The following is a 243,793-nucleotide window of genomic DNA, read 5'->3' on the forward strand; positions in this document are numbered from 1 at the left end:
CCCCTAATCCCCCCAAGAATCCCCTACTCCCCCTAATAATCCCCCCAATAACCCCCTAATCCCCCCAAGAATCCCCCCAGTAACCCCCTAATCCCCCCAATAACCCTCTAATCCCCCCAATAATCCCCCAATAACCCCCTAATCCCCCAAGAATCCAAATAATCCCCCCAATAACCCCTAATCCCCAATAACCCCCCCAATAATCCCAATTATCCCCCCAATAACCCCCTAATCCCCCAATAACCCCCCAATAATCCCAATTATCCCCACAATAACCCCCTAATCCCCCCAATAATCCCCCCAGTAACCCCCTAATCCCCCCAAGAATCCCCCCAATAATCCCAATAACCCCCTAATCTCCCAATAATCCCCCCAATAACCCCCTAATCCCCCCAATAATCCCAATTATCCCCCCAATAACCCCCTACTCCCCCCAATAACCCCCTAATCCCACCAATAATTCCAATATCCCCCAATAACCCCCTAATCCCGCCAATAACCTCCTAATCCCCCGATAATCCCCCCAATGATCCCAATAATCCCCCAATAACCCCCTAACCCCCCCAATAACCCCCCAATAATCCCAATTATCCCCCCAATAACCCCCTAATCCCCCCAATAATCCCAATTATCCCCAATAACCCCCCCAATAACCCCCATTATCCCCCGCCCGGGACCCCCCCGAGTCCTCCCCACCTTTAGGAGGCGCCCGAGGCGGCTGGTGGGGCCGGGACAGCAAGGGAAACCTTTCTTGTTGGTGAGGACAGGCTGGTGGGCAGCACGGCCGCCCGCAGCGGCTCCCCAGCCAGCGGGCCAGGGCCGGCCCCGACGGCAGGTCCGGGCCCAGCTCCAGCGCTGTGGGCCGATATATGGGGCGCTGTGGGTCCCCACTGGGCTCTATGGGTCCCCATTGGGCTCCACTGGGCTCTATGGGTCCCCATTGGGCTCCATTGGGCTCTATTGGGTCTGTGGGTCTCTATGGGGGTCTATGGGTCCACATTGGGCTCCATTGGGCTCTATTGGGTCTATGGGTCTCTATGGGGGTCTATGGGTCCCCATTGGGTCCATTGGGCTCTACTGGGGTCTGTTGGGCTCTACTGGGTCTCTATGGGGTCTATGGGTCCCCATTGGGCTCCATTGGGTCTATTGGGCTCCATTGGGCTCTACTGGGTCTCTATGGGGGTCTATGGGTCCCCATTGGGCTCCATTGGGCTCTATTGGGGTCTATGGGTCTCTATGGGTCTCCTATGGGGTCTCTATTGGGGTCTATGGGTCCCCATTGGGCTCCATTGGGGTCTATTGGGCTCCATTGGGCTCTACTGGGGTCTCTATGGGGGTCTATGGGTCCCCATTGGGCTCCATTGGGCTCTATTGGGTCTATGGGTCTCTATGGGGGTCTATGGGTCCCCATTGGGGTCTATTGGGCTCTATGGGTCCCCATTGGGCTCTATTGGGTTCCTATTGGGCTCTATTGGGCTCTATGGGTCTCTATTGGGCTCTATGGGGTCTATTGGGCTCTATTGGGCTCTATGGGGCTCTATTGGGCTCTATGGGGGGTCTATGGGGCTCTATGGGGCTCCCCCAGCCAGCGGGCCAGGGCCGGCCCCGACAGCAGGTCCGGGCCCAGCTCCAGCGCTGTGGGCCGATATATGGGGCGCTGTGGGTCCCCACTGGGCTCTGTGGGTCCCCATTGGGCTCCATTGGCTCTATGGGTCCCCACTGGGCTCCATTGGGCTCTATTGGGTCTGTGGGTCTCTATGGGGCTCTATGGGTCCCCATTGGGCTCCATTGGGCTCTATTGGGTCTATGGGTCTCTATGGGGGTCTATGGGTCCCCATTGGGCTCCATTGGGCTCTACTGGGGTCTGTTGGGCTCTACTGGGTCTCTATGTGGGTCTATGGGCCCCATTGGGTCTATTGGGCTCTATGGGTCCCCATTGGGTCTATTGGGCTCTATGGGTCCCCATTGGGGTCTATTGGGCTCTATTGGGTCTATGGGTCTCTATGGGAGTCTATGGGTCCCCATTGGGCTCCATTGGGCTCTATTGGGTCTATGGGTCTCTATGGGGGTCTATGGGTCCCCATTGGGGTCTATTGGGCTCTATTGGGTCTATGGGTCTCTATGGGAGTCTATGGGTCCCCATTGGGGTCTATTGGGCTCTATTGGGTCCCCATTGGGCTCCATTGGGCTCCATGGGTCTCTATGGGGCTCTGTGGGTCCCCATTGGGCTCCATTGGGCTCTATTGCGTCTATGGGTGTCTATGGGTCCCCATTGGGGTCCATTGGGCTCTATTGGGGTCTATTGGGCTCTATGGGTCCCCATTGGGCTCCATTGGGCTCCATTGGCTCTATTGGGTCTATGGGTCTCTATGGGGCTCTATGGGTCCCCATTGGGCTCCATTGGGCTCTATTGGGTCTATGGGTCTCTATGGGGCTCTATGGGTCCCCATTGGGTCCATGGGGCTCTATTGGGCTCTATTGGGGTCTATTGGGCTCTATGGTTCTCTATGGGGGTCTATGGGTCCCCATTGGGGTCTGTTGGGCTCCATTGGGCTCTATTGGGGTCTATTGGGCTCTATGGGTCCCCATTGGGCTCCATTGGGCTCTATTGGGTCTCTATGGGGGTCTATGGGTCCCCATTGGGCTCCATTGGGGTCTGTTGGGCTCCATTGGGCTCTATTGGGGTCTATTGGGCTCTATGGGTCCCCATTGGGCTCCATTGGGCTCTATTGGGTCTCTATGGGGGTCTATGGGTCCCCATTGGGCTCCATTGGGCTCTATTGGGTCTATGGGTCTCTATGGGGGTCTATGGGTCCCCATTGGGCTCTATTGGGCTCTATTGGGTCTATGGGTCTCTATGGGGGTCTATGGGTCCCCATTGGGCTCCATTGGGCTCTATTGGGCTCTATGGGTCCCCATTGGGCTCCATTGGGTCTATGGGTCCCCATTGGGGTCTATTGGGCTCTATTGGGTCCTATGGGTCTCTATGGGGGTCTATGGGTCCCCATTGGCTCCATTGGGCTCTATTGGGTCTCTATGGGGCTCTATGGGTCCCCATTGGGCTCCATTGGGCTCTATTGGGTCTATGGGTCTCTATGGGGGTCTATGGGTCCCCATTGGGGTCTATTGGGCTCTATTGGGTCTATGGGTCTCTATGGGGCTCTATGGGTCCCCATTGGGCTCCATTGGGGTCTATTGGGCTCCATTGGGCTCTATTGGGTCTCTATGGGGGTCTATGGGTCCCCATTGGGCTCCATTGGGCTCTATTGGGTCTCTATGGGGGTCTATGGGTCCCCATTGGGCTCCATTGGGCTCTATTGGGTCTATGGGTCTCTATGGGTCTCCTATGGGGCTCTATTGGGCTCTATTGGGGTCTATGGGTCCCCATTGGGCTCCATTGGCTCTATTGGGTCTATGGGTCTCTATGGGGCTCTATGGGTCCCCATTGGGCTCCATTGGGGTCTATTGGGCTCCATTGGGCTCTATTGGGTCTCTATGGGGTCTATGGGTCCCCATTGGGCTCCATTGGGCTCTATTGGGTCTCTATGGGGGTCTATGGGTCCCCATTGGGCTCCATTGGGCTCTATTGGGCTCTATTGGGGTCTATGGGTCCCCATTGGGCTCCATTGGGCTCTATTGGGTCTATGGGTCTCTATGGGGCTCTATGGGTCCCCATTGGGCTCCATTGGGGTCTATTGGGCTCCATTGGGCTCTATTGGGTCTCTATGGGGGTCTATGGGTCCCCATTGGGCTCCATTGGGCTCTATTGGGTCTCTATGGGGGTCTATGGGTCCCCATTGGGCTCCATTGGGCTCTATTGGGTCTATGGGTCTCTATGGGGGTCTATGGGTCCCCATTGGGGTCTATTGGGCTCTATTGGGTCTATGGGTCTCTATGGGGGTCTATGGGTCCCCATTGGGCTCCATTGGGCTCTATTGGGCTCTATGGGTCCCCATTGGGCTCCATTGGGGTCTATTGGGCTCCATTGGGCTCTATTGGGTCTCTATGGGGGTCTATGGGTCCCCATTGGGCTCCATTGGGCTCTATTGGGTCTATGGGTCTCTATGGGTCTCCTATGGGGCTCTATTGGGCTCTATTGGGGTCTATGGGTCCCCATTGGGCTCCATTGGGCTCTATTGGGTCTATGGGTCTCTATGGGGCTCTATGGGTCCCCATTGGGCTCCATTGGGGTCTATTGGGCTCCATTGGGCTCTATTGGGTCTCTATGGGGGTCTATGGGTCCCCATTGGGCTCCATTGGGCTCTATTGGGTCTATGGGTCTCTATGGGGGTCTATGGGTCCCCATTGGGGTCTATTGGGCTCTATTGGGTCTATGGGTCTCTATGGGGGTCTATGGGTCCCCATTGGGCTCCATTGGGCTCTATTGGGCTCTATGGGTCCCCATTGGGCTCCATTGGGGTCTATTGGGCTCCATTGGGCTCTATTGGGTCTCTATGGGGGTCTATGGGTCCCCATTGGGCTCCATTGGGCTCTATTGGGTCTATGGGTCTCTATGGGTCTCCTATGGGGCTCTATTGGGCTCTATTGGGGTCTATGGGTCCCCATTGGGCTCCATTGGGCTCTATTGGGTCTATGGCTCTCTATGGGGCTCTATGGGTCCCCATTGGGCTCCATTGGGGTCTATTGGGCTCCATTGGGCTCTATTGGGTCTCTATGGGGGTCTATGGGTCCCCATTGGGCTCCATTGGGCTCTATTGGGCTCTATGGGTCCCCATTGGGCTCCATTGGGTCTATGGGTCCCCATTGGGGTCTATTGGGCTCTATTGGGTCTATGGGTCTCTATGGGGGTCTATGGGTCCCCATTGGGCTCCATTGGGCTCTATTGGGTCTCTATGGGGCTCTATGGGTCCCCATTGGGCTCCATTGGGCTCTATTGGGTCTATGGGTCTCTATGGGGGTCTATGGGTCCCCATTGGGGTCTATTGGGCTCTATTGGGTCTATGGGTCTCTATGGGGCTCTATGGGTCCCCATTGGGCTCCATTGGGGTCTATTGGGCTCCATTGGGCTCTATTGGGTCTCTATGGGGGTCTATGGGTCCCCATTGGGCTCCATTGGGCTCTATTGGGTCTCTATGGGGGTCTATGGGTCCCCATTGGGCTCCATTGGGCTCTATTGGGTCTATGGGTCTCTATGGGTCTCCTATGGGGCTCTATTGGGCTCTATTGGGGTCTATGGGTCCCCATTGGGCTCCATTGGGCTCTATTGGGTCTATGGGTCTCTATGGGGCTCTATGGGGCCCCATTGGGCTCCATTGGGGTCTATTGGGCTCCATTGGGCTCTATTGGGTCTCTATGGGGGTCTATGGGTCCCCATTGGGCTCCATTGGGCTCTATTGGGTCTATGGGTCTCTATGGGGGTCTATGGGTCTCCTATGGGGCTCTATTGGGCTCTATTGGGGTCTATTGGGGTCTATGGGTCCCCATTGGGCTCTATTGGGCTCTATTGGGCTGATTGGGCTCTATTGGGCTCTATGGGTCTCTACGGGTCTCCATGGGGCTCTATGGGGCTCTATTGGGCTCTATTGGGCTCTATGGGTCCCCATTGGTCCCTATGGGTCTCTATGGGTCCCCATTGGTCTCTATGGGGCTCTATGGGTCCCCATTGGTCCCTATGGGTATCTATGGGTCCCCATTGGTCTCTATGGGGCTCTATGGGTCCCACCCTCCCCCATTCAACCCAATGGGACGCGGGAAGGGGGCGGGGCCATCTCAGGCCCCGCCCACCCCGAGGCCCCGCCCACCCCGAGCCCCGCCCCCACTCACCGACCCCCACGCGCTTGTTGTAGTCGCAGAGGGTGCGGAAATCGTTCCACCTGCCCCAAAACCCCCAGAATTCAGCCCACAAAAAAGAAACCACCACCCCGGGGACCCCAAACCCCACCCCCCCCAAACCCCCCTCCCCCCCCCCCCAAAAACCCGCCCGAAATGCCCCAAAATGCCCCAAAAAGGCACCGACCAGCGCCAGGTTTTCTCCTCGGCCTCCGGGCCTGCAGGGGGCGCCGGCTCGTTGGAGATGACGTCGTCTCGTTGGTCCTCGGGGGCCAGGAGGGGCACCTGCACCCACACCTGCCCAGTATAGACCAGTATAAACCAATGTGCACCAGTACGAACCAGTACAAACCAGTATAAACCAGTACAGACCAGTATAAACCAGTACAAACCAGTATAAACCAGTATGGACCAGTATAACCCACTATAAGCCCCAGCAAACTCCCAGGAGCGGCACCCACACCTGCCCAGTATAGACCAGTATAAACCAATGTGGACCAGTACGAACCAGTACGAACCAGTACAAACCAGTACAAACCAGTATAAACCAGTACAAACCAGTATAAACCAGTACAAACCAGTATAAACCAGTATGGACCGGTATAACCCACTATAAGCCCCAGCAAACTCCCAGGAGCGGCACCCACACCTGCCCAGTATAGACCAGTATAAACCAATGTGCACCAGTACAAACCAGTACAAACCAGTATAAACCAGTACAAACCAGTATAAACCAGTATAGACCAGTATAAACCAGTATGGACCAGTATAACCCACTATAAGCCCCAGCAAACTCCCAGGAGCGGCACCCACACCTGCCCAGTATAGACCAGTATAAACCAATGTGCACCAGTACAAACCAGTACAAACCAGTATAAACCAGTACAAACCAGTATAAACCAGTATAGACCAGTATAAACCAGTATGGACCAGTATAACTCACTATAAGCCCCAGCAAACTCCCAGGAGCGGCACCCACACCTGCCCAGTATAGACCAGTATAAACCAATATGGACCAGTACAAACCAGTATAAACCAATATGGACCAGTACAAACCAGTATAAACCAGTATGGACCGGTATGGACCAGTATGGACCAGTATAACCCACTATAAGCCCCAGCAAACTCCCAGGAGCGGCACCCACACCTGCCCAGTATAGACCAGTATAAACCAGGATGGACCAGTACAAGCCAGTACAAACCAGTATAAACCAGTACAAACCAGTATAAACCAGTATAAACCAGTATGGACCAGTATAAACCAGTATAAGCCCCACCAAACTCCCAGGAGCGGCACCCACACCTGCCCAGTATAGACCAGTATAAACCAATATGGACCAGTACAAACCAGTATAAACCAGAACAAGCCAGTACAAACCCGTATAAACCAGTACAAACCAGTATAAACCAGTATAGACCAGTATAAACCAGTATGGACCAGTATAACCCACTATAAGCCCCAGCAAACTCCCAGGAGCGGCACCCACACCTGCCCAGTATAGACCAGTATAAACGCATGTGCACCAGTACAAACCAGTACAAACCAGTATAAACCAGTACAAACCAGTATAAACCAGTATGGACCAGTATAAACCAGTATGGACCGGTATAACCCACTATAAGCCCCAGCAAACTCCCAGGAGCGGCACCCACACCTGCCCAGTATAGACCAGTATAAACCAATGTGCACCACTACAAACCAGTACAAACTAGTACAAACCAGTACAAACCAATACAAACCAGTATAAACCAGTATAGACCAGTATAAACCAGTATGGACCAGTATAACTCACTATAAGCCCCAGCAAACTCCCAGGAGCGGCACCCACACCTGCGCAGTATAGACCAGTATAAACCAGGATGGACCAGTACAAACCAGTATAAACCAGTACAAACCGGTATAAACCAGTATAAACCAGTACAAACCAGTATAAACCAGTATAGACCGGTATAACCCACTATAAGCCCCAGCAAACTCCCAGGAGCGGCACCCACACCTGCCCAGTATAGACCAGTATAAACCAATGTGGACCAGTACGGACCAGTACAAACCAGTATAAACCAGTACAAACCAGTATAAACCAGTATGGACCAGTATAAACCGGTATAACCCACTATAAGCCCCAGCAAACTCCCAGGAGCGGCACCCACACCTGCCCAGTATAGACCAGTATAAACCAATGTGCACCACTACAAACCAGTACAGACCAGTATAAACCAGTACAAACCAGTATAAACCAGTATGGACCAGTGTGGACCAGTATGGACCAGTGTAACCCACTATAAGCCCCAGCAAACTCCCAGGAGCGGCACCCACACCTGCCCAGTATAGACCAGTATAAACCAATGTGCACCACTACAAACCACTATAAACCAGTACAAGCCAGTACAAACCCGTATAAACCAGTACAAACCAGTATAAACCAGTATAGACCAGTATGGACCAGCATAAACCAGTATAACCCACTATAAGCCCCAGCAAACTCCCAAGAGCGGCACCCACACCTGCCCAGTATAGACCAGTATAAACCAATGTGGACCAGTACGGACCAGTACAAACCAGTATAAACCAGTACAAACCAGTACAAACCAGTATGGACCAGTATGGACCAGCATAAACCAGTATAACCCACTATAAGCCCCAGCAAACTCCCAAGAGCGGCACCCACACCTCCCCAGTATAGACCAGCATGGACCAGTATGAACCAGTATAAACCAGTATGGACCAGTATAACCCACTATAAGCCCCAGCAAACCCCCAGGAGCGGCACCCACACCTGACCAGTATAGACCAGTATAGACCAGTATGAACAAATATGAACTGGTCCACACCAGTATCCCCAGTTTAATTCTTCCCAGTATAACCAGTGCCCACAAACCCCCTCCCAGTTTGTCCCAGTTCCCCCCAGTTTGTCCCAATAACCCTCCCAGTTCCTCCCAGACCCTCCCAGTTTGTCCCAGTCCCTCCCAGTTTGTCCCAATGACCCTCCCAGTCCCTCCCAGTTCCCCCCAGTTCGTCCCAGTCCCTCCCAGTTCCCCCCATTTTGTCCCAATAACCCTCCCAGTTCCTCCCAGTTCCTCCCAGTTTGTCCCAGTTCCTCCCAGTTTGTCCCAGTCCCCTCCCAGTTTGTCCCAATAGCCCTCCCAGTTCCTCCCAGTCCCTCCCAGCTCCCCCCATTTTGTCCCAACAACCCTCCCAGTTCCTCCCAGTCACTCCCAGTTTGTCCCAGTTCCCCCCATTTTGTCCCAATAACCCTCCCAGTTCCTCCCAGTTTCTCCCAGTCGCTCCCAGTTCCCCCCAGTTCCTCCCAGTCCCTCCCAGTTCCCCCCATTTTGTACCAATAACCCTCCCAGTTCCTCCCACTTTGTCCCAGTCCCTCCCAGTTTGTCCCAATGACCCTCCCAGTCCCTCCCAGTTCCTCCCAGTTCCTCCCAGTCCCTCCCAGTTCCCCCCATTTTGTCCCAACAACCCTCCCAGTTCCTCCCAGTCTCTCCCAGTTCCACCCAGTTCCTCCCAGTTCCCCCAACTTTGTCCCAATAACCCTCCCAGTTCCTCCCAGTCCCTCCCAGTTTGTCCCAATGACCCTCCCAGTTCCCCCCATTTTGTCCCAATAACCCTCCCAGTCCCTCCCAGTTTGTCCCAGTCCCTCCCAGTTTGTCCCAATGACCCTCCCAGTCCCTCCCAGTTCCCCCCACTTTGTCCCAATAACCCTCCCAGTTCCTCCCTGTCCCTCCCAGTTTGTCCCAGTCCCTCCCAGTTTGTCCCAGTCCCTCCCAGTTTGTCCCAATGACCCTCCCAGTCCCTCCCAGTTCCCCCCAGTTCCTCCCAGTCCCTCCCAGTTTGTCCCAATGACGCTCCCAGTTCCTCCCAGTCTCTCCCAGTTCCTCCCACTTTATCCCAATAACCCTCCCAGTTTCTCCCAGTCCCTCCCAGTTTCTCCCAGTCCCTCCCAGTTTGTCCCAATGACCCTCCCAGTTCCCCCCAGTTCCTCCCAGTCCCTCCCAGTTCCCCTCATTTTGTCCCAATAACCCTCCCAGTTCCTCCCAGACCCTCCCAGTTTGTCCCAGTTCCCCCCAGTTTGTCCCAATGACCCTCCCAGTCCCTCCCAGTTCCCCCCAGTTCATCCCAACAACCCTCCCAGTTACCCCCATTTTGTCCCAATAACTCTCCCAGTTCCTCCCAGTTTGTCCCAATATCCCTCCCAGTTCCTTCCAGTTTGTCCCAATAACCCTCCCAGTTCCTCCCAGTCCCTCCCAGTTCCCCCCATTTTGTCCCAATAACCCTCCCAGTTCCTCCCAGTTCCTCCCAGTTTGTCCCAATGACCCTCCCAGTTCCTCCCAGTCCCTCCCAGTTCCCCCCATTTTGTCCCAATAACCCTCCCAGTTCCTCCCAGTTTGTCCCAGTCCCTCCCAGTTCCTCCCTGTTTGTCCCAATAACCCTCCCAGTCCCACCCAGTCCCTCCCAGTTTTTCCCAACGACCCTCCCAGTATCCAACTAGGACCAACCCAACCAACCTCCCCAGTAGAACTCCCCCCCAGTGCTCCCAGTATAACCAGTTTGGGGGCACTCACCGCCGCCCCCTGCTGGCCCAGCAGGAAGGCGCTGAGCCCCCTGGCCAGGTTGGGCCCGTCCCCCTCCCTGAGGGGCAGCAGGAACGCGGGGACCCCCAGGTACGCCCCGAAATCCAGCTCCTGCCGCAGCGCCTGCAAAACGGGGGGCGGTGGGGGGCCCCCCGGAGACGCCCCCCCGGGGACCAAGCGGTGAAAACCGGGTGAGAAACGGCCCGAAAATGGGGAAATTGGGGCCAAAATGGGGGCGACGGGGGCAATGGGGGTCTATGAAGGTCAATGGGGGTCAATGGGGGTCAACTGGGGTCAATGGGGGTCAACTGAGGTCAATGGGGGTCAATGAAAGTCAATGGGGGTCAATGGGGTCAACTGGGGTCAATGGGGTCAATGGGGGTCAACTGGGGTCAATGGGAATCAATGGGGGTCAATGGGGGTCAACTGGGGTCAATGGGGGTCAATGGGGGGCGAATGGGAATCAATGCGGTCAATGGGGGTCTATGAAAGTCAATGGGGGTCAATGGGGTCAACTGGGGTCAATGGGGTCAATGGGTGTCAACTGGGGTCTATGGGAATCAATGGGGGTCAATGGGGGTCAACTGGGGTCAACGGGGGTCAATGGGAATCAATGGGAATCAATGGGGGGCGATGGGGGGCAATGGGAATCAATGGGAATCAATGGGAATCAATGGGGGGCGATGGGAATCAATGGGAATCAATGGGAATCAATGGGGGGCAATGGAAATCAATGGGAATCAATGGGGGGCAATGGGAATCAATGGGGGCAATGGGAATCAATGGGGGGCAATGGGAATCAATGGGGTCAATGGGGTCAATGGGAATCAATGGGAATCAATGGGAATCAATGGGAATCAATGGGGGCAATGGGAATCAATGGGGGGCAATGGGGGCAATGGGGTCAATGGGAATCAATGGGAATCAATGGGGGGCAATGGGAATCAATGGGAATCAATGGGGTCAATGGGGTCAATGGGAATCAATGGGAATCAATGGGAATCAATGGGGGGCAGTGGGGGGCAATGGGAATCAATGGGAATCAATGGGGGGCAATGGGGGGCAATGGGAATCAATGGGAATCAATGGGAATCAATGGGGGGCAGTGGGGGGCAATGGGAATCAATGGGAATCAATGGGGGGCAGTGGGGGGCAATGGGAATCAATGGGAATCAATGGGGGGCAATGGGGGGCAATGGGATCAATGGGAATCAATGGGGGGCAATGGGATCAATGGGAATCAATGGGAATCAATGGGAATCAGTGGGAATCAATGGGGGGCAACGGGAATCAATGGGAATCAATGGGGGGCAATGGGGGGCAATGGGAATCAATGGAAATCAATGGGAATCAATGGGAATGAATGGGAATCAATGGGGGCAATGGGAATTAATGGGGGCAATGGCGTCAATGGGGGTCAATGGGGATCAATGGGGGGCCCCCAAAATCCTCCACCCCCCCCCAAAATTCAGGGCCCACCCCCAGGACCCCCCTAAAATTTTAAAGGGGATTTGGGGGGAGATTTGGGGGATTTTGGGGCTTTTTGGGGGCGATTTTGGGGGTGATTTTTGGTCTTATGGGAGTCAATTTTGGGGTTTTTTGGGGGCAATTTTTGGGGTGGTTTGGGGGGATTTTGGGTCTTCTTGGGGGGGATTTGGGGCTTTTTGGGGGGCGATTTGGGGGCTTTTTGGGGTCGATTTTTAGGGCACAATTTTGGGGGATTTTGGGTCTTATCGGGGGGGAATTTGGGGCATTTGGGGGTTTTTTGGGGCAATTTGGGCGTTTTTGGGGGGGCAATTTTGGGGGTGATTTTTGGTCTTATTGGGGTGATTTTGGGGCTTTTTGGGGGCGACTCGGAGCTTTTTTGGGGCGATTTTGGGGCTTTTTGGTGGCGATATCGGTTGTTTTTCGGGGGCGATTTTGGGGCTTTTGGGGGCAATATTTGGGGTGATTTTTGGTCTTATTGGGGCCGATTTTGGGGCTTTTTTGGGGGCGACTTTGGGGGTTTTTTCGGGGGGTCCTGGGGGCGTTTTGGGGCAATTTCGGGGCTTTTTGGGGGCAACTCGGAGCTTTTTTGGGGTGATTTCGGGGCTTTTTGGGGGCGATATTGGTCGATTTTCGGGGGAGATTTTGGGGCTTTCGGGGGCAATTTGGGGCTTTTTTGGGGGCGATTTGGGGCTTTTTTGGGGGCGATTTGGGGCTTTTTCGGGGGCGATTTTGGGGCTTTTTTGGGGGCGATTTGGGGCTTTTTTGGGGGCGATTTGGGGCTTTTTTGGGGCGATTTGGGGCTTTTTTTGGGGCGATTTGGGGCTTTTTTGGGGGCAATTTTGGGGCTTTTTTGGGGGCGATTTGGGGCTTTTTTCGAGACAATTGGGGGCTTTTTTGGGGGCGATTTTGGGGCTTTTTGGGGGCGATTTGGGGCTTTTTTCGGGGCGATTTGGGGCTTTTTTCGGGGCGATTTGGGGCTTTTTTGGGGGCGATTTGGGGCTTTTTTCGGGGCGATTTGGGGCTTTTTCGGGGGCGATTTTGGGGCTTTTTTGGGGGCGATTTGGGGCTTTTTTGGGGCGATTTGGGGCTTTTTTTGGGGCGATTTGGGGCTTTTTTGGGGGCAATTTTGGGGCTTTTTTGGGGGCGATTTGGGGCTTTTTTCGAGACAATTTGGGGCTTTTTCGGGGGCGATTTGGGGCTTTTTCGGGGCGATTTGGGGCTTTTTTCAGGGCGATTTGGGGCTTTTTTGGGGGCGATTTGGGGCTTTTTTGGGGGCGATTTGGGGCTTTTTTCGGGGCGATTTGGGGCTTTTTTCGGGGCGATTTGGGGCTTTTTTGGGGGCGATTTTGGGGCTTTTTGGGGGCGATTTGGGGCTTTTTTCGGGGCGATTTGGGGCTTTTTTCGGGGGTGATTTGGGGCTTTTTTGGGGGCGATTTGGGGCTTTTTTGGGGGCGATTTGGGGCTTTTTTGGGGGCGATTTTGGGCTTTTTTCGGGGCGATTTGGGGCTTTCTTGGGGGCGATTTGGGGCTTTTTTGGGGGCGATTTGGGGCTTTTTTGGGGGCGATTTGGGGCTTTTTTTGGGGCGATTTGGGGCTTTTTTCGGGGCGATTTTGGGCTTTTTTGGGGGCTTTTTTCGGGGGATCCTGGGGGCGTTTCGGGGCAATTTCGGGGCTTTTTGGGGGGCGATTTTCGGGGCGCCCGTCGGTTATTTCGGGGGGCGGCTCGGGGGGGATCTCCAGGGGGGTGCGGGGACGATCCCGCTGGGTTTTGGGGCCGTCCGGGGTTATTTTTGGGGGTGACTGAGGGCGATTTTGGGGGTGCCCCCCCCGGCCGACTCACGGCCTCGGCGTTGCTCCTGCCGGCCTGCGGGGGGCGGTCGGGCCGGATCCAGCCGCTCACTTTGCCCACGATGAGCGTGTTCCAGTCTGGGGGCAAAGGTCAAGGGCGGGGTCAGGGGAGGTCAAGGGCAAGGGCAGGGTCTACGGTCCCGATGGGGCTCTATGGGGCTCTATGGGCTCTATGGGGCTCTATGGGGTTCTATGGGTCTCTATGGGTCTCTATGGGCTCTATGGGCTCTATGGGGCTCTATAGGGCTCTATGGGCTCTATGGGGCTCTATGGGGCTCTATGGGGCTCTATGGGGCTCTATGGGCTCTATGGGTCCCTATGGGGCTCTATGGGTCCCCATGGGTCTCTATGGGTCTCTATGGGTCCCTATGGGGCTCTATGGGCTCTATGGGCTCTATGGAGCTCCACGGGGCTCTATGGGTCCCCATAGTCTCTATGGGTCCCTGTGGGTCCCTGTGGGTCCCTATGGGTCTCTATGGGTCGCTATGGGTCCCTATGGGGCTCTATGGGTCTCTATGGGCTCTATGTGTCGCTATGGGTCTCTATGGGTCTCTATGGGTCGCTATGGGTCCCTATGGGGCTCTATGGGTCTCTATGGGCTCTATGTGTCGCTATGGGTCTCTATGGGGCTCTATGGGTCCCTATGGGTCTCTATGGGTCTCCATGGTCTCTATGGGTCCCTATGGGCTCTATGGGTCTCTATGGGGCTCTATGGGTCCCTATGGGGCTCTATGGGGCTCTATGGTCTCTATGGGTCCCTATGGGTCCCTATGGGGCTCTATGGGTCCCTATGGGGCTCTATGGGGCTCTATGGGCTCTATGGGTCTCTATGGGGCTCTATGGGTCCCTATGGGGCTCTATGGGGCTCTATCAGCTCTATGGGTCACAATGGGTCTCTATGGGTCTCTATGGGGCTCTATGGGTCTCTATGGGGCTCTATGGGTCCCCATGGGTCTCTATGGGTCCCTATGGGGCTCTATGTGTAGCTATGGGGCTCTATGGGCTCTATGGGTCTCTATGGGTCTCTATGGCGCTCTATGGGTCTCTATGGGCTCTGTGGGGCTCTATGGGTCCCCATGGTCTCTATGGGTCTCTATGGGTCGCCATGGTCTCTATGGTTCCCTATGGGTCCCTATGGGTCTCTATGGGTCTCTATGAGTCTCTATGGGTCCCTATGGGTCCCCATGGTCTCTATGGGTCTCTGTGGGTCCCTATGGGTCTCTATGGGCTCTATGGGGCTCTATGGGTCCCTATGGGGCTCTATGGGTCCCTATGGGGCTCTATGGGGCTCTATGGGTCCCTATGGGTCCCTATGGGTCCCTATGGGGCTCCATGGGCTCTATGGGTCCCTATGGGTCTCTATGGGCTCTATGGGGCTCTATGGGTCCCTATGGGGCTCTATGGGGCTCTATGGGTCCCTATGGGTCCCTATGGGTCCCTATGGGGCTCCATGGGCTCTATGGGTCCCTATGGGGCTCTATGGGGCTCTATGGGTCGCTATGCGTCTCTATGGGTCTTTATGGATCCCTATGGGGCTCTATGGCTCTTTATGGGTCCCCATGGTCTCTGTGGGTCCCTATGGGTCCCCATGGTCTCTATGGGTCTCTATGGGTCCCTATGGGTCCCTATGGGTCCCTGTGGGTCCCTGTGGGTCCCCATGGTCTCTGTGGGTCCCTATGGGTCCCCATGGTCTCTATGGGTCTCTATGGGTCCCTATGGGTCCCCATGGTCTCCATGGGTCCCTATGGGTCCCTATGGGTCTCTATGGGTTCCTATGGGTCCCTATGGGTCTCTATGGGTCCCCATGGTCTCTATGGGTCTTTATGGGTCCCTATGGGGCTCTATGGGCTCTATAGGTCTCTATGGGGCTCTATGGCTCTTTATGGGTCCCCATGGTCTCTGTGGGTCCCTATGGGTCTCTATGGGTCCCTATAGGTCTCTATGGGTCTCTGTGGGTCCCTATGGGTCTCTATGGGTCTCTATGGTCTCTGTGGGTCCCTATGGGTCGCTATGGGTCTCTATGGGTCTCTATGGGTCCCTATGGGTCCCTATGGGTCTCTATGGGTCCCTATGGGTCCCTATGGGTCCCTATGGGTCTCTATGGGTCCCTATGGGTCTCCATGGGTCGCTATGGGTCCCACCTCTCCCCGACAGCAGCAGGTCCGATCGCGTCTGCGGCCCCGGGCGGCTCTTGGCCGGTTCGCGCACGAACTCGCGTCGGTACCGGGGGTGGAACAGCGGCACACACAGGAAATCGAACCTGGAGCGGGCCAGAAACGCCGAGAAACAGCCAAAAATGAAAAAAAACCGCTGAAAAACCCCCCACATGCCCCTCCCCGAACTCCTGGGTCCCTCCCGGACTCCTGGGTCCCTCCCGGACTCCTGGGTCCCTGGGGCACTCCTGGGTCCCTCCTGAACTCCTGGGTCCCTTGGGGCACTCCTGGGTCCCCCCCGAACTCCTGGGTCCCCCCACACTCCTGCGTCCCTTGGGGCACTCCTGGGTCCCTCCCAGACTCCTGGGTCCCTTGGGGCACTCCTGGGTCCCTCCCGCACTCCTGGGTCCCTTGGGGCACTCCTGGGTCCCTCCCGAACGCCTGGGTCCCTTGGGGCACTCCTGGCTCCCTGGGGCACTCCTGGGTCCCTTGGGGCACTCCTGGGTCCCTTGGGGCACTCCTGGGTCCCCCCCGCACTCCTGGGTCCCTGGGGCACTCCTGGGTCCCCCCGAACTCCTGGGTCCCTCCCGCACTCCTGGGTCCCTTGGGGCACTCCTGGGTCCCCCCGCACTCCTGGGTCCCTTGGGGCACTCCTGGGTCCCCCCGCACTCCTGGCTCCCCGGGGCACTCCTGGGTCCCTTGGGGCACTCCTGGGTCCCCGGGGCACTCCTGGGTCCCTTGGGGCACTCCTGGGTCCCCGGGGCACTCCTGGGTCCCTCCCAAACTCCTGGGTCCCCCCGCACTCCTGGGTCCCTTGGGGCACTCCTGGGTCCCCCCGCACTCCCGGGTCCCTGGGGCACTCCTGGGTCCCTCCCGAACTCCTGGGTCCCCCCGCACTCCTGGGTCCCCGGGGCACTCCTGGGTCCCTCCCGCACTCCTGGGTCCCTGGGGCACTCTTGGGTCCCTTGGGGCACTCCTGGGTCCCCCCGCACTCCTGGGTCCCCGGGGCACTCCTGGGTCCCTGGGGCACTCCTGGGTCCCTTGGGGCACTCCTGGGTCCCTGGGGCACTCCTGGCTCCCCGGGGCACTCCTGGGTCCCTGGGGCACTCCTGGGTCCCTGGGGCACTCCTGGGTCCCCGGGGCACTCCTGGGTCCCTTGGGGCACTCCTGGGTCCCTCACCCCTGCCGCGCCACGGCCCCCAGCGCTCCCGCCACTTCCGGGACGCAGCTCAGGTCGCGCCCGCCGGACACACGCGCCGCTCCCGCCGCCGCCGCCGCCGCCATGGCCGCCGCCGCCCCGCCCACGAAGCCCCGCTCGGCCAATCGCGCCGCGCCGCGCGGGAGCGCCAGCCAATGGGCGCGCGGCGCCGCCCGCCGACCGACGGCGCCTGCGCCGCGGCGCGCCAATCAGAGAGCGCCGCTGGGTGCCGCCCCCGCGCCAATCGCGGCGCGGCGCCGCCTGTCAATCATCCCGCTGGGCGCGGCCACGCCCCCGCGCCAGCGAGCCAATCGCAGCTCCAGGCGCCCTGTCAATCATCGCAGCGGGCGCGGCCGCGCCTCCCGCGCTAGGGAGCCAATGGGAGCGCCGCGCCAGCTGTCAATCATCGACCCGGGCGCGGCCGCTCCCACCCCGCCAGGGAGCCAATCGGAGCGCCGCGCTGCCTGTCAATCATCGCAGCGGGTGCGGCCGCGCCTCCCGCGCTAGGGAGCCAATCGCAGCGCCGCGCCGGCTGTCAATCATCCCTCCAGGCGCGCCACGCCCCTGCGCTACGGGGCCAATCACAAGCCCGCGCAAAGTGTCAATCATCCCGCCGGGCCCTGCCACTCCCACCCCGCCAGGGAGCCAATCACAACCCCGCCCCACCTGTCAATCATCCCACCTGGCTCAGCCCCCCCCACCCCGCCAGGCAGCCAATCACAACCCCGCGCCGGCTGTCAATCATCCCACCAGGCTCAGCCCCTCCCACCCCGCCACGCAGCCAATCACAGCCCGGCCCCGCCTGTCAATCATCCCACTGGGTACACCACGCCACCGCGCTAGGGAGCCAATCACAACCCCGCCCCACCTGTCAATCATCCCACCTGGCTCAGCCCCCCCCACCCCGCCAGGCAGCCAATCACAACCACGCTCCGCCTGTCAATCATCCCACCTGCCTCAGTCCCCCCCCACCCCGCCAGGCGGCCAATCACAACCCCGCCCCAGCTGTCAATCATCCCTCCTGGCTCAGCCACTCCCAGCCGGCTAGGGAGCCAATCACAGCCCCGCACCTCCTGTCAATCATCCCACCGGGCACCACCTCTCCCACCCTGCCACGCAGCCAATCACAAATCTGCACCACCTGTCAATCATCTCACTGGGCACGTCATTCCCCCACCTAGGGAGCCAATCACCACCCCGCGCCGCCTGTCAATCATCCCACCTGGCTCAGCCACACCCACCCGCCTAGGGAGCCAATGACAACCCCGCGCCGCCTGTCAATCATCCCACCTGGCTCAGCCACTCCCACCCGACCAGGCAGCCAATCACAACCCCGCCCCGGCTGTCAATCATCCCACAGGCACGCCACTCCCCCACCTAGGGACCCAATCACCACCCCGCGCCACCTGTCAATCATCCCACCTGGCTCAGCCCCCCCGCCCCCCCCACCAGGCGGCCAATCACAACCCCACACCGCCTGTCAATCATCCCACCAGGCTCAGCCCCTCCCACCCCACCACGCAGCCAATCGCAGCCCGGCCCCTCCTGTCAATCACGGCTCCCGGTGCCCCCCCCCCCCCCCGCAAGCCGCCGCACCCCCCGTTAGCAGCCGAAACAACCGACCCGCGCCGTTTCCGCGGGGATTTGCGGCACGAAGGCGTTTACTCGTGGGGCGCGGGGCCGTGGGGGCGCAGCTGGCGCAGGGCCCAGCGGCGGTGGCGCAGGCGCTGGCGCAGCCGCCCGTAGTGGCGCGCGCGGGACTCGAACCCCGGCCCCAGGGCGCGGAAGGCGGACAGCGCCCCCCGCAGGCCGGAGGACTCGGCGGAGGCGGCGGCGGCTTCGGAGAGGAGGAGGGACCTGGGGGGAGACGGGGGGGGCGGTGGGCGCTGTGGGGGGCTGTGGGGGCTATGGGGCGGTATGGGGGGCTGTGGGGTCTATGGGGGGCTATGGGGCGGTATGGGGGGCTATGGGGGGCTATGGGGGCTATGGGGGGCTATGGGGGGCTATGGGGTGGTATGGGGTGGTATGGGGCTCTATGGGGTCTATGGGGTGCTATGGGGGGCTGTGGGGGGCTATGGGGGCTATGGGGTGGTATGGGGGGCTATGGGGGGCTATGGGAGCTATGGGGGCTATGGGGCAGTATGGGGGTCTATGGGGGGTATGGGGGGCTGTGGGGGGCTATGGGGGGCTTATGGGGGTCTATGGGGGGCTATGGGGTCTATGGGGTCTATGGGGTGGTATGGGGGGCTATGGGGGGCTATGGGGGGGTATGGGGGGCTATGGGGGCTATGGGGGGGCTATGGGGTCTATGGGGGCTATGGGGGGCTATGGGGTGGTATGGGGGGCTATGGGGGGCTATGGGGTGCTATGGGGGGCTGTGGGGCAGTATGGGGGGCTATGGGGGGCTATGGGTGGTATGGGGGGCTATGGGGGGCTATGGGGCGCTATGGGGTGCTATGGGGGGCTATGGGGCGGTATGGGGGGCTATGGGGGGCTATGGGGTGGTATGGGGTGCTATGGGGGGCTATGGGGCGGTATGGGGGGCTATGGGGCGGTATGAAGGGCTATAGGGGGCTATGGGGTCTATGGGGTGCTATGGGGGGCTGTGGGGGGCTATGGGGGGCTATGGGGTCTATGGGGTGGTATGGGGGGCTGTGGGAGGCTATGGGGCGCTATGGGGTCTATGGGGTGGTATGGGGGGCTGTGGGGGGCTGTGGGGGGCTGTGGGAGTCTATGGGGGGCTATGGGGTCTATGGGGTGGTGTGGGGGGCTATGGGGGGCTTATGGGGGGCTTATGGGGGGCTATGGGGGGCTATGGGGTCTATGGGGTCTATGGGGTGGTATGGGGGGCTATGGGGGGCTATGGGGGGGTATGGGGGGCTATGGGGGCTATGGGGTCTATGGGGTGCTATGGGGGGCTGTGGGGGGCTATGGGGGGTGATGGGGTCTATGGGATGGTATGGGGGGCTGTGGGGGGCTGTGGGAGTCTATGGGGGGCTATGGGGTCTATGGGGCTCTATGGGGTGGTATGGGGGGCTATGGGGGCTATGGGGTGGTATGGGGGGCTATGGGGTGGTATGGGGGGCTATGGGGGGCTATGGGGGGCTGTGGGGGGCTATGGGGCAGTATGGGGGGCTATGGGGGCTATGGGGAGGTATGGGGGGCTATGGGGGGCTATGGGGCGGTATGGGGGGCTATGGGGTCTATGGGGCTCTATGGGGTCTATGGGGGGCTATGGGGGGCTATGGGGGGCTGTGGGGGGCCGTGGGGTCTATGTGGGACTATGGGGTCTATGGGGTGCTATGGGGTGGTATGGGGTTGTATGGGGTCTATGGGGCTCTATGGGGTCTATGGGGTCTATGGGGCGCTATGGGGGGCTGTGGGGGGCTGTGGGGGGCTGTGGGGAGCTGTGGGGGGCTGTGGGGCTCTATGGGTTCTATGGGTCTCTATGGTCCCCATGGGTCCCCATGGGTCCCTATGGGTCTCTATGGGTCTCTATGGGTCCCTATGGGTCTCTATGGGTCTCTATGGGTCCCTATGGGTCTCTATGGGTCTCTATGGGTCCCTATGGGTCTCTATGGGTCCCTATGGGTCCCCATGGGTCTCTATGGGTCTCTATGGGTCCCTATGGGTCTCTATGGGTCCCTATGGGTCTCTATGGGTCTCTATGGGTCCCTATGGGTCTCTATGGGTCCCTATATTCCCCATGGGCCTCTATGGGTCTCTATGGTCCCTATGGGTCTCTATGGGTCCCTATGGGTCCCTATGGGTCTCTATGGGTCCCTATGGGTCCCCATGGGTCTCTATGGGTCTCTATGGGTCCCTATGGGTCCCTATGGGTCTCTATGGGTCTCTATGGGTCTCTATAGGTCGCTATGGGTCCCTATGTTCCCCATGGGTCTCTATGGGTCCCTATGGGTCTCTATGGGTCCCCATGGGTCCCTATGGGTCTCTATGGGTCTCTATGGGTCTCTATGGGTCTCTATGGGTCCCTATGTTCCCCATGGGCCTCTATGGGTCTCTATGGTCCCCATGGGTCTCTATGGTTTCTATGGGTCTCTATGGGTCCCTATGGGTCTCTATGGTCTCTATGGGTCCCCATGGGTCCCTATTGGTCCCCATGGGTCTCTATGGGTCCCTATGGGTCTCTATGGGTCCCTATATTCCCCATGGGCCTCTATGGGTCTCTATGGTCCCTATGGGTCTCTATGGGTCCCTATGGGTCCCAATGGGTGTCTATGGGTCCCCATGGGTCCGTATGGGTCCCTATGTGTTCTATGGGTCCCTATGGGTCTCTATGGGTCCCCATGGGTCCCTATGTTCCCCATGGGTCTCTATGGGTCTCTATGGTCCCCATGGGTCTCTATGGTTTCTATGGGTCTCCATGGGTCCCTATGGGTCTCTATGGTCTCTATGGGTCCCCATGGGTCCCTATTGGTCCCCATGGGTCTCTATGGGTCCCTATGGGTCTCTATGGGTCCCTATATTCCCCATGGGCCTCTATGGGTCTCTATGGGTCCCTATATTTCCCATGGGCCTCTATGGGTCTCTATGGGTCCCTATATTCCCCATGGGTCCCTATGGGTCTCTATGGGTCCCTATATTCCCCATGGGTCCCAATGGGTCTCTATGGGTCCCCATGGGTCCCTATATTCCCCATGGGTCTCTATGGGTCTCTATGTTCCCCATGGGTCTCTATGGGTCTCTATGGTCCCCATGGGTCGCTATGGGTCCCTATGTTCCCCATGGGTCCCTATGGGTCTCTATGGGTCCCTATGGGTCTCTATGGTCCCCATGGGTCCCTATGGGTGTCTATGGGTCCCTATGGGTCCCTATGTTCCCCATGGGTCCCTATGGGTCCCTATGTTCCCCATGGGTCCCTATGGGTCTCTATGGGTCCCTATGGGTCCCTATGTTCCCCATGGGTCCCTATGGGTCCCTATGTTCCCCATGGGTCCCTATGGGTCTCTATGGGTCTCCATGGTCCCCATGGGTCCCTATGGGTCCCTATGTTCCCCATGGGTCCCCATGGGTCTCTATGGTCCCCATGGGTCCCCGCGCCCACCTGATGCTCCGGTGCGCCTCCACCAGCCCGGGCGGGTACGTGTCCAGCAGCACCCTCAGCTCCTCCAACCTACGAACCCCCTTAATGAACCGAGCCCGTAACGAGCCCCGCCCCCTCCCCCGCGGCTGGGCGGGGCCAGCCCCCGAAGCCCCGCCCCCTTCCCAGCCCACCAACCGGATCTTGAGCAGCAGCGCCGCCCCCTGCGCCTCCAGGTACCGCCCGCGCCGCCGGTCCCGCTCCGCCCAGGCGGCCGCCTGCCCCGCCAGCCGCCCCAAAAGCGCCGCGATTCGCCCCAAAACCTGCGGGAGGGCCGGGGGGAGGGTGGAGTCGGCCGCACCGCCCCCGTTTTACAAATAAACCGCCCCAAAAGCGGCAGAAAACGCCCCGAAAAATACCTCGGGGAGCAGGCGGCGCTGGCGGGACAGCAGCTCCCGGAGGGCGTGGCCACGGCGGCGGGCGTGGCCGAGGCGGCGCGTCTCATTGGCCAGCGCCCGGGCCACGCCCCCCGGTGGGAGGGGCTTCGAGGCCACGCCCCCCGGTGGGAGGGGCCCCGACGCTCCGCCCTCTGGTGGGAGGGGCCCTGAGTCTCCGCCCTCCAGTGGGAGGGGCCCTGAGTCTCCATCCTCCGGTGGGAGGGGCCCTGAGGCCACGCCCCCCGGTGGGAGGGGCCCCGAGGCTCCGCCCTCCGGTGGGAGGGGCCCTGAGTCTCCATCCTCTGGTGGGAGGGGCCCCGAGGCTCCGCCCTCCGGTGGGAGGGGCCCCGAGGCTCCGCCCCCGTGGTAATCGGCCAATGAGGCGGCTTTGCGGGCCAGGTGGAGCTGGAGGGCGGGGAGGAGGAGGCGGCGCAGCGGGGCGGGGTCCTAAAGGGGCGGGGTTAAAGGGGGCGGGGCTGGATGCCGGGGTGCTCACCCGGATGCCTGGGTCCCTCGGGGCACTCCTGGGTCCCTCCTGAATGCCTGGGTCCCTTGGGGCACTCCTGGGTCCCTCCTGAATGCCTGGGTCCCTTGGGGCACTCCTGGGTCCCTCCCGAACTCCTGGGTCCCTCCCGAACTCCTGGGTCCCTTGGGGCACTCCTGGGTCCCTCCCGAACTCCTGGGTCCCCTATCTGGGTCCCTCCCGAACTCCTGGGTCCCTTGGGGCACTCCTGGGTCCCTCCCTGAATTCCTGGGTCCCTTGGGGCACTCCTGGGTCCCTCCCGAACTCCTGGGTCCCTCCTGAACTCCTGGGTCCCCCCCGAACTCCTGGGTCCCGTGGGGCACTCCTGGGTCCCTCCCCAGGGGGATTTACCTGCGGGGGGGGCAGTGACGTCATCAGGGGGTTTCCCCGGCGCACTTGGGCCAACGTGAGGGCTCGTTCCACTGCCTGGAAACTCTGCGGGGTTTGGGGTGAATTCGGGGGGATTTGGGGCTCTATGGGGCCCTATGGGTCCCTATGGGTCCCTATGGGTCCCAATTGGTCTCTATGGGGCTCTATGGGGTTCTATGGAGCTCTATGGGGCTCTATGGGGCTCTATGGGGCGCCACTGATCCCAATGCATCTCTATGGGTCCCAATGGGTCCCCATGGGTCCCTATGGGGCTCTATGGGTCCCAATGGGTGTCTATGGGTCCCTATGGGTCGCTATTGGTCTCTATGGGTCTCTATGGGGCTCCATGGGTTTCTATAGGTCTCTATGGGTCTCTATGGGGCTCCATGGATTTCTATGGGTCGCAATTGGTCTTTATGGGGTTCTATGGGGCTCTATGGGTCTCTATGGGTCCCAATTGGTCTCTGTGGGGCTCTATGGGGCTCTGTGGTCTCTATGGGGATCTATGGGGTTCTATGGGTCTCTATGGGTCCCCATGGGTCCCAATTGGTCTCTATGGGGCTCTATGGAGCTCTATGGGGCTCTATGGGGCGCCACTGGTCCCAATGGGTCTCTATGGGTCCCAATGGGTCTCTATGGGTCTCTATGGGTCCCAATGGGTCTCTATGGGTCTCTATGGGTCTCTATGGGTCTCTATGGGTCCCAATGGGTCTCTATGGGTCTCTATGGGTCCCAATGGGTCTCTATGGGTCTCTATGGGTCCCTATGAGTCTCTATGGGTCCCTATGGGGCTCCATGGATTTCTATGGGTCGCGATTGGTCTCTATGGGTCTCTACGGGTTTCTATGGGTCCCTATGAGTCTCTATGGGTCCCTATGGGTGTCTATGGGTCTCTATGGGGCTCCATGGGTTTCTATGGGTCGCGATTGGTCTCTATGGGTCACCATTGGTCTCTATGGGTCTCTATGGGGCTCCATGGGTGTCTATGGGTCACCATTGGTCTCTATGGGTCTTTATGGGGCTCCATGGGTTTCTATGGGTCACGATTGGTCTCTATGGGGCTCTATGGGGCTCTATGGGGCTCTATGGGTCCCAATTGGTCTCTATGGGGCTCTATGGGGCTCTGTGGTCTCTATGGGGATCTATGGGTTTCTATGGGTCCCTATGGGTTTCTATGGGTCCCTATGGGTCTTTATGGGTCCCAATGGGTGTCTATGGGTCTCTATGGGGCTCCATGGGGTTCTATAGGTCTCTATGGGTCTCTATGGGGCTCCATGGGTTTGTATGGGTCCCAATTGGTTTCTATGGGTCTCTCTGGTCTCTATGGGTCCCTATGGGTCCCTATGGGTCTCTATGGGTCTCTATGGGGCTCTATGGGTCTCTATGGGTCTCTATGGGGCTCTATTCATCAGGGCCAACTTCGGGGTGAATCCCGGGGTTTCTGGGCCGATTTTGGGGCAAATCCCGGGGTTTCGGTGCCCTCCCCGGGGGCTCGGGGTCGATTTTGGGGCGAATCCCGGGGTTTTTGGGTCATTTTGGGGCGAATCCCGGGGTTTCGGGGCCCTCCTCGGGGGCTCAGGGTCGATTTTGGGGCGAATCCCGGGGTTTTCGGGTCATTTTGGGGCGAATCCCGGGGTTTCGGGGCCCTCCCCGGGGGCTCAGGGTCGATTTTGGGGCGAATCCCGGGGTTTTTGGGTCGTTTCGGGGCGAATCAAGGGGGTTTTGGGGGGCACTCACCGGGGGGTCCTGGCGCAGCAGCTCCTGGAGCCCCGCCCACAGCCCCTCCCAGCGCAGCCATTGGCCGCGGGCCAGCGCCAGCCCCGCCCACGCCTGCCGGGGTCAGCCCAGGTCGCCCGGGGTTACTCGAGGTCAGCGCCGGGGCCGGGGTCACCCGAGGGCAACCGGACCCCACAATGGCCCCAATAGCCACGATGGCCCATTGTCCCCAATATTGTCCCCAGTGTCCCCAATATCGCATTGTCCCCAATGTCCCCAATACCCACAATGGCCCATTGTCCCCAATATTGTCCCCAATGGCCCCAATACCCACGATGGCCCATTGTCCCCAATGTCCCCAATACCCACGATGGCCCATTGTCCCCAATATTGTCCCCAATGTCCCCAATACCCACGATGGCCCATTGTCCCCAATATTGTCCCCAATGTCCCCAATATCCCATTGTCCCCAATGTCCCCAATGTCCCCAATACCCACGATGGCCCATTGTCCCCAATATTGTCCCCAGTGTCCCCAATATCCCATTGTCCCCAATGTCCCCAATGTCCCCAATACCCACAATGGCCCATTGACCCCAATATTGTCCCCAGTGTCCCCAATATCCCAATGTCCCCAATGTCCCCAATACCCACGATGGCCCATTGACCCCAATATTGTCCCCAATGTCCCCAATATCCCATTGTCCCGAATGTCCCCAATACCCACGATGGCCCATTGACCCCAATATTGTCCCCAATGTCCCCAATACCCACAATGGCCCATTGTCCCAAATATTGTCCCCAATACCCACGATGGCCCATTGACCCCAATATTGTCCCCAATACCCACGATGGCCCGTTGTCCCCAATGGCCCATTGATCCCAATATTGTCCCCAATGTCCCCATTGACCCCAATGTCCCATTGACCCCAATATCCCATTGTCCCCAATGTCCCATTGACCCCAATGTCTCCATCTCCCCAATATTGTCCCCAATGTCCCATTGTCCCCAATGTCCCCAATGTCCCCATTGACCCCAATGTCCCCATTGACCCCAATGTCCCCATCACCCCCATTGACCCCAATGTCCCCATCTCCCGAATGTCCCATTGACCCCAATGTCCCCATCTCCCCAATATTGCCCCAATATCCCATTGACCCCAATGTCCCATTGTCCCAAATGTCCCCTTCTCCCCCAATATTGTCGCCAATGTCCCATTGTCCCCAATGTCCCCATCACCACCATTATCCCCATTGTCCCCAATGTCCCCTTGTCCCCAATGTCCCATCACCCCCATTGTCCCCAATGTCCCCATTATCCCCATTGACCCCAATGTCCCATTGACCCCATTGACCCCAATGTCCCATCACCCCCATTGACCCCAATGTCCCCATTGTCCCATTGACCCCAATGTCCCCAATGTTCCCATCACCCCCATTGTCCCCATTGTCCCCAGTGTCCCCAATGTCCCCATCACCCCCATTATCCCCATTGTCCCCAATGTCCCATTGACCCCAATGTCCCCAATGTCCCCATCACCCCCATTGTCCCCATTGTCCCCAGTGTCCCCAACACCCCCATTATCCCCATTGTCCCCAATGTCCCATTGTCCCCAATGTCCCCATTGTCCCCATCACCCCCATTGTCCCCATTGTCCCCAATGTCCCATTGACCCCAATGTCCCCATCACTCCCATTGACCCCAATGTCCCCAATGTCCCCATCACCCCCATTGTCCCCATTGACCCCAATGTCCCATCACCCCCATTGACCCCAATGTCCCATTGACCCCATTGTCCCCAATGTCCCCATTGACCCCAATGTCCCATTGACCCCATTGTCCCCATTGTCCCCATTGTCCCATTGACCCCAATGTCCCCATTGACCCCAATGTCCCATTGACCCCAATGTCCCCATTGTCCCCATCACCCCCATTATCCCCATTGACCCCAATGTCCCCATCACCCCCATTGTCCCCATTGACCCCAGTGTCCCCAATGTCCCCATACCCCCATTATCCCCATTGTCCCCAATGTCCCATTGACCCCAATGTCCCCATCACTCCCATTGACCCCAATGTCCCATTGACCCCATTGTCCCCAATGTCCCCATTGACCCCAATGTCCCCATCACCCCCATTGTCCCCATTGACCCCAATGTCCCATTGACTCCATTGTCCCCAATGTCCCCATCACCCCCATTATCCCCATTATCCCCATTGACCCCAATGTCCCATTGACCTCAATGTCCCCAATGCCCTGTCACCCCCATTGTCCCCATTGTCCCATTGACCCCAATGTCCCATTGTCCCCAATGTCCCATTGACCCCAATGTCCCCATTGTCCCCAATGTCCCCATCACCCCCATTGACCCCAATGTCCCATTGACCCCATTGTCCCCAATGTCCCCATTGACCCCAATGTCCCCATCACCCCCATTGACCCCATTGACCCCATCACCCCCATCGTCCCCATGTCCCCACCTTCCTCAGCTCCCCGTCCGTCCTCGCTCCGACCCCCCGCAGCGGGGCCAGCCCGGGGTGCAGCTCCGTCACCTGCTCCTCCTCTGCGTCGACCAGCAATTAACGCCCCTCATTAACACCCCCCCGGCCTCATTACCCCCCCAGTACCCCCCAATTAACCCCCGCTCACCCCACAGCAGCTCCACGTCCGGCGCCGCCATCTCGGCCCCGCCGCCCGGCGCACAAATTACCTCACGATTCGCCCCAAAAAGCGCTTTTTTCAACCCGAAAGCCCCGCGGGGGAGCAGGGCGGGCGGCCCCGGGTGGTGTCCCCGAGAAACCGGGGTGGTGGCACCTCAAAAATGTCGCTAAAAAGGGACGTTAAGGGTCCCCCCCCCCTCCCGGCTGGCGCTTCGGGGTGTGAGGGGAGCGGGGAAAGGGCGGGAAACCGAGCGGAGCCGAAGAGACCCGAGCGGAGCCGAAGGGACCCGAGAGGAGCCGAAAGGACCCGAGCGGAGCCGAAGGGACCCGAGTGGAGCCGAAGGGACCCGAGTGGAGCCGAAGGGACCCGAGTGGAGCCGAAGGGACCCGAGTGGAGCCGAAGGGACCCGAGAGGAGCCGAAGGGACCCGAGAGGAGCCGAAAGGACCCGAGCGGAGCCGAAGGGACCCGAGTGGAGCCGAAGGGACCCGAGAGGAGCCGAAGGGACCCGAGAGGAGCCGAAAGGACCCGAACGCACCCGAAGGGACCCGAGCGGAGCCGAAGGGACCCGAGAGGGGCCGAAGGGACCCGAATGCACCCGAAGGGACCCGAATGCACCCGAAGGGACCCGAGCGGAGCCGAAGGGACCCGAATGGAGCCGAAGGGACCCGAGCGCACCCGAAGGGACCCGAACGCACCCGAAGGGACCCGAACGCACCCGAAGGGACCCGAATCCGCCCGAGGGGGCCCGAACCCACCCGAAGGGACCCGAATCCGCCCGAAACGACCCGAACCCACCCCCGAAGGAACCCGAATGACACCGAAGGGACCCGAACCCACCCGAAGTGCCTCAAAAGGCGCCAAACTCCCAATCTCTGCTCTTTTTACCCCAAAACCCGGGTCCCCCCACCACCACGCCCGCCCCCCCATTGACCCCCCCCCCCGGCCCCTCCTCTCCCCCGCCCGCCCCCATTTTTCCCCATTTTTCCCCCATTTTCCCCACTCACGATCGTTTCCCGCCGCGGCGGCCGCTGCGAACGCCCAAGCCCCGCCCCTTCCCTCCCGCGGCGGCCAATCGGAAGCGAGGGGTGGGGCGCGTAGCGGCGGCGGCGCCGAGAGGAGCCGAAGATATCCGAACACAGCCGAGAGGAGCCGAACCCAACCGAAGGGACCCGAACCCGCCCGAAAGGACCCGAACCCGCCCGAAGGGACCCGAACCCTCCCGAAAAGACCCGAACCCGCCCGAAAGGACCCGAACCCACCCGAAGGGACCCGAAAAGACCCGAACCCTTCCGAAAAGACCCGAACCCTCCCGAAGAGACCCGAATCCGCCCGAAAAGACCCGAACCCACCCGAAAGGACCCGAACCCACCCGAAAAGACCCGAACCCTCCCGAAAAGACCCGAACCCGCCCGAAAGGACCCGAACCCACCCGAAAAGACCCGAACCCTCCCGAAAAGACCCGAACCCGCTCGAAAAGACCCGAATCCGCCCGAAGGGACCCGAACCCCGCTCCGTTCACTCTGGAACCTACTGCCGGCGCTCCGCGCACAAACCACCCCGTTCTACCCTCAAACTTCGTCCAGAAACGTTGTGTTTTTTGGGGGTTTGTTTTTTTTGGTGTTTTTTTTTTTTTTTTTTAATTTCTGGCGCCTAATCGTCGCCGAGCTCCTCCCCGTAGCGCTCCTGCAGCTCCAGCACGTTGTGGGCCGAGACGCGGCGCCAGCCGGCGGGCCCCACGTGGTAGACGGCGACGCGGCCGCCCGAGTAGGCGTCGCGGCGCGCCGCCTGGAAGATGGCGCGGCGGCACAGCGCGGCGGCGGCGGCGGCGTCCAGCCCCGGCCGCAGCCCCCGGTCCAGCACCCCGTAGGCGTAGGGGGAGCCGGAACCCACGGCGAAGGCGGAGCCGGGGACGCGGGTGCCGGAGCTGTCCACGTAGTACAGGCCTGGGGGGGTGGGGGGAGAGAGAGAGAGAGATGGGGGGGGGACATGTGGGGAGCGTGGGGACGCCCGGAGACACACGGGGAGCCAGAGAGGGCAGAGAGACATGTAGGGGGCCATAGGGACCCATAGGGAGCCATAGGGAGCCATAGAGACCCATAGGGAGCAAGGGGGACCCATAGGGACCCATAGGGACCATAGAGACCCATAGGGAGCAAGGGGGACCCATAGGGACCCATAGGGACCATAGAGACCCATAGGGAGCAATGGGGACCCGTAGGGACCCATAGGGACCATAGAGACCCATAGGGAGCAAGGGGGATGCATAGGGACCCATAGGGACCATAGAGACCCATAAGGAACAAGGGGAACCCCTAGGGACCATAGAGACCCATAGAGAGCAATGGGGACCCATAGGGACCCATAGAGACCCATAGGGAGCAAGTGGGACACACAGGGACCCATAGGAACCATAGAGACCCATAGGGAGCAATGGGGACCCATAGGGACCATAGAGACCCATAGAGAGCCATAGGGAGCAATGGGGACCCATAGGGACCCATAGGGAGCAAGGGGGACCCATAGGGACCATAGAGACCCATAGGGAGCAATGGGGACCCATAGGGAGCCATAGGGAGCAAGGGGGACACACAGGGACCCATAGGGAGCAAGGGGGACCCATAGAGACCCATAGGGACCATAGAGACCCATAGGGAGCAAGGGGGACCCATAGGGACCATAGAGACCCATAGAGAGCAATGGGGACCCATAGGGAGCCATAGGGAGCAAGGGGGACCCATAGGGACCCATAGGGACCATAGAGACCCATAGGGAGCAAGGGGGACCCGTAGGGACCATAGAGACCCATAGAGAGCAAGGGGGACCCATAGGGACCATAGGGACCCATAGGGAGCAAGGGGGACCCGTAGGGACCCATAGGGACCCATAGGGACCATAGAGACTCATAGGGAGCAATGGGGACCCATAGGGACCCATAGGGAGCAGGGGGACACACAGGGACCCATAGGGACCATAGAGACCCATAGGGAGCAAGGGGGACCCATAGGGACCCATAGGGACCCATAGGGACCATAGAGACCCATAGAGAGCAATGGGGACCCATAGGGACCATAGAGTCCCATAGAGAGCAATGGGGACCCATAGGGACCCATAGAGACCCATAGGGACCCATAGGGACCATAGAGTCCCATAGAGAGCAATGGGGACCCATAGGGACCCATAGGGACCATAGAGACCCATAGAGAGCAATGGGGACCCATAGGGACCCATAGGGACCATAGAGACCCATAGAGAGCAATGGGGACCCATAGGGACCCATAGAGACCCATAGGGAGCCATAGGGAGCAAGTGGGACACACAGGGACCCATAGGAACCATAGAGACCCATAGGGAGCAATGGGGACCCATAGGGACCATAGAGACCCATAGAGACCCATAGGGAGCAAGGGGGACCCATAGGGACCATAGAGACCCACAGGGACCCATAGGGACCATAGAGACCCATAGAGACCCATAGAGAGCCATAGGGAGCCATAGGGAGCAAGGGGGACCCGTAGGGACCCATAGGGACCATAGAGACCCATAGGGAGCAAGGGGGACCCGTAGGGACCATAGAGACCCATAGAGACCCATAGAGACCCATAGAGAGCCATAGGGAGCCATAGGGAGCCATAGGGAGCCATAGGGAGCAAGGGGGACCCATAGGGACCCATAGGGACCATAGAGACCCATAGGGAGCAAGGGGGACCCACAGAGACCCACAGAGACCCATAGGGACCATAGAGACCCATAGACAGCCATAGGGAGCCATGGGGACACATAGAGACCATACAAACCCATAGGGACCCATAGAGACCCATAGGGACCCACAGAGACCATACAAACCCATAGGAACCCATAGGGACCCATAGCGACCCATAGGGACTGATAGGGAGCCATAGGAAGCAATGGGGACACATAGGGACCACAGAGACCCACAGAGACCCATAGGGACCCATAGGGACCATGGCTACCAACCCCTTCCCATGGCCACCAAGACCTCCCCATGGTCACCAAGACCTTGTCCCATGGCCACCAAGACCTCAAGACCATCAATCCCTCCCCATGGCCACCAACCTCTTCCCATGGCCACCAAGACCCCAAGACCTTGTCCCATGGCCACCAAGACCTTCCCATGGCCACCAACCTCTTCCCATGGCCACCAAGACCCCAAGACCTCCCCATGGCCACCAAGACCTCCCCATGGCCACCAACCTCTTCCCATGGCCACCAAGACCTCCCCATGGCCACCAAGACCTCCCCATGGCCACCAATCTCTTCCCATGGCCACCAAGGCTCCAAGACCTTGTCCCATGGCCACCAAGACCTCAAGACCATCAATCCCTCCCCATGGCCACCAACCTCTTCCCATGGCCACCAAGACCTCAAGACCTTGTCCCCTGGCCACCAAGACCTCAAGACCATCAATCCCTCCCCATGGCCACCAACCTCTTCCCATGGCCACCAAGACCCCAAGACCTTGTCCCATGGCCCCCAAGACCTCCCCATGGCCGCCAACCTCTTCCCATGGCCACCAAGACCTCAAGACCACCAATCCCTCCCCACGGCCACCAAGACCTCCCCATGGCCGCCAACCTCTTCCCATGGCCACCAAGACCCCAAGACCTTGTCCCATGGCCACCAAGACCTTCCCATGGCCGCCAACCTCTTCCCATGGCTACCAAGACCTCCCCATGGCCACCAAGACCTCCCCATGGCCACCAACCTCTTCCCATGGCCACCAAGACCCCAAGACCTTGTCCCATGGCCACCAAGACCTCAAGACCATCAATCCCTCCCCATGGCCACCAAGACCTCCCCATGGCCACCAACCTCTTCCCATGACCACCAAGACCCCAAGACCTTGTCCCATGGCCACCAAGACCTTCCCATGGCCGCCAACCTCTTCCCATGGCCACCAAGACCTCCCCATGGCCACCAAGACCTCCCCATGGCCACCAAGAGCCCCAAAACCCACCTGGCCCCCTCTTGTCCCAGCCGGCGATCATGGTCCCCATGCTGAGCCCCATGCCCCGGTACTGGTACACCATGTTGGCCAGCAGCTTGGAGGCGGCGGCCACCGAGACGGGCTCCTTGTTGCGCAGGCGGTAGACGCGGCACTGGCGGGCCAGCAGGCGCTCCCAGAAGCTGCAGTCGGCCGCCCCGCCGGCCATGGTGCCCACCAGGCGCTCGCTGATCTCCAGCACCTTCTCCACCGTCTGCGACGCGATGTACGAGCCGGCCGTGGCGCGCGAGTCCACCGCCACCACCACGCCGTGCGGGAACTGGGCGGGGGGGGGAAGAAACGGGGGGTTTGGGGGTGTGGAGTGAGGTTTGAGGGGCGTACGGTGAAGTTTTGGGGGCGTACGGTGAAGTTTTGGGGGCGTACGGTGGTTACGCGTAAAGACAATTACCCAGCAAGGGGCCTTTGTGGGAATCCAATGTGGGGCAGATTTGGGGTCCCAAAGGGTTTTGGGGTCTCAAGGGGTTATGGGGCCCAAGGGGTTATGGGGTCTCAAGGGGTTATGGGGTCTCAAGGGGTTATGGGTCATACAATGAAGTTTTGGGGGCGTACGGTGAAGTTTTGGGGGCGTAGGGTGGTTACGTGTAAAGAGAATAACCCAACAAGGGGCCTTTGTGGGAATCCAACGTGGGGCAGATTTGGGGTCCCAAGGGGGTTTGGGGTCTCAAGGGGTTATGGGGCCCAAGGGGTTATGGGGTCTCAAGGGGTTATGGGGTCTCAAGGGGTTATGGGTCATACAATGAAGTTTTGGGGGCGTACGGTGAAGTTTTGGGGGCGTAGGGTGGTTACGTGTAAAGAGAATAACCCAACAAGGGGCCTTTGTGGGAATCCAACATGGGGCAGATTTGGGGTCCCAAGGGGGTTTGGGGTCTCAAGGGGTTATGGGGCCCAAGGGGTTATGGGGTCTCAAGGGGTTATGGGGTCTCAAGGGGTTCTGGGGTCATACAATGAAGTTTTGGGGTCATACAATGAAGTTTTGGGGGCGTAGGGTGGTTACGCGTAAAGACAATAACCCACCAAGGGGCCTTTGTGGGAATCCAATGTGGGGCAGATTTGGGGTCCCAAGGGGGTTTGGGGTCTCAAGGGGTTATGGGGCCCAGGGGTTATGGGGTCTCAAGGGGTTATGGGGTCATACAATGAAGTTTTGGGGTCATACAATGAAGTTTTGGGGGCGTAGGGTGGTTACGTGTAAAGACAATAACCCACCAAGGGGCCCTTGTGGGAATCCAATGTGGGGCAGATTTGGGGTCCCAAAGGGTTTTGGGGTCTCAAGGGGTTATGGGGCCCAAGGGGTTATGGGGTCTCAAGGGGTTATGGGGTCTCAAGGGGTTATGGGTCATACAATGAAGTTTTGGGGGCGTACGGTGAAGTTTTGGGGGCGTAGGGTGGTTACGTGTAAAGAGAATAACCCAACAAGGGGCCTTTGTGGGAATCCAACGTGGGGCAGATTTGGGGTCCCAAGGGGGTTTGGGGTCTCAAGGGGTTATGGGGTCATACGATGAAGTTTTGGGGTCACACAGTGAAGTTTTGGGGGCGTAGGGTGAGGTTTTGGGGTGAAACGAGGGGGTTTTGGGGTCCCACGCTGGTTACGCGTAAAGACAATTACCCACCAAGCGGCCTTTGTGGGAACCCAACAAGGGGTAATTTTGGGGTCCCAAAGGGGTTTTTGGGGTCCAAACAAGGGGGTTTGGGGTCCCGAGGGGTTTTGGGGTCCCACGGTGAAGTTTTGGGGGCGGACGGTGAAGTTTTGGGGGCAAACAAGGGGGTTTTGGGGGCGGACGGTGAAGTTTTGGGGGCGCGTTTAGGGATCCAACGTGGGGCAGTTCTGGGGTCCCAAAGTGGCATTTTTGGGTCCCAAACGGCATTTTTGGGTCGCAAAGTGGCATTTTTGGGTCCCTAACGGATATTTTTGGGTCCCCAAGGGTTTTTTTGGGTCCTAAAGGGACATTTCTGGGTCCCCAAGGGGCATTTTTGGGGTCCCAAAGGGGCATTTTTGGATCCCCAAGGTTATTTTTGGGTCCCTAAAGGGCATTTTTGGGTCCCCAAGTGTCATTTTTGGGTCCCAAAGAGGCATTTCTGGGTCCCTAGCGGATATTTTTGGGCCCCCAAGTGTCATTTTTGGGTCCCAAAGGGCATTTTTGGGGTCTCCAAGTGTCATTTTTGGGTCCCAAAGGGCATTTTTGGGCCCCCAAGGGGCATTTTTTGGTCCCAAAGGGCATTTTTGGGGTCTCCAAGTGTCATTTTTGGGTCCCCAAGTGGCATTTTTGGGTCCCGAAGAGGCATTTCTGGGTCCCTAGCGGATATTTTTGGGTCCCCAGGGTTATTTTTGGGCCCCCAAGTGTCATTTTTTGGACCCAAATGGCATTTTTGGGTCCCCAAGGGGCATTTTTGGATCCCCAAGATTATTTTTGGGTCCCCAAGTGGCATTTTTGGGTCCATAAAGCGCATTTCTGGGTCCCCAAGGTTACTTTTGGGTCCCAAAGTGGCATTTTTGGGTCCCCAAAGGGCATTTTTGTGTCCGTGAGGTTATTTTTTGGTCCCCAAGTGGCATTTTTGGGTCCCTAAGGGGCATTTCTTGGTCCTAAAGGCGCATTTTTGGGTCCCCAAGTCGCATTTTTGGGTCCCAAAGGGCATTTTTGGGCCCCCAAGGGGCATTTCTGGTTCCCCAAAAGGCATTTTTGGGCCCCCAAGTCTCATTTTTGGGTCCCAAAGTGTCATTTTTGGGTCCCCAAAGGGCATTTTTGGGCCCCCAAGTATCATTTTTGGGTCCCAAAGTGTCATTTTTGGGTCCCCAAGGGGCATTTTTGGGTCCCAAGTGTCATTTCTGGGTCCCCAAGGGGCATTTTTAGGTCCCCAAGGGGCATTTCTGGGTCCTAAAGGAGCATTTCTGGGTCCTAAAGGAGCATTTCTGGGTCCCCAAGTGTCATTTCTGGGCCCCCGAAGGCGCGTTGGGGCGCTCACCTTGCAGGCCAGGGTGGTGGTTCCGTGCAGGATCCGGATCCCGGGCCCCGGCAAGTCCGCGGGTTCGAATCCCCAGTTCGGCGCCTCCAGCGCCGGGGGCGGCCCGAGGGGGGCCCGGAGCAGCGGGAAAGCGGCCCCGAGGCCGTTTTGGGGCCGTTCGGCCGCATCTCGGAGCTCCGGAGAGCGCAGGACGTCCGCCAGCGCCATCTTGGAGAAAAAAAAAAAAAAAAAAACACGAAAAAAAGGGCGGAAAAGCGGAAAAAAAAAAGGGGCGCGCATGCGCGCTGCGCGCAGCCCCGCCCAGCGGCGCGCGGCGATTGGTCGGCGCGTTGCCAGGCGACGCGCGGGCCGCGCGGTGATTGGGCGGCGGAGCCGCCAGGCGGAGAGGGGGCAGCGCGGATTGGTCGAGGCGTTGCCAGGCGACCCCCCCCCCCCCCCCGGGGGTTGGGGGGGGCGGATAGGGCGGGGATTGGTTGGCGCGTTTGCCATGTTGAGTGAGGGCATGACGCGGCGCTTCCGCCCGCCCAGCCAATCGGGTTGGGGTAAAGGGGAGGGGCGGGGCGCGGGGAGGCGGTTGGGAACCAATAGGAGGGTGGCTTGGGGGGAAGTGGGCGGGGTTTGGAGGGAAGGGGCGGGGTTTAGGCGCTGCGGTGGGCGCCGGCCAACCAGCGGGCGCGGTTGGGGAAGGGGGGCGTGGCTTCGGCGCGGGGGGGCGTGTCCCGGGGGAGGGGGGCGTGGCCGGGGGAGGGGATTTGGGGCAAAAAGCCGCGAATTTGGGGGCGCTCACCGGGGGGCGTGGCCGAGGCGGAGCGGCTGGTTTGGGGGGAAAAAAGGCGGATTTGGGGCATTTGGAAAAAGACTCAAAAAGGGGAGGGGGGGGGGGAAGGGGGAGGCGCTGGAATTGGGGGAAAAAACGGGGAAAAAGGGCAAATTTGGGGGGAAACGGGGGAAATGGAGGCGCCCACCTGACGACGTGGCCGCTGAGCCGGCGCGGCCGGGGGGGAACTGCGCCCAGTACAGACCAGTTCGGACCAGTCCATCCCAGTTACCGCCCAGTTACACTTGGGTGCCTCCCAGTCCCTCCCAGTTGCCCCCCAGTGTCTCCCAGTTACCCACCAGTTCCTCCCAGTTACCTCCCAGTTACACTTGGGTGCCTCCCAGTCCCTCCCAGTTACCCCCCAGTGTCTCCCAGTCCATCCCAGTTACCCCCCAGTACATCCCAGTTACCCACCAGTGACTCCCAGTCCCTCCCAGTTACACCCCAGTCCATCCCAGTTACCTCCCAGTTACACTCTGGTGTCTCCCAGTCCATCCCAGTTACCCCCCAGTCCATCCCAGTTGCCCCCCAGTGACTCCCAGTCCCTCCCAGTTAGCCCCCAGTCCATCCCAGTTGCCCCCCAGTTACACTCTGGTGTCTCCCAGTCCATCCCAGTTACACTTGGGTGTCTCCCAGTCCATCCCAGTTACGCCCCAGTACATCCCAGTTGCCCCCCAGTGACTCCCAGTCCCTCCCAGTTACCCACCAGTTCCTCCCAGTCCCTCCCAGTTACACTTTGGTGCCTCCCAGTCCATCCCAGTTACCCCCCAGTGACTCCCAGTTACCCCCAGTGACTCCCAGTTACACTTTGGTGTCTCCCAGTGCATCCCAGTTACCCCCCAGTTACCCCCCAGTCCATCCCAGTTACCCACCAGTACATCCCAGTTGCATCCCAGTTACACTTTTGTGATTCCCATCCATCCCAGTTACCCCCCAGTTACCCCCCAGTTCCTCCCAGTTACCTCCCAGTTACACTTTGGTGTCTCCCAGTGCATCCCAGTTACCCCCCAGTCTATCCCAGTTACCCCCAGTGACTCCCAGTCCATCCCAGTTACCCCCCAGTGACTCCCAGTTACCCCCCAGTTACACTTCGGTGCCTCCCAGTCCATCCCAGTTGCCTCCCAGTCACTCCCAGTCCCTCCCAGTTACACCTTGGTGCCTCCCAGTGCATCCCAGTTACCCCCCAGTCCATCCCAGTTACCCCCCAGTCACTCCCAGTCCCTCCCAGTTACCCCCCAGTACATCCCAGTTGCCCCCCAGTGACTCCCAGTCCCTCCCAGTTACCCACCAGTTCCTCCCAGTTACCTCCCAGTTACACTTTGGTGCCTCCCAGTCCATCCCAGTTACCCCCCAGTCCATCCCAGTTACCCCCAGTGACTCCCAGTCAATCCCAGTTACACTTTGGTGCCTCCCAGTGCATCCCAGTTACTCCCCAGTCACTCCCAGTTACCCCCCAGTTATCCCCCAGTCCATCCCAGTTGCCTCCCAGTCACTCCCAGTCCCTCCCAGTTACACTTTGGTGTCTCCCAGTCCATCCCAGTTGCCTCCCAGTCACTCCCAGTCCCTCCCAGTTACACCTTGGTGCCTCCCAGTGCATCCCAGTTACCCCCCAGTCCATCCCAGTTACCCCCCAGTGTCTCCCAGTCCATCCCAGTTACCCCCCAGTACATCCCAGTTGCCACCCAGTGACTCCCAGTCCCTCCCAGTTACCCACGAGTTCCTCCCAGTTACCTCCCAGTTACACTTGGGTGTCTCCCAGTCCATCCCAGTTACCCCCCAGTCCATCCCAGTTACCCCCAGTGACTTCCAGTCCATCCCAGTTACACTTTGGTGTCTCCCAGTTCATCCCAGTTATCCCCCAGTTACCCCCCAGTCCATCCCAGTTACCCACCAGTACATCCCAGTTGCATCCCAGTTACACTTTTGTGATTCCCATCCATCCCAGTTCCCCCCCAGTTACCCCCCAGTTCCTCCCAGTTACCTCCCAGTTACACTTTGGTGCCTCCCAGTCCATCCCAGTTACCCCCCAGTGTCTCCCAGTACATCCCAGTAACCCCCCAGTCTATCCCAGTTACCCTCCAGTTACCCCCAGTCCATCCCAGTTACCTCCCATTGACTCCCAGTCCATCCCAGTTACGCTTGGGTGTCTCCCAGTCCATCCCAGTTGCCTCTCAGTTACTCCCAGTCCATCCCAGTTACCCCCCAGTGACTCCCAGTCCATCCCAGTTACCCCCCATTGACTCCCAGTCCATCCCAGTTACGCTTGGGTGCCTCCCAGTCCATCCCAGTTACACTTTGGTGCCTCCCAGTCCATCCCAGTTGCCTCCCAGTCACTCCCAGTTACCCCCCAGTTACACTTCGGTGTCTCCCAGTCCATCCCAGTTACCCCCTAGTGTCTCCCAGTCCATCCCAGTTGCCCCCCAGTCACTCCCAGTAGGTCCCAGTTGCCTCCCAGTCCCACTTTGGTGCCTCCCAGTGCATCCCAGGTACCCCCCAGTCCATCCCAGTTACCCCCCAGTGACTCCCAGTCCCTCCCAGTTACACTTTGGTGCCTCCCAGTCCATCCCAGTTACCCCCCAGTGACTCCCAGTCCCTCCCAGTTACACTTTGGTGCCTCCCAGTCCATCCCAGTTACCCCCCAGTGTCTCCCAGTACATCCCAGTAACCCCTCAGTCTATCCCAGTTACCCTCCAGTTACCCCCAGTCCATCCCAGTTACCTCCCATTGACTCCCAGTCCATCCCAGTTACCCCCCAGTGACTCCCAGTCCATCCCAGTTACCCCCCATTGACTCCCAGTCCATCCCAGTTACGCTTGGGTGACTCCCAGTCCATCCCAGTTACACTTTGGTGCCTCCCAGTCCATCCCAGTTGCCTCCCAGTCACTCCCAGTTACCCCCCACTTACACTTCCGTGTCTCCCAGTCAATCCCAGTTACCCCCTAGTGTCTCCCAGTCCATCCCAGTTGCCCCCCAGTCACTCGCAGTAGGTCCCAGTCCATCCCAGTTACGCTTGGGTGTCTCCCAGTCCATCCCAGTTGCCTCCCAGTCACTCCCAGTTGCCTCCCAGTTACACTTCGGTGTCTCCCAGTCCATCCCAGTTACCCCCCAGTGTCTCCCAGTCCCTCCCAGTTGCCTCCCAGTCGGTCCCAGTTGCCTCCCAGTCAGTCCCAGTTGCCTCCCAGTGCCTCCCAGTCCATCCCAGTTGCCTCCCAGTCCCTCCCAGTCCATCCCAGTTGCCTCCCAGTCTCTCCCAGTTGCCTCCCGGTCGGTCCCAGTTGCCTCCCAGTCCATCCCAGTTACCCCCAGTGACTCCCAGTTACCCCCCAGTGACTCCCAGTCCATCCCAGTTGCCTCCCAGTCTCTCCCAGTTGCCTCCCAGTCGGTCCCAGTTGCCTCCCAGTCCCTCCCAGTCCATCCCAGTTGCCTCCCAGTCCCTCCCAGTTGCCTCCCAGTCGGTCCCAGTTGCCTCCCAGTCCCTCCCAGTTGCCTCCCAGTCGGTCCCAGTTGCCTCCCAGTCCATCCCAGTTACCCCCAGTGACTCCCAGTTACCCCCCAGTTGCCTCCCGGTCGGTCCCAGTTGCCTCCCAGTCCCTCCCAGTTGCCTCCCAGTCAGTCCCAGTTGCCTCCCAGTCCATCCCAGTTACCTCCAGTGACTCCCAGTTACCCCCCAGTGAATCCCAGTCGGTCCCAGTTGCCTCCCAGTCCCTCCCAGTTGCTTCCCAGTCGGTCCCAGTTGCCTCCCAGTCCATCCCAGTTGCCTCCCAGTCCCTCCCAGTTGCCTCCCAGTCCATCCCAGTTACCCCCAGTAACTCCCAGTTACCCCCCAGTTGCCTCCCAGTCCATCCCAGTTGCCTCCCAGTCCCTCCCAGTTGCCTCCTGGTCAGTCCCAGTTGCCTCCCAGTCCCTCCCAGTTGCCTCCCAGTCCATCCCAGTTACCCCCAGTGACTCCCAGTTACCCCCCAGTTGCATCCCGGTTGGTCCCAGTTGCCTCCCAGTCCCTCCCAGTCCATCCCAGTTGCCTCCCAGTCCATCCCAGTTGCCTCCCAGTCCCTCCCAATTGCCTCCCGGTCCCTCCCAGTTGCCTCCCAGTCCCTCCCAGTTGCCTCCCAGTCCGTCCCAGTTGCCTCCCAGTCCCTCCCAGTCCATTCCAGTTGCCTCCCAGTCCATCCGAGTTGCCTCCCAGTCCATCCGAGTTGCCTCCCAGTCCCTCCCAGTTGCTTCCCAGTCGGTCCCAGTTGCCTCCCAGTCCCTCCCAGTTGCCTCCCAGTCCCTCCCAGTTGCCTCCCAGTCCATCCCAGTTACCCCCAGTGACTCCCAGTTACCCCCCAGTTGCCTCCCGGTCGGTCCCAGTTGCCTCCCAGTCCCTCCCAGTTGCCTCCCAGTCCGTCCCAGTTGCCTCCCAGTCTCTCCCAGTTGCCTCCCGGTCGGTCCCAGTTGCCTCCCAGTGCCTCCCATTCAGCCCCATCCCCTCCCCATTCACCCCCGTTCTCCCCATTCATCCCCCGCAAGGGGTTCCCACGCCTCCGGTCACATGACCCGGCGGGGGCGTGGCCTCACCGGGCTGCGCGGGGGAAGTGACGCCCACGGGCCGGGGGGCGGAGCTTCTGGGGGGTCACGCGGGGGTCAGTGGGGCCGGGACCCCCAAGTGGCCCCACAAGGTTATGGGGGGAAATTGGGGGGAAATGGGGGGGTCAGGGACCCACCTGCTGGGCCAGGCCGGGGAGAGCTGGGGGGGCAATGGGGGTTATGGGGGATTGGGGGTTCTGGGGGGATTGGGGGTTATGGGGGGATTGGGGGTTATGGGGGGAAATGGGGGTTATGGGGGATTGGGGGTTCTGGGGGGAAATGGGGGTTATGGGGGGATATGGGGCAAATGGGGGTTATGGGGGGAAATGGGGGCTTATGGGGGATTGGGGGTTATGGGGGGATTGGGGGTTATGGGGGATTGGGGGTTATGGGGGGAAATGGGGGTTATGGGGGGATTGGGGGTTATGGGGGATTGGGGGTTATGGGGGGAAATGGGGGGTTATGGGGGGATTGGGGGTTATGGGGGGAAGTGGGGGTTACGGGGGAATTGGGGGTTATGGGGGGAAATGGGGGTTATGGGGGAATTGGGGGGATTGGGGGTTATGGGGGGAATGGGTGTTGTGGGGGGAATGGGGGTTGTGGGGGGATATGGCAGGCGTGGGGGGGAAATGGAGGAAATGGGGGTTATGGGGGATATGGGGGTTATGGGGGGATTGGGGGTTGTGGGGGGTTGGGCTCCGGGGTGTGGGGGGATGGGGTTGGGGGGCTGTGGGGCACCCGGGCCCGGCGCAGCTCGGCGTTCTCGCGCTGCAGGGAATGGAGCAGCCTGGGGGCGGAGACCCGAACGTGGGGGGACGGACCCCCAAGTGAGGGGGGGACGGACCCCCAAGTGTGGGGGGGACCCTCCCAACATGGCGGCTTAGGGCGGACCCTCCCAATATGGCGGCTCTCTGTGCCCCTCCCAATATGGCCGCTCCCTGTGCCCCTCCCAATATGGCCGCTCTTTAGGACTCTCCCAATATGGCCGCTCTCTGTGCCCCTCCCAATATGGCCGCTCCCTGTGCCCCTCCCAATATGGCCGCTCTTTAGGACTCTCCCAATATGGCCGCTCTCTGTGCCCCTCCCAATATGGCCGCTCTTTAGGACTCTCCCAATATGGCCGCTCTCTGTGCCCCTCCCAATATGGCCGCTCTCCGTGACCTTCCCAATATGGCCGCTCCCTGTGCCCCTCCCAATATGGCCGCTCTCTGTGACCTTCCCAATATGGCTGCTCTCTATGACCTTCCCAATATGGCCGCTCCCTGTGCCCCTCCCAATATGGCGGCTCTCTGTGCCCCTCCCAATATGGCCGCTCCCTGTGCCCCTCCCAATATGGCCGCTCTCTGTGCCCCTCCCAATATGGCCGCTCTCTGTGACCTTCCCAATATGGCTGCTCTCTATGACCTCCCAAGATGGCGGCTCCCTGTGCCCCTCCCAATATGGCCGCTCCCTGTGCCCCTCCCAAGATGGCGGCTCCCTGTGCCCCTGCCAAGATGGCCGCCTTCGCTCACCGCTGCGCCTCCTCCAGCGCCCGCCGCGCCCGGGCAGCCGCCTCCCGGTGCCGCGTCAGCCGCAGCTCGTCCTGCGCCCGCTGGAACCGCCACACCTGGGGGGACACGCCCGGTATGGCCGCCAGGAGGGGGACGGACACACCCAATATGGCCGCCTGGAGGGGGTGGACACACCCAATATGGCCGCCAGGAGGGGATGGCCACACCCAATATGGCCGCCCGGAGGGGGATGACCACACCCAATATGGCCGCCGGGAGTGGGACAGACACACCCAATATGGCCGCCCAGAGGGGGATGGCCACACCCAATATGGCCGCCTGGAGGGGGATGGCCACACCCAATATGGCCGCCCCTCATTGTCCCCACATCCCCATTACCCCATTAATTACCCCACGAGTGACCCCGTTCATTAATTACCCCGCTCGTGGCGCCGCCGCTGCCTCTGCACCATGTCCCATTCCCCCATTAATTACTCCGTTAATTCCCCCGCTAATTAGCGAACGAACCTGGTGGGGGCGGCGCAGGCGGCTGCGCGCCCTGTCCCATTCCCCCACTAATTCCCCCATTAATTACCCATTAATTACCCTGTTAATTAGGGACCGAACCTGGTGGAGGCGGCGCAGGCGGCTGCGCGCCCTGTCCCATGAATTCCCCATTAATTACCCCGTTAATTGCCCTGTTAATTAGGAGCGGACCTGGTGGGGGCGGCGCAGGCGGCTGCGCGCCCTGTCCCATGAATTCCCCATTAATTACCCCGTTAATTGCCCCGTTAATTAGGAGCGGACCTGGTGGAGGCGGCGCAGGCGGCTGCGCGCCCTGTCCCATGAATTCCCCCATTAATTACCCCGTTAATTACTCCGTTAATTAGGAGCGGACCTGGTGGAGGCGGCGCAGGCGGCTGCGCGCCCTGTCCCATGAATTCCCCATTAATTACCCATTAATTACCCTGTTAATTAGGGACCGAACCTGGTGGAGGCGGCGCAGGCGGCTGCGCGCCCTGTCCCATGATTTCCCCATTAATTACTCCGTTAATTACTCCGTTAATTAGGAGCGGACCTGGTGGAGGCGGCGCAGGCGGCTGCGCGCCCTGTCCCATGAATTCCCCATTAATTCCCCATTAATTACCCTGTTAATTAGGGACCGAACCTGGTGGAGGCGGCGCAGGCGGCTGCGCGCCCTGTCCCATGAATTCCCCCGTTAATTACCCATTAATTACCCTGTTAATTAGGAACGGACCTGGTGGAGGCGGCGCAGGCGGCTGCGCGCCGTGTCCGCGGGGCTGCGGAAGAAGCGCCGCTCCTGGGGCCGCAGCTGCCGACGGAGGAGAAGGAAAAGACCATGAAGAAGAAGAAGGAAAAAAAAAATGGAGAGAAGGGAAAGGAAAAGGAAAAAAGAAAAAAGGAAAAAGAAAAAGAAAAAGAAGAAGGAAAAGAAAAAGAAGAAGAAAAGAAGATAAAGAAGATGAAGAAGAAGAAAAAAGAAGAAAAGAAAGAAAAAGAAAAAGAAAAAGAAAAAGAAAAAAAAGAAGAAAAAGAAGAAAAGAAAAAGAAAAATAAGAAAAAGAAAAAGAAGGAAAAGAAAAGAAGATGAAGAAGAAGAAAAGAAAAAAAAAAAGAAAAAGAAGAAAAGAAGATAAAGAGGAAGAAAAAGAAGATGAAAAAGAAGAAAAGAAAAAGAAGATGAAGAAGAAAAAAAGAAAAAGAAAAAGAAAAAGAAAAAGAAAAGAAAAACAAAAATAAGCAAAAAGAAAAAGAAGAAAAGAAAAAGAAGATGAAGAAGAAGAAAAAAAATGAAGAAAAAAAGAAAAAGAAAAAGAAAAAGAAAAAAGAAAAAGAAAAAAGAAAAAGAAAAAGAAGAAGGAAAAGAAAAAGAAGAAGAAAAGAGGATAAAGAAGATGAAGAAGAAGAAAAAAGAAGAAAAGAAAGAGAAAGAGAAAAAGAAAAAGAAAAAGAAAAAGAAGGAAAAGAAAAGAAGATGAAGAAGAAGAAAAGAAAAAGAAAAAGAAAAGAAGATGAAAAAGAAAAGGAAAAGAAAAAGAAAAAGAAAAAGAAAGAAAAAGAAGGAAAAGAAGATGAAGAAGAAGAAAAAGAAGATGAAAAGGAAGAAAAGAAAGAGAAGATGAAGAAGAAAAAAAGAAAAAGAAAAAGAGAAAAAGAAAAAGGAAAAGAAAAAGAAGAAAAGAAAAAGAAGAAGAAAAAGAAGAAAAAAGAAAAAGAAGAAAAAAGAAAAAGAAGAAGAAAAGAAAAAGGAAAAGATGAAGAAAAGAAAAACAAAAAGAAGAAAAGGAAAAGAAGAAGAAGAAAAGAAAAATAATATAAAGAAAAAGAAGAAAAAGAAAAGAAAAAGAAGAACATGAAGAAAAAGAAGAAGAAGAAGAAGAAGAAGAAAAGAAGAAGAAAAGGAAAAGAAGAAGGAGAAAAGAAGAAGAAAAGAAGGGGGAGGAAGAGGAGGGAGGAGAAAAGGAGGAGAAGAAAAGAAGAAGAAAACCCCGAGGAAGAGGACGGAGGAGGAGAAGAGAGGAAGGAGATGACGGGAAGGACGAGGAGAAGACGGAGAAACAGAAGAAGAAGACGGAGAAGAAGAAGCTGAAGAAGAAAATGAGGAGGAAGATTAAGGAAAAGAAGAAGGAGGAGAAGAAATGAAGGAGAAGAAGAAAAAAAAGAACAAGAAAAAGAAGAAGAAGAAGAAGAAAAAGAAGAACAAAGAGACAAAGCAGAAGAAAAGAAGAAGAGGAAAAGAAAGAGAAGAAAAGAAACGAAGAAAAAGACGAAAAAGAAGAAGATGAAGAAGAAGATGAAGAAGATGAAGATGAAGAAGATGAAGAAGAAGATGATGAAGAAGTTGAACGAGGAGAAGAAGAAGAAGAGGATGATGAAGATGAAGAAGATGATGATGAAGACGATGGAGACAACGACAATGAGGAGGATGATGAAGAAGATGATGATGAAGAAGATGATGATGAAGATGATGGAGACAACGATAATGAGAAGGATGATGAAGAAGAGGATGATGAAGATGATGATGAGATGAGGATGAGGACGAGGATGACGATGATGATGATGGAGATGACGATGAAGATGAAGATGACGAGGAGTATGAAGGTGATGATGAAGACAACGATGAAGACGAAGACGATGAAGATGATGAAGAAGATGATGATGAAGACGATGAAGACAACGACAATGAGGAGGATGATGAAGAAGATGATGATGAAGATGACGGAGACAACGATAATGAGGAGGATGATGAAGAAGAGGATGATGAAGATGATGATGAGATGAGGATGAGGATGAGGACGAGGATGATGATGATGGAGATGACGATGAAGATGAAGATGACGAGGAGTATGAAGGTGATGATGAAGACGACGATGATGATGAAGACGAAGAAGATGAAGATGATGAAGACGATGAAGATGAAGAAGAAGATGCTGATGACGAAGATGAAGACGATGATGAAGATGAAGATGCTGATGGAGATGAAGATGATGATGAAGAAGAGGATGATGAAGATGATGATGAGATGAGGATGAGGATGAGGACGAGGATGACGATGATGATGATGGAGATGACGACGAAGATGAAGATGACGAGGAGTATGAAGGTGATGATGAAGACGACGATGAAGACGAAGACGATGAAGATGATGAAGAAGATGATGATGAAGACAATGGAGACAATGACAATGAGGAGAATGATGAAGAAGAGGATGATGAAGATGACGGAGACAACGACAATGAGGAGGATGATGAAGAAGAGGATGATGAAGATGATGATGAGATGAGGATGAGGACGAGGATGATGATGATGATGATGGAGATGACGATGAAGATGAAGATGACGAGGAGTATGAAGGTGATGATGAAGACGACGATGAACACGAAGACGATGAAGATGAAGAAGAAGATGCTGATGACGAAGATGAAGACGATGATGAAGATGCTGATGGAGATGAAGATGAAGATGATGATGAAGAGGAGGATGATGAAGATGAAGATGAAGAAGATGCCGATGAAGATGAAGATGCTGATGAAGACAACGATGACAATGATAACGATGAAGATGAAGAAGATGACGATGAGGATGAAGATGATGACGATGACAATGAGGATGAGGATGAAGACGAAGATGCCGATGGAGATGCTGATGAAGATGAGGATGATGATGAAGACAATGATGACGATGACAATGAGGATGAGGATGAAGAAGAAGACGAAGCCGACAACGACGATGAGGATGAAGATGACAACGAGGACGACGATGAAGATGAAGACGACGACGACGATGGCAACGAGGATGAAGATGAGGATGACGATGAAGATGAAGATGCTGCTGCTGCTGAACATGATGATAAAGATGAAGACGACGATGACAATGATGAAGATGAAGATGAAGAAGATGAAGATGCTGATGAAGATGAGGACGAGGGTGAAGATGAAGACGATGATGATGATGACAACGAGGATGACGATGAAGAAGAAGATGACGATGATGAAGATGAAGAAGATGATGACGATGATGAAGAAGAAGATGAAGACGACGATGAGGATGAGGATGACGATGACGAAGATGAAGATGCTGATGAAGATGAGGAGGTCGATGATGATGATGATGAAGAAGATGCTGATGAAGATGATGATGAAGATGAGGATGACGATGACGAAGATGAAGATGCAGATGAGGATGCCGATGAAGATGAGGATGACGATGAAGAGGATGACGACGATGAAGATGATGATGACGACGATGAGGAAGATGAAGATGACAACGAGGACGAAGATGCTGATGAAGATGATGAAGATGAAAATGCTGATGAAGATGAGGATGACGATGACAAAGATGAAGATGCTGATGAAGATGATGAAGATGAAAATGCTGATGAGGATGACGATGAAGATGAGGATGATGATGATGAAGATTAAGACGATGATGAGGATGAAGATGATGAAGATGCTGATGAAGATGAAGATGATGCTGACGAAGATGATGACGAAGAAGATGCTGATGAGGATGACGATGAAGATGAGGATGACGATGAAGAAGACGATGACGACGCCAATGAAGACGAAGACGCCGAAGATGCCGAAGATGCTGATGAAGACGAGCATGAGGATGAAGATGAGGATGAGGATGAGGATGAAGGCGAGGATGAGGATGACGATGAAGAAGATGACGATGAAGAAGATGACGACGAAGAAGACGACGATGATGAAGAAGATGATGACGACGCCGAGGAAGACGAAGACGCCAATGAAGACGAAGACGACGCCGAAGATGCTGATGAAGACGAGCATGAGGATGAAGATGAGGATGAAGATGAGGATGACGATGACAATGAAGATGACGATGAAGAAGATGACGATGAAGAAGACGACGATGATGAAGAAGATGATGACGACGCCGAGGAAGACGAAGACGCCAATGACGACGAAGACGACGCCGAGGATGCTGATGAAGACGAGCATGAGGATGAAGATGAGGATGAGGATGAGGACGAGGATGAGGATGAGGATGAAGAAGAAGATGACGATGAAGATGACGACGATGCCGAGGAAGACAAAGACGCCAATGAAGACGAAGACAACGCCGAAGATGCTGATGAAGACGAGCATGAGGATGAAGACGAGGATGAGGATGAGGATGAAGATGAGGATGACGATGAAGAAGATGACGATGAAGAAGATGACGATGATGAAGAAGACGATGACGATGCCGAGGAAGACAAAGACGCCAATGAAGACGAAGACGACGCCAAAGATGCTGATGAAGACGAGCATGAGGATGAAGATGAGGATGAGGACGAGGATGACGATGAAGAAGATGACGATGATGAAGAAGACGATGACGACGCCGAGGAAGACGAAGACGCCAATAAAGACGAAGACGACGCCGAGGATGCTGATGCAGACGAGCATGAGGATGAAGATGAGGATGAGGATGAGGATGACGATGACAATGAAGAAGATGACGATGAAGAAGATGACGATGATGAAGAAGACGATGACGACGCCGAGGAAGACGAAGACGCCAATGAAGGCGAAGACGCCGAAGATGACGCCGAAGATGCTGATGAAGACGAGCATGAGGATGAAGATGAGGATGAGGATGATGATGAGGATGAGGATGACGATGAAGAAGATGACGACGCCGAGGAAGACGAAGACGCCAATGACGACGAAGACAACGCCGAGGATGCTGATGAAGACGAGCATGAGGATGAAGATGACGATGAGGATGAGGATGAAGATGAAGATGAGGATGACGATGAAGAAGATGATGATGAAGAAGATGACAATGAAGAAGACGACGATGATGAAGAAGACGATGACGACGCCGAGGAAGACGAAGACGCCAATGAAGGCGAAGACGCCGAAGATGCTGAAGATGCTGATGAAGACGAGCATGAGGATGAAGATGAGGATGAGGACGAGGATGAGGACGAGGATGAAGATGAGGATGAGGATGACGCCGCCGCCGAGGACGATGAAGGCGCCGAAGCCGCACCTGCTGTCCCAGGGCCAGGAACCCGCAGGCGGCGCCGCACACGGGACAGGGCCCTGCGGCACAAAAACCCCCAAAATCACCAAAACCCCACATTTGGGGGCAAAAACCCCCGTCCCGGGGGGCGCCCCCCACCCTGGGGGGGGGAAATGAGGAGAAATCCCATTTTGGGGGCATTTTGGAGGGTTTAAAATGAGGCGAAATCCCATTTTTCGGGCATTTTCAGGGTTTAAAATGAGGCGAAATCCCATTTTTCGGTCATTTTATGAGTCTAAATTGAGGTGAAATCCCATTTTTCGGTCATTTTAAGGGTTTAAAATGAGGCAAAATCCCTTATTTCAAGATTTTAATGGTTTAAAATGGGGCAAAATCCCATTTTTTCCGACATTTTATGGGTTTCAAATGAGGCGAAATCCCATTTTTCGGTCATTTTCAGGGTTTAAAATGAGGCGAAATCCCATTTTTCAGTCATTTCATGAGCTTAAAACGAGGCAAAATCCCATTTTTCTGTCATTTTAGGGGTTTAAAATGAGGCAAAATCCCATTTTTCTGTCATTTTTAGGGTTTAAAATGAGGCAAAATCCCACTTTTCAGTCATTTTATGTGTTTAAAATGAGGCGAAATCCCATTTTTCTGTCATTTTAAGGGTTTCAAATGAGCTGAAATCCCATTTTTTTGTCATTTTATGTGTTTAAAATAAGGCGAAATCCCATTTTTGTCTCATTTTAAGGGTTTAAAATGATGGGAAATCCCTTATTTCAACATTTTAATGGTTTAAAATGAGGCAAAATCCCATTTTTCTGTCATTTTAAGGGTTTAAAATGAGCTGAAATCCCATTTTTCAGTCAATTTATGAGTTTAAAACGAGGCAAAATCTGATTTTTTTGTCATTTTATGGGTTTAAATGAAGCAAAATCCCATTTCTCAGTCATTTTTAGGGTTTAAAATGATGGGAAATCCCATTTTTTGGTGATTTTAAGCATTTAAAATGAGCTGAAATCCCATTTTTCAATCATTTCATGAGTTTAAAATGAGGCAAAATCCCATTTTTCAGTCATTTTCAGGGTTTAAAATGAGGCAAAATCCCATTTTTTTCGTCATTTTAATGGTTTAAAATGAGGCAAAATCCCATTTTTCCCGACATTTTATGGGTTTAAAATGAGGCAAAATCCCATTTTTCTGTCATTTTTTGGGTGAAAAATGAGCTGAAATCCCATTTTTCAGTCATTTCATGAGCTTAAAACGAGGCGAAATCCCATTTTTCTGTCATTTTTAGGGTTTAAAATGAGGCAAAATCCCACTTTTCAGTCATTTTATGTGTTTAAAATGAGGCAAAATCCCAATTTTCAGTCATTTTAAGGGTTTAAAATGATGGGAAATCCCATTTTTCAGTCATTTTAAGGGTTTAAAATGATGGGAAACCCCGTTTTTTAGTGATTTTAAGGGTTTGAAGTGAGCCGAAATCGCATTTTTCTGTCATTTTTAGGGTTTAAAATGATGGGAAACCCCATTTTCCTGTCATTTTATCGGTGAAAAATGAGCTGAAACCCCATTTTTCAGTCATTTCATGAGCTTAAAACGAGGCGAAATCCCATTTTTCTGTCATTTTTAGGGTTTAAAATGAGGCGAAATCCCATTTTTCAGTCATTTTAAGGGTTTAAAATGAGGCGAAATCCCATTTTTGTCTCATTTTAAGGGTTTCAAATGATGGGAAATCCCTTATTTCAACATTTTAATGGTTTAAAATGAGGCAAAATCCCATTTTTCAGTCATTTTAAGGGTTTAAAATGATGGGAAATCCCATTTTTCAGTCATTTTAAGGGTTTAAAATGATGGGAAACCCCGTTTTTTAGTGATTTTAAGGGTTTTAATGAGCCGAAATCCCATTTTTCTGTCATTTTTAGGGTTTAAAATGATGGGAAACCCCATTTTCCTGTCATTTTACGGGTTAAAAATGCGCTGAAACCCCATTTTTCAGTCAATTTCTGAGTTTAAAACCAGGCGCAATCCCATTTTTCTGTCATTTCAAGGGTTCAAAATGAGGCGAGATCCCTTATTTCAACATTTTAACGGTCTAAAACGAGGCAGGACAGCACTTTTCAGTCACTTTAGGGTTCAAAACGCCGCGAAGCCCCATTTTCCGCTCATTTTTAGGCTTTAAAGCGCGCAGGACCCCATTTTCCCCTCATTTTAACAGTTTTTACAGCGCGGGTCGCTCCTTCCCGCCATTTTCAACCCGGGGCGGGGGGGGGGGCTCATTTAACCCATTTTTTGGGTTTAAAACCCGCACTTTCCGCCCCTTTAGGGGTTTGTAGGGGCGGGCCTTCGCTTTTTTAGGGCAATTCGGGGTTTTCTGTGAGGGGAACCCCCGGTTTTTTGGGTTTTTTTTAAGGGGGAACGCTCGTACCTGCGGCCCCGCAGGTTTGGCACAGGACGTGGCCGCAGCTGGTGACGGAGAAGCCGGCGCCGTCCTGGCGGAAGCAGCGGTTGCAGTGGAACCAGTCCATGGCGGGGGGCGACCGGGGGAAACCCCGAATGGACGGCGGGGAGCGGGCGGGGAAAGGGCGGGAGAACGAGCGGGGCCGAGGGGAGCCGAGCGGGAGCCGAGTGGGGCCGAGTGGGAGCCGAGTGGAGCCGAGTGGAGCCGAACGGGAGCCGAGTGGAGCCGAGCGGGAGCCGAGTGGAGCCGAGTGGAGCCGAGTGGAGCCGAACGGGAGCCGAGTGGAGCCGAGTGGAGCCGAGTGGAGCCGAGCGGAGCCGAGGGGAGCCGAACGGGAGCCGAGTGGAGCCGAGTGGAGCCGAGCGGAGCCGAGTGGAGCCGAGTGGAGCCGAACGGAAGCCGAGTGGAGCCGAACGGGAGCCGAGTGGAGCCGAGGGGAGCCGAGGGGAGCCGAGCGGAGCCGAGCGGAAGCCGAGTGGAGCCGAGTGGAGCCGAACGGGAGCCGAGTGGAGCCGAACGGAAGCCGAGGGCAGCCGAACACGGCCCGAAGGCGCACGAACGCCCCCCCGTAAGAAACCGAGAGGAGACACGAGTCCCGAGCGCTCCCGAAGGCACCCGAACCCCCCCCGGAAAGACCCGAAGGGACCCGAACCCCGCCGGAAAGACCCGAAGGGACCCGAACCCCGCCGGAAGGACCCGAACCCCCCCCGGAAAGACCCGAAGGGACCCGAACCCCCCCGGAAAGAGCCGAAGGGACACGAACCCCGCCGGAAAGACCCGAAGGGACCCGAACCCCCCGGAAAGACCCGAAGGGACCCGAACCCCGCCGGAAAGACCCGAAGGGACCCGAACCCCGCCGGAAAGACCCGAAGGGACCCGAACCCCCCCGGAAAGACCCGAAGGGACCCGAACCCCCCCGGAAGGACCCGAACCCCGCCGGAAAGACCCGAAGGGACCCGAACCCCCCCGGAAAGACCCGAAGGGACCCGAACCCCCCCCGGAAGGACCCGAACCCCGCCGGAAAGACCCGAAGGGACCCGAACCCTGCCGGAAAGACCCGAAGGGACCCGAACCCCGCCGGAAAGACCCGAAGGGACCCGAACTCCGCCGGAAAGACCCGAAGGGACCCGAACTCCGCCGGAAAGACCCGAAGGGACCCGAACCCCGCCGGAAAGACCCGAAGGGACCCGAACTCCGCCGGAAAGACCCGAAGGGACCCGAACCCCGCCCAGAGGAGCCGAAAAGCTCCGGAGTGACCCGAGTGGAGCCCGAAAAGAGCCGAAGTTTCCCGAAAAGAGCCGAACCCGCCCGAACCCTCCCCAACGCCACGGAAATTACGGGGCGGAAAACCGAGGAAAAATGATATAAAATAAAAAACTGGAGGAATGCGAGGCGGGGGGAACTACACGATGTCGGGGGGGGGGTGGGGGAAATGAAAAAAAAACAATTAAAAAACCGGGGAAAATTCGGGGGGAAAGCACACGAGCTCGGCGGCGGAATAAGGGGCCCGGATTTGGGCGCGAACCCGCGGGTTTTGGGCAAAAAACCCCCCACGCTCCGGCGTCCCCCTCCACTCTCTTTATTCCCCTCCCCCTCCTCTTCCCCCTCCCCCCCACCCCGCCGTCTGTGGGCGGGGCCCTTTTTTTTTTTTTTGGCCCCTCCCCCCCATTCAGGCCCCGCCCCCTCCCCCGGGGCCCCGCCCCTTTGTCCGCAGGCCACGCCCCCTCCCCAAGCCCCGCCCCCCCGGCTCCGGTCCCGGCTCCTGGCGCCACCTGCAACGATAAAGAGACTCAAAGGGAAAGGGGGGGGGGGGAGGAGAGTTAAAGGGGGGGGAAAGGGGGCGTGGCCGGGGCGGGAGGGGGCGTGGCCACCGGGGGGGCGAAGCCCCGCCCCTCCGAGGGGGTCGGCGTGGGGTTAATTAGGCGATTGGTCAATTAACGTGGCGATTTTGGGGGCGGGGAAGGGGGGGGGGGGGGGCGGTGAAAAAGGGGCGGCGGTGTCAATAGGGGTTGTACCAGGAGGTGGCGCGGGCGCGGCCCCTAAAAGGGAAAAGGGGCGGGGTTAATGGGGGGGTGGAGTTAAGACGGGGGTGGGGTTAATGGGGGGCGGGGCTAAGTGGCCGCACCCACCTCATACCCCCCCCCACACCCTTAAATTGGCTTTAAAACCATTGAAATTGCCCCAAAATGAATGAGAACGGGAGTGGGGCCCCTGTCCCGTTATGGCCACGCCCCCCTTGTGGCCACGCCCCCCACAGCTGTAGCCAATAGGCAAGCAGGGGGCGGAACCTCTGCTTAACCCCACCCCCCAGGCTCCCTGCTGCCAATCACAGTGCAGTGGGCGGAGCCCCATTTGTCCCAATGGGTCAACGGGTGGAGCCCCACCCTAACCCCGCCCCCAGGCTCCCTGCAGCCAATCACAGCGCAGTGGGTGGAGCCCCACTTGTCTCAATGGGCAGTGGGCGGAGCCCCACCTTAACCCCGCCCCCCAGCCCCAGTTTTCTCAATGGGCACCGGGCGGAGCCCCCGTGTCCCCGCCCCCCAGCCGCCCCGCAGCCAATAGCAGCGCAGTGGGCGGAGCCCCGCCCACCTGTAGCCCCGCCCCCTGGGCCGGCTGTAGCCAGTGAAGAAACGGGCGCGGCCGGCGTGGGCCCCGCCCCTCCCGCGGAACCGGCCCCGGGGGAACCCCCGGTCCGTGCTGCTGATGCCGGGGCGGTTCGTGCGCTTCGGGATCACCTGCGCCAGTACAAACCAGTATCAACCAGTATGAACCAGTACGGACCAGTCTGGGGCCATACAGACCCCATACGGACCTGTACTGGGTCCCTGAGTGCCCCAGCAGTTCAGCCCAGTACATCCCAGTGCCTCCCAGTTTACCCCAGTTCAACCCAGTGTCCTCCCAGTTCAGCCCAAACGCCTCCCAGTTCATCCCAGTGCCCTCCCAGTTTACCCCGGTTCAACCGAGTGTCCTCCCAGTTCATCCCAAACACCTCCCAGTTCAGCCCAGCGCCCTCCCAGTTCAGCCCAGCGCCCTCCCAGTTTACTCCAGTTCAACCCAGTGTACCCCAGTGCCCTCCCAGTTTACCCCAGTACAACCCAGTGTCCTCCCAGTTCATACCAAACACCTCCCAGTTCAGCCCAGCGCCCTCCCAGTTCAGCCCAGCGCCCTCCCAGTTCGGCCCAGTTCAACCCAGACACCTCCCAGTGCCTCCCAGTTCATCCCACTGTCCCCACAGTTCATCCCAGTGCCCTCCCAATCCCTCCCAGTTCAGCCCAGCGTTCTCCCAGTTCAACCCAGACACCTCCCAGTTCAGCCCAGTGCCTCCCACTTCAGCCCAGTGCCTCCCAGTGTCTTCCCCATACGTCCCAGTGTCCTCCCAGTTCATCCCAGAGACCTTCCAGTGCCTCCCAGTTTATCCCAGTGACCCTCCAGTGTCTCCCAGTTCATCCCAGTGACCCCTCACTGTCTCCTAGTCTCTCCCAGTGACCCCCCAGTTCATCCCAATTCATCCCAGTGACCCCCCAGTGTCTCCCAGTTTATCCGAGTGACCTTTCAGTCCCTCCCAGTTCATCCCAGTGACCCCCCAGTGTCTCCCAGTCTCTCCCAGTGACCCCCCAGTTCATCCTAGTGCCTCCCAGTCCCTCCCAGTGCCCCCAGTCCCACCTTGATCTGCCGCCCCCGGAACAGCGACTCATCCAACGCCATCGACGTCCGCACCGACTCCTTATCCGAAAACTCGATGTACGCGAACCTGCGCCAATTAATTAACCCCGCAACCTCGTTAGCGCACCGGGGTGGGGGTCCGTAACGAGCAGATGACGTCATGACGACGTCACCGACGATGTCACTGACCCCTTGGGGTGGCCGCTGTACTTGTCGCACAGGATGGTGACGCGGTTGACGGAGCCGCAGCCGTGGAAATGCGCCTCCAGCTCCTCCGCCGTGGCCCCGTAATCCACCTAATTAACGCCGCAATTAGCCAACGAGGCGGCGGAACCCGCCCCCCGCCCTGCGTCCCCCACCCGGAGCCGAAACCGGGGTTTTTCGCCCCGAAAACACGCACGTTGCCGACGTATATGGAGCGGGCGTCCGCTTCCATCTTCTCCTCCAGGGACATGATGACGGGGCCGGCTGGGGGCGGGGCTTGTCAGGGGGGCGGGGCTTGAGGCCACGCCCCCGCCGCGGGATTGGTTAAAGGCGGGGGGGAGGCGGGGCTTGGGTGAAGGGGGCGGGGCTTGGGTGAAGGGGGCGGGGCTTGGGTGAAGGGGCGGGGCTTGGGTGAAGGGGGCACCGCCCACAATTAATTAAAGGGGCGGGGGCCACAATTAATTAAAGGGGCAGGGCCACAATCAATTAAAGGGGCGGGGCCACAATCAATTAAAACCACAAACACCACAACTAATTAAAGGGATGCTGCCTCAAATTATTTAAAGGTATAACGGCTTCAATTAATTAACGGAGTAAGAACTACAACTAATTAAAAGTGTAAGAACCACAATTGATTAACGGGGTAATGGCTGCAATTGATTAAAGGATGGGGGGACTGCATTTAATTAAAGGTGGTGGCGGTTGCTATTAATTAAGCACGCGGAGCTAATTAAGGGAGTGGAGCCTACAAGTAATTAAAGGGCCTGCTATTAATTAAAGGGGCAGTAACTGCAATTAATTAACGGGGCAGGCGCTGCAATTAATTAAAGGGGGCTGGGCCACAATTAATTAAAGTGGTAGGGACTACAATGAATGAAGGGGGCGGGGCTGCCACTAATCAAGGCGGGCGGGGCTGCAATTAATTAAAGGAGTAGTGGCTGCAATTAATTAAAGAGAGGGCGGTCTACAGTTAATTAAAGGGGGCAGGGTCTGCAAATAAGGGGGGGCGGGGGCTGCAATTAATTAAGGGGGCAGGGTCTGCAGTTAATTAAGGGGGCGGGGGCTGCAATTAAGTAAAGGAACGATTGCCACAATTAAGGGGACACGAGGCACAATTAATTAAAGGGACGGGACTCCAATTAGTTAAAGGAGTAGGGGCAGCAATTAAAAGGGTGGGGCAGTGATTAATTAAAGGGGCGTGGCACAAATTAAATAAAGGGGCGCGGCAGTGATTAATTAAAGGGGCGGGGCAGCAATTAATTAAAGGAATGGGGCAGTAATTAAGGGGGAGGGGCCTGTGTTAAAGGGGGCGGGGTTTGTTTCCAGGGGGCGGGGCCTGGGTTAAAGGAGGCGGGGCCAGTGTTAAAGGGGGCGGGGTTTGTTTCGGGGGGGCGGGGCCTGGGTTAAAGGGGGCGGGGTTTGGGGGGGCAGGGCCTGGGTTAAAGGGGGCGGGGTTTGTTTCGGGGGGGCGGGGCCTGGGTTAAAGGGGGCGGGGTTTGGGGGGCAGGGCCTGGGTTAAAGGGGGCGGGGTTTGTTTCCGGGGGGGCGGGGTCTGGGTTAAGGGGGCGGGGTCTGGGTTAAAGCGGTGGGGCCTGGGTTAAAGGGGGCGGAGCTTCTCTTAAAGGGGCAGGGTCTGTATGGAAGGGGCGGGGTTTTTGACGCAGGGGGGCGGGCTCACCGTTGCCGGGGGGCGGGCTCATGTTCATCTGCTTCTCCACCTCGTTCTGCAGCTCCTTGAGCTTCTCGGCCTCCTCCTCCATCTCCCGCACCCGCGCCTTGATGGCCTCCAGCTCCTGGGGGCAAAGGGCAAAGGTCAGGGGGGTCAGGGGGGGCACGGGGGGGCGTTGACTTCCATTGATCTCCATCCATCCCCATTGATCGCCATTCCCCACATTGACTCCCGTTCATTTCCACTGAGTCCCATTGATCCCCATTGACCCCCATTGATCCCCATTCATCTCCATTCATCCCATTGAGCCCCATTGACCCCCATTGATCCCCATTCATTTCCATTGACCCCCATTGATCCCCATTCATTTCCATTGGCTCCCATTGATCCCCATTGACCCCCATTGATCCCCATTCATTTCCATTGACTCCCATTGATCCCCATTGACCTCCATTGACCCCCATTCATCCCCATTGACCTCCATTGACTCCCATTGATGCCCATTGACCCCCATTCATCTCCATTGACCCCCATTGACTCCCACTGACCCCCATTCATTTCCGTTGACCCCCACTGGCTCCCATTCATTTCCATTGAGTCCCATTCACGTTCATTCATCTCCATTCATCCCATTGAGCCCCATCGTGTTCCATTGAGTCTCATTCATCTCCATCGACCCAGTTGATTCCCATTGATTCCTATTCATCTCCACTGACTCCCATTGATCCCCTTTGATCCCCATTCATCCCCATTGACCCCCATTGATCCCCATTCATTTCCATTGACCCCCATTGATCCCCATTGACCTCCATTGACCCCCATTCATCCCCATTGACCTCCATTGACTCCCATTGATCCCCATTCATCTCCATTGACCCCCATTGACCCCCACTGACTCCCATTCATTTCCATTGAGTCCCATTCACGTTCATTCATCTCCATTCATCCCATTGAGCCCCATTGAGTCCCATTGAGCCTCATTCATCTCCATTGACCCCATTGATCCCCATTGACCCCCATTCACCTCCATTGACCCCCATTGACTCCCACTGACCCCCATTCATTTCCATTGACCCCCACTGACTCCCATTGAGTCCCATTGACCCCCATTCATCTCCATTGACCCCCATTGACTCCCATTGATCCCCATTGATCTCCATCGACCCCCATTCATCTCCATTGATCCCCATCCATCCTCATTGACCCCCATTCATCTCCATTGACCCCCATTGCTCCCATTGACCCCCATTCATCCCATTAACCCCCATTCATCTCATTCATCCCCATTCATCCCATTGACCTCCATTCATCCCCATTGACCCCATTGACCTCCACCCATCCCTCCCAGTTACACTTCGTTGCCTCCCAGTCCCTCCCAGTTGTCTCCCAGTCCCACTTTGGTGCCTCCCAGTCCACCCCAGTTGCCTCCCAGTTACACTTCGGTGCCTCCCAGTCCCTCACAGTTACACTTGGGTGCCTCCTAGTCCCTCCTCATTACACTTTGGTGTCTCCCAGTCCCCCCCAGTTGCTCCCCAGTCCCTCCCAGTTACACTTTGGTGCCTCCCAGTCCATCCCAGTTACCCCCAGTGACTCCCAGTCCCTCCCAGTTACACTTTGGTGCTTCCCAGTCCATCCCAGTTACCCCCCAGTTACACTTTGGTGCCTCCCAGTCCCTCCCAGTTACACTTGGGTGCCTCCCAGTCCATCCCAGTTGCCTCCCAGTCCCTTCCAGTCCATTCCAATCACTCCCAGTTGCCTTCCAGTCCATCCCAGTCCCTCCCAGTCCCACTTTGGTGCCTCCCAGTCCATCTCAGTTACCCCCAGTGACTCCCAGTTACCCCCCAGTGACTCCCAGTCCATCCCAGTTGCCTCCCAGTCCCTCCCAGTCCATTCCAGTCACTCCCAGTTGCCTTCCAGTCCATCCCAGTCCCTCCCAGTCCCACTTTGGTGTCTCCCAGTCCATCCCAGTTGCCTCTCAGTCCCTCCCAGCTACACTTGGGTGCCTCCTGGTCCCTCCCACTTACACTTCGGTGCCTCCCAGTCCCTCCCAGTTGGTCCCAATCACTCCCAGTTACACTTGAGTGTCTCCCAGTCCATCCCAGTTGGTCCTAGTCCCTCCCAGTCCCACTTTGGTGCCTCCCAGTTGCTCCCCAGTCCCTCCCAGTCCCACCTGGGTGCCTCCCAATCCCTCCCAGTTACACTTCTTTGCCTCCCAGTCCCTCCCAGTCCCACTTTGGTGCCTCCCAGTCCCTCCCAGTGCCACTCTGGTGCCTCCCAGTCCCTCCCAGTTACACTTCGTTGCCTCCCAGTCCCCCTCTCTCTCTCTCACCGGGTCCTCAATGGCCGAATCCCCCGCGTCCCCTTCCCCGAGCGCCGCCTCCTCCTCCAGCTCCTCGGCCCCTTCATGCGGCGGCCCCGGCGGCTGCGGGGGGACCGGGCCCACCCCTCCCGCGGGGTTGGAAGCGGCGGCGGCGGCCGAAGAAGCGACGGCAGCGGCGTTTCCCCCCCCAACCCCGCCGGGGCCTCCGCTCCCCGGGGCCGCCGCCATCAGCATCACCCCCGCCCGGCCTCCCGCCGCTCCCGCCCGCCCCGCCGCCTCCTCCGCTCCCTCCCCCGGCCCCAGCCCGTTCCCGTAAGGGGCTCCCGGGTCGCCCGAGGAGCCGCCGCCGCCTCCGGCCGCCTCGGCCCCGGCGCGGCCCGACCCGCCGCCCCGCAGCGCCGCCATGCTGGGACGGCTCCTGAGGAAGAAGGGCGGGGCGAGCGGGGCGCCGGCCAATGGAGGGGTAGGGGCGAGGGAGCGAGCCAATCGCGGGGCGCGGAGAGGCGATGGACAGAACTTTGAACCAATGGCAACGCGGCGCCGCGCTGAAGCTCTACGCCCGCCCTCTCCCGGAGGGAGCCAATGGCGGCGCGGAGGCGCTGATGGACATAACTCTCAACCAATGGGAACGCGGCGTTGCGTCGTAGCGACCCCCGCCCGCCTTCTTTAGGCGGGAGCCAGTCGCGGCGCGAACACGCTGATGGACAGAACTTTCAACCAATGGGAACGCGGCATCGCGCTGAATCGCTCTCCCGCCCGCCCTCTCCCGGCGGGAGCCAACCGCGGCGCGGAGGCGGTGATGGACGTGCGTTTTAACCAATGGGAACGCGGCGCCGCGCTGACTCGCTACGCCCGCCCTCTCCCGGCGGAAGCCAATGGCGGCGCGGAGGCGCTGATGGACATAACTTTCAACCAATGGGAACGCGGCGTCGCGCTGAATCTCTCCCGCCCGCCCTCTCCCGGCGGGAGCCAATCGCCGGTCGCGGGAGAGGTGATGGGCGTAGCTTTTGGCCAATGGGAGCGCGCAGGGGCGGCGAGGGGCGGGGCTGGCGCTTAAAGGCGCCTGCGGCCGCTTCGGCCACGTTGTCGCTTTTAAAAATCCACTTTTAGCTCTGTTTTCTCTCACTTCACCTCATGAACTCATTAATCGTGTCAACCTCAGGGCTTTAAAGGCGTTCGTTTGAGGAAAACAGGGGCAAAAAAGGCGGTTGAGAGGGGATGTGAGGGGAAAACGGGGTTCCGGAAAGAGCCGAACGCGGCCGGGGCGGGAAGAGCCGAAGAGGCGGCGGAAAGAGCCGAAAAGTGACGGAAAGAGGCGAAGAGTGGACGGAAAGAGCCGAACGGGCGGGAGCGAACGAAGCTCGGCCGGGAAGAGGCGAAGAGTGACGGAAAGAGCCGAAGCGTTGCCGGAAAGAGCCGAAGAGCGACGGAAAGAGGCGAAGCGTTCCCGGAAGGAGGCGAAAAGAGCCGAAGCTCGGCCGGAAAGAGCCGAAGAGCGACGGAAAGAGGCGAAGCGGCGGCGGAAGGAGGCGAAAGGAGCCGAAGAGTGACGGAAACAGGCGAAGCGGCGGCGGAAGGAGGCGAAAAGAGCCGAAGCCGGTCCGGAAAGAGCCGAAGCGTCGGCGGAAGTTGCCGAAGCGGCTGAGCGGCGCCACGCAAGATGGCGGACGGGGAGGAGGTGACTCTGGACGGGCGGCCGCTCCATCTGCTCCGCGTCGCCGACCTGAAGGCGGCCCTGGAGCAGCGGGGGCTGGCGAAGAGCGGGCAGAAGAGCGCCCTCATCAAGCGGCTCCGCGGGGTAGAGAAAACCGGGGGAAAAATGGGTCGGAAATGGGGTTTTTAGCGGGGGGGGGGGGGGGGTGGGGGCGGTTGAGTCTGCGCATGCGCGATCGTGCGGCGGCGTTTTCCCGCCAACGCGCCTGCGCAGAACGGTCGTGCGCCCGAAAAGGGGGGGGGGGGGGGTAAAAAAAGGTGGTTTTTTGAGGTAAAAAGTTGCGGTTTGGGGAAAAATGGGCATGGGGGGGGGTAGAGGGGAGTGTGGGGGGGAGGGGAGTGGGGTTTTGGGGGGAAAAGTCGGGTTTTTGCGGGTTTTTTTTGCGGGGGAAGAGGCGGTTTGGGGGGATAGAGGGGGGAAAGGGGGTGGGTTTGGTTTTTTTTTTGGCAGGTTTGAGGGGAAAAGTGGGAAGTTTGGGGTAAAAACGGGGGTTTTGGTGAGTTTATGAGGAGGTTTGAGGGGAAAGTAGCGGGTTTAGGGTAAAAGGGGTGGTTTTAGTGGGTTTATATGGAGGGTTGAGGGTTTTGTGAGGTTTGGGGTGAAAAGTGGTGGTTTTCGGTGAGTTCGAGCAGGAGTTTTGAGGTAGAACCAGCAGTTTTATGGCAAAAGTGGTAGTTTGGGGGGCTTTATGAGGAGGTTTGAGGTAAAACTTGGAAGTTTTGGGGATTTGGGGTGAAAAATGGTGATTTTGGGGGAGTTTGAGCGGGAGTTTGGGGGGAAATATCGATTTTAGGGGGGAAATGGCATTTTTAGTGGCTTTATGAGGAGGTTTGAGGTAAAACTTGTGAGTTTGGGGGATTTAGTGAGATTTGGGGTGAAAAATGCTGATTTTTGGTAAGTTTGGGGAGGAATTTGAGATAAAAGCAGGAATTTTAGAGTAAAAATGGTAGTTTTGGTGGGTTTAGAAACAGGCTTGAGGTAAAATTCGCAGGTTTTGGGGATTTAGTGAGATTTGGGGTGGAAATGGTGATTTCGAGTGGGAATTTGAGGTGAAAGTAAGAATTTTAGGGGAAAAATGATATTTTTGGCGACTTTATGAGGAGATTTGAGGTAAAATTTGCAAATCTTGGGGATTTAATGAGATTTGGGGTGAAAAACAGTGACTTTGAGCAAGAATTTGAGGTAAAAATGGGAATTTTAGGCTAAAAATTGTATTTTTGGCAAGTTCAGAAAGAAGTTTGATGTAAAATGTACAAATTTTGGGATTTAGTGAAAGGATTTGGGGGCGAAAAATGGTGAATTCTGGAGGTTCGAGCGGGAATTTGAGGTGAAAGCAGCAAACTTAGGGCAAAAATGCCATTTTTGGCGACTTTATGAGGAGATTTGAGGTAAAATTCGCTTGTTTTGGGGATTTAATGAGGGATTTTGGGGTGAAAATGGAGATTTTGAGCAGGGATTTGAATCAAAAACAGGAATTTTAGGGAAAAATGGTGGTTTTGGTGCGTTTATGAGGAGCTTTGAGGTAAAATTTGAAATTTTGGGGGGATTTGGGGTGAAAAATGGTGATTTTTGGCGAGTTTGAGCAGAAATTTGAGGTAAAAACGGGGATTTTAGGGTAAAAATGATATTTTTGGCGAGTTTAAGAGAAGATTTGAGGTAAAATTTGGGAATTTGGGGGATTTAAGAAGGGAATTTGGAGTGAAAATTGCTGATTTTGAGCAGGAATTTGAGGTAAAACCAGCAAATTTAGGGGAAAACTTGTATTTTTGGAGACTTTACGAGGAGATTTGAGATAAAATTTGCCTATTTTGGGGCAAAACCCGACGATTTTGGCGCGTTCAGGGGTGATTTGGGGGCTGATTTTGGTGCGTTTTGACCGGATTTTGGGGCGATTTCGGTGCTTTTTTGACAGGATTTTGGGGCGATTTCGGCGTTTCGAGGCGATTTGGGTGGTTTTATGGCTCTTTAGCAACTCCTGCGTGTGTTGGAACGCTAAAATTGCCCTTTTTTTGCCCCAAAACCAGGCGCTGATGCTGGAAAACCTGCAGAAACACTCGACCCCCCACGGCACCTTCCAGCCCAACTCGCAGGTCCCAAAACCCGCCAAATTCGCCCCAAAAACCCCCGAATTTCCCCCAAAATCCCCCCCCCGGCCCCTCCCCCGCCCCCCCCAAAACCCCAAAATCGCTGTTTTTTACCCCAAGATGGGGGAAGAAATGAGCCAGAACAGCTTCATCAAGCAATATCTGGAGAAGCAGCAGGAGCTGCTGCAGCAGCGGCTGGAGCGCGAGGCCGAAGGTGAATTTTGGGGCGAAAAAGGGCGATTTTGGGGCGAAAACCGACCATTTGGGGGCGGCCGGGCGAAGCCGGACGCGTTCTGAGCGTTTTTTCGCCCAAAAAAGCCTCGAAAAGCGGCGACGCGGCCGAGGACGGGGGGAAGGACAGACGGAGCCGGCAGCAGGTAAAAAATTGGGGGTTTTCACCCAAAATACGCGATTTGGGGCATTTTAGGGTGATTTTCGTGAATTTTAAGGCAATTTGCGGCAACTTTGGGTAATTTTAGGGCGACTCGGGGCAAATTTGGGGCAAATTTGGGGGCGATTTGGGGCAAATTTGGGGTGGTTTGGGTTAAATTTGAGGCGATTTTGAGGAGATTTGGGGCAGTTTTATGGTGATTTTGGGGGTAATTTTAGGGGTGACTTTTGGTTAAATTTGGGGCAATTTGGGTCAATTTTGGGGGCGATTTCGCGTTAATTTTTTTGGGCAGTTTTGCGTCAGTTTTTGGGGCAATTTGGGGTGTTTTAGGGTGATTTTGGGTGGTTTTGGGCGATTTTGGGGGAGACTTGGGGCGATTTTGGGGGAGACTTGGGGCGATTTTGGGGTGATTTGGGGCAATTTTGAGGTGATTTGGGGCAATTTTGAGGTAATTTTGGGGCAATTTTGTGATTTTGGGGGCAATTTTGTGGTGATTTTGGGGCAATTTTGTGGTGATTTTTGGGGCAATTTCAGGTGATTTTGGGGGCAATTTTAGGGATGACTTTTGGTTAAATTTGGGCCAATTTTGGGGGCGATTTCGCGTCAATTTTTTGGGCAGTTTTGCGTCAGTTTTTGGGGCAATTTGGGGTGGTTTTGGGCGATTTTTGAGGAGATTTGGGGCAATTTTGTGGTGATTTTGGGGGCAATTTTGGGGTGATTTTTGGGGCAATTTTGAGCTAATTTCAGGTGATTTGGGGCGATTTTGGGGCAATTTTATGGTGATTTTTGGGGGTGATTTGGGGCTAATTTTGGGTTCATTTTGGGGCAATTTTGCGTCAACTTTGGGGGCGATTTCAGGTGGTTTTGGGCAATTTTTGTGGAGATTTCGAGCAATTTTTGGTGATTTTTGGGGGCAGTTTGGGGACGATTTGGGGGCAATTTTTGAGGTGATTCGGGGCAATTTTGAAGGAGATTGGAAGAAATTTTATGGTGATTTTTGGGGCAATTTTGCATTAATTTGGGGGCAATTTTGGGTGGTTTTAGGTAATTTTTGGGGAGATTTGGGGCAATTTTTGGGTGATTTTTGGGGGGCTATTTTGGGGCAATTTGGGTGCATTTAGTGTCAATTTTGAGGAGATTTGGGGCGGTTTTGAGGAGATTTGGGGCAATTTTATGGCAATTCGGGGGCAATTTTGGGTGCGATTTTGGGTCCATTTTGGGCAATTTTGGGGGCGATTTTGTGGCAATTTTGGGGGTGAATTGGGGCAATTTGGGGGAGATTTGGGTCAATTTTGGGGGCGGTTTCGGGGCAATTTTTGGGGTGATTTTGCATCAATTTTGGCGGTGATTTAGGGCAATTTTGAGGAGATTTGGGGCAATTTTATGGTGTGTTTGGGGGGTGATTTTGGGTCAGTTTTGGGGCAATTTTGGTCAATTTTGGGGCAATTTTGAGGTGAGTTGGGATGACTGGGTCAATTTTGGTGCGATTCGGGTCGTTTTTCGGGCAATTTCGGGCGTTTTGTGTCATTTTGGGGATGATTTGGGTCAATTTTGGGGTGATTTCGGTCCAGTTTGAGGCGATTCGTTCTATTTTGGGTCTATTTTGGGGCGATTTGGGGCAATTTTGGTCGGTTTTGGGGCGATTCGGTCCTTTCTGGGCCAATTTTGGGGCGATTCTGCTCAATTTGGGGGCAATTCGGGTCAATTTCGGTGCATTTTGGGGCCGTTTCTCTCCAATTTTGGGGCGATTCCGCTCAATTTTGGGGCCATCCCCCCCTGCGCCCCTAGCAGCCGGACCCGGCCGAGGGGGCGGAGCCTCCGCCCGGCCGGAAGGGGCGTGGCCACGCCCCCAGCCCCGCCCCGGAGGAGGAGGAAGAGGAAGAAGAGGACGAAGACGAGGAAGAAGAGGAAGAGGAGGAGGAAGAGCAACCGCCGCGGGGGGCGGAGCCTGAGGAGGGGGCGGAGCCCGAGCCGCCGCGGCCACGCCCCCCCTCGCAGGCCACGCCCCCCTCCCCGTCGCCCCCGCCCCTGGGCACAAGCCCCTCCCCCCCGCCCCGCCCCCCGCCCGAGGAGGCCCCGCCCCCGCTGCTCACGCGCCAGACCCCGCCCCCTTCGCCGGGCTCCGCCCCCCGCTCCACAAGCCCCGCCTCCTCGCGGGGGGCGTCGCCCTCGCCGCCGGCCACGCCCACCAGCGGGAAGGTGAGGGGGGCGGAGTCCGGGGAGGGGCGGCCAATGGGAGAGCGGGGGCGGAGTCGGGGAGAAGGGGTGGCCAATGGGAGAGTGGGGGCGGGGCCTGGGAGGGGGTGGAGTTGGGGGCAGGGTGGCCAATGGGAGAACGGGGGTGGGGCCTGGGAGGGGGTGGCCAATGGGGGGGCGGGGCCATAGGGGGGCTCAGTTTGTGCTGGGGGAGTGGCTGGTGTGTCCCAGTTTGTACTGGTGGGTGCGGGTCTGTGCTGGTCTGTACTGGTGTGTACTGGTGTGTGCGAGTCTGTACTGGTGCGTACTGGTGTGTGCGAGTCTGTACTGGTGTGTACTGGTGCATACTGGTGTGTGCGAGTCTGTACTGGTGTGTACTGGTGTGTACTGCCCCGTACTGGTTTGTACTGGTCTGTACTGGTCCGTACTGGTTTATACTGGTCCGTACTGGTTTATACTGGAGCTGTCCCCCCCCATGTCCCCAGGAGGCCCCTGAGGGTCCCAGCAGCCCCCAGCACAGCAGGTGAGAACCGGCCTATAGGGGCTATAGGGGGGCTGTATGGGCTATAGGGGGGCTATGAGGGCTATAGGAGGGCTGTATGGGCTATAGGGGGGCTATAGGGGCTATAGGGGGGCTGTATGGGCTATAGGGGGGCTATAGGGGCTATAGGGAGGCCGTATGGGCTATAGGGGGGCTGTGGGCGCTATAGGGGCTATAGGGGGGCTGTATGGGCTATAGGGGCTATAGGGGGGCTATAGGAGTTATGGGGGTCTATGGGGGTTTATGGTGGCTGTTGAGATCTATAGGGGCTGTAGAGTTTCTAAGAGCTTTTAGAAGTGTTGTGGGCGTCTATAGGGTTTATGGGCGTCTATAGGAAGGGCGTTACGGGAGTCTATAGAGGAGGCTGCACGGATTATTGGGGTTTATAGGGGAGTCTATAGGGGTTATGGGTTCTGTGGAAAAGTCTATAGGGGTTACGGGGGTCTATAGGGGAGGCTGTAAGGGTTATGGGGGTCTATAGAGGAGTCTGTAAGGGTTATGGGGATCTATAGGGGAGTATATAGGGGTTACGGGGGTTTATAGGGAGGTCTATAGCGATTATGCAGGCCTATAGAAGAGTGTATAAGGGTTACAGGAGTGTATAGAGCAGCACGTAAGAGTCATAGAAATTTATAGAGCACTTTGTAAATGTTATGGGGTTCTATAAACGAATCTATAAAGGCTATAGGAGTTCATATGGGAGTACGTAGGGGGAGCTATAGGGGATATGGAGGTCTATGGGGGGGCTATAGGGGTTATGGGGGTCTATACGTGGGGTCTCTAGGGGTTATGGGGGGGCTATAGGGGCTATGGGGGTCTATAGGAGCTATAGGATTTATGGCAATCCGTAGCGCTGTGTATAGGCATTATGCAGCTCTGTAGGCGTTACGGGGGGGATTATAGGGGTCTATAGGAGCTATGGGGATGTATAGGCCTTATGGGGGCGTATAGGAGCTATTGAGGCTCTATGGGGGGATCTATAGCGGGGTGTATAAGGGTGTGGGAATCTATAGGGGTGTCTATAGAAGATAGGGCAGTCTATAGGCGGGTCTATAGTGCCCATGGGGGGCTATAGGGGCAGGTAGGCAATGGGGGCCCTAGAGGGTCCTATGGGGCTGTAGGGGGCTCTATAGGGGGTGTGGGGGCTCTATAGGGGATGGGGTTTCTATAGGAGCTGGGGGAGCTTTGGGGGCCCCTGTGGGGCCTCTGCAGGGCCCATAGGGGGTGGGCGTATAGGTAAGTCTATAAGGAGCTCTATAGGGGACGGGGTGGGTGACGAGATTGTGTAGGGCGATCTATAGGGCAGAGGGAGCCTGTAGGGTTCTATAGGGGCGTCTGTGGGGGCTGTAGAGGGATCTATAGGGGATGGAGAGCTCTATGTGGTTCTATAGGGGGGTCTAGGGGTTCTATAGGGGATGGAAGAGCGTATGGGGTTCTGTATGGCAGCGTATAGGCGATGAAGGAGTCTGTATGGGACGGGGTGTATAGCAAATGGCAGAGTCTATGGGTGTGGGGGGGTTATAGCGTTCTATAGGATGGTGTATAGGGTTTGGGGAGGTTTATAAGGTTCTAGAGTGCAGTCTATGGAGAGATGTATAGGGCATGCGGGGGGTTTATAGGATTCTGTAGAAGCACCTATAGGTTTCTATGGGGGGGGTATAGGGGATGGGGGGTCTATAGGGTGCTATAGGAGCATCTATAGATATTTAGGGGGGGTCTATAGGAGATGGAGGGCTCTACAGCGTTCTATAGAGGGGTCTATGGATTTCTACAAAGGCATCTATAGGGAATGGAGAGATCTGTTGGGTTCCATAGGGTGGTCTACAGGGGATGGGGGTTCTATAGGGGCGTCTATGGGGATCTGTAAGGGATGGGGGGGGTGTATAGGGCTCTATAGGTGGTGGGGGGTGTCTATAGGGGGGTCTGTGGGGGTCTGTAGGGCACCTGGGGACTGGGAGGATTCCATAGCGGGGTCTGTAGGGATCTATAGGGGGATCTATGGGACTATATGGGTGGTCTATAGAGGATGGGGGGGTCTATGGGGCTCTATAGAGGAGTCTATAGAGGATGGGGGGGTCTATAGGGGGGTGTATAGGGGATGGGGGCATCTATAGGGGGGTTTATATGGCTCTATAGGGTGTATAGGGGATGGGGGGCTCTATAGGGGATGGGGGGGTCTACAGGGGGGTCTATAGGGGATGGGGGGGCTATAGCAGTCTATGGGGGGGGTCTATAGGAGATGGGGGGGTGCATAGTGCCCTATAGGGGGTTCTATAGTGCTCTATAGAGGGGTGTATAGGGGATGGGGGGGTCTACAGGGGGGTCTATAGGGGATGGGGGGGTCTATAGGGGAGTTTATAGGGGATGGGGGTCTATAGCGCTCTATGGGGGAGTCTATAGCGGTTGGGGGGGTCTATAGGGGATGGGGGGCGTATAGGGCTCTATAGGGGGGGTTTATGGGGGATGTGGGGGTCTCTAGGGGATGGGGGTGTCTGTAGCGCTCTATAGGGGGGGTCTATAGGGGATGGGGGGGTCTATAGGGGGGTTTGTAGGGGATGGGGAGGTGTATAAGGGGGTGTGTAGGGGATGGGGAGGTGTATATGGCTCTATAGGGGGGTCTATAGAGGATGGGGGGGCGTATATGGCTCTATAGTGGAGTCTATAGGCAATGGGGTGTATATGGTTCTACAGAGGGGTCTATAGGGGATGGGGGGGTCCATAGGGCTCTATACGGGGGTCTATGGGGGGGGTCTATGGGTGTCTATAGGGGATGGGGAGGTCCATAGGGCTCTATAGGGGGGTCTATAGGGGGGTCTATGGGTGTCTATAGGGGATGGGGAGGTCCATAGGGCTCTATACGGGGGTCTATAGGGGGGTCTATGGGTGTCTATAGGGGATGGGGGGGTCCATGGCGCTCTATAGGGGGGTGTATGGGTGTCTATAGGGGATGGGGGCTTTATAGGGGCTCTATATGGGGGTCCGTGGCGCTTTACGTCGGGCTCTGTGGCTTCTCCATCGGGCTCCATGGTTTCCACATGGGGGTCTGGGGGGTCTCCCCCCTCCCGGCCACGCCCCCTCCGGGCCCCGCCCCTTCCCCCGGGCCACGCCCCCTCGGGTCCCCGCCCCTTGCCCAGGCCACGCCCCCCACCCCCCCCGCCGCGCGGTGCAGTGTGGGTAGCGGCCAAGATGGCCGCCCCGCCCGCCCGCCGGGCCGCACAATAGAGCGGAGATGCCGGGGGGGTGAGACCCACAAGTGTGGGGCGGGCGGCGGGGCGGCGGGGCCGGGGAGGGGTCCTGTGGGGCCGGGGGCGGTCTCTGTGGGGCTGGGGGGGATGTGGGGCCAGGGGCAGTTTCTATGGGGCTGGGGGGGATGTGGGGCCGGGGGCAGTTTCTATGGGGCTGGGGGCGGTTTCTATGGGGCTGGGGGCGGTTTCTATGGGGCTGGGGGCGATGGGCTGGGGGCGGTTTCTATGGGGCTGGGGGGGATGTGGGGCTGGGGGTGGTTTCTATGGGGATGGAAGAGTTTCTATGGGGCTGGGGGCGGTTTCTATGGGGCTGGGGGGGATGTGGGGCTGGGGGCGGTTTGTATGGGGCTGGTGATGGTTCCTATGGGGCTGGGGGAGTTCCTATGGGGCTGGGGGCGGTTCCTATGGGGCTGGGGGGGATGTGGGGCTGGGGGCAGTTTCTATGGGGCTGGGGGCGGTTTCTATGGGGCTGGGGGGGATGTGGGGCTGGGGGTGGTTCCTATGGGGCTGGGGGAGTTCCTATGGGGCTGGGGGTGGTTTCTATGGGGCTGGGGGTGGTTTCTATGGGGCTGGGGGCGGTTTCTATGGGGCTGGGGGGGATGTGGGGCCGGGGGCGGTCTCTATGGGGCTGGGGGCGATGGGCTGGGGGCGGTTTCTATGGGGCTGGGGGGGATGTGGGGCTGGGGGCAGTTTCTATGGGGATGGGAGAGTTTCTATGGGGCTGGGGGTGGTTTCTATGGGGCTGGGGGCGATGGGTTGGGGGCGGTTTCTATGGGGCTGGGGGCGGTTTCTATGGGGCTGGGAGGATGTGGGGCTGGGGGCGGTTTCTATGGGGCTGGGGCGGTTTCGATGGGGCTGGGGCAATGGGCTGAGGGCAATTTCTATGGGGCTAGGGGCGGTTTCTATGGGGCTGGGGGCAGTTTCTATGGGGCTGGGGGCGGTTTCTATGGGGCTGGGGGGGATGTGGGGCTGGGGGCGGTTTCTATGGGGCTGGGGATGGTTTCTATGGGGCTGGGGGAGTTTCTATGGGGGGATGTGGGGGTGGGGGGTGTTTTTCTGTGGGGTTGAGGGTGCTTTCTATGGGGCTGGGGGAATGTATAGGGTGTGCTCTGGGGGGATGTGGGGCTGAGGTTGTGGGGCAGGATCTATGGGGCACTGGAGGCTTCTAGGGGGGAACGTGGGGGCGTTTCTATGGGGCTGGGAGGAGTTTTTAGGGGGCTGGGGGGGATACGGGGGGATCTATGGGGCTGGGGAGGAGCTGTGGGGCTGGGGGGTGGTTTTGTATGGGGCTGAGGGGCTTGTATGGGGAGGTGTGGGGGGGGGTTATGGGGCTGGGAGGTGTGCGGGGGTTGCTATGGGGAGCGATCTATGGGGCTGAGCCCCCCCAAGTGTGGGGCAGCCATGGGGGAGCGGAGGCGGAATCTACGGGGCAACGACCCCCCCCGCCCCAGACCAGGATCTATGGGGCTGGGGGGGCGGCATCTATGGGGCTGGGGGACGGTCCCCGTCCAGCCGCCGTGGGTCCAGCCCCACTGATTGCTCTGCCCCACAGCGAGGAGCCGTCAGCGCCCGCGGAGCCGGGACCCCCCCCCGGGCCGGGGGGCTCGTCCCCCCCCGAGCGACCCCCAGACCCACAGGTAACGCCCCCCAAGTGTGGGGCAGGGCGGGGGGGGGGGGGGGTGTGTGAAGGACGCGCCCCCCAAGTGTGGGGCGGGGGGAGGCGGCGGGGGGGCCCTGCCCCACGGCGGAGTCAGGGCTCACTTATGGGGCGCCCCATAGCGCCGCGAGCCACGTAGACCCACTTGGGGGGTGCCCCATAGCGCCGGGGGCTCGGTATGGGGCTGCCCCACACCTGTGGGGCTCATTTGTGGGGTCCGCTCGGGTCTACGGGCTTGAGTTATGGGGCGCCCCCCCAGCGTACCGCGTCACTTATGGGGCGCCCCACGCTTATGGGGCTCGTTCAGGGGTTGCCTGCGATCTATGGGGCTGAGTTATGGGGCTCACTTATGGGGCACCCCACACTTTTGGGGTTCGCTAATGGGGCGCCCTGGATCTACGGGGCTCACTTAGGAGGCGCCCCACACTTATGGGGCCAACTTATGGGGTGCCCCACGTCAGTCTCAGCCCCCTTCGGGCCCCCCCCCCCGCCTTGCCCCCCAACTTATGGGGCCGCCCCGCAGCTACTTGTGGGGCACCCCACGGCGCCGTGGGTCCCTCCCGGACCCCCCCCACCCCCCAAGTTGGGGGGCGCCCCACAGCGCCCCCCCCTCCCCCCCCACCCCAAACGTGTCTCTTTTGGGCACCCAGCGCCGCCCCACGGAGCTCCCGGACCCCCAACGTCTCACTTGGGGGGCTGCCCCACACCTGGAGAACCCGCGGGGACCCCCAAGTTATGGGGCACCCACCGTCCCCCCCCCATGGACCTTCCGGGACCCCCAAGTTGTCACTTAGGGGGCGCCAAACGGCTGGAGAAACTCCGGGACCCCCAAGTTATGGGGCACCCACCGCGCAATGGACCGTTCGGGACCCCCGAGTTGGTACTTATGGGGCTGCCCCACATCTAAGAGAAGCTTCGCCACCCCCGCTTGGGGGGCAGCGAACGTCCGGAGAACTCGCGGGACCCACAAGTTGTGGGGCACCCGCCGCCCCACGGACCTTCTGGGACCCCCAAGTTGGGGGTCACCGAACATCCCGAGACCGTCTGGGACCCCCAAGTCGCCACTTATGGGGCTGCCCCACGGCTGGGACCCACCGGAGCTGCTCAAGAGGCGCCTGAACGCGCGCGACCCACAAGTGCGTGACCCACAAGTGCCTCCAGGGACCCCCGACGTCACTTATGGGGCACACGGAGCCGCCCGGCGACACCCCAGCAACGTCCCAGACCCACAAGTGGAGCTGCGTGACCCCCAACCTTCACTTATGGGGCGCCCCACGGATCTCAAGAGCCTCCAGCATCTCCTGGTGACCCCCAACTTCACTTGGGGGGCGCCCCACGGACCCACGCGCTCGCTTATGGGGCAGCTGCTTCACCCCGTGGGGCTCAAGCAGCACTTGGGGGGCAGCTCAAGAGCTCGTGTGGGGCACCCCACGGATCTGCCGGACCCCCAAGTTGTCCTGTGGGGCAGCCCCGTGACCCACAAGCCACTTGTGGGGCGCCCCACGGACGGCAAGACTCTGCAGCGCCTCCTGTGGGGCAGCCCCACGGGTCTGCCGGACCCCCAAGTTCACTTGTGGGGCAGCTCGTGGACTCCACCCCATCTCCTGTGGGGCACCCCACAGATCTCGGGGACCCACAACCTCAGTTATGGGGCAGCAAAACCCCCCCCATGGACTCACAACTCACTTGTGGGGCAGCCGACGGACCCACGACTTCACTTATGGGGCAGCTCGTGGACTTTTGCTTGCACTTATGGGGCACCCCATGCATTTGGAGAATGTGCAGCATCACTTGGGGGGCAGCTCCAGGACCCCCAACTTCACTTATGGGGCAGCGAAAGCCACCCCATGGACCTCAGGGACCCCCAAGTTCACTTGTGGGGCGCCCCACGGACCCACACTCCCACTTATGGGGCAGCGACTGCACCTCAGGCTCCTCCAACTTGTGGGGCAGGCGCCGCGTTTCTGTGCCCCCCAATTTATGGGGCGCCCCACGGATTTGCCGGACCCCCAGATTCACTTATGGGGCAGCAACTGCACGACGTGGACCTTTGGGACCCCCAAGTTCACTTGTGGGGCAGCTCATGAACCTTCCTTGTCACTTATGGGGCAGCCCACGGACTCCTGAGACCCTCAAGTCACTTATGGGGCAGCAACGTCACCTGCTGGACTTCCGGGGCCTTCGAGTTCACTTATGGGGCGCCCCATGGATTTCAGGACCCCCAACTTATGGGGCATCCCATGGACTCCTGAGACCCCCAAGTGACTTATGGGGCACCCCATGGATCTCCAGAAACCCGAATCACTTATGGGGCACCCCACGGATTTCCAGACCCCCAACTTATGGGGCACCCCATGGATCTAAAGACCCCCACCTCACTTATGGGGCACCCCATGGATTTCGAGACCCCCAACTTATGGGGCACCTCATGGACCTCAAGACCCCCAAGTCACTTATGGGGCACCCCACAGATTTCAAGACCCCCAACTTATGGGGCACCTCATGGATTTCAAGACCCCCAACTTATGGGGCACCCCATGGACCTCAAGACCCCCAAGTCACTTATGGGGCACCCCACAGATTTCAAGACCCCCAAGTTATGGGGCACCCCATAGAGTCCTGAGACCCCCGCCTCACTTATGGGGCGCCCTATGGACCTCAAGCCCCCCACCTCACTTATGGGGCACCCCATGGATCTCAAGCCCCCCAACTCACTTATGGGGCACCCCATGGATCTCAAGCCCCCCACCTCACTTATGGGGCACCCCACGGATCTCAAGCCCCCCACCTCACTTATGGGGCACCCCATGGATCTCAAGCCCCCCAAGTAACTTATGGGGCACCCCACGGACCTAAAGCCCCGCGAATCACTTATGGGGCGCTCTATGGACCTCGAGTCACTTATGGGGCACCCCACGGATCTCAAGCCCCCCACCTCACTTATGGGGCACCCCACGGACCGTCAGTGTCACTTATGGGGCAGCAACTCCACCCCCTGGACCTCCGGGCCCCCCAACTTATGGGGCACCCCACGGACTCCTGAGACCCCCAAGTTACTTTACGGGACCTTTGGGGCCGCCCCCTCCCCACAACTTATGGGGCGAACCCCCCCCCGCCCCCCAGCAGAACCTCCTGGAACCCCCAATTGCCACTTATGGGGCACCCCCTGGATCTCAAGACCCCCAAGTCACTTATGGGGCGACCCCCACCCCCCGCGGACGCTCCGGAACCCCCCGACTTATGGGGCAGCCCCACGGTGACCGGGGTGGGGAATAAAAGGGGGTGGGGGGGAAAGAGGTGGGGGGGAGGGGGGGGGTGAGAAAAAGGGGGGGGAAGGGGGCGGAGCCTCCCGCAGGCCCCGCCCACCCGGCGCTGACGTCAGCCCCTGGCCCCGCCCCCTCCCCTTGGCCCCTCCCATCTCTCCCCAGAGCCCCGCCCAGCCCAAGGCCGTCAAGAGGAAGATCGCCCTGATTGGTCAGTGGGTGGCGGTGGCGGGGAGGGGGGCGTGGCCTGGGCGGGAGGGGGCGGAGCTTAGTAAAGGGGCGGGGCTTAGGGGTTGGTCTACAGGGGTAATGGGGCCATAGGGATGAATGGAGGGGGCGGAGCTTAGGGCAGGGGGTGGGGCTTAAGGATCATTGGGCTGTATGGGAGGGGGCGTGGCTTGAGAAAGGGGCGGGGCTTAATAAAGGGGCGGGGCTTAGGAGTTGGTCTACAGGGGTAATGGGGCCATAGGGATGAATGGAGGGGGCGGGGCTTAGGGCAGGGGGCGGGGCCTATGGACCGGGAGGGGGCGGGGCTTAAAGGAAGGGGCGGGGCTTGAGAGTCTATGGGACCATAGGGATGAATGGAGGGGGCGGAGTTTAAGGCTGAGGGGCGGGGCTTAGGGCAGGGGGCGGGGCCTATGGACCGGGAGGGGGCGTGGCCTGAGGAAGGGGCAGGGCTTAAAGGAAGGGGCGGGGCTTGAGAGTCTATGGGACCATAGGGATGAATGGAGGGGGCGGAGTTTAAGGCTGAGGGGCGGGGCTTAAAGATGTGTCCTGTATGGGAGAGGGCGTGGCCTAGTAAAGGGGTGGGGCTTAGAGGAAGGGGCGGGGCTTAGGGGTTGGTCGGTGGGGGGTAATGAGGCCATAGGGATGAATGGAGGAGGCGGAGCTTAGGGCAGGGGGCGGGGCTTAAGGACCGTTGATCTCTATTGGAAGGGGCGTGGCTTAAGAGCTAAGGGGGTCATAGGGATGTACTGAGGGGGCGTGGCTTAGGAAAATGGGCGGGGCTTAAGGCCTGTGGGGGCCATAGAGATGACTGGAGGGGGGCGTGGCCTGAGCCTTAGGCCCCGCCCCCCCTGCCCCCAGCAGCTGCCAAGGGGGCGGAGCCGGAAGTGGGCGGAGCCCCGGCCGGGGGGGGCCGGAAGCGGCGCTGGGGCTCCAGCACGGCCAGCGCCCCCAAGAGGCCGTCCATCAGCATCACCACCGACTCGCTCAAGGTGCCAAAAGCCCCGCCCACAACCCGCAGGCCCCGCCCACAACCCCCAGGCCCCGCCCACAACCCCCAGGCCCCGCCCCACAAACCTTAAACCCCTCCCATCAGCCCTAAGCCCTGCCCACAAGCTCCAGACCCTGCCCACAAGCCCCGCCCACAAGCTCTAAACCCCGCCCACAAGCCTTAAACCCCACCCACAAAACCCAGACCCCGCCCCCAAACTCAGAACCCCACCCACAAGCCTTAAACCCCACCCACAAAACCCAGACCCCGCCCACAAGCTCGAAACCCCGCCCACAAGCCTTAAACCCCGCCCACAAAGCCCAAGGCCCCGCCCACAACTCCTAAGCCCCGCCCACCAGCTCTAAGGTCCAGCCGCAATGCAGAGACCCCGCCCACAAGCTTTAAACCCCACCCACAAGCCTTAAACCCTGCCCACAAAGCCCAGACCCCGCCCGCAAGTCTAAAGCCCCGCCCACAACCCTTAAACCCCGCCCACAAGCTTCAAGTCCCGCCTGCACGCTCTAAGCCCCGCCCACAATGCACAGACCCCACCCACAAACCCTAAACCCCGCCCACAAGCTTAAAGCCCCGCCCACCAAGCCCAGACCCCGCCCACCAGCTCTGAGCCCCGCCCACAACGCACAGACCCCACCCACAAACCCTAGACCCCGCCCACAAGCTTCAAGTCCCACTCACCAGCTCCGAGCCCCGCCCACAAAGCCCAGACCCCGCCCACCAGCTCCAAGCCCCGCCCACAAAGCCCAGACCCCGCCCACCAGCCCCAAGCCCCGCCCCCTCCGGGAACCCCCAGGGTCCTGCAACCCCCCCCCAGAACCCCCAAAAACCCCCAAACCCCCCTTCAAACCCCCAAAACCTTTGAAATCTCCCCCAAAACTCCCCCACCCGGGGCAGAATTCGTTTTCTTTTTGGGTGCAATTCTCATGTTTCGGGTTAAAATGCTCCCGTTTTTTCAGAGCCTGATCCCGGAGATCAAAGTGGGGGGGGGGGGCGCCGACCCCCCCCCGGACCTCCAACCCCCCCCCAGCGACGAGGGGGAGGGGCCTGATGACGTCACGGCAGGGGCGGAGCCACCAGGAGGCGGGGCCGCGACTCCCCCCCCCCTGAAAATCATCAGGACGGTCACGCAGGTGGGGCTCTAGGCCACGCCCCCTCCCTCCCATTGGCCGCTTGCCGGTGGCCACGCCCCCCCTCCGGAGTGGCCACACCCCCCCTCCCCTCTTCCCTTGCAGGTGATTGGTGCTGAGAACGGGGGGGAGGAGGCGCTGGCCACGCCCACCCCCGCCGAGGCCACGCCCACCCCCGCCGAGGCCACGCCCAGCGGCGCCGAGGCCACGCCCCCCGAGCCGCCCATTAAGAAAAGTGAGTGAATGGGGAGCGGGGCTCGTGTTGGGTTCCATTGATTTGTATTGGGGTTATTGGCTTGTATTGATTTGTATTGGAGTTATTGGCTTGTATTGATTTGTATTGGGGTTATTGGCTTGTATTGGTTTGTATTGGGGTTATTGGCTTGTATTGATTTGTATTGGGGTCTATTGGGTCCTGTTGGGTTGTATTGATTTGTATTGGGGTCTATTGGGTCCTGTTGGGTTGTATTGATTTGTATTGGGGCTTATTGGCTTTTATTGGCTTCTAGTGGGGTCTGTTGGGTCCTATTGGGTTGTATTGATTTGTATTGGGTGGTATTGGCTTCTATTGATTTGTAGTGGCGTCTATTGGGTCCTATTGGGTTGTATTGGGGTCTATTGGGTTGTATTGGGTTGTATTGATTTGTGTTGGGGCTTTTTGGCTTCTATTGATTTGTAGTGGGGTCTATTGGGTCCTATTGGGTTGTATTGATTTGTATTGGCGTCTATTGGGTTGTATTGATTTGTAGTGGGGTCTATTGGGTCCTATTGGGTTGTATTGGGGTCTGTTGGGTCCTATTGGGTTGTATTGATTTGTATTGGGGCTTATTGGGTTCTATTGATTTATAGTGGGGTCTATTGCGTCCTATTGGGTTCTATTGATTCGTGTTGGGTGCTATTGGCTTGTATTGATTTGTAGTGGGGTCTATTGGGTCATATTGGGTTGTATTCATTTGTATTGGGGTCTATTGGGTTGTATTGATTTGTAGTGGGGTCTATTGGGTCCTATTGGGTTGTATTGGGGTCTGTTGGGTTCTATTGCCTTGTATTGATTTGTATCGGGGTTATTGGCTTCTGTTGATTTGTAGTGGGGTCTATTGGGTCCTATTGGGTTGTATTGATTTGTATTGGGGCTTATTGGCTTGTATTGATTTCTAGTGGGGTCTGTTGGGTCCTATTGGGTTGTATTGATTTGTATTGGGTGGTATTGGCTTCTATTGATTTGTAGCGGGGTCTATTGGGTCATATTGGGTTGTATTGGGGTCTATTGGGTTGTATTGGGTTGTATTGATTTGTGTTGGGGCTTTTTGGCTTCTATTGATTTGTAGTGGGGTGTGTTGGATCCTATTGGGTTGTATTGATTTGTATTGGCGTCTATTGGGTTGTATTGATTTGTAGTGCGGTCTATTGGGTGCTATTGGGTTGTATTGGGGTCTGTTGGGTTCTATTGCCTTGTATTGATTTGTATTGGGGCTTATTGGGTTCTATTGATTTATAGTGGGGTCTATTGCGTCCTATTGGGTTCTATTGGTTCGTGTTGGGTGCTATTGGCTTGTATTGATTTGTAGTGGGGTCTATTGGGTCATATTGGGTTGTATTCATTTGTATTGGGGTCTATTGGGTTGTATTGATTTGTAGTGGGGTCTATTGGGTCCTATTGGGTTGTATTGGGGTCTGTTGGGTCCTATTGTCTTGTATTGATTTGTATCGGGGTTATTGGCTTCTGTTGATTTGTAGTGGGGTCTATTGGGTCATATTGGGTTGTATTGATTCGTATTGGGGCTTATTGGGTTGTATTAATTTGTAGTGAGGTTTATTGGGTCGTATTGGGTTGTATTGGGGTCTGTTGGGTCCTATTGGGTTGTATTGATTTGTATTGGGTGCTATGGGCTTGTATTGATTTGTAGTGGGGTCTATTGCGTCCTATTGGCTTGTATTGATTTGTAGTGGGGTCTATTGGGTCATATTGCGTTGTATTGGGGTCTATTGGGTCTTATTGAGTTGTATTGATTTGTATTGGGGCTTATTGGCTTGTATTGATTTTTAGTGGGGTCTGTTGCGTTCTATTGGGTTGTATTGATTTGTATTGGGTGCTATGGGCTTGTATTGATTTGTAGTGGGGTCTATTGGGTCTTATTGGGTCGTATTGATTTGTATTAGGGCTTATTGGCTTGTATTGATTTGTGGTGGGGTCTATTGCGTCCTATTGGGTTGGATTGATTCGTATTGGATGCTATTGGCTTGTATTGATTTGTAGTGGGGTCTATTGGGTCATGTTGGGTTGTATTGATTTGTATTGACTGTTATTAGGTTATATTGATTTGTACTGGCGTCCGTTGGGTTCTATTGGGTTGTATTGATTTGTATTGGGTGGTATTGGCTTGTATTGACTTGTAGTGGGGTTTATTGGCTTGTATTGATTTGTAGCGGGGTCTATTGGGTCCTATTGGGTTGTATTGGGGTCTGTTGGGTCCTATTGGGTTGTGCTGATTTGTATTGGGTGGTATTGGCTTGTATTGATTTGTAGTGGGGCTTATTGGGTTCTATTGGGTTGTATTGATTTGTATTGGGTGCTATGGGTTTGTATTGGTTTGTAGTGGGGTTTATTGGCTTGTATTGATTTGTAGTGGGGTTTATCGGCTTGTATTGATTTGTATTGGGGTCTATTGGGTTCGATTGGGTTCGATTGATTTGTACTGGGGCGTATTGGCTTTTGTTGATTTGTAGTGGGGTCTATTGGGTCCTATTGGGTTGTATTGGTTGGTATTGGGGCTTATTGGCTTTTATTGATTTCTATTGGGGTTATTGGTTTCTATTGATTTGTAGTGGGGTCTATTGGGTCCTATTGGGTTGTATTGATTTGTATTGGGGCTTATTGGCTTGTATTGATTTGTATTGGGGTCTATTGGGTGCTATTGGGTTGTGTTGATGTGTATTGGGGCTTATTGGCTTCTATTGATTTGTATTGGGGCTTATTGGCTTTTATTGGCTTCTAGTGGGGTCTATTGGGTCCTGTTGGGTTGTATTGATGTGTATTGGGTGCTGCTGGCTTGTATTGATTTGTAGTGGGGTTTATTGGGTTGTATTCATTTGTATTGGGTGCTATTGGCTTGTATTGATTGGTAGTGGGGTCTATGGGGTCATATTGGGTTGTATTGGGGTCTATTGGGTTGTATTGGGGTCTATTGGGTTGTATTGGGTTCTATTGATTTGTATTGGGGCTTTTTAGCTTCTATTGATTTGTAGTGGGGTCTATTGGGTCATATTGGGTTGTATTGGGGTCTGTTGCGTCATATTGGGTTGTATTGATCTGTATTGCGGTCTATTGGGTTCCATTGGGTTCTGTTGATCTGTATTGGACCGTATTGATTTGTATTGAGGCGCATTGGGTTGTATAGGGTCGTATTGACTGGTATAGAGCTGCATGGGGTTTATTGATTTTTATTGGGCCGTATTGCTCTGTATTGAGGCGCACGGGGTTTTATGGGGTCGTATTGACTTGTATAGAGTTGCATGGGTATCTATTGGGTTCTATTGATTTGTATTGGGCTGTATTGCTCTGTTTTGAGGCGCACGTGGTTTTATGGGGCCGTATTGACTGGCATAGAGTTGCATAGGGTTCTATTGGGTTCTATTGATTTGTATTGGCCCGTATTGATTTGTATTAAGGCACATCGGGTTCTATGGGGTCGTATTGATTGGTATAGAGCTGCATGGAGTTCTATTGATTTTTACTTGGCCGTATTGCTCTGTATTGAGGCGCATGGGGTTCTATGGGGTCGTATTGACTGGTATAGAGTTGCATGGCGTTCTGTTGGGTTCTGTTGGGTTGTATTGAGCCGTATTGATTTGTGTTGAGGCACATCGGGTTCTATGGGGTCATATTGACTTGTATAGAGTTGCATGGGGGTCTATTGGGTTCTATTGATCTGTATTGGACCGTATTGCTCTGTGTTGAAGCGCAGGGGGTTTTATGGGGTCGTATTGACTGGTATAGAGTTGCATGGGGTTCTCTTGGGTTCTGTTGGGTTGTATTGGGTTCTAACTGGTTTTAACCGGTTTTAACCGGTTCGAACTGGTTCTAACTGGTCGTGACGGGTTCCGACAGGCCCCGCCCCCCCGCCCCGCCCCCCCCGCGGCTTCTCGCTGCCCGTGGACGAGCCCGTGAGGGCGGGGCCCCGCCCCTCCCCCCCCCGGCAGCGCCCCACCCCCATCGTGCACCTCTGCAACCTGGTGAGTGACCCACGGCGACCCACAACTTACCTGTACTGACCCATAGCGACCCACAACTGACCCACAGCGACCCACAACTGACCCATGGCAACCCACAGCGACCCACAACTGACCTGTACTGACCCATAGCGACCCACAACTGACCCAGAGTGACCCACAACTGACCCATAGCGACCCACAACTGACCCAGAGTGACCCACAACTGACTCATAGCGACCCACAACTGACCCACAACTGACCCACGGCGACCCACGGCAACCCACAGCGACCCATAGTGACCCACAACTGACCCACAACTGACCCACGGCGACCTATAGTGACCCAGAACTGACCCATAAGTGACCCATAGCGACCCACAGCGACCCCCAAGTGACTCCTACTGACCTCAGGTGACCCATAAGTGACTCTTAAGTGACCCATAAGTGACCTAGTGACCCATAAGTGACCTATAATGACCCATAAGAAACCCCCCAGTGACCCATAGTGACCCATAAGTGACCCAGAGCGACCCCCATGACCCATAGTGACCCATAAGTGACCTATAATGACCTATCAGAGACCCCTTAGTGACCCATAGTGACCCATAAGTGATTTGTAAGTGACCCCCAAGTAACTTCAAGTGACCCATAGTGACCCATAAGTGACCCCAAGTGGCCTCTTAGTGACCCATAAGTGACCCATAATGACCTATAAGTGACCCGTAGTGACCCATAAGTGACCCGTACTGACCTATAAGTGACCCGTAGTGACCCATAAGTGACTCCTAAGTGCCTCCAAGTGACCTGTAGTGACCCCTAAGTGATCCATAGTGACCCATAGCGCCCCATAAGTGACTCTTAAGCGCCCCATAACTAACCACTATGTGCGCCCCACATCCCGCCCCACAACCCCCCATTCCCACCCCAAATCTCCTCCTATTCCCACCCCGTATTGAGCCCATTTCTTCCCCAAACCTGCCCCGGTTTCTGCCCCACATCCTGCCCCACATCCTGCCCCACATCCTGCCCCACAGGTGCGGCCGTTCACGCTGGGGCAGCTGAAGGAGCTGCTGGGCCGGACGGGGCGGCTGCGCGAGGACGAGTTCTGGATCGACAAGATCAAGTCGCACTGCTACGTCACGGTGCGTGTGGGGCAGGGTGTGGGGCAGGGTGTGGGGCAGGATGTGGGGCAGGATGTGGGGTGAACACAGGGGGAGGTTTGGGAGAGAAATGGGGGAGAAACGGGGTTGATGTGGGGTGGAAAAGGGAAGAAATTTGGGGTGGGAATGGGGGGGTTGTGGGGCAGGATGTGGGGCAGAAAGGGGGCAGATTCGGGGGGGAAATGGGGTAAATATGGGGTGGGAGTGGGAAGAAATTTGGGGTGGAAATAGGGGGTTATGGGGCAGAGGGTGGGGTTGGGGGGCAGAGATGTGGGGCAGAGATGTGGGGCTACGGAGCAGAGACGGTTATGGGGTGGAGACGGTTATGGGGCAGAGATGGGCTATGGGGCAGAGGTGGGTTATGGGGCAGAGATGTGGGGCGATGGGGCAGAGGTGGTTATGGGGCAGAGATGGGTTATGGGGCAGAGATGGGTTATGGGGCAGAAATGGGGGGTTATGGGGCGGAAACGGGGGGTTATGGGGCAGAGACTGGGGCTATGGGGCAGAGATGGGGCTTTATGGGGCAGAGATGTGGGGCAGGACGCAGTTATGGGGCAGAGAGAAGTTATGGGGCAGAAATGGGAGGTTATGGGGTAGAGAATGGGGCTATGGGGCAGGACACAGTTATGGGGCAGAGACAGCTTATGGGGTAGAGACTGTGGCTATGGGGCAGAGACGGTTATGGGGCAGAGACGGTTATGGGGCAGAGACTGGGGCTATGGGGCAGAGACTGGGGCTTTATGGGGCAGAGACGTGGGGCAGGACGCAGTTATGGGGCAGAGACAAGTTATGGGGCAGAGACTGGGGCTATGGGGCAGAGAATGGGGCTATGGGGCAGGACGCAGTTATGGGGCAGAGACAAGTTATGGGGCAGAGACTGGGGCTATGGGGCAGGACGCAGTTATGGGGCAGAGACAAGTTATGGGGCAGAGACTGGGGCTATGGGGCAGAGAATGGGGCTATGGGGCAGGACGCAGTTATGGGGCAGAGATAAGTTATGGGGCAGAGACTGGGGCTATGGGGCAGAGACTGGGCTTTATGGGGCAGAGACGTGGGGCAGGACGCAGTTATGGGGCAGAGCCGGCTTGTGGGGTGCTATGGGGCAGAGCCGTGTGGCCGGACGGACTTATGGGGCGGCACGCGGGGGCACTTATGGGTCGGCGTCCAAGTCGCGTTCAGCGCCCGTTCGGCCCCAGTTTGGGCCGTTTTTTGGGGGGCGGTGGGGCGGGCCGTGGGGCGGGGCTGTGGGTCCCACCCCACGCGTCTCTGCCCCCCAAGTACGAGTCGGTGGAGGAGGCCGCGGCCACGCGCAACGCGCTGCACGGCGTCAAGTGGCCGCTGTCCAACCCCAAGGTGCTGGCGGCCGATTTCGCCACCAAGGACGAGGTGTGGGGCGAGCTATGGGGCGATCTATGGGGCTGGGGGCGGGATGGGGCCCTGTGGGGGTCTATGGGGTTGTATGGGGGTCTATGGGTTCTATGGGGCGATCTATGGGGCTGGGGGCGGGATGGGGCCCTGTGGGGCCCTATGGGGTTGTATGGGGCTCTATGGGGGTCTATGGGCTCTATGGGGCAATCTATGGGGCTGGGGGCGGGATGGGGCCCTGTGGGGCCCTATGGGGGTCTGTGGGGTTGTGTGGGGGGTCTATGGGGGTCTTTGGGGTTGTGTGGGGGTCTATGGGGCTCTATGGGGGTCTATGGGCTCTATGGGGTGATCTATGGGGCTGGGGGCGGGATTGGGCCCTGTGGGGGTCTATGGGGTTGTATGGGGGTCTATGGGGGTCTATGGGCTCTATGGGGCAATCTATGGGGCTGGGGGCGGGATGGGGTCCTATGGGGCCCTATGGGGGTCTGTGGGGTTGTGTGGGGGTCTATGGGGTTGTGTGGGGGTCTATGGGGCTCTATGGGGGTATATGGGCTCTATGGGGCAATCTATGGGGCTGGGGGCGGGATGCGGCCCTATGGGTCCTTACAGGGATCTATGGGGTTTATGGGATTCTAGGGGGCTCTATGGGGTTGTATGGGGGTCTATGGGGCGATCTATGGGGTTGGGGGCAGGATGGGGTCCTGTGGGGCCCTATGGGGGTCTGTGGGGTTGTGGGGGGGGTCTATGGGGTTGTATGGGGGTTTATGGGGCAATCTATGGGGCTGGGGGCGGGATGGGGTTCTATGGGGCCCTATGGGCGTCTATGGGGTTGTGTGGGGGTCTATGGAGCTCTATGGGGGTCTATGGGCTCTATGGGGCGATCTATGGGGCTGGGGGCGGGATGGGGTCCTATGGGGCCCTATGGGGGTCTGTGGGGTTGTGTGGGGGGTCTGCGGGGGTCTATGGGCTCTATGGGGCAATCTATGGGGCTGGGGGCGGGATGGGGCCCTGTGGGTCACTATGGGGTTGTATGGGGGTCTATGGGGCTCTATGGGGGTCTATGGGCTCTATGGGGCGATCTATGGGGCTGGGTCGGGATGGGGTCCTGTGGGGGTCTATGGGGTTGTATGGGGGTCTATGGGGGTGTATGGGCTCTATGGGGTGACCTATGGGGCTGGGGGCGGGATGGGGCCCTGTGGGGGTCTATGGGGTTGTATGGGGGTCTATGGGGGTGTATGGGCTCTATGGGACGATCTATGGGGCTGGGGACAGGATGGGGTCCTATGGGGCCCTATGGGGGTCTGTGGGGTTGTGTGGGGGGTCTGTGGGCGTCTATGGGGTTGTATGGGCTCTATGGGGTGATCTATGGGGCTGGGGGCAGGATGGGGTCCTATGGGTCCTTACAGGGATCTATGGGGTTTATGGGATTCTGTGGGGCTCTATGGGGGTCTATGGGGTTGTATGGGCTCTATGGGGCAATCTATGGGGCTGGGGGCGGGATGGGGTTCTATGGGGGTCTGTGGGGTTGTGTGGGGGGTATATGGGGCTCTATGGGGTTGTATGGGGGTCTATGGGGCTCTATGGGGGTCTATGGGCTCTATGGGGCGATCTATGGGGCTGGGGACAGGATGGGGTCCTATGGGGCCCAATGGGCATCTATGGGGTTGTATGGGGGGTCTATGGGGGTCTATGGGCTCTATGGGGCGATCTATGGGGCTGGGGGCGGGATGGGGCCCTGTGGGGCCCTATGGGGTTGTATGGGGGTCTATGGGGGTCTATGGGCTCTATGGGGCAATCTATGGGGCTGGGGGCGGGATGGGGTCCTATGGGGCCCTATGGGGGTCTGTGGGGTTGTGTGGGGGTCTATGGGGCAATCTATGGGGCTGGGGGCGGGATGGGGTCCTATGGGGCCCTATGGGGGTCTGTGGGGTTGTGTGGGGGTCTATGGGGTTGTATGGGGGTTTATGGGGCAATCTATGGGGCTGGGGGCGGGATGGGGTCCTATGGGGCCCTATGGGGGTCTGTGGGGTTGTGTGGGGGTCTATGGAGTTGTGTGGGGGTCTATGGGGCTCTATGGGGGTATATGGGCTCTATGGGGCAATCTATGGGGCTGGGGGCGGGATGCGGCCCTATGGGTCCTTACAGGGATCTATGGGGTTTATGGGATTCTATGGGGCTCTATGGGGTTGTATGGGCTCTATGGGGCAATCTATGGGGCTGGGGGCAGGATGGGGTCCTATGGGGCCCTCTGGGGGTCTGTGGTGTTGTATGGGGGGTCTGGGGGGGTCTATGGGGTTGTATGGGGGGTCTATGGGCGTTCATGGGCTCTATGGGGCGATCTATGGGGCTGGGGACGGGATGGGGTCCTGTGGGGCCCTATGGGGGTCTGTGGGGTTGTGTGGGGGTCTATGGGGTTGTATGGGGGTTTATGGGGCAATCTATGGGGCTGGGGGCGGGATGGGGTCCTATGGGGCCCTATGGGGGTCTGTGGGGTTGTGTGGGGGTCTATGGAGTTGTGTGGGGGTCTATGGGCTCTATGGGGTGATCTATGGGGCTGGGGATAGGATGGGGTCCTGTGGGGCCCTATGGGGGCCTGTGGGGTTGTGTGGGGGGTCTGCGGGGGTCTATGGGCTCTATGGGGCAATCTATGGGGCTGGGGGCGGGATGGGGCCCTGTGGGGCACTATGGGGTTGTATGGGGGTCTATGGGGTTGTATGGGGGTCTATAGGGGTCTATGGGGGTCTATGGGGTTGTGTGGGGGTCTATGGGGCTCTATGGGGGTCTCTGGGCTCTATGGGGCGATCTATGGGGCTGGGGGCGGGATGGGGCCCTGTGGGGGTCTATGGGGTTGTATGGGGCTCTATGGGGGTCTATGGGCTCTATGGGGTGATCTATGGGGCTGGGGGCGGGATGGGGCCCTGTGGGGCCCTATGGGGGTCTGTGGGGTTGTGTGGGGGTCTATGGGGGTCTGTGGGGGTTTATGGGGTTGTATGGGGGTCTATGGGGCAATCTATGGGGCTGGGGGCGGGATGGGGCCCTGTGGGGCCCTATGGGGGTTTGTGGGGTTGTGTGGGGGGTCTGGGGGGGTCTATGGGGCTCTATGGGTCTATGGGGCAATCTATGGGGCTGGGGGCGGGATGGGGTTCTATGGGGCCCTATGGGGGTCTATGGGGTTGTGTGGGGGTCTATGGGGCTCTATGGGGGTCTATGGGCTCTATGGGGCGATCTATGGGGCTGGGGATAGGATGGGGTCCTATGGGGCCCTATGGGCGTCTGTGGGGTTGTATGGGGGGTCTATGGGGTTGTATGGGCTCTATGGGGCGATCTATGGGGCTGGGGGCGGGATGGGGTCCTATGGGTGTCTATGGGGATCTATGGGTCTCTATGGGTCTCTGCGGTCTCTATATGTCCCTATGGGTTGCTATGGGTCCCTATGGGTCCCTGTGGGTCTCTATGGTTTCTATGGGTTCTATGGGTCACTATGGGTTTGTATGGGTCCCTATGGGTCCCTATGGGTCTCTATGGTCTCTATGGGTCCCTGTGGGTCCCTATGGGTCCCTATGGGTCTCTGTGGGTCCCTATGGTCCCTATGGGTCTCTATGTGTCTCTATGTGTCTCTATGGGTCCCTATGGGTCTCTATGGCCTTTATGGGTGCCTATGGGGTCTATGGGTCGCTATGGGTCCCTATGGGTCCCTATGGGTCTCTATGGCCTTTATGGGTGCCTATGGGGTCTATGGGTCTCTATGGGTCTCTATGGGTCGCTATGGGTCCCTATGGGTCTCTATGGGTCCCTATGGGTCCCTATGGGGTCTATGGGTCCCTGTGGGTCCCTATGGGGTCTATGGGTCCCTGTGGGTCCCTGTGGGTCCCTGTGGGTCCCTGTGGGGTCTATGGGTCCCTATGGGGTCTATGGGTCCCTGTGGGTCCCTGTGGGTCCCTGTGGGTCCCTATGGGTCTCTATGGGTCCCTGTGGGTCCCTATGGGTCTCTATGGGTCTCTATGGGTCCCTATGGGTCCCTATGGGTCTCTATGGGTCCCTATGGGTCCCTATGGGGTCTATGGGTCCCTATGGGGTCTGTGGGTCCCTGTGGGTCCCTGTGGGTCCCTGTGGTCCCCGTGGGTCCCGGTGCTCCCCGTGCTCGCTATGTCCCCTGTGTCCCCCCAGCTGGATTTCCACCGGGGTCTCCCCTCCCCCGCCTCCCGCCCCGCCCCCCCCGCCCCGGAAGCCCCTCCCCCTCCGGCGGGGGGCGTGGCCTCGGGGGGCGTGTCCCCGCCCGGCTCCGCCCCCCGCGGGGCGGGGCAGTGGGCGGAGCGCGAGCGGGAGCAGGAGCGGCGGGAGCGGGCGCGGGCGGAGCGCGAGTGGGACCGCGACAAGGCCCCGCCCACCTGCGGCCCCGCCCACCGGCACAGCCCCGCCCACCGCCGGGGCCCCGCCCCCCCGCAGCAGCAGCAGCAGCAGCCAATCAGGACGAGGCCCGGTGACAGGGGGCGGGGCAACCGGGAGGGGCGGCCCGACAAGAAAGGTGATTGGCTGGGGGGCGGGGCTTGAGCCAAAGGGGCGGGGGCAAAGCCGGGGGGGGCGGGGCCTGAGCCAAGGGGGCGGAGCTTGGGGGGTGGGAGTAAATGGATTTACAGGGGGCGTGGCTAAAGGGGAGGGGGTGGGGTCAGACCGGGGGGCGGGGCTTGAGCCAAGAGGGCGGAGCCTGGGGGTTGGAATAAGTGGATTTATAGGGGGGATGGGGGCGTGGCCAAGAGTGGGGGGCGTGGTCAGACCCGGGGGGCGGGGCCTGAGCGGGGCGGGCGAAATTAAGTTGATTTATAGGGGATTTATAGGGGACGATGGGGGCGTGGCTAAAGGGGAGGGGGCGTGGTCAGACCGGGGGGGGCGGGGTCAGAGCCGGGGGGGCGTGGCCTGGCTTTAGCTAGGATCTATAGGTTCGTTAAGGGGGGTTTTATAAGTTAATTAATGGGGGTTTGTATGGGGGAATAGGGGAGGATGGGGGCGTGGCCAAAGGGGAGGGGGCGTGGCTAAGAGTGGGGGGCGTGGCCACGAGTTCCCAAAGGGTCAATGGGGAAGAGGGAGGAATGGGGGGCGGAGCTAAGGGGTTGTGGGCGGAGCTAAGGGGTTGTGGGCGGGGTTCAGGGCTGGTGGGCGGGGCTAAGGGCTCGTCCAATGGCAGAGAAGCCCCCCGAGGAGCCCCCGGCCAAGCTATTGGACGATCTGTTCCGCAAGACCAAGGCGGCGCCGTGCATCTATTGGCTGCCGCTGACCGACACGCAGGTGGGCGGGGCTGGGGGGCGCTGTGGGTCCATATGGGTCTCTGTGGGTCTCTGTGGGTCTCTATGGGTCCCCATTGGTTTCTATGGGTCTCTATGGGTCTCTATGGGCTCTGTGGGTCTCCATGGGTCTCTATGGGTCCCTATGGGTCTCTATGGGTCTGTATGGGCTCTATGGGTCTCTATGGGTCTCTATGGGTCTTTATGGTCCCTATGGTCCCTATGGGTTTCTGTGGGTTTCTGTGGGGCTCTGTGGGGCTCTATGGGTCTCTATGGGTCCCTATGGGTCTCTATGGTCTCTATGGGTCCCTATGGGTCCCTATGGGTCCCCATGGGTCTCTATGGGTCTCTATGGGTCCCTATGGGTCTCTATGGTCTCTATGGGTCTCTATGGGTCTCTATGGGCTCTGTGGGTCTCCATGGGTCTCTATGGGTCCCTATGGGTCCCTATGGGTCTCTATGGGTCCCTATGGGTCTCTATGGGTCTCTATGGGTCTCTATGGTCTCTATGGGTCTCTATGGGTCTCTATGGGCTCTGTGGGTCTCCATGGGTCTCTATGGGTCCCTATGGGTCTCTATGGGTCTGTATGGGCTCTATGGGTCTCTATGGGTCTCTATGGGTCTTTATGGTCCCTATGGTCCCTATGGGTTTCTGTGGGTTTCTGTGGGGCTCTGTGGGGCTCTATGGGTCTCTATGGTCTCTATGGGTCTCCATGGCTCCCTATGGGTCTCTATGGGTCTCTATGGTCCCTATGGGTCTCTGTGGGTCTCTATGAGTGTTTATGGGTCTCTATGGGGCTCTATGTGTCCCCATTGGTCCCTATGGGTCCCTATGGGTTTCTATGGGCTCTGTGGGTCCCTGTGGGTCTCTATGCGTCGCTATGGGTCTCTGTGGGGCTTTATGGGGCTCTGTGGGTCTCTGTGGTCTCTATGGATCCCTATGAGTCCCTATGGCTCCCTATGGGGCGCTATGGGTCTGTATGGGTCTCTATGGTCTCTATGGGTCTCTATAGGACCCTATGGGTCTCTGGGGCTCCCTATGGGTCTCTATGGGTGCCTATGGGTCCCTATGGGTCTCTATGGGTCTCTGTGGGGCTTTATGGGTCTCTGTGGGGCTCTATGGGTCTCTATGGTTCCTATGGCCCCTATGGGTCTCTATGATCCTTATGGGTCCCTATGGTCCCTATGGTCTCTATGGGTCCCTATGGGTCTCTATGTTTCCTATGGGTCTCTATGGGTCTCTATGGGTCCCTATGGTCCCTATGGGTCCCCACGTCCCCCATGTCCCCCCCCAGTTCACCCAGAAACAGGCGGAACGCGCCGCCCGGGCGCGGGAACGCGAGCGGCGCCGCAAGGAGCAGGAGGAGGCGGAGCTTCGCCAGCGCGGGGGCGGGGCCTCGGCCAACCCCGCCCCCTCGGCCCCCCAGCCAACCCGCGCCGCCGACAAGCGGGCGGGGCCGGCCCCGCCCCGCCAGGCCCCGCCCCCGGCCACGCCCCCTCCCTCGCACCGGCGGGAAAACAAGCGGCGCAGCCGCAGCCGCAGCCCCCCGCTCCGCGATCGCGGCGGGCGCCGCTGAACCCGCCCCGCCTGGCCCAAAAGCCCCGCGTTTCGCCCCAAAAACGCACCCCGCGCCGCGCCGCCAATAAACCCGCCCGCGCCGTTCGTAACCCCCTCGCTCTTTCGCCCCCCCCCCGCATCGTCATTATTTACGGGGGGGCTTTGGGGCCGTTCAGCCGCGACTTGGGGACGGTTTGGCGCGGTTTCAGGGCGGTTTGGCGCGGTTTCAGGGCGGTTTGGCGCGGTTTTGGGGCTGCGCGGGCGCTGATTGGCTCAGCCGCCTGGCAGTCAACGCGTTGCCCCGCCCCTCGTCGCTTCCCGCCCGCGCCGCGCAGGAGGCGGGACGCGCCAAAGTCTTCGCGTTCCTATTGGCTGCGGCGTCCGACGCCGCGCTGCCATTGGCCAGCGCGCCTGTCCCTCAGCGGCGCCGCGGGCAGCCGGGACGCCCCGCCCTCCTCGCGTCCCTATTGGCTGCGGCGGCCAGCGCCGCGTTCCCATTGGCCGGCGCGCCTTTCACTCAGCGGCGCCGATGGCAGCCGGGACGCCCCGCCCTCCGCGCGTCCCTATTGGCTGCGCCGGCCAGCGCCGCGTTCCCATTGGCCGGCGCGCCTTTCACTCAGCGGCTCCGCTGGCAGGCGGGACGCCCCGCCCTCCTCGCCTTCCTATTGGCTTCGGCGGCGGCGCCGCGTTCCGATTGGCCCGTTCGCTTTCCCCTCAGCGCTTCCGGCCCTTGCGGCGCCGCGTTCGGGTTTGGGGCCCAATTCAGGCCGAACTTGGGGGGTTTCTGGCCAATCTGAGGGGGTTTCGTGGGGTTTTGAGGAGAATTCACGGCGCTTTGAGCCAGATTTTCGGGTTTTGGGGGGAGTTTAGTGGGTTTTTGGGGGGTTTAGTGGGGTTTTGGGGGGTTTTGTGGCTCTTGAGCCCGTCGGCCGCGGCGGCAGGGCTGTGATTGGCTGAGCCGCGCGTCACTCAGCCCCTTTCCCCGCCCAGCCGCGCTGCCATTGGCCCGTTCTCTTTCTCCTCCGCCTGTCAGCGCGGGGGGCGGGACCAGCCGCCCTCCCTTCCTTCCCATTGGCCGCAGCGCCGCGGCGCCGCGCTCCCATTGGCCAGCGCGCCTGTCCCTCAGCGGCGCAGCGGGGAGGCTGGACGCTCCGCGCTCCCTTCCTTCCCATTGGCCGCAGCGCCGCGGCGCCGCGCTCCCATTGGCCAGCGCGCCTGTCCCTCAGCGCTCCCCTCCCCTCAGCCCGCCAAGAACGGCGGGGCGGGACTTTTCCCTCCCTCTCGCCCTCCCATTGGCCGCAGCGCCGCGGCGCCGCGCTCCCATTGGCCAGCGCGCCTGCCGCTCAGCGGCGCCGCGGGGAGGCGGGACGCGCCGCGCTCCTCGCGTCCCTATTGGCCGCAGCGCCGCGGCGCCGCGCTTCCATTGGCCAGCGCGCCTGCCCCTCATCCCGCCCCGCGCTCTGATTGGCTGCCGCTCTCCCCTCACGCCTCCCCGCAGCATGGCCGAAGCCGCCGCGCTCCTCCGCTGCCTCGCCGAGCAGGTGAGCCCCAAAACCGCCTTTTTTTCCCTCACGAAATGCCACGTTCCGGCACTAAAACCTCCGCGCAGGTATCGGCGGTGAGCCAACACGCCCGGGCGCTGCTGCGGACCGTGCGGAGCGGCCGCTTGTCCACGGAGAAGGTGGCGCTTGGAGGCCGGGGGTGGGTCGGGGGGTCCCCGGCGGGGCCGGGGTGACCGTGGCCGGGCTTTGCGGCAGGGGCTGGCGGTGCTGGAGCTGCGGGCGCAGGCGCTGCTGCAGTACCTGGCGGACCTGGCGCTGCTGGCGGCGGGAAAGGCGGCGGGGCGGCCGCTGGGCGGGGCCGCGGAGCTGCCCCGCCTCCTGGAGACGCGGGTGGTGAGCGGCGGCCAATGGGGAGGCGGCGGGGGCGGGGACAGGGCGGCGGGCGGCCAATGGGGGGGGAGGGGGCGTGGCCGAGGGGAGTGGGGAGGAGGGGGCGTGGCCAAGGGGAGTGCAGCCAATGGGGAGGGAGGGGGCGTGGCCGAGGGGAGTGGGGAGGAGGGGGCGTGGCCAAGGGGAGTGCGGCCAATGGGGGTTGAGGGGGCGTGGTCAAAGGGAGCGGGGAGGAGGGGGCGTGGCCAAGGGGAGTGCGGCCAATGGGGGGGAGGGGGCGTGGCCGAGGGGAGTGGGGAGGAGGGGGCGTGGCCAAGGGGAGTGCGGCCAATGGGGGGGGAGGGGGCGTGGCTAAGGGGGCGTGGGAGGGAGGGGGTGTGGTCAGGGGGAGTGTGGCCAATGGGAGTTTGGGGGGCGTGGTCAAAGGGAGTGGGAGGGAGGGGGCGTGGCCAAGAGGAGTGCAGCCAATGGGGAGGGAGGGGGCGTGGCTAAGGGGGGGTGGGAGGGAGGGGGTGTGTTCAGGGGGGGTGTGGCCAATGGGGTTTGAGGGGGCGTGGTCAAAGGGAGTGGGAGGGAGGGGGCGTGGCTAAGGAGCGGGGAGGAGGGGGTGTGGCCAAGGGGAGTGCGGCCAATGGGGTGGGGGGGGCGTGGTCAAAGAGGGGAGTAGGAGGGAGGGGGCGTGGTCAGGGGGAGTGCGGCCAATGGGGATTAAATGGGCGTGGCCAAGGGAAGTGTGGCCAATGGCGGCTGAGGGGGCGTGGCCACAAGCAGCACAGCCAATGGGGATCGAGGGGGTGTGGCTAAAGGGGGGAGTGGGGCGGGGAGGCGTGGCCAAGGGGGGCGCGGCCAATGGGGAGGGAGGGGGCGTGGCCAAGGGGAGGGGGCGGGGCTGGCCGGGGGAGTGCGGCCAATAGGGGTAAAGGGGCGGGGCCACGGGGGTGCCCATTGGCTTCAATGGGTCCCTATGGGTCTCTGTGGGTCCCTGTGGGTCCCTATGGGTCCCTATGGGTCCCTATGGGTCTCTATGGGTCCCTATGGGTCCCTAGGGGTCCCTATGGGTCTCTATGGGTCCCTATGGGTCTCTATGGGTCCCTATGGGTCCCTATGGGTCTCTATGGGTCTCTATGGGTCCCTATGGGTCCCTATGGGTCTCTATGGGTCTCTATGGGTCCCTATGGGTCCCTATGGGTCTCTATGGGTCTCTATGGGTCCCTATGGGTCCCTATGGGTCTCTATGGGTCTCTATGGGTCCCTATGGGTCCCTATGGGTCCCTATGGGTCCCTATGGGTCTCTCTGGTCTCCGGTTCCCAGGTGCTGGAGAAGTTGCGCCCCCTGGAGCGGCGGCTCCGCCACCACGTGGAGAAGCTGCTGCGGGCGGCGGCCGCGGGGGGGAGGGGTGAGGCCCGGACGCCTGGGTCCCTCGGGGCACTCCTGGGTCCCTCCTGAACGCCTGGGTCCCTTGGGGCACTCCTGGGTCCCTCCTGAACGCCTGGGTCCCTTGGGGCACTCCTGGGTCCCTCCTGAACGCCTGGGTCCCTTGGGGCACTCCTGGGTCCCTCCCGAACTCCTGGGTCCCTCCCGAACTCCCGGGTCCCTTGGGGCACTCCTGGGTCCCTCCCAGACTCCTGGGTCCCTTGGGGCACTCCTGGGTCCCCCCCGGACTCCTGGGTCCCTTGGGGCATTCCTGGGTCCCTCCCGAACTCCTGGGTCCCTTGGGGCACTCCTGGGTCCCTCCCGAACTCCTGGGTCCCTTGGGGCACTCCTGGGTCCCTCCCCGAACTCCTGGGTCCCTTGGGGCACTCCTGGGTCCCTCCCGGACTCCTGGGTCCCTCCCGAACTCCCGGGTCCCTTGGGGCACTCCTGGGTCCCTCCCGAACTCCTGGGTCCCTCCCGAACTCCCGGGTCCCTTGGGGCACTCCTGGCTCCCTCGGGGCACTCCTGGGTCCCTCCCGGACTCCTGGGTCCCTCCGGAACTCCCGAGTCCCTCGGGGCACTCCTGGGTCCCTTGGGGCACTCTTGGGTCCCTCGGGGCACTCCTGGGTCCCCCCGCTTGATTGACAGCCGCCCGTCACTCTCGTTCCAGACGCCAACGACCCCCTGAGCTTCCGGCCCCGCCCCGCAGCCCTGGCGGCCGCGCAGGTGAACTTATGGGGCCCGGACGCCTGGGTCCCTTGGGGCACTCCTGGGTCCCTTTTCCCTCCTTGTCTCTCGGGGGGGGTGGGAGGGGCGGGGCCGGCGGTTGATTGACAGGTTCCCTGCCCTATAGGAGGAGGAGGAGGAGGAGGGGGCGGCGCCAAAGGCCCCGGGCTTGGGGGGCGGGAAACGCTACGTGCCCCCCAGATTGGTGCCCGTGACCTATGGTGAGTGGGGCCCGGACGCCTGGGTCCCTTGGGGCACTCCTGGGTCCCTGGGGCACTCCTGGGTTCCCGGGGCACTCCTGCGTCCCTCCCGGACTCCTGGGTCCCTCCCGAACTCCTGGGTCCCTCCCGAACTCCTGGGTCCCTTGGGGCACTCCTGGGTCCCTCCCGAACTCCTGGCTCCCTGGGGCACTCCTGCCTCCCTTGGGGCACTCCTGGGTCCCCGGGGCACTCCTGGGTCCCTTGCGGCACTCCTGGCTCCCTGGGGCACTCCTGGGTCCCTTGCGGCACTCCTGGCTCCCTGGGGCACTCCTGGCTCCCCGGGGCACTCCTGGGTCCCTTGGGGCACTCCTGGCTCCCTTGGGGCACTCCTGGCTCCCCGGGGCACTCCTGGGTCCCCCCCGAACTCCTGGGTCCCTCCCGAACGCCTGGGTCCCTTGGGGCACTCCTGGGTCCCTTGGGGCACTCCTGGGTCCCTCCCGAACTCCTGGGTCCCCGGGGCACTCCTGGGTCCCTCCTGAACTCCTGGCTCCCTGGGGCACTCCTGGGTCCCTCGGGGCACTCCTGGGTCCCTCCCGGACTCCTGGCTCCCCTGGGGCACTCCTGGCTCCCTGGGGCACTCCTGGGTCCCCGGGGCACTCCTGGCTCCCTGGGGCACTCCTGGGTCCCCGGGGCACTCCTGGGTCCCTCCCGAACTCCTGGCTCCCTGGGGCACTCCTGGCTCCCCTGGGGCACTCCTGGGTCCCTCCCGAACTCCTGGCTCCCTTGGGGCACTCCTGGCTCCCTTGGGGCACTCCTGGGTCCCTGGGGCACTCCTGGGTCCCTTGGGGCACTCCTGGGTCCCTCCCGAACTCCTGGGTCCCTCCCGAACTCCTGGGTCCCTCCCGAACTCCTGGCTCCCCGGGGCACTCCTGGCTCCCTTGGGGCACTCCTGGCTCCCCTGGGGCACTCCTGGGTCCCTCCTGAACTCCTGGCTCCCCGGGGCACTCCTGGCTCCCTTGGGGCACTCCTGGCTCCCCGGGGCACTCCTGGGTCCCTTGGGGCACTCCTGGCTCCCCGGGGCACTCCTGGGTCCCCGGGGCACTCCTGGCTCCCTTGGGGCACTCCTGGCTCCCTGGGGCACTCCTGGGTCCCTTGGGGCACTCCTGGCTCCCTGGGGCACTCCTGGCTCCCTTGGGGCACTCCTGGGTCCCCGGGGCACTCCTGGATCCCCGGGGCACTCCTGGCTCCCTTGGGGCACTCCTGGGTCCCCCGGGGCACTCCTGGCTCCCTTGGGGCACTCCTGGGTCCCTCCCGAACTCCTGGGTCCCCTGGGGCACTCCTGGCTCCCTTGGGGCACTCCTGGGTCCCTCCCGAACTCCTGGCTCCCTGGGGCACTCCTGGCTCCCTTGGGGCACTCCTGGGTCCCTGGGGCACTCCTGGCTCCCCGGGGCACTCCTGGCTCCCCGGGGCACTCCTGGGTCCCCCCGAACTCCTGGGTCCCTCCCGAACGCCTGGGTCCCTTGGGGCACTCCTGGCTCCCTTGGGGCACTCCTGGGTCCCCGGGGCACTCCTGGCTCCCCTGGGGCACTCCTGGCTCCCTGGGGCACTCCTGGCTCCCTTGGGGCACTCCTGGCTCCCTTGGGGCACTCCTGGGTCCCTTGGGGCACTCCTGGGTCCCTCCTGAACTCCTGGGTCCCTCCCGAACTCCTGGGTCCCTTGGGGCACTCCTGGGTCCCTCCCGAACTCCTGGGTCCCCCCTGTGCCTCAGTTTCCCCAACTCCCCTTTATTCCCCAAGTCCCAAACTTCCGTGTTCCTCCCGCACTCCTGGCTCCCTCGGGGCACTCCTGGGTCCCTCGGGGCACTCCTGGGTCCCTCCCGAACTCCTGGGTCCCTCGGGGCACTCCTGGGTCCCTCCTGCACTCCTGGGTCCCTCCCGAACTCCTGGGTCCCCCCCGTGCCTCAGTTTCCCCAATTACCTTTTATACCCACAATCCCCGACCTCCCGTGTCCCTCCCGAACTCCTGGCTCCCTTGGGGCACTCCTGGGTCCCTTGGGGCACTCCTGGCTCCCCTGGGGCACTCCTGGCTCCCTGGGGCACTCCTGGGTCCCTCGGGGCACTCCTGGCTCCCTGGGGCACTCCTGGCTCCCTTGGGGCACTCCTGGGTCCCTGGGGCACTCCTGGGTCCCTGGGGCACTCCTGGGTCCCTTGGGGCACTCCTGGCTCCCTGGGGCACTCCTGGGTCCCCGGGGGCACTCCTGGCTCCCTGGGGCACTCCTGGCTCCCTTGGGGCACTCCTGGCTCCCTCCCGAACTCCTGGGTCCCTTGGGGCACTCCTGGGTCCCTCCCGAACTCCTGGCTCCCCTGGGGCACTCCTGGCTCCCTCTCCCGCAGGCCCGGGGCTCCGGCACCGGCGGCTCCGGCTCCGCGCGGCTCTGAACTCGTCGCTGCTGCGGGAGCTGCGGCGCGAGCTGGGGGAGGGGCCCGAGGAGCTGCCGGGGGGCGGCGCCCGCCCCTCCCCCGCCCAGGCCCGCAGGTCGCGCTGGGGGCACTTGGGGGGCACAGGGGCGCTATGGGGGCACTTGGGGGTCACTTGGGGGGCGCTATGGGGTCACTTGGGGGTCACTATGGGGTCACTTGGGGGTCACAAGGGCACTATGGGGTCACTTGGGGGTCACAAGGGCACTATGGGGTCACTTGGGGGGCACAGGGGCGCGATGGGGGCACTTGGGGGGCGCTATGGGGTCACTTATGGGTCACAAGGGCGCTATGGGGGCACTTGGGGGGCGCTGTGGGGGCACTTGGGGGTCACAAGGGCACTATGGGGGCACTTGGGGTCACTTGGGGGGCGCTATGGGGTCACTTATGGGTCACAAGGGCGCTATGGGGCGCTATGGGGTCACTTGGGGGGCGCTATGGGGTCACTTATGGGTCACAAGGGCGCTATGGGGGCACTTGGGGGGCGCTATGGGGCGCTATTGGGTCACTTGGGGGGCACTCCAGGGTCACTTATGGGTCACAGGGGCGCTATGGGGGCACTATGGGGCGCTATGGGGTCACTTGGGGGTCACAAGGGTGCTATGGGGTCACTTGGGGGGCACTCTGGGGTCACTTATGGGTCACAGGGGTGCTATGGGGCGCTATGGGGGCACTTGGGGGGCGCTATGGGGTCACTTATGGGTCACAAGGGCGCTATGGGGCGCTATGGGGGCACTTGGGGGGCGCTATGGGGCGCTATTGGGTCACTTGGGGGGCACTCCAGGGTCACTTATGGGTCACAGGGGCGCTATGGGGGCACTATGGGGCGCTATGGGGTCACTTGGGGGTCACAAGGGTGCTATGGGGTCACTTGGGGGGCACTCTGGGGTCACTTATGGGTCACAAGGGCGCTATGGGGTCACTTGGGGGGCACTATGGGGGCACTTATGGGTCACAAGGGCGCTATGGGGTCACTTGGGGGTCACAAGGGCGCTATGGGGGCACTCTGGGGTCACTTGGGGGGCGCTATGGGGTCACTTATGGGTCACAAGGGCGCTATGGGGTCACTTGGGGGGCGCTGTGGGGCACTAGGGGGCACGATGGGGTCACTTATGGGTCACAAGGGCACTATGGGGCGCTATGGGGTCACTTGGGGGGCACTCCGGGGTCACTTATGGGTCACAAGGGCGCTATGGGGTCACTTGGGGGGCGCTATGGGGGGACTATGGGGCGCTATGGGGTCACTTATGGGTCGGATAGGGGTCGGTTGTGGGTCAGCTCTGGGTCACTTATGGGTCCCGGACGCCTGGGTCCCTCAGGACCCGCCTGGAGGAGTCGCTGCTGCTGCGCTTGGGGCGGGGCCGGAAGGGGCGGGGCCTGGAGGGGCGGGGCCTCGAGGGGCGGGGCCTGGAGGGGCGGGGCCTCGACGCCATCACCCACTTCGGTGACGTCAGCGCCCTGCTGGATCCGACCAATCAGGTGAGAGATCCGGCCCCCCAAGGGGGGGGGGGGGGGGGGCCTGGGGGACACCCCTGACCCCGCCCCTTCCGGCCACGCCCACAGGAGGCCCCGCCCCCCAAGAGGAAGAAGCCGAAGAAGCCCAAGCGGGGGAGGGGTGAGTGGCCCGGACGCCTGGGTCCCTTTTTGGGGGACGCCTGGGTCCCTTTCTTGGGGGTCACCCGGACGCCTGGGTCCCTTTTTGGGGAACTCCTGGGTCCCTTTTGGGGAACTCCTGGGTCCCTTTTGGGGAATGCCTGGGTTCCTTTTGGGGGGGTCACTCGGACGCCTGGGTCCCTTTTTGGGGAACTCCTGGGTCCCTTTTGGGGAACTCCTGGGTCCCTTTTGGGGAGGTCACTCGGACGCCTGGGTCCCTTTGGGGTACGCCTGGGTCCCTTTTTGGGGGTCACCCGGACGCCTGGGTCCCTTTGGGGTACGCCTGGGTCCCTTTTTGGGGGTCACCCGGACGCCTGGGTCCCTTTGGGGTACGCCTGGGTCCCTTTTTGGGGGTCACCCGGACGCCTGGGTCCCTTTGGGGTACGCCTGGGTCCCTTTTTGGGGGTCACCCGGACGCCTGGGTCCCTTTGGGGTACGCCTGGGTCCCTTTTTGGGGGTCACCCGGACGCCTGGGTCCCTTTGGGGTACGCCTGGGTCCCTTTTGGGGAGTCACTCGGATGCCTGGGTCCCTTCTGGGGAACGCCTGGGTCCCTTTTTTGGGGGTCACCCGGACGCCTGGGTCCCTTTCTTGGGGGTCACCCGGACGCCTGGGTCCCTTTTTGGGGAACTCCTGGGTCCCTTTTGGGGAACTCCTGGGTCCCTTTTGGGGAATGCCTGGGTTCCTTTTGGGGGGGTCACTCGGACGCCTGGGTCCCTTTTTGGGGAACTCCTGGGTCCCTTTTGGGGAACTCCTGGGTCCCTTTTGGGGAGGTCACTCGGACGCCTGGGTCCCTTTGGGGTACGCCTGGGTCCCTTTTTGGGGGTCACCCGGACGCCTGGGTCCCTTTGGGGTACGCCTGGGTCCCTTTTTGGGGGTCACCCGGACGCCTGGGTCCCTTTGGGGTACGCCTGGGTCCCTTTTTGGGGGTCACCCGGACGCCTGGGTCCCTTTGGGGTACGCCTGGGTCCCTTTTTGGGGGTCACCCGGACGCCTGGGTCCCTTTGGGGTACGCCTGGGTCCCTTTTTGGGGGTCACCCGGACGCCTGGGTCCCTTTTTGGGGGACGCCTGGGTCCCTTTTGGGGAACTCCTGGGTCCCTTTTTGGGGGACGCCTGGGTCCCTTTTTGGGGGTCACCCGGACGCCTGGGTCCCTTTTGGGGTACTCCTGGGTCCCTTTTTTGGGGGTCACCCGGACGCCTGGGTCCCTTTAAGTGGGCGTGGCCGTGACCTCTGACCCCTCCCCACAGGTTTCCGGCGACGGCGCAAAAATTTGGGCTGAAATTCCACGTTTTCCGGCAAATCCGCGGCTCCCGAGTCGCCGTTTTCACCCGATTTGCCCCAAATTTCCCCCGTTTTTCCCCAATTTCCCCCAAATTTCTTCATTTTTTCCCATTTTCACCAAATTTTGCCCCAAATTTCCCCCGTTTTTCCCCAATTTCCCCCAAATTTCTTCATTTTTTCCCCATTTTCACCAAATTTTGCCCCAAATTTCCCCCGTTTTTCCCCAATTTCCCCCAATTCCCCCCAAATTTCTTCATTTTTTCCCATTTTCACCAAATTTTGCCCCAAATTTCCCCCATTTTCCCCCAATTTCCCCAAAATCTCTACGATTTTTGCCCATTTTCACCAAATTTTACCCCAAATTTCCCGGTTTTGCCTCATTTTCCCCCAATTCCCCCAGAAATTTCTTCGATTTTCACCCATTTTCACCAAATTTTGCCCCAAATTCCCCCGTTTTCCCCCAATTTCCCCCAATCCCCCCAAAATTTCTTTGATTTTCACCCATTTTCACCAAATTTTGCCCCAATTTCGCCGTTTTTCCTCCTTTCAAAATTCCCCCAAATTTCCCCCGTTTTCCCTCAAATTTCTGCCCTTTCCTCCTGGTTTCCCCAAATTTCCGCATTTTTCTCCCGATTTGCCCCAAAATTTCGTTTCCCCACGTGGCTTTTTTGCCCAATTTCCGCCGGTTTTGCCCCAAATTGCTGCATTTTGGGGCTTTTTTTTGCCATTTTTCTTTCCCCCCGATAAAATAAAATGAAATTAAAATATAAAAGAAAATCGAGCGCTGCAAATTGTCTCTAATTTCACTTTATTTCGTATTTTATTTCTTCAATTATAAATTTGCTTCATTTCCTTTTAAAATTTCATTTATTTCGTTTCTATTTCATGTGGTTTATTTTATTTAATCACTTAATTTTATTTTAAATTTCATTTAATTTTAATTTCAGGTGTTTTATTTCATTTCAATTTTTAAATTCCATTTTTTATTTCATTTCATTTCAATTTCACGTATTTTATTTCATTCAAATTTTTAAATTTCCGTTTAAAATTTCATTTTATGTTTATTCTGTGAGTTTTACTCCATTCGCTTTTTAAAATTTCCAATTTTTATTTCGTTTCGTTTTTATTTCCCGTGGGTTATTTTGTTTGATTTTTCTAAATTTCGTTTTAAATTTCGTTTCATTCTTATTTCACGCGGTTTATTTCATTTCAATTTTTAAATCCCTTTTTTTTTTTACTTCCTGAATTTTATCCCATTTCGTTTTTAAAATTTCCATTTTTCATCTTATTTTTATTTCACGGGGTTTATTTCGTTTTTAAAATTCCATTTTTTATTTCATTTTCTTTTTAGTCCGTGTTTCATTTCGTTTCAAATTTAAATTTCCTTTTAAATTTCATTTCATTTTTAAAATTCAATTTTTTCATTTCATTTTCTTTTTATTCCGTGTGGTTTCTTTCGATTTTTAAATTTCCGGTTTCGATTTCGTTTTCTTTTTATTTCATGTGTTTTCTGTCGCTTCATTTTTTTAAATTTAATTTTTAATTTTGTTTCATTTTTTATTCCCTGTGGTTTATTTCGTTTCATTTTTTAAAATTTCCTTTTCTATTTCATTTTAATTTTCGTTTCTGTTTGACTTTTATTCCATTTTACTTAATTTTAATTTTCGTTTAACCTCTTTTTAATTTTCAATTCATCATTTTAATCGATTTTAATTTTTTAATTGTATTTCCTATTTTATCTCGTGACGTGCGGGAATTGGGGGAAATTTGGGGAAAAATGTCCCAAAAACGAAACTTGGAGCCAGTTACCGTATTTCCCTGAATATTGGCCCCAATTAAATTTAGCTGCCTAATTACCGTATGTCCCAGAATATACGCCCCATATTTTTTTCCTTCTTAATTACCGTATTTCCCGGAATATACGCCACGCCCCCCCCCCCCCTTTTTTTTTTTTTTTTTTCTTCTTGATTACCGTATTTCCCCGAATATACGCCCCGATTTTTTTTTTGCTTCTCAATTACCGTATTTCCCCGAATATACGCCCCACGCTTTTTTTGGCTTCTTAATTACCGTATTTCCCCGAATATACGCCCCATTTATAGCTGTTTAATTACCGTGTTTACCTGTATATTTGCCACATCATTTAAATTTTTTGTATAAATCGGTAAACACGGGCAGGTGAAATACGGTAATTAAAGGGACCAAAGTTGACTCAATCTTGACCAAAATCAATGCGGAATTGAGCAACATAGCCCCAGAATTGACCCAAATCACCAAAAAATTGACCAAAATCAACTCAAAATTGAACATAATCGCCCCAAAATTGACCAAAATTAACTCAAAATTGCCCAAAATTGCCCCAAAATTGACCCAAATGGCCTCAAAATTGACCAAATTGCCCCCAAAATCACCAAAATCAACTCAAAATCGAACAAAATCGCCCCAAAATTGACCAAAATCAACTCAAAATTGACCAAAATTCCCCAAAATCAACTCAAAATCGACCAAAATTCCCCAAACTTGACCTAAAAACGCTTCAAAACTGACCCAAATTGGCCCAAATGGACCCAAATCGCTCCAAATTGCCCTAAATTGACAAAAATCTCCCCAGAATTTGGCAAAAATCGCCTCAAAATTGCCTGTATTTACCTGTATATTCGCCCGTTTTCATTTTTCGTATAAATCGGGAAATAGGCGAAATACAGTAATTAAAGAACGAAACTTTGGTGCGAATACTCGGGTAACTACGGTAATTAAACAGCAAAAAATGCGGCGAATATTCGGGTGAATACGGTAACTGCACCACTTAAAAATTTTCCTCATTTTTTTCTCGTATTTTTCCCTTATTTTCCCGAATTCGCCCCGGATTTCTTTGATTTTCCCCCCCGATTGCCTGCAATTTCCACCCCCAAATTTCTGTTTGGGTCCCTCCCGAACTCCTTGGTCCCTTGGGGCACTCCTGGGTCCCTCCCGAACTCCTGGGTCCCTCCCGAACTCCTGGGTCCCTTGGGGCACTCCTGGGTCCCCCCCAAACTCCTGGGTCCTTCCCGGACTCCTGGGTCCCTCCCGAACTCCTGGGTCCCTTGGGGCACTCCTGGGTCCCTCCCGGACTCCTGGGTCCCTTCCCGAACTCCTGGGTCCCTTGGGGCACTCCTGGTTCCCTCCCGAACTCCTGGGTCCCTTGGGGCACTCCTGGGTCCCTCCGAACTCCTGGGTCCCTCCCGAACTGCTGGGTCCCTCCCGGACTCCTGGGTCCCTTGGGGCACTCCTGGGTCCCTCCCGAACTCCTGGGTCCCCCCCCGAACTCCTGGGTCCCTTGGGGCACTCCTGGGTCCCTCCCGAACTCCTGGGTCCCTCCCGAACGCCTGGGTCCCTCGGGGTCCAAACCAGCCGCCTCATCCCCTGCCTTTATCCAGGGCGTTTCTTTAATTATTATTAATTAACATTAATTATTAACAAAACTCCCCTTCCCCTCCCCCCCCCCCCAATAAACCCCCCGGGGGGGTCCGGGCGGCCCCTCCCCCCAGCTCCCCCCCCCGTCCCGAACCCGCAGGACGGGGGGGGCGGGATCGGGCCCTTCCCCTCCCCCACCCCCCCAAAAAAAACCCCAAAACCGTTAAAAAAAAAAACCAAAACAAAAAAACCACCCCCCCCCTTATGCACGCCGGGCTCCGCCCCCTTCATTTGCATAGCCACGCCCCCTCCCCCGCTTCCCGTCCGGGGATTGGCTGGTACCGCCGGGGGGGGGGGCGGGGCCGAGCACCATAGAGACAATGGGGGGGTGGGGAGGGGGCGTGGCCACGAACGCGGGGGGCGGAGCCAAAACCCCGGGGGGTCAAGGTGGGCGGAGCCTCAAGGGGGCGTGGCCACAATTGATTGGGGGGGTGTGAAGTGGGAGGAGCTTGCCCTGGTGGGCGGAGCTTCGGGGAGGGGGGGCGTGGCCAAACCCCAGGAGTTAAAAGTGGGTGGAGCCTCGGGGGGCGTGGCCAAACCCCAGGGATTCAAAGTGGGCGGAGCCTCAGGGGGCGTGGCCAAACCCCCCAGGGATCGAAAGTGGGTGGGGTCTCAAGGGGGCGTGGCCAAACTCGCCGGGGTTTAAAGTGGGCGGAGGCTCAGGGGGGCGTGGCCAAACCTCCAAGGGTCGAAGTGGGTGGGGTCTCAAGGGGGCGTGGCCAAACCCCAGGGATTCAAAGTGGGCGGCGCCTCGGGGGGGGGGGCGTGGCCAAACCCCCAAGGGTCAAAGTGGGTGGAGCCTCAGGGGGGCGTGGCCAAACCCCAGGGATTCAAAGTGGGCGGAGCCTCAGGGGGGCGTGGCCAAACCCCCAAGGGTCAAAGTGGGTGGAGCCTCAGGGGGGGGTGTGGCCAAACCCCGGGGAGTCAAAGTGGGTGGAGCCCAAGGGGGGGGGCGTGGCCAAGCCCCCAAGGGTCAAAGTGGGTGGGGTGTCAAGGGGGCGTGGCCAAACTCGCCGGGGTTTAAAGTGGGCGGAGCCTCAAGGGGGGGGGCGTGGCCACCCCTCCCGGTGTGGGGGGGCGCTTCCAGGCGGGCGTGGCTTGGCGGGCGTGGCCTGGAAGTGGGCGTGGCTTACGGGGGGCGTGGCTTACAGGGGGCGCGGCCGGGGGGGGGCAGAGCGGCGCTCAGACGCGGGGCAGCAGGCTGCGCTGGCAGCGCCGCAGGCGCTCGGGGGCCCCGCGGCGGCGCCACAGCAGCGCCAGCCCGGCCGCCGCCGCCCCGGCCAGCGCCAGCAGCGCCAGCGGCGCCGCCAGCCCGCCCGCCGCGCCGCCCACCGCGATCACCACCACGTCGCCGTCGGCGCCGTCGCCGCCGGCGTCGGGCGGCGGGAGGGACGGCGCGGGGCAGCCCAGCCAATCGCGGAGCAGGGATTTGGGGGAGCCCGGGGTCACGCGGAGGGCGCGGTTGTCGAAGGTCCAGTAGAGGGCGCCCTTGAAGAAGTAGGTGAAGGCTGGGGGGCGGGGGGGGGGGCACGGGGGGACAATGCGGGGACGGGGGGGGCGTGGGGGGGATGGGGCATATGGGGGAAATGGGGGGATATGGGGACATGGGGGCAATGGGGGCAATGGGGGCAATGGGGGCAATGGGGGGATGTGGGGGGATATGGGGGAAATGGGGGATATGGGGACATGGGGGGATATGGGGGGACATGGGGGATATAGGGACATATTGGGGACATGGGGGGATATGGGGACAATGGGGGACATGGGGGTGATGGAGGATATGGGGGGATATGGGGGATATGGGGGTGATGAGAGATATGGGGACAATGGAGACATGGGGGATATAGGGACATTGGGGACATGGGGGGATATGGGGACATGGGGGATATGGGGGGATATGGGGGGATATGGGGACATGGGGACAATGGGGGGATGTGGGGGATATGGGGGATATGGGGACAATGGGGGACATGGGGACATGGGGGCAATGGGGGGATATGGGGAGGTATGGGGGGATATGGAGACAATGGGGGATATGGGGGGATATGGGGATATGGGGACATGGGGACATGAGGGCAATGGGGGGATATGGGGGGATATGGGGACATGGGGGGATATGGGGACAATGGGGGATATGGGGACATGGGGGGATATGGGGACAATGGGGGCATATGGGGGCAATGGGGGACATGGGGACATGGGGGGACATGGGGACATGGGGGCAATGGGGGACATGGGGGGACATGGGGGCAATGGGGGGATATGGGGATATAGGGGGATATGGGGGGACATGGGGACAATGGGGGATATGGGGACAATGGGAGGATATGGGGGGACATGGGGGACACAGGTGGGGACACGAAGGCCGGGGGGTGGTGGGGACAAGGGGGGGACGTCGGGGACGGGGGGAGAGAACAGACACCGATCAGGACCCACCGCGTGGCCCCACGGCCCCCATGGCCCCATTGTCCCCATATCCCCCATGTCCCCATGGCCCCCCATGGTCCCCATTGACCCCAATATCCCATTGTCCCCATATCCCCCCATTGTCCCCATATCCCCAATGTCCCCGTGTCCCCAATGTCCCCATGTCCCCCCATATCCCCCCATGTCCCCATATCCCCCCAATGTCCCCATGTCCCCCCATATCCCCCCATGTCCCCATATCCCCCCAATGTCCCCATGTCCCCAATGTCCCCATGTCCCCCCATATCCCCCCATGTCCCCATATCCCCCCAATGTCCCCATGTCCCCCCATATCCCCCCATGTCCCCATATCCCCCCAATGTCCCCATGTCCCCAATGTCCCATGTCCCCCCATATCCCCCCATGTCCCCATATCCCCCCAATGTCCCCATGTCCCCCCATATCCCCCCATGTCCCCATATCCCCCCAATGTCCCCATGTCCCCAATGTCCCCATGTCCCCCCATATCCCCCCATGTCCCCATATCCCCCCAATGTCCCCATGTCCCCAATGTCCCCATGTCCCCCCATATCCCCATATCCCCCCAATGTCCCCATGTCCCCAATCTCCCCATGTCCCCCCATATCCCCCCATGTCCCCATATCCCCCCAATGTCCCCAATGTCCCCATGTCCCCCCATATCCCCCCATGTCCCCATATCCCCCCAATGTCCCCATGTCCCCAATGGCCCCATGTCCCCCCATATCCCCCCATTGTCCCCACTGACCCCAATGTCCCCATGTCCCTCCATTGTCCCCATATCCCCCTTGTCCCCATGTCCCCCCATATCCCCCATGTCCCCTCATTGTCCCCATTGACCCCAATGTCCCCATGTCCCCTCATTGTCCCTATATCTCCCTTGTCCCCACGTCCCCCCATTGTCCCCATTGACCCCAATGTCCCCACGTCCCCCCATTGTCCCCATTGACCCCAATGTCCCCCATTACCCCCAATATCCCATTGTCCCCATATCCCCAATGTCCCCATGGCCCCTCATTGTCCCTATTGACCCCAATGTCCCCACGGCCCCCCACTGTCCCCATTGTCCCCTCACCCTCGTCGTGCCCCACGAACGCCCCCTGGGGGCTGGCGGGGACCCCCCCCCAGACCCCCATGTCCTTGGGGTACTCGGGGTCCACGGCGCCCGTGTCCTCGTTGAACCGGTAATACCTGCCGGACAATGAATTGGGGACAAGTGGGGACGCTGGGGGGCCTCCCGGAGACCCCAAGAAAGGGCTCGCTCGGGAGCTTCCAGAAGGTTCTAAGAGGTCCCAGAAGGGCCCCGAATGTCCCCGAGGGTGCCAAGAGGTTCCCCCAAAGCTCGCAAGGGTCCCCACAAGGACCCGGGAGGTCCCCAAAGGTCCCAGAAGGTTCTAGAAGGTTCTAGAAGGTCCCAAAGGTCCCAGAAGGTCCCAGAAAGTTCCAGAAAGTCCCAAAGGTCCCAGAAAGTTCCAGAAGGTCCCAAAGGTCCCAAGAGGCCCCAGAAGGTCCCAGAAAGTTCCAGAAGGTCCCAGAAGGTCCCAAAGGTCCCAAAAGGTCCCAGAAGGTCCCAAAAGTCACAAAGGTCCCAAAAGGTCCCAGAAGGTCCCAAAAGTTCCAAGAGACCCCAGAAGGTCCCAGAAAGTTCCAGAAGGTCCCAGAAGGTCCCAAAGGTCCCAGAAGGTCCCAAAGGTCCCAGAAAGTCCCAGAAAGTTCCAGAAGGTCCCAAAGGTCCCAGAAGGTTCTAGAAGGTCCCAAGAGGCCCCAAAAGGTCCCAAAGGTCCCGAAGGTTCTAGAAGGTCCCAAAGGTCCCAGAAGGTCCCAGAAAGTTCCAGAAAGTCCCAAAGGCCCCAGAAGGTCCCAGAAGGTCCCAAAGGTCCCAAGAGACCCCAGAAGGTCCCAGAAAGTTCCAGAAGGTTCCAGAAGGTCCCAGAAGGTCCAAAGGCCCCAGAAAGTCCCAAAGGTCCCAAAGGTCCCAGAAGGTTCTAGAAGGTCCCAAAGGTCCCAGAAGGTCCCAGAAAGTTCCAGAAGGTCCCAAAGGTTCCAGAAGATCCCAAAGGTCCCAAAGGTCCCAGAAAGTTCCAGAAAGTCCCAAAGGTCCCAAAGGTTCCAGAAGGTCCCAAAGATCCCAGAAGGTCCCAGAAAGTTCCAGAAGGTCCCAAAGGTTCCAGAAGATCCCAAGGGTCCCAGAAGGTCCCAGAAAGTTCCAGAAGGTCCCAAAGGCCCCAGAAGGTTCTAGAAGGTCCCAAGAGGCCCCAAAAGGTCCCAAAGGTCCCAAAGGTCCCAAAGGTCCCAGAAGGTCCCAGAAGGTCCCAAAAGTCCCAGAAGGTTCTAGAAGGTCCCAGAAAGTTCCAGAAGGTTCCAGAAGGTCCCAGAAGGTCCAAAGGTCCCAAAGGTCCCAGAAAGTCCCAGAAAGTTCCAGAAAGTCCCAAAGGTCCCAGAAAGTTCCAGAAGGTCCCAGAAGGTCCCAGAAAGTTCCAGAAGGTCCCAAAGGTCCCAGAAAGTCCCAGAAAGTTCCAGAAGATCCCAAAGGTCCCAGAAAGTTCCAGAAGGTCCCAAAGGCCCCAGAAAGTCCCAGAAAGTTCCAGAAGATCCCAAAGGTCCCAGAAGGTCCCAAAGGTCCCGAAGGTTCTAGAAGGTCCCAGAAGGTCCCAGAAGGTCTCAGAAAGTTCCAGAAGGTCCCAAAGATCCCAGAAGGTCCCAGAAGGTCCCAGAAAGTTCCAGAAGGTCCCAAAGGTCCCAGAAGATCCCAAAGGTCCCAAAGGTCCCAGAAAGTTCCAGAAAGTCCCAGAAGGTCCCAGAAAGTTCCAGAAAGTCCCAGAGGTTCCAGAAGGTCCAAAGGCCCCAGAAGGTCCCAGAAGGTCCCAGAAGGTCCCAAAGGTCCCAGAAGGTCCCAGAAAGTTCCAGAAGGTCCCAAAGGCCCCAGAAGGTCCCAGAAGGTCCCAGAAGGTCCCAAGAGGCCCCAGAAGGTCCCAAAAAATTCCAGAAGGTCCCAAAGGTCCCAGAAAGTCCCAGAAAGTTCCAGAAGATCCCAAAGGTCCCAAAGGTCCCAGAAAGTTCCAGAAAGTCCCAAAGGTCCCAAAGGTTCCAGAAGGTTCTAGAAGGTCCCAAAGGCCCCAGAAGGTCCCAGAAGGTCCCAAAGGTCCCAGAAGGTCCCAGAAAGTCCCAAAGGTCCCAGAAGGTCCCAAAGGTCCCAAAGGTCCCAGAAGGTCCCAAAGGTCCCAAAGGTCCCAGAAGGTCCCAAAGGTCCCAGAAGGTCCCAGAAAGTCCCAAAGGTCCCAGAAGGTCCCAAAGGTCCCAAAGATCCCAGAAGGTCCCAAAGGCCCCAGAAGGTCCCAGAAGGTCCCAAAGGCCCCAGAAGGTTCTAGAAGGTCGCAAAGGTCCCCGAAGGTCCCCGTTGTCACCCACTTGTCCCCGCGGAACAGGTAGGTCTTCCCGCTGGGCAGCCAGAGCAGCGCGGCGTCCAACCCGTCCCGGGGGACCCCCCGGCCCATGTCGCCCAGCGCCCGCGGGTACCCGGGCTCCAGCGCCGCCTCCGCGAACACCCAGTGGCGGTCACCTGGGCACGGGGGACACGGGGCCGGGTCAGCCGGGGGCGATAGGGGGACGCCGCGGGGCATATCGCGACGTATCGCGGCGATATAAGGGCGTATTGGCTCATATCGGGGCATATCGCGGCGTATCGGGTCGTATCGCGGCGATACGGTGACGGACAGGGTCATATCGTGGCCGTATCGCGACGCATTGGGCCATATCGTGGCGATATAACGATGTTTTGGGGCATATCGCGGCGATATCGCGGCGTATCGGGGCATATCGCGGCGATATCGCGGCGTATCGGGGCATATCGTGGCGATATCAGGGCGGTACAGTGACGGACAGGGTCGTATCGTGGCCGTATCACGACATATCGGGTCACATTGCGGCAATCGAACGACGTATCGGGTCACATCGCAGCAATATCGCAGCGTTTCGGGGCATAGCGCGGCGATACACGGACGTAGCGGGTCATATCGTGGTGATATCACGGCGTTTCGGGGCATATCGCGGCGATACACGGACGTAGCGGGTCATATCGCGGCAATATTGCCCGATATCCCGCCCGGAGCCCCCGTTCCTGCCGCGATACGACCCGATAGATCGCTCCATGGCCGCGATACGACCCGAAAGGCCGCGATATGGCCGCGATACGTCCCGACCCGGCGTCGTAGCGCCGCGACGTGACCCAGAACGCCGCGATATGTGGCGATATGGCCCCGGTATATCGCGATACGTCGCGATACGGCCCTGGTACGTCGCGATACGGCGCGATACGGCCCTGATACGGCGCGATGTGGCCGCGATACGTCGCGATACGTCGCGATACGTCGCGATATGGCGCGATATGGCCCCGATACGTCGCCATACGTCGCGATACGGCGCGATATGGCCCCGATACGTCGCGATACGGCCACGATACGTCGCGATACGGCGCGATATGGCCGCGATACGGCGCGATATGGCCCCGATACGTCGCGATACGGCCACGATACGTCGCGATACGTCGCGATATGGCGCGATATGGCCCCGATACGTCGCGATACGTCGCGATACGGCGTAAGGGCGTCGCCAACGCACCCTTGAAGAAGACGAACTTCCCGTCCTTGCGCTCGTAGGCCGCGCTGATGCTGGGGGGCAGCCCGGCCCAGAACTGCCCAATGGGGAGAGGGTGACCCGGGAGGACTCGCCCGTCACGGACCCGCCAGAACCAGCGCTCCTGGGGGGGGGACGGACAAGTCGGTGGCATCTCGGGGTCCCCAGGGCCACCAATGTGTCCCCAAGTCCATCCCAATGTCCCCGTTGTCCCCGTTGTCCCCGTTGTCTCCAATGTCTCCATTGTCCTCAATGTCTCCATTGTCCCCATTGGCCCCAACGTCCTCGTTGTCCCCAATGTCCCCATTGTCCCCATTGTCCCATCACCCCCATCGACCCCAATGTCCCCAATGTCCCCATCACCCCCAATGTCCCCATCATTCCCATTGTCCCCATCACCCCAATGCCCCCATCACCCCCAATGTCCCCATTGTCCCCATTGCCCCCATTGTCCTCATTGTCCCCAATGTCCCATTGACCCCAAGGTCCCCATTGTCCCCAATGTCCCATCACCCCCATTGACCCCAGTGTCCCCAATGTCCCCATCACCCCCAATGTCCCCATCGTTCCCATTGTCCCCATCACCCCAATGCCCCCATCACCCCCAATGTCCCCAATGTCCCATTGACCCCAAGGTCCCCATTGTCCCCAATGTCCCATCACCCCCATTGACCCCAATGTCCCCAGTGTCCCCATCACCCCCAATGTCCCCAATGTCCCCATGTCCCCATTGTCCGAATCACCCCAATGTCCCCATCACCCCCATTGTCCCCAGTGTCCCCATCACCCCCATTGTCCCCATTGTCCCCGATGTCCCCGATGTCCCCACCTTGAAGACGAACATCTCCCCCCTCAGCATGGCCACGGTGTCGAAGTTCCCGTCGCAGATCCGGGGGCCGTGGGGCGACCCCTGGGTGGGACCCGGGGACAGCGGCGGCCACGTGGGGCCGGGACCCGAACCTGGGGGGACGGGGGGGGTCAGCAGGGACCCACAGGGACCCACAGGGACCCAAAGGGACCCATCGGGACCAACCGTAGAGCTGCTGGATGCCGCGTCGGTCGTCGTCGGGCAGGACGAAGCTCTCGGTGTCCATCCATTGGTAGAACGGGGCCATGATGGCCGAGGGGTCGCTCGAGTGCTCCAGGCCCAGCGCGTGGCCCAGCTCGTGAACCGCCACCAGAAACAGGTCGTTCCCTGCGGGGGGGTTCGGGGGGAAAACGCGGGAAATGGGGCAAAAGGGGAGAGGAGGGGGGAGAAAAGGGCAAGTTGGGGCGAGAAAATACAACGGCGGGGCAAGAAAACCCAAGATTAGGTCAAGAAACCCAACGTAGGGTCGAGAAACCCAACGTTGGGTCAAGAAAACCCAACGTTGGGTCAAGAAATCTCGAAGTTGGGTGAAGAAACCCAATGTTGGGTCAAGAACACCCAAGATTAGGTCAAGGAACCCAATGTTTGGTCAAGAAAACCCAACGTTGGGTCAAGAAAACCCAACGTTGGGTCAAGAAAACTCGAAGTTGGGTGAAGAAACCCAATGCTGGGTCAAGAAAACCCAATTTGGGTCAAGAAAACCCAACGTTGGGTCGAGAAACCCAACGTTGGGTCGAGAAAACCCAAGATCAGGTCAAGAAAACCCAATGTTGGGTCAAGAAAAGTCAACATTAGGTCAAGAAAACCCAACGTTGGGTCAAGAAAACCCAAGATTAGGTCAAGAAAACCCAACGTTGGGTCAACAGAACCCGAGGTTGGGTCAAAAAAACTCAACGTTGGGTCAAGAAACCCAACGTTGGGTCAAGAAAAACCAAGATTACGTCAAGGAAACCCAACGTTGGGTCAAGAAAACTCAATATTGGGTCAACAGAACCCAACGTTAGGTCAAGAAAACCCAAACTTGGGTCAAGAAAACCCCAACTTGGGTCAAGAAAACCCCAAGTTGGGTCAAGAAAAGCCAACGTTGGGTCAAGAAAACCCTACATTGGGTCAACAGAACCCAAAGTTGGGTCAAGAAAAGCCAACGTTGGGTCAAGAAACCCAACGTTGGGTCAAGGAAAGCCAACGTTGGGTCAAGAAAAGCCCAAATTGGGGTCTCGGGACTCACCGCTGAGGTCGTGGTTCTGGTCGGTCCAGGGCTCGGCCTCATCGAAGTGCGTGTCCCCCCCGATGTGGGGCCCGGGGAAGTAGGCGTGGGCCAGGAAGCCCCCGGGCCCGTCGAAGGGGGCGCTGTCCCCATGGAAGCCCTCGGCGAATAGGATGAGGATGTCGGCCTGGGGGGCGGAGCCTCCCGCCCCATAGGGAACCTCGCGGAAGGTCAAGGGGGCGGCGGCGGCCCAGGCGGCGAAGGCGCGACGGATGGCGGAGACGGTGCCGGCGCGACCCACCTTGGGGGTGAAGTTCTGGATGCTGGGGGGGGCGGGACATGTGGGGGTCAGGAAGCTCCTATGGGGTCCTGGGACCCATAACTACGTCTAGGTGGGCAATAGGAGGGTCCCCGGCCCCATAACTGCCATCGGTTCCTCACCAGGAGAAGTTCTCCAGATGTCTCCAGACCCATAACTACCATTAGATCTTGACCCGGACATGTTCCTATGGGGCCCTGGGACCCATAACTACGTCTAGGTGGGCAATAGGAGGGTCCCCGGCCCCATAACTGCCATTGGTTCCTCACCAGGAGATGTTCTCCAGTTGTCTCCAGACCCATAACTATCTCAAGATCTGCACGGGGACATGCTCCTATGGGGCCCTGGGACCCATAACTACGTCTAGGTGGGCAATGGGAGGGTCCCCAGCCCCATAACTGCCATCGGTTCCTCACCAGGAGATGTTCTCCAGTTGTCTCCAGACCCATAACTACCATTAGATCTTGACCCGGACATGTTCCTATGGGGCCCTGGGACCCATAACTACCTCTAGGTGGGCAATGGGAGGGTCCCCAGCCCCACAACAACTTCTAGAAGACCCACAGACCCCAGAGATGGACCCGCCGGCCCCACAGATCTTCTCGTTGAGGCCCCACGGCCCCATGACCGGACCCACAACCGCCACCCATCGCCCCACGAGCCCCACGGATGGCCCCCCGGGCCCCGCCCCCGGGCCCCCTGACCTGTAGGTGACCTCGGGCCCGTCCCAGCGCGCCCCCTGCAGGGCGAAGCGGCGCCGCCGCCTCCGCACGTTGCCCTTGACCTGCGAGCCCAGCTGGTCCGGGACCCCACAGCGGGGGCGCAGCATGGCCCTGCGGCAGACGGCAAGGCCGTGGGGGGCTGACCCATAGGCCGACCCATAGACCCCAGAGACCGACCCATAGACCCAGAGACCAACCCATAGACCCCATGGATGGAGCCACAGACCCATGGATGGAGCCATGGATCCCATAGACCAGCCCATAGACCCATAGACCGGCCCATAGATCCCATAGACCGGCCCATAGACCCATGGATGGACCCACAGACCCATGGATGGAGCCATAGACCCATAGATGGAGCCATAGACCCATGGATGGACACATAGACCCCATGGATGGAGCCACAGACCCATAGATGGAGCCATAGACCCCATAGACCAACCCATAGAACCATAGATGGAGCCACAGACCCATAGATGGAGCCATAGACCCATAGATGGAGCCATAGCCCCATGGATGGAGCCACAGACCCCATGGATGGAGCCACAGACCCATAGATGGAGCCATAGACCCATAGATGGAGCCATAGACCCATGGATGGAGCCACAGACCCATGGATGGAGCCACAGACCCATAGATGGAGCCATAGACCCATGGATGGAGCCACAGACCCATAGATGGAGCCATAGACCCATAGATGGAGCCATAGACCCATGGATGGAGCCATAGACCGACCCATAGACCCCATGGATGGAGCCACAGACCCATAGATGGAGCCATAGACCCATAGACCAACCCATAGACCCATGGATGGACACATAGACCCCATGGATGGAGCCATAGGCCGACCCATAGACCCCATGGATGGAGCCACAGACCCATAGATGGAGCCACAGACCCATAGATGGAGCCATAGACCCATAGATGGAGCCATAGACCCATGGATGGAGCCACAGACCCATAGATGGAGCCATAGACCCATAGATGGAGCCATAGACCCCATGGATGGAGCCATAGACCCATGGATGGAGCCACAGACCCATAGATGGAGCCATAGACCCATAGATGGAGCCATAGACCCCATGGATGGAGCCATAGACCCATGGATGGAGCCACAGACCCATAGATGGAGCCATAGACCCATGGATGGAGCCACAGACCCATAGATGGAGCCATAGACCCATAGATGGAGCCATAGACCCATAGATGGAGCCACAGACCCATGGATGGAGCCATAGACCCATAGATGGAGCCATAGACCCCATGGATGGAGCCATAGACCCATGGATGGAGCCATAGACCCCATGGATGGAGCCATAGACCCATAGATGGAGCCATAGACCCATGGATGGAGCCATAGACCCATAGATGGAGCCATAGACCCCATGGATGGAGCCATAGACCCATGGATGGAGCCATAGACCCCATGGATGGAGCCATAGACCCATAGATGGAGCCATAGACCCATAGATGGAGCCACAGACCCATGGATGGAGCCATAGACCCATAGATGGAGCCATAGACCCCATGGATGGAGCCATAGACCCATGGATGGAGCCATAGACCCCATGGATGGAGCCATAGACCCATAGATGGAGCCATAGACCCATGGATGGAGCCATAGACCCATAGATGGAGCCATAGACCCCATGGATGGAGCCATAGACCCATGGATGGAGCCATAGACCCCATGGATGGAGCCATAGACCCATAGATGGAGCCATAGACCCATGGATGGAGCCACAGACCCATGGATGGAGCCACAGACCCATAGATGGAGCCATAGACCCATGAATGGACACATAGACCCCATAGATGGAGCCACAGATGGACCCATAGACCCCATAGACCAACCCATAGACCCCATGGATGGAGCCACAGACCCATGGATGGAGCCACAGACCCATGGATGGAGCCACAGACCCATAGACCAACCCATAGACCCATGGATGGAGCCACAGACCCATGGATGGAGCCACAGACCCATGGATGGAGCCACAGACCCATAGACCAACCCATAGACCCATGGATGGAGCCACAGACCCATGGATGGAGCCATAGACCCATAGATGAACCCACAGACCCCATAGACCGACCCATAGACCCCATGGATGGAGCCACAGACCCCGCCCCACAGACCCCTGCCCCATTGAGCCCCATTGACCCCCACCCCACTGAGCCGCCCCACTGACCCCCATTGACCCCCGCCCCACTGACCCCGCCCCACAGACCCTGCCCCACAGACCCCGCCCCACTGACCCCTGCCCCACTGACCCCCATTGACCCCCATTGACCCCTGCCCCACAGACACACCCCACTGACCCCCATTAACCCCCGCCCCACTGACCCCGCCCCACTGACCCCCATTAACCCCCGCCCCACTGACCCCCTTTGACCCCTGCCCCACAGACCCCGCCCCACTGACCCCTGCCCCATTGACCCCTGCCCCATTGACCCCCATTGACCCCCATTGACCCCCATTGACCCCCGCCCCACAGACCCCGCCCCACTGACCCCTGCCCCATTGACCCCCATTGACCCCCACCCCACAGACCCCGCCCCATTGACCCCCATTGACCCCCATAGACCCGCCCCACAGACCCCGCCCCATTGACCCCCACTTACCCCGCCCCACAGACCCCGCCCCATTGACCCCCATTGACCCCCATTGACCCGCCCTATTGACCCCTGCCCCACAGACCCGCCCCACAGACCCCGCCCCACAGACCCCACCCCATTGACCCCCATTGACCCCCCACCCCACAGACCCCGCCCCACTGACCCTGCCCCATTGACCCCCATTGACCCCCATTGGCCCCTGCCCCACAGACCCCTGCCCCATTGACCCCCAATGACCGCTGCCCCACTGACCCGCCCCACAGACCCCTGCCCCACTGACCCCCATTGACCCCCATTGACCCCCACCCCACTGACCCCACCCCACTGACCCCCGCCCCATTGACCCCCACTGACCCCTGCCCCACAGACCCCTGCCCCACTGACCCCTGCCCCATTGACCCCCATTGACCCCCACTGACCCCGCCCCACTGACCCCTGCCCCATTGACCTCCATTGACCCCCATTGACCCCTGCCCCACAGAGCTGCCCCACTGACCCCGCCCCACTGACCCCTGCCCCATTGACCCCCACTGACCCCCATTGACCCGCCCCATTGACCCCCATTGACCCCTGCCCCACAGACACACCCCACTGACCCCCATTGACCCCTGCCCCCCTGACCCCACCCCACTGACCCCTGCCCCATTGACCCCCATTGACCCCCATTGACCCCTGCCCCACAGACCCCCATTGACCCCCATTGACCCCCATTGACCCCCGCCCCACAGACCCCGCCCCACTGACCCCTGCCCCACTGACCCCCATTGACCCCCATTGACCCCTGCCCCACAGACCCCCATTGACCCCCATTGACCCCCACAGACCCGCCCCACTGACCCCACCCCACTGACCCCTGCCCCATTGACCCCCATTGACCCCACCCCACTGACCCCCACTGACCCCACCCCATTGAGCCCCATTGACCCCCATTGACCCCCACCCCACTGACCCCGCCCCACTGACCCCTGCCCCATTGACCCCCATTGACCCCCATTGACCCGCCCCATTGACCCCCATTGACCCCCATTGACCCCCGCCCCACAGACCCCGCCCCACTGACCCCTGCCCCATTGACCCCCATTGACCCCCACCCCACTGACCCCTGCCCCATTGACCCCCATTGACCCCCATTGACCCCCACCCCACAGACCCTGCCCCACTGACCCCCACTGACCCCGCCCCACTGACCCCCGCCCCATTGACCCCCATTGACCCCCATTGGCCCCTGCCCCACAGACACACCCCACTGACCCCCATTGACCCCCCCACCCCACACACTCCCCCCACTGACCCCCGCCCCATTGACCCCCATTGACCCCCATTGACACCCATTGACCCCCCACCCCACTGACCCCGCCCCACAGACCCCTGCCCGATTGACCCCCATTGACCCCCATTGACCCTGCTCCACTGACCCCGCTCCACTGACCCCCATTGACCCCCACAGACCCGCCCCACTGACCCCGCCCCCCTGACCCCTGCCCCATTGAGCCCCATTGAGCCCCATTGACCCCCACAGACCTGCCCCACTGACCCCACCCCATTGACCCCCACCCCACTGACCCCGCCCCATTGACCCCCACTGACCCCCACTGACCCCGCCCCCCTGACCCCCACTGACCCCCATTGACCCCCATTGACCCCCATTGACCCCCATTGACCCCAATCGACCCCCATTGACCCCCACAGACCTGCCCCTCTGACCCCCCACTGACCCCACCCCACTGACCCCCACTGCCCCCGCCCCACCTCAGGGTGTCGGCGTCGGCCTCCCCGGTGACCCGGATGCCGTAGAAGCGCTGCATGCTGGCCAGCGCCCCCTGCAGGGCCCGCGGGGCGCGCAGCGCCGAGCGCAGGTCGCCGGGCGGCAGGTACCCGTAGCGCTGCAGCCAGGCCTGCGGGGGCACGCCTGGGTCCCTCCCGAACGCCTGGGTCCCTCCCGCACGCCGGGGTCCCTCCCGCACGCCTGGGTCCCTCGGGGCACGCCTGGGTCCCTCCCGAACTCCTGGGTCCCTCCCGAACGCCTGGGTCCCTCGGGGCACGCCTGGGTCCCTCCCGAACTCCTGGGTCCCTCCCGAATGCCTGGGTCCCTTGGGGCACTCCTGGGTCCCTCCCGAATGCTGGGGTCCCTCCTGAACGCCTGGGTCCCTCCCGAACGCCTGGGTCCCTCCCGCACGCCGGGGTCCCTCCCGAACGCCGGGGTCCCTCCCACACGCCTGGGTCCCTCCCGAACGCCGGGGTCCCTCGGGGCACGTCTGGGTCCCTCCCAAACGCCGGGGTCCCTCCCGAACGCTGGGGTCCCTTGGGGCACTCCTGGGTCCCTCCCGAACTCTTGGGTCCCTCCCAAACGCCTGGATCCCTCGGGGCACACCTGGGTCCCTCCCAAACGCCGGGGTCCCTCCCGAACACCTGGGTCCCTCCCGAACGCCGGGGTCCCTTCCGAACGCCTGGGTCCCTCCCGAACGCCTGGGTCCCTTCCCGAACTCCTGGGTCCCTTGGGGCACTCCTGGGTCCCTTGGGGCACTCCTGGGTCCCTTGCCCGAACTCCTGTGTCCCTTGGGGCACTCCTGGGTCCCTCCCAAACGCCTGGGTCCCTCGGGGCACACCTGGGTCCCTCCCGAACGCCTGGGTCCCTCCCGAACGCTGGGGTCCCTTGGGGCACTCCTGGGTCCCTCCCGAACTCTTGGGTCCCTCCCAAACGCCTGGATCCCTCGGGGCACTCCTGGGTCCCTCCCAAACGCCGGGGTCCCTCCCGAACGCCTGGGTCCCTTCCGAACGCCTGGGTCCCTCCCGAACGCCTGGGTCCCTTGGGGCACTCCTGGGTCCCTCCCGACCTCCTGGGTCCCTTGGGGCACTCCTGGGTCCCCCCAAACTCCTGGGTCCCTTGGGGCACTCCTGGGTCCCCCCCGAACTCCTGGGTCCCTCCCGAACTCCTGGGTCCCTTCCTGAACTCCTGGGTCCCTCCCGAACTCCTGGGTCCCTCCCGAACTCCTGGGTCCCCCCCGAACTCCTGGGTCCCTTGGGGCACTCCTGGGTCCCTCCCGGACTCCTGGGTCCCCCTTGGGGGGCCAGGCCTAAAAGGGGGCGGGGTCAGACCAAGGGGGCGTGGTCAGGTCCGGGGGGGGCGGGGCGGGGCTAAGGCACCGGACACGCCCACCCCGGACGTGGCTCCGCCCACACGTGGGGACAGAATTAGCAGCCGGTAATTAAGTGGGGGCGGCCCGGACGCCTGGGTCCCTCCCGAACGCCTGGGTCCCCCATTAAATTATAGGGTCCCTCTCCCGAACTCCTGGGTCCCTTCCCAATCACGTGCATCCCTCCCGAACGCCTGGGTCCTCCAGAACTCCTGGGTCCCTCCCGAACTCCTGGGTCCCTTTTTTGGGGGGTTCCTGAACTCCTGGGTCCCTCTCCCGAACTCCTGGGTCCCTTTTTCGGAGGGGGTTCCCGAACTCCTGGGTCTCTCTCCCGAACTCCTGGGTCCCTCTCCCGAACTCCTGGGTCCCCCCCAGAACTCCTGGGTCCCTCTCCCGAACTCCTGGGTCCCCCCCAGAACTCCTGGGTCCCTCTCCCGAACTCCTGGGTCCCTTCCCAATCACGTGCATCCCTCCCGAACGCCTGGGTCCCTCCAGAACTCCTGGGTCCCTCCCGAACGCCTGGGTCCCCCCCAGAACGCCTGGGTCCCTCACCCGAACTCCTGGGTCCCTCTCCTGAACTCCTGGGTCCCCCCCAGAACTCCTGGGTCCCTCTCCCGAACTCCTGGGTCCCTTCCCAATCACGTGCATCCCTCCCGAACGCCTGGGTCCTCCAGAACTCCTGGGTCCCTTTTTTTTGGGGGGGAGAGGTTCCTGAACTCCTGGGTCCCTTGGGGCACTCCTGGGTCCCCCCCCGAACTCCTGGGTCCCTTGGGGCACTCCTGGGTCCCCCCCGAACTCCTGGGTCCCCTGGGGCACTCCTGGGTCCCCCCCCGAACTCCTGGGTCCCCCCGCCACTTCCCGGCCGGACAAACCGCAGCCGGCCGGACACTCTGACAAATTCCACCCCCGCGCTGTTGTTTTTTGGGGCAAAAAACCGCAGAAAAGGCGGAAGCGTCGGAGGAACAAAAACCGGGGCGGGGGGGAGGGCGGGAATGGGGGAAAACCGGCGGAAAACGGGCAAAAACCCAAAAAAAGGAGCAAAAAAGGGAGGGAAAAAAAAAAAAAAAAAAAAAAGAGGAGACGTGGCGGGGGGGGGAGGGGACAAAGGATTGGGGCGAGAAGCGGGGAAATCGGGCAAAAGCGCCCGGACGCCTGGGTCCCGCAGAACGCCTGGGTCCCCTCCCGAACTCCTGGGTCCCCTCTTTGGGTCCCTCCCGAACTCCTGGGTCCCTCCCGAACGCCTGGGTCCCTTGGGGCACTCCTGGGTCCCTCCCGAACTCCTGGGTCCCTTGGGGCACTCCTGGGTCCTTCCCGAACTCCTGGGTCCCTTGGGGCACTCCTGGGTCCGCTATGATATTCTGGGGTCACTTCCCGCACTCCTGGGTCCCCCGCACTCCTGGGTCCCTTGGGGCACTCCTGGGTCCCCCCGCACTCCTGGGTCCCCCGCACTCCTGGGTCCCTGGGGCACTCCTGGGTCCCCCCGCACTCCTGGGTCCCTGGGGCACTCCTGGGTCCCTTGGGGCACTCCTGGGTCCCCCGCACTCCTGGCTGCCCCGCACTCCTGGGTCCCCCGCACTCCTGGGTCCCTGGGGCACTCCTGGGTCCCCCTCACCTCGGGGCTGAACGGGGCGCGGTGGGGCGGGGGAGGGGCGGCCGCCCCCCCCAGCAGCAGCAGCAGCGGCAGCGGCAGCAGCGGCATCGCGGGCGGGGGAGGGGCCGCTGCAGCCGCTTCTGCCGCGCGGGCGGGCGGCGCCGGGGAAGCCACCGGGGGGGAGGGGCGGGGGGCGGGGCGGGGGGCGGGGCGGGGGAGCCAGGAGTCCGGGAGGGACCCAGGAGTCCGGGAGGGACCCAGGAGTTCGGGAAGGGACCCAGGAGTGCGGGAGGGGACCCAGGAGTTCGGGGGGGACCCAGCAGTTCGGGAGGGACCCAGGAGTGCCCCGAGGGACCCAGGAGTTCGGGAGGGGACCCAGGAGTTCGGGAGGGACCCAGGAGTGCCCCAAGGGACCCAGGAGTGCGGGGGGGACCCAGGAGTTCGGGAGGGACCCAGGAGTGCCCCAAGGGACCCAGGAGTGCGGGTGGGACCCAGGAGTTCGGGAGGGACCCAGGAGTGCCCCAAGGGACCCAGGAGTTCGGGAGGGACCCAGGAGTTCGGGGGGGACCCAGGAGTGCCCCAAGGGACCCAGGAGTTCGGGAGGGACCCAGGAGTGCCCCAAGGGACCCAGGAGTTCGGGAGGGACCCAGGAGTTCGGGAGGGACCCAGGAGTGCCCCAAGGGACCCAGGAGTTCGGGAGGGACCCAGGAGTTCGGGAGGGACCCAGGAGTGCCCCAAGGGACCCAGGAGTTCAGGAGGGACCCAGGAGTTCAGGGGGGACCCAGGAATGCCCCAAGGGACCCAGGAGTTCGGGGGGAACCCAGGAGTGCCCCAAGGGACCCAGGAGTTCGGGAGGGACCCAGGAGTTCGGGGGGGACCCAGGAGTTCAGGAGGGACCCAGGAGTGCCCCAAGGGAGCCAGGAGTTCGGGAGGGGACCCAGGAGTGCCCCGAGGGACCCAGGAGTTCGGGAGGGGACCCAGGAGTTCGGGAGGGACCCAGGAGTGCCCCAAGGGACCCAGGAGTTCGGGAGGGACCCAGGAGTTCGGGAAGGGACCCAGGAGTTCGGGAGGGACCCAGGAGTTCGGGGGGGACCCAGGAGTGCCCCAAGGGACCCAGGCGTTCGGCTTTGACCCCCAGGGGGCGCCCGTTGTTGGGGGGGGGGGGCGTGTGTCACGTGAGGGGGAGGAGTCACGTGTGTTGATTTGGGGCGATCACGTGTCGGGGGGGGGAGGGGAGGGGAGGGGCCACCCCCCCCTTTACATCCCCGCCTTTGGCCACGCCCCCAGCTCCTAAACCCCGCCCCATCCGCGAATCCCGCCCCTTTGGCCACGCCCCCATTCACAAACCACGCCCCATTCACAAATCCCGCCCATTCAAAGCTCCGCTCATTCACAAGCCCCGCCCTTTCACAAACTCCGCCCCCATTCCCAAGCCCCGCCCACTCACAAGCCCCGCCCATCCCCAAGCCACGCCCCCATTCCCAAGCCCCGCCCCCATTCCCAAGCCCCGCCCATTCACAAACTCCGCCCCCATTCCCAAGCCCCGCCCCCATTCTCAAGCCCCGCACCCATTCACAAATCCCACCCCATTCACAAGCCCCGCCCCCACTCAGAAGCCCCGCCCATTGACAAGCCCCGCCCATTCACAAACCCCACCCATTCCCAAGCCCCGCCCCCATTCACAAGCCCCGCCCATTCACAATTCCTGCCCCATTCACAAATCCCACCCCATTCCCAAGCCCCGCCCCCTCCCAAGCCCCACCCCCATTCACAAACTCTGCGCCATTCACACGCCCCGCCCCCACTCCCAAACCCCGCCCTATTCCCAAGCCCCGCCCCCTCAGAAGCCCCGCCCCCATTCACAAGCCCCGCTCCCATTCAGAAACTGCACCATTCACACGCCCCGCCCCCATTCACAAGTCCCGCCCATTCCCAAGCCCCGCCCCTCCCACGCCCCGCCCCATTCACAAACCCCGCCCATTGACAAGCCCCGCCCATTCACAAACCCCACCCATTCCCAAGCCCCGCCCCCATTCACAAACCCCGCCCATTCACAATTCCCGCATCATTCACAAATCCCACCCCATTCCCAAGCCCCGCCCCCATTCCCAAGCCCCGCCCCATTCACAAACTCTGCGCCATTCACACGCCCCGCTCCCATTCACAAATCCCACCCCATTCCCAAGCCCCGCCCCCTCCCAAGCCCCGCCCCCATTCACAAGCCCCGCTCCCATTCACAAACTGCACCATTCACACGCCCCGCCCCATTCACAAACCCCGCCCATTCTCAAGCCCCGCCCCATTCACAAACTCCACCCCATTCACAAACCCCCCATCCACAAGCCCCGCCCCCATTCCCAAGCCCCGCCCCCATTCACAAACTCTGCGCCATTCACACGCCCCGCCCCCATTCCCAAACCCCGCCCCCATTCACAAACCCCGCCCATTCACAATTCCCGCCCCCTCCCAAGCCCCGCTCCCATTCCCAAGCCCCGCCCCCTCCCAAGCCCCGCCCCCATTCACAAACTCTGCACCATTCACACGCCCCGCTCCCATTCACAAACTGCACCATTCACACGCCCCGCCCCATTCACAAACCCCACCCCATTCCCAAGCCCCGCCCCTCCCACGCCCCGCCCCCCATTCACAAACTCCCGCTGAGCCGCCGCTAGACCACGCCCCCCCCCCCCCAGGGGGCGGTTGCCGTGCCGACGCTTTAATGGTCAGAGCGGAGCCGGACGCTGATTGGCCCGTAGGGCCGCGGCTGCTCCAGGCGCAGCCAACCGGAGGCGCAGAGCTCTGCGGGGGGCGGGGCTCGGCGTCAGGGGGGCGGGGCCGGGGGCCGGGGGGGGGCGGGGCCGGGGGGCGGGGGGGGGCGGGGCAGGGACTCACCCAGGCACAGGGCGAAGAGCCGCGCCGCGGCGCGCCGGGGGGAGCCGGGGGGCAGCAGCGCGGCCAGCGCCGAGCCGGCGGGGAGGGCGGCGGCGCGGAGGAGCAGCCTGCGGAGCCAGGAGTGCCCCAGGGGACCCAGGAGTGCCCCAGGGAGCCAGGAGTGCCCCAAGGGAGCCAGGAGTGCCCCAAGGGACCCAGGAGTGCCCCGGGGAGCCAGGAGTGCCCCAAGGGACCCAGGAGTGCCCCAGGGGAGCCAGGAGTGCCCCAAGGGACCCAGGAGTGCCCCAGGGAGCCAGGAGTGCCCCAGGGACCCAGGAGTGCCCCGGGGAGCCAGGAGTGCCCCGAGGGACCCAGGAGTGCCCCAGGGAGCCAGGAGTGCCCCAGGGACCCAGGAGTTCGGGAGGGACCCAGGAGTGCCCCAAGGGACCCAGGAGTTCAGGGGGGACCCAGGAGTGCCCCAAGGGACCCAGGAGTTCGGGAGGGACCCAGGAGTGCCCCAGGGAGCCAGGAGTGCCCCAGGGACCCAGGAGTGCCCCGGGGAGCCAGGAGTGCCCCAGGGAGCCAGGAGTGCCCCAAGGGACCCAGGAGTGCCCCAGGGACCCAGGAGTTCGGGAGGGACCCAGGAGTGCCCCAAGGGACCCAGGAGTTCAGGGGGGACCCAGGAGTGCCCCAAGGGACCCAGGAGTTCGGGAGGGACCCAGGAGTGCCCCAAGGGAGCCAGGAGTGCCGCAAGGGACCCAGGAGTGCCCCAGGGACCCAGGAGTGCCCCAGGGACCCAGGAGTGCCCCAGGGGAGCCAGGAGTGCCCCAGGGACCCAGGAGTGCCCCAAGGGACCCAGGAGTGCCCCAGGGACCCAGGAGTGCCCCAAGGGACCCAGGAGTGCCCCAAGGGACCCAGGAGTGCCCCAGGGAGCCAGGAGGGCCCCAAGGGAGCCAGGAGTGCCCCAAGGGACCCGGGAGTTCGGGAGGGACCCAGGAGTGCCCCAAGGGACCCAGGAGTTTGGGGGGGACTCAGGAGTTCGGGGGTGACCCAGGAGTACCCCAAAGGACCCAGGAGTGCCCCAAGGGACCCAACACTTCGGGAGGGACCCAGGAGTGCCCCAAGGGACCCAGGCGTCCGGGGGGGTCACCGGGGGTCACTGACCTGCGCAGGGCGGCCATGTTGGGGGCGGGGCCGGGCGGCATTTCCGGTTCCGGGGCCTCCGGGAGCTCAGGAAGGGGCGGGGGGGGGAGGGGCGGGGGGGGGCTGGGGGGGGTCACGGGGGGGTGAGTGACCTCGGGTGACCCCGTGACCTCGGGTGACCCCGTGACCTCGGGTGACCCCCCCGTGACCCCGTGACCTCACCGGGGCTCCTCGGGGGGGAGGGGCCGCAGCTCCTCCTCCGGCAGCTCCAGGGAGATCTCTGGGGGTGACCCATAGATTGACCCATAGATTGACCCATAGATTGACCCATAGAGACCCATAGGGACCATAGAGACCCATAGATTGACCCATAGATTGACCCATAGGGACCCATAGAGACCCATAGATTGACCCATAGATTGACCCATAGAGACCCATAGAGTCCCATAGAGACCCATAGATTGACCCATAGATTGACCCATAGGGACCCATAGATTGACCCATAGAGACCCATAGATTGACCCATAGGGACCCATAGGGACCCATAGACTGACCCATAGATTGACCCATAGAGACCCATAGAGTCCCATAGGGACCCATAGAGACCCATAGGGACCCATAGATTGACCCATAGATTGACCCCTAGGGACCCATAGATTGACCCCTAGAGACCCATAGGGACCCATAGATTGACCCATAGAGACCCACGGGAACCCATAGAGACCCATAGGGACCCATAGATTGGCCCATAGAGACCCATAGATTGACCCCTAGAGACCCATAGGGATACACAGGGACCCATAGATTGACCCATAGATTGACCCATAGATTGACCCACAGGGACCCACGGGGACCCACAGGGACCCATAGGGACACATAGGGACCCATAGATTGACCCACGGGGACCCACAGGGACACATAGAGACCCATAGATTGACCCACAGAGACCCATAGGGACCCATAGGGACCCATAGGGACCCATAGATTGACCCCTAGGAACACATAGGGACCCATAGATTGACCCATAGAGACCCATAGAGACCCACAGATTGACCCCTAGAGACCCATAGGGACACATAGGGACCCATAGATTGACCCATAGATTGACCCATAGGAACCCATAGAGACCCATAGGGACCCACAGCGCCCCATAGGGACCATAGAGCCCCACACAGACCCACAGAGACCCATAGACACCATGGAGACCCACCGAGACCATAGAGCCCCATAACCCGCCCCATAGATCTGTGGGTCACTCACCCGACGTTGGTATCAGGCCGGGCAGACTCGGCTCCAGCGCCTCCCGCAGAATCTGTGGGGCCCGAACTCCTGGGTCCCCCCCGAACTCCTGGGTCCCTTGGGGCACTCCTGGGTCCCCCCCGAACTCCTGGGTCCCTCCCGAACTCCTGGGTCCCTTGGGGCACTCCTGGGTCCCCCCCGAACTCCTGGGTCCCCCCCGAACTCCTGGGTCCCTCCCAAACTGCTGGGTCGCTTGGGGCACTCCTGGGTCCCTCCCGAACTCCTGGGTCCCTTGGGGCACTCCTGGGTCCCTCCTGAACTCCTGGGTCCCTCCCGAACTCCTGGGTCCCTTGGGGCACTCCTGGGTCCCTCCCGAACTCCTGGGTCCCTCCCGAACTCCTGGGTCCCTTGGGGCACTCCTGGGTCCCCCCCGAACTCCTGGGTCCCTTGGGGCACTCCTGGGTCCCTCCCGAACTGCTGGGTCCCTTGGGGCACTCCTGGGTCCCCCTCGAACTCCTGGGTCCCTTGGGGAACTCCTGGGTCCCTTGGGGCACTCCTGGGTCCCCCCCGAACTCCTGGGTCCCTTGGGGAACTCCTGGGTCCCTCCCGAACTCCTGGGTCCCCCCCGAACTCCTGGGTCCCTTGGGGCACTCCTGGGTCCCTCCTGAACTCCTGGGTCCCTTGGGGCACTCCTGGGTCCCTCCTGAACTCCTGGCTCCCTTGGGGCACTCCTGGGTCCCTCCCGAACTCCTGGGTCCCTCCCGAACTCCTGGGTCCCTTGGGGCACTCCTGGGTCCCCCCGGACGCCTGGGTCCTCACCTCCACCTCACTGGGCAGCTCCGGGGGGGCCGGGGGTCGCCGTGGGGCAGGGCGGGCACAGCGGCCCCATAAGTCCCAGAGCTCGGGGGGCAGCCAACCTGTGGGGCAGAGACAGCGCGTGTGGGGCCCGGACGCCTGGGTCCCTCCCGGACGCCTGGGTCCCTCCCCAACCCCACATCTCACCGCAGGCCGGGGTTCTCAGCAGTTCACTTGGGGGGCGGCGGCGCTTGGGGGGTGGCTCCACCAGCACCTGTGGGGCCCGGATGCCTGGGTCCCTTTTGCACTGGACACCTGGGTCCCTCCTGGGGGGGGATCTATGGGGCCCGGACGCCTGGGTCCCCCTGGGGACATATCTATGGGGCCCAGATTCCTGGGTCCCTCCTGGCTTTGATCTATGGGGCCCGGGCGCCTGGGTCCCTCCTGGGGTTGATCTATGGGGCCCGGACGCCTGGGTCCCTCCTGGGGTTGATCTATAGGGCCCGAACGCCTGGGTCCCTCCTGGGGTTGATCTATGGGGCCCGGACGCCTGGGTCCCTCCTGGGGCTGATCTATGGGGCCCGGACGCCTGGGTCCCTCCTGGGGCTGATCTATGGGGCCCGGACTCCTGGGTCCCTCCTGGGGTTGATCTATGGGACCCGGACTCCTGGGTCCCTCCTGGGGTTGATCTATGGGGCCCGGACGCCTGGGTCCCTCTTCTCTTGGACGCCTGGGTCCCTCCCAGAGGAGATCTATGGGGCCCGAACGCCTGGGTCCCTCCTGGGGTTGATCTATAGGGCCCGAACGCCTGGGTCCCTCCTGGGGTTGATCTATGGGGCCCGGACGCCTGGGTCCCTCCTGGGGTTGATCTATGGGGCCCGGACGCCTGGGTCCCTCCTGGGGTTGATCTATGGGGCCCGGACGCCTGGGTCCCTCCTGGGGTTGATCTATGGGGCCCGGACTCCTGGGTCCCTCCTGGGGCTGATCTATGGGGCCCGGACTCCTGGGTCCCTCCTGGGGTTGATCTATGGGGCCCGGACGCCTGGGTCCCTCCTGGGGCTGATCTATGGGGCCCGGACGCCTGGGTCCCTCCTGGGGCTGATCTATGGGGCCCGGACGCCTGGGTCCCTCCTGGCGTTGATCTATGGGGCCCGAACGCCTGGGTCCCCGCTCACCAGCGCCCCACAGTGGCCGCGGGGCCGCAGCAGCTGCGCCTGGAACTGCTCCTGGGGGATCTGGGGCTGGAGGTCGATGTGGGGCGGGCGGCGGCGCTTGGGGGGCAGCTGTGGGGCGGGGCCGCCCGGTGGGTCCTGCCCCATAGGCCGCCCGCCCCACAAGTGGCCCCACAACCCACCTCGGGGGGCGGCGGCGGCGCCTCCTCGGGGGGTCTGAGCGCTGTGGGGCGGAGATGGGGGTCAGGGCTGCCCCATAAGTGACCCCTCCCAGCCCCATAAGTGACCTGATTCTGCCCCATAAGTGACCCCCAGCCCCATAAGTGACACCCCAGCCCCATAAGTGACCTAATTCTGCCCCATAAGTGACCTCCCAGCCCCATAAGTGACCCGATTGTGCCCCATAAGTGACCCCTCTCTGCCCCATAAGTGCTCACCGGGGGGCGGCGCTGGGAGCTCCGGTATTTCCTCCACTGTGGGGCAGCGACGCCGTGGGGCTGGGGGGGGGCTCCGTGCCCCACAAGTGCCCCCCCAGCCCCACATGTACCCCATAGATGCCCCACAAGTGCCCCCCATCGCCCCCTCTTTGCCCCATAAGTGCCCCCCAGCCCCACAAATGTCCGCCTTCTGCCCCATAGATGTCCCCAAAGTGACCCCCCTGCCCCCCAAGTGTCCCCCCTCCGCCCCATAAGTGCCGCCTCTGCCCCATAAGTGCCACCCGATTGTCCCCCCCAGCCCCACAAGTGCCCCATAAGTGCCTCCCCCATACCCAAGTGCCCCCACAAGCGCCCCCCAAGTGTCCCCCTTCTGCCCCATAGATGCCCCCCAAGTGACCGCTTTGCCCCGTAAGTGCCCCCCCAGCCCCACAAGTGCCCCATAGATTGCCCCACAAGTGCCCCCCACCATAGGGCAGCAGCTCCTCGGCCTCCACCAGCAGCTCCAGCTCCCGCGGCGTCACCTCAGGCAGCTCCTCCTGCCCCATAGATCCGTGGGGCAGCCCCATAGATGCCCCCCCATGTCCCCCAGGGATCCGTGGGGCAGCCGCATCAATCCTCCCCAAACCGCACAGATCTATGGGGCAGCCCCACAACCGCCCTCCCCCCCCGGGGACCTATGGGTCCCGCCCCCCAAGTGTGGGTCCCAGCCCCATATGTCTCCACCCCCATCTATGGGTCCTGCCCCCCAAGTGTGGGTCCCACCCCATCTATGTGTCCACCCCCCCAAGTGTGGGTCACCCTCATCTATGGGTCCAGCCCCATCTATGGGTCCCGCCCCCCAAGTGCGGGTCCAGCCCCATAAGTGTCCGGCCCCCATCTATGGCTCCCGCCCCCCAAGTGCGGGACCAGCCCCATATGTGCCCACCCCCCATCTATGGGTCCCGCCCCCCAAGTGTGGGTCCAGCCCCATAAGTGTCCACCCCCATCTATGGGTCCCGCCCCCCAAGTGTGGGTCCAGCCCCATAAGTGTCCACCCCCCATCTATGGGTCCCGCCCCCCAAGTGCGGGTCCAGCCCCATAAGTGTCCATCCCCCATCTATGGGTCCCGCCCCCCAAGTGCGGGTCCAGCCCCCTAAGTGTGGGTCCCACCCCCCAAGTGTGGGTCCCACCCCCCAAGTGCGGGTCCAGCCCCATAAGTGTCCACCCCCCATCTATGGGTCCCACCCCCCAAGTGTGGGTCCCACCCCCCAAGTGCGGGTTCAGCCCCATTAATGTCCACCCCCCATCTATGGGTCCTGCCCCCCAAGGTCGGGTCCAGCCCCATAAGTGTCCACCCCCCATCTATGGGTCCTGCCCCCCAAGTGTGGGTCCAGCCCCATATGTCTCCACCCCCATCTATGGGTCCCGCCCCCCAAGTGTGGGTCCAGCCCCCCAAGTGTGGTTCCCGCCCTCCAAGTGTGGGTCCAGCCCCACCTCGGGGGGCAGCGGGGCGGCGGGCGGGGCCTCGCGCAGGGTGATGGCTTCGGGCGCCGCGAGCGTGGGGGGCGCTGTGGGGCGCACTTGGGGGTCAGGCCGGGGGGGGGTCCTGCCCCATAGAGCCCCCACCCCGGCCCCACAAGTGTGGGGCTGAGCTCACCCGGGGGGGGAAGCGGCTCCTCCAGCAGCCGCCGCAGCTGTGGGGCGGGATTGGGGGGGGTTATGGGGCGGGATGTGGGGCGGGTCTATGAGGGTTATGGGGCGGGTTATGGGGCAGATCTATGGGGGGTTATGGGGTGGGTTATGGGGCAGGTTATGGGGCAGATATGGGGGGTTGTGGGGCGGGTTATGGGGCAGATCCGGGGGGCTGTGGGGCAGGTTATGGGGGTCACGGGGCGGGCTATGGGGCAGGTTATGGGGCAGATCCGGGGGGCGGTGGGGCAGATTTGGGGGGGTTATGGGGTGGGTTATGGGGCAGATCCGGGGGGCTATGGGGCAGGTTATGGGGATCACGGGGTGGGTTATGGGGCAGGTTATGGGGATCACGGGGTGGGTTATGGGGCAGATCCGGGGGGCTATGGGGCAGGTTATGGGGATCACGGGGCGGGTTATGGGGCAGGTTATGGGGCAGATCAGGGGGCTGTGGGGCAGATTCGGGGGGGTTATGGGGCGGGTTATGGGGCAGATGTGGGGGGCTATGGGGCAGATTTGGGGGGGCTATGGGGCAGGTTATGGGGCAGATATGGGGGGCTATGGGGCAGATTTGGGGGGGTCATGGGGTGGGCTATGGGGCAGATCCGGGGGGCTATGGGGCAGATTTGGGGGGGCTATGGGGCGGGTTATGGGGCAGATCCGGGGGGCTGTGGGGCAGGTTATGGGGATCACGGGGCGGGCTATGGGGCAGGTTATGGGGCAGATCTGGGGGGCTATGGGGCAGATATGGGGGGGCTATGGGGCGGGTTATGGGGCAGATCCGGGGGGACTATGGGGCAGGTTATGGGGATCATGGGGCGGGCTATGGGGCAGGTTATGGGGCAGGTCCGGGGGGCTCTGGGGCAGATTCGGGGGGGTTATGGGGCGGGTTATGGGGCAGATGTGGGGGGCTATGGGGCAGATTTGGGGGGGCTATGGGGCAGGTTATGGGGCAGATCCAGGGGGCTATGGGGCAGATTTGCGGGGGTTATGGGGCGGGCTATGGGGCAGATCCAGGGGGCTATGGGGCAGATCCGGGGGGCTATGGGGCAGGTTATGGGGCAGGTCCGGGGGGCGGCGGGGCGGCCCCATACCTGCGGGATGGCCGTGGGGCTGGGCAGGCCCGGCCCCATAACCCCGAACAGTGGGTCTGGGGCCCATTCCAGAGCCGCCATCAGGGCGCGGGCGTCGGGCCGGAGGTGGCGCCTGGCGTGGGGAGACGTGGGGAGGCGTGGGGAGGTGTGGGGAGGTGTGGGGAGGTGTGGGGAGACGTGGGGAGGTGTGGGGAGGTGTGGGGAGGCGTGGGGAGACGTGGGGAGGTGTGGGGAGGTGTGGGGAGGTGTGGGGAGGTGTGGGGAGGTGTGGGGAGGTGTGGGGAGGCGTGGGGAGGCGTGGGGAGGCGTGGGGAGGTGTGGGGAGGTGTGGGGAGGCGTGGGGAGACGTGGGGAGGTGTGGGGAGGTGTGGGGAGGCGTGGGGAGGTGTGGGGAGGTGTGGGGAGACGTGGGGAGGCGTGGGGAGACGTGGGGAGGTGTGGGGAGGTGTGGGGAGGTGTGGGGAGGTGTGGGGAGGTGTGGGGAGGTGTGGGGAGGTGTGGGGAGGTGTGGGGAGACGTGGGGAGGTGTGGGGAGGTGTGGGGAGGTGTGGGGAGACGTGGGGAGGCGTGGGGAGGTGTGGGGAGGTGTGGGGAGACGTGGGGAGGCGTGGGGAGGTGTGGGGAGACGTGGGGAGGTGTGGGGAGGTGTGGGGAGGTGTGGGGAGGTGTGGGGAGGTGTGGGGAGACGTGGGGAGACGTGGGGAGGTGTGGGGAGACGTGGGGAGACGTGGGGAGACGTGGGGAGGTGTGGGGAGACGTGGGGAGACGTGGGGAGACGTGGGGAGGTGTGGGGAGGTGTGGGGAGGTGTGGGGAGGTGTGGGGAGGTGTGGGGAGACGTGGGGAGGCGTGGGGAGGCGTGGGGAGGTGTGGGGAGGCGTGGGGAGGCGTGGGGAGGTGTGGGGAGATGTGGGGAGGTGTGGGGAGGTGTGGGGAGGTGTGGGGAGACGTGGGGAGGTGTGGGGAGGTGTGGGGAGACGTGGGGAGGCGTGGGGAGGTGTGGGGAGGTGTGGGGAGGTGTGGGGAGACGTGGGGAGACGTGGGGAGGTGTGGGGAGGTGTGGGGAGGTGTGGGGAGGTGTGGGGAGGTGTGGGGAGGTGTGGGGAGGTGTGGGGAGGTGTGGGGAGACGTGGGGAGACGTGGGGAGGTGTGGGGAGGTGTGGGGAGGTGTGGGGAGGTGTGGGGAGGTGTGGGGAGGTGTGGGGAGGTGTGGGGAGACGTGGGGAGACGTGGGGAGGTGTGGGGAGGTGTGGGGAGACGTGGGGAGGTGTGGGGAGACGTGGGGAGGTGTGGGGAGACGTGGGGAGACGTGGGGAGGTGTGGGGAGACGTGGGGAGGTGTGGGGAGACGTGGGTCCCTATGGGTCCCTATGGGTCCCTATGGGTCTCTATGGGTCTCTATGGGTCCCTATGGGTCTCTATGGGTCTCTATGGGTCTCTATGGGTCCCTATGGGTCCCTATGGGTCTCTATGGGTCTCTATGGGTCCCTATGGGTCCCTATGGGTCCCTATGGGTCTCTATAGGTCCCCATGGCTCACTATGGGTCTCTATGGGTCTCTATGGGTTTCTATGGGTCCCCATGGTCTCCATGGCTCCCTATGGGTCCCTATGGGTCCCTATGGGTCCCTATGGGTCTCTATGGGTCCCTATGGGTCCCTATGGGTCTCTGTGGGTCCCTATGGGTCTCCATGGGTCCCTATGGCTCTCTATGGGTCTCTATGGGTCCCTATGGGCTCTATGGGTCTCTATGGGTCTCTATGGGTCCCTATGGGTCTCTGTGGGTCCCTATGGGTCCCTATGGGTCTCTGTGGGTCCCTATGGGTCTCTATGGGTCCCTATGGGTCTCTATGGGTCCCTATGGGTCTCTATGGGTCCCTATGGGTCTCTATGGGTCTCCATGGGTCCCTGTGGGTCTCTATGGGTCTCTATAGGTCCCCATGGCTCACTATGGGTCTCTATGGGTCTCTATGGGTTTCTATGGGTCCCTATGGGTCCCCATGGTCTCCATGGCTCCCTATGGGTCCCTATGGGTCCCTATGGGTCTCTATGGCTCCCTATGGGTCTCTATGGGTCCCTATGGGTCCCTATGGGTCCCTATGGGTCTCTATGGCTCCCTATGGGTCTCTATGGGTCCCCATGGGTCCCTGTGGGTCGCTGTGGGTCACTCACCTCCTCGGGGGGCTCACGTCTATGTGGGTCTCCATGGGTCTCACCCGGTGCAGCCGCTCCAGGGTCTGGGCCGCGTCATCTGTGGGTCGGGCTGTGGGTCAGCGCGCCCTATAGATCCCCCTATATCCCCCCGATAACCCCCTATATCCCCCCACAGCCCCCTATGTCCCCGCAATAACCCCCTATATCCCCCAATAACCCCCCCATAACCCCCTATACACCCCAGATCCCCCCCACAAGCCCCGCCCCCAGCCCCCCAGGCCCCGCCCACGCCCCCCCCCGGCCCTATAGATCCCCCTATGGACCCCATACGTACCCAGGAGGCGGTGGCATTGCCGCAGCAGCACCCGAACCAGCCCCAGCTGCAGCAGCGCCGCCAGGTACAGGGAGCAGCGAGGGGGCGGAGCCCCGGCCGGCGGGGGCGGGGCCTCCCAGCCCGAGCGGCCAATCACGAACGCCGTCACCGCGGCGCTGCGAGGGGATTGGAGGAGGCGCGTCAGGGCGCGGCCAATGGGAGGCGGCGGGCGGGGAGAAGGGGGCGTGGTTAGGGGAGGGTTTTAGGACCCTGGGGAGACCTGGGGAGGGTTTTAGGACCCTGGGGGTTCCCAGGGAGGGTTTAGGACCCAAAACCTCCCCATTTTACCCCAATTTTGGGGCGTTTCCCCCCATGTCTTTCCCAACCAATCCTGGGGCGAACTCCCCACATGTCTCCCCGTCGCGTTCCTCCCCGGTTTTGGGGTGAATTCCCCCCATTTCTCCCCATTCTGTCCCCCCTTTCAATTAGGGGATCAATGGAGATGAAGGGTCAATGGAGTTAATGGGGGGGCGTGGCTTAGAGGGGGCGTGGTTAAGGCCCAATAGACTTATTAGGAGGGGGCGTGGCTTAGAGGGGGCGTGGCTAAGGCCCAAAAGAGTTAATGGGGGCGTGGTTTTAAAGAGGGGCGTGGCTAAGGGCCAATAGAATTACTATGAGGGGGCGTGGCTGGGGGGGCGTGGCTAAGGGCCAATAGGGTTAATGGGGGGGCGTGGCCTAGAGGGGGCGTGGCTAAGACCCAGAATTAACCGAAGGGGCGTGGCTAAGGGCCAATAGGGTTAATGGAAGGGGGCGTGGCTTAAGGGGGGGCGTGGCTAAGGGCCAATAGGGTTAATGGCAGGGGCGTGGCTTAAGGGGGGCGTGGCTAAGGGCCAATAGGGTTAATGGCAGGGGCGTGGCTTAAAGGGGGGCGTGGCTAAGGGCCAATAAGGTTAAGGGGGGCGTGGCTAAGGGCCAATGGGGTTTAAGGGAGGGGGCGTGGCTAAGGCCTAATAGAGTCAATGGGAGGGGGCGTGGTTTTAAAGGGGCGTGGCTAAGGCCCAATAGACTTAATAGGAGGGGGCGTGGCTAAGGCCCAATAGAGTCAATGGGAGGGGGCGTGGTTTTAAAGGGGCGTGGCTAAGGCCCAATAGAGTCAATGGGAGGGGGCGTGGCTAAGGGCCAATAGAGTCAATGGGAGGGGGCGTGGCCACAGCCCCCCAGGAGCCAATGGCAGGAGGGGGCGTGGCCAGGGCCCAAGCCCCGCCCCCCGCCCCCCCCCAGGCAAGGGCAGGAAAGGCCCCGAAATCCCGCGGTTTTGCCCCAACAGCGTTACCAGGTGCGCGGGACGTCCACCCCCAGGTACTCGCGGGGCAGGAGGCGCGAGCTGCACGTGGCCGCCAACCTGCGGACCCGAAATCCAGAGGGTTTCACCCGAAATCGCAGGCTTTCGACCCCGAATCGCGGGGTTTTGGCCCAAAAGGAGGCGCGGGAACGGGCGGAAATCGCCCGATTCGGCCCCGAAACGGAGCCCGGACTCACCAGATGGTGCCGAAACAGCCCGTGCGGCGGTGGAGAACCTCCGGGTAATAGAACATCGCCAAAACTTGGGGTTTCGGCCCAAAATGCGGCTTTTTCGGCCCAAAATGCGGCTTTTTCGGCCCAAAATGCGGCTTTTTCGGCCCAAAATGCAGCTTTTTCGGGGGAAAAAATGGGGGAGAAAAGGGGGGAAACGGGGGCGGAGAAATGGGGGGAAAAAGCTCCGAATGGGGCGAAAGTTATTAGATAATTCGTAATATATAATATGATTGGGATTAAAATTAAGATAATTAACGTCGTCTTATTATTATATCACAAAGAATAACGTAATTAAGCGTAACTAAAGTTAATATAATTGGTGTCTCATTATATATTAATACACTTAAAATTAATATAATTTATAATATAATATAATGTAATACAGCAAATATAACTAATTTATTAATACGACTATTAATATAACAATACAATAATTATACTGTTTTATTATATTACTATTGTTTTATTCTTATATTCTGTAACGAATAAAAATAGAACTCATTCTAATTAAAATCAATCTAATTAGAGGGTTTTATTCTTATTATGATTAGGTTATAACATGTAATAATATAATTACGATTAAAATCAATAGAATTTAATTCTAATTATTGTTATTTGTTATTATATAGGTAATAATGTTATTAATTAAGGCCAATATAATTAATTACAGTGGTCTACTCTTATTGTAACTATATATAATATATAATAATATTATAATAAAATAAATAACTGTGGTTAAAATATAATTAGTGTTTTATTCTTATTATCAACAATTATTCTTTATTATTAACTATTAAATATTAACCATTTATTATTAACGATTAAATATTAATGATTAGTTATTAACGATTAACCATTAAGGATTCATTATTAACGATTAAATATTAACCAATAAATATTAACGATTAATTATTAACTGTTTATTATTTATCTATTTATCTACCACTAATTATTAACGATTATTAACTATCTATTATTACCGATTTATTAATAAGTATTAAATACTATCGATAAAATATTATCGATTAAGTATTAAGTATTTATTATTAACTATTTATTAACAACTATTTATTAACCACTAATTATTATTAACGATTTATTATTAACGACTTATTATTAACGATTTATTATTAACGACTAATTAATAACGATTAATTATTAACCATTAACTATTAACTACTCCCTAATAAATATTCGCTATTAAAGATTAACTTTTAACTATTAACTCTGAACTAGTAATTAAATACTAAACGTTTATATTAAAACATAATTTCTCTAGAAATAGAATTTAAATCTAATGGAATTAATCAATTAAAAGCGGCTCCAAAATGCCCCAAAATGCCCCAAAATTCCCCCAAAATTCACGTAAATGAATCAGAAATAAAAGAAAGAAAAGAAATAAAGGAAATAAAGCCCCAAAGCGGCTTCAAAACGGGGAATTTAAAGTAAAAAAGCGGCTTCAAATGGGGCGATTCCTCTTAAAAAGCGCCCTAAAAACCCCGATAATAATAAAAACAATATAATAACATAAATCAATAATCTAAACCACCATAAAAAGATTGAAATAGGGGCATTTTGAAAGCAAGAAATAAATTTAAGGCTCAAAAAAAGCGCCGGTTTGGGGTTAAAAAGCCCCAAAAACCGCCCCCCCCCCCCCCCCGCCTTTAAATATTAATCGATATTAATCTATTTCATCGATTAATTGGCGATAATAATTAAAGCGGACGCGCCAAAAAACGATTTTTAACGCCGCAAAGTGGGATTAAGCGCTTTAAAACGGGGGAAAAAAGGTTTTAAAGGCGCCGCTCAGCGCAATTAACGGCGATTAATCGCAATTAACGCCAATTAACCCGTGATTAACGGCGCCAAACCGCGGTAATTAGTGAAGTAAAGCGAAGCCGCCGCCGCCAAGGGGGTCGCCGAGCCGCTAATTAGCGCGGTTAATTAATTAATCGCGCGCTATCGGAGGAGGAGCCGCCGCCGCCGCCGCCGCTCGACTGAGCGCTCCCGCCTCTCCCCCGCGCTTTTATAACCTCGCTCGCCCCGCCCACCCCCGCGGCCGCCGGCCAATGGCAGCGCGGCGCCCCTCAGCGCGCTCCCGCCCCCCCCCGCCCCTCTCGGCCAATCCGCGGCGCGGCGGGAAGGCGGCGGCCAATCAGCGCGGCGCTCGCCTCAGGGAGCGGCGGGCGGCAGCGAGGCGGGCGGGCCAATCAGAGTCGAAGTCGCCCTCCACATAAGGCTTTATTGACAAGTGGAAAAGGGGCGGGGCGCCGCTTGGGTGTGGGCGGCGGCCAATGGGAGGGCGCGGGGGGGGCGTGGCTAGCCCTCCGAGGGGCGTGGCTCGACGGGGTCCTCGTCCTGCAGGAGCTGCCTGAGGCGCTGCCCGTACTGAGCGTCGCTCTCGCCGGGCGCCCGCGGCGGCCGCCCCGCCGGCAGGTGGCGCTCGGCGGCCGCCAGCACTTCCGGCCACGTGTACAGGGGGGCGGGGTCCAGCGCCCGGGCCCACACCAGGCCGCACAGGTACTCGGTGTAGTGCGGCCTGCGGGCCACAGACCCATAGAGACCCAGAGATACACCCACAGACCCATAGATACACCCATGGGGACCCACAGACCCATAGGGACCCAGAGATACACCCACAGACCCATAGATACACCCATGGGGACCCACAGACCCATAGGGACCCAGAGATACACCCACAGGGACCCAGAGATACACCCATGGGGACCCATAGATAGACCCACAGACCCATGGGGACCCATAGAGACCCATAGGGACCCATAGAGACCCATAGGGACCCAGAGATACACCCATAGATAGACCCACAGACCCATGGGGACCCATAGGGACCCATAGGGAGCCATAGGGACCCATAGATACACCCACAGGGACCCATAGATACACCCACAGACCCATAGGGACCCATAGGGACCCATAGATACACCCAGGGGGACCCATAGATACACCCACAGACCCATGGGGACCCATAGGGACCCATAGATAGACCCATGGGGACCCATAGATACACCCACAGACCCATAGAGACCCATAGATACACCCACAGACCCATGGGGACCCATAGAGACCCATGGGGACCCATAGAGACCCATAGACAGACCCACAGACCCATAGGGACCCATAGATAGACCCACAGACCCATGGGGACCCATAGATAGACCCACAGACCCATAGAGACCCATAGATAGACCCACAGACCCATAGAGACCCATAGATAGACCCACAGACCCATAGAGACCCATAGATAGACCCACAGACCCATAGGGACCCATAGATACACCCACAGACCCATAGGGACCCATAGATACACCCACAGACCCATGGGGACCCATAGAGACCCATGGGGACCCATAGAGACCCACGGGGACCCATAGATACACCCACAGACCCATAGATACACCCATAGGGACCCATAGATACACCCACAGACCCATAGATACACCCACAGACCCATAGATACACTCACAGACCCATAGATACACCCATAGGGACCCATAGATACACCCACAGACCCATAGGGACCCATAGGGACCCATAGATAGACCCATAGAGACCCATAGGGACCCATAGAGACCCATAGAGACTCACAGACCCATAGATAGACCCATAGGGACCCATAGAAACCAATGGGACCCATAGAGACCAATGCGGACCCACAGACCCCCATACAACCCCATAGAGCCCCATAGAGACCCATAGAGACCCACAGACCCCCATAAAACCCCATAGAGCCCCATAGAGCCCCATAGAGACCCACAGACCCCCATACAACCCCATAGAGCCCCATAGAGCCCCATAGAGCCCCATAGAGACCCACAGACCCCCATACAACCCCATAGAGCCCCATAGAGACCCATAGAGACCCATAGAGACCCACAGACCCCCATACAACCCCATAGAGCCCCATAGAGCCCCATAGAGCCCCATAGAGACCCACAGACCCCCATACAACCCCATAGAGCCCCATAGAGACCCATAGAGACCCATAGAGACCCACAGACCCCCATACAACCCCATAGAGCCCCATAGAGCCCCATAGACCCACATACAACCCCATAGAGACCCAGAGCCCTCAGCTGCCCCACAGCGCCCCACACCGCCCCATAGCACCCCACAGCACCCCACAGCGCCCCACAGCACCCCACAGCTGCCCCACAGCACCCCACACCGCCCCATAGCGCCCCACACCGCCCCATAGCGCCCCACACTGCCCCATAGCGCCCCCTTCACCTGCACATCCCGGCCTGTCCCGGCGCCACCTCCCGGCCACAGGGGGCGTCGCGCAGCCCCTGCGGCGTCTCCTTCTGCTCTGTGACCCCGCAGCTCCCTGGCCCCACACATCCGGGGGTCAGACCCATAGACAGCGATGGGGACCCCCCCGGCCCCACACATCCGGGGGTCAGACCCATAGACAGCGACGGGGACCCCCCCAGCCCCACACATCCGGGGGTCAGACCCATAGACAGCGACGGGGACCCCCCCGGCCCCACACATCCGGGGGTCAGACCCATAGGGAGGGACGGGGACCCCCAGCCCCACACGTCCGGGGGTCAGACCCATAGGGAGGGATGGGGACCCCCCTGGCCCCACACATCCGGGGGTCAGACCCATAGGGAGGGACAGGGACCCCCCCAGCCCCACACATCCGGGGGTCAGACCCATAGGGAGGGACGGGGACCCCCCCAGCCCCACACATCCGGGGGTCAGACCCATAGGGAGGGACGGGGACCCCCCCGGCCCCACACATCCGGGGGTCAGACCCATAGGGAGGGACGGGGACCCCCCCAGCCCCACAGATCTGGGGGTCAGACCCATAGACAGGGATGGGGACCCCCCCGGCCCCACACATCCGGGGGTCAGACCCATAGGGACGAATGGGGACCCCCCCAGCCCCACAGATCTGGGGGTCAGACCCATAGACAGCGACGGGGACCCCCCCAGCCCCACACGTCCGGGGGTCAGACCCATAGACAGCGACGGGGACCCCCCCAGCCCCACACGTCCGGGGGTCAGACCCATAGACAGCGACGGGGACCCCCCCAGCCCCACACATCCGGGGGTCAGACCCATAGGGAGGGACGGGGACCCCCCCGGCCCCACACGTCCGGGGGTCAGACCCATAGGGAGGAATGGGGATCCCCCGGCCCCACACATCCGGGGGTCAGACCCATAGGGAGGAATGGGGACCCCCCCAGCCCCACACATCCGGGGGTCAGACCCATAGACAGCGACGGGGACCCCCCCGGCCCCACACATCCAGGGGTCAGACCCATAGGGAGGAATGGGGACCCCCCCCGGCCCCACACATCCGGGGGTCAGACCCATAGGGAGGGACGGGGACCCCCCAGCCCCACACGTCCGGGGGTCAGACCCATAGACAGCGACGGGGACCCCCCCAGCCCCACACGTCCGGGGGTCAGACCCATAGGGAGGAACGGGGACCCCCCCAGCCCCACACATCCGGGGGTCAGACCCATAGACAGCGACGGGGACCCCCCCAGCCCCACACATCCGGGGGTCAGACCCATAGGGAGGAACAGGGACCCCCCCAGCCCCACACATCCGGGGGTCAGACCCATAGGGAGGGACGGGGACCCCCCCAGCCCCACACATCCGGGGGTCAGACCCATAGACAGCGACGGGGACCCCCCCAGCCCCACACATCCGGGGGTCAGACCCATAGGGAGGAACAGGGACCCCCCCAGCCCCACACATCCGGGGGTCAGACCCATAGGGAGGGACGGGGACCCCCCCGGCCCCACACATCCGGGGGTCAGACCCATAGGGAGGGATGGGGACCTCCCCCAGCCCCACACATCCGGGGGTCAGACCCATAGGGAGGAACGGGGACCCCCCCAGCCCCACACATCCGGGGGTCAGACCCATAGGGAGGGATGGGGACCTCCCCCAGCCCCACACATCCGGGGGTCAGACCCATAGGGAGGGACGCGGGGACCCCCAGGCCCGGCCCCACACGTGTGGGTCTCACCTGAGGCTCCGGGCGGAGGCGCTGAGTCGAACGGGACGTCGCCCTGCTGGGGGGGGGTGAGCGCTGCCCCACGGCGACCCATAGGGACCCATGGGGACCCATAGGGACACACAGGGACCCATAGACACCCATAGAGACCCATAGGGACCCATAGGGACCCATAGAGACCCATAGAGACCCATAGGGACCCCATCATGCCCCATAGCACCCCATAGGGACCCACAGTGCCCCATAACTGACCCATAGGAACCCCATAGGGACCCCATAGCGACCCCATCATGCCCCATAGGGACCCATAGGGACCCACAGCGCCCCATAACTGACCCATAGGAACCCCATAGGGACCCCATAGCGACCCCATCATGCCCCATAGGGACCCATAGGGACCCACAGCGCCCCATAACTGACCCATAGGAACCCCATAGGGACCCCATAGCGACCCCGTCATGCCCCATAGGGACCCATAGCGCCCCATAACTGACCCATAGGAACCCCATAGTGCCCCATAGCGACCCCGTCGTGCCCCGCAGCGACCCATAGCGCCCCATAACTGACCCATAGCGACCCCGCCGTGCCCCGCAGTGACCCATAGCGCCCCATAACTGAACCATAGGAACCCCATAGCGCCCCATAGCGACCCCGTCCTGCCCCACAGTGACCCATAGCGCCCCATAACTGACCCATAGGAACCCCATAGTGCCCCATAGCGACCCCGCCGTGCCCCACAGTGACCCACAGCGCCCCATAACTGACCCATAGGAACCCCATAGTGCCCCATAGCGACCCCGCCGTGCCCCACAGCGCCCCACGGCGCCCCATGAGTGACCCATGGGAACCCCATAGTGCCCCATAGCGACCCCGCCGTGCCCCACAGCGCCCCACGGCGCCCCGTGAGTGACCTGCAGGAGGCGCTGCAGGCGCCGGGGCTCCCAGTCGCGCAGGAAGAACAGGCAGTGGCGCGGGTGGTGGGCGTGCAGGGAGCCCTGCAGGGGGCAGCGCGGCGCCGCGCAGCTCTGCCGCCACCGACACGGACCGCACGGACGGACCGGACAGACGGACCGGACAGACGGACCATGGAGACGGACCGGAGAGATGGACCGCACGGACGGACCGGACAGACGGACCGGAGGGACGGACCGGACGGACGGACCAGACGGACAGACCGGACAGACGGACCATGGAGAGGGACCGGAGAGATGGACCGGAGGGACGGACCGGAGAGACGGACCATAGAGAGGGACCATAGAGAGGGACCATAGAGAGGGACCATAGAGAGGCACCATACAGACAGACGATAGAAAGGGACCATAGAGACAGACCATAGAGAGGGACCATAGAGAGGGACCGGAGAGACGGACCGGAGAGAGGGACCATAGAGAGGGACCATAGAGAGGGACCAGAGAGAGGGACCAGAGAGAGGGACCAGAGAGAGGGACCATAGAGAGGGACCGGAGAGACGGACCGGAGAGACGGACCGGAGAGACGGACCATAGAGAGGGACCATAGAGAGGGACCATAGAGAGGGACCATAGAGAGGGACCATAGAGAGGGACCATGGAGAGGGACCGGAGAGACACACCATAAAAAGACCATAGAGACAGACCATAGAGAGGAAACCATAGAGACCCGTCAAGACCCATAGAGACCCACAGAACCCATAGAGACCCATAGGGACCCATAGGGACCCACAGAGACCCATAGAGACCCATAGGGACCCATAGGGACCCCATGCTGACCTATAGAGACCCATAGGGACCCATAGAGACCCATAGGGACCCATAGAGACCCATAGAGACCCACAGAGACCCACAGAGACCCATAGGGACCCAGTGACCCACAGACCCCCCCAGAGACCCACAGAGACCCATAGGGACCCACAGACCCACACAGACCCCCATACATCCCCATAGAGCCCCACAGACCCCATAGAGCCCATAGAGCCCCATACAACCCCATAGATCCCCATAGACCCCAATAGACCCCATAGACCCCACAGAGCCCCATAGAGCCCCATAGAGCCCCATAGAGCCCAATGGGCACCCATAGCTGCCCCACAGCGCCCCGACCCACCTCCTTGGGGTGGAAGGTCCCCATACAACCCCATAGAGCCCCATAGAGCCCATAGAGCCCCATAGCCCCCCATAGCCCCATAGTGCCCCATAGAGCCCCATAGAGCCCATAGACCCCAATAGAGCCCCATAGAGCCCCATAGAGCCCCATAGACCCCATAGAGCCCCATAGAGCCCCATAGAGCCCCATAGAGCCCATAGAGCCCCATAGAGCCCCATAGAGCCCCATAGAGCCCCATAGAGCCCCATAGAGCCCATACAACCCCATAGACCCCCATAGAGCCCCATAGAGCCCCATAGACCCCCATAGACCCCATAGAGCCCATAGAGCCCCATAGAGCCCATAGAGCCCAACGGGGACCCATAGAGCCCCATAGAGCCCAATAGAGACCCATAGAGCCCCATGGAGCCCCACAGAGCCCAAGGGGGACCCACAGCGCCCCATAGCACCCCACAGCGCCCCCCAGCGCCCCGCCCCACCTCCTTGGGGTGGAAGGTCCTCCGGCAGGCGCTGCAGAACTGGTGGCGGCAGCGCGAGCACTGCAGGTGCAGGCAGCCGCCCCGCGCCAGCGCGAACCAGCAGCCGCACCGCGGGCACGCTGTGGGGCACGGAGCTGGCTGTGGGGCTGGGACCCACGGACACGGCCCCGGACCCACGGACACGGCCCCGGACCCATAGACCAGATCCTGGACCCATAGGGACCCAGAGAGCCCCATATAGCCCCATAGAGACTCATAGGGACCGTAGCAACCCATAGGGACCCATAGCGCCCCATAGACCCCATAGAGCCCCATAGACCTCAATTGAGCCCCATAGACCCCATAGAGCCCCATAGACTCCATAGAGCCCCAGAGACCCCCACAGACCCCTGAGACACCCATAGATCCCCATAGCGCCCCATAGACCTCAATAGAGCCCCACAGACCCCATAGCGCCCCATAGACCCCATAGCGCCCCATAGACCCCATAGCGCCCCATAGAGCCCCACAGCGCCCCATAGATCCCCATAGAGCCCCAGAGAGCCCATAGCGCCCCATAGACCTCAATAGAGCCCCACAGACCCATACTGCCCTATAGACCCCACAGACCCCCACAGACCCCCATAGAGCCTCATAGAGCCCCATAGACCCCATAGACTCCCATAGCACCCCATAGAGCCCCACAGAGCCCCATAGACCCCCATAGCGCCCCACAGAGCCCATAGATCCCCATAGAGCCCCATAGATCCCCATAGCGCCCCATAGACCTCAATAGAGCCCCACAGACCCCATAGTGCCCCACAGCACCCCATAGATCCCCATAGAGCCCCACAGCACCCCATAGTGCCCCATAGACCTCAATAGAGCCCCATAGAGCCCCACAGACCCCCATAGAGCCCCATAGAGCCCAATGGGGACCCATAGAGCCCCACAGAGCCCCATAGAGCCCCATAGCCCCCCATAGAGCCCCACAGACCCCATAGAGCCCCACAGACCCCATAGAGCCCCATAGAGCCCCATAGCCCCCCATAGAGCCCCACAGACCCCATAGACCCCATAGACCCCATAGACCCCAACGGGGACCCATAGAGCCCCATAGACCCCAACAGCACCCCATAGAGCCCCACAGTGCCCCATAGCGCCCCATAGACCTCAATAGAGCCCCATAGAGCCCCAGAGCGCCCCATAGAGCCCCATAGATCCCCATAGAGCCCCATAGAGCCCCACAGACCCCATAGAGCCCCATACACCTCAATAGAGCCCCATAGACCCCATAGCGCCCCATAGACCCCATAGCGCCCCATAGAGCCCCACAAACCCCATAGACCCCATAGAGCCCAACGGGGACCCATAGCGCCCCATAGACCTCAATAGAGCCCCATCGTCCCCGTAGCGCCCCATAGACCCCATAGAGCCCCATAGATCCCCATAGAGCCCCATAGACCCCATAGAGCCCCATAGAGCCCAATGGGGACCCATAGAGCCCCATAGACGCCATAGAGCCCCATAGAGCCCCATAAAGCCCAATGGGGACCCATAGAGCCCCATAGACCCCATAGAGCCCAATGGGCACCCATAGCTGCCCCACAGCGCCCCGACCCACCTCCTTGGGGTGGAAGGTCCCCATACAACCCCATAGAGCCCCATAGACCCCATAGAGCCCCATAGAGCCCCATAGAGCCCCATAGAGCCCCATAGAACCCATAGAGCCCATAGACCTCAATAGAGCCCCCATAGAGCCCCCATAGAACCCATAGACCCCCATAGAGCCCCATAGATCCCATAGACCCCATAGAGCCCAATGGGGACCCATAGAGCCCCATAGACGCCATAGAACCCCATAGAGCCCATAGAGCCCCATAGAGCCCCATAGAGCCCCATAGAGCCCATACAACCCCATAGACCCCCATAGAGACCCATAGAGCCCCATAGAGCCCAAGGGGGACCCACAGCGCCCCATAGCTGCTCCATAGCACCCCACAGAGCCCCATAGAGCCCATAGAGCCCCATAGACCCCATACAACCCCATAGAGCCCCACAGAGCCCCACAGAGCCCCATAGACCCCATACAACCCCATAGAGCCCCATAGAGCCCCATAGAGCCCAATGGGGACCCATAGAGCCCCATAGATGCCATAGAGCCCCATAGAGCCCCATAAAGCCCAATGGGGACCCATAGAGCCCCATAGACCCCACAGAGCCCCATAGATCCCCATAGACCCCATAGAGCCCCATAGAGCCCCATAGCCCCCCATAGAGCCCCACAGACCCCATAGAGCCCCATAGCGCCCCACAGACCCCATAGCGCCCCATAGAGCCCCACAGAGCCCACAGCGCCCCATTGACCTCAACAGAGCCCCATCATCCCCGTAGCGCCCCATAGAGCCCATAGCCCCCCATGGATCCCCATAGAGCCCCATAGACCCCATAGAGCCCCATAGATCCCCACAGAGCCCCATAGACCCCATAGAGCCCCATAGATCCCCATAGAGCCCCATAGAGCCCATACAACCCCATAGACCCCATAGAGCCCCACAGACCCCATAGAGCCCATAGAGCCCCATAGATCCCCACAGAGCCCCACAGAGCCCAATGGGGACCCATAGAGCCCCATAGACGCCCACAGAGCCCCATAGAGCCCATAGAGCCCCATAGCGCCCCACAGAGCCCATAGCGCCCCATAGACCTCAACAGAGCCCCATCGTCCCCGTAGCGCCCCATAGACCCCATAGCCCCCCATGGATCCCCATAGATCCCCATAGACCCCATAGAGCCCCATAGAGCCCATAGAGCCCATAGATCCCCACAGAGCGCCATAGAGCCCATAGAGCCCCAAAGAGCCCCATAGAGCCCCATAGAGCCCACAGAGTCCCATAGAGCTCCATAGAGCCCCATAGAGCCCCATAGAGCCCCACAGAGCCCCATAGAGCCCAATGGGGACCCATAGAGCCCCATAGACGCCATAGAGCCCCATAGCGCCCCATAGAGCCCATAGATCCCCATAGAGCCCCATAACGCCCCACAGAGCCCATAGAGCCCCATAGAGCCCCATAGAGCCCAATGGGGACCCATAGAGCCCCATAGATGCCATAGCGCCCCATAGAGCCCCACAGACCCCCAGAGCACCATAGAGCCCCACAGCACCCCATAGCGCCCCATAGACCTCAATAGAGCCCCACAGACCCCATAGCGCCCCCTAGCGCCCCATAGACCTCAATAGAGCCCCATAGAGCCCCATAGAGCCCCATAGACCCCATACAACCCCATAGACCCCCATAGAGACCCATAGAGCCCCATAGAGCCCAAGGGGGACCCACAGCGCCCCATAGCTGCCCCATAGCACCCCACAGAGCCCCATAGAGCCCATAGAGCCCCATAGACCCCATACAACCCCATAGAGCCCCATAGACCCCCATAGAGCCCCACAGACCCCATAGAGCCCCATAGCCCCCCATAGAGCCCCACAGACCCCATAGAGCCCCATAGAGCCCCATAGCCCCCCATAGCGCCCCACAGACCCCATAGCGCCCCATAGAGAGCCCCACAGAGCCCACAGCGCCCCATAGACCTCAACAGAGCCCCATCGCCCCCGTAGCGCCCCATAGCGCCCCATAGAGCCCATAGAGCCCCATAGAGCCCCACAGACCCCACAGCGCCCCATAGAGCCCCACGGCCCCCCATAGAACCCCATAGACCTCAACAGAGCCCCGTTGTCCCCGTAGCGCCCCGCAGGCGCGCGGGACGCGTGGGGCGCGGCTCCGTGGGGCAGGGCTCCGTGGGGCGGGACCCACCGATGCCGTTGTCGCGCAGGAAGGCCCCCAGCCCCACGGCGGCCGCCTGGGGGTCGCGCTGCCGGAGCCACAGCCCGAAGTCGGCGCAGGACAGCGCGTCGTGCTGCGGCAGCCACTTGGGGGGCAGCCCCACAGGTCGGGGGGGGACACGTGAGTGGCAAAGACAGACGGATGGGGACACATGGGGACCCATAGGGACCCATAGGGACCCACAGAGACCCACAGGGACCCACAGGGACCCATAGGGACCCGTAGGGCCCATAGAGCCCCATAGAGACCCATAGCGCCCCATAGAGCCCCATAGAGCCCCATAGGGACCCATAGGGACCCATAGAGACCCATAGAGACCAATGGGGACCCATAGAGCCCCATAGGGACCCATAGAGACCCATAGAGCCCCATAGAGACCCATAGCGCCCCATAGAGCCCCATAGAGCCCCATAGGGACCCATAGAGACCCATAGAGACCAATGGGGACCCATAGAGCCCCATAGGGACCCATAGCGCCCCATAGAGACCCATAGCGCCCCATAGAGACCATAGGGACCATAGGGACCCATAGAGACCCATAGAGACCCACAGAGCCCCATAGAGACCCATAGAGACCCACAGAGACCCATAGAGACCCATAGCGCCCCATAGAGACCCATAGAGCCCCATAGCGCCCCATAGAGACCCATAGAGACCCATAGAGACCGTAGAGCCCCATAGCGCCCCATAGAGACCATAGACCCCATAGAACCGCATAGAGACCGTAGAGCCCCATAGCGCCCCATAGACTCCCATAGCGCCCCATAGAGCCCCATAGAGCCCCATAGTGCCCCATAGACCCCCATAGCGCCCCATAGCGCCCCATAGCGCCCCACAGTGCCCCATAGACCCCGGACGCACCGTCTCCTGGCACTGGGGGCAGAAGCGCTGCTGGCACTGGGGACACTGGGCCGGGCCCCGATCGCCCTCGAAGATGAACCCGAACGAGCACTTGGGGGGCGAGAGAGAGCACATGTGGGGCAGCCCCATAGCGAGCCCCACAACCCCCCCCCGTGACCCACAGCGACCCACGGGCCCGCCGAGACCCACAGCGCCCCACAGAGACGCCCCTGGTCCCATAGATTCGGCCTCGTGGAGGCGTCGCGGTGCCCCACAGCGACCCCCAAGTGCCCCATAGTGCCCCATAAGTACCCCACAGCGACCCCCAAGTGCCCCATAGTGCCCCATAAGTACCCCACAGCGACCCCCAAGTGCCCCATAGTGCCCCATAAGTACCCCACAGCGACCCCCAAGTGCCTCATAGTGCCCCATAAGTACCCCACGGCGACCCCCAAGTGCCCCATAGTGCCCCATAAGTACCCCACAGCGACCCCTAAGTGCCCTATAGTGCCCCATAAGTACCCCACAGTGACCCCTAAGTGCCCCATAGTGCCCCATAAGTACCCCACAGCGACCCCCAAGTGCCCCATAGTGCCCCATAAGTACCCCACGGCGACCCCCAAGTGCCCCATAGTGCCCCATAAGTACCCCACAGTGACCCCCAAGTGCCCCATAGTGCCCCATAAGTACCCCATAGCGACCCCCAAGTGCCCCATAGTGCCCCGCCCAGCCCCATAGATCGCCCCATAGATCGCCCCATAGATACCTTGGTGCACCAGAGGAACTGGGGGTCCCGCTGCAGCTCCAGCTCCGTCAGCTTCTGGCTGAACAGCTGGTACGTGGCGGGGTCCAGGACCTGCCGCAGCTGTGGGGCAGAATATGTGGGTCAGGGGGTCCCCGAAACCCCATAGAGGGCCCCCCAGGACCCTCCCCCACCCCCCGACCCCCCTGTACATGGGTCAAAAAGCGGCAGATTTGGGTCATTTTATCAAAAATATTGCGTTTCGCGCATGGCGGACGCACCAAGTCCTGGCGTTCCCCACGAGGCGAACACACCACGTCCTCCACCCCGGGAGCCCCAAAACTCCCCGTAACTCCCCCAAAATCTGCCCGATTCGCCCCAAATTTCACGGGTGACCCCCCCGGACCCCCAGCGACCCCCTGACCCTCCCGTACATGGGTCAAAAAGCGGCACATTTGGGTCATTTTATCAAAAACTTGCGTTTCCCAGACGCCAGACACACCAAGTCCTGCACCATGGGACCACCCCCCAAAACGCCCGTAACTCCCCCAAAATCCCCCCGATTCGCCCCAAATTTCACGTGTGACCCCCCCGGACCCCCAGCGACCCCCAGACCCCCCCGTACCTGGGTGTCCAAGGTGGAAAAGTAGCAGATTCGGGCGTTTTCGTCGGATAAATCGGGTTTCCCGCAGGCGGGACACACCAGGTCCTGAACCCCTTTTTCTTTCACCCCGACCTGGAAGTGACCCCGGAAGCAATCGGGGCACAGGGGGCACTCGCAGCCCGTCAACCACTGCGCCTGGGGTCAAGGGTCAAAGGGCAGGGGTCATGGGGGGGCTGGGGGGCACCGGTGTCCCCGCGTTGGGGGGAGAGTGGCACCTATGGGGGTCACTGGGGATCCCAGGGAGGGTTTTAGGACCCTGGGGGTTCCCAGGAAGGGTTTTAGGACCCTGGGGAGACCCGGGAGGGTTTTAGGACCCTGGGGAGACCCAGGCGAGGGTTTTAGGACCCTGGGGGTTCCCAGGGAGGGTTTTAGGACCCTGGGGAGACCCAGGCGAGGGTTTTAAGACCTTGAAAATCTGGGCTTTGTAACCCAAAAGTTGAGTTCGGGACCCCGCCGGGGTGACCCCAAAATATCGGCTTTTGAACCCCAAATCTGACATCCCCCGGGGGCCCCAAAAACTCTTGGGTTTGGGCCTCAGATCTTACATAGGCTCTCGTGGGTGTCCGTAAGTTTTATAGGTTTCTGTAAGCGGTTATAGATTCTTGTGGGTGCCTATAGGCGTTTATAGATCTCTAAAGAGCTTTATAAGCATGTATAGCTCTCTATACATCCCTAAACGTGTTTAGCTGAAAAAGCATATATATATAGATAAATCTCTAAAGACGTTTGTAGACCACTTAAATTCCCCAGGGAGGGTTTTAGGACCCTGGGGACACTCGGGGAGCATTTTAGGACCCTGCGGGTTCCAAGGGGAGTTTTAAGTGATCCTGGGGAGGGTTTTAGGACCCTGGGGATCCCAGGAGGGTTTTAGGACCCTGGGGGTTTCTGAGAGGGGTTTAGGACCCTGGAGAGACCCGGGGAGGGTTTTAGGACCCTGGGGGTTCCCAGGGAGGGTTTTAGGACCCTGGGGGTTCCCGGGGGAGGGTTTTAGGACCCTGGGGAGACCCAGGGAGGGTTTTAGGACCCGGGGGAGACCCGGGGAGGGTTTTAGGACCCTGGGGGTTCCCAGGGGAGGGTTTTAGGACCCTGGGGGTTCCAGGGGAGGGTTTTAGGACCCTGGGGGTTCCAGGGGAGGGTTTTAGGACCCTGGGGGTTCCCAGGGGAGGGTTTTAGGACCCGGGGGAGACCCGGGGAGGGTTTTAGGACCCTGGGGGTTCCCAGGGGAGGGTTTTAGGACCCTGGAGAGACCCAGGGGAGGGTTTTAGGACCCTGGGGGTTCCCAGGGAGGGTTTTAGGACCCTGGAGAGACCCAGGGGAGGGTTTTAGGACCCTGGGGGTTCCCAGGGGAAGGTTTTAGGACCCTGGGGGTTCCGGGGAGGGTTTTAGGACCCTGGAGAGACCCAGGGGAGGGTTTTAGGACCCTGGGGAGACCCAGGGAGGATTTTAGGACCCTGGGGATCCCAGGAAGGGTTTTAGGACCCTGGGGGTTCCAGGGGAGGGTTTTAGGACCCTGGGGGTTCCCAGGGAGGGTTTTAGGACCCTGGAGAGACCCAGGGGAGGGTTTTAGGACCCTGGGGGTTCCCAGGGGAGGGTTTTAGGACCCTGGGGGTTCCAGGGGAGGGTTTTAGGACCCTGGGGGTTCCAGGGGAGGGTTTTAGGACCCTGGGGGTTCCCAGGGGAGGGTTTTAGGACCCGGGGGAGACCCGGGGAGGGTTTTAGGACCCTGGGGGTTCCCAGGGGAGGGTTTTAGGACCCTGGAGAGACCCAGGGGAGGGTTTTAGGACCCTGGGGGTTCCCAGGGAGGGTTTTAGGACCCTGGAGAGACCCAGGGGAGGGTTTTAGGACCCTGGGGGTTCCCAGGGGAGGGTTTTAGGACCCTGGGGAGCCCGTAGGTGCCAAAAAATGCCAATGAACGCCCAAACCCCCTAAAAACCCCCAATAAACCGATAACAGTTGCCCGATTTCGGGGCTCTCGGGACCTGCTTGCGGGCCATGTCCCAGCCGCAGAGGCGGCAGCGGCAGCGCAGGCGGCTCCTCAGGGCGCGGGGGTCCCCGCAGCCCCCGACGGCCTCCACCAGTTCGCCCAGTTCCACCAGTTCGCCCAGTTCCAGCAGCTCCCGCGCCAGCGACACCAGCAGCTGCGCGCGGCCCCAGCTGGGGAGGCCCAGCGTGGCCAGGGCGCGGCGGATGGTGGCCTGGGAACCAGTACGGACCAGTATAAACCAGTACGGACCAGTATAAACCAGTACGGACCAGCATAAACCAGTACGGACCAGTATAAAGCAGTACGGACCAGTATAAAGCAGTATGAGTCAGTATAGACCAGTTAGAGGCTGGGAACCACCCCGCCCCGCATGTAGAAATAGAAACCAGTATAGACCAGTATAAACCAGTATGGACCAGTATAGACTGGTATGAACCAGTATAAACCAGTACAGACCAGTAGGGGTCAATATAGACCAATACGGGTCTATAAAGACCAGTTAGAGACTGGGAACCACCCGCCCAGGGCCTGGACATCGAAACCAGTATAAACCAGTATGGACCAGTATGGATCAGTAACGTCCCCCAGTCACTCCCAGTCCCTCCCAGTCCCTCCCAGTTCATCCCAGTTCCTTCCCAGTGACCCTCCCAGTCCCCCCCAGTCCCTCCCAGTTCATCCCAGTTCCCTCCCAGTCCCCCCCAGTCCCTCCCAGTCCCTCCCAGTCCATCCCAGTTCCCTCCCAGTCCCTCCCAGTTCATCCCAGTTCCCTCCCAGTCCCTCCCAGTCCTTCCCAGTTCCCTCCCAGTTCCCTCCCACTTCATCCCAATTCCCCCCCAGTCCCCCCCAGTCCCTCCCAGTTCCCTCCCAGTTCCCTCCCAGTCCCTCCCAGTTCCCTCCCAGTCCCTCCCAGTCCCCTCCCAGTCCCTCCCAGTCCCTCCCAGTTCCCTCCCAGTTCCCTCCCAGTCCCCCCAGTTCCCTCCCAGTTCCCTCCCAGTTCCCTCCCAGTCCCCCCAGTTCCCTCCCAGTTCCCTCCCAGTCCCCCCCAGTCCCTCCCAGTCCCTCCCAGTTCCCTCCCAGTCCCCCCCAGTTCCCCCCCAGTCCCTCCCAGTCCCTCCCAGTTCCCTCCCAGTCCCTCCCAGGTCCCTCCCAGGTCCCTCCCAGTCCCTCCCAGTGCCTCCCAGTCCCCCCCAGTCCGTCCCAATTCCCCCCCAGTCCCTCCCAGTTCATCCCAGTGCCCCCCAGTCCCTCCCAGTCCATCCCAGTTCCCTCCCAATTCCCCCCCAGTCCCTCCCAGTTCCCTCCCAGTGCCTCCCAGTCCCTCCCAGTCCCTCCCAATTCCCCCCCGGTCCCTCCCAGTCCCACCCAGTTCCCTCCCAGTCCCCCCAGTCCCTCCCAGTGCCCCCAGTCCCCCCCCGCACCTGCAGGTCCGGCCCCCGGAAGTCGAGGGGCGGGTCGGGGCGCCGCCATTGGCCGAGCAGGAGGGGGCGGAGCCTGCGCCGCTGCAGGTCGCGCAGCGCCCCCCACAGGTCGCCGCCGTTCTGGAGCAGGGCGGGGCCCGACACGCCCGCCTCCGGGAAGCCCAGGGCGGCCAGGGCGGCCAGCTGCAACCCAGCAAACCGGTTCAGACCAGTACGGGCCAGTACGGGCCTCGACACACCCCTACAGACCACTATAAACCAGTATGGACCAGTATGGACCAGTATGGACCAGTAGGGACCAGTATGGACCAGTAGGGACCCATACGGACCAGCTAAGAGACTGGGAACCTCGCCCCACAACCCAGAGATGGAAACCAGTATACACCAGTACGGACCAATATGAACCAGTATGCACCAGTATGGACCAATATGAAGCACTATAGACCAGTATGAACCAGTATAGACCAGTATGAACCAGTATGGACCTCTATAGACCAGTATAGACCACTATAGAGCAGTAGAGACCCATACGGACCAGTTAAGAGACTGGGAACCTCGCCCCACAACCCAATGATGGAAACCAGGATACACCAGTATGGACCAATATGAACCAGTATGGACCAATATGAAGCACTATAGACCAGTATGAACCAGTATGGACCAGTATGAACCAGTATGGACCACTATAGACCAGTATGGACCACTATAGACCAGTATAGACCCATACGGACCAGTTAAGAGGCTGGGAACCTCGCCCCACAACCCAGAGATGGAAACCAGTATACACCAGTATGAACCAGTATGGACCAATATGAACCACTATAGGCCAGTATAAACCAGTATGGGCCAGTAGAGACCCATACGGACCACTTAAGAGGCTGGGAACCTCGCCCCAGAACCCAGAGATGGAAACCAGTATACACCAGTATGAACCAGTATGGACCAATATGAACCACTATAGGCCAGTATAAACCAGTATGGGCCAGTAGAGACCCATACGGACCACTTAAGAGACTGGGAACCTCGCCCCAGAACCCAGAGATGGAAACCAGTATACACCAGTATGAACCAGTATGGACCAATATGAACCACTATAGGCCAGTATAAACCAGTATGGGCCAGTAGAGACCCATACGGACCACTTAAGAGACTGGGAACCTCGCCCCAGAACCCAGAGATGGAAACCAGTATACACCAGTATGAACCAGTATGGACCAATATGAACCACTATAGGCCAGTATAAACCAGTATGGGCCAGTAGAGACCCATACGGACCACTTAAGAGACTGGGAACCTCGCCCCAGAACCCAGAGATGGAAACCAGTATACACCAGTATGAACCAGTATGGACCAATATGAACCACTATAGGCCAGTATAAACCAGTATGGGCCAGTAGAGACCCATACGGACCACTTAAGAGACTGGGAACCTCGCCCCAGAACCCAGAGATGGAAACCAGTATACACCAGTATGAACCAGTATGAACCAGTATGCACTGGTATAGACCAGTATAAAACCATACGGACCAGTTAGACACTGGGAACCCCAGGGTCCTAAAACCCTCCCCAGGAACCCCCAGGGTCCTAAAACCCGTAGCCCCGCCCACAAGCCCCTTAACCACGCCCCCTCTAAGCCATGCCCCCTTCTATTGGGCCTTAACCACGCCCCTCCAAGCCACGCCCCTCCTAGTAAGTCTATTGGGCCTTAACCACGCCCCCTCTAAGCCACGCCCCCCCATTAACTCCATTGACCCTTCATCTCCATTGATCCCCAAATTGAAAGGGGGGACAGAATGGGGAGAAATGGGGGGAATTCACCCCAAAACCGGGGCGGGACGCGATGGGGAGACACGTGGGGAGTTCGCCCCAGGATTGGTTGGGAAAGACATGGGGGGAAATGCCCCAAAATTGGGGTAAAATGGGGAGGTTTGGGGTCCTAAACCCACCCTGGGAACGCCCAGGGTCCTAAAACCCTCCCAGGTCTCCCCAGGGTCCTAAACCCACCCTGGAACCCCCAGGGTCCTAAAACCCTCCCAGGTCTCCCCAGGGTCCTAAACCCACCCTGGAACCCCCAGGGTCCTAAAACCCTCCCAGGTCTCCCCAGGGTCCTAAAACCCTCCCAGGGAACCCCCAGGGTCCTAAAACCCCCCCCAGGTCTCCTCAGGGTCCTAAAACCCTCCGTGGGCTCCCCTTAAAACTCCCCCGGGACCCCCCCCAGGGTCCTAAAACCCTCCCCGGGTCACCCCAGGGTCCTAAAACCCTCCCAGGGAACCCCCAGGGTCCTAAAACCCCCCCCAGGTCTCCTCAGGGTCCTAAAACCCTCCGTGGGCTCCCCTTAAAACTCCCCCGGGACCCCCCCCAGGGTCCTAAAACCCTCCCCGGGTCACCCCAGGGTCCTAAAACCCTCCCTGGGAACCCCCAGGGTCCTAAAACCCATAGCCCTGCCCACCAGCCTTTAGCCCCACCCACCTGCCTCCTCCTCCGTCCAATCGCAGCCTCCAGCGCCCGCTGGGCGTGGCCGTGGGCGTGTCCCCAGGCCAGCCCCGCCTCCTTGATTGACAGCGGGCCCAGCCCCGCCCTCTGCCCCGCCTCTGCCAGCCCCGCCCAGGCCCCGCCCAGCCCCGCCCTGGCCACGCCCACGGCCACGCCCACCGGGCCGCCCAGGGCCGAGGCCACGCCCACCACGGCCTCCGGGGCCACGCCCTGCGCTTCCGCTTCCTGGAACCAGAAGAGACCAGTATAAACCAGTATGAACCAGTATAAACCAGTATACACCGCTACACACCAATATAAGCTGATACGGACCAGTATAAACCAGTATAGACCAGTATAGACCAAGAATCACCCCCCCCAGGCCCTCCGGTCTCCTCCCAGTAGTGACCAGTGACCCCCCCAGTGCTCCCAGTATAGACCAGTGACCATCCCAGTATGGACCAGTAACCCCCCAGGGCTCCCAGTATGGGCCAGTGACCCCCCCAATCCCTCCCAGTTCCCCCAGTAAGTCCCACTGACCCTCCCAGTGCTTCCCAGTATAGACCAATATGTCCCAGTGTCCCTCCCAGTTCCCCCAGTATGGACCAGAGACCCCCCCAGTGACCCCAGCATAGACCAATGACCCCCCCAGTATAACCCAGGGTCCCTCGCAGTGCTCCCAGTATGGACCAGTGACCGCAATATAGACCAGGGACCCTCCCAGTGACCCCAGTATGGACCAGCAATCCCCTCAGTAAGTCCCAGTACCTCTCCCAGTGCTCCCAGTATAAATCAGTGACCCCCTCACTACTCCCCTGTTCCCTTCTAGTCCCTCCCAGTTCATCCCAGTTCCCTCCCAGTTCATCCCAGTGACCCCAAACCCCTCCCCAGTAACACCCCAGTAACTCCCAGTAACCGCCAGTAACGTCCTAGTATCACCCCAGTGACCCCAAATCCCCTCCCAATATCACCCCAGTTCATCCCAGTGACCTCCAGTGTCTCCCAGTTCCCCCCAGCTCATCCCAGTGACCCCAAATCCCCTCCCAATATCACCCCAGTTCATCCAAGTAACCTCCAGTGTCTCCCAGTTCATCCCAGTGACCCCCCCAGTCCCTCCCAGTTCATCCCAGTGACCTCCCAGTTCATCCCAGTTCCGTCCCAGTGTCTCCCAGTTCCCTCCCAGTTCATCCCAGTTCCCTTTCAGTGTCTTCCAGTCCCTCCCAGTTCATCCCAGTCCATCCCAGTGACCCCCCAGTTCATCCCAATTCCCTCCCAGCTCATCCCAGTTCATCCCAGTCCCTCCCAGCTCATCCCAGTGACCCCCCAGTCCCTCCCAGTCCCTCCCAGTCTCACCCTCACAATGGCCACCAGTCTCTTCCCGTCCTCCCGCAGCCGCCGCTGCCGCTCAACCTCGTGGGCGGGGCCCGAGTGGGCGGGGCCAGCGCTGGGCGGGGCCTCCCGGAGCCCCTCCCCCGGGGTGGGCGTGGTGGCCGGAGGGGGCGGGGCCGGAGGGGGCGGGGCCGGAGGGGGCGCGACCTGGGGATGCACCAGTAGGAACCAGTAAGGACCCGGACGCCTGGGTCCCTCCCGAACTCCTGGGTCCCTCCCAATCTCCTGGGTCCCTTGGGGCACTCCTGGGTTCCTCCCGAACTCCTGGGTCCCTTCCTGAACTCCTGGGTCCCTCCCGAACTCCTGGGTCCCTTGGGGCACTCCTGGGTCCCTCCCACACTCCTGGGTCCCTTGGGGCACTCCTGGGTCCTTCCCACACTCCTGGGTCCCTTGGGGCACTCCTGGGTCCCTCCCACACTCCTGGGTCCCTTGGGGCACTCCTGGGTCCCTCCCACACTCCTGGGTCCCTTGGGGCACTCCTGGGTCCCTCCCACACTCCTGGGTCCCTTGGGGCACTCCTGGGTCCCTCCCACACTCCTGGGTCCCTCCCGCACTCCTGGGTCCCTCCCGCACTCCTGGGTCCCTCCCGCACTCCTGGGTCCCTTGGGGCACTCCTGGGTCCCTTGGGGCACTCCTGGGTCCCTCCCGCACTCCTGGGTCCCTTGGGGCACTCCTGGGTCCCTCCCGCACTCCTGGGTCCCTTGGGGCACTCCTGGGTCCCTCCCGGACGCCTGGCTCCTCACCGGCGCGTGCGGCTGAGGCCTCCGGGCCAGGCGGGGGCGCTCGCAGACGCCGCACAGGACGCTGGGCCCGCGGTTCACGAACGTGCAGGACGCGCACGCCCACCTATAGGTGCACAAAAAACCTATAGACACCCTATAGATCCCCTATAGGACCCCACGCGCCCCCCCTCCACATCTACAGGTGATGCGGTTTGTATATAACAACATACGTAAGACTTATAGCGAGTTATAAAACTCATTAAACTACTTATAAGCGATGTATAAGGCATGTATAGGATGCTATACGTTACCCGGGGTCCTCAAGCGGGGTCTCACCTACGAGGAAACAGAATCGTCAGCACCTATAGAGCCCCTATAGAGCCCCCCCAGCCCAGGGTCCTAAAACCCTCCCCTGGAACCCCCAGGGTCCCAAAACCCTCCCTGGGATCCCCAGGATCCTGAAACCCCATAGAGCCCCTATAGACCCCCCCATCCCTATAGATTCCCCATAGACCCCATAGGCCCCGTATAAGCTATACATCCCCCCATAGGTCCCCATACGTTTCGGGGTCTCTGCGTCCGTCACCGGCGGCGAATCGGGCGCCAGCGGCTCCTAGAGAGGGAGAGACCAGTTCAAACCAGTTCAAACCAATACGGACCAGTATGGAGCGCTATAGAGCTCTATGTAACGGTATAGACCAGTATGGGCCAGTATAGACTGGTACGGGCCAGTATGGACCTGTGACCCCCCTCGCCAGCCCCCTCCCAGTTTGTCCCAGTCCCTCCCAGTTTGTCCCAGTCCCTCCCAGTATCCCCAGTTCGCACCTCGCTTCCCGCCAGCATCTGGGCGAAGAACTGGGGGTTCGGGTGCTGGTTCTGCGGAGGAGAAATACACCCAAACCAGTACGGACCAGTATGGACCAGTGCCCCCCCAGTGCCTCCCAGTATAACCAGTATCACCCCAAAACCTCCCCAAGGTCCTAAAACCCTCCCTGGGATCCCCAGGGTCCTAAAACCCTCCCGGGAACCCTCCAGGGTCCTAAAACCCTCCCTGGGATCCCCAGGGTGCTAAAGCCCTCCCAGGAACCCCCCAGGGTCCTAAAACCCTCCCCAGGTCTCCCCAGGGTCCTAAAACCCCCCCCGGGAACTCGCAGGGTCCTAAAACCCTCCCAGAAACCCCCAGGGTCCTAAAACCCTCCTGGGACCCCCAGGGTCCTAAAACCCTCCTGGGATCCCCAGGGTCCTAAAACCCTCCCAGGGTCCTAAAACCCTCCCAGGAACCCCCCCCGCCAGCGTCCTAAAACCCTCCCTGGGAACCCCCCTCAGGGTCCTAATATCCTCCTGGGATCCCCACGGTGCTAAAACCCTCCTGGGATATCCAGGGTCCTAAAACCCTCCCAGGAACCCTCCCGCAGGGTCCTAAAACCCTCCCAGGAACCCCCAGGGTCATAAAATCCCCCTGGGATCCCCAGGGTCCTAAAACCCTCCCAGAAACCCCCAGGGTCCTAAAACCCTCCCGGGAACCCCCAGGGTCCTAAAACCCTCCCAGAAACCCCCAGGGTCCTAAAACCCTCCCTGGGATACCCAGGGTCCTAAAACCCTCCCAGAAACCCCAGGGTCCTAAAACCCTCCCTGGGATCCCCAGGGTCCTAAAACCCTCCCTGGGATCCCCAGGGTCCTAAAACCCTCCCCGGGAACTCCTACGGTCCTAAAACCCTTCCAGGAACCCCCAGGGTCATAAAATCCCCCTGGGATCCCCAGGGTCCTAAAACCCTCCCAGGGTCCTAAAACCCTCCCAGGAACACCCCCCCCCACTCAGGGTCCTAAAACCCTCCCCGGGAACACCCCTCCAGGGTCCTAGAAGTCCCCAAATTCCACAGCCCCCAGTCCCTCCCAGTCCGACCAGTGCTCCCAGTTCGACTCACGGCCATGAGCAGGTCGATCTCCACCCGGAGCAGCAGCAGCTCCGCTGTCACGGCCGCCACGTGGGACACGTCCGGCGTCACCGTCCCCGGGGGGAACCCCAGACCCTCCACCGACTCGACTGTATAGCCCAGGAGCTTCAGCACCGACCGGCCCCCCTGTAATGTATAGACGCCTATAGGAACGTATAGACACCTAGAGGGAAGCCCAGACCTTCCACCGATTCGCACGTATAGCCCAGGAGCTTCAGCACCCACCGGCCCTCCCGCAGCCTATACACTCCTATAAGAACCCATGGACACCTATAGGGACTTTTAAAAACCTATAGACGCCTATAAGAACCCATACACACCTACAACGACCTATAGGAACTTAAACACCCCATATACAGTTTCATAGTTGTAAACATGTATGTAAACCTATCAGGATCTATAAAGACCCAGAGAACCTATAGTCATCTACAACCACCATCAGAAATCTATAGACATCTACATGGACGTATACGCATCTATAACAACCTACAGGAGCTTAAATAACCTATAAATACCTTCAAAAACCTATAAAGGTCTATAAGTAACTACAGACATCTATAAATATGTATAGAAATCCACATAATCTATACATACGTTAAAAGGTGTAACAACATACATATGCATTCACGAATCTATAGGTAGTGTTAGACACTTACAGAAACCTATACAAGCCTACAGAACTCTTTACAGATCTATATATAAGAATGTATAAACACGTACACAAATGTATAAAATGTACAGCAACCTATGGAAAACTGTATCAGATCTGGGGCCCAAACCCAAAGTTTTTGGGGCGCCTGGGGGGGTATCACATTTTGGGTTCAAAAGCCGATATTTTGGGGTCACCCTGACAGCGTCGCGGATTCGATTTTTGGGCTACAACACCCAGATCTTCAGGGTCCTAAACCCCTCCCTGGGATCCCCAGGGTCCTAAAGCCCTCCCTGGGATCCCCAGGGTCCTAAAGCCCTCCCTGGGATCCCCAGGGTCCTAAAGACCTCCCTGGGATCCCCAGGGTCCTAAAGCCCTCCCTGGGATCCCCAGGGTCCTAAAACCCTCCCCGGGATCCCCAGGGTCCTAAAGCCCTCCCTGGGATCCCCAGGGTCCTAAAGCCCTCCCTGGGATCCCCAGGGTCCTAAACCCCTCCCTGGGATCCCCAGGGTCCTAAAGCCCTCCCTGGGATCCCCAGGGTCCTAAACCCCTCCCTGGGATCCCCAGGGTCCTAAAGCCCTCCCCGGGATCCCCAGGGTCCTAAAGCCCTCCCCGGGATCCCCAGGGTCCTAAAACCCTCCCCGGGATCCCCAGGGTCCTAAAGCCCTCCCTGGGATCCCCAGGGTCCTAAACCCCTCCCCGGGATCCCCAGGGTCCTAAAGACCTCCCTGGGATCCCCAGGGTCCTAAAGCCCTCCCTGGGATCCCCAGGGTCCTAAAACCCTCCCCGGGATCCCCAGGGTCCTAAACCCCCTCCCTGGGATCCCCAGGGTCCTAAAACCCTCCCCGGGATCCCCAGGGTCCTAAACCCCTCCCCGGGATCCCCAGGGTCCTAAAACCCTCCCTGGGATTTCCCCCCCAATCCCCGGGTTTTTGGGTCGAAAGCCCGCGATTTCGGGGTCACCTTGATGGCGTCGACGGTTCTTTTGAAGACGGGGTTCCCGAAACGCACGAGGCGCCAATGCCGGGGGGGCCGGGGCTGCAGCAGGTTCCGCCCGTACTTCTCCAGGATGCTCAGCGCCGTGCGCAGGGCCCCGAAAGCCCCGGAATTCACCCCAAAATCAGCCGGCGGGTCCCTCGGATCGGCGGGGGGAGCCACAGGGGCCTGAGGGTGGGGGGGAAACGCCCCCAAAAAGCGTCGGGTTCCAGCCCAAAATCCACCCTCAATCGGGACCCCGCAGCGTTCATTTTTCCCCCCAAAAAATCCCCATTTTCCCGCCACTTTGGGCCATTTTCCACCTATTAGTTCCAAATGGGGGTTTCAAGTCCCCCCATTGATCCCTATGGCGGTTTCCAGCCCCCCCATTGATCCCTATGGGGGTTTCAAGTCCCCCCATTGATCCCTATGGTGGTTTCCAGCCCCCCCATTGATTCCTATGGGGGTTTCAAGTCCCCCCATTAATCCCTATGGCGGTTTCAAATCCCCCCATTGATCCCTATGGCAGTTTCCAGCCCCCCCATTCATCCCTATGGTGGTTTCCAGCCCCCTCATTGAGCCCTATGGTGGTTTTGAGTCCCCCCATTGATCCCTATGGTGGTTTTGAGTCCCCCCATTGATCCCTATGGTGGTTTCGAGTCCCCCCATTGATCCTTATGGCAGTTTCCATCCCCCCCATTCATCCCTATGGCAGTTTCCAGCCCTCCCATTGATCCCTATGGTGGTTTCGAGTCCCCTCATTGATCCCTATGGCGATTTCCAGCCCCCCCATTGATCCCTATGGCGGTTTCGAGTCCCCCCATTGATCCCTATGGTGGTTTCAATTCCCCCCATTCATCCCTATGGTGGTTTCGAGTCCCCCCATTGATCTCTATGGTGGTTTCAATTCCCCCCCTTGATCTCTATGGCGGTTTCCAGCCCCCCCATTGATCCCTATGGTGGTTTCCAGCCCCCTCATTGAGCCCTATGGTGGTTTTGAGTCCCCCCATTGATCCCTATGGTGGTTTTGAGTCCCCCCATTGAGCCCTATGGTGGTTTCAATTCCCCCCATTGATCCCTATGGCGGTTTCCAGCCCCCACATTGATCCCTATGGTGGTTTCGAGTCCCCCCATTGATCCCTATGGCAGTTTCCATCCCCCCCATTCATCCCTATGGCAGTTTCCAGCCCCTCCATTGATCCCTATGGTGGTTTCGAGTCCCCTCATTGATCCCTATGGCGATTTCCAGCCCCCCCATTGATCCCTATGGTGGTTTTGAGTCCCCCCATTGATCCCTATGGCGGTTTCAATTCCCCCCATTGATCCCTATGGTGGTTTCGAGTCCCCCCATTGATCCCTATGGGGGTTTCAAGTCCCCCCATTGATCCCTATGGTGGTTTTGAGTCCCCCCATTGATCCTTATGGCGGTTTCGAGTCCCCCGATTGATCCCTATGGTGGTTTCAATTCCCCCCATTGATCCCTACGGTGGTTTCAATTCCCCCCATTGATCCCTATGGCGGTTTCCAGCCCCCACATTGATCCCTATGGTGGTTTCGAGTCCCCCCCCCATATTTTGGGTGAAATCCCCCCGGTTTCGGTACCGTCCCCACGTTGTCCCCGACGATTTTGGGGACGTCCAGGAGCCTCCATTTGTCCCCCGGGGGTCGCGGCGTCACCAGCAGCGGCTGCAGCTCTGGGGGGGACGAGATCCCGGGGTCGCGGAGCAAAGCGGCCGCCAGGGACCCCCACAGCGCCCCCAAATCCGCCATGGGCCTGCGGAAACGGGAGGAAAAGGAAGGGTTTGGGGGGGAAAACGGGGGTTTGGGGGGAAACACGGGGGTTTGGGGGGGAAATATGGGGGTTTGGGGGTGAAATATGGGGGTTTGGGGGTGAAATATGGGGGGATTTGGGGGGAAATGGGGGATTTGGGGGGGAAATATGGGGGTTTGGGGGGGAAATATGGGGGTTTCAGAGGGAAATATGGGGGTTTGGGGAAAAATGGGGGGTTGGGTGGGAAATATGGGGGGGTTGCAGTGAAATATGGGGGGTTTGGGGGAGAAATGGGGGTTTTGGGGGAAATATGGGGGTTTGGGGGAGAAATATGGGGGGATTTGGGGGAAATATGGGGGTTTGGGGGGAAAATATGGGGGGTTTGGGGGGAAATGTAGGGGTTTTGGGGGGAAAAACGGGGGGTTGGGGGGGAAATATGGGGGGGTTGGCGGAGAAATGGGGGTTTTGGGGGAAATATGGGGGTTTGGGGGAGAAATATGGGGGGATTTGGGGGAAATATGGGGGTTTGGGGGGAAATATGGGGGGTTTGGGGGGAAATATGGGGGGAAAATGGGGTTTTGGGGGGGAAATATGGGGGAAAATGGGGGTTTTGGGGGAAAACTGGGGGTTTTAGGGGGAAATATGGGGGGAAATGGGGGCTTGGGGGGAAAAAATGGGGATTTTGAGGGGAAATGGGGGGTTTTGGGGGGAAATATGGGGGAATTTGGGGGGAAAATGGGGGGATTTAGGGGAAAAAAATGGGGTTTTGGGGGAAAAAATGGGGGTTTGGGGGGAATATGGGGGGAAATGGGGGTTTTGGGGGAAAAAATGGGGGTTTTGGGGGTGAAAAATGGGGGGATTTGGGGGGATATATGGGAGTTTTGGGTCACTAGAAAAACCATAAATGTGATATTGTACAGGTCGTATAACAAGAAAAAAATAATGTTATTTTGGGGAAAAAAAACAGGTTTTGGGGAAAATGGGGGTTTTAAGGGGGGAAATGGGGGTTTTGGGGGGAAAAATGGGGAGTTTGGGGAGAAAAATGGGGATTTTTGGTCACTAGAAAAACCAGAAATGTGACATTGGGAGGTGTTAAAATGACCAAACCCCACAATATTTTGGGGAAAACCCCGACATTTTGGGGGATAAATGGGCGTTTTGGGGGGGAAAAATGGGGATTTTGAGGGGAAAAAATGGGGATTTTGGGGGAAAAAATGGGGATTTTGGGTAAAAACGGGGGTTTTGGCGGGAAAACGGGGTTTTTGGGGGAAAAACCGGGGTTTTTGGGGCACATCCTGTCACATTCCTGTCAGGAAAAGCCCCCCCTGTGTGGGTGAGGGTGAAAATGGGGTTAAAAAGGGGGGTTTGGGGTGTTTTGTGAGGAAAACGCGGCGCCAACGCGGGTTCCCTTGAGGAATTGGGGATTTGGGGGTATTTTTGGGTGGTTTTGGGGTTGCGGGGGGTCCCTGGGTGAAGGGGGAGCCCCTACCTGCGGGGATCGGGGAGGGGAGAGCGGGAAAAGCGGCGAAATCGGCGAAAAAACGGCGAAAAAAGATGAAACCGAGCGGGGAGCGATCGCGAAGCGGCGGCGCCAAGATGGCGGCGGGCGGCGCGGGGAAATCCCGCCCGGGCGCGGCCACGCCCACGAACGGGCAGCCCTCACCCGCCGCGGCGTCAAAAGCCACGCCCACCAGCGCCGGTTCCACCAATCAGCTAGCGTTCTGACCGGAAGGAGGGGGGGCGTGGCGCGGCGGCTCCTCCTCCTTGCGCATGCGCGCGGTGCGTCTTTTTTAAGCCCCGCCCACAAGCGGGCAGCCCTCACTTCCCGTGGGCGCTGCGCGGCGTCGCCAGCCACGCCCCCCCCGCGGGGAGCGCACCAATGGGAGGGCGCAGTTGAGGGGCGTGGCGCCGCTAAGCCCCGCCCCTTCCGCTCTCTCCCTTTCCCCCTCAGGCCGCCATGATGGCGGCGGTTTTGCGGCTGGGGCCGCTGCGCCTTCAGGTGAGGCCCTAAATTAGCAATAATTAGCGATAGTGACGCTAATTGGCGGGTTTACGTGACGCGACGTTGCTCCCCAGGCGCTGCGGGGCCCCCCCTGGCCATGGAGACCCCGGCTGGGGCTCAACCCGCCCCCGGGAAGAGGCCTCGGCAGCGGCAGCGCCCAGGTCGGCGCGGAATTAAAGGCTGCGGGGCGCGATTGGGGTCTGTGGGGCACAGTTGGGCTCTACGGGTGTCTGTGGGGCTCTATGGGGCGTCTATGGGGCAGGATTGGGGTCTGTGGGGCTCTATGGGGGGTCTGTGGGGCAGGATTGGGGTCTGTGGGGGTCTATGGGGCAGGATTGGGGTCTATGGGGCTCTATGGGGGGTCTATGGGGCAGGATTGGGGTCTGTGGGGCTCTATGGGGGGTCTGTGGGGCAGGATTGGGGTCTGTGGGGGTCTATGGGGCAGGATTGGGGTCTATGGGGCTCTATGGGGGGTCTATGGGGCAGGATTGGGGTCTATGGGGGTCTATGGGGCTCTATGGGGGGTCTATGGGGCAGGATTGGGGTCTGTGGGGCTCTATGGGGGGTCTGTGGGGCACAATTGGGCTCTCTGGGGGTCTGTGGGGCTCTCTGGGGGTCTATAGGGCTCTATGGGGGGTCTATGGGGCAGGATTGGGGTCTCTGGGGGTCTATGGGGCACAATTGGGGTTTCTGGGGGCTCTATGGGGGTCTGTGGGGCTCTATGGGGGGTCTATGGGGCAGGATTGGGGTCTATGGGGGTCTCTGGGGGGTCTGTGGGGCACAATTGGGCTCTATGGGGGTCTATGGGGCTCTGTGGGGGTCCGTGGGGCAGGATTGGGGTCTATGGGGCACAATTGGGCTCTATGGGGGTCTATGGGGCAGGATTGGGGTCTGTGGGGGTCTATGGGGCTCTATGAGGTTCTATAGGGCTCTATGGGGGGTCTATGGGGCAGGATTGGGGTCTATGGGGGGTCTCTGGAGTTTTATGGGGCACAATTGGGCTCTATGGGGGGTCTATGGGGCAGGATTGGGGTCTGTGGGGGTCTATGGGGCTCTATGAGGGTCTATAGAGTTCTATGGGGGGTCTATGGGTCACAATTGGGGTCAATGGGGCACAGTTAGGCTCTATGGGGGGTCTATGGGGCAGGATTGGGGTCTGTGGGGCTCTATGGGGGGTCTATGGGTCACAATTGGGGTCTGTGGGGCACAATTGGGCTCTATGGGGGTCTATGGGGCTCTGTGGGGGTCTGTGGGGCAGGATTGGGGTCTATGGGGCACAATTGGGCTCTACGGAGTGTCTATGGGGGGTCTATGGGGCAGGATTGGGGTCTGTGGGGCTCTATGGGGCACAATTGGGCTCTATGGGGGGTCTATGGGGCAGGATTGGGGTCTGTGGGGCAGGATTAGGATCTATGGGGAATCTATAGGGCAGGATTGGGGTCTATGGGGGATTTGTGTGGGGTCTATGGGGCTCTACGGAGGGCTCTGTGGGGCAGAATTGGGGTCTGGCGGGGATCTGTGGGGCGGGATTGGGGTCTCTGGGGTTCTATGGGGGGCTCTATGGGGCAGAATCGGGCTCTACGAGGGATCTATGGGGCAGAATTGGGCTCTATGGGGCGGATCTCCGCTCTTTCTCTCTCCGCCCTCGATCTATGGGGCAGCCCCCTTTCTAACCCCCTTTTCCAGGCCGCTCCCCCGCTCGCCTCCGTGGGGCTGAGCCCCCCAAGTGTGGGTCCGGCCCCTCCGCCTCCGAACCCCCCATCTGTGGGTCCGAATCCTTCCTCTGTGGGTCCGGACGGTTCGTCCGTGGGTGCGGATCTCTCGGCCGTGGGTCCGGCCGCCTGCCCCCCAAGTGTGGGGCCGGACGAGGTGCTGCTGGAAGATGTGGGGCTGGGGGCGCCCACCCCCGTGGGGCTGATCCAGAACTTCCTGCAGTTCCTGCACGTGGACGTGGGGCTGCCCTGGTGGGCGGCCATCGCCACCGGTGCGTTTTGGGGAGAATTCCTCCCGTTTTGGGGCTCCCCCCGTGTCCCCCAGACCCTCCTGTGACCCCCACGTCCCCCCCCAAGACCCACAACGTCCCCGCAGTGTCCCTCAATGTGTCCCAATGTCCCCAATGCCGCCAATGTCCCCACGTCCCCCATATCCCCCCAATGTCCCCAATGTCTCCAATGGCACGAATGTCCCCACGTCCCCCATATCCCCCCAATGTCCCCAATGTCCCCACGTCCCCCAATACCCCCCATAACCCCTAATGCCCCCAATGTCCCCCAGTATCCCCACATCCCCCCAATGTCCCCATATCCCCCCAATGTCCCCAATACCCCGTTTCCCCCAATGTCCCCCATGTCCCCCAGTACCCCAAATGTCCCAAATCCCCCCCAATGTCCCTATATCCCCCCAATGTCCCCAATACCCCGTTTCCCCCGATGTCCCCCATGTCCCCCAGTACCCCAAATGTCCCAAATCCCCCCCAATGTCCCCGTATCCCCCCAATGTCCCCATATCCCCTCGGTGTCCCCAATGTCCCATCACTCCCAATACCCCCCAATGCCCCATTCCCCCCAATGCCCCCCAATACCCTTATGTCCCTCAATGTCCTCAATACCCCCCAATGTCTCCATATCCCCCCAATACCCCTATGTGCTCCATTCCCCCCAATACCTCTCAGTGTCCCCAATGTCCCATCACCCCAATACCCCCCAATGCCCCCAATATCCCCCCATGTCCCCAATGCCCCGTTTCCCCCCAATACCCACAATGTCCCCATATCTCCTCAGTGTCCCCAATACCCCCCAGTGCCCCCCAATACTCTTATGTCCCCTATTCCCCCAATGCCCCCCAATACCCTTATGTCCCCCATTCCCCCAATGCCCCCCAGTGCCCCCCAATACCCTTATGTCCCCCATTCCCCCAATGCCCCCCAGTGCCCCCCAATACTCTTATGTCCCCTATTCTCCCAATGCCCCCCCAATACCCTTATGTCCCCCATTCCCCCCAATACCCCCCAATGCCCCCCCATACCCTTATGTCCCCCATTCCCCCAATGCCCCCCAGTGCCCCCCAATACCCTTATGTCCCCCATTCCCCCCAATGCCCCCCAATATCCTTATGTCCCCTATTCCCCCAATGCCCCCCAATACCCTTATGTCCCCTATTCCCCCAATGCCCCCCAATACCCTTATGTCCCCCATTCCCCCAATGCCCCCTAGTGCCCCCCAATACCCTTATGTCCCCCATTCCCCCCAATGCCCCCCAATATCCTTATGTTCCCTATTCCCCCAATGCCCCCCAATACCCTTATCTCCCCCATTCCCCCCAATGCCCCCCAATACCCTTATGTCCCCTGTTCCCCCAATGCCCCCCAATACCCTTCTATCCCCCATTCCCCCCAATGCCCCCCAATGCCCCATTCCCCCCTATATCCCCCCGCGTCCCCGATGCCCCGTTTCCCCGCCGCGCCCCCCAACGCCCCCCGTTCCCCCAGGCACGCTGTGCGCCCGCGTGCTGCTGCTGCCGCTGCTGCTGCGCGCCCAGCGCCACGCCGCCCGCCTCTCCCTGCACCTGCCCCAGCTCCAGCGCCTCTCCCAGCAGCTGGCGCAGGCCCGCCGAGGCACCGACCGGTTCCAGGGTACGCGGGCCCTACATTTGGGGGCGGCGCGGCTTAAATTTGGGGCGGCGGGGCTTAAATTTGGGGGCGTGTGGTTAGAAGGGACAGGGTGGGGTTGGGAGCGCTGTGGCTTTAAATAGGGGTCGGGGAGGGGGCGTGGTCTATAGGGAGGGGGCGGAGTCTCTAGGGAGGGGGCGGGGTCAGTGGGGAGGGGGCGGGGTCAGTGGGGAGGGGGTGGAGCTTGTGGGGAGGGGGCGGAGCCTGAGAGAGGTATTGGGGATATTGGGGTGACTGTGGCTTTAAATAGGGCTTGGGGAGGGGGTGTGGTCTCTAGGGAGGGGGTGGAGTCTCTAGGGAGGGGCGGGGCTTGTGGGGAGGGGGCGGGGTCAATGGGGAGGGGGCGGAGCTTGGGAGAGGTGCTGGGGATATTGGGGTGACTGGCTTTAAATAGGTCAATGGGGAGGGGGCGTGGCTTAGAGCGAGGGGGCGTGGTCTGTGCCGGGGGCGTGGCCGTATATGGCGTTCTATGGGAGGGGGGTGTGGCTTAGAGCAAGGGGCGTGGTCTCCGGGGGAGGGGGCGTGGCTTAAAGCACCTCTTAAAGCAACAGCAACTTGTTTTTAAATGTGGGGGAGGGTCGATGGGGAGGGGGCGTGGCTTGGGGAGGGGGCGTGGCTTGTGGGGGCGTGGCCTCCTGAAGCCCCGCCCCTTGCGGCAGTGGCCCGGGCGTACTCGGAGCTGGTGGCCTATCAGAAGAGACACGACGTGAACCCGCTGAGGGGCTTCCTGGTGCCCCTGGTGCAGGTACGGGGACCCAGGAGTGCCCCAAGAGACCCAGGGGTTCAGGAGGGACCCAGGAGTGCCCCAAGGGACCCAGGGGTTCGGGAGGGACCCAGGAGTTCGGGAGGGACTTGGGGTTCTGGGAGGGGACCCAGGCGTCCGGGAGGGACCCAGGAGTGCCCCAAGCGACCCGGGTATCCAGGAGGAACCCAGGAGCGCCCCAAGGAACCCAAGTATTGAGGAGGGGACCCAGGAGTGCCCCAATGGAGCCCGGAGTTCGGGAGGGACTTGGGGGTGTGGGAGGGGACCCAGGCGTCCGGGAGGGACCCCGGCATGCCCCAGGGGACCCCGGCGTCCGTGTGTCCGGCAGACGCCGCTGTTCGTGTCGTTCTTCCTGGCGCTTCGGGCCATGGCGGCGGCGCCGCTGCCGGGGCTGCGCGCGGGGGGCTGGGGCTGGGCCCCCGACCTCACGGCCCCCGACCCGCTCTACCTGCTGCCGCTGCTGGTCACCGCCTCCACCTGCCTCGTCCTGGAGGTAAACAAAGCCAGCGCCCTCGCGGAGGAGCCGCGGGAAGCCGCTGGGTTTGGGTAGGACCTACAGGAAGTCAGTGGGACCCGTGTAAACATTGGGGTTGGGGTAGGACCTACAGGAAGTCAGTGGGAGCCATGTAAACATTGGGGTTGGGGTAGGACCTACAGGAAGTCAGTGGGAGCCATGTAAACATTGGGGTTGGGGTAGGACCTACAGAAAGTTAATGGGAGCCATGTAAACATTGAGGTTGGGGTAGGATCTACAGGAAGTCAGTGGGAGCCATGTAAACATTGGGGTTGGGGTAGGACCTACAGGAAGTCAGTGGGACCCGTGTAAACATCGGGGTTTGGGTAGGACCTACAGAAAGTTAATGGGAGCCATGTAAACATTGGGGTTTGGGTAGGACCTACAGGAAGTCAGTGGGACCCGTGTAAACATTGGGGTTGGGGTAGGACCTACAGAAAGTCAATGGGAGCCATGTAAACATTGGGGTTGGGGTAGGACCTACAGGAAGTCGATGAGACCCATGTAAACACGGGGGGTTTCTGTAGGACCTACAGCAACACGGATGTAAACACGGCATGGGGGGCGGAGCTCGCGGGAGGCCCCGGGGTTACTGTAGGTCCTACGTAAACATGGGATATAAAGTAGGTCCTACATAAATAAAGAGCTTTCTATACGTAAACACGGGGACATAAAGTAGGTCCTACGTAAATAAAGAGGTTTCTGTAGGTAAACACGGGGATATAAAATAGGTTCTACGTAAATAAAGAGGTTTCTGTAGGTAAACACGGGGATATAAAGTAGGTCCTACGTAAATAAAGAGGTTTCTGTAGGTAAACACGAGGATATAAAGTAGGTCCTACGTAAATAAAGAGGTTTCTGTAGGTAAACACGGGGATATAAAGTAGGTCCTACATAAATAAAGGGGTTTCTGTAGGTAAATAGGGGGGTTTGTGTAGGGTCTATGTAAACATATAAAAAAAAAAAGGGGGTCTGGGGAGGGGGCGTGGTCTATAGGGAGTGGGCGGGGCTTGTGGGGGGCTCCGAAGTTATTGTAGGTCCTATGTCAACACAGCTGGGGGCGGAAGTGGGCGTGGCCAGCCCGGGGGCGGGGCCAACGCGGCAGCTCCTCCGGCTCCTCCCCCTCGTGTTCCTGCCGTTCATCGTCAAGTTCCCCGCGGTAACGGACCCAGGAGTGCCCCGGGGGACCCAGGAGTGCCCCAAGGGAGCCAGGAGTGCCCCAGGGGAGGAGGGAGGGACGGAGGGACCCAGGAGTGCCCCAAGGGACCTGGGAGTTCGGGAGGGACCCAGGAGTGCCCCAAGGGACCCGGGAGTTCGGGAGGGACCCAGGAGTTCGGGAGGGACCCAGGAATGCCCCAAGGGACCCAGGAGTTCGGGAGGGACCCAGGAGTGCCCCAAGGGACCCAGGAGTGCCCCGGGGGAGCAGGGAAGGACGGAGGGACCCAGGAATGCACCAAGGGACCCGGGAGTTCGGGAGGGACCCAGGAATGCCCCAAGGGACCCGGGAGTCCAGGGGGGACCCAGGAGTGCCCCAAGGGACCCAGGAGTTCGGGAGGGACCCAGGAGTGCCCCAAGGGACCCGGGAGTTCGGGAGGGACCCAGGAGTTCGGGAGGGACCCAGGAATGCCCCAAGGGACCCAGGAGTTCGGGAGGGACCCAGGAGTGCCCCAAGGGACCCAGGAGTGCCCCGGGGGAGCAGGGAAGGACGGAGGGACCCAGGAATGCACCAAGGGACCCGGGAGTTCGGGAGGGACCCAGGAATGCCCCAAGGGACCCGGGAGTCCAGGGGGGACCCAGGAGTGCCCCAAGGGACCCAGGAGTTCGGGAGGGACCCAGGAATGCCCCAAGGGACCCGGGAGTTCGGGAGGGACCCAGGAGTGCCCCAAGGGACCCAGGAGTTCGGGAGGGACCCAGGAATGCCCCAAGGGACCCGGGAGTCCAGGGGGGACCCAGGAGTTCGGGAGGGACCCAGGAGTGCCCCGGGGGAGCAGGGAAGGACGGAGGGACCCAGGAATGCCCCAAGGGACCCGGGAGTTCGGGAGGGACCCAGGAATGCCCCAAGGGACCCGGGAGTCCAGGGGGGACCCAGGAGTGCCCCAAGGGACCCAGGAGTTCGGGAGGGACCCAGGAATGCCCCAAGGGACCCGGGAGTTCGGGAGGGACCCAGGAGTGCCCCAAGGGACCCAGGAGTTCGGGAGGGACCCAGGAATGCCCCAAGGGACCCGGGAGTCCAGGGGGGACCCAGGAGTTCGGGAGGGACCCAGGAATGCCCCAAGGGAGCCAGGAGTTCGGGCTCTCACCGGGCTGGGGGGGGCGTGTCCCGCTGCCGCAGGCCGTGCTCACCTATTGGCTGACGTCCAACGCCTTCAGCCTATTGCAGACGGGGCTGCTGCGCGTCCCCGCCCTGAGGGCGTGGCTCCGCATCGCCCCGCCCCCCGCGCCGGCCCCGCCCCCCGCCGGCCCCGCCCCCCGGGACAAACCACCCGCGCGGGGGATCCTGGGGCGGCTCCAAGAGGGTGAGCGGGGGGGGGGTTTTGGGGCGAAATCGGGCGATTTGGGGGCTTTTAAGGGGTTTTGGGGGGTTTTTGAGGTTTTTACGGGGGTGGTGGAGTCGCTTTGGGGTCAGTTTGGGGGGTTTCGGGGGAATTTTGGGACCATTTGGGGGGTTTTATGCCCATTTTGAGGCATTTTAGGACCTTTTCGCGCCCATTTTGGGAGCGTTTCGGGGGCTTTGTGCCCGTTTTGCAGCGTTTTCTGCCCATCTTGGGGCGTTTTTGGACCATTTTGGGTGATTTTGGGGCCATTTGGGGGCACATACGGGTTCCTGGGGAGGAGCTGTGGGGCATTTTGGGCTGAATTTGGGGGATTTTGGTGCTTTCAGAGCCCCTTTGGGGTCACTTTTGGTCCATTTTGGGGCGTTTCGTGCCCGGTTTTGGGGGTTTTTTGCCTGTTTCTTGGGGTTTCGGGCCCGTTTCTGGGTCTCCGCGGGTCCGACCCCGTTTTGGGTTGAATTCTGTGGATTTTGGGTCCCCAGAGTGGGCGTCGGCGCGTGCGGCCCAACGGGGGGAGGAGCGAGAGCGGCTGCGGCGCCAACACCTGGACCTGGCGGCCAAAGGTCAGCGACCCCTCCGGACTCCTGGGTCCCTTGGGGCACTCCTGGGTCCCTCCCGAACTCCTGGGTCCCTTGGGGCACTCCTGGGTCCCCCTTGAACTTCTGGGTCCCTCTTGAACTCCTGGGTCCCTTGGGGCACTCCTGGGTCCCTCCCGGACTCCTGGCTCCCTCCCGAGCTCCTGGGTCCCTTGGGGCACTCCTGGATCCCTCCCGAACTCCTGGGTCCCTTGGGGCACTCCTGGGTCCCTCCCACACTCCTGGGTCCCTTGGGGCACTCCTGGGTCCCTCCCGGACTCCTGGGTCCCTTGGGGAACTCCTGGGTCCCTCGGGGCACTCCTGGGTCCCCCGTGACCCCCATCCCCCGCCAGGTCCCCTGCGTCAAACGTTCGCCCGGAACCCCCTGGAGCGGCCGCCCCTCCCCGCCCGGGACCCCCCGAAACGACCTTGGAAAGAGACGCTGGGGCCCCAATAAACGGCGTTTTCACCCCAAAATTAGCGCGGGCTTTTTGTTTCGGGGGCCACGTGACGTCGTTCCCAGAGTCGGGGGCGGCGAAGGAAAAGGTCAAGTTCAAGTTTTCGCGCCACGAACCGCCCGTAGGGGTCGCTGCTCAGGGCCGGGAGCTGCGCCGCTGGGGGGGAAAAGGGGGGTGAGGGGTCCCCTCCCAAACGCCTGGGTCCCTTGGGGCATTCCTGGGTCCCTCCCGAACTCCTGGGTCCCTTGGGGCATGCCTGGGTCCCTCCCAAACTCTTGGGTCCCTCCCAAACTCCTGGGTCCCTCCCGCAGTCTTGAGTCCCTTGGGGCATGCCTGGGTCCCTTGGGGTACTCCTGGGTCCATCCCGAACAAATGGGTCCCCTCCTGAACTCCTGGGTCCCTTGGGGCACTCCTGGGTCCCTCCCGAACTCCTGGGTTCTTTGGGGCACTCTTGGGTCCCTCCCGAACTCCTGGGTTCTTTGGGGCACTCTTGGGTCCCTCCCGAACTCCTGGGTCCCCCCCTGAACTTCTGGGTCCCTCCTGAACTCCTGGGTCCCTCCTGAACTTCTGGGTCCCTTGGGGCACTCCTGGGTCCCTCCCGAACTCCTGGGTTCTTTGGGGCACTCTTGGGTCCCTCCCGAACTCCTGGGTCCCCCCCTGAACTTCTGGGTCCCTCCCGAACTCCTGGGTCCCTCCTGAACTTCTGGGTCCCTTGGGGCACTCCTGGGTCCCCCCCGAACTCCTGGGTCCCTCCCAAACTTCTGGGTCCCTTGGGGCACTCCCGGGTCCCCCGGACGCCTGGGTCCCTTGGGGCACTCCCGGGTCCCCCGGACGCCTGGGTCCCTTGGGGCACTCCGGGGTCCCCCGGACGCCTGGGTCCCCGGCTCACCCAGCTCTCTGGCCATGGCCGCCCGGCCGGGTCCGGTGGCCGCGGCCCAAACGGCGTCGACGACGCGGCTGCCGCTGCGGTGACACGAGAGCGACGAGAGGCGGCCCTGGAACCGACACACGGGGCCGTGGGGGCTGGAAACCGCCACGGGGGACAGAGGGGGGCTGGAAACCGCCATGGGGATCAATGGGGGGGCTGGAAACCGCCATGGGGATCAATGGGGGGACTCGAAACTGCCATAGGGATGAATGGGGGGACTTGAAACCACCATAGGGATCAATGAGGGGACTCGAAACCGCCATAGGGATCAATGGGGGGAATTGAAACCCCCATATTATTCAATAGGGGGCCCTTTACCCACCATATAATTCAACGGGGGGACCTGAAACCGCCATATGGATCAATGGGGGGGCTGGAAACCGCCATAGGGATCAATGGGGGGACTCGAAACCGCCATATGGATCAATGGGGGGACTCGAAACCGCCATAGGGATCAGTGCGGGGAATTGAAACCGCCATGGGGATCAATGGGGGGGCTGGAAACCGCCATAGGGATCAATGGGGGGACTTGAAACCGCCATAGGGATCAATGGGGGGAATTGAAACCCCCATAGGGATCAATGGGGGGACTTGAAACCGCCATAGGGATCAATGGGGGGACTCGAAACCGCCATAGGGATCAATGGGGGGACTCGAAACCGCCATAGGGATCAATGGGGGGAATTGAAACCACCATAGGGATCAATGGGGGGACTTGAAACCGCCATAGGGATCAATGGGGGGAATTGAAACCGCCATAGGGATCAACGGGGGGACCTGAAACTGCCATAGGGATCAATGAGGGGACTCGAATCCGCCATAGGGATCAATGGGGGGGGCTGGAAACTGCCATGGGGATCAATGGGGGGGCTGGAAACCGCCATGGGGATCAATGGGGGGGCTGGAAACCCCCATATTATTCAATAGGGGGCCCTTTAACCACCATATAATTCAACGGGGGGACCTGAAACCGCCATATGGATCAATGGGGGGGCTGGAAACCGCCATAGGGATCAATGCGGGGAATTGAAACCGGCATAGGGATCAATGGGGGGAATTGAAACCGCCATAGGGATCAATGGGGGGGATGAAAACCGCCATAGGGATCAATGGGGGGACTCGAAACCGCCATAGGGATCAATGGGGGGACTCGAAACCGCCATAGGGATCAATGGGGGGACTCGAAACCGCCATAGGGATCAATGGGGGGACTCGAAACCGCCATAGGGATCAATGGGGGGACTCAAAACCGCCATCGGGATGAACGGGGGGTCCGGCCCCCCCCGTAAGTTGGGGGCGGGGCCCCGCGGGCGCCGTCCAATCACCTGCAGTTTCCGCGCGAGGCGGCGGCGGGCGGGGGGCGGGACGCTCGGTGACGTCATCAGCGCGTGCCAGAGGCGGGCGCCGGGCGGGGCGAGCGCCATGGCGGCCATGACGGGGCGGGGCAGCGCCCGGAACCCGCCCAGCAGCACGGGCTCCGCCCCCCGGAAGTGCAGCAGGTGCTGCAGGAGCAGCGACCCCTGCAGGGTCACCTGGGGGGGGGAATGGGGACAGAGGGGGTCACTATTTGGCAAGGGACGGGCTATGGGGATCCCCGTGGCTCACTATGTGGCAGGGGGTCTATAGGAATCCCAATGGCTCACTATTTGGCAAGGGACGGGCTATGGGGATTCCAATAGCTCACTATGTGGCAGGGGTCTATGGGGAATCCCAATGGCTCACTATGTGGCAAGGCACCATCTATGGGGAACCCGATGGCTCACTATGTGGCACACGGATCTATAGGCGTTCCTATGGCTCACTATGTGGCAAGGCACCGTCTATGGGGAATCCCATGGCTCACTATGTGGCAGGGGGTCTGTGGGGAATCCCAATGGCTCACGATGTGGCAAGGGACTGTCTATGGGGATTTTCATGGCTCACTATGTGGCAGGGGGTCTATGGGAATCCTCTGGGCTCACTATGTGGCAAGGGACTGTCTATGGGTATTCCCATGGCTCACTATGTGGCAGGGGGGTCTATAGGGGTTCCTATGGCTCACTATCTCGCAACGGATCATCTATGGGGATCCCAATGGCTCACTATGTGGCAGGGAGTCTACGGGGAATCCCAATGGCTCACTATGTGGCAAGGGACTGTCTAAGGGGATCCGCACGGCTCACTATCTGGCAGGGACTCCCCGTATAGTGCGGGGAGGGCGGGGTTTGCAGAGGCCACGCCCCCTCCCTCACCGGAGTCTCCGCCCCCTCCTCTTCGGCCCCGCCCCCCGGGGGGCGGAGCTTGGCCAGCAGCTCCACACGCAGCACCTGATTGGGCGGCTCCCCGCTGCCAAAAGCCTATTGGGCGAGAGTGGGAGAGGGGCGGGGCTTAGTTGGGGGGGAAATTAGGGGATTTTTTGGGGGGGAAATTGGGGGATTTTGGGGGTTTGGATGGGGGGGAAAGGCCGGGGGGGCGGGGGGTTTTGGGGTGAATTCAGGGGGGTTTGGGGATGGGATTTTGGGGTGAATTTGGGGGATTTGGGGCAGATTTGCGGGCCGATTTGGGGGATTTTGGGGTTGGGTTTTGGGGTGAATTTGGGGGGTTTGGGGGCAGATTTTGGGGTCAATTTGGGGGGTTTGGTTTTGGGGTCAATTCGGGGGGTTTGGGGGCAGATTTTGGGGCCAATTTGGGGGATTTAAGGGTTTGATTTTGGGGTGAATCTGGGGGATTTTGGGGCACACTTTGGGGTTAATTAGGGGGATCTTGGGGTTTGGTTTTGGGGTCAGTTTGGGGGGTTTGGGTTTGACGGGGTTTGGGGGCAGATTTCAGGGTGAACTCGGGGGGGGGTTTGGGGGCAGATTTTAGGGTAAATCGGGGGGGTTTGGGGGCAGATTTTGGGGTGAATGTGGGGGGGTTGGGGGCCGATTTTGGGGTGAAATGGGGGTTTTTCGGGGCCGTACCTGCAGCAGGTAGTGCAGCGCCTCCTGCTGGAGCGGCGGGTGCCTCCGGCAGGCTCCGGCCAGGGCGACCGTGACCCCGGGGTGACCCCGGGCCAGGGCGGGGCCCAGCTCGGCCAGCACCTCCCCCACCTGCGGGAACAGGGGGGGACTCGAAACCGCCACAGAAAACAATGGGGGGGCTGGAAACCGCCATAGGGATCAATGGGGGGGCTGGAAACCGCCATAGGGATCAATGGGGGGACCTAAAACCCCCAAATAATTCAATGAGGAGGCTTGAAACCTCCATATTATTCCATGGGGAGCCTTGAAATCCCCATATTATTCAATGGGGGGCCTTGAAACCCCCTTATTATTCAATGGGGGGGCCTTGAAAACACCGTATTATTCAACGGGTGGACTCAAAACCTCCATATTATTTCATGGGGGCCTTGAAACCACCATATTATTAACTGGGCGCCTTGAAACCTCCATATTATTCCATGGGGGGCCTTGAAACCTCCATATTATTCCATGGAGGGACTTGAAACCACCATATTAATCAATGGGGAGCCTTGAAACCACCGTATTATTCAATGGGGGGCCTTGAAACCCCCAAATAATTCAATGGGGGGCCTTGAAACCGCCATATTATTCAATGGGGGGCCTTGAAACCGCCATATTGGACAACACGGGGGGTCCCTTTCTCCCCCCCTCCCCTCCCAGAAGCCCCGCCCACCCCTCCCGGAAGCCCCGCCCACCCCGGAAGCCCCGCCCCCTCACCACGTCGCGGGGGGCGTGGTCCAGCAGGCGGCGCAGGCCGTGATTGGCCAGTGGGTGGGCGGCCAGCGCCAGGAGCCGCCCCCGCAGCCCCGCCCGGAAGAGGCGGCGCAGGCGCCCGGCCCCGCCCACCGTCATGGCCGCCTCCAGCAGCCGCGCCCGCCGCGGGTCCTCCAGCGCCGCCGCCAGAGAGCTGCCGATTCGGGGAGAAAAACGGCGATTTTGGGGCGGGGGGGTAAAGTGGGGGGGGTGGTTGGGTGGAAATCGGGGGGTTTGGGGGGTAAAAGGGGGGATTTGGGGGGCACAAAGCAGCATGGGGAGTAGCGGGGGGGCTTGAAACCGACATATTGTTCAATGGGGGGGCTTGAAACCAACATGTGGGGCAATGGGGGGGTTGAAACCACCATATGGGGACTTGAAACAACCATATAATTCAATGGGGGGACTTGAAAGCACCAAATAATTCAATGCGGGGGGCTTGAAACTGCCATATTATTTAATGAAGGACCTTGAAACCTCCATATTATTCAATGGCGGGACTTGAAACCGATATATGGAGCAATGCGGGGGCTTGAAACCAACATATGGGGACTTGAAACCAACAAATAATTCTATGGGGAGGCTTGAAACCCCCATATAATTCAAATGGGGCTTGAAATCACCATATTAGTCAATGGGGGGCCTTGAAATCCCCATATTATTCAATGGGGGGGGCCTTGAAACCACCATATTAGTCAATGGGGGCCCTTGAAACCACCAAATAATTCAATGGGGGGCCTTGAAACCCCCACATTATTCAACAGGGGGCCGGAAAACGCCCAAATTTGGGGCGATTCGGGGCGGGTTTTTTGGGGCCGGCCAATCAGAGCTCACCTGTCGGGGTCGCCGGGGCGGCCCGGGGCCAGGCGGCCAATCAGGGCATCGCAGAGGCGGGCGCAGGCCTCCGATTGGCTGCGGTGCAGCACGCGCAGCGCCTCCTGCAGGCACAGGCTGGCACTGGCCGGCTCCACCAGCTCTTTAAATAAAGGGGGGGGGGGGGCGTTAATTAGCGTGTAATTAGGAGCTAATTAAGCGCCTGGGGAAGTAACGAAGGGTGTAGCGGGGTGGGGAAGAACCCCGGAGTGTTGGTGGGGGGGTTAATGAGGGGGTAATTAAGGTAATTAACTCACCCAGCAGGTGGGTCTCAAAGGCCTCGGCCAATCGCTGCAGGAGCAGCCGGAAGGAGGGCGGAAGCTCCGCCCCCTGGGTCGCTGGCTCCGCCCCCTGGGTCCCTGGCTCCGCCCCCTCGGGGGGACACGGGGAAAGCCCTGAGAAGGGCGGGGGGGGGGGATTAATTTGCTCTTAATTAACCCCCCACGATCGCTACTTAATTACCCCCAGACCCCCCCAATTAACACGGAGCCCCTAATTAACCCCCCAGGCCCCCTAATTACCCCCCGATTGCTCCCTAGACCCCCTAATTATCCCCCCATTACCCCCTAATTACCCCACAGACCCCCTAATTTTCCCCTAAAACCTCCAAATTTCCCCCCAAACCCCAAAATTTCCCCCCAAACTTCCCCCTAAAACCCCCTTAATTTCCCCCCAAATTTTCCCCACAAATTCTCCTCCCAAATTTCCCCTTAAACACCCAAATTTCCCCCAAATCCCCCAAATTTCCCCCCAAAATCCCCAAGTTTTCCCCGAAATTTCCCCCTAAAACCCCCAAAATTCCTCCCAAATTTTCCCCCCAAACCCCCAAAATTTCCCATAAACCCCCAAATTTCCCCCCCAAATTTCCCCTTAAATCCCCCAAATTTTCCCCCAAAACCCCCGATTTCCCCCAGTTTTCCCCATTTCCCCCCGTTCTCTCACCTGCCGGTGTTTTGGGGACGCCCCCGAGCGCCCTGAGCAGCCCCCGCACCACAAAACTCCCCTGGGGGTGTTTGCAGAATCCCACGGGGTCCCCCAAAACCCACTCCCCCAATTCCCACAGCGCCCCCTCCACCGTGGCCCCCAAATCCACCGTTTTCGCCCCCAAATCCATTTCGCCCCCCAAATCCGCCGTTTTCGCCCCCAAATCCGGGGTTTTCGCCCCCAAATCCGGGGTTTTCGCCGCGGCCGCCGCCCCAAGCGCCTCCTCCAGCAGCCGCCCCCCCCGGGGGGTCCCGGCCACCCCCCCCAGCCCCCCCTGCACCAGGACCCCCAGGATCGGGCCCAGCAGATCAACGGGGGTCAATGGGACGAGGGCGCGGAGGAGGCGAAACGCGCCGGGGTCTCGAACCGCCGACCCCAGCCCGGCCCTCAGGGCCTCCCGGAGGACGTTGCGGGCGAAGAGAGCTGCGAAAAGAGGGAGAAAATCAATTAAAACCCCTTAATTAGGAGCGAAATTGGGACAGGGGCGAAAAACCCCCCCGCGCGGCGCCCCCTGCAGGACGGTCGGGGTAAGCGCGCCCTGGGGGGGAGATATGTTAATAATTAACTAGCGCTAATTAGGACGCAAATTGGGACCGCCAGAGGCGTTTTCTGCGGGATGTTGGGGGTAATTAGAGCTGGGGAAGAGAGGAAATTGATTAAAAATGGGTAATTAGGGGGAAAATGGGAATGGAGGGTAAAGCCCCCGCACGGCGCCCCCTGCAGGACGGTCGGGGTAAGTGCGCCTGGGGGGGAGAAAATTAATTAAAATGCCCCCAAAACGGCCCCAAAAATCTCCTCGGAGACGCCCAAATCCCCCCCAAAATTCCACTAAATCTCCTCAGAGACCCCCCAATTCCCCCCAAAATTCCGCTAAAATTCCTCAGAGATGCCAAAATTCCCCCAAAATTCCCACTCGTTCTCCTCAGAGACCCAAAATCCCCCCTGAAATTTCCACTAAAATTCCTCAGAGACCCCAAAATTTCCACTAAAATTCCTCAGGGACCCCAAAACTTCCACTAAAACTCCCCCCAAATTCCTCAGGGACCCCAAAATCCCTCAAAATTCCCCCCAAAATTCCTCAGAGACCCCAAAATCCCTCAAAATTCACACCAAAATTCCTCGGAGACCCCCAAACCCCCCCAAAATCCCCCCAAATCTCCTCAGAGAACCCAAAACCCCCCAAATTTCCCCAAAAATCTCCTCAGAGACCCCAAAATCCCCCAAAATCTCCTCAGAGAACCCAAAACCCCCCAAATTTCCCCCAAATCTCCTCAGAGACCCCAAACCCCCCCAAATTTCCCCAAAAATCTCCTCAGAGAACCCAAAACCCCCCAAATTTCCCCCAAAATCTCCTCAGAGAACCCAAAACCCCCCAAATTTCCCCCAAATCTCCTCAGAGACCCCAAAATCCCCCAAATCTCCTCAGAGACCCCAAACCCCCCCAAATTTCCCCAAAAATCTCCTCAGAGACCCCAAAATCCCCCAAAATCTCCCCAGAGACCCCAGAACCCCCCAAATTTCCCCCAAAAATCTCCTCAGAGACCCCAAAATCCCCCAAAATCTGCTCAGAAGCCCCCAAACCCCCCAAATTTCCCCCAAATCTCCTCAGAGACCCCAAAACCCCCCAAATTTCCCCCAAATCTCCACAGAGACCCCATAATCCCCTAAAATCTCCTCAGAGAACCCAAAACCCTCCAAAATTTCCTAAAATCTTCTCAGAGACCCCAAATCCCGCCAAAATCTCCTCAGAGACCCCAAAATCCCCCAAAATCTCCTCAGAAGCCCCAAAACCCCCCAAATTTCCCCCCAAATTCCTCAGAGACCCCAAAATCCCCCAAAATCTCCTCAGAGACCCCAAATCCCGCCAAAATCTCCTCAGGGACCCCCAAACATCCCAAATTTCGCCCAAATCTCCTCAGAGACCCCAGAACCCCCCAAATTTCCCCCGGATCTCCTCAGAGCCCCCAAATCCCGCCAAAATCTCCTCAGGGACCCCCCAAACATCCCAAATTTCGCCCCAAATCTCCTCAGAGCCCCCAAGTGCCGCCAAACCCGCCCCGTCTCCCTCCAAACCCCGCCTCGGGGCGCCCCAAAACCGCCTCTTTTCGCCCCAAAACCGCCTCTTTTCGCCCCGAAACGCCCTCACCGAGCTCCTGGGGCCCCAGCCCGTCCCGCAGCGTCTCCAGGGCCCGTCGGAAATACCGGGACGTGTCGGGGTCCAGCGAGGGGCCCGATCCCCACCGGGGGTCCCCCCGTTTCTCCCGCCGAACCCCCATGAGGCGCGCAAAATGGCGGCGGCCGGCGCCTCGGTATATCCCGGCGCGCACCGCGCCCGCGGGTTGAAAACAACGACAAAATGGCGGCGGCCGGCGCCTCGTTATATCCCAGCGCGCACCGCGCGCGCGGTGGGGGGGGGGGTGCGGCGGGAAAAACGCCGGCGCCTCGTTATATCCCAGCGTGCACCGCGGCAGCGCTTAAACCCAACGCGGCGCCGCGGTGCACGCTGGGATATAACGAGGCGGCGACGCGCGCCGCCATCTTCAATCCGGCCGCGCCACTTCCGGTTTGTGTGACGTTGAAGGCCCGGGCTCCTGGGCCCGTGTCCAAGAACCGTTTTTATTCGCATTTTTTTATCAAAAAAACGTTTTTATTTGGGGGGGGTGGGGCGGTAAAAAAGGGGGAGGGGCTTCCCTGAGGGCGTGGCCTGGAGGGCGGGGCCTAAAGCGGCGGCCGATGCGAACAAAACGGGCTAAATTCACTCAAAACGGCCACTTTTCAGTGATTTTGGGCCATTTTGGGTCAATTCGTGGCCGTTTCGGGCGATTTCCTGTCATTTGGAGCGGATTTGTGGCCGTCTGAGGTGAATTTCTGGCCATTTTCGGTCAATTTTTGGCCATTTTTGGTCAATTTTGGCCATCTTGGGCGGATTTCTTGTCATTTTCCTTTGATTTTGGGCCATTTTAGGTCAATTTTGGGCCATTTTAGGTCAGTTTTTGGCCATCTTGGTTGGATTTCTGGCCATTTTATTTCAATTTCTGGCCATTTTAGTTCAATTTCTGGCCATTTTAGTCAATTTTTGGCCATCTTGGTTGGATTTCTCACCATTTTAGTTCAATTTCTGGCCATTTTAGTTCAATTTCTGGCCATTTTAGTTCAATTTCTGGCCATTCCGGGTCAATTCCCGGCCATTTCAGTCAATTTTTGGCCATCTTGGTTGGATTTCTCGCCATTTTCTCTGAATTTCTGGCCATTCCAGGTCAATTTCTGGCCATTTTAGTCAATTTTCGGCCATCTCGCTTGGATTTCTCACCATTTTAGTTCAATTTGTGGCCATTCCGGGTCAATTTGTGGCCATTCCGGGTCAATTTTCGACCATCTCGCTTGGATTTCTCGCCATTTTAGTTCAATTTGTGGCCATTCCAGGTCAATTTCTGGCCATTTTAGTCAATTTTCGGCCATCTCGCTTGGATTTCTTGCCATTTTAGTTCAATTTGTGGCCACTTGAGGTCAATTCCTGGCCATTCCAGGTCAATTTTCTGCCGTCTCGGTTGGATTTCTCGCCATTTCCTCTGAATTTCTGGCCATTTTAGTCAATTTTCGGCCATCTCGCTTGGATTTCTCGCCATTTTAGTTCAATTTGTGGCCATTTTAGGTCAATTCCTGGCCATTCCGGGTCAATTTCTGGCCATTCCGGGTCAATTTTCGGCCGTCTCGGTTGGACTTCTCGCCATTTGCTCTGAATTTCTGGCCATTTTAGTCAATTTTCGGCCATCTCGCTTGGATTTCTCGCCATTTTAGTTCAATTTGTGGCCACTTGAGGTCAATTTCTGGCCATTCCGGGTCAATTCCTGGCCATTTCAGTCAATTTTCGGCCGTCTCGGTTGGATTTCTCGCCATTTCCTCTGAATTTCTGCCCGTTCCGGGCCACTTTCGGGCCGTCCCGGGTCCGTTTTCCGCCCCCTCGGCGGCCATTCCCCCCCGTCTCCCCCCCCGGCTTCACAGCGCCAGGTGGAGCGAGATGGGGCAGTGGTCGCTGCCCATCACGTCGCTGCGGATCTTGCTGTCGCACAGCGCCCCGCGCAGCCTCTCGGACAGCACGAAATAATCCAAGCGCCACCCCACGTTCCGCCGCCGCGCGCCCCCCAGGTACGTCCAGAAGGTGAACGCGTTGGGGACCCCCGGGTAGAGGTGGCGGAAGGAGTCGAGGAAGCCGCCCCCCAGGAGCTCCCCGAAGGCCTGGCGCTCCTCGTCGGTGAAGCCCGGCGAGCGCCGGTTGGCGCGCGGGTGCCGCAGGTCCAGCTCCTGGTGCGCCACGTTGAGGTCGCCGCCCAGCACCACGGGCTTGGCGCCGTCCAATCGGAGGAGGTGGGCGCGCAGGGCGCGGTCCCAGCGCTGCCGCTCGGCCAAGCGCACCAGGCCCCGCCCGGAGTTGGGGACGTAGGCGCACACCAGGAACAGCGAGGGCAGCTCGGCCGTGATCACCCGGCCCTCGGCGTCCAGCGAGGGGTCGCCTGGGGACAGGGGGTCCACGGGGGTCAACGGGGGTCCATGGGGGTCGGCGGGGGTCAATGGGGGTCGATCGGGGTCAATGGGGTCAATGGGAGTCAACGGCGGTCAACGGTGGTCAATGGGGATCAATGGGGGTCAATGGGGATCAATGGGGGTCAATGGGGGTCAACGGGAGTCAATGGGGGTAGATGGGGTCAATGGGATCAATGGGGGTCAATGGGGGTCAATGGGGGTCAATGGGGAACAATGGGGGTCAATGGGGGTCAATGGGGGTCAGTGGTGTCAATGGGAGTCAATGGGGGTCAACGGGGTCAATGGGGGTCAACGGGGGTCAATGGGGGTCAGTGGTGTCAATGGGGGTCAGTGGGAGTCGATGGGGGTCAATGGGGGTCAACGGGGGTCAATGGGGGTCAGTGGTGTCAATGGGGGTCAGTGGGGGTCAGTGGGAGTCGATGGGGGTCAATGGGGATCAATGGGGTCAATGGGAGTCAGTGGGGGTCAATGGGGGTCAATGGGGGTCAATGGGGGTCAATGGGGGTCAATGGGGTCAACTGGGGTCAATGGGGTCAATGGAGTCAATGGGGATCAATGGGGGTCAATGGGGTCAATGGGGGTCAATGGGGTCAACGGGGGTCAATGGGGGTCAGTGGTGTCAATGGGGGTCAGTGGGGGTCAGTGGGAGTCGATGGGGGTCAATGGGGATCAATGGGGTCAATGGGAGTCAGTGGGGGTCAATGGGGTCAATGGGGGTCAATGGGGGTCAATGGAGTCAATGGGGATCAATGGGGGTCAATGGGGTCAATGGGGATCAATGGGGGTCACTGGGAATCAATGGGGATCAATGGGGGGCAATGGGGGGCAATGGGGGTCAATGGGGGTCAATGGGGTCAATGGGAGTCAGTAGGGGTCGATGGGGGTCAATGGGATCAATGGGGGGCAATGGGGGTCAACGGCGGTCAATGGGGTCAATGGGGGTCAATGGGAGTCAGTGGGGGGCAATGGGGGGCAATGGGGTCAACTGGGATCAATGGGGGTCAATGGGGTTAATGGGAGTCAATGGGGGTCAGTGGGGGTCAATGGGAGTCAGTGGGGGTCAATGGGGGTCAATGGGGATCAATAGGGTCAATGGGAATCAATGGGGTCAATGGGGTCAATGGGGGTCAAAGGGGATCAATGGGGGTCAATGGGGTCAATGGGGGTCAATGGGGTCAACGGCGGTCAATGGGGTCAAAGGGGATCAATGGGGGTGAATGGGATCAATGGGGGTCAAAGGGGATCAATGGGGGTCAATGGGGGTCAATGGGGTCACCTGGGGTCAATGGGGGTCAATGGGGGTCAATGGGGTCAATGGGGGTCAATGGGGATCAATGGGGATCAATGGGGTCAATGGGGGTCAATGGGGATCAATGGGGTCAATGGGGGTCAATGGGGGTCAATGGGGTCAATGGGGGTCAATGGGGGTCAATGGGGATCAATGGGGTCAATGGGGGTCAATGGGGATCAATGGGGTCAATGGGGATCAATGGGGGTCAGTGGGGTCAATGGGGGTCAATGGGGGGCAATGGGGTCAATGGGGATCAATGGGGATCAATGGGGGTCAATGGGGGTCAGTGGGGGTCAATGGGGATCAATGGGGGTCAGTGGGGGTCACTGGGGTCAATGGGGGTCACTGGGGTCCCCAAAGTGCATTTTGGGTCAATTTACCTGGATTTTTAGGTCAATAGTGACAATTTTGGGGCCTTTCAAAGCGCGATTTGAGGCCTAAGCTGCAACTCGGGCATCACTTATGGGTCCCATTAGTGCCACTTATGGGTCTGGGGTGTCACTTATGGGTCTGGGGTGTCACTTATGGGTCCCGCGATGATACTTGGGGGTCTCTAAAGTGCATTTTGGGCCAATTTAACGCGATTTTGGGCTCCGACTTATCCCCTTTCAGGTGGGATTTGAGGGCTGAGCCACAACTCGGGCATCACTTATGGGTCGCACGTGTCACTTATGGGTCCCGCGACACACTTATGGGTCCCAGGATGATACTTGGGGGTCTCTAAAGTGCATTTTGGGCCAATTTAACGCGATTTTGGGCTCCGACTTATCCCCTTTCAGGCGGGATTTGAGGGCTGAGCCGCAACCTGTGCCCCCCGGGGGCGTCACTTATGGGTCCCGCGTGCCACTTATGGGTCCGAGCGCGCGCTTGTGGGCCTCACCGATGCCGTAGGTGACGTCTATGGGCTTGGCGCGGGCCAGCAGCCCCACGCCGCTGTAGCCGGCCCGGCCCTGCGAGCTGGCCCAGAACTGGTGCGGGAAGCCGGGGAGGCCCCGAACCTCGGGGGGCACTTGGGGGGCGCCGCATTTGGTCTCCTGGAGGAAAAGGACGTCGGGGGCGTCGGCCTCGACCCACTGCGGGAAACGGGGAGGGGTGGGGGGGGACACGGCGTGAGCCCGGACGCCTGGGTCCCTTGGGGCACTCCTGGGTCCCTTGGGGCACTCCTGGGTCCCTTAGGGCACTCCCGGGTCCACCCGAACTCCTGGGTTCCGCGAACTCCTGGGTCCCGTGGGGCACTCCTGGGTCCCCCCCGAACGCCTCGGTCCCCCCGCACTCCTGGGTCCCCCGCACTCCTGGGTCCCCTGGACGCCTGGGTCCCCCCGGATGCCTGGGTCCCCCCGCACTCCTGAGTCCCCCGGACGCCTGGGTCCCCCGGACACCTAGGTCTCCCGCACTCCTGGGTCCCCCCGAACGCCTGGGTCCCCCCGAACTCCTGGATCCCCCCGAACTCCTGGGTCCCCCCGCACTCCTGGGTCCCCCCAAACTCCTGGATCCCCCCCACACTCCTGGGTCCCCCGCACTCCTGGGTCCCCCCGAACGCCTGGGTCCTCCCGCACTCCTGGGTCCCCCCGAACGCCTGGGTCCCCCCGAACGCCTGGGTCCGCCGGACGCCTGGGTCCCCCCGCACTCCTGGGTCTCCCCGCACTCCTGGGTCCCCTGGACGCCTGGGTCCCCCCGCACTCCTGGGTCCCTCCGAACACCTGGGTCCTCCCGCGCTCTTGGGTCCCCCGCACTCCTGGGTCCCCCGGACGCCTGGGTCCCCCCGCACACCTGGGTCCCCCCGCACTCCTGGGTCCCCCCGAACGCCTGGGTCCCCCCGCACTCCTGGGTCCCCCCGCACACCTGGGTCCCCCCGCACTCCTGGGTCCCCCCGAACGCCTGGGTCCCCTCAAACTCCTGGATCCCCCCGCACTCCTGGATCCCCCCGCACTCCTGGGTCCCCCCGCACTCCTGGGTCCCCCCGAACGCCTGGGTCCCCTCAAACTCCTGGATCCCCCCGCACTCCTGGATCCCCCCGCACTCCTGGGTCCCCCCGCACTCCTGGGTCCCCCCGAACGCCTGGGTCCCCCCCGCACTCCTGGATCCCCCCGCACTCCTGGGTCCCCCCGAACGCCTGGGTCCCCCCGAATGCCTGGCTCCCCCCGCACTCCTGGGTCCCCCGCCCTCCTGGGTCCCCCCGCACTCCTGGGTCCCCCGCACGCCTGGGTCCCCCCGCACTCCTGGGTCCCCCGGACGCCTGGGTCCCCCCGCACTCCTGGGTCCCCCGGATGCCTGGGTCCCCCGGACACCTGGATCCCCCCGCACTCCTGGGTGCCCCCGCCCTCCTGGGTCCCCCGGACGCCTGGCTCCGTACCTGCAGCGCCCCCTTGCGCACCCAGGCCCTCAGCCCGTCCACGTTCCAGGACGTGACCTTGAAGTTGGCCCTTTGACCTCCGGCCGTGACCTCCCGCAGGGGCGGGTCCTGGTACAGCAGCGCCGGCTCCGCCCCCTCGGGCTGGCCACGCCCCTCGGGCTGGCCACGCCCCTCGGGCTGGCCACGCCCCCCGGCCGCCTGGCCACGCCCCCCCTTGGCCGGCCGGGAACCTGGGGGGACAATGGGGTCAGTGGGGGGAACTGGGAGGGACTGGGATGAACTGGGAGGGAACTGGGAGGGACTGGGAGGAACTGGGAGACACTGGGGGGTCACTGAGAGGGAACTGGGAGGGACTGGGGTGATACTGGGAAGGGGTTTGGGGGAACTGGGAGGGACTGGGATGAACTGGGAGGGAACTGGGAGGGACTGGGAGGAAACTGGGAGACACTGGGGGGTCACTGAGAGGGAACTGGGAGGGACTGGGGTGATACTGGGAAGGGGTTTGGGGTCACTGGGATGAACTGGGATGAACTGGGAGGGAACTGGGAGACACTGGGGGGGTCACTGGGATGAACTGGGAGGCACTGGGATGAACTGGGATGAACTGGGAAGGGGTTTGGGGGAACTGGGATGAACTGGGATGAACTGGGAGGGACTGGGAGATACTGGGGGGTCACTGGGGTGAACTGTGATGTTACTGGGATGATACTGGGAAGGGGTTTGGGGCCACTGGGATGAACTGGGATGAACTGGGAGGGAACTGGGAGGGACTGGGAGACACTGGGGGGTCACTGGGCTGAACTGGGAGGGAACTGGGATGGACTGCGATGAACTGGGATGTTACTGGGATGAACTGGGAGGGACTGGGAGACACTGGGGGGTCACTGGGTTGAACTGGGATGACACTGGGATGAACTGGGATGAACTGGGAAGGAGTTTGGGGGAACTGGGATGAACTGGGATGAACTGGGAGGGAACTGGGAGGGACTGGGAGGAAACTGGGAGACACTGGGGGGGACTGGGATGATAGTGGGAAGGGGTTTGGGGCCACTGGGATGAACTGGGAGGGACTGGGAGACACTGGGGGGTCACTGGGATGAACTGGGAGGGACTGGGGTGATACTGGGAGGGAACTGGGAGGGACTGCGGTGATACTGGGAGGAACTGGGAAGGGGTTTGGGGGAACTGGGAGGGACTGGGAGACCCTGGGGGGTCACTGGGATGAACTGGGATGAACTGGGATGATACTGGAAAGGGGTTTGGGGGAACTGGGGTGAACTGGGAGACAGTGGGAGTCACTGGGATGAACTGGGAGGGACTGGGAGACACTGGGGGGTCACTGGGGTGAACTGGGATGACACTGGGGTGATACTGGGAGTTACTGGGAGTAACTGGGAGGTCACTGGGATGAACTGGGAGGGGGTTCGGGGTCACTGGGATGAACTGGGATGAACTGGGATGTTACTGGGGTGATACTGGGATGAACCGGGGGTCACTGGGGGGGTCACTGGGATGAACTGGGATGAACTGGGATGAACTGGGAGGGGGTTTGGGGTCACTGGGAGGGACTGGGGGGCACTGGGGGGGCCCATACTGGTCCATACTGGTCCATACTGGCCCATACTGGCCCATACTGGTCTATACTGGTCTATACTGGTTTAAATGGACTCACCCTCCTCGTCTCCGTCCGGCGCCTCCTTCCTGCTGCGCTTGGGCATGGCTCAGTCCCCGCCCCCTGCGGCCGCAGACAGCCAATCAGCGCCCGCCGCCGCCCGCACCGGAGCCAATCAGCGCCCGCCGTTCCCCCGCGCCACGTGTCCCCGGCCGGTTCCCGCCGCGCCGCTCCTCCCGCAGCCAATCAGCGCCCGCCGCCCCCACGTGGGACACCCCCCCCCCCCCCCCAGACCTCGCCGGCGTCGCGATCAGCCAATCAGCGCCCGCCCGGTGCGTCCCGCGGGGCCAATCAGGAGCGGCGGAGCGGGAGCGGCGCGCGAGCGGAGCGGGGCGGAAGCAAGCGGCCGGAAAAGGAGGGGGCGTGGCCGGAAGTCGCGTCAAAGCCGGGCGGAAGTGACGCCATCAAGCCGCGCCGGGAGAGCGGAGTGGGCGGGAGGAGGAAAAGCGGCGGCGGCTGAAAACCCGGCGGGATTTTTTTGGCGGTTTTTTAAATTTCTTTTTTCGGGGTTTTGACGTCACGCCGACGTCATGCCGACGGTGCTGGGGCTGGAGGGCTCGGCCAATAAGGTGGGGGCGGGGGTGGTGCGCGATGGCGTCATCCTGAGCAACGCGCGCGCCACCTACGTCACGCCGCCCGGCCACGGTGAGTGACGTCACGGCCCGGGCGGGGGCGGGGGGGGAAAAAAAAAAAAACGGCGGGAAAAAAAAAAAAACCGCGGGAAAAAACGGCGGGAAAAAAAAAAAAACCGCGGGAAAAAACGGCGGGGAAAAAAACGGCGGGAAAAAAATATGGCGGGAAAAGGAAAATATGGCGGGAAAAGGAAAAAAAACCCGCGGGAATAAATGGCGGGAAAAATAATGGCGGGGAAAATAAGGGCGGGAATTTTATCTGGGTTGTTGCGGATTTTTTTTTTTTTTTTTAATTAGTTTTGTGGGGTTTTTTTCTCCCCCCGGGTTTTTCTGGTGGAATTTTTTATTCTTTTTTTTTTTGGAGTTTTTTGGTTTTGTGGATTTTTTGGGGGGGATTTTCAGGGTTTTTTTTCTGGATTTTTTTCCTGGATTTTTGTGGATTTTTTTTTTTTTTTTTCCGCGGATTTTTCTGGTGTGTTTTATTTTTAATTTTTTTTTGAGTTTTGTTTGATTTAGTGGGTTTTGTTTAAGCGTTTTTCAAAGTTTGTTTAAAGGTTTTTTTTAAGATTCGTTTGAGATTTTTTGTGGATTTTACGGTGGAATTTTTGTGGATTTTTTGGTGGATTTTTTGGTGGAATTTTTGTGGATTTTTTGGTGGAATTTTGGTGGATTTTTGGTGGATTTTTTTGGGGAATTTTTGTGGATTTTTTGGTGGAATTTTGTGAATTTTTTGGTGGAATTTTGGTGGAATTTTGGTGGATTTTTTTGTGGAATTTTTGTGGATTTTTGGTGGAATTTTGGTGGATTTTTCGGTGGCTTACTTTGGTGATTTTTTGTTGATTTTTTGGGTGGATTTTTACAACTTTTTTCTGCGGATTTTTTGGGTGGATTTCTGTGTTGTTCCTGGTTCTCTCTTTGAGGCAACCTTTGGATTTTTTTTAGATTTTCGCTGCATTTCTTGCCGGTTCCTTTGTCCCTTTTTTCAGCCGACTTTTAAACACCTTTTCCCAATCTTAAAGACTTTTTACCCCTTTTTAAAGCCTTTCCCCCCGTTTTTAAAGAGCTTTGGCCGACTTTTTGCGCCCTTGCAGATTTTTCTATACCTGCTATAGATTTCCCGTGGATTTGGGCGGATTTGAGTGGATTTTGGGTGAATTTCTCCCGTTTTCTGGCTCAGGTTTCGCCCCCGGCCCCGCGGGGCGACGCCACCGGCAGGAGCTGCTGGATCGCTGGAGCTCTGCCCTGGATTTTGGGTGGATTTCAGTGGATTTTGGGTGGATTTCAGTGGATTTTGGGTGGGTTTTGGGTGGATTAGGGTAGGGTTTGGATGGCTCGGGGTGGATTTTGGGTGAATTTCTCCCGGTTTTGGCTCAGGTTTCGCCCCCGGCCCCGCGGGGCGGCACCATCGGCAGGAGCTGCTGGGGCTGCTGGGCCGCGCCCTGGGCCACGCCCGGACACGCCCCCAGGACCTGGACGGCGTCGCCTTCACCAGGGGTGGGCGGGGCCAAAGGGGGTGGGGCCAAAGGGGGTGGGGCCAAAAGGGGCGGGGCCAAAGGGGCGGGGCCAAAGGGGGCGGGGCCAAAGGGGGGGGGGTGGGTGTTTCGGGGCTGGAAATTTGGGGGGTTTTGGGGGGGTTCTGGGGCTGAAAATTTGGGGTTTTTTGGGTGTTTCGGGGCTGGAAGTTTGGGGGGTTTTTGGGTATTTTGGGACTAAAAATTTTGGGGGTTTTTGGGTGTTTTGGGGCTGGAAATTTTGGGGTTTTGGATATTTTGGGGCTGGAAGTTTTGGGGTGTTTTGGGGGTTTTTTGAGGGTTTTGAGGTTGGAAATTTGGGGGTTTTTTGGGGGTTTTCAGGCTGAACATTCCGGGGAGATTCTCAGGTGTTTTGGGGCTGAAAATTTTGGGGATTTTCGGGTGTTTTGGGACTAAAAATTTTGGGGATCTTTTGGGGCTGGAAATTTGGGGGGTTTTTGGGTATTTTGGGACTAAAAATTTTGGGGGTTTTTGGGTGTTTTGGGGCTGGAAATTTTGGGGTTTTGGATATTTTGGGGCTGGAAGTTTTGGGGATTTTGGGGTGTTTTGGGGGTTTTTTGGGGGGTTTCGGGGCTGGAAATTTGGGGTTTTTTGGGGGTTTTCAGGCTGGAAATTCTGGGGGTTTTTTGGGTGTTTTGGGGCTGGAAATTTTGGGGTTTTGGATATTTTGGGGCTGGAAGTTTTGGGGATTTTGGGGTGTTTTGGGGGTTTTTTGGGGGTTTCGGGGCTGGAAATTTGGGGGATTTTTGGATATTTTGGGGCTGGAAGTTTTGGAGATTTTGGGGTGTTTTGGGGATTTTTGGGGGGTTTCGGGGCTGGAAATTTGGGGTTTTTTGGGGGTTTTCAGGCTGGAAATTCTGGGGGTTTTTTGGGTGTTTCGGGGCTGGAAATTTGGGGATTTTTGGGTGTTTTGGGACTAAAAGTTTTGGGCTTTTTTGGGGCTGGAAATTTGGGGGGTTTTGGGGTGTTTCGGGGCTGGAAATTTGGGGGGTTTTGGGGTGTTTTGGGGGTTTTTCAGGGGTTTTGGGGCTGGAAATTTGGGGGTTTGGGGGCGTTTCGGGGCTGGAATATTGAGGTTTTTTTGGGAATTTTGAGGCTGGAAATTTGGGGGGTTTTTTGGGTGTTTTGGGACTAAAAGTTTTGGGGTTTTTTGGGGCTGGAAATTTGGGGGATTTTTGGGGTGTTTTGGGACTAAAAATTCTGGGGGTGTTTCAGGGCTGGAAATTTTGGGGGTTTCTTGGGGCTGGAAATTTTGGGGATTTTTGGGTGTTTTGGGGCTGGAAATTTTGGGGGTTTTCAGGCGTTTTGGGACTAAAAATTTGGGGGGTTTTGGGTGTTTTGGGGCTGGAAATTTTGGGGGTTTTTTGTGTGTTTTGGGGCTGGAAATTTTGGGAGGTTTTGGGTATTTTGGGACTAAAAATTTTGGGGGATTTTGGGCGTTTTGGGGCTGGAAATTTTGGCGTTTTTTGGGATATTTTGGGGCTGGAAGTTTGGGGGATTTTGGGGTGTTTTGGGGGTTTTTCAGGGGTTTCGGGGCTGGAAATTTGGGGTTTTTTGGGGGTTTTCAGGCTGGAAATTCTGGGGGTTTTTTGGGTGTTTTGGGGCTGGAAATTTTGGGGTTTTGGATATTTTGGGGCTGGAAGTTTTGGGGATTTTGGGGTGTTTTGGGGGTTTTTTGGGGGTTTCGGGGCTGGAAATTTGGGGGATTTTTGGATATTTTGGGGCTGGAAGTTTTGGAGATTTTGGGGTGTTTTGGGGATTTTTGGGGGGTTTCGGGGCTGGAAATTTGGGGTTTTTTGGGGGTTTTCAGGCTGGAAATTCTGGGGGTTTTTTGGGTGTTTCGGGGCTGGAAATTTGGGGATTTTTGGGTGTTTTGGGACTAAAAGTTTTGGGCTTTTTTGGGGCTGGAAATTTGGGGGGTTTTGGGGTGTTTCGGGGCTGGAAATTTGGGGGGTTTTGGGGTGTTTTGGGGGTTTTTCAGGGGTTTTGGGGCTGGAAATTTGGGGGTTTGGGGGCGTTTCGGGGCTGGAATATTGAGGTTTTTTTGGGAATTTTGAGGCTGGAAATTTGGGGGGTTTTTTGGGTGTTTTGGGACTAAAAGTTTTGGGGTTTTTTGGGGCTGGAAATTTGGGGGATTTTTGGGGTGTTTTGGGACTAAAAATTCTGGGGGTGTTTCAGGGCTGGAAATTTTGGGGGTTTCTTGGGGCTGGAAATTTTGGGGATTTTTGGGTGTTTTGGGGCTGGAAATTTTGGGGGTTTTCAGGCGTTTTGGGACTAAAAATTTGGGGGGTTTTGGGTGTTTTGGGGCTGGAAATTTTGGGGGTTTTTTGTGTGTTTTGGGGCTGGAAATTTTGGGAGGTTTTGGGTATTTTGGGACTAAAAATTTTGGGGGATTTTGGGCGTTTTGGGGCTGGAAATTTTGGCGTTTTTTGGGATATTTTGGGGCTGGAAGTTTGGGGGATTTCGGGGTGTTTTGGAGGCTTTTTGGGGGTTTCGGGGCTGGAAATTAGGGGGTTTTGGGTGTTTTGGGGCTGGACATTCTGGGGAGATTCTCTGGTGTTTTGGGGCTGGAAATTTTGGGGATTTTCGGGTGTTTTGGGACTAAAAATTTGGGGTTTTTCGGGGCATTTCGGGGCTGGAAATTTGGCGGGTTTTGGGGTGTTTTGGGGCTGGAAATTTTGGGGTTTTTTTGGATATTTTGGGGCTGGAAGTTTTGGGGATTTTGGGGTGTTTTGGGGGTTTTTTGGGGGTTTCGGGGCTGGAAATTTGGGGTTTTTTGGGGGTTTTCAGGCTGGAAATTCTGGGGGTTTTTTGGGTGTTTCGGGGCTGGAAATTTGGGGATTTTTGGGTGTTTTGGGACTAAAAGTTTTGGGGTTTTTTGGGGCTGGAAATTTGGGGGGTTTTGGGTGTTTTGGGGCTGGAAATGTTGGGGATTTTGGGGCATTTCGGGGCTGGAAATTTTGGGGGTTTTTGGGTGTTTTGGGGCTGGAAATTTTGGGGTTTCTTGGGGCTGGAAATTTTGGGGATTTTTGGGTGTTTTGGGGCTGGAAATTTTCGGGGTTTTGAGGTGTTTTGGGACTAAAAATTTGGGGGTATTTGGGGGGTTTTGGGTGTTTTGGGGCTGGAAATTTTGGGGGTTTTTTGTGTGTTTTGGGGCTGGAAATTTTGGGAGGTTTTGGGTATTTTGGGACTAAAAATTTTGGGGGTTTTTGGGCGTTTCGGGGCTGAAAATTTGGGGGGTTTTTGGGAATTTTGAGGCTGGAAATTTGGGGGGGGTTTGGGTATTTTGGGACTAAAAATATTGGGGGTTTTTGGGCGTTTCGGGGCTGGAAATTTTGGCGGTTTTTGGGATATTTTGGGGCTGGAAGTTTTGGGGATTTTGGGGTGTTTTGGGGGTTTTTTGGGGGTTTCGGGGCTGGAAATTTGGGGGATTTTTGGATATTTGGGGGCTGGAAGTTTTGGGGATTTTGGGGTGTTTTGGGGGTTTTTTGGGGGTTTCGGGGCTGGAAATTTGGGGGATTTTTGGATATTTTGGGGCTGGAAGTTTTGGGGATTTGGGGGTGTTTTGGGGGTTTTTCGGGGGATTCAGGGCTGGAAATTTGGGGTTTTTTGGGGGTTTTCAGGCTGGAAATTCTGGGGGGTTTTTTGGGGGTTTCGGGGCTGGAAATTTGGGGGATTTTTGGATATTTGGGGGCTGGAAGTTTTGGGGATTTTGGGGTGTTTTGGGGGTTTTTTGAGGGTTTTGAGGCTGGAAATTTGGGGGTTTTTTGGGGGTTTTCAGGCTGAACATTCCGGGGAGATTCTCAGGTGTTTTGGGGCTGAAAATTTTGGGGATTTTCGGGTGTTTTGGGACTAAAAATTTGTGGTTTTTCGGGGCATTTCGGGGCTGGAAATTTGGGGAGTTTTGGGGTGTTTTGGGGCTGGAAATTTTGGGGTTTTTTTGGATATTTTGGGGCTGGAAGTTTTGGGGATTTGGGGTGTTTTGGGGGTTTTTCAGGGGTTTCGGGGCTGGAAATTTGGGGTTTTTTGGGGGTTTTCAGGCTGGAAATTCTGGGGGTTTTTTGGGTGTTTTGGGGCTGGAAATTTGGGGGATTTTTGGATATTTGGGGGCTGGAAGTTTTGGGGATTTTGGGGTGTTTTGGGGGTTTTTTGGGGGTTTTGGGGCTGGGAATTTGGGGGTTTTTTGGGGGTTTTCAGGCTGAACATTCCGGGGAGATTCTCAGGTGTTTTGGGGCTGAAAATTTTGGGGATTTTCGGGTGTTTTGGGACTAAAAATTTTGGGGATCTTTTGGGGCTGGAAATTTGGGGGGGTTTTGGGTATTTTGGGACTAAAAATATTGGGGGTTTTTTGGGGCTGGAAATTTGGGGGGTTTTGGGGTGTTTCGGGGCTGGAAATTTGGGGGATTTTGGGGTGGTTTGGGACTAAAAATTTGGGGTTTTTTGGGGCATTTCGGGGCTGGAAATTTGGGGGATTTTTGGATATTTTGGGGGCTGGAAGTTTTGGGGATTTTGGGGTGTTTTGGGGGTTTTTCGGGGGTTTCGGGGCTGGAAATTTGGGGGATTTTTGGATATTTTGGGGCTGGAAGTTTTGGGGATTTTGGGGTGTTTTGGGGGTTTTTCAGGGGTTTTGGGGCTGGGAATTTGGGGGTTTTTTGGGGTTTTCAGGCTGGAAATTCTGGGGGTTTTTTGGGTGTTTTGGGGCTGGAAATTTGGGGGATTTTTGGATATTTGGGGGCTGGAAGTTTTGGGGATTTTGGGGTGTTTTGGGGGTTTTTTGAGGGTTTTGAGGCTGGAAATTTGGGGGTTTTTTGGGGGTTTTCAGGCTGAACATTCCGGGGAGATTCTCAGGTGTTTTGGGGCTGAAAATTTTGGGGATTTTCGGGTGTTTTGGGACTAAAAATTTGTGGTTTTTCGGGGCATTTCGGGGCTGGAAATTTGGGGAGTTTTGGGGTGTTTTGGGGCTGGAAATTTTGGGGTTTTTTTGGATATTTTGGGGCTGGAAGTTTTGGGGATTTGGGGTGTTTTGGGGGTTTTTCAGGGGTTTCGGGGCTGGAAATTTGGGGTTTTTTGGGGGTTTTCAGGCTGGAAATTCTGGGGGTTTTTTGGGTGTTTTGGGGCTGGAAATTTGGGGGATTTTTGGATATTTGGGGGCTGGAAGTTTTGGGGATTTTGGGGTGTTTTGGGGGTTTTTTGGGGGTTTTGGGGCTGGGAATTTGGGGGTTTTTTGGGGGTTTTCAGGCTGAACATTCCGGGGAGATTCTCAGGTGTTTTGGGGCTGAAAATTTTGGGGATTTTCGGGTGTTTTGGGACTAAAAATTTTGGGGATCTTTTGGGGCTGGAAATTTGGGGGGGTTTTGGGTATTTTGGGACTAAAAATATTGGGGGTTTTTTGGGGCTGGAAATTTGGGGGGTTTTGGGGTGTTTCGGGGCTGGAAATTTGGGGGATTTTGGGGTGGTTTGGGACTAAAAATTTGGGGTTTTTTGGGGCATTTCGGGGCTGGAAATTTGGGGGATTTTTGGATATTTTGGGGGCTGGAAGTTTTGGGGATTTTGGGGTGTTTTGGGGGTTTTTCGGGGGTTTCGGGGCTGGAAATTTGGGGGATTTTTGGATATTTTGGGGCTGGAAGTTTTGGGGATTTTGGGGTGTTTTGGGGGTTTTTCAGGGGTTTTGGGGCTGGGAATTTGGGGGTTTTTTGGGGTTTTCAGGCTGGAAATTCTGGGGGTTTTTTGGGTGTTTTGGGGCTGGAAATTTGGGGGATTTTTGGATATTTGGGGGCTGGAAGTTTTGGGGATTTTGGGGTGTTTTGGGGGTTTTTCAGGGGTTTTGGGGCTGGAAAATTGGGGGTTTTTGGGGGTTTTCAGGCTGGAAATTCTGGGGGTTTTTTGGGTGTTTCGGGGCTGGAAATTTGGGGGATTTTTGGATATTTTGGGGGCTGGAAGTTTTGGGGATTTTGGGGTGTTTTGGGGGTTTTTTGGGGGTTTCGGGGTTGGAAATTTGGGGTTTTTTGGGGGTTTTCAGGCTGGAAATTCTGGGGGTTTTTTGGGTGTTTCGGGGCTGGAAATTTGGGGGATTTTTGGTTATTTTGGGGGCTGGAAGTTTTGGGGATTTTGGGGTGTTTTGGGGGTTTTTTGGGGGTTTCGGGGCTGGAAAATTGGGGGTTTTTTGGGGGATTTCAGGCTGAACATTCCGGGGAGATTCTCAGGTGTTTTGGGGCTGAAAATTTTGGGGATTTTCGGGTGTTTTGGGACTAAAAATTTGTGGTTTTTCGGGGCATTTCGGGGCTGGAAATTTGGGGGGTTTTGGGGTGTTTTGGGGCTGGAAATTTTGGGGTTTTTTTTGGATATTTTGGGGCTGGAAGTTTTGGGAATTTGGGGGTGTTTTGGGGGTTTTTCGGGGCTTTCGGGGCGGGAAATTCGGGGGTTTTTTTGGGGTGTCTCGGGGCTGGCAATTTGGTGCGTTTTGGGGGCGGGGCGTGCGGGGGGCGGAGCCCCGGGGGGGGGTGGGCGGGGCCTGAGCGCCCCCCCCCCCCCCGCCGCGTTCCCGCAGGCCCGGGGATGGGGGCGGGGCTGGCGGCCGTGGCCGCGGTGGCGCGGACGCTGGCCCAGCTCTGGCTCCGCCCCCTGCTGGCCGTCAATCACTGCGTGGGCCACATCGAGATGGGGCGGCTGCTGGGCCCCGCCCCCGACCCCCTGGTGCTCTACGTCAGCGGCGGCAACACCCAGGTGGGCAGCGCCCCCCCCCCGTGTCGCGATATATCGCGGCCGTGTCGCGACATATCGGGTCATATCGCGGCCATATCGGGTCATATCGCGACTGTATCGGGTCTTATCGGGTCACATCGCGGCCATATCGGGTCATATCGCGACCGTATCGGGTCTTATCGGGTCACATCGTGGCCATATCGGGTCATATCGCGGCCGTATCGGGTCATATCGCGACTGTATCGGGTCTTATCGGGTCACATCGCGGCCATATCGGGTCATATCGTGACCGTATCGGGTCTTATCGGGCCACATCGTGGCCGTATCGGGTCATATCGCGACCGTATCGGGTCTTATCGGGTCACATCGCGGCCATATCGGGTCATATCGGGACCGTATCGGGTCTTATCGGGTCACATCGCGGCCATATCGGGTCATATCGCGGCCGTATCGGGTCATATCGCGGTCATATCGGGTCATATCGGGTCACATCGCGACGCGTCGTGACCGTATCGCGCCGCGTCGGGTCGTGTTGCGACGCAGCGGGGGACGTATCGTGGGGATACGTTGAGTCGCGTTTTGATGCGCTGCGGCGATATCGTGACGTATCAGGGCGGATGGCGGGCGTATTGTGACACGTTATTGATACATCAGGTGATATTTTGATGTATTGCGGCCGTACTTTGCAGATATCGCGATATGTCGCGAAGTATCGTGGCCATATTGGGTCATATTGTGACATATACCTGACGTATAAAGCTGTATCGTGATGTATCGGGGGCGTATCAGGTTATATTGTGACATATCGCGGCCTCGTCCTGCCCTGTCGCGACGTATCCCAGCCGCACCGTGTCACATTGTGCCGTATCGCGCTGCTATCGCGACGTATCGCGACGTATCGCCGCCGTATCGCGGCGGGAACGGGGCTCCCAGGCGGGATATCGCGCGATACGCCGCGGTGGTGCCGCGATACGACCCGATACGTCGCGATATGGCCGCGATATGCCGCGATACGGCCCAGATACGCCGCGATATGCCCGCGATATGTCGTGATATGCCCCGATACCTCGCGATATGGCCGCGATATGCCGCGATATGGCCCCGATACGCCGCGATATGCCCGCGATATGTCGTGATATGCCCCGATACGCCATGATATGGCCACGATACGCCCCGATACCTCACGATATGGCCGCGATATGCCGCGATACGCCGCGATATGACCACGATATGTCGTGATATGCCCCGATACCTCGCGATACGGCCGCGATACGCCCCGATACCTCGCGATACGGCCGCGATACGCCCCGATACCTCGCGATACGGCCGCGATACGCCGCGATATGTCGCGATATGAGCTCTCACGACCCCAGGTGATCGCCTTCTCGCGCCGCCGCTACCGGATCCTGGGGGAGACGCTGGACCTGGCGCTGGGGAACTGCCTGGACCGATTCGCCCGGATGCTGCAGGTGGGCCACGCCCCCTCTGGCCACGCCCCCTCTGGCCACGCCCCCTCCGGCCACGCCCCTTCCAAGGGGCACGCCTGGGTCCCTCCCGGACGCCTGGGTCCCCCCGTAACGCCCCCTGTTTCCCGGCAGCTCCCCAACGCCCCCAGCCCCGGGTACAACATCGAGCAGCTGGCGCGCAGGTGAGGCCCCCAAAATCCCCACTTTTCGCCCCGGAATGTCCCGAAACCGGGGGATTTCAGCCCAAAAAAATAAGCCGGGGCGCTGGGTCCTCCCGGCCTGCAGGGGGCGCCGCCTGCTGGACCTGCCCTACGTGGTCAAGGGCATGGACGTGTCGTTCTCGGGGCTCCTGTCGCACCTGCAGGTACCGAAGGCGCCCCGTTTCACCCCAAAAAACACGCGGGGGGACCCAGGAGTGCCCCAGGGGACCCAGGAGTTCGGGGAGGGACCCAGGAGTGCCCCAAGGGACCCAGGAGTTTGGGGGGGGACCCAGGAGTGCCCCAGGGGACCCAGGAGTTCTGGGGGGACCCAGGCGTCCGGGGGAGGGACCCAGGAGTTCAGGGGGGACCCAGGAGTTCGGGGGGGAACCAGGAGTGCCCCAAGGGACCCAGGAGTTCGGGGGGACCCAGGAGTGCCCCAAGGGACCCAGGAGTTCGGGGAGGGACCGAGGAGTTCGGGGGGGACCCAGGAGTGCCCCAAGGGACCCAGAGTTCGGGGAGGGACCCAGGAGTTTGGGGGGGACCCAGGAGTGCCCCAAGGGACCCAGAGTTCGGGGAGGGACCCAGGAGTGCCCCAAGGGACCCAGGAGTTCGGGGAGGGACCCAGGAGTGCCCCAAGGGACCCAGGAGTGCGGGGAGGGACCCAGGAGTTCGGGGGGGACCCAGGAGTGCGGGGAGGGACCCAGGAGTTCGGGGGGGACCCAGGAGTTCGGGGGGGACCCAGGAGTGCCCCAAGGGACCCGGGAGTTTGAGAGGGACCCAGGAGTGCCCCAAGGGACCCAGGAGTTCTGAGGACCCAGGAGTGCCCCAAGGGACCCAGGAGTTCAGGGGGGACCCAGGAGTGCCCCAAGGGACCCAGGAGTTCCAGGGGGACCCAGGCGTCCGGGAGAGGACCCAGGCGTCCGGGCCCCCCCAGGCGGTGACCCCGGGGCTGTTGGCGTCGGGGGAGGCGACACGTGAGGATCTTTGCTTCTCGCTGCAGGTAACGGGGACCCAGGAGTGCCCCGAGGGACCCAGGCGTCCGGGGGGGGACCCAGGAGTGCCCCAAGGGACCCAGGAGTTTGGGAAGGGACCCAGGAGTCCGGGAGGGACCCAGGAGTGCCCCAAGGGACCCAGGAGTTCGGGGCGGGGGGGCAAATAAAATGGGTTCAGGGGGGGTAATTAAAGCAATTTGGGGGATAAGTGAAGGGATTTGGGCTTAATTAAGGGGGATTTGGTGGTTAATTAATGGTGTTTGAGGGATAATTAAGGCGACGTGGGGGCAAATTAAGGGGGTTTTGGGGCAAATTAAGGGGATTTGCGTGAAATTAAAGGGACGTGTGGGGTCCCGAAGGGCCTGGGGGGGTCGACGAAGGCCCGGGGGGGGGGGTTAATTAATTAATCAGCGATTAATTAGGAGACGGCGTTCGCCATGCTGGCCGAGGTGACGGAGCGGGCGCTGGCGCTGACGGGGACGCGGCACCTGCTGCTGGTGGGGGGCGTGGCCTGTGAGTGGGGGCGTGGCCTGCCGGGGGGCGTGGCCTACCCGGGGGTGGGGCCAAGGGGGCGTGGCCAAGGGGAGGAGCCACCCATAAGGGGTTTGAATGGGGATGAATAGGGGGCGTGGCTTGGGGGTGGGGGCGTGGCTTGGGAGGGGGCGTGGCCTGGCGGGGGGGCGTGGCCAAGGGGAGGAGCCACCTAAAAGGGGTTTGAATGGGGATGAATGGGGGCGTGGCTTGGGAGTGGGGGGGGCGTGGCTTGGGAGTGGGCGTGGCCTGACCGGGGGCGGGGTCAGAGCTGGGGGCGTGGCCACACCCCGGGGGGCGTGACCAAGGGGAGGAGCCACTTATAAGGGCTTTGAATGGGGTTTTTGGGGTGTAAAATGAGCTAAAAACGGGGAGTTTTGGTGGCTGTGAGGGGTAAAATGGGCTAAAAATGGGGGTTTTGGTGGCTGTGAGGGGTAAAATGAGGCAAAAATGGCTTTTTTTGGTCGTCTGGAGGGATAAAATGGGTAAAACCGGGGGATTTTGGTGATTTTGAGGCATAAAATGAGCTGAAAACGGGGCTTCTGGTGCCTTAGAAAGGATTCGGGGGTGGGCGTGGCCTCCGGGGGGGGTGTGGCCAACGGAAGTGGGCGTGGCTTATCCCTTAATATGCTGGGGGGGGGGGCCTCTTAAAGGGCCGGCGTCCTAAATCCAAAAGGTCATGACCTCGGCCAGGAGGAGCGGCGGGGGGGGGCGTGGCCGGGGGAAGGGGGGCGTGTCTTCTCCATGGCCACGCCCCCCCACGTGGCCACGCCCCCCCGCAGGTAACCGGCGGCTGCAGGAGATGCTGCGGGTCATGTGCCGGGCGCGGGGGGCGGAGCTTTGCCCCATAGATGAGAGGTGGGCGGGGCTATGGGGCGGGGGTGGGGGCGTGGCCTAGCCGCTCAGTGGGCGTGGCTTGTTAAACAAAAAGGGGGCGTGGCCCGCAGGTACTGCCAGGACAACGGGGCCATGATCGCCCAGGCCGGGTGGGAGATGCTGCGGGCGGGGCAGACCACGGCCCTCGACCAATCGGGGATCACGCAGCGGTACGAGGGGGCGGGGCTTGAGCGGGGAGGGGGCGGGGCTTGCGGGTCAGGTGACCGTTAAGCTCCGCCCCCCCCTCCCTCCGCCCGCAGGTACAGGACGGACGAGGTGGAGGTGGCGTGGAGGGCGTGAGGGCCCCCAATAAATCCTGCGGCCCTATGGGGCGCTGTGGGGCGCTATGGGGCTCTGGGGGTCTCTGTGGTGTCCGTGGGGCGCTATGGGGCGCTATGGGGCGCCATGGTGTCTGTGGGGCGGTATGGGTCTCTATGCGTCGCTATGGGGCTCTATGGGGTCTGTGGTGTCTATGGGTCTCTATGGGTGTCTAGGGGTTTCTATGGGTCCATATGGGTCCCCATTGGTTTCTATGGGTCCCTATGGGTCCCTATGGGTCCCTATGGGTCTCTATGGGTCTCCATGGGTCCCTATGGGTCCCTATGGGTCCCTATGGGTCCCTGTGGGTCTCTATGGGTCTCTATGGGTCTCTATGGGTCGCTGTAGGGCTCTGTGGGGCTCTATGGGTCTTTATGGGTCCATATGGGTCCCCATTGGTTTCTATGGGTCCCTATGGGTCCCTATGGGTCCCTATGGGTCCCTATGGGTCCCTATGGGTCTCCATGGGTCCCTATGGGTCTCTATGGGTCCCTGTTTGTCCCTATGGGTCCCTATGGGTCCCTATGGGTCTCTATGGGTCCCTATGGGTCCCTATGGGTCCCTATGGGTCCCTATGGGTCCCTATGGGTCCCTATGGGTCTCTATGGGTCCCTATGTGTCCCTATGTGTCCCTATGGGTCCCTATGGGTCCCGTGGCTCCCTATGGCTCTCTATGGCTCCCTATGGCTCCCTATGGCTCCCTATGGGTCCCTATGGGTCCCTATGGGTCCCTATGGGTCGCTATGGGTCCCTATGGGTCCCTATGGGTCTCTATGGGTCCCTATGGCTCCCTATGGCTCCCTATGGGTCCCTATGGGTCCCTATGGGTCCCTATGGCTCCCTATGGGTCTCTATGGGTCCCTATGGGTCCCTATGGGTCCCTATGGGTCTCTATGGGTCCCGTGGGTCCCCCCGGCGCGGTCAGACTCACTGATGGGTCGGCACACGTCGCTTATGGGTCGCAGCCCTTTATTCCGCCCCCGGCGTCTGGGTCGCAGCCCAGCCCCACACGTGTGGGTCCCACCGCCCCCCCCCCAGCCCCACACGTGTGGGGCAGCCCCACGCGTCAGGCCGGGTCCCCGTAGTCCCAGAGGCGGATGGAGCCGTCCCACTGCGGGGAGATGTGGGGCGGCCCCATAAGTGACACCGCGGGCACCCGCACCCCCCCCGTGACCCATAAGTGACCCCCCCCGGCCCCACAAGTGCTCTATAGAGCCCCGTAACTGCCCCATAGCGACCCCCAAGAGCCCCATAAGTGCCCCATAGAGCCCCATAAGTGCCCATATATCCCCCCCAGCGCCCCATAGATCCCCCCTAGAGCCCCATAACTACCCCATAGAACCCCATATGTGCCCCACAGAGTCTTCCAGTGCCCCATAGAGCCCCATAGATCCCTCCCAGTGCCCCATAGAGCCCCATAGATCCCCCATAGAGCCCCATAGATCCCCCCCACTGCCCCATAGAGCCCCATAGATCCCCCATAGGACCCCATAGATCCCCCATAGGACCCTGTAGAGCCCCACAGATCCCTCCCAGTGCCCCATAGAGCCCCATAGATCCCCCATAGGACCCCATAGAGCCCCATAGATCCCCCATAGGACCCCGTAGAGCCCCATAGATCCCCCATAGGACCCCATAGAGCCCCATAGATGCCCCATAGGACCCCATAGATCCCCATAGATGCCCCATAGATCCCTCCCAGTGCCCCATAGAGCCCCATAGATGCCCCATAGGACCCCATAGAGCCCCATAGATGCCCCATAGGACCCCATAGAGCCCCATAGATCCCTCCCAGTGCCCCATAGATCCCCATAGATCCCCCATAGGACCTCATAGAGCCCCCATAGGACCCCGTAGAGCCCCATAGATGCCCCATAGATCCCTCCCAGTGCCCCATAGAGCCCCATAGATGCCCCATAGGACCCCATAGAGCCCCATAGATGCCCCATAGGACCCCGTAGAGCCCCATAGATCCCCCATAGGACCCCGTAGAGCCCCATAGATCCCTCCCAGTGCCCCATAGATCCCCCATAGGACCCCATAGATGCCCCATAGAGCCCCATAGAGCCCCGTAGAGCCCCCCGAAGCCCCGCCCACCGAGGCGCTGGCCAGCCAATCGCCGCGCGGGTGCCAGCTGACGTCGCGCACGCAGGCGCCGTGATTGGCCAAGCGCCGCACGACCCGCCCGGTCAGCACGTCGTACACTGCGACGCCATTGGACGGCTCAGCGGGGACACGCCCCCCCGGGCCCCGCCCATAGGGCCCCATTGGGACCCATAGGGACCCATAGGGACCCCACAGTGCCCCATAGAGCCCCATAGAGCCCCATAGAGCCCCATAACCGCCCCATAGAGCCCCATAAGTGACCCATAACCGCCCCATAACCGCCCCATAACTGCCCCATAGAGCCCTATAACCGCCCCATAGAGCCCCATAAGTGACCCATAGAGCCCCATAACCACCCCATAGAGCCCCATAGAGCCCCATAACCGCCCCGTAGAGCCCCATAACCGCCCCATAACCGCCCCATAGAGCCCCATAACCACCCCATAGAGCCCCATAACCACCCCATAGAGCCCCATAGAGCCCCATAACCGCCCCATAGAGCCCCATAACCACCCCATAGAGCCCCATAGAGCCCCATAACCGCCCCATAGAGCCCCATAGAGCCCCATAACCGCCCCATAGAGCCCCATAACCACCCCATAGAGCCCCATAGAGCCCCATAGAGCCCCATAACCACCCCATAGAGCCCCATAGAGCCCCATAACCGCCCCATGGAGCCCCATAGAGCCCCATACCCGCCCCATAGAGCCCCATAGAGCCCCATGCCCGCCCCACCGATCCCCCCATTCACTTAAACCCCGCCGCCCCGGCGGCAGCCCCGCCCCTTTCCCGCTGACCAATCACAGCGCCCGTGGCGCAGGCGGCGCTCAGGTATTGGCCGCCGGCCGGGCCGGGGGGCGGGGCCAGGCGGCAGCGCAGCAGCGTGTGCAGCACCACGTGGCCGCGGAACGTCATCAGCGAGCGGTCGCCCGGCAACGGCGCCGGATTGGCTGGAAAATCAAAGCGGGGCGGGGCCTCGGGGATGCGGGCCACGCCCCCCCGTTGCCACGGCAACCGCGGGCTGTGGGAAACCAGGGCATCCCAGTCCCTCCCAGTTCAGCCCAGTTCAGCCCAGTGCCTCCCAGTTCAGCCCAGTCCCTCCCAGTTCATCCCAGTCCCTCCCAGTTCAGCCCAATCCCTCCCAGTTCCCTCCCAGTTCATCCCAGTATCATCCCAGTTCATCCCAGTTCCCTCCCAGTTCAGCCCAGTTCAGCCCAGTGACCCCCCCCAGTCCCTCCCAGTTCAGCCCAGTTCAGCCCAATTCTGTCCCAGTTCATCCCAGTAACATCCTAGTCCCTCCCAGTTCATCCCAGTGATCCTCCCAGTCTCTCCCAGTTCATCTCAGTGACTCCCAGTTCATCCCAGTTCATTTCCGTGACCCCCCAGTTCATCCCAGTGACCCCGCAGTGTCACCCAGTTCCTTCCCAGTTCATCCCAGTATCATCCCAGTTCATCCCAGTTCCCTCGCAGTTCAGCCCAGTTCATCCCAGTGACCCCCCTAGTCCCTCCCAGTTCAGCCCAGTTCAGCCCAATTCTGTCCCAGTTCATCCCAGTAACATCCTAGTCCCTCCCAGTTCATCCCAGTGATCCTCCCAGTCTCTCCCAGTTCATCTCAGTGACTCCCAGTTCATCCCAGTTCATTTCCGTGACCCCCCAGTTCATCCCAGTGACCCCCCAGTGTCACCCAGTTCCTTCCCAGTTCATCCCAGTATCATCCCAGTGCATCCCAGTTCCCTCCCAGTTCATCCCAATTCCCTCCCAGTTCCTCCCAGTTCATCCCAGTATCATCCCAATTCATCCCAGTCCCTCCCAGTGACCCCCAAACCCCTTCCCAGCAACTCCCAGTGACTCCCAGTTCTCTCCCAGTGCCTCCCAGTATCATCCCAGTCCCTCCCAGTGACCCCAAATCCCCTCCCAGTTCCTCGCAGTAACATCCCAGTCCCCTCCCAGTTCATCCCAGTTCCTTCCCAGTGTCTCCCAGTTCATCCCAGTTGATCCCAATGACCCCCCCAGTACCTCCCAGTTCCCTCCCAGTCCATCCCAGTTCCCTCCCAGTGTCTCCCAGTTCATCCCAGTGACCCCCCAGTCCCTCCCAGTGTCTCCCAGTTCCCTCCCAGTTCATCCGAGTCCCTCCCAGTCCGTCCCAGTGACCCCCCAGTGTCTCCCAGTCCATCCCAGTCCCTCCCAGTCCCTCCCAGTGACCCCCCAGTGTCTCCCAGTCCATCCCAGTTCCCTCCCAGTGTCTCCCAGTTCATCCCAGTGACCCCCCAGTCCCTCCCAGTCCCTCCCAGTGTCTCCCAGTTCATCCCAGTGACCCCCCAGTCCCTCCCAGTCCCTCCCAGTCTCTCCCAGTTCATCCCAGTGACCCCCCAGTCCCTCCCAGTGTCTCCCAGTTCCCTCCCAGTTCCCTCCCAGTCCATCCCAGTTCCCTCCCAGTTCATCCGAGTCCCTCCCAGTCCCTCCCAGTCCCTCCCAGTTCCCTCCCAGTCCCTCCCAGTTCCCTCCCAGTCCATCCCAGTTCCCTCCCAGTGTCTCCCAGTGTCTCCCAGTCCCTCCCAACCCCCCAGTGACCCCCAGTTCCCCTCCCCGGAACCCCGCCCCCTCTCCCAGCGCTGTCCCGCGCCCTGATTGGCCCTCCCGGGCTCCGCCCCTCACCGGTGGGCGGGGCCGGCTGCCAGCGGTAATCCCAGCTCTGATTGGCCACGGCGCGGCGGGCGGCGGCCATGACGGCGGGGCCGGCCGGGAGCCGCAGGTCCCAGAGCTTGGCCGACTGGTCCTTGGAGTTGCTCACCAGGTAGCGCCCGTCGCCCTGCGGCGGGGACGGCCGCGTCGCGCCGGCCCGGACAGCGCGCGCCGCTTCGGGCCGGCCCATTGGCCCCGTTGCCCCATGGACCCCCATGGACCCCCATTGACCCCATTGACCCCATGGACCCCCATTGACCCCATTGACCCCCATGGACCCCCATGGACCCCATTGACCCCATTGACCCCCATTGACCCCATTGACCCCATTGACCCCATTGACCCCCATTTACCCCATGGACCCTCATGGACCCCCATTGACCCCATTTACCCCCATTGATCCTTATTGACTCCCATTGACCCCCATTGACCCCCATTGCTCCATTGACCCCATTGACCCCATTGACCCCCCTGATCCCCATTGATCCCATTGACCCCCATTGACCCCATTGACCCCCCTGACCCCCATTGATCCCATTGACCCCCATTGACTCTATTGACTCCCCTTGACCCCCTTGACCCCCTTGACCCCCATTGACCCCATTGCTCCATTGACCCCATTGAGGCCCATTGACCCCCGTTGACCCCCATGGACCCCATTGACCCCATTGATCCCTATTGACCCCCATGGACCCCCTTGACCCCCCAGACCCCCATGGACCCCATGGACCCCTATGGACCCCACTGACCCCCACTGACCCCCATTGACCCCCATTGACCCTATTGACTCCCATTGACCCCCATTGACCCCCATTGACCCCCATTGACCCCATTGACCCCCATTGACCCCCATTGACCCCCATTGACTCTATTGACTCCCATTGACCCCATTGATCCCCATTGACCCCCATTGATCCCCATTGACCTCTATTGACCCCCACTGATCGCCATTGACCCCCACTGACCCCCATTGACCCCCATTGACCCCCATTGACTCCCATTAACCCCCATTGACTCTATTGACTTCCATTGACCCCATTGGCCCCCGTTGATTCCCGTTGATCCCATTGACCACTATTGGTCCCCATTGACCCCCATTGACTCCCATTCATTTCCATTGATCCCCATTGACCCCTGTTGACCCCCATTGACCCCCATTGGCCCCCGTTGACCCCCGTTGACCCCCATTGACCCCCATTGACTCCCATTGCCCCCGTTGACTCCCACTGATTTCCATTGATCCCCATTGGCCCCCGTTGACCCCCATTGACCCCCATTGACCCCCATTGCCCCCCGTTGACTCCCACTGATTTCCATTGATCCCCATTGGCCCCCGTTGACCGCCATTGACCCCCATTGACCCCCATTCATTTCCATTTACCCCCATTGCCCCCCGTTGACTCCCACTGATTTCCATTGACCCCCGTTGACCCCCATTGACCCCCGTTGACTCCCATTCATTTCCATTGATCCCCATTGACCCCCGTTGACCCCCATTGACCCCCGTTGGCCCCCGTTGACCCCCATTGACCCCCACTGATTAACTCAGTATCTCCCAGTCCCTCAACCCCCCGGAGCCCCCAGCGCCGCTGTCACCCGGGGGTGCAGGAAGGTGACGCCATCGCGGTGGCCGGCCAGGGTGAGGACGGGGCGGGGCCGGTCGCGCCCGCCGCCCGGCGCCCCCTGCAGGAGCCGCCGGTCCCAGCCGCGCACGGCGCCGTCGTCGCCGCCGGAGAGCAGCAGCCGCCCCTCGCCCGCCTCCAGCGCCACCGCGTTCACGTCGTCCTCGTGCGCCGACACCTGGCGGCGAACGGCCAAGGTCGCCGGGGTCGCCCCGGGCCCGCGTGACCCCGCCTCTGCTGCTCCCTCCCAGTTCAGCCCAGTTCAGCCCAGTGACCCCGCAGTCCCTCCCAGTTCATCCCAGTTCATCCCAGTGACCCCGCAGTCCCTCCCAGTTCATCCCAGTTCATCCCAGTGACCCCCCCAGTCCCTCCCAGTCCCTCCCAGTTCATCCCAGTTCACCCCAGTGACCCCGCAGTCCCTCCCAGTCCCTCCCAGTTCATCCCAGTTCAGCCCAGTGACCCCAAACACCCTCCCAGTAACACCCCAGTAACTCCCAGTGTCTCCCAGTGACCCCAATTCCCCTCCCAGTATCACCCCAGTATCGCCCCAGTCCATCCCAGTGACCCCGCAGTCCCTCCCAGTTCATCCCAGTTCATCCCAGTGACCCCCCCAGTCCCTCCCAGTCCTTCCCAGTTCATCCCAGTTCACCCCAGTGACCCCGCAGTCCCTCCCAGTCCCTCCCACTTCATCCCAGTTCATCCCAGTGACCCCCCAGTCCCTCCCAGTCCCTCCCAGTTCATCCCAGTTCACCCCAGTGACCCCGCAGTCCCTCCCAGTCCCTCCCACTTCATCCCAGTTCATCCCAGTGACCCCCCAGTCCCTCCCAGTTCATCCCAGTGACCCCCCCAGTGTCTCCCAGTCCCTCCCAGTGACCTCCCCAGTGTCTCCCAGTTCATCCCAGTGACCCTCCGGTCCCTCCCAGTCCCTCCCAGTTCATCCCAGTTCATCCCAGTTCCCTCCCAGTCCATCCCAGTGACCCCCCAGTCCCTCCCAGTCCCCCCCAGTCCCCCCCAGTCCCCCCGTCGTGTTCCCCTGCCCCTGACCTTGAGCACCCTCCTCTGGGCCGCCAGGTCGTAGCCGTAGATGCAGCCGTCGTTGGCCCCGCCCAGCACCTCCCCGCCCCCCGGCCCCACGGCCAATGAGAACACGGCGAAGCGGCGCTCGCGGGGGCTGCGCGAGGGGCGGGGCTGGCACCGGGACACGCCCACCGGGCACGGCCCCGCCCACTTCCTGCCCCTTGACCCCGTTGACCCCTGTTGAACCCCACTGACCCCCGTTGACCCCATTGACCCCCATTGATCCCACTGACCCCCGTTGACCCCATTGACCCCCATTGACCCCCATTGATCCCATTGACTCCCCTTGACCCCACTGACCCCACTGAACCCCATTGACCCCCATTGACCCCCGTTGACCCCTGTTGACCCCCGTAGACTCCCATTGACCCCACTGACCCCCATTGACCCCATTGACCCCCATTGACTCCCATTGATCCCCATTGATCTCCATTGACCCCCATTGACCCCATTGACCCCCATTGACCCCCACTGAACCCCATGGACCCCCATTGATTCCCATTGACCCCATTGACCCCCATTGACCCCATTGACCCCCATTGATCCCATTGACCCCCACTGAAACCCATTGACTCCCATTGACCCCCGTTGACCCCCGTTGACTCCCATTGACCCCATTGACCCCCATTGACCCCCATTGACCCCCACTGACCCCCATTGACTCCCCTTGACTCCCATCGACCCCCATTGATGCCATTGACCCCCATTGCCCCCATTGACCCCATTGACCCCCACTGACCCCCGTTGACTCCCCTTGACTCCCATCGACCCCCATTGACGCCATTGACCCCCATTGCCCCCCATTGACCCCACTGACCCCCATTGACCCCCACTGACCCCCGTTGACTCCCCTTGACTCCCATCGACCCCCATTGACGCCATTGACCCCCATTGCCCCCCATTGATGCCATTAACCCCATTAACCCCAATTAACCCCCATTGACCCAATTAACCCCCATTAACCCCCACTGATCCCCATTGACCCCATTGTCCCCCACTGACCCCCATTGACTCCCATCGACCACCATTGACCCCCATTGACCCCCATTGACCCCATTGTCCCCCATTGACCCCCATTGACTCCCCTTGACACCCATCAACCCCCATTGACGCCATTGACCCCATTGCCCCCCATTGACCCCATTGTCCCCCATTGACCCCCACTGATCCCCATTGACCCCCATTGATTGACTCCCAGTTCCCCCGGTCTCCCCAGTCCCCTCCCAATCCCAACCCAGTCCCTCCCAGTCCCTCCCAGTCCATCCCGGTTCCCTCCCAGTCCCTCCCAGTCCATCCCGGTTCCCTCCCAGTTCCCTCCCAGTCCCTCCCAGTCCCTCCCAGTGCCCCCCATTCCCACCGCAGATCCAGCGCCGCCTGCGCGTCGTCCTCCCCGTAGATGTCAATCACGTGGACTGGGCGGGGCCAGAGGCGGAGGGGGCGGAGCCTCGTCAGGCGCTGGCCACGCCCTCCGCCTTTAAGCCATGCCCCCCCTCATAGAAACCAATGGGACCAGACCCCTTGGTGGGGGTCTGGCCACGCCCCCAGCCTTTAAGCCACACCCCCTCCCCCGGCCACGCCCCCAGGCTTTAAGCCACGCCCCCGCCTGGCCACGCCCTCAGCCTTTAAGCCACGCCCCCAGCCCTTAGGCCACGCCCCCAGCCTTTAAGAAACGCCCCCTCCTTTAGGCCACGCCCCCTCCTTTAGGCCACGCCCCCGCCTTTAGGCCACGCCCCCTCCTTTAGGCCACGCCCCCTCCTTTAGGCCACGCCCCCGCCTTTAGGCCACGCCCCCTCCTTTAGGCCACACCCCTGCCTTTAAGCCACAACCCGGCCTTAAAGCCACGCCCCCTCCTTTAGGCCACGCCCCCCGGTCTTTAGGCCATGCCCCAACCTTTAAGCCCCGCCCCCCGCCTCTAAGCCACGCCCCCGCCCTTAGGCCCCGCCCCCTCACCGTAGTCAGACCAGCTGCAGTAGAAGCAGCGCGAGCCGTCGGGGCTGAACACCACGTCCAGGATGCTCCATCCCACGTCCCGCCCCGCAAACGTGCGGAACAGCTTCATCCCCCCGCCGCGGCACCGGTACAGCCGCAGGGTTTGGTCTGCAGGGGGAGATTTGGGGAGAAAAAGCCGGGTTTGGGGGTTTTTTTTTTGATTGGCTGAGCCCGCGGGAGGGAGTGCGCTGATTGGAGGAGCCGCGCGTCAATCAGCGCGGCGTCCCGCCCGCGGGGGCGGGACGCGCCGCCAGCACTCGCGTTCCCATTGGCTGCGCCGCGCCGCGCTCCTATTGGTCCGTCCCCTTGTCCGTCAGCGCTTCGCGCCTCGGCGCCGGGAGGCGGGACTTTCACCCGCCTCCTCGGCCTCCTATTGGCTGCGCGGCGCGGCGCCGCGCTCCCATTGGCCCGCCCCCCTGTCCGTCAGCGGCGGCGCCGGGCCGGGGAGACTTTGCGGGGAATTTAGGGCGGATTTGCGAGGCTCCGGGGTGAATTTCGGGAACTTTGGGGTGAGCTGAAGGGTTCTGGGGTGAATTTGAGGGCATTTAGGCGAATTTTGTGGAGTTTTGGGGGGATTTTGGGGGCGACCAAGGGTCTGAGCGGCGCCGGCTGTGGCGGGCGCGCTCTGATTGGCCGCGCCGCGCGTCACTCATCGCCTCGTCCCGGGCGGGGGCGGGCCGATCCGCCCAACCTCGCCTTCCTATTGGCTGCCCCGCGCCGCGCCGCGCTCCCATTGGCCCGCCCGCTTCGCGCCGCTGGAGGGCGGGACTTCCACCCCCTCACACACACTCCTCGTCCTCCTATTGGCCGCGCCGCTCAGGCGCCGCGCTCCCATTGGCCCGCCCCCTTGTCCCTCAGCGCTTCGCGCCGCGCGGCGGGGAGGCGGGACTTTCACCCCCTCTCCGCGCCCTCCCATTGGCTCCGGCGCGGCGGCGCCGCGCTCCCATTGGCCGGGCGGCCCGTCGCTCAGCTGCCTCACCTTGGCAGGCGGACACGAAGGCGTCGCCATTGGGGTCGAAGACGCCGCAAAACGCCTTTTGCGGGTACGAGTCGGCGAAGGCGACGCGGTTGGGGAGGAAGCTGCGGCGGGGGGACACGGCGGGGTGTGGGGGGGCCGCTTCGGGCGGGGTGTGGGGCGGGTTTGGGGCGGGGAGGCGCTTACTGGGAGCTCAGCAGCGTTTGCTCCCCCGGGGAGAAGCTGCTGTGGCGGCAGCGGCCCCACTGGCGCTGGAACAGAGACAGAGGGACCTGTAGGGGCCGTGGGGAGCCATAGGGACCGTAGGGAGCCATAGGGACCATAGGGAGCCATAGGGACCAGAGAGACCCATAGGGGCCGTAGGGAGCCATAGGGACCGTAGGGAGCCATAGGGACCACAGAGACCCATAGGGACCATAGGGACCCATAGAGACCCATAGGGAGCCATAGGGAGCCATAGGGGCCGTAGGGAGCCATAGGGACCCATAGGGACCGTAGGGAGCCATAGGGACCCATAGGGACCGTAGGGAGCCATAGGGGCCGTAGGGAGCCATAGGGACCCATAGGGAGCCATAGGGACCCATAGGGACCCATAGGGACCCATGGGGAGCCATAGGGACCCATAGAGACCCATAGGGACCATAGGGACCCACAGAGACCATAGGGAGCCATAGGGACCCATAGGGACCCATAGGGACCCATGGGGAGCCATAGGGACCCATAGAGACCCATAGGGACCATAGGGACCCACAGAGACCATAGGGAGCCATAGGGACCCATAGGGACCGTAGGGAGCCATAGGGACCACAGAGACCCATAGAGACCATAGGGACCCATAGAGACCCATAGGGAGCCATAGGGACCGTAGGGAGCCATAGGGACCCATAGGGAGCCATAGGGAGCCATAGGGGCCGTAGGGAGCCATAGGGACCCATAGGGAGCCATGGGGAGCCATAGAGACCCATAGAGACCCATAGGGACCCATAGGGACCCATAGGGACCATAGGGAGCCATAGGGATGCACAGGGAGCCATGGGGAGCCATAGAGACCAATGGGGACCCATAGAGCCCCATAGTGCCTCATAGCCCCATAGTGCCCCATAGCCCCATAGAGCCCCATAGAGCCCCATAGCCCCATAGAGCCCCATAGAGCCCCATAGAGCCCCATAGCCCCATAGTGCCCCATAGCCCCATAGAGCCGCATAGAGCCCCATAGAGCCCTATAGAGCCCCATAGCCCCATAGCGCCCCATAGAGCCCCATAGCGCCCCATAGACCCCCATAGCGCCCCATAGCGCCCCCTAGCCCCCATGCCCCCATAGCCCCATAGAGCCCCATAGAGCCCCGTAGCCCCATAGTGCCCCATAGCCCCATAGTGCCCCATAGCGCCATAGAGCCCCATAGCCCCATAGAGCCCCATAGAGCCCCATAGTGCCCCGTAGCCCCATAGTGCCCCATAGTGCCCCATAGCGCTATAGAGCCCCATAGCCCCATAGAGGCCCATAGTGCCCCGTAGCCCCATAGTGCCCCATAGCCCCATAGTGCCCCATAGCGCTATAGAGCCCCATAGCCCCATAGAGCCCCATAGTGCCCCATAGCCCCATAGAGCCCTATAGCGCCCCATAGCGCCCCATAGCCCCCCAGCGCCCAGCCCCTCACCTGCTGCAGCATTCGGGGCAGATTCTCCTCGTGGGGGGCGGGTCCCCCCGGGCCCCTCCCCCGCCCCAGCTCCAGCTGCAGCCGCAGCTCGTGATTGGCCAGAGGGGGCGGGGCTGGGGGCGGGGCCATGACGTCAGAGACCCCCCCCACACCCCCACCCCAATGGGGGTGCAGCCAGAAAGGGACCCAGGAGTGCCCCAGGGGACCCAGGAGTTCAAGGGGGAGCCGGGAGTTCGGGGGGAACCCAGGAGTGCCCCAAGGGACCCAGGAGTTCGGGGGGGACCCACGAGTGCCCCAAAGGACCCAGGAGTTCGGGAGGGATCCAGGAGTTCGGGGGGGACCCAGGAGTGCCCCAAAGGACCCAGGAGTTCGGGAGGGACGCAGGAGTTCAGGGAGGACCCAGGAGTGCCCCAAAGGACCCAGGAGTTCGGGAGGGACCCAGGAGTGCCCCAAGGGACTCAGGAGTTCAAGGGGGACCCAGAGTTCAAGGGAGACCCAGGAGTGCCCCAAGGGACCCAGGCGTGCCCCAAGGGACCCAGGAGTTCGGGGGGGACCCAGGAGTGCGGGAGGGACCCAGGAGTTCGGGAGGGACCCAGGAGTTTGGGAGGGACCCAGGAGTTCGGGGAGGACCCAGGAGTTCGGGAGGGACCCAGGAGTGCCCCAAGGGACCCAGGCGTGCCCCAAGGGACCCAGGAGTTCGGGGGGGACCCAGGAGTGTGGGAGGGACCCAGGAGTTCGGGAGGGACCCAGGAGTTCGGGGAGGGACCCGGGAGTGCCCCAAAGGACCCAGGAGAGTGGGAGGGACCCAAGAGTGCCCCAACGGACCCAGGAGTTCGGGAGGGACCCGGGAGTGCCCCAAGGGACCCAGGAGTGCCCCAAGGGACCCAGGAGTTCGGGGGGACCCAGGAGTGCCCCGAGGGACCCAGGAGTTCGGGAGGGACCCAGGAGTGCCCCAAGGGACCCCGGCGTCCGGGCGTTACCTGTGGCCCCGCCCCCCCGCGCAGGCTCCGCCCCCGGCTCGTTCTCTCGGTCCCTGCGGGTCCCACCAGGGGGCGCTTGAGCCGGGGGGGGGAGGGGCTGTTTCCACCCCTCCCCCCCCCCGCCAGAAAATCGCCCAAAATGCCCCAAAACCCCCAGTTTTTTGTTTGGTTTTTTTTTTACCTCCGCAGCAGCTCGGCCAATCCCAGCGCCAGCTCCGCTTCCTGTGACGTCACTTCCTCCTCTTCCCCCCTGCCGTGGGAACCCATCGGGGGCCACTTCCTGTTTACATCCGACACCCCCCCCCCCCCCCCCAAATTCCAGCCAATCAGGAGCGGTTTCCCCGGGGGAACGGACCAATCAGGAGGCTCCGTGCCGCCCCCCCCCCACCTGTCGGTGCTGCCGCCGCTCTGGTGGGAACCGGAAGGGGCGGGGCCGGCGCTGATTGGCCGAGGGCGGCGTCACGTGATGGGAGAGGTAAGCGCCGCACTCTGATTGGTTGGGGGGGGGGTGGGGGTGGTGTTGGCCACGCCCACAAAAGGGTGGGGGCCAATGAGGGGGCGGGGACAGGGGAAATGGGGCAAAATGGGTAAAATGACTCTAAATTGGGTCAGAATGGGACCGAATTGGGTCAAAACGGGCTCGAAATGGCACCGAATTGGGTCAGAATGGGCCAAAAATGGGGTGAAGTGGCTCTAAATTGGGGCAAAATGGGGCCAAATAGGTTTGAAATGGGGTCGAAATGGTGCCAAACTGGGCCAAAATGGGTCAAAATTGGGCCAAATGGGACCAAACTGGGGTTGAAGTGGCTCCAAACTGCATCAAACCAGCTTCAAATTGGGTGGAAATGGGGCCAAATTGGGTGGAAACTGGGTCAAACCGGGGTCGAAAGGGCTGCAAATTGGGCTAAAATTGGGTGAAAATGGGGTCGAAATGGCAACAAAATGGGTCAAACTGGGGTCGAAATGGGGCCAAACTGGGTCAGAATGGAGCCAAACTGGGTCAGAACGGGGCCAAACTGGATCAGAATGGGACTAAATTGGGTCAAAAGGGCAACAAATTGGGTCCAAATGGCGATAAACTGGCTCCAAATTGGGTTGAAATGGGGCCAAATTGGGTCAGAATGGGGCCAAACTGGGTCAAAATGGGGCCGACCTGGTTCCAAATGGGGCCAAATTGGGTCAGAATGGGGCTAAACTGGGTCGAAATGGGGTGGAAACTGCCTGCAAATTAGGTCGAAATGGGGCCAAACTGGTTCCAAATGGGGTCCAAATGGCACCAAATTGGGTCAGAATGGGGCCAAACTGGGTAAAAATGGGGCCGAACTGGCTCCAAATTGGGTCGAAATGGGGTTGGAATGGCTCCAGACTGGGTCAGAACGGGGCCAAACTGGGTCAGAACGGGGCCAAACTGGGTCAGAACGGGGCCAAATTGGGTCAAAAGGGCAACAAATTGGGTCGAAATGGCGATAAACTGGCTCCAAATTGGGTCGAAATGGGGCCAAGTTGGGTCAGAATGGGGCCAAACTGGGTTGAAGTGGGCTCGAAACTGGCTGCAAATTGGGTTGAAATGGGACCAAATTGGGTCAGAATGCGGCTAAACTGGGTCGAAACTGGCTGCAAATTAGGTCGAAATGGGGCCAAACTGGCTCCAAATTGGGTCGAAATGGGGTTGGAATGGCTCCGAACTGGGTCCAAAGCCCTGTGAATTGGGCCGAAATGGGGCCAAGTTGGGTTGGAATGCGGCCAAATTGGGTCGAAACGGGGTCGAAACGGGGTCGAAACGGCTCAAAGCGGTCGCGGACTGGGTGGGAACGGGGCCAAAGCGGCCGAGACGTCGCGAAATCGGTGGGGAAAGGCCTCAAATCGGTTGCAGGTCTTTAATCCAAGATGGCCGCCGCGCCAAGATGGCCGCCGCAAGATGGCCGCCCCCTACATGGCTCGGACCCGCCCCTCCAGCCCCTCCAGCTGCTCCGCGATCTGATTGGGCAGCTCGGCGCCGTAATTCTCCAGGTAGAAGCGCCTGAGCTCTCGCGTTTCCCGCTCCCAGAAGGCTTTGCTGAGCGGGAACAACTTCCTGTGCTCGTCCCCGCCCACCCCCAGCGCCCCCTCCAATGGGAACCAGCCGATGGGCGTGGCCCGCGCCGGCTCCGCCCCCTGCACGCGCCGGCAGATCCAGGCCAGCACGCGGATGTTGTGGCCGAAGCCCGGCCAGGCGGCGCTGCCGGTGGCGTCGTCGCGCAGGAACCAGTTGACGTGGAAGAGGCGCGGGAGGGGCGGGGCCCCCGCGGGGCGGGGCCGGGCGCCCAGCGCCAGCCAATGGGAGAGGTGCCGGGCCGCGTTGTAGCCGAAGAACGGGCGCATGGCGAAGGGGTCGTGCAGCAGGCGGCCGCCTGCGGGGGGGGGGCGGCGGCCGAGACGCGGCGTTACGGGGGGGGGCCGGCGGGTTTGGGGGGAAATATGGGGGAAATATGGGGGGTTTGGGGGAAATATGGGGGGTTTGGGGGAAATATGGGGGAAATATGGGGGGAAAAGTGGGGGTTTGGGGGAAATATGGGGGAAATATGGGGGGTTTGGGGGAAATATGGGGGGTTTGGGGGAAATATGGGGGAAATATGGGGGGAAAAGTGGGGGTTTGGGGGAAATATGGGGTTATGGGGGGAAATATGGGAATATGGGGGAAATATGGGGGTTTGGGGGGAATGTGGGGGGTTTGGGGGGAAATATGGGGATTTGGGGGGAATATGGGGAATATGGGGGTTTGGGGAGAATATGGGGGTTTGGGGGATATGGGGGAGATTTGGGGGAAATATGGGGGTTTGGGGGAAATATGGGGTTATGGGGGGAAATATGGGGGGAAAGTGGGGGAAAAAATGGGGGGTTTGGGGGAAATATGGGAATGTGGGGGAAATATGGGGGTATGGGGGAAATATGGGGGTTTGGGGGAAATATGGGGTATACGGGGAAAATATGGGGGAAATATGGGGGTTTGGGGGGAATGGGGGGGTTTGGGGGGAAATATGGGGGGAAAAGTGGGGGAAAAAATGGGGGTTCAGGGGAAATATGGGGATTTGGGGGAAATATGGGGAATATGGGGGTTTGGGGGGAATATGGGGAATTTGGGGGTTTGGGGGAAATATGAGGGTTTGGGGGGAATGTGGGGGTTATGGGGGGAAATATGGGGGGTTTGGGGGGAAATATGGGGGGAAAAGTGGGGGAAAAAATGGAGGGTTCGGGGGAAATATGGGGAATATGGGGGTTTGGGGGGAATATGGGGGAAATGTGGGGGTTTGGGGGAAATATGGGGTTATGGGGGGAAATATGGGGGAAATATGGGGGTTTGGGGGGAATGTGGGGGGTTTGGGGGGAAATATGGGGGGAAAAGTGGGGGGTTCAGGGGAAATATGGGGATTTGGAGGAAATATGGGGAATTTGGGGGTTTGGGGGGAATATGGGGGAAATATGGGGGTTTGGGGGGAATATGGGGGGGTTTGGGGGAATGTGGGGGTTATGGGGGGAAATATGGGGGGAAATATGGGGGTTTGGGGGATATGGGGGAGATTTGGGGGAAATATGGGGGTTTGGGGGAAATATGGGCGTTATGGGGGGAATTTGGGGGGGAGTTTGGGGGGTTTGGGGAAATATGGGGGGCAATATGGGGAGATTTAGAGAGAAATACGGGGGATTTGGGGGAAACATGGGGGTTTGAGGGAATGGGGGATTTGGGGGGAAATATGGGGGTTATGGGGGGGAAATGTGGGGGGATTTGGGGGAAACATGGGGGTTTGGGGGGAAAAATGGGGATTTTGGGGAAAGGTTCAAGTCACGGGGTGGTGTCAAGTTATGGGGTGGAATAGGCAAGTTATGGGACAGAAGGAGCAGCTTATGGGGCAGAAGGAGCAGGTTGTGGGGCAGGTTATGGGGCAGAGAAGCTGGTTATAGGGCAGAGCGGTCAGTTACGGGGCACAGGGGTCAGTTATAGGGCTGGTTATGGGGCAGAGGGATCAGTAATGGGGCAGAGGGGTCAGTTATGGGGCTGGTTATGGGGCAGAGGGGCCAGTCATGGGGCAGAGGGGTCAGCTATGGGGCAGAGGAGCTGGTTATGGGGCAGAGGGGTCAGTTATGGGGCAGAGGGGTCAGTTATGGGGCTGGTTATGGGGCAGAGGGGTCAGTCATGGGGCAGAGGGGTCAGTTATGGGGCTGGTTATGGGGCAGAGGGGTCAGTTATGGGGCTGGTTACGGGGCAGAGGGGTCAGTTATGGGGCAGAGGGGTCAGTTATGGGGCCGGTCATGGGGCAGAGGAGTCAGTTATGGGGCAGAGGGGTGAGCTATGGGGCTGGTTACGGGGCAGAGGGGTCAGTTATGGGGCCGGTCATGGGGCGGAGGTGCCGCCGTGGGGCAGGACCCACCGGTGTGCTCGGCGGCCGCCGTGGCCTCGCTCCTCATGGCGCTGCCCACGAAGACGCCGTGGGGCCAGTCGAACGCCTCGAACACCAGCGGCACCCCTGCCCCATAGAGACCCACAGAGGCCTTAGACACCCAGGGGGACCCATAGAGACCCATAGAAATCATAGGGACCCATAGGGACCCATAGGGACCCATAGAGACCCATAGGGACCCATAGGGACCCATAGAACCCATAGAGACCCATAGGGACCCATAGGGACCATAGAGACCCATAGAGACCCATAGAGACCTTAGAGACCCTTGGGGACCCATAGAGACCCATAGAGACCCATAGGGACCCATAGAGACCCATAGAGACCCATAGGGACCCATAGGAACCATAGAGACCCATAGAGACCCATAGAGACCCCTAGGGACCATAGAGACCCATAGAGACCCATAGGGACCCATAGGGACCCATAGAGACCCATAGGGACCATAGAGACCCATAGAGACCCATAGGGACCCATAGGGACCATAGAGACCCATAGAGACCCATAGAGACCCTTGGGGACCCATAGAGACCCATAGAGACTCATAGGGACCCATAGGAACCATAGGGACCCATAGAGACCCATAGGGACCCATAGAGACCCATAGGGACCCATAGGAACCCATTTGCCTCATTTTTCCCCGATTCCCCTCACTTTTCCCCAGTTTCCCCCATGTTTTCCTCACTTTTCCCCAATTTCCCCCATTTTTCCCTCAGTTTTCCCCCAATTTACCCAATTTCCCCTCAGTTTTCCCCCAGTTTCCCCCAATTTCCCCTCAGTTTTCCCTCGGTTTCCAAGTTTCCCTCACCTTTTCCCCAGTTTCCCCTCACTTTTCCCCAATTTCCCCTCATTTTTCCCGAATTTCCCCGCTGTTTTCCTCATTTTTCCCTCATTTTTCCTCAGTTTTTCCCCCATTTCCCCCATGTTTTCCTCATTTTTCCCCAATTTCCCTTCAGTTCCCCCAATTTCCCCCATTTTTTCCTCAGTTTTTGCCCGATTTCCCCAAGTTTCCCTCAGTTTCCCCCAATTTCCCCCATGTTTTTATCAGTTTTCACCCAATTTCCCCCAATTTCCCCCATTTTTCCCTCACTTTTCCCCAATTTCCCCCCAGTTTTCCCCAATTTTCCCCACGTTTCCCTCACTTTTTCCCCGAATTTCCCCTCAGTTTTCCCCAATTTCCCCTCAGTTTTCCCCAATTTTCCCCATGTTTCCCTCACTTTTTCCCCCAATTTTCCCTCAGTTTTCCCCAATTTCCGCAATTTCCCCTCTGTTTCCACCAATTTCCCCCATTTTTCCCTCACTTTTCCCCAATTTTCCCCAATGTTTCCCTCAGTTTTCCCCCATTTTCCCCTCAGTTTCCCCCATGTTTTTCTCAGTTTTCCCCAATTTCCCCCATGTTTTTCTCAGTTTTCACCCAATTTTCCCTCAGTTTTCCCCAATTTCCCCTCAGTTTTCCCCAATTTCCCCCATTTTCCCCTCACTTTTCCCCAATTTCCCCTCACTTTCCCCCCATTTCCCCTCAGTTTCCCCCAATTTCCCCCATGTTTTTCTCAGTTTTCCCCAATTTCTCCTCAGTTTTCCCCCCATTTCCCCTCAGTTTTCCCCAATTTCCCCCATGTTTTTCTCAGTTTCCCCCAATTTTCCCCATGTTTCCCTCAGTTTCCCCCAATTTCCCTCAGTTTCCCCCCATTTCCCCAATTTCCCTCAGTTTCCCCCAATTTCCCTCCGTTTCCCCCCATTTCCCCCATTTTCCCTCAGTTTCCCCCAATTTCCCCTCAGTTTCCCCCATGTTTCCCTCACTTTTCCCCAGTTTCCCCTCAGTTTCCCCCAATTTCCCCCATTTTCCCTCAGTTTTCCCCCAATTTCTCCTCAGTTTTCCCCCATTTTCCCCCAATTTCCCCCCAGTTTCCCTCATTTTCCCCCAATTTCCCCCATGTTTCCCTCACTTTTCCCCAATTTCCCCTCAGTTTTCCCCAAGTTTCCCTCAGTTTTCCCCAGTTTCCCCTCAGTTTCCCCCAATTTCCCCCATTTTCCCTCAGTTTTCCCCCAATTTCTCCTCAGTTTTCCCCCATTTTCCCCCCATTTCCCCCATTTTCCCTCAGTTTCCCCCAATTTCCCCTCAGTTTCCCCCATATTTCCCTCAGTTTTCCCCCAGTTTCCCCTCAGTTTCCCCCAATTTCCCCCATGTTTCCCTCAGTTTCCCCCCGTTTCCCCTCAGTTTCCCCCATGTCCCCTCAGTTTCCCCCAGTTCCCGCCCCGTTTCCCTCATTTTTCGCCGGTTTTCCCCGCTTTCGCCCGTTCCCGGGTCACCGCTGGGCCTCCTGCCGCCGAAGACGATGGCGTCGATGGGGACGCCCGCCGGGTCCTCCCAGGCCGGGTCCATGATGGGGCAGTTGGCGGCCGGCGCGCAGAACCGCGAGTTGGGGTGAGCCGAGGGCTCGGGGTCGCCTGGGGGGGACAGAGCGGGTGGAAACGGGGAAAAAACGGGGAAAAACGGGGAAAAAACGGGGAAAAAACGGGCGGAAACGGGGACAAGATGGCCGCCCGGGGAGACAAGATGGCCGCCCTGGGGGGGGAAACGGGGATAAAACGGCTCCGAATTGGGTTGAAATGGGTCCAAATGGAGCCAGGAATGAGCTAGATGGGGTGAAAATGGTGAAAAAAGGGGTGAAAACGGTGAAAAAAATGGGTGGAAACGGGGACAAGATGGCCGCCCGGGGAGACAAGATGGCCGCCCTGGGGGTTGAAACGGGGATAAAACGGCTCCGAATTGGGTTGAAATGGGTCCAAATGGAGCCAGGAATGAGCTAGATGGGGTGAAAATGGTGAAAAAAGGGGTGAAAACGGTGAAAAAAGGGGTGGAAACGGTGAAAAAAATGGGTGGAAACGGGGACAAAATGGGTGGAAACGGGGACAAGATGGCCGCCCGGGGAGACAAGATGGCCGCCCTGGGGGGGGAAACGGGGATAAAACGGCTCCAAATTGGGTTGAAATGGGTCCAAATTGGGTTGAAATGGAGACAGGAAGGGGCCAAATTGGGTGAAAATCGTCCAAAGTGGGGACAAAATGGCTCCAAACGGGGTCGAAATGGCAGCAAATTGGGTCGAAATGGCGGGAAAAGGGGCCGAATCGGGGCCAAAATGGCTCCAAATGGGGGCAAAACGGCAGCAAATTGGGGCAAAACGGTGTCAAACTGGGGCCAAAATGGTGGCAAATTGGCTCCGAATGGGGCCAAACTGGGTCAAAATGGGGCCAAACTGGGGCCAAAATGGCTCCGAATGGGGCCAAACTGGTGGCAAATTGGGGCCAAAATGGTGGGAAATGGGGCCAAAATGACGGGAAATGGGGTCAAAATGGCTCCAAATGGGGTCAAAATGGCGGCAAATTGGACCAAACTGGGGCCAAAATGGCTCCAAATGGAGTCAAAATGGCGGCAGATCGCACCAAACTGGGGCCAAAATGTCAGCAAACGAGGCCAAAATGGCGGAAAAACGGGGCCAAAATGGTGGGAAATGGGGCCAAAATGGCTCCAAATGGGGTCAAAACGGCGGCGCATCGGACCAAACTGGGGCCAAAATGGCTCCAAAGGGGGCCAAAATGGGGCCAAAATGGCAGCAAACGAGGCCAAAATGGCTCCAAATGGGGCCAAAATGGCGGCAAATTGGACCAAAATGGGGCCAAACTGGCTCCAAATGGGGTCAAAGTGGTGGCAGATTGGACCAAACTGGGGCCAAAATGTCAGCAAACGAGGCCAAAATGGTGGAAAAACGGGGCCAAAATGGTGGGAAATGGGGCCAAAATGACGGGAAATGGGGTCAAAATGGCGGCACACATCAGACCAAACTGGGGCCAAAATGGCTCCAAATGAGGCCAAACTGGGGCCAAAATGGCTCCAAATGGGGCCAAACTGGGGCCAAAATGGCTCCAAATGGGGTCAAAATGGCGGCAGATCGGACCAAACTGGGGCCAAAATGTCAGCAAACGAGGCCAAAATGGCGGAAAAACGGGGCCAAAATGGTGGGAAATGGGGCCAAAATGACGGGAAATGGGGTCAAAACGGCGGCAAATTGGACCAAACTGGGGCCAAAATGGCTCCAAACGAGGCCAAAATGGGGCCAAAATGGCTCCAAATGGGGTCAAAGTGGCGGCAAATCGGACCAAACCGGGGCCAAAATGTCAGCAAACGAGGCCAAAATGGCTCCAAATGGGGCCAAACCGGGGCCAAAATGGCTCCAAATGGGGTCAAAATGGCGGCAGATCGGACCAAACTGGGGCTAAAATGTCAGCAAACGAGGCCAAAATGGCGGAAAAACGGGGCCAAAATGGTGGGAAATGGGGCCAAAATGACGGGAAATGGGGTCAAAACGGCGGCACATCGGACCAAACTGGGGCCAAAATGGCTCCAAACGAGGCCAAAATGGGGCCAAAATGGCTCCAAATGGGGTCAAAGTGGCGGCAAATTGGACCAAACTGGGGCCAAAATGGCTCCAAATGGGGTCAAAATGGCGGCAGATCGGACCAAACTGGGGCCAAAATGTCAGCAAATGACGCCAAAATGGTGGAAAAACGGGGCCAAAATGGTGGGAAATGGGGCCAAAATGACGGGAAATGGGGTCAAAATGGCGGCACACATCAGACCAAACTGGGGCCAAAATGGCTCCAAATGAGGCCAAACTGGGGCCAAACTGGGGCCAAAATGGCTCCAAATGGGGCCAAAATGTGGCCAAAATGGCTCCAAATGGGGCCAAAATGGCTCCAAATGTGGTCAAAATGGCGGCAGATCGGACCGAACTGGGGCCAAAATGTCAGCAAACGAGGCCAAAGTGGCGGAAAAACGGGGCCAAAATGGTGGGAAATGGGGCCAAAATGACGGGAAGTGGGGTCAAAACGGTGGCAAATTGGACCAAACTGGGGCCAAAATGGCTCCAAATGGGGTCAAAGTGGCGGCAAATCGGACCAAACTGGGGCCAAAATGGCTCCAAATGGGGTCAAAATGGCGGCAGATCGGACCAAACTGGGGCCAAAATGTGAGCAAACGAGGCCAAAATGGCGGAAAAATGGGGCCAAAATGGTGGGAAATGGGGCCAAAATGACGGGAAATGGGGTCAAAACGGCGGCAAATTGGACCAAACTGGGGTCAAAATGGCTCCAAATGGGGCCAAAATGGTGGCAAATTGGACCAAACTGGGGCCAAAATGTCAGCAAACGAGGCCAAAACGGTGGAAAAACGGGGCCAAAATGGTGGGAAATGGGGCCAAAATGGCTCCAAATGGGGTCAAAACGGCGGCACATCGGACCAAACTGGGGCCAAAATGGCTCCAAACGAGGCCAAAATGGGGCCAAAATGGCTCCAAATGGGGTCAAAGTGGTGGCAAATTGGACCAAACCGGGGCCAAAATGTCAGCAAACGAGGCCAAAATGGCGGAAAAACGGGGCCAAAATGGTGGGAAATGGGGCCAAAATGGCTCCAAATGGGGTCAAAACGGCGGCACATCGGACCAAACTGGGGCCAAAATGGCTCCAAACGAGGCCAAAATGGGGCCAAAATGGCTCCAAATGGGGTCAAAGTGGTGGCAAATTGGACCAAACTGGGGCCAAAATGGCTCCAAATGGGGTCAAAATGGCGGCAGATCGGACCAAACTGGGGCCAAAATGTCAGCAAATGACGCCAAAATGGTGGAAAAAACGGGGCCAAAATGGTGGGAAATGGGGCCAAAATGACGGGAAATGGGGTCAAAATGGCGGCACACATCAGACCAAACTGGGGCCAAAATGGCTCCAAATGAGGCCAAACTGGGGCCAAACTGGGGCCAAAATGGCTCCAAATGGGGCCAAAATGTGGCCAAAATGGCTCCAAATGGGGCCAAAATGGCTCCAAATGTGGTCAAAATGGCGGCAGATCGGACCGAACTGGGGCCAAAATGTCAGCAAACGAGGCCAAAGTGGCGGAAAAACGGGGCCAAAATGGTGGGAAATGGGGCCAAAATGACGGGAAGTGGGGTCAAAACGGTGGCAAATTGGACCAAACTGGGGCCAAAATGGCTCCAAATGGGGTCAAAGTGGCGGCAAATCGGACCAAACTGGGGCCAAAATGGCTCCAAATGGGGTCAAAATGGCGGCAGATCGGACCAAACTGGGGCCAAAATGTGAGCAAACGAGGCCAAAATGGCGGAAAAATGGGGCCAAAAATGGTGGGAAATGGGGCCAAAATGACGGGAAATGGGGTCAAAACGGCGGCAAATTGGACCAAACTGGGGTCAAAATGGCTCCAAATGGGGCCAAAATGGTGGCAAATTGGACCAAACTGGGGCCAAAATGTCAGCAAACGAGGCCAAAACGGTGGAAAAACGGGGCCAAAATGGTGGGAAATGGGGCCAAAATGGCTCCAAATGGGGTCAAAACGGCGGCACATCGGACCAAACTGGGGCCAAAATGGCTCCAAATGGGGCCAAAATGGGGCCAAAATGGCTCCAAATGGGGTCAAAGTGGCGGCAAATTGGACCAAACTGGGGCCAAAATGTTAGCAAACGAGGCCAAAATGGCAGAAAAATGGGGCCAAAATGGTGGGAAATGGGGCCAAAAATGACGGGAAATGGGGTCAAAACGGCGGCAAATTGGACCAAGCTGGGGCCAAAATGGCTCCAAATGGGGCCAAAATGGCTCCAAATGGGGTCAAAATGGCGGCAAATCGGACCAAAATGGGGCCAAACCGGGGCCAAAATGGCTCCAAATGGGGTCAAAACGGCGGCAAATTGGACCAAGCTGGGGCCAAAATGGCTCCAAATGGGGCCAAACCGGGGCCAAAATGGCTCCAAATGGGGTCAAAACGGCGGCAAATTGGACCAAACTGGGGCCAAAATGGCTCCAAATGGGGTCAAAATGGCGGCAAATCGGACCAAAATGGGGCCAAACCGGGGCCAAAATGGCTCCAAATGGGGTCAAAATGGCGGCAGATCGGACCAAACTGGGGCCAAAATGTCAGCAAACGAGGCCAAAATGGCGGCAAATGGGGCCAAAATGGCGGCAAATGGGGCCAAAATGGCGGCGAACGGCGCCCAAAATGGCGGGAAACGGGGCCCAGACGGCGCCCGAAATAGGCGGAAACCGTGCGGAAACGCGTCAAAACGGGTGGAGACGTGGGGTTTTGGCCCCCAGCCCCCACCTGGCGCCCAGGGCCGGCCCAGCCAGGACGTGACGGTGGTGCCGGGGGGCAGCTGGCGGTCGATGGGGTCCCAGCAGGCGCCGCCGTCGCTGGTGTGGCCCACGTTGGTGAAGATGGTGTCGCGCCGGATGGTGGCCATGGCCACCGGGTTGGTGCTCGGGGACGTGCCCGGGGCCACGCCGAAGAACCCGCGCTCGGGGTTGATGGCGCGGAGGCGCCCTGGTCGGGGAGGAACGCGGCGGCGTCAGCGCCCGCGCTTCTGCCTCAGGTTCGCCAGGTTCCCCTGCTTTTCACCCAGTTTTCCCTCCGTTTTCACCCCGTTTTCACCCCGTTTTCACCCAGTTTGCCTCAGTTTCCCGCGGTTTTCACCCATTTTCCCTCCGTTTTCACCCAGTTTTCCCTCCGTTTTCACCCAGTTTTCCCTCAGTTTTCACCCCGTTTTCCCTCCGTTTGCCTCAGTTTCCCTCGGTTTTCACCCAGTTTTCCCTCAGTTTTCACCCAGTTTTCCCTCCGTTTTCACCCAGTTTTCCCTCCGTTTGCCTCAGTTTCCCTCGGTTTTCACCCAGTTTTCCCTCAGTTTTCACCCAGTTTTCCCTCCGTTTTCACCCAGTTTTCCCTCCGTTTTCACCCAGCTTTACCTCCGTTTTCACCCAGTTTTCCCTCCGTTTGCCTCAGTTTCCCTCGGTTTTCACCCAGTTTCCCTCCGTGTTCACCCAGTTTTCCCTCCGTTTTCCCTCCGTTTTCACCCAGTTTTCCCTCCGTTTGCCTCAGTTTTCACCCAGGTTTCCCTCACTTTTCACCCAACTTTACCTCAGTTTCTCTCAGTTTCCACCCAAGTTTCCCTCAGTTTCTCTCAGTTTTCACCCAGTTTTCCCTCAGTTTCCCTCAGTTTCTCTCAGTTTTCACGCAATTTTCCCTCAGTTTCCCTCCGTTTTCACCCCGTTTTCCCTCCGTTTTCACCCCATTTTCCCTCCGTTTGCCTCAGTTTCCCTCGGTTTTCACCCATTTTCCCTCCGTTTTCACAAAGTTTTCCCTCGGTTTTCACCCAGTTTTCCCTCGGTTTTCACCCAGTTTTCCCTCCGTTTTCACCCAGTTTTCCCTCCGTTTGCCTCAGTTTCCCGCGGTTTTCACCCAGTTTCCCTCCGTTTGCCTCAGTTTCCCGCGGTTTTCACCCAGTTTCCCTCCGTTTTCACCCAGTTTTCCCTCCGTTTTCCCTCGGTTTTCACCCAGTTTTCCCTCTGTTTTCACCCAGTTTTCCCTCCGTTTGCCTCAGTTTCCCTTGGTTTTCACCCATTTTCCCTCCGTTTTCACCCAGTTTTCCCTCGGTTTTCACCCAGTTTTCCCTCCGTTTTCACCCAGTGTTCCCTCCATTTTCACCCCGTTTTCCCTCTGTTTCCCTCAGTTTCCCTCCGTTTTCACCCAGTTTTCCTGCGGTTTTCACCCAGTTTTCCCGCGGTTTTCACCCAGTTTTCCCTCACTTTTCACCCAGCTTTACCTCAACTTTCGCTCAGTTTTCACCCAGTTTTCCCTCGGTTTTCACCCAGTTTTCCCTCCGTTTTCACCCCGTTTTCCCTCCGTTTTCACCCAGTTTTCCCTCAGTTTCCCTCGGTTTTCACCCATTTTCCCTCCGTTTTCACCCAGTTTTCCCTCGGTTTTCACCCAGTGTTCCCTCCGTTTTCCTCCGTTTTCACCCAGTTTTCCCTCCGTTTGCCTCAGTTTTCACCGAGGTTTCCCTCACTTTTCGCCCAACTTTACCTCAGTTTTCATCCAGTTTTCCCTCAGTTTCCCTCAGTTTCCTTCAGTTTTCACCCAGCTTTACCTCAGTTTGCCTCAGTTTTCACCCAGTTTTCCCTCACTTTTCACCCAGCTTTACCTCAACTTTCGCTCAGTTTTCACCCAACTTTACCTCAGTTTCCCTCTGTTTTCACCCAGTTTTCCCTCCGTTTCCCTCAGTTTCCCTCGGTTTTCACTGAGTTTTCCCTCCGTTTTCACCCAGTTTTCCCTCCGTTTGCCTCAGTTTTCACCCAGGTTTCCCTCACTTTTCGCCCAACTTTACCTCAGTTTGCCTCAGTTTTCACCCAATTTTACCTGTTTGCCTCAGTTTTCACCCAGTTTTCCCTCAGTTTCCCTCAGTTTCTCTCAGTTTTCACCCAACTTTACCTCAGTTTGCCTCAGTTTTCACCCAGTTTTCCCTCACTTTTCACCCAGCTTTACCTCAACTTTCGCTCAGTTTTCACCCAACTTTACCTCAGTTTCCCTCTGTTTTCACCCAGTTTTCCCTCCGTTTTCACCCAGTTTTCCCTCCGTTTTCACCCAGTTTTCCCTCCGTTTGCCTCAGTTTCCCTCCGTTTTCACCCCGTTTTCCCTCGGTTTTCACCCAGTTTTCCCTCCGTTTTCACCCAGTTTTCCCTCCGTTTTCACCCAGTTTTCCCTCAGTTTGCCTCAGTTTTCACCCAGGTTTCCCTCACTTTTCGCCCAACTTTACCTCAGTTTGCCTCAGTTTTCACCCAGTTTTCCCTCAGTTTCCCTCAGTTTCTCTCAGTTTTCACCCAACTTTACCTCAGTTTCCCTCGGTTTTCACCCAGTTTTCCCTCACTTTTCACCCAGCTTTACCTCAACTTTCGCTCAGTTTTCACCCAGTTTTCCCTCTGTTTTCACCCAGTTTTCCCTCTGTTTCCCTCAGTTTGCCTCGGTTTTCACCCAGTTTTCCCTCCGTTTTCACCCAGTTTTCCCTCCGTTTGCCTCAGTTTCCCTCGGTTTTCACCCAGTTTTCCCTCCGTTTTCACCCAGTTTTCCCTCGGTTTTCACCCAGTTTTCCCTCCGTTTGCCTCAGTTTTCACCCAACTTTACCTCAGTTTGCCTCAGTTTTCACCCAGTTTTCCCTCAGTTTGCCTCAGTTTTCACCCAGTTTTCCCTCACTTTTCACCCAGCTTTACCTCAGTTTCCCTCAGTTTTCACCCAAGTTTCCCTCAGTTTCCCTCAGTTTTCACCCAATTTTCCCTCAGTTTCCCTCAGTTTTCACCCAGTTTTCCCTCACTTTTCACCCAGCTTTACCTCAACTTTCCCTCACTTTTCACTCAACTTTACCTCAACTTTCCCTCAGTTTTCACCCAACTTTACCTCAGTTTCCCTCAGTTTTCAGCCAACTTTCCCTCAGTTTCTCTCAGTTTTCACCCAATTTTCCCTCAGTTTTCACCCTATTTTCCCTCACTTTTCACCCAACTTCCCCCCAGTTTCCCGCCATGTTCCCCCCATGTTTCCCCCCACTTCCCCCCATTCTTCCCCGTTCTGCCCCGTTTCCACCGTCGTCATCGAAGCGCATCCAGGCGATGTCGTCGCCCACGCAGGTCACGCTCCAGCCGGGCAGCGCCGGGGTCATCATGGCCAGGTTGGTTTTGCCGCAGGCGCTGGGGAACGCGGCCGCCAGGTACCGCTTCACCCCCTGCGGGTCCCGCACCCCCAGGATCTGCCAAAACGGGGAAAAATGGGGAAAAACGGTGCGAAATGGGCCACAAATGGGGCTGAAATGGGCCCAAAATTGGCCAGAAATGGGTCTGAAAAGGGCCAGAAACGGGTCTAAAATAGGCCAGAAATGGGCCCAAAATTGGCCTAAAATGGGTCAGAAATGGGTCTGAAATGAGCCAGAAATGGGTCTGAAATGGGCCCAAAATTGGCCTCAAATGGGTCTGAAAAGGGCCAGAAATGGGTCCAAAATAGGCCAGAAATGGGCCCAAAATTGGCCTCAAATGGGTCTGAAAATGGCCAGAAACAGGTCTAAAATAGGCCAGAAATGGGCCCAAAATTGGCCTAAAATGGGTCAGAAATGGGTCTGAAATGAGCCCAAAATTGGCCTCAAATGGGTCTGAAAAGGGCCAGAAATGGGTCTAAAATAGGCCAGAAATGGGCCCAAAATTGGCCAAAAATGGGTCTGAAAAGGGCCAGAAATGGGTCTGAAGTGGGTCTAAAATAGGCCAGAAATGGGCCCAAAATTGGCCTAAAATGGGTCTGAAAAGGGCCAGAAATGGGTCTGAAGTGGGTCTAAAATAGGCCAGAAATGGGCCCAAAATTGGCCTCAAATGGGTCTGAAAAGGGCCAGAAATGGGTCTAAAATAGGCCAGAAATGGGCCCAAAATTCGCCAAAAATTGGTTTGAAAAGGGCCAGAAATGGGTCTAAAATAGGCCAGACATGGGCGTGAAATAGGCCCCAAATGGTCCTAAAATAGGCCAAAAATGGGCCCAAAATTGGCCTAAAATGGGTCTGAAAAGGGCCAGAAATGGGTCTAAAATAGGCCAGAAGTTGGCGTGAAATAGGCCCCAAATGGTCCTAAAATCAGGCAGAAATGGGCCCAAAATTGGCCTGAAATGGGTCTGAAAAAAGCCCCACATGGGCCTAAAATAGGCCAGAAATGGGTCTAAAATGGGTCCAAAATTGGCCTAAAATGGGTCTGAATTAGGCCCGAAATGGGTCTGAAATGAGCCTGAAAAGGGCCAGAAATGAGCCCAAAATTGGCCTAAAATGGGTCTGAAATGAGCCAGAAATGGGTCTGAAATGGGCCCAAAATTGGCCTGAAATGGGTCAGAAATGGGTCTGAAATGGGCCCAAAATTGGCTGAAAATGGGTCTAAGATGGGCCTGAAATCAGCCAGAAATGGGCCTAAAACAGGCCAGAAATGAGTCTAAAGTGGCCCCCAAATTGGCCTAAACCAGGTCTGAAACGCGCCCCCAAATCCCTGTTTTCCGCCCCAAACCGCTGTCACCGCCACGTCCTTGCACAACCAGCCCCCAAACTCCTGGTTTTTTCCCCCAAATCTCTGGTTTTTCCCTGGTTTTGTCACCAGCATGTGCTCGGACAGCTGGCCCCCAAACCCCCGGGTTTTCCCCCCTGTTTTTTCCCCCCGTTTTTTCCGCGTTTTTCCTTTTTTTTTTTTTGGCTATTTTTCCCCTGTTTTTTCCCCGTTTTCTCCCGGTTTTCTCCCCATTCCCCACCAGCATGTGCTCGGCCAGCCAGCCCCCAAACCCCCGTTTTCCCCCCCGTTTTCCCCCTTGTTTCCTCCCCGTTTTTCCCCCAGTTTTCCCCCATTTTTCCCCCCATTTCCCCCCCCCCCGTTTCTCCCCGTTTTTTCCCCCGTTTCTCCCTGTTTTTTCCCCAGTTTCTCCCCGTTTTTTCCCTGTTTCTCCCCGTTCCGCACCAGCATGTGCTCGGCCAGCCAGCCCCCAAACCCCCGTTTTTTCTCCCATTTTTTCCCCCGTTTTTTCCCCCTTGTTTCCCCCCGTTTTCCCCCATTTTTCCCCCGTTTCCCCCCCATTTTCCCCCCCGTTTCTCCCCATTTTTTCCCCCGTTTCTCCCCGTTTTTCCCCCCGTTTCTCCCCGTTTTTTCCCCCGTTTCTCCCTGTTTTCTCCCCTTTCCCCCCACTCCGCACCAGCATGTGCTCGGCCAGCCAGCCCCCAAACCCCCGTTTCTCCCCCATTTTCCCCCGTTTCCCCCTGTTTCTCACCGTTTCCCCCCGTTTCCCCCCGTTTCCTCCCCCGTTTCCCCCTGTTTCCTCCCCCGTTTCCCCCCGTTTCCCCCCGTTTCCCCGTTTCTCCCTGTTTCCCCCCGTTTCTCCCCCATTTTCCCCCGTTTCTCCCCGTTTCCCCCTGTTTCCCCCCGTTTCTCCCCCATTTTCCCCCGTTTCTCCCCGTTTCCCCCCGTTTCCCCCCGTTTCTCCCCCATTTTCCCCCCGTTTCCCCCGTTTCCCCCCGTTTCCTCCCGTTTCTCCCCGTTTCCTCCCCCATTTTCCCCCCGTTTCCCCCCGTTTCTCCCGTTTCCCCCCGTTTCCCCCCGTTTCCCCCCGTTTCTCCCCATTTTTCCCCCGTTCCTCCCCGTTTCCTCCCCGTTTCCCCCCATTTCCCCCCGTTTCCCCCCATTTCTCCCCCATTTTCCCCCCGTTTCTCCCCGTTTCCCCCCGTTTCCCCCCGTTTCCCCCCGTTTCTCCCCATTTTTCCCCCTGTTTCCCCCCGTTTCTCCCCCATTTTCCCCCCGTTTCCCCCGTTTCTCCCCGTTTCTCCCCGTTTCCCCCCGTTTCTCCCCGTTTCCCCCATTTCTCCCCGTTTCCCCCCGTTTCTCCCCATTTTTCCCCCCGTTTCTCCCCGTTTCCCCCCGTTTCTCCCCGTTTCCCCCGTTTCTCCCCGTTTCCCCCCGTTCCTCCCCATTTCCTCCCCGTTTCCCCCCGTTTCTCCCCGTTTCCCCCGTTTCTCCCCGTTTCCCCCTGTTTCTCCCCATTTTTTCCCCCGTTTCCCCCCGTTTCTCCCCGTTTCCCCCGTTCCTCCCCATTTCTCCCCGTTTCCCCCCGTTCCTCCCCGTTCCCCCCCGTTTCTCCCCGTTTCCCCCCGTTTCTCCCCATTTTTTCCCCCGTTTCCCCCGTTTCTTCCCGTTTCTCCCCGTTTCCCCCCGTTTCTCCCCCATTTTCCCCCCGTTTCCCCCCGTTTCTCCCTGTTTCCTCCCCCGTTTCTCCCCGTTTCCCCCCGTTTCCCCCCGTTTCCCCCCGTTTCCTCCCCATTTCCCCCCGTTTCCCCCCGTTTCTCCCCCATTTTCCCCCCGTTTTCTCCCCGTTTCCCCCGTTTCTCCCCCATTTTCCCCCCATTTTCCCCCCGTTTCCCCCCGTTCCCCCCGTTTCCCCCGTTTCTCCCTGTTTCCCCCCGTTTCCCCCCATTTTTTCCCCCGTTTCTCCCCGTTTCCCCCGTTTCTCCCCCATTTTCCCCCCGTTCCCCCCCATTTCCCCCCGTTTCCCCCCCGTTTCCCCCCATTTTTCCCCCTGTTTCTCCCCCATTTCCTCCCCGTTTCCCCCCGTTTCTCCCCATTTCTCCCCCATTTTCCCCCCGTTTCTCCCTGTTTCCCCCCGTTTCTCCCCGTTTCCCCCCATTTCTCCCCATTTCCCCCCGTTTCCCCCGTTTCTGCACCATTTTCCCCCCGTTTCTCCCCGTTTCCCCCCGTTTCCCCCCGTTTCTCCCTGTTTTTTCCCCGTTTCCCCCCGTTTCTCCCCATTTTTCCCCCCGTTTCCCCCCGTTCCCCCCGTTTCCCCCCGTTTCCTCCCCGTTTCTCCCCGTTTCCTCCCCCATTTTCCCCCCGTTTCCCCCCGTTTCTCCCCCATTTTCCCCCGTTTCCCCCCGTTTCCCCCGTTTCCTCCCCCATTTTCCCCCCGTTTCCCCCCGTTTCTCCCCATTTTCCCCCCCGTTTCCCCCCGTTTCCTCCCCATTTCCCCCCGTTTCCCCCCCGTTTCCCCCCGTTTCCCCCCGTTTCCTCCCCGTTTCCTCCCCGTTTCCCCCTGTTTCTCCCCCATTTTCCCCCCGTTTCCCCCCGTTTCCTCCCCGTTTCCCCCCGTTTCCTCCCCGTTTCCCCCCGTTTCCTCCCCGTTTCCCCCCGTTTCCCCCCGTTTCTCCCCATTTTTCCCCCCGTTTCTCCCCGTTTCCCCCCATTTCCCCCCGTTTCCCCCCCATTTCTCCCCGTTTCCCCCGTTTCCCCCCGTTTCTCCCGTTTCTCCCCGTTTCCCCCCGTCCCCCCGCTCCGCACCAGCATGTGCTCGGCCAGCCAGCCCTCGTCGCGCGCCATGCAGGAGGCGATCCGCAGAGCGAAGCACTTCTTCCCCAGAAGCGAGTTCCCGCCGTAGCCGCTGCCGTAGGAGGCGACGCGGCGCTGCGAGGGCAGGTGCGCGATCAGCGTCCGCGCCGGGTCGCACGGCCACGACGCCATGCCGGGGGCTGCAGCGCGACAAAGACACGTTGGCGGCACAGGAACGGCTTCTTCTGAGGGAAGAAACGGCGATTCTCGAGGGGAAAACGGCGGGTTTTGGGGGGAAAACGGCACTTCCCGGGGGGAAAGTGGCGGGTGTGGAGGGGAAGATGGCGGTTGGTGAGGGGACAGTGGTGGGTTTCGAGGGGAAAATTCTGGGTTTTGAGGGAAAAGTCATGTTTTTTGAGGGGAAAATGGCATTTTTTGAGAGGAGAATGGTAGGTTTTCGGGGTAAAATGGCGGTTTTTGAGGGGAAAAAGGTGGGTTTTGAGGGGAGAATGGTGGTTTTTGAGGGGAAAATGGCAGGTTTTGAGAGGAGAATGGTGGGGTTTGGGGGTAAAATGGTGGGTTTTGGGGGTAAAATGGTGGGTTTTGAGGGAAAAACCATGGTTTTTGAGGGGAAAATGGCATTTTTTGAGAGGAGAATGGGAGCTTTTCGGGGTAAAATGGCGGTCTTTGAGGGGAAAAAGGTGGTTTTTGAGGGGAGAATGGTGGTTTTGAGGGGAGAATGGTGGTTTTTGAGGGGAAAATGGCGGGTCTTGGGAGGAGAAATCATGTTTCTTGAGGGGAAAATGGATATTTTTGAGGGAAAAAATGGTGGGTTTTGAGGGGAAAGTGGCATTTTTTGAGAGGAGAATGGTAGGTTTTCAGGGTAAAATGGCGGTTTTTGAGGGGGAAAAGGTGGTTTTTGAGGGAAAAAAGGTGGGTTTTGAGGGGAAAATGGTGGTTTTTGAGGGAAAAACCGTGTTTCTTGAGGGGAAAATGGTGGGTTTTGAGGGAAAAATAATATTTTTTGAGGGGATGATGGTGGTTTTGGGGGGAAAATGGCGGTTTTGGGGGGAAAGTGGTGGGTGTGGAGGGGAAAATGGCGGTTGTTGAGGGGACAATGGTGGGTTTTGAGGGAAAAGTCATGTTTTTTGAGGGGAAAATGGCAGTTTCTGAGAGGAGAATGGGAGCTTTTCGGGGTAAAATGGCGGTTTTTGAGGGGAAAAAGGTGGGTTTTGAGGGGAGAATGGTGGTTTTTGAGGGGAAAATGGCAGGTTTTGAGAGGAGAATGGTGGGGTTTGGGGGTAAAATGGTGGGTTTTGGGGGAAAAAAGGTGGTTTTTGAGGGGAAAGTGGCATTTTTTGAGAGGAGAATGGTAGGTTTTCGGGGTAAAATGGCAGTTTTTGAGGGGAAAATGGTGGGTTTTGAGGGAAAAATAATATTTTTTGAGGGGATGATGGTGGGTTTAGGGGGGAATATGGCGGTTTTGGGGGGAAAGTGGCGGGTGTGGAGGGGAAAATGGCGGTTGGTGAGGGGACAGTGGTGGGTTTTGAGGGAAAAGTCATGTTTTTTGAGGGGAAAATGGCATTTTTTGAGAGGAGAATGGGAGCTTTTCGGGGTAAAATGGCGGATTTTGAGGGAAAAAAGGTGGTTTTTGAGGGGAAAAAGGTGGTTTTTGAGAGGAAAATGGCAGGTTTTGAGAGGAGAATGGTAGGTTTTCGGGGTAAAATGGCGGGTTTTGAGGGAAAAAAGGTGGTTTTTGAGGGAAAAAAGGTGGTTTTTGAGGGGAAAACCATGTTTTTTGAGGGGAAAATGGCCGATTTTGGGGGGAAAATGGCTGATTTCCGTGGGAAAAGGGCCAATTTATGTGGGAAAAGGGTCGATTCATGTGGGAAAGGGGCTGATTCATGGGGGAAAATGGCCGATTTTGGGGGGAAAATGGCCGATTTATGGGGAAGAAGGCCGATTCATGGGGGAAAATGGCCGATTTATGGGGAAGAAGGCCGATTCATGTGGGAAAATGGCCGATTTATGGGGAAAAAGGCCGATTCATGTGGGAAAAAGGCCGATTTCCGGGGGAAAAGGGCTGATTTATGTGAGATACTGACCAATTTATGTGGGAAAAGGGCCAATCTATGTGGGAAAACGGCTGATTTCTGGGGGGGAAATGGCCGATTTTTGGGGGGAAAACGGCCGGTTCACGGTGAAAAGCCCCGATCGGTGGGGGAAGGTGAGAGGTGACGCGTGGGGGTGTCTCACGGTCGCCGTCGCGCGGGCGCCCCAGCGCGTGCAGGCAGCGCACGAAGTCCCCGCGGGCCAGCGCGGCGCTGACGTAGTCGGCACCCACGCGCGTCATGATGCGCATGGAGGCCACGACGTAGGCGGAGTCGGTGAGCTGCAGCCCGGCGCGGCACAGCGCCGACCCGGGGGGGCCCATGCAGAACGGCAGCACGTACAGCGTGCGCCCTGCGGGGGGGACGGCGGGGATTGGGGGAAAACTGGGAATCTGGGGGGGGGTCGGGGGAGGTTCGGGGGGATTAGGAGGAGATTTGAGGAATTGGAAATTCGGGGAGAATTGAAGGAGGTTTGGGGGAATTCACAGAAGGAGGAGATTTGGGGGAATTGGAAATTTGGGGGGATTAAGAGGAAATTTGGGGAATTAGGAGATTTGGGGGGGGTCGGGGGAGATTTGGGGGATTTAGGAGGAGATTTGGGGGATTTAGGAGGAAATTTTGGGAACTGGAGGAGATCTGGGGGAATTAGGAAGAGATTTGGGGGAATTGGAAATTTGGGGGAATTAAGAGGAAATTTGGGGAATTAGGAGATTTGGGGGGGGTCGGGGGAGATTTGGGGGATTTAGGAGGAAATTTTGGGAACTGGAGGAGATTTGGGGGAATTAGGAAGAGATTTGGGGGAATTGGAAATTTGGGGAGAATGGGAGGAGGTTTGGGGGAATTAAGAGGAAATTCGGGGGAATTAAGAGGAGATTTGGGGGAATTGGAAATTTGGGGGAATTGGAAATTTGGGGGATTTAGGAGAAGATGGTCGGGGGAGGTTTGGGGGAATTAGGAGGAGATTTGGAGGAATGGGAGGAAATTTCATGGAAATTGGAGGAGATTTGGGGGAATTGGCAATTTGTGGATAATCGATTTTAAATTTGTGGAGAATTGTTTTAAAATTGTGGAGAATTGCTTTAAAAACCGGAGAATTTCTTTGGAATTGTGGAGAATTGATGTAAAGATTGGAAAATTGATTTGAAATTGTGGAGAATTGCTTTAAAATTGTGGAGAGTTGCTTTAAAAACTGGGGAATTTCTTTGAAATTGTGGAGAATTGATTTAAAAACTGGAGAATTGCTTTAAAATTGCGGAGAATTGATGTAAAGATTGGAAAATTGATTTGAAATTGTGGAGAACTGCTTTAAAATTGTGGAGAGTTGCTTTAAAAAGTGGAGAATTTCTTTAAAATTGTGGAGAATTGATGTAAAGATTGGAAAATTGATTTGAAATTGTGGAGAATTGCTTTAAAATTGCGGAGAATTGATGTAAAGATTGGAAAATTGATTTGAAATTGTGGAGAATTGCTTTAAAATTGCGGAGAATTGATGTAAAGATTGGAAAATTGATTTGAAATTGTGGAGAGTTGCTTTAAAATTGTGGAGAGTTGCTTTAAAAACTGGAGAATTTCTTTGAAATTGTGGAGAATCGATTTAAAAACTGGAGAATTTCTTTAAAATTGCGGAGAATTGATGTAAAGATTGGAAAATTGATTTGAAATTGTGGAGAATTGCTTTAAAATTGTGGAGAGTTGCTTTAAAAAGTGGAGAATTTCTTTAAAATTGTGGCAAATTGATGTAAAAATTGGAAAATTGATTTGAAATTGTGGAGAATTGCTTTAAAATTGCGGAGAATTGATGTAAAGATTGGAAAATTGATTTGAAATTGTGGAGAATTGCTTTAAAATTGTGGAGAATCGCTGTAAAATTGTGGAGAATCACTGTAAAATTGAGGAGGATCGCTGTAAAATTGAGGAGAATCGCTGTAAAATTGTGGAGAATCGCTGTAAAATTGTGGAGGATCGCTGTAAAATTGTGGAGGATCGCTGTAAAATTGTGGAGGATCGCTGTAAAGGTAAACTGAAGGCCTGGGAGGTACCTTCCATGCATCCGGGGAATCGCTCCTGCGCGGCCGCCTCGAAGTCCTGGGGGCTCATCCAGTTGCCCATGGCGGAGCCCGCGGCCGGGACGGCGTCGCCGCGGCGCTCGGTCACCAGCACCGTGCGCGACTCCACGCGCGCCACGTCCCGCGGGTCCGTGCGCGCCAGCCAGCTGCAGCGCAGCCACCGCCGGGGCGGGGTCCGCGTCCAGCGCGGAAGCCGGATCGGGACGGACGCGGAAATTGAAACGGAAATCGGAATCGAGGTGGAAGTTGGTGTCGAAATGGAAGTCGAAATTGGGATGCAGATCAGGATGGAAATGGAAATGGAGATCGAAATTGGAATGGAAATGGAAATCGAAATGGAAATTGATATTTGAATGGAGATCGAAATTGGAATGGAAATGGAGATCGAAATTGGAATGGAGATCGAAATTGGAATGGAAATGGAAATCGAAATGGAAATTGATATTGGAATGGAAATCGAAATTGGAATGGAAATTAAAATGGAAATGGAAATCAGAATTGGAATGCAGATCAAAATGGAAATGGAAGTGGAGATTGAAATTGGAATGGAGATCGAAATGGAAATGGAAATGGAAATTGGAATGGAAATCGAAATTGGAATGGAAATGGAAATCGAAATGGAAATTGATATTGGAATGGAGATCGAAATTGGAATGCAAATCAAAATGGAAATGGAAATCGAAATTGGAATGCAGATCAGAATGGAAATGGAGATCGAAATTGGAATGGAGATCAAAATTGAAATGGAAATCAAAATGGAAATGGAAATTGATATTGAAATGGAAATCGAAATTGGAATGGAGATCAAAATTGGAATGGAAATGGAAATTGGAATGGAGATGGAAATCGAAATGGAAATCGAAATTGGAATGGAGATCGAAATTGAAATTGGAATGGAGATCGAAATTGGAATGGAGATCGAAATCAAAATTGGAATGGAGATCGAAATTGGAATGGAAATGGAAATGGAAATAGATATTGAAATGGAAATCGAAATTGGAATGCAAATCAAAATGGAAATGGAGATTGAAATTGGAATGGAAATGGAAATCGAAATTGGAATGGAAATCAAAATTGGAATGGAAATGGAAATTGGAATGGAGATGGAAATCGAAATGGAAACAGATATTGAAATGGAAATCGAAATTGGAATGGAAATCGAAATGGAAATGGAGATCGAAATCGGAATGGAAATGGAAATCGAAATGGAAATCGAAATTGGAATGGAGATCGAAATCGAAATTGGAATGGAGATCGAAATTGGAATGGAGATTGAAATTGGAATGGAAATGGAAATCGAAATTGGAATGGAGATCAAAATTGGAATGGAAATGAAAATCGAAATGGAAATGAATATTGAAATGGAAATGGAAGTTGAAATTGGAATGGAAATTGAAATTGCAATGAAATGGAAATCGAAATTGGAAAGGAAATGGAAATCGAAATTGGAATGGAAATGGAAATTGAAATGAAGGTAAAAATCACATTTAGCTGAGTTTGTGAGGAGATTTGAGGTAAAGTCGGTGTTTTGAGTGACTTTGTGAGGGAATTTGAGGTAAAAATAATGTTTTGGGGGAGTCTGTGAGGAGATTGGAGGTAAATTTGGATTATTTGAGGGAGGTCGTGGGGGGATCTGCGCTACAAAATGGCGGCTTGGGGGCGACGTGCGAGGAGATTGGAGGTAAAAACGGCATTTTGAGTGACTTTATGAGGGGATCTGAGGTAAAAAATCATGTTTGGGGGGAGTTTGTGAGGAGATTTGGGGTAAAAACGGCATTTTGAGTGACTTTATGAGGGGATCTGAGGTAAAGAATCATGTTTGGGGGGAGTTTGTGAGGAGATTTGAGGTAAAAGTTGCATTTCAGGGGAGTTTGTGAGGAGATTGGAGGTAAAAAACGGTGTTTTGAGGCAGTTTGTGAGGAGACTGGAGGTAAAAAACGGTGTTTTGAGGCAGTTTGTGAGGAGATTGGAGGTAAAAAACGGTGTTTTGAGGCAGTTTGTGAGGAGATTGGAGGTAAAAAACGGTGTTTTGAGGCAGTTTGTGAGGAGATTGGAGGTAAAAACGGCATTTTGACTTTATGAGGGGATCTGAGGTAAAAAATCATGTTTGGGGGGAGTTTGTGAGGAGATCGGAGGTAAAAACGGCACTTTGAGTGACTTTATGAGGGGATCTGAGGTAAAAAATCATGTTTGGGGGGAGTTTGTGAGGAGATTTGTGGTAAAAAACGGTGTTTTGAGGCAGTTTGTGAGGAGATTGGAGGTAAAAGTTGGATTATTTGAGGGAGGTCGTGGGGGATCTGCGCTACAAAATGGCGGCTTGGGGGCGTCGTGTGAGGAGATTTGAGGTAAAAACGGCACTTTGAGTGACTTTATGAGGGCATCTGAGGTAAAAAATCATGTTTGGGGGGAGTTTGTGAGGAGATTTGAGGTAAAAAATCACATTTAGGTGATTTTGTGAGGAGATTTGAGGTTAAAATGGCATTTTGAGTGACTTTATGAGGGGATATGAGGTAAAAAAATCACATTTAGTTGAGTTTGTGAGGAGATTGGAGGTAAAAAACGGTGTTTTGAGGCAGTTTGTGAGGAGATTGGAGGTAAAAACGGCATTTTGACTTTATGAGGGGATCTGAGGTAAAAAATCATGTTTGGGGGGAGTTTGTGAGGAGATTTGTGGTAAAAATTGGTGTTTCGAGGCAGTTTGTGAGGAGACTGGAGGTAAAAGTTGGATTATTTGAGGGAGGTCGTGGGGGGATCTGCGCTACAAAATGGCGGCTTGTGGGCGTCGTGTGAGGAGATTCAAGCTGAAAAGCGCCATTTTCGGCCGTTTTTCGGCCGTTTGCCGGGCGTGTGGCACAACCCGAGCGTCCCCAGCGACAATACGGGTGTAAACCCCCCCCGGATTCGTGCTTTTCAGCCCTTACCAGTTGTCGTACTTGGGCAGCGGCAGCAGCGCGCCCTGGTCGCGCAGCAGCGCCAGCATGGCGGCCGCCTCGTCGGCGGAGCCGTCGCACAGCTTGAGCGCGCGGGGCCGGCACAGCCGAACCGTCTCCTCCACGAAGCGCCGGGCCGGGGGCGGCAGCGCCGCCAGCGCCTCGGCCGCCCCCTCGGGGGGGTCCCCGCCATCCTGGCTCAGGGGGCGCCGGGGGACGAACCTGAGCGGGGCGTTTGGTTTTTGGGGTGAAAAGTCGAGGTTTTTTTGTTTTTTTTTTTTTTTTTTTTTTTTCGGGGCCGCCGTTGCACAACCGGACTTTGGCGCCGCGGAGGATCGATATCCCACCCGCCACCCCCCCCCCGCAACCTCGGCAAGGGCAGCTCGAGCGGCCCCCCAGTAGGGGACAAAGGGCGCTGGGGAGGGACCCAGGAGTGCCCCGAGGGACCCAGGAGTGCCCTGAGGGACCCAGGAGTGCCCTGAGGGACCCAGGAATGCCCCGAGGGACCCAGGAGTGCCCTGAGGGACCCAGGAGTGCCCCGAGGGGACCCAGGAGTGCCCCAAGGACACAGGAGTTCAGGAGGGACCCAGGAGTGCCCTGAGGGACCCAGGAGTGCCCCGAGGGGACCCAGGAGTTCAGGAGGGACCCAGGAGTGCCCTGAGGGACCCAGGAGTTCAGGGGGACCCAGGAGTGCCCTGAGGGACCCAGGAGTTCAGGAGGGACCCAGGAGTGCCCTGAGGGACCCAGGAGTT

At 59.0% G+C, this 243,793-nt stretch overlaps 16 protein-coding genes, 1 long non-coding RNA gene and 1 pseudogene across 21 annotated transcripts in view; 5 read left to right on the plus strand and 13 right to left on the minus strand.

Annotated features, from left to right (window-relative positions):
- Positions 1-28,868, minus strand: part of LOC135999323 (uncharacterized) — a 171,100-nt gene extending 142,232 nt beyond the window's left edge. Inside the window, 16 exon segments of the mRNA XM_065652884.1 lie at positions 697-764; positions 767-805; positions 808-855; positions 5,785-5,834; positions 5,978-6,087; positions 10,363-10,494; positions 13,700-13,785; positions 15,849-15,967; positions 22,124-22,192; positions 22,298-22,422; positions 22,519-22,983; positions 23,411-23,494; positions 25,166-25,258; positions 27,626-27,708; positions 27,795-27,972; positions 28,812-28,868. Of these exon segments, the coding sequence (XP_065508956.1) occupies positions 697-764; positions 767-805; positions 808-855; positions 5,785-5,834; positions 5,978-6,087; positions 10,363-10,494; positions 13,700-13,785; positions 15,849-15,967; positions 22,124-22,192; positions 22,298-22,422; positions 22,519-22,983; positions 23,411-23,494; positions 25,166-25,258; positions 27,626-27,708; positions 27,795-27,825 (1,602 nt within the window). The 5' untranslated portion in view covers positions 27,826-27,972; positions 28,812-28,868.
- Positions 28,869-29,397: 529 nt separating this feature from the next.
- On the minus strand, positions 29,398-36,019 carry PSMB5 (proteasome 20S subunit beta 5). The gene is made up of 3 exons (XM_065653029.1): positions 35,789-36,019; positions 32,783-33,089; positions 29,398-29,750 (listed from the first exon to the last, which is right to left on the minus strand). The coding sequence occupies exons 1-3, from the start codon at positions 35,993-35,995 to the stop codon at positions 29,458-29,460; spliced, it is 807 nt and encodes a 268-aa protein (XP_065509101.1). The 5' UTR covers positions 35,996-36,019; the 3' UTR covers positions 29,398-29,457.
- Positions 36,020-36,101: 82 nt separating this feature from the next.
- On the minus strand, positions 36,102-51,763 carry RNF212B (ring finger protein 212B). Its single transcript, XM_065653035.1, has 9 exons — positions 51,591-51,763; positions 49,187-49,239; positions 43,920-43,994; positions 42,683-42,777; positions 41,910-41,958; positions 41,309-41,331; positions 41,163-41,209; positions 36,754-36,793; positions 36,102-36,601 (listed from the first exon to the last, which is right to left on the minus strand). The coding sequence occupies exons 1-9, from the start codon at positions 51,688-51,690 to the stop codon at positions 36,427-36,429; spliced, it is 657 nt and encodes a 218-aa protein (XP_065509107.1). The 5' UTR covers positions 51,691-51,763; the 3' UTR covers positions 36,102-36,426.
- Positions 51,764-53,300: 1,537 nt separating this feature from the next.
- PABPN1 (poly(A) binding protein nuclear 1) lies at positions 53,301-59,893 on the minus strand. Its single transcript, XM_065653033.1, has 7 exons — positions 59,489-59,893; positions 57,169-57,283; positions 55,687-55,754; positions 55,476-55,582; positions 55,287-55,374; positions 54,213-54,358; positions 53,301-53,662 (listed from the first exon to the last, which is right to left on the minus strand). The coding sequence occupies exons 1-7, from the start codon at positions 59,882-59,884 to the stop codon at positions 53,623-53,625; spliced, it is 960 nt and encodes a 319-aa protein (XP_065509105.1). The 5' UTR covers positions 59,885-59,893; the 3' UTR covers positions 53,301-53,622.
- Positions 59,894-60,624: 731 nt separating this feature from the next.
- ACIN1 (apoptotic chromatin condensation inducer 1) lies at positions 60,625-90,618 on the plus strand. Of its 3 annotated transcripts, none has more exons than XM_065653020.1 (17): positions 60,625-61,277; positions 63,218-63,283; positions 63,398-63,491; positions 63,596-63,654; positions 65,460-65,867; positions 66,350-66,387; positions 71,203-71,287; positions 74,736-74,781; positions 75,657-75,787; positions 76,761-76,934; positions 77,037-77,166; positions 81,040-81,164; positions 82,177-82,284; positions 83,581-83,688; positions 87,835-88,192; positions 88,850-88,950; positions 90,242-90,618. In XM_065653020.1, the coding sequence occupies exons 1-17, from the start codon at positions 61,140-61,142 to the stop codon at positions 90,521-90,523; spliced, it is 2,451 nt and encodes an 816-aa protein (XP_065509092.1). In that variant the 5' UTR covers positions 60,625-61,139; the 3' UTR covers positions 90,524-90,618. The 3 variants fall into 3 exon arrangements, with proteins under 3 accessions (XP_065509092.1, XP_065509090.1, XP_065509091.1); XM_065653018.1 differs by having other exon boundaries at positions 60,628-61,277; positions 65,457-65,867; XM_065653019.1 differs by having other exon boundaries at positions 60,628-61,277; positions 65,457-65,867; positions 75,660-75,787.
- Positions 90,619-91,983: 1,365 nt separating this feature from the next.
- Positions 91,984-100,612, plus strand: NGDN (neuroguidin). The gene is made up of 10 exons (XM_065653034.1): positions 91,984-92,045; positions 92,114-92,185; positions 92,262-92,399; positions 93,709-93,793; positions 94,481-94,536; positions 94,664-94,757; positions 97,130-97,271; positions 98,533-98,692; positions 98,777-98,828; positions 100,114-100,612. Exons 1-10 carry the CDS (start codon positions 92,004-92,006, stop codon positions 100,143-100,145), a joined length of 873 nt encoding a protein of 290 aa, XP_065509106.1. The 5' UTR covers positions 91,984-92,003; the 3' UTR covers positions 100,146-100,612.
- A 3,148-nt stretch (positions 100,613-103,760) lies between these two features.
- On the minus strand, positions 103,761-118,372 carry MMP14 (matrix metallopeptidase 14). The gene is made up of 9 exons (XM_065653027.1): positions 118,162-118,372; positions 113,776-113,904; positions 112,774-113,075; positions 111,711-111,872; positions 111,507-111,637; positions 110,663-110,801; positions 109,454-109,604; positions 107,121-107,236; positions 103,761-105,108 (listed from the first exon to the last, which is right to left on the minus strand). Exons 1-9 carry the CDS (start codon positions 118,215-118,217, stop codon positions 104,783-104,785), a joined length of 1,512 nt encoding a protein of 503 aa, XP_065509099.1. The 5' UTR covers positions 118,218-118,372; the 3' UTR covers positions 103,761-104,782.
- A 6,667-nt stretch (positions 118,373-125,039) lies between these two features.
- Positions 125,040-135,613, minus strand: REC8 (REC8 meiotic recombination protein). The gene is made up of 16 exons (XM_065652886.1): positions 135,558-135,613; positions 135,352-135,420; positions 134,040-134,194; positions 133,724-133,802; positions 131,557-131,668; positions 130,422-130,467; positions 130,268-130,341; positions 129,261-129,330; positions 128,795-128,830; positions 128,450-128,580; positions 128,361-128,405; positions 127,393-127,459; positions 127,210-127,307; positions 126,412-126,463; positions 125,374-125,431; positions 125,040-125,274 (listed from the first exon to the last, which is right to left on the minus strand). The coding sequence occupies exons 1-16, from the start codon at positions 135,611-135,613 to the stop codon at positions 125,040-125,042; spliced, it is 1,383 nt and encodes a 460-aa protein (XP_065508958.1).
- A 2,202-nt stretch (positions 135,614-137,815) lies between these two features.
- Positions 137,816-165,631, minus strand: RNF31 (ring finger protein 31). Its single transcript, XM_065653017.1, has 21 exons — positions 165,041-165,631; positions 163,383-163,554; positions 161,769-161,969; positions 160,127-160,282; positions 159,027-159,077; positions 158,763-158,814; positions 158,513-158,537; positions 158,223-158,325; positions 157,444-157,626; positions 156,088-156,336; positions 153,619-153,801; positions 152,196-152,411; positions 150,178-150,351; positions 149,577-149,675; positions 148,832-148,921; positions 147,941-148,055; positions 144,150-144,268; positions 142,500-142,613; positions 141,601-141,646; positions 139,842-139,938; positions 137,816-138,132 (listed from the first exon to the last, which is right to left on the minus strand). Exons 2-21 carry the CDS (start codon positions 163,548-163,550, stop codon positions 137,913-137,915), a joined length of 2,661 nt encoding a protein of 886 aa, XP_065509089.1. The 5' UTR covers positions 163,551-163,554; positions 165,041-165,631; the 3' UTR covers positions 137,816-137,912.
- Positions 144,713-147,826, minus strand: LOC135999522 (shematrin-like protein 1; annotated as a pseudogene).
- Positions 165,462-174,101, plus strand: OXA1L (OXA1L mitochondrial inner membrane protein). Its single transcript, XM_065653026.1, has 10 exons — positions 165,462-165,550; positions 165,628-165,714; positions 167,240-167,537; positions 169,041-169,184; positions 169,880-169,965; positions 170,312-170,476; positions 171,552-171,656; positions 172,830-173,013; positions 173,532-173,612; positions 173,978-174,101. Exons 1-10 carry the CDS (start codon positions 165,509-165,511, stop codon positions 174,079-174,081), a joined length of 1,296 nt encoding a protein of 431 aa, XP_065509098.1. The 5' UTR covers positions 165,462-165,508; the 3' UTR covers positions 174,082-174,101.
- On the minus strand, positions 174,067-180,731 carry NOP9 (NOP9 nucleolar protein). The gene is made up of 9 exons (XM_065652887.1): positions 180,560-180,731; positions 179,875-180,012; positions 179,579-179,720; positions 178,709-178,898; positions 177,950-178,078; positions 177,242-177,346; positions 176,336-176,542; positions 174,972-175,077; positions 174,067-174,238 (listed from the first exon to the last, which is right to left on the minus strand). The coding sequence occupies exons 1-9, from the start codon at positions 180,729-180,731 to the stop codon at positions 174,102-174,104; spliced, it is 1,326 nt and encodes a 441-aa protein (XP_065508959.1). The 3' UTR covers positions 174,067-174,101.
- A 2,501-nt stretch (positions 180,732-183,232) lies between these two features.
- On the minus strand, positions 183,233-190,816 carry APEX1 (apurinic/apyrimidinic endodeoxyribonuclease 1). Of its 2 annotated transcripts, none has more exons than XM_065653032.1 (5): positions 190,694-190,816; positions 190,460-190,522; positions 188,788-189,017; positions 187,315-187,468; positions 183,233-185,112 (listed from the first exon to the last, which is right to left on the minus strand). In XM_065653032.1, exons 2-5 carry the CDS (start codon positions 190,503-190,505, stop codon positions 184,598-184,600), a joined length of 945 nt encoding a protein of 314 aa, XP_065509104.1. In that variant the 5' UTR covers positions 190,506-190,522; positions 190,694-190,816; the 3' UTR covers positions 183,233-184,597. The 2 variants fall into 2 exon arrangements, with proteins under 2 accessions (XP_065509104.1, XP_065509103.1); XM_065653031.1 differs by having other exon boundaries at positions 187,315-187,507.
- A 59-nt stretch (positions 190,817-190,875) lies between these two features.
- Positions 190,876-203,740, plus strand: OSGEP (O-sialoglycoprotein endopeptidase). 2 transcript variants are annotated; one of them, XM_065653030.1, is made up of 11 exons: positions 190,876-191,104; positions 192,466-192,585; positions 199,171-199,346; positions 200,699-200,794; positions 200,924-200,973; positions 201,077-201,155; positions 201,926-201,991; positions 202,406-202,496; positions 203,297-203,372; positions 203,462-203,560; positions 203,651-203,735. In XM_065653030.1, exons 1-11 carry the CDS (start codon positions 190,990-190,992, stop codon positions 203,688-203,690), a joined length of 1,008 nt encoding a protein of 335 aa, XP_065509102.1. In that variant the 5' UTR covers positions 190,876-190,989; the 3' UTR covers positions 203,691-203,735. The 2 variants fall into 2 exon arrangements, 1 of the variants encoding a protein (XP_065509102.1); XR_010607692.1 differs by lacking the exon at positions 203,297-203,372 and having other exon boundaries at positions 203,651-203,740.
- Positions 203,741-204,660: 920 nt separating this feature from the next.
- Positions 204,661-217,065, minus strand: DCAF11 (DDB1 and CUL4 associated factor 11). Its single transcript, XM_065653025.1, has 13 exons — positions 216,980-217,065; positions 216,799-216,851; positions 215,819-215,931; positions 214,347-214,411; positions 214,164-214,264; positions 213,146-213,292; positions 212,553-212,607; positions 211,163-211,289; positions 210,093-210,296; positions 208,470-208,623; positions 206,612-206,764; positions 205,806-205,912; positions 204,661-204,819 (listed from the first exon to the last, which is right to left on the minus strand). The coding sequence occupies exons 1-13, from the start codon at positions 217,063-217,065 to the stop codon at positions 204,775-204,777; spliced, it is 1,410 nt and encodes a 469-aa protein (XP_065509097.1). The 3' UTR covers positions 204,661-204,774.
- On the minus strand, positions 204,916-205,771 carry LOC135999314 (uncharacterized). The gene is made up of 2 exons (XM_065652876.1): positions 205,248-205,771; positions 204,916-204,931 (listed from the first exon to the last, which is right to left on the minus strand). The coding sequence occupies exons 1-2, from the start codon at positions 205,769-205,771 to the stop codon at positions 204,916-204,918; spliced, it is 540 nt and encodes a 179-aa protein (XP_065508948.1).
- Positions 214,170-228,781, plus strand: LOC135999473 (uncharacterized). The gene is made up of 5 exons (XR_010607693.1): positions 214,170-214,227; positions 216,988-217,273; positions 218,672-218,808; positions 223,568-223,659; positions 228,449-228,781. It is a non-coding gene; the product is annotated as an uncharacterized LOC135999473 (long non-coding RNA).
- On the minus strand, positions 218,676-243,116 carry PCK2 (phosphoenolpyruvate carboxykinase 2, mitochondrial). The gene is made up of 9 exons (XM_065653037.1): positions 243,033-243,116; positions 240,085-240,257; positions 238,191-238,397; positions 235,947-236,134; positions 231,700-231,862; positions 228,397-228,615; positions 223,545-223,682; positions 221,205-221,300; positions 218,676-219,188 (listed from the first exon to the last, which is right to left on the minus strand). The coding sequence occupies exons 1-9, from the start codon at positions 243,089-243,091 to the stop codon at positions 218,728-218,730; spliced, it is 1,704 nt and encodes a 567-aa protein (XP_065509109.1). The 5' UTR covers positions 243,092-243,116; the 3' UTR covers positions 218,676-218,727.
- Between the last annotated feature and the right edge of the window lie 677 nt (positions 243,117-243,793).

Source organism: Caloenas nicobarica, chromosome 28, assembly GCF_036013445.1.
Source record: "Caloenas nicobarica isolate bCalNic1 chromosome 28, bCalNic1.hap1, whole genome shotgun sequence".
Taxonomy (NCBI): Eukaryota; Metazoa; Chordata; class Aves; order Columbiformes; family Columbidae; genus Caloenas; species Caloenas nicobarica.

Excerpts from the sequence above, each read along its gene's own strand:
- APEX1 (XM_065653031.1), bottom strand. The coding sequence starts at position 190,505 with ATGCCCAAGCGCAGCAGGAAGGAGGCGCCGGACGGAGACGAGGAGG. Across the intron at positions 187,508-188,787 it reads TGCGCAAGGGGGCGCTGCAG|TGGGTCGAGGCCGACGCCCC; the intron begins GTACGGAGCCAG and ends CGTTTCCCGCAG. Across the intron at positions 185,113-187,314 it reads AGACGTCACCTACGGCATCG|GCGACCCCTCGCTGGACGCC; the intron begins GTGAGGCCCACA and ends CCCTGTCCCCAG.
- PCK2 (XM_065653037.1), bottom strand. The coding sequence starts at position 243,091 with ATGCTGGCGCTGCTGCGCGACCAGGGCGCGCTGCTGCCGCTGCCCAAG. Across the intron at positions 236,135-238,190 it reads GCGCCCGCGCGACGGCGACC|CCCCCGGCATGGCGTCGTGG; the intron begins GTGAGACACCCC and ends GTCGCGCTGCAG. Across the intron at positions 221,301-223,544 it reads CGGCGGCAGGAGGCCCAGCG|GGGTGCCGCTGGTGTTCGAG; the intron begins GTGACCCGGGAA and ends TCTATGGGGCAG.
- DCAF11 (XM_065653025.1), bottom strand. The coding sequence starts at position 217,065 with ATGGGTTCCCACGGCAGGGGGGAAGAGGAGGAAGTGACGTCACAGGAA. Across the intron at positions 213,293-214,163 it reads CTTCGTGTCCGCCTGCCAAG|ACCAAACCCTGCGGCTGTAC; the intron begins GTGAGGCAGCTG and ends CTCCCCCTGCAG. Across the intron at positions 208,624-210,092 it reads TCACCTTCCTGCACCCCCGG|GGCGACGGGCGCTACCTGGT; the intron begins GTGACAGCGGCG and ends TCCCCGCCGCAG.
- RNF31 (XM_065653017.1), bottom strand. The coding sequence starts at position 163,550 with ATGGCGGATTTGGGGGCGCTGTGGGGGTCCCTGGCGGCCGCTTTGCTC. Across the intron at positions 150,352-152,195 it reads GGGACATGGCCCGCAAGCAG|GCGCAGTGGTTGACGGGCTG; the intron begins GTCCCGAGAGCC and ends CCTTGACCCCAG. Across the intron at positions 148,056-148,831 it reads GCCCCCAGTGCCAGGAGACG|TGGCTGCCGCAGCACGACGC; the intron begins GTGCGTCCGGGG and ends CTGCCCCCCAAG.
- RNF212B (XM_065653035.1), bottom strand. The coding sequence starts at position 51,690 with ATGGACTGGTTCCACTGCAACCGCTGCTTCCGCCAGGACGGCGCCGGC. Across the intron at positions 43,995-49,186 it reads TCCTGGCCCTGGGACAGCAG|CTGCGGCCCCAGGAGCGGCG; the intron begins GTGCGGCTTCGG and ends CTCCGTCGGCAG. Across the intron at positions 41,210-41,308 it reads TCCCCGGCCTGGCCCAGCAG|AAGCTCCGCCCCCCGGCCCG; the intron begins GTGGGTCCCTGA and ends GTGACCCCCCAG.
- PABPN1 (XM_065653033.1), bottom strand. The coding sequence starts at position 59,884 with ATGGCGGCGCTGCGGGGCGGCGGGTCGGGCCGCGCCGGGGCCGAGGCG. Across the intron at positions 55,755-57,168 it reads GAGCCCGCCCCCCGGCAACG|CCGGCCCCGTCATCATGTCC; the intron begins GTGAGCCCGCCC and ends CCCCGCCCCCAG. Across the intron at positions 55,375-55,475 it reads TACAGCGGCCACCCCAAGGG|GTTCGCGTACATCGAGTTTT; the intron begins GTCAGTGACATC and ends TAATTGGCGCAG.
- NGDN (XM_065653034.1), top strand. The coding sequence starts at position 92,004 with ATGGCCGAAGCCGCCGCGCTCCTCCGCTGCCTCGCCGAGCAG. Across the intron at positions 94,537-94,663 it reads CAGCCCTGGCGGCCGCGCAG|GAGGAGGAGGAGGAGGAGGG; the intron begins GTGAACTTATGG and ends CCTGCCCTATAG. Across the intron at positions 98,829-100,113 it reads GAAGCCCAAGCGGGGGAGGG|GTTTCCGGCGACGGCGCAAA; the intron begins GTGAGTGGCCCG and ends CCCTCCCCACAG.
- MMP14 (XM_065653027.1), bottom strand. The coding sequence starts at position 118,217 with ATGCAGCGCTTCTACGGCATCCGGGTCACCGGGGAGGCCGACGCCGAC. Across the intron at positions 113,905-118,161 it reads GCCGACGCCGACACCCTGAG|GGCCATGCTGCGCCCCCGCT; the intron begins GTGGGGCGGGGG and ends CGTCTGCCGCAG. Across the intron at positions 110,802-111,506 it reads GGGAGATGTTCGTCTTCAAG|GAGCGCTGGTTCTGGCGGGT; the intron begins GTGGGGACATCG and ends TCCCCCCCCCAG.
- LOC135999314 (XM_065652876.1), bottom strand. The coding sequence starts at position 205,771 with ATGGGGCTCTATGGGGCATCTATGGGGTCCTATGGGGGATCTATGGGG.
- REC8 (XM_065652886.1), bottom strand. The coding sequence starts at position 135,613 with ATGTTCTATTACCCGGAGGTTCTCCACCGCCGCACGGGCTGTTTCGGC. Across the intron at positions 128,406-128,449 it reads GCTGCCCCCCAAGCGCCGCC|TTCCAGGCGCAGCTGCTGCG; the intron begins GCCCGCCCCACA and ends CCCCAGGAGCAG. Across the intron at positions 125,275-125,373 it reads CTCCCCCCCGAGGAGCCCCG|CCCCCCCCCGCCCCTCCCCC; the intron begins GTGAGGTCACGG and ends GACCCCCCCCAG.
- OSGEP (XM_065653030.1), top strand. The coding sequence starts at position 190,990 with ATGCCGACGGTGCTGGGGCTGGAGGGCTCGGCCAATAAGGTGGGGGCG. Across the intron at positions 191,105-192,465 it reads CGTCACGCCGCCCGGCCACG|GTTTCGCCCCCGGCCCCGCG; the intron begins GTGAGTGACGTC and ends GTTTTGGCTCAG. Across the intron at positions 203,373-203,461 it reads CTTTGCCCCATAGATGAGAG|GTACTGCCAGGACAACGGGG; the intron begins GTGGGCGGGGCT and ends CGTGGCCCGCAG.
- ACIN1 (XM_065653018.1), top strand. The coding sequence starts at position 61,140 with ATGGCGGACGGGGAGGAGGTGACTCTGGACGGGCGGCCGCTCCATCTG. Across the intron at positions 81,165-82,176 it reads TCGTGCACCTCTGCAACCTG|GTGCGGCCGTTCACGCTGGG; the intron begins GTGAGTGACCCA and ends CCTGCCCCACAG. Across the intron at positions 88,193-88,849 it reads GGGGCGGCCCGACAAGAAAG|AGAAGCCCCCCGAGGAGCCC; the intron begins GTGATTGGCTGG and ends GTCCAATGGCAG.
- NOP9 (XM_065652887.1), bottom strand. The coding sequence starts at position 180,731 with ATGGATTTGGGGGCGAAAACGGTGGATTTGGGGGCCACGGTGGAGGGG. Across the intron at positions 179,721-179,874 it reads CTTTGAGACCCACCTGCTGG|AGCTGGTGGAGCCGGCCAGT; the intron begins GTGAGTTAATTA and ends CTTTATTTAAAG. Across the intron at positions 177,347-177,949 it reads CGCTGCACTACCTGCTGCAG|GCTTTTGGCAGCGGGGAGCC; the intron begins GTACGGCCCCGA and ends CTCGCCCAATAG.
- PSMB5 (XM_065653029.1), bottom strand. The coding sequence starts at position 35,995 with ATGGCGCTGGCGGACGTCCTGCGCTCTCCGGAGCTCCGAGATGCGGCC. Across the intron at positions 33,090-35,788 it reads CCACCACCCTGGCCTGCAAG|TTCCCGCACGGCGTGGTGGT; the intron begins GTGAGCGCCCCA and ends CCCCCCGCCCAG. Across the intron at positions 29,751-32,782 it reads CTGGGACAAGAGGGGGCCAG|GCCTGTACTACGTGGACAGC; the intron begins GTGGGTTTTGGG and ends CCACCCCCCCAG.
- OXA1L (XM_065653026.1), top strand. The coding sequence starts at position 165,509 with ATGATGGCGGCGGTTTTGCGGCTGGGGCCGCTGCGCCTTCAG. Across the intron at positions 165,715-167,239 it reads TCGGCAGCGGCAGCGCCCAG|GCCGCTCCCCCGCTCGCCTC; the intron begins GTCGGCGCGGAA and ends CCCCTTTTCCAG. Across the intron at positions 173,014-173,531 it reads CCTGGGGCGGCTCCAAGAGG|AGTGGGCGTCGGCGCGTGCG; the intron begins GTGAGCGGGGGG and ends TTGGGTCCCCAG.